The sequence below is a fragment of the Dysidea avara genome, chromosome 10, assembly GCF_963678975.1.
Source record: "Dysidea avara chromosome 10, odDysAvar1.4, whole genome shotgun sequence".
Taxonomy (NCBI): Eukaryota; Metazoa; Porifera; class Demospongiae; order Dictyoceratida; family Dysideidae; genus Dysidea; species Dysidea avara.
The window spans coordinates 15204554-15476902 of NC_089281.1; the positions used below are offsets into that span (position 1 = coordinate 15204554).

Here is a 272349-nt window from a genome sequence, read left to right on the forward strand (position 1 = left end):
AGGCCAATTAAGGCCACAAAATCCATAGCAACCTGAAACACTGAGGAGTCACCAAGGGTATGGTGCTAACAGAGACAATTGTGTCAGTCATAGTGATTCCTATTGTCCAAGTCCGGTATCACATTATTTACCAACTCATGAAAACAATGTTTTGAACACCGGCATCAGCTGACCAAGAATGTGAGACCTCAGGAAGAGCTTCTGTAACATCAACAACCCATGTACTCTTGATATTGGAGAGTCTGAGATCCTCAAATATAGTCACAAACAAGGTATGTTTTCTGGCAAACTGCTGTGTGGACACACCTCAAGCACTCAACAGTGACCTCATGAACAATTCTTCATTATTTACACTTTAATGTAGACACATCAGTGAGACTACTGGCAAACTGTCCATTAGTTAATAACTGACCTAGAAATTATTGTCAAGGTGTCCACATTAAGTAGGTTCCACTGTACTACCTTTAAACAGACACCACACAGTCCTAGGAACTTCTTGTATGCTAGTGACCACAAGTACCCTGTTAGAAGCAGCCCATGCAATCACTTATAGTAGGACCACTATTGAGTAATGCTAAGCAGTTCAAGTGTTTAAAGGACATGTACAAAATGTGAACAATACGTGATATGCATGTATGTGACCACATTGTATAACATGTGTAGCTACATGATAAAGTTTGAATAGACAGGAAATCATATCTGAGATGAGCATGCCGATAGCAATAATACTTAAAATCAGATATCTACTGCAAATCCGTACTTCATTCCATGAGAAATACAGAATCCATATAGTATACAGTGAGATATGAGAGTGAAATCCTCAAAATACAAATCAGATGAAACTACTACACAATTATACCCACTTACTCTATAATGACAGTGGTAATGTCATTCTAACACACCTTCGAGGTTACATTTGCCTGAGGAATTTTCCCTGTCGGCACTTACTGACTACCACACTGTAGTGGTTTGTCCTTATTTATTTCACAGTGGTATGAAAATGTATAAGATGACTTTTTGCCATATCACTTAAGCACATGCAGGTACGTAAAACTGCTTCTACACCAACAACATTATGACCTTCAACATACCGTCAGTGTTGGGCAAGTTACTTTTTAAAAGTAACTAGTTACATATTACTTGCAGCTGAACTATTTAGTTACAGTTACATATTACCCATAAAATAAAGTAACTGTAATAATATTACATATTATATTACTTTGTGTCCATAGCCTTAAGCTGTCACGTGTGAAACTACCACCTTATCACGTGACACGATAGCGTTGTTGGACAATGTGCAAGTCTTGATATAAGTAAGTAGCTGGTGAATAAGCCTCATTTAGTAGGCTTCATTACTTCGTTGTGGCTAGGCGTTACTCAGTGGGTTACTAACGAGATTAGTAACTTCGTTACTTTTAGTAATAATATTACGTAATATTAGATTCGTTACAGTAACTATATTACTTCGGTAACGCGTTACATTTGCAAGTAAAGTAACTTGAGTTATATTACCTGTTTTTATAGCGTATTTCGTTATATTACTTTGTTACCACAAAAGTAATCATATTATGTAACGCGTTACATAAGTAGCTCGTTACTCCCAACACTGCATACTGTAGCGAATGAACGAAAGAAGGTAGAATAAACGTCAAGGTAGTCATGCAGATGATGAGCACTTCATTTTGAGTATGAATCGTGTTAATACATGCAAAGATTGGAGTACCTAACACATGAAAAATTATCATTATAAAGGACAGTGAGAAGAAAAATAGTTGTCACGAGCAGAAATCGAACCCAGGAACTTTGGGTTAAGATACCACTGAGAGCCTTATGTGTTTTTAATAGAAATACTGCTCAAGTTTTCATCTACACTGGTGCCTTCATTGTGTTGTAAAAGTATGTGTGATTTATAACAAACTTTGAGTTGCCAAGTGGTGAGCATTCACTGAAATGCCATGTAAATATGCAATTTGGCTGCCAAGTAAGCAGTGTAAATGCAGCTTTACTAAAGAACGTTTACACAACTAACACAATTACTTTTTGTTATAGCATAGCTATGATATTCACGTGTGACTGTATCTCAATCTTGCTGGTGAGCTATGCAATAGATTAGGGGCATAGTTCAATGCCGAGTATAATTTTCCTCAGCAAACTGCATTGATTGCAGCTATAGATCACTAAGGGGCATAGCTGCCCAGCTCTGATCATTAAGGAAATGGAGCACTTAAGCTGCTTGCTGTAAGAGGGAAGATTGTGTAGCTACACTTATATATAAAATGAAAGGCAAAGGACAGAAGGCAGACACTCCAGAAAAAGCAAATACCATACTAATTGATACAGATGGGAAAAAAAACAAACAAGACAGAATAGTTATTACTTTTTGGGCTTCCAAGTAATGTAAGTGTGTTATTATTCATAGTGTGGTAATTACGTTATCCTTGAAGAAGCCATAACCTTACTAGGTAATTACCAGTCTAGCCATTCACCATAGAGCTGTATGAAGGTGGAAACGTAGGGGGATTCTTAGCCAGTTGGAACATTTTCATTGTAACTGCATATAACTTATTATGAAGTAAAGAGCAATAATTATATTACATAACTTGTCTAACACTGAATACAAAGGTTTACTGTTTATCAGAGTTACTAGACAGGCAATAACATATCGAGGAATAAACAAAGGCTCTACTATTAGGAAGTATTGTAAACACATCACTTCCAGCTACAAAGTTTATGACAACAATAACCTCCTTCTATTGTTTTTATGCTAGTTACAATCACAACACATCCTTACGAAACTTTTCATCACAAACACTGCTGTCGCATACATTGAAAACAATTCATCAATAACTTGAACAACTCGGCCAGGTCTCTTTGCCATTGGGTAGGGAGAAAACAGAGTTACCATTCCTTGCTTGTCTTGACACATCATGAAGTGACGTCACGAATATATAGCCCCATATTCTAAAGACTGTTGTAACAATACTAGTACACAACAAAAACAGTATACCTGTCTATCACAGTCTAGACCATAGATCTTGTCCAAAATTGTTGTAACACAATACTTGTTTCTCCTCTCTGTGTGAAGGGGTAAGTGCTACCAGATTGGTAGCAGTGACCCAGTGACAATGAGCTGATATGCAGGGGGCAGAGTTAGATGTTATACAATACAATTATGGTGTTACAACAAAGAATTTCAGCAACCCCCCACCCCAGAAGCTGTATGATTAACAACAAGTAGAAGGAAAAATTAGGAATTTTAAGCTGGATTAGGAATCAAAGAAACAAGTTGATGTTGCTACTTCTAAAAACCAGGCGCCATGCAGCTATCTAATTCATCTGGAATTAACCATAGATAGTATATGCTACTATAAATTAACGAACTATGTATTACTATTTTGCAATAGGGTAGTTTTGGTTGTACAATAATATTATTAGCTAAATCGTGTTTTTCCCACAAATTCTCTCGACAAAGCCTCATAGCTGCTCTTCATTTTCGTTCGCGTACGTAAGGGATACGCCCCCTTTCAACTCGAAGCGATAGGCTATTCCTGGTAGTGTACAAGGCCTGCATTATTGTTTTCCAGTTGTTAAACGCCCGAGTGTAAACGCCTGAAAACCTCAAAGGGAAGGTAGTTTACAAAGCCTGAGAAAAATCGCCACACCCGTATTTCAATCCGCCGAAAAGAAACCACCTCAGAGCAAAGTTCACCTGTGTAGAAGTTTAATACAGACTTCATTTCGCTTTTACTTCTTACGTAAAAGCTACTTTTACCATTATTTAACGATTTTGCTCACGTGGGTGCGTACGGACAAACATAGATAGGTACACAGTGACACACACACTTTTACGAAAACAATTTCAGTAAACCAGGCGCGCGCCCACACCTGGCCTCTTTCGGCCGGCTGTAGGCGCGCGCCTGGTTAAAAAACAGGGAAACAAGGGAACAACTGAAAGTTGTGAAACAAGGGAGGTTGCCTATACCTGCAGATATACTAGTGGACATCTAATCCATACTCTTCAGTCTATAACCATGTCCACTGCAGTGTTGGGACAGTTACTTTTTAAATGTAACTCGTTACATACTACATATTATTTACAACTGAACTATTTAGTTAGAGTTACATATTACCCATATAATAAAGTAACTATAATATTACATATTATATTACTTTGTGTCCACAGCCTTAAGCTGTCACGTGTGAAACTACCACTTTATCACATGACATGATTGCGTTGTTGGACAATGTGCAAATCTTGGTTATAAAGCAAGAAGCTGGTGAATAAGCTTCATTCAGTAGGCTTCGTTACTTCATAGTGGCTAGGCATTACTCAGTGGATTACTAACAAGATTAGTTACTTCGTTACTTAAAGTAATAATATTATGTAATATTAGACTCGTTATAGTAACTTCATTACTTAGGTAACGTGTTACATTCGCAAGTAAGTAACTTGAGTTATATTACCTATTTTTACAGCATATTTCATTATATTACTTCGTTACCACAAAAGTAATAATTATTATGTAACGCGTTACCCCCAACACTGTCCACTAGTATATCTGCAGGTATGGGCAACCTCCCTTGCTTCACAACTTTCAGCTGTTCCCTTGTTTCCCTGCTTTTTTCTTCTTTGGTCCCTAATCCAGCTTAAAATTCCTTAATTTTTCCTTCTACTTCTTTGTCTTTTTTAATAACACAATTATGACTACTGAATCCATGTGTACAACATTAAAAGAAGGCAATGGATGCTGAACCAAAGGTCGGTTCAATAAGCCGGACTCGCTATTGAACCGACAGTAAAACGTAGACAAAAAAGGGTCACTAAACAAAACAAAAACCCACAAAACTCAGCCGGGGCTTGAACCCTGGACTACTGGAACTGTAGGCAGTGTGCTAACCACTGTGCTACCGCCGCTAGCTACCCACTACTGTTGCTAACTACCCACTACCTCTACTTTTCTACCTTATAAATGTTACTCATGTAGTAGTCTTACTATATATATGCTCCGCTCATTACACAGTGTTACAAACGAAGAATAGTACAAGAAACTTCTTTGCAATGAATCCAGTCACTACAGAAAATGCGGGCGAAAAGCATGACAGCATGACACAGCCAAAGGGAAGCCATATCGCACTATCGCAAATCAACACTTTGCATTGTCAGCGAAAAGAACTAGAACACAAAGGAGGACAAAGGAGTCCATGATAAGTGCATTGTATGTACTGCGGTTGGTGAAAAGGCATGCCTTGGGACGAAGCGATGTCAAACAGTGAAAAAATCAAGCCTGTATCCTTACCCATTGTCGGGTTATGCTTGGCTGAAGGCATCAGTTAGTGAGTTAGTCAGAATAAAATGCTGTTAAATAGAATTTTTTTTAAATTACATAGAAACTTGTTGGAAGGGTTTGGGGTCACTCTGAAGGCATTTTTGGGCTTGGCCATGCCTAACCAATACTGCCAAACTGTTATGAAGGAAATTTGAGGCTGGTTTTAGGGTGATATTTTTGGGCAATAAAGCCCAAAACTACATGATCCCTAATATACAGTACTACTGTACTGTATGATAAAAATATTTGATTTGCACTACAATGTTTTTTCTCTCCAAATCTACTAATGATTATGATTATAGTACTTGGTAAAGGCAGAGCCTGTATACCAGAAAGACTTATAAAGGCCTAAGATGTTTATATTAACTGCACTAAGTATGTTTGAAAAGGAGAAAGAAGAAAAAATCCATGACTGGACCTGGGCAGCCTCGAACCTGCAGATGTTATTAATATTAGAGCTTTACAGTGACCAACACTGAAGGTCTGACAGCAACACGTGCTGCTGCCGATGGATTACCTAACCTATTAACTAACAGGAACCAGAGACTCCCCTGAGCAGCTGAGCCCTATAGCACTGTCAAGTACGGCAGCCATCGTGTCAATGGCGTATCTAGTGGTGTTCTACCATAGGATTTTGGTGCCAAATTTTGGTGAGATCGAGATACTCTAATAGAGCAGTCAATCACTCCATAGACTATACATACCTAGAATATACTATCCATGATCACTCTAATAAAGCAGTCAGCCGGTTACACTGTTTAGAGTATAAGTGTAGCAAACCATAGTTAGTATATTCTACGGTACGTAGAATATACTATCTATGAGCAAACCATGCAGTCACAAATAAGAATTTTAGTAATAATATATTATAGCATAGATAGATTGCATATTCTTAGTCTCGCCCCCCGGTCTGGGGCGGGACTAGTATATTCTGTGACCGCTTTTTTTTTCTCTCTCTCTCCAGCCTACCTCCGCTAGAGACGCCACTGTACCGTGAATTACATCTATGGTGCAGCTATATCACGTATATTGAAGTACATAGCTATTACTTTTATATCTGTGTGATCTATGCTAACAAGCAGTTTTTTTTGCGATCAGCTGCTGGAGCTAGATGTTTTTACAACCGACGCATACACAATGACTGGTAGTACCTTAATAAAACATATTCGTCGTGAAGAGACGAAGTTTTGTATTGTATTCTTAATAATGCCCACCCGTATTCTAAATAGTGCATCCTAGTGTTTGTAACTTGTTCATTTTTTAAACATACAAAATTATAATGTCTATATGAAACAAGATGTTGTATATATGTGATATATACAAGTTGAAATGAACACTGTGCATCATTTAGAATAATGCACAACAACGACAGGCTGGGGGAGATGTGGGTGGGACCTGTTGTGTGGGAGTGGATGGCGCAAAGTATGCCTGTACCTTAAGTTCTGGTCTAGATACCTGTAAAATGAGACCATGATGATTACAACATCTTTACATGTAACAAGGGGTGGTCATTGATGATACTGCAGGGGTCAAGTGGTTGATCAAGAATACAAAAGACCAATCAAATGATAAATAAGTAAATCAAGGGATCACAATTGATCTAACAGCTATTTGCACATGCGCAGAAATGATACACTAGAAGATCTCTTTGGGGACCATCTAAGAAGCTTAGAGGTAGAAAATGCAGATTCGTTAAAACCAACCATCCTTTTTATTCTATGGAGTTAATATTTCACAGTATGTCTAGAAGATTCGAATGACCATCCCTTGATCACTTTGCATCTCACTCTTAATCTGCTAATACCATATCTTGATATTTGTTGACAATCAAACACATCAATACGATGCAGACTAGAACACTCCCTGCAAATAACAATGTAGGTGTAGCTCTTAGTGGGTGTGGCTGCTCACCTGAGCACCTCAAGGGAGTGGTCAGAAATAAGTGGACAGTTATCAAGCTCCACAACTTGTAAACTACTACACACTCCAGATACTAAGCTAGTAATTCCTTGATCAGTGATCCGCTCACAATGTGATAAGAGCTGGTATGACATAATAAAAATACGAAGAAGCTAACCAAAATTCCCTTACCAATGTCTGGAGATGTAAGCAGTGATTAGCTAGATGTTGGAGGGTAATGTCTGTGATCTATAGCAAACAGCAAGCTAACACACAATACACTCTACACACACACACACACACACACACACACACACACACACACACACACACACACACACACACACACACACGCATGTGGCTACAGTGCAACCTGTATTTACATAATACACTGTACTTGGACTAAATTTTTGGCCTTACTAGTTTGCTCTCGCAAGGCCAGAACTGCCTTTATTTACAGTATGTACTAAAGGGTAATTACTTTGGACCTCAACTTATGTTAACACCATAATATTATGATGTCCACCACAACAGGCAAAAGTTTCTCTTTCCTCGGAGCTCTGGGAAGCCAGCCTACAAGTAATGAAGAGCGACCCGACATACCATATAGACAGCACAGCTCGCCCTGACAGGAGGTCTTGCATCTACTTTTAGAGTATAAGTTCTAAGGCTGGTAGCCTCTCAACACAGGTAGCTGCTAAGGTTAGTTTGTACAATACAATATACAGACCATGTGCGTGCCAAGGCATGGCACTTTATTATGTCATCAAAATAACGCATCCGCCATTGTTTGAGGGCAAAAAACATGCACATTCTATGCCTACAATTTAAAAAAAAATACTAATATGAAGGAATCATGCTAAAAGATAGAGTATCGCTGGTACAAAGTAAGTTACTGGGTAAAAGTATATAACATATTTGCTGCATGGCGAGTTATTCCACCTAGGGAAGGTTTTTGCAATAGAACGCTTGGTACTTTTGCCCTCATTTTTCTTGTAAACTATCATGAAACTTGAAGCTGTACTTTTTTCCGGTTTTTGCCAGACCACGCCTTGGCACGTACAAGGTCTATATACAGGGCAAGAAGCCATGAAACAATGGACTAACTTTACAGTTCCCCCACAACAAGGACTTGTAATAATTTATTGTAGAAGGAATACTCTAGATCAAAACCTATTTAAAATGGGAGGAAGTTTGTCAAACTATTCCAATGGATTTGTACTTGGCCAATTATCAACACAAAATCCACACCTTACAGTACAAAGACTTGGACTTATTCAACACTTACTAACACTCCTTACAATATTAACTGTACAAGCTAAACCAGCTTTGATTGAACACTGAGCTATTTTCCTGCCCTTGTAGTACAAACTACAAACCTATTACAAGCATACCACGACATTGTGGCAGTAAGTGTAGTGTAGGCTAGAGAAGGTACAAGTTTTGATTTCTGCTTTGATAAAAAATAAATAAAAACAAAATCATGTTTGACAGTTTTTGATAACAAAAAACAAACATGTTATGATGATTTTTAAAATGATCCCACTGTGACTCCACCTGTATTCCCATTTCCTCAGTTTTTTAATTCTCACGAAGATTCTCATGTTAGATATTGCTGCTTCCTAAACTATTAATGTTAGACTTAGATCGCCATGGAAAAGTAGTGATAGTGGAGATAATATTGACAAACCAAATTGATGAGTAGTTGCCCATGTATCACAGCAGTGTGAAGACTACATGTGTAGAAAGTGTTCGAAGATGGTGGATAAAGAGGATTGTAATGGTAACAAGTTGCTGCAAGTTGTTGCTTATGGTGCTACATGTATGGGCAGTATCAGGTACACTTTTGAATATGGATACTTGTCCATTCATCGTAACAAACATAGCTACACCATTAGGCTCTCCCATAGTCAAATTATTTTGGCATGCTTATAAAATGAATGAAGTGGTTGAACTCATAGCTTGGGTGACTGGCCAGTCAGCTGCTGCAGGCTATTAGCCTGCAGTATGCTTGGGGAAGTACATAATCCAACATCTTTGTACTATTGCAAGCAATGTTGCCCTTAACCTTGCAATAAACATAACAAGTTATTGCTCACCAATAGGTTTATTTTCATGCAAGAAAAGTTTGTAAATTGTCTCTCATAGTACACAAGTATAAGGGATACAAAGCTTTTAGCAAAATGGGTGCCACACCCTTTTATTAGAAAGTTTTTTAATCGCTCACACTTGTGCTGCATCTGAGTAGTACTATATATGGTCACTTTTATTGTTACAAAGATTGTTTTATCTGTGGAAATAGGTCCTAATCATCAATCCCATGAACTGACATAATTGTATGATACAGGATTATGATAAAAATATTGCATGGCCCATATAACAATATTCCACAGAAAGCTTACACCCTAACAGCTTACCCATCACCACCAACAAAGATTATGACATGAATGCAATAACATACAGTGAGAACACAAAACAATATTACTACAATGAGTAAAACACATGTTCAAACATTACACACTCACCATCACGCATTCCTCAAGGTCCATCTTCTCCAAACCACCACAACCCTACAGTAGCAATAGAAATGCAGTACATCTACTGATGAAATGAATAGCTTTGAGACAAACACTTACTCTAATAATACAGTCACCACCAAATCATTACCATAAAACTTTCTATAGGACTGCAAATTCCACTTACTCAAAACTCCAATCAGCTAGTAATATATCTGTGTCAATATTTCATGCTGTACATGTTAAGTCACAAGATAGTGTAGGGGGTGCTTGGATTTCAATGCTAACTCAGACAAGAATTTAGATAAGAGCATGAGCATTAGTAGAGTTTAACAGGATGCATGTTTTCAAATATATACTGCCAATATTAGCATAGACTTTCTGAGGCTAGGAACACACTAGAATTGGCATACTGTGGGTGTAATTCCAAAAATTTTTTTCATGGTGCAGCATTTTAGACTATTGAGCAAGATCTATGTTAAAGATTGCCTGGTAGGATCAGTATGTTATGCCAGTAGTTGTGATCTCATGTACATCTTTTCTCTCACAACCAGTCCTTTTTAAGTGGTCGACTTGATTGCATTTAGTGGTTGATAGCAACTACATGATAATGTCTCCCAAGCAATCACCACCTTCTATAAATGGACTTGTTGTACAACATTTACTGTGGGTGTTGATGGGGTGTCTGCCTACATTGTCTAGATCAAAACTGTATGCATTTGTGAGACCACCTCTCCTGTGTCACAGACATGTATAACATGACCCAACTCTTGATTACCTTAAAGGCTTACCTACTTGATAACAGAATATCTATTTATTGTATGGGTATGACTGAAACCTCTTAAACTCTCCAAATCACACAGTACGATAGTACTGCATATTAGGGATCATGAAGAGAGCTTTTCCAGCCAAAATTATTACCCTAAAAACCAGCCACAATTTTCCTTCATGACAGCTAAACAGAACTGGTTAGGTATATCCAAACCATTCCAAAAAGCTTCTATGGAATTTCAGAAATTTTCTATTTAACAGAATTTTATGCTGACTAACTAACTGATGCCTCCAGCCAAGCATAGCTCGACAATGGACAAGGCTACAGGCTTGATTACTTCACTGTTTGACATTCGAGATGTGCCTTTCCGCTAACCACAGTTTGTATAATACAAGCATCATGGACTTATCTTGTGTTTCAATTCTTTTCACTGGCAACGCAAGGTGTCGATTCGCAATAATCCAACCTAATTCTCCTTGTGTTATGATAAACATAAAACTAACAAATCTAATAGCTCTATTCCACTATGACTTACACTGGTTAGAGAAAGGAAACCATTATCAGTGAACTGTGAACACTCTGCTGCCTCAAATACCCTGGAAGAGAGGAGTGGGTGGGGCTGAGTATAACACCATGTTGTCTCACCTGAGGTGTGGACAGCCAGAGCCAAGATGTCGCAGGGTAGCATCAGTCAGCTGATCGCATGCAGCAATGTTAAGTCTTTGTAATTGATGACAATATTGAGTGACAGTGTATAATCCAGCGTCGGTGACCGCCTGTAACGGAAGAATACTTGATGATGCTACAGGTATGATTCTGTGTTAGGACCCCCTCTCCTTAACAGTTGAACATGATGTAAGTGGCTTATTAGAAAGATGTTCTGATTATTGTGTGCACATGTACACGTACAGTGTAACCAGACATATTCCAAATCCATTAATCAATCATTATTACAAACTATTCCAGACACGTTGGTCTGGGACCATGATGAAGTTGTCATGACTTCATGGGGTCTAAATGTGTTGTATACAAGCTAATACAAATAGGAGTATGTACAAGTAATTTAAAGGTTGTGCTCTTGGACAACTGATACAGCATAAAGAACAATTCTTTTATATACAAATTACAAGATATTGCTAATTGAATGATACTATTAGCTACCAGCTGTGAATAATAATATCATAAACACAGTTCAATACAGGACTGCAGTATCAATAACTAAACATGATGTCATATGACATGATCACCATTAATGTACAGTCTCTTATTAATCTTCACTGTACAAGGGTATGAAATTTAATGAGTTGACTGGCAAACAACATGTTGACATTATGAAGTCAATAGGTCTAATCCAAGATGAATATTGATGCCATCACACCTATGATCAAACTGGCTGCTGATAAGCATTTACTCCACCCAAGCCTCCCTTAGTTTTCTAAAGTACATAGCTAAGGGTCGGGATTATTACATCTGTAGGTCAGTTTACATGCAAGCATCCCTGTAATTTCTGAGTATCCCTGTAATTTCTGTTACTTTACCTGCACTTTGAAATTGTACATTTGTTATAAGAAATTTAAATGCCGGTAGTGCAAAAACAAACCCTAGGAATATTCTGTTACTACACGCAGTACACTAAGACCTGCTCGCTACCCAAGTTGACCTTGTGTAACCTGTCCAATAAGGTCACCTATTGACTTGAATATCACTAAATGCATTATTTGGGAACAAAGGGACCTGTCGTAGCCACCGGCTTAACAAGGTCACCTGGCTAAACCGGCAATATATCATTTGTGATACTAAAGCTACTTGCTCAATACACTCAATCATTCAGTAACCAAACAAGAGCATATTTCACCTCACAAAAGAAAGAATATACAGTAAAAGCTGTGGAGCTTCAAGGTTCCCATCACCAAAGACATTCCTAATAGTGCAGGAGACACAATGCTCCATGATAACCAGGGGACAAGTAGCTGTACTTAGTAAGGAGAAAGAATGCTATACTGATAACCCTAATATGGGTGACACAGAGTACAGTGACTAGTGAACCATTAAGTGTGATAGTTCACTAATGCTGTGACTGACATCATCTTGAGTAGTAAAGGGTGTATGTAACCATAGTGGTCTCTGTACTACTTGTACATGTATGCGCAAAAAAAGCTACACACATGCACTACACTAAGTATGTACACACACGCATGCACATACATGCATGAGCGTACGCACACAAACACACGTGTGACACACACACACATGCACACTTACTGAACAATGTCGAATATTCAGTTGTAACAGGCCAGCACAATGTAGTGCTATCATCTCTAAGGCGACATCATTAACCTCCTGACAATACTCCAGTATTAATGTTCTTAAGGATTTACAGCCACTGGCTAGTATTTTGATACCATCAGCCGTAATACGAGGACAATTGGACAAGTCTAAATGTTCTAGATGCTTACATCCTACACTGAAATCAAAAGGAACACTCGTCAACATAATAACAAATCCATAGCTATTGCAGAACCTCTCCAAATTAAGGGGCTCAAGCTTTATAAAAATCCAAAGGAAAACCTCAGTATCGCTCATTATCATTACACAATAAAATGACCCCCCCTAAGTGTATAAACTCACCTGAGATATTTACATGATCGGTTGGTTACTGCATGACACATGTGCAGGTCAAGATGTTTAAGGTTGGAACAATGGTCACTAAGGCTGTGTACAGTCCTATAATGACATAGGAGGTGCTAACAATTACTGGAAACATTTGATAAACACAAACACACAGCAGCCAGACAGGCCACATGATAACATAGTGAATAGACCCAGCAGGGGGAAACAACAGGTGTAGTCAAGTACCTTTAACCAGCCATCAATGACAGTGTTAATGTGACTATAGCAGGTGTTACACAGGAGGAAAAATTATGATGTAATCTTTTAGAACACTTGTAACAAGAGTTCTCAAGCTTGTAATAAAATTTCAGAACATTGAAAACATTTCACAGAACTAATCATGACATGATTAAGTTACATGTTCAAGTACCTATGTCTGTATGCTTGCATTATGAATAGACTGGTATATATTGGTATTATAAATTAATACTATTACAAACCTGTCAGTGATTCTAATACATTTACGGAGTACCAGTTGCTCGATGTTGGGACAATTACGGGCAAAGGTGATTAATGCATCATCTTCAACGCTACGACAGTGTCGTAGGCTAAGCACCCGTAAGAATCCACCACATCTCTGGCTCATGTGTACGACAACCACTCCCTACAGATGGCCAACAATTTGAGCATATTAAAACCAACACAACAGCTATAATAACACATTGAAACTTGAGCTATGGTGAGTGCCATGGATGAATGCAGAAAGTTAATCTCTTTCAACCACCCAGCAAATTTGTCAACAAACCTCAATAGCTGTCTGAAAGTCAAACAGGTCCATGGTCTGCCAGTTGCTGCCATCTAATGCTAGAATGTTCCAGTCCTGTGGATGAAAGGGGAGGCGTTAAACATCATCAGCAATTCTGGGGGGACACACCCCTACCTTACACACTTGGGCACAACGACACAACGAGACCACATCAAGAAAAGAGAACACCCTGTGAACATATCACAATGACAATCACTAGCACCATACTACCCTTACCGTAATATTAAGTCATCCGATAACTTTCTTATAGCACATTCACTTGAGAAACAATGTTTCGTGTCGTCGGGTACACATGTCCCATTCGTGTGTTCCACTGACCCGTTAGCGCTTGGTCTGTGCTCTGACTGACCCACCGCGTTCCTTCCCCTCCTCACACCAAATATACGACTATAAAATCCTCCCATGTACAGGGAGCGTGCCGGCTATGACCACGACATACATAAACACGTTGCGAATAATTAGAGACTTTCCATTTAGCGTGCAACGTTTAATTATTGCATCTAGTTTGTAGTCGCAGGCGCTAAGCAGCGTGCCATTGTTTATTTTGCTGGTTTACAAAGCAATGTTTGTTTGTTTATCCAGCAATTCAAGTCCCCTTTAAGTGAAAATTGCGGCAAAAGGATTTAGTCATGGCTGATAACTTGTGTCTATTCTTAGAAGCTAGCTTTCTTGTTTAAAGTTAGCTAACGACTTCTAGACTGATTGTCTTCAGCAGAGTTCAAGCCGTTTTGCTGCAGGTGAGGTTTTGTCGAGTAAGCGATCGTTTGCTTTAGACGAAATATGAGTAGCGATGTTGTAAATTGGTCGAAAAAAAATATCGCTCTGTGTTACTTACTATGTGTGCAAAAGAAATACGTTAAAAATCTGATGTTTTCTACTTTTCTAGACATGAGCGTGAAACAAGAAGATGGCGGCTCACTTCCAACCTGCGCAATCAAACAAGAAGCGCGGGACAATGACAGCAGCAAAGTGGCAGAGCAGCCAGCAGTTGTTACAAGCAGGAACTCAGCTAGACCAAACTTTACATCTCCTACCGTATCTGACGTGTCCGCGATACCATGGCTTAACAGAAATGGCAGCAGCAGAACTTCACTGGTTAAAGGCGGGGAAAGTCCATGGCCATTGACCGAAATGACAGGCAGGAGTATTAGCGGTACATTAGCGGGCAGAGCAAGATTCGTAAATGGAAGACGGAACACTGCACCTATGTTGTCACCAGAGTTAGTGAGCAACTTCGCCCTAGTGCATCAGTCTGATTCAACTTTTTCCCTGGAACGCGAACTGACATCTCCCACATCGCTGTTCAACAGCCCACAACACTCTGCACTTTTTGGAGGTCGCAAGAGACCATTCTCAATCTCACCTTGTTCCACTGGATCACTAGACCTCAATGCTCTCATTAGGACATCACCTAGTTCACTTGTTGCTTATGTTAATAATTCTCGCGGATCTTCCGCCGGCTCAATCGGCCATCTTAGCCCCTCTCTACTAGTCAGTAACCCGATCACTTTACAACGTATACTCTCCGGTCAACAGAGACTGTCATCTCGGCCGGTCTCAAAACAACGACAATCCATAACAAGCGATGTTCTGGAGCAGACACCCTCTACCACTGTGGTGAAGACAGAACCAATGGAAGCCAATATTCCACCAGAAGTTAACATGTACTACAGCATCGACAGAACTATTAAAAGCCAGTTGGAGGCTGTTGCAGAAGAGAACTGTTCTAGTGACAATGATGAAATGATATCTGATAATGGAACGTCAGAATCTGCAGTCACTGAGAGTGAAACTGATAGACGTGACAAATCGTCAAGACAGCCTCGCATGAAGGCCAAACGAGAGTACTTCAGTTATCCAGTACATGAAGAGCCACATAATAATCACTGCCTATGGGAGAACTGCCGTGAACAGTTCAGTTGTCTTGATGAATTAGTCGCCCACATTAATTCCATTCACATATATCAAGAGAGCAAGAAAAACTTCATTTGTCGTTGGCAAGGATGTATTCGTGGGCTAAAGGAGTTTAAGGCACAATACATGTTACTGGTACACATGAGACGACATACGGGAGAAAAACCCCACAAGTGCAGCGTGAGTGACTATTTGTTGAGTGTTTGTGCTGTGACAGTTTTGAGTTAAACGTCTTGATATGTGCATGAGTGAGGGATGTTTGTTATTTGATACGTACTGACTTCACGAAGGGCTGCCCAGCTGATATAGCATATTAGACCCTGGTTATTATATTGACCTATATACTTTGCTGGAGACCCTGGCTTCACAGAATGGTTGACCCTGATTTTTCTACTTTGCTGGGGACCCTCACTGATATCAGGTACAGTTAATGGAGTGTATAGTACTAGTGTACTGCTCTAATAACAAATCAATAACTATATAATGATGAGGTAATTATATGTATCCACTATTGGGTATCAGCTCTTTTAGTTGCTATGTTACTTTTATCCTCTTTAATGCACCTGTTTTGTCATGTTTTAATATTTTTACTGTCAAGTTGTTTTTGTATGCAATTATAATAACCATTATTATGTAGAAGAATTTTACATTTGGTAATCATACTAAAATTGGTTTGGATAAAGGAGGGACTTATTACCACTAATCCAAAATTATAGTCTTAAAGTACAGAGGTTAGATGATGATAATAATATTATTGGAAGGGATACAGGAAGAGCCAGTGGTACATGTGATCAGCCACTCCCCCACATGTTTCCTGCATCATTTAACCAGACATTTGATCGTATAAATAAACAAGCCATATAAGTGTCTTCTTTGAGACATCTGCTGATAGAGCTGGTTGTTGCTATGTGGGGAATGTATTAAGGTCTTAATTAGCAAGTTGTTATTATTCCCACCAGGATAAATAAACAATCACCTTCTTGTGAAAATGAGTTTTTGTGCAAACTGGTAAATTAGGACATGTGTAATATTCAATATTGTGCATGTGTATAAAAGATCTCTCTTTAAAGATATGGTAACTTGAGGCTATATAATAATAGTAGTAGTAAGCAGGTGTCCCTGTAGGATACAGTGTATTAGTTCTGCGTACATTTCACAGTTTGAAGGATGTGAGAAGGCTTACTCAAGACTGGAGAACCTCAAGACACATCTTCGATCTCATACTGGCGAAAGACCATATGTGTGCAAGTTTGCTTGTGGGAAGGCGTTCTCCAATGCCTCTGACTGTGCCAAGCATGAGAACAGGACCCACTCCAATGCGGTAAGTAATTGGTGGGGGAGACCTATTGTACTAATGTGATGGCGTACCATTTCATGTTGGCCTCTTATGGGATGACATGTTAGTTGGGTGACAATGTTGTGGTTAATGTAGTTATGATGTAATGAATATGTCACTTTGCTTACAGCGTCCTTATGTCTGCAAGAACAATGGCTGCTCCAAGTGTTACACTGACCCCAGTTCCCTGCGCAAGCACATGAAGACATGTACAGTTAGCAAGAAGGTGGGTGTGGCTAGCTATTGGGGTGTGGCAGTATGTTATGTTTTATATTCTGTAGCCTAAACAAGAGGATACAACAGGGACCGAAGAAGAAAGTTCTAATGAGCTAGCTAAGCCATCGGTCCCCAAGAAGACTACCAAGTGTCGTCAAAAGAAACGAGTAGCACCCCAAGTGTTCAGAACAAACAGTAATGACATAGGCTATGCGTCCAGTGATGGTGGAGGAATTGTGCAGAATTTTCCGGAGTGGTCACACCCTCAATCATCAGGCTATGATACAGAGTACAATAGTTGGAAGAGTGATCATCTCCCACCAAGTATAGTGGCTATGCAGCAGAATAACATTTTGTCGCCAATGTCTCCACAACAGCCTAGTTTTGCGTCACCTGCAGCCCCTTCCACTCAGCCGTACTGCTGTGTTGGCCAATCAAATCCTGCAATGTACAATATGGAGCCACATCCACCTCCAGGAGATGTAAAGGCTCGTCCTCCTCATTTCGTTATCCACAACCAGCAAGATTTGACCAATTACATGGGTTACAAGAGCCACACCTTCCCTACTCTTCCCAACCTGCCCAATAATCGCACAATTCCTCACAATCATTCTTTGCACTTTCCTCAACGCAAGCTTAGTAGTTCAACATCCAGTGGGGTATCTAGTATGACTGCCAGCAGTCGTAATCAAAGCTTGATGGCTGGAGCAGTGGGGTACAGGCAGAGGAAAGGAAGTGCGGACAGCAATTTCAGTACGGATCGTTCCAGTAATGCATCGAGTTTCCAAAGTAGCCATACTGGTGGTCGTAGCATTGGCATGGTATCTCACAGCCCATACCCATCACCCCCAGAATCTCGCCAATCCAGTCAATATGGCAGTGAGAAGAGTGGCTACCCAGCTAGCTGGCATGGTGACTCTAATGCACCTGCCCAGTCCCTTCATAGTAGTTTCAGCTGTGACATGAGTCTTGTTAACAGACGGGAGGTAAACAAATCACTACGTCGCACAGGGGGAGGGGGGATGCTGAGGACGAAGGAGTACGTGCAGAGCCTTCCACAACACAGCATGAACAATAGCTTCTCCAACATGGAGCCACTCCCACTGCCTGCTTCAATGCAAGGTAGCAGAAATGGTGCTCAGTCTCCAATTCTAGGAATGGAAATAGCTGGAATGGAGCCTGGAAGTTATGTGGAGCAGTCCAGTCCGATGCAGGTTTCAGGCGATATGTCAGCCACTGAACCGTTTGTAAAGGGAACACAGCCATTGTGCCATTTAGAGTTGACCCAACAACCCCCACCATCTTACGAGTCGTCGGTGCAGTGCAAAACTTGGCATCAACAGGTTGCTATGGATACTGGTAGTAACATGATTTTCGGAAATATGGCAAATATGATGTACTCTAGTAAAGGTTGCTATAACAATGGAGCAAGATTTTGACCTTGTTAATGTATTCTTTGTACAGTTTTTAACTTGCACCAATGTATTTATTTTGTTACCGTTTACCTCCGTATTCTTGCTGTACACCTGTAAATTTGCAATTTTGTGATTTGACTATAATTACAGTATCCGGGAAATCGAATACATAATATCAAGAGTAAATAATATATTACTAAAGAGGGTGTACCTGAAATGCCGATGATGATGATGCTCGTAACGACGCTGCTGGTGAGCTTGTCCCTCAGGAGTAGAGTAGCTGCTGTGACTGTACAGGGTAAGGATCAATACAACATAAATGGACTTTAAATTTTTGTCTTCGTAGACAATGAATTCATTTCGCTGCAGCAAATTAACACTAAGGTACTATACGTAGCTAAAACATATTAAAAACCGTGTGATGTACTTATGGTAGCTGGTGCGATGTGTCACTAGAATGTGCCATAATAATGCACTTATCAAAGTTTTGCCCCACCTACCACCATGCGGGCAAGGAGGAGACATAGGAGGGGATTTGACCAAATTCTAAGTCTAATCCCCCCACCCTGGGGCAAATTTGGAGGTCTAATCCCCCTCCTATGAGGCCACCATCCATCAGATTTCTCAATCTTTTATTACAAGCATAGATCAAAGCCCCCACCCCTGGGGCTGAATTTTTTGTCTAATCCCCTCGTTATGCCTCTCATTTGCCCGCATGGGGGTAGGTGGGGCAAAACTTTGATAGGTGCATAGCACCTACTAGTCTAGTTATAATAATATTCGGATCATGTTTTCACTGCCCTTAGCAATCAGTGAGAGGAACTCATCAATGCTATATGGATGGGCTAGTCATCTATGTTTGGAGACTACCAGGCATTTGTTTTAGGTGCTAAGGGCCATTCAGTGGAGTGATCCACAAAGAAAAGCTCGTAGCAGCCATGGTACTAAACAGTAAACTGCACATTTTTACGTTGTACCTCACCTTGCAGTATAATATTCTAATTAGGTTAGCATGTGAGAAACATACAGTTCCTGTAGCCGTATTGATGGTGTCCTGTGCATATGTAGCTAGTCTGGCATAGAGACCCTTGCAGTGTCTGACTATGTCAGGCTAATATGTAGCTATCTCAAGAACAGCCGAAAAATTTTAATCTGTTTTTGTACATACTTGCCAACTTAAAAATTAAATCAGAATCAATATGTAATGATCCAGACCATGACAGAGCTGCTTGTATTATAACTCCCAGTGAGTGGAAGTGGCAAAGTGCCACGCTGGGTGATAACTACCAAGGAGTAGCTCTGCTACTGCGCAATAAGTTAGTTATCACCCAGCTTATTGTCCTCCATAGCTACTGTATTTTCCAAGATCTTGCGGTGTACAAAGTGCCATGCGCTAATACGCACGCATGCGAGTTACAAAATTTGGAGTTAAATTGCATGGTTATACCATACAGATACAAATACTGTACTGTCAATCATACTGAACAGCATATAATGATGTGTATGTGTAAAACCGAATCAGCACTCACTCACCTTGCCAGATGCGTGCACATTGTTAACACATGGCACTTCGTATACTGCAAGATCTTGGAAAACTACAGTAGTGATATTAGCTAACCATTGCCAGACATTTCTGTATGTTCTATTAGAAATATTTGACATGTACATTTTTACTGGACATAATTTGATAATATTTGGTGGATTAAGTGGCTTAGAGTGTGGCATTAAAGGTGCTGACAAAGAGCTTTATTTCAACAAACAATAACCCAGATAGTTTTAACTGCTTCCACCGCTGATGCTGACCATTAAATTTTATTACTAAAGTTTTATTTTATGCTCCTTGTAGAAGGATCATTATCTCATATCCAGTGAAGGCAGTGCCTCTCAGTCTGGGATACCAGATCACAAGATATTTTATTACAGCAACATCAGATTTAGTGTGCCAAAGTTGTGGACTGTTGTCACATTGAAGATACTGTCAGAAGATAAAGAGTTTAAGATGACTGTAGTTTATGATGCCGAGCCATACCACACATGCTGGGGACTCATCTCATTCTAGTGACTCACCATTTGATCACTTAATAGATGCATATTACCACCTTGAGCATTCCTTCCTGCATATTATTGATGCTCTAAGGAAATTCATCCACTACAACGATCAAAAGAGTGTTAAGTTGAAACCATTTTACCATCAGTATGTGAGAGTGTGTTATCATGGTCCTAAGCCAACTACCACCTTCTCTGTCACTCTGGAGGAAAACAGTAAGTGCTTAAGGTCTGGCATGATATTTTATCCCCTGTTGTAAATAACCCAGAGTTCTAAGGACTGTATGGTCCTTGCATGTGCAGTAAATTTTGTATCCGCCTTCCTCACTGTTATTGGAGTTAATTACTTTAGTAATCAAGTTGATCCAGGAAAGAATAGTCCAACTGGACAGTTTCTGGCAGTCATAGCCAGTTTAGTTATATAATTTTGTGCATTTGTTATACACTGCAAAGCATACTATGTTTGTGATTGTCAATAATTTGTTATGTTTTTAGTTGATTATATCACATTTCCAAGTTTCCTCATGGCTGGCTCACTAATAGTTTGGTTTGCTCCCCAAGTATCAAGGTGAGTTCATTATTTAGGCATTGCAAGTTCCACACTATCTTCATACAGAAATGTTGATTTTCTATATGGTGTGATTGTCAAAGCAGTTGGGATCACTATATTACCCTTCATTCATGCCTTTATTGTCAGCACCAAAATACGTCAGGTAAGTTATAACAGAATACGTCACTGAATTATAATGGTCATTCACTAGGTGTTCTTGTCATATGGCATCCTTGCTATATTAGTCCTTGGAGTAGGATACTGGTATCGTTTTATTGTCATGGAAGTTGATCTGTTCCACTTTGTCACTTTGGGATCCTTTACAGCGTTGACAGAGATTACCTATTTTAAGGGGATAAATATTTTTGTTCGTGGTTGCAGAAGTGTGTTGAAAGAAGTTCATTTCTTTTGGCTTATTCGGACCATAGGAGGTATTATACTAGTATTTTCAACCCAGTTATGGGCGACTTCATTTTTAATTGTAGCAGTTATGTGCATTGCAGCATATCTCTACAATGGCAGGCAACTCTAGTTTGTTATTGGTCTGTACATGTGTTAATGGTTCTTTTTAAGGATGTAATAATAATATATAAGATTGCAAACATGATGTATACCATCATAATATTATATATAACATATCTTGCATCTCATTTTTATACAGTAAACTGTGTAGTTATGGCAGATCAACCTCTGCAAAAGACATCACTCTGATGTTGCTTGCATCAACTATTAGGAAAATACATTACCCAGTATGTGCATGGTAACTGACCCTGTAACTTAGCATACTGAATTTTTTGTACTGTTTCCTCAGTTTTATATAACTGAATTCACAAATAAAGGTGTCAATGTGCTGACTGAACTGATTTTTGTGAGAACTGTAGCAAACCACTAAGGAACTTACCTCATAGATACCTCTAATTTGTCCCTTTAAAACTACTAACGGAACAGAAGCAATTAAATTTAAATAACTGATCACTGTATAACTTTTAATTATGATCAGCTATGAAGTGTTGTTACTTGTATCTGGGATCCATCATTAGCTACCAGGATACACAATTCAGCAATGGCATGACAACTTAACTGACAGGAGCAGATCATGAAAGTACAGTGAAGTTTGCAGCAGCCAGTAGTAACGTGACAGTGATGAGATCAATCAAGTGATGTCAGAAAACTAACAGGTCACAGTGCATGGATTACACCTTTATATTTTAATATATTGAAGTTGAAGAATAACGGTATTGCTTAGCACAATTCAACAGCTGCACGTGCTTCAGAAAAATGTGATCACAGCTAATATGCATGACCGCTCTATTAGAGTATTTATGTCACACACACGAAGTCTAGTATCCGAAGCTCCGTATTTTATTTGTATATCCGACGAAATGTGGACAGTGACTTTTGTACTGCTGTGTTTAATGTTAATAGCATACTCTGAGAGTAAGAGGACTTTCCATGGAATGGGTGAGTTGTAGTAACTGACTTTCAGGAGTGAGCCACCTTACCTTTTGTAGAATACACACGACCTGTTTCATTACACCAACTAAACAAGGTACAAAACTTGTTTGTGCCATATTATATTGGCGTTAATATGATAATATCTACTATACTTATTACTAGATTATATAGTGTATCTACTGTACTGAAGTTACTGAATAATAATCCAACTAATTAGTACGTTATTAGCCACGCCCACATCCTAATCACGTGACGTTTAAGAGGCAAGTATTTTAGTACTTAAATAGTAGGTGCTGATCTCATAAGTACATTCTGTGAAGTGTGTACCTTGTACGTACTCTGTAGCTAAATGGTTATGATTTCATGAAGTAATGAGGTATTTCAAAATGAAATTCTGCAATCCATTTTATGGTACAACTGTAAGTGAGTGATGGTATAAAAACCTGTGCCTGATAAACAGTTGACTGTACAATTAGGATTGTCGTGTGTGCACGTTATGTGACCATTTGTGATATTTCTCTGCTTCAGTGTATAATTATATCGTACATACTAGTATTATATCAATTAGAACAATTACTATGATATCAGGAGGTCTCATGGGTCTCAAGTAACAGATTATGTTGTGTTTCATTATGATGGAGTTAAGGGTGGACTAGTATGGACTAAACTATGGACTAGTGTAAAGATGAAGATATTGTCAGGTGATAAACAGTTCACAACACTTGTAACTGATGATCCCAACCAGCCACAACAATCTACTTATATTTTCATCACTCCACATAGCCTACTAGATGTGATCTGGAATATTGTTAATACCCTCATGTTTGCAGATGATGAGAAGAGTGTAGAGTTAACACCATTTGGTCAGCAATATGTGAAGGTGTGGTATAATGGTCCCCACCCAACTGCTACCTTCTCTGTCATACTGGAGGAAACTAGTAAGATAGAACACTGTAACTACTGTGTTGTTTAGCATGGCAAACTGGTCTAGATTGTGTGGTCGACGCCATTATTCCTGTCCATACTTTTGCAAACAAAATATATTATATACTTTTGCAAAAAAAAACAGTCAGTGCGTGAGAAATCATATGCCTGTTCATACTTTTTTTGTGAAAAGCAATCACTATGTGAAAAATGTAGAACCTGTATATAGTGTTAAACTGCAGCAACAGTATTAAGACTTCACTGGTAATGTATCTAATATCTGTTGTGATAACTTGAAAGTCTAGTTCAGTCATAAGATACTCTAATAGAACAATCTTTTGAATTGCATAAAACGCTGCACAGTGGCTACTTAGCCAAAATAGTTAATTAATGAAGAATTATTTGGTGGTAATGTGGTCATGCCTGCCAAATGAAAGGTTTAGTTACTGCACCCCTGAGTTAGATAAGTCATTGGTAGATAATAGAAAACCTTTTGAATAAAAAAAATCCAGAAGTTAAATATTAAGTTTTAAACTATAGCTAACAACTTTCTTGTATGTAAAAAGCAAACATTTTCAAGTCGAAAGGAATCAAAAGGTGGCCATGGGAAAGTGACCAATTTAGTCATGCAGGGAACATTTATATTATCACTGCACAAATCTAATTACTATGCGTAGTACATGTATTTTGATTATGTGAACCACATGTTCTTATAACTAGCTGTTGATTACAAGTTTCCTATCTTCCTCATGGTTGGTGCAATTCTGCTGTTGACTGCCTACCCAATGTCCAAGTATGTTAGTGATTAATATTATTATTATTTTATATATTACCTCATCATTGTGCTTAGGAATGTTAACTTCCTATATGGAGTGTTGATAGTGATAGTTGGAATCTTTGTATCACCATTCATCCTGGTGTATGCCATCAGTACAAGAATACGTCATGTAAGTCATGTCTTGTGTGTACCAGTGTGTAACTGGTTATGTTACAGGTGATGTTGTCTTATGCTATTCTCATTGGAGGGTTTGTAACAGTTGTGGCTTGTTATTGGCTGAGCGATGATTTACCTCCTTCAGTTGGGAGATATCGATGGCACATCGCTATTCTTTTCGTAGTAATAACAGAAGTTATTTTTGGAGGAATGAGAATGTTATTTCATACATGCAGAGGAATGGTAGGACGTTGGCAATTCTATAATCTTCTCCAAATTATCGGAGTGCTATTTGTTACATCATCAACGCAACAATGGATCCCTTCACTTCTTATTCTGGTGGCTGTAGTTGTTGGTCTACTGTTCAGGAGAAAGCTATTCAAATTGCTTTGCAGATTCCTCTGTAAAAAGTGAATGACATTTGTATAATTATACAGTTTTATGGGGTGTTGAATGTTTTACGGATCTTTGTAAGCAGACCATATGTTTCTCACACTGTTCATGAATATCTGACTACATAATCATTACTAGTAATTGTTCTTTAAAGCATTACAGTACTTAACTTAGAAACTTTGCATAGCTCTGAACTTCATCTGCTAACACGAGGCTATTATACTTGTAAAGTTGAGCATTGTGCTCTTCAGCAGTGCTCGAAAAAAAATTTTCTAGTGCTTTTTAAGAAATGCCCAATTGTTCCCAAATTATGCCACCGTTATTTTTTAGCCAATAATAAAATTAATAGACTTTTCTCTTTTGGTTCTTCATCTCATATTAATTGTAATTTATCATTTTATCTAGCTGCTTTATAATTGCATAACTGTTCTATTAGAATTTTTCTGACTGCTCTATTGGAGTATCTTGATTTTTTTTCCAGAACCTCCAGTATAATTCTATTCATGCTAGCTAGCATAATTGCCAGCCACATCCCTACAAAGAGATGAAGTAACTATTACACATAGCACAGTTTCTTCATATTAATTGGGAACCTGGTATCAATGCATACTTGATGACATTACAGCTGTACAACCTGTTTGTCATGCACCACCTTGCACAGTATATTATGGCAGGTTGTAAATAGAGTGGGACTGTTCTTCTGAAGGACATTCACAAGTGTAAGCTACAAAGAACAGCAGCAATGACTATGCATGTGTATGTCAATGACTATGGCAGTTCTCTTGTAGATGATGAATCTTGAATAGTTGGCCTTATGTACTCTTATTTTAAGTAACATGCTTACATACAAACACCCAAGCCCCTCCATTTCACTCAACATAATTTCAATAATACTAATAACGTACACTAGAACATACAATAATTCAGGATACACTATACAGTAATAATGGAGCAAGTGACATGACATGTTACCTGTACAATGGCATACGCTAATGGAATATACTATATAGGATGGTACGGTACGAGGTACAAAAATAACATTAATAAAATGTACACCTTGTCTATACCATGTATACAATGTAAGGGTTAGCACGTGCTTTAAAAACAATAATGATTAAAATAGATCTGTTTGTTGGTCGTGCCACATTTTGATGATCAGCAATCTGTTGATTTATGAAGACTGTGATCAAGATCAATACTGTCATTGATTGGGTCATAGTACACTTGTGGTTTCGGTGTTAATGTTGGTTTGGCGGACTCTGGATCAAGGGAATAGTTTGATCCGTAGCGAGCCATGTCTCTATTAGTGACCGGCTCTGAAGTCACTGGTACCATACTAGCTGACCTCATCTTTTGTGGTGATTCAGCCATTTTTAACATCTCAACAGGATGAGCTGTGCGGCGTTGATACAGTGATTGAGATCGGTTACACTTAGCTTCTTTACTGTCATAGCCTGGAGGAGGATCATCAGTTACATCATAATTGTTTTTACTCTTCACAGAGGGAGGGCAGTGACCATTAGGTAACTGACCATTAGGTAAATGTCCATTACGATGGACATGTCCATTCTCATGATAAGGACTAGATTTGAAGTGATCGCTAGCACCAGGTTTGGATGGTTCATTATCATAATGATTAGCTGCTGACTTCTTATGGTCTTCATCACGTGTATACCAGCTCAACTCATCCACCCTTCCATTTGATCCGCTATCACGGCAATGACTGAACACTCCGACCTTGCGATGCCAGGCAAACATAATGACAAAGCCAACTGCCAGTCCAATCAAAAAACCAGTCCCTCCCCCAATTCCAAGCCACGCCCACATGTCATTGCTGCTGCTACCACTACTTGGTTCTGGCCTAACAGTACCTGATGTAGCTACAGAGGGACCACATTACATCAGGGTAACAGTAGGATACTAAACACTTACGAGTCACGATCACTCCACTGCTGGTAGTACCAATGATTGATGATGAAGGGGTGGGTATAGCTACATGACAAGACCACAATAATAAAATTTAGCAGCAGTACAACAAACAATAAACACAAATTACTAATAATGTAGTATTTACACCACTAAATTAATTGTACCAAATGCCTCATTACAAGTAACCTATTTGTGGTTATTACTAATGTATTGTTAGGCCACTGGAGGTATATATTCAATAGTCAATAAGTGTATTAATTTGTGTCAATTATGTTGATTGAAATAATCCATGTTCCCAGGCTATAAGAATGTGTTTGGTGATTAACAACACATCACACTAGTCGAGTGTGGCAACATGTTAGTGGATGATGTCATATGGAGAAATGTGTCCTGTTAATGACCACACATTCCCTCTTTTAACAAGCAACCAAAAATGGTATGAAAAACTGTTAGGACAAACTTACAATCAAGCATTGCTTCAGGTAGTACCTGTATAAGTAGTTAAACAATTGAAATCATTACGTAACCACATTAGTGGATTATGAATTTGGCAAGTAGAGTTATCGAGCATTGGAGTCATGACAATATTTGGCGGGATCTTAGTTTAAGCAGATGTGTCCTAATGTAATGTTGGCAATAATTCCTTGATAATTAAACCACCTACATCTTTGAAGATTAGGACAAACGTTCATTGTTTAAATTCCTTATGCCTAAGCCACTATTTGTAAAAATCCTTTCTCTTGTAAAAAAAAATATCTGAGTTTAACCCACTGCAAAGTTTGAAATCGTTGTACTTTTTTTTGCCAATTGGACTGTTTGGTTGAAAATCAATTTTTGTCCCAGTGCTACCATAGATTTAAGTGATCAACTGCTGGATCACTACATTTCACAGAAAACAATCACTGAATCATACATTTGGCTCACTATTAGGCAATGGAGGTGATAATATAATGGGTCAAGCCTGTCTGAGGTGATCAAGAAATGGCATTGCCTAAGGGCAGATAGCCTAATGGGACAAAGAAATATTTGTTGATGGGAACATAATTATAACAGGGAGTGATGACATCATCATGTACACACCTCCATATCACATGACTGGTATTGAAACTACAACAAAATATTTGTGGCTTCCTGTGTGTACAAAAGGTCATCAAAAACTAAATAATAATTTATTCAAGACCAGCAGCACCACTTAGCAGGTGTCACTTAACAAAACATTATTAAATTTATGGATGGGATGGAACACACTATGTATTTGAAGTTAGGGAGTAGCTAGTTAGGGAGGGAGTAGATAGCTATTAGCCTAGGTCAGTTCTAACCTTTTCCCTACAACAACAGCACTACCAGTTTTTTAGTTCTTTGCATAAGTAATCTGAGATGTACAGTAAAAGCATGTACTGTTTACATAAAACATAAAGGCCTAACAGAAATGTCAACCATTACTGTGCCTATGCTAGCCACACACCACTATGCTAGATAGCTACGCTCCTCACCTGTGATGGGACAGTTTGCTACACCACCAGTGATATTCTGCATTGAGCTATTCTGATTGGCTGTATTCACCCCGACACACTTAGCTTGTTCAATATTGTATGCACAATATGGGTCCATGGATCCTACACACTCTGTACAGCTCATATAAGCAGAGCAGTCTAACGGGTTTATCCGGATTAGCCTGGCTGGTGTGGATACATATAGCATGTCCTGTAGGATCATGTGAGCAGTAAACATCACAATGGTATGCTTTCTTCCACTTACCTGTCCATTTGATTGGTAGTATTGCATATGGTTGACTCTGTAATCTGATTGGTCCTATAGAAAGCAGGAAAGGCTGTATAATGTGTATGCATGCATATAATAGATTACAAACATTTGTGTAATATTTGCAAAAGGACCTTCAAGCAAAAATGATATACATTAATGCTTCAAAAGATGCTGAATTATGTCAGATTTAAGTCCAGTGAGCATAGATTGTCACAATGGAGATTGCTAGCTTTCCTCAATTGTATAGTTGCCAGGTGGAACATAACAAGAACAAGACAATCAATCATGTAGTAGTTGTGAGAACCAATTGCTAAGCAACTACAAGCAAATTATTTTTGTCTCTTAAAACTTTATGTTTTCTACTGCTACTTGTCTTGTTCTTGTTAAACTCCACCTGAGAGCAATAAACAGTGGCTCAATTTCATTAGACAGAACATCAGACACTTCAGGACTATTATGTCATCAGTTAGGAGAAGTTTAAAAGAGATCTTTCACTGTGTAGGCAAGTCAGACAAGTCTCCTCGTTGACATTAGATACACGAAGGGAGCTACTGGGAATAATACAACACCCACACACAATGTAGTGGGATAGCTTCACAGTTTCATGGACCACATATAAACAAGTTTATAAGGATGGGTCACCCTCAACAGTTCTCCTACTGAACACTTAACCACCCTGGTCATTGTTGCCACAATCATTGATTATCATAATACCAGCTATCATATGGTCCAGTGAATGTCCACAATAATACAGTTGAACAGTATTGTCCTTAGTCTACCACAAGGATATTAAACAATAGTCACTGAAGGTGTCTCTTAAAAGGTTGGCCTTTATTAGGAGAATAGTTGAGTCCACAGAGGAACTAGACGAAGTAGGTAGCCATATTAGGTCACTTTATAGAGGTAGTCAAGAGGTGACCTCACTGGTGACATGTTGGTCAATAGAGGCTTCACTCTACAAGAGCCTTCATCCTTATATGGAAGTATACAAGGACCCATAACAAGAGGTAGCATCACTCAGGCCATGACATGTCACTATACAAGTGATGTCTTATATCATAACACAGGGTCACAGATTGAACTATAGCGATTTTAATGTTTTGATGGTTCTTGGGGCAACGATATTATAATTTTTCTTATGAAGTTTGAGTATTAATCCCAACATTGTACCTTACAAACACTCTACCCTGCACTCACCAATTCTATGATATCATGTTCTACTGACTTCTGTCTACTTCGTCGTGACACGTAACTGACTTTGGCAATCTGCATGTTACCTACAGGGGGTGGTGTGTTATGGAGGGAGCACAAGTACTGAATATAAATTGTTACCTTCATCATCTTGTACAGCAATGAACATCACTTCATATCTGATACCATCTAGTGCTGTTACCTGACCCACTGCTATCTTCTGAAACCTGTAGCAGTTACATACAATGACACATGGTATGTATGACACACTGTGTACACACAATATACAAAACCTACCGATAGCCATTCTTCAAATACAGTGGGGAGGAGGCAGGGTTCAACTGTTCCACGTCATTATACATCACAATGTCCCTCTCTGCCTCTTGTAGGCTACGACCTTGTGAGCACTATAATAAGGAGGTGTGTGACATTACTCAGGGATCACAGTGACTCAATCCTCACATTAATAGGTCTACTATTGGTAGATCTGCTCCATACATTGTTGGGTGTTCTAGTGAGGTAATCTCCTTGAAATACTGTAGTAATGTCATTCTCAGTGTGGTCAAATGAGAACACACACACAGCAGACCCTACTGGCCCATTCCTGTAGGTAACATGATCAAACATAGTCTAATAATCTTGTTATGATCAACCTCTAACTAAACACATTCACAGTTTAATAGTTGTGTTATCAATGTGGTTGTCTGTTACGACTAACCCAGAGTTTTGGAAGACGCCATATAACAACTTTGGTCTCACTGATGACTCTATTGCATTGTATGTACCACTGTCCACCACAGTCGTATCATCTGTATTGTACAAGGGATCATGTGATTGTTGTGACATGCCCCGAGGAGGGACTTACACAAGTCATTAAAGAAGAAAGACACATCTCTGTAACGTTGTTCAGCTGTAGATAACCCCTCTACTTCACAACGAACACTAGACTTGAGGTATGTTTGGAAGATCTGCTGCCTCCCAGTGAACACTCCAGCATCACTCTGTAATGACACTTGATGAGACTACAAATACACTGAATAGTACAATAGAACCTCTCCATAACGGACACTTTGGGCCAAAATATTTAGTCAATTTTGTTACAGTACAAATTCTTCTTTCAAAGGTAAATTTTGTGTATGTTACGTATTAGATCAACTTTTTTTGTCTTTACTATGGAGGCCATTTCTATTGTGTCCTTAATTTGACAGGTTTGAGAGAGGCATCACTGTATAACAATGCTGGTTACTAACCTTACATACTCTAGCAACACGGGACCGCACCTCCTATACAACACAACATAACACACCATTAACAAGACGGCCATCACCACTCACAGCAGGGTTAATCTCAACTGGTATCTCCCTCAAGAAGGTGTACACGTACTCTCCCAACTCATACATGTCCACAAATGATGATGCTGTGAATGAGACTGCATGCAGGTATGTATAGTTAGTTAACATGGTTACCTTTTAGCCAGAAGACACTGTTCACAATGGTGGCATGGAAAACACGTCCATTAAATGGCGTACGAGATTGTGAAACTGCACCATCCTCTGCTCCATCTGTTATAGTACCCACCCATAGTGTGGTGTCTATAGTGACAGCAAATGTGTCATTACTCTACCCCCACCCAATGACAGGAGCACACAAATTACACAACCCTACAATACGCTATCCCATGCCAGCACTGCACACGCACATAGAGTTTGCAGTGCTGGTTCACTGCAAACTCCAGTGTGTGCAGTGCTGGTTGACACTCCCACAACTTTGCTGACAATATCAACAGATAATATTGCAACTTACTGGACTCCACAAAAGCTGTGCCAGTCTCAGCTAGTTGAGGACAAAATCCTGCACCAGTTTGGTTCTTTACCAGTGACAGATTGGATACCTACAAGAGGAATCAAACTATCAGCCCCATCCCCACAAATGCACACCCACCAGTCGATATTGACAAATCGGGGACAAGAAATTAGTACTGCAAGCAATAAAAGTATCATTAGCACTGGCGTTACTGCCCTCTCCCACGATGGTGAGGTCTCCACGAGGGAACACTATGGTACGATGGTAATTGTGGCAGTTGGCATCCTGTAAGAATAATATGTATAATATTATGTCAGGGCGTGTCTACCATGTGTGTGTGCTAAGTACTCTATAGACAACTATTGTGACTGACAGTTTGATGGTGACAAACACAGACACACCACATTACAAACACACACATATAATGTCACAAGTAAACAAACACACACATAAACACACCTTGTCGATTGTATTTGTTGACCTGTGACAAGATTGGTTCATTACAGGGTCAAACGACTCAACATGCTGAAGTTCTTCAAGGTCTAATGTCAGCTGTACAATCCCATTTCTGAAGGGAAGAAGACATACCATTCAATAGTATAAAATAAGTCATCACCATTTATCCCTTGAGAGTCATCAACACCTTATTCAACAGGACATGCCCCAGCAATCAACACCAGCTTTACTAACCTAACTTGTCAAAAAGCTACTATTTGACAAGCCAGTAAAAAGGTGATGTCTTTAATGAGGTGTCACAGCATTAGACCAGCCCCTAACTTAATGTGGCCTTGTTTACTAGCAAACAACAGACATCCCATATTGTGTACAACACAGCCTCAGGGGTATGTCAACATGACAAAACAAACACTTACCTAATTCCAGTGTAGATGGTTTGGTTGTATATGGCAAAATGATCTGCAATTAAATAAAATCTGATCACCTTGTACAGGGTAAGCAATGAATAACAGGCGCTACTTATCAGTAAACATTCTCTGTGGTGTGTGATCATTTTCACAGCTCCAAACAGATGGTGTTTAATGACTTGTGCATGCAATAATAGGCTTAACATTACAGTAATATTTGTCATGGAACTCAAGTTTATTCATAGAGTCTAAAATGATAATAATTAATTACCTGGATAGTTCATAGTGGCGTAGCATACTGCTCCGCTGCATGTTGGACTGGACGACACCACGCCTGCTACTACTGCGCACAACACTAGCGACACTCCGAATAACCTCAATAACATTTCTGTGTGATAGAACAACAACGTATAGTGATTGATCGATCCTTCAGTAAACCCGTCCCTTCTTTTTACAGCTATGCTTTGATGAGTATCAGTAAATTGTTAACCCACTGGTGAGAACCTGTGACTAAAGCCTGTAAAAAAGGCAAGTCACGATCTTGATTTTAAACTTCAGTTATTGAATACAGTAAAAAAATTTAGTGATTTGATCCTCCAGCAACATACACATAATGTCCCATACAACATTAGCTGTTCAGCAGCTACTCAGTAATGTTAAATGTGTAGAATGGTCCTCTGCACAACTCTTTGTTGACTTTGAATTGTGCATGACTCGCGCGAGCAATTCAGCCACGCCACATCTCGTGGCGGTGTGTATCTCATTTAACAGCGCTCATACCCACCACTCACCTCTAGCACAAAAACTGATCCTTCACAATCAACACAACACGCACCAGCCAACACTAATCGCTATAACGTCTATACTACTACACACTACCCGCACAACATATCCATTATTACATTAGGTTGTGACGTCATCACTCAAGTAAGCGCATGATACCGGTAATTCATTCATCGCTATCCCATTAGAGTTAACTGGGAGTCCGATACCGTATAGCCTAAATAATTCCGGGGGGGAAATTTTTGCGGTTTTGGGGGGTATCAGCAAAGATTTTAGCCTTGAAATATTTACACCTCCATATAGTATAATACATTTTGGGAGTCCAGGAAAATTTTATGTTTTGAAATATTTGCTCCTCAAAACATTTAGGCTATACAGTAGTAAACTCAGTTGATGGAAGTTCCCCATAAAACTAATCAATTATATAATTTCATTCTCAAAAATAAGGTTATACAATTCAATAAGTACACAGTTAATATAATCATGTATTAGCAGTGAGGTTTATCTGGTTGACAGTTAGTATCCAATTGATGGTATCACCTAGTAACATCATATGGTGTTCCCTGTACAATACACACAACACAGCTGGATTATATGATTAACTGACAGCAGGATAAACCACTATACACTAAACTAATATTAGCTGTCATGTGATGCAGCTATAGGAATCCAGCAGGACTGACAATGCATATAATGTAGTTACTAGAAGACTGTTTCATTGTTGGCTGTTTACAGCGGAGCCACATTAAAAGAATACTCTGAAATGTTTTGATAATCAGAGATGATTACATTATTAAGTGACCTGATTTCAGGGGTCTAAAAGTGTCCGATATAAATCTGTATAAGCTAGTGACATAATCGTCAAACTTTTCTCGCCAAAATCCTATAAATATAGAAAATTCAAAAGTTTCCTCCCACCAATTTTTCCCAGCTTATACAGTGTATGGATAAGTGCTCTAATTGTCAAGATGTCTTTATTAGTGTAGAGGTGTTCTGATTTCAGGGTGTGCACAATGGAGAGGTTACTCCTACTATTGCCCTATAAAATTCCATCACAAAAATTTGGTCATGTTTTGTACCAACCACCTGAATCACGTCAATATCATTTAGGGACAATTTTTCACTTGAAAAGTGCACCATTCAATAGAGGATATCCTTATTAACAAGTATTCATTCAATGTTTTCAACAAGGGTCACATCTAGTTCCCTCTCTAGCCATGCAGCCATAGCAAGGACCTAGCTTTAACAACAACTGAACCATGCACCTGTACACAACACCTGTGTGTTAGTTACCCTGTCACTATACAGGCCACTGTACCCTAACAAAGTCCCATTGGTTATAGGGAAACATGCCATATGATAATAGTGCTAGCTGCTAGCTTCTATTGGGTTCCATTGTTCAGCTATAGTCACTATAAGGTGGTATATCTCCCCACAGAACACTTATAATGTATCAGGATGTCCTTCATGACTTCTGAACACATATTGATGACCAGTGAGTTTATTGGCATAACAGAAGAGCTATATCAAGTGTATAGTGTTCTCAATGTGTTAACGTAACTTGTGGAGTAGAAACAGTTAATGTATTGTACATGTGTAGTGTAAAATGGGGATACAATACACCTAGCAGTTCTTATGGGAATAGGGGGCATTAACTGGTCTAGTGCCTTGTCCTGTCCCCAGGATATATGCAAGCACCTCAGTAGTATACAGGTAGTGATTGTGAAAATTACAGTCACAGGCTTGTGTGTGCGTGTGCGTGCATGCATGCGTACATGTGCATCACAGTTGTGGTGTGTACAAACATAATCAAATGGTCACAACCTTGTGACTTACTTTGCAATGCTATCAAACATTATTAGTTGTTCAATCAGCTTCTCAGAAGAGCTAGTCTTACAGAAGTCTCCAGCACAAGTGCAGTACTCCCTCATGTTATTGTCCTTCACCTACGCCAGTACAATATAGTAACATGAGCCAGATTACACCAACAACTGATCAATTAGTTGTAATGTGATACAGTATAGTTGTCGTCTGGTGTGTTATGTGCTGTGTGTCACTGTTACCCCTGTAGTATGTCACACAGTGTGTGCCATGTACCCTATAGTACATGCCATTTACACAGTAGTTTGGTAGGGAATACACAGAACTTGAGTAATATGGAACCAGTGTCTAGGCGACCTGTTTTCCTGTCAGTTGGATGTCCTCAAGTGTCCAACAGGTTTATGTAGGTTTATTAAACAGGTTTATGTAGACGCTATGTTCCAGCATAGTGTCTATTCTTATCCTCAGCCATTAAGTGCATCTCATCCACCTGTCATGGTTTCTCTCTTGACAGTGGGTATGGTGCAAGTAACTACATGCATCATACTACTGTGGTATAGAGTGTTTCAAAGCATATTGCAGTTTACCCCTACAATCATGTATGGGGCTAAGTATATGTGTACCTTAACCCAAGCACTAACGTGTATCTATGTCAGTACATTTTGATTATGTACTTGTAACTATGTCCCACTTACCCCCTGACATCTGGCACACTGCAGATCTTGTAAGACGTAGGAGAGTGACAGACGTTGGACAGCCTCTACTAGTCGTTGCTCAATCACCATGGCATTGTACTCATTGCCGCAGTGAGAACAACACCATGAGGACCTGCAAAAAACACTACTGAAATTGTCTGTCATCTGTTGTGTCATACACAGGAGGCTTCACTGCATCAATACTAATAAGACTGAACCAGTATGGGCTCCATTATAACAACTGGTGGGGCTACATATTCAATTTCAACGCTACCCAGTAACAACATGTCAATACAACAATGAGTGCCAGTGGGTTTCTAGGACTTGCAACCAGAGGGGCCAAAATAGGGCTTTCCCAAAATCAAGAGGGATTAAGTACACTTAATGGTGTCTGGAAGTAAACCCTTAAGAAACATAACCAAATAGCCATCATGATGTTGAATTTAACAGTGATTTTACCCAATTTTGACAGTACTAAACACCAGTACTTAGCCCATCCCTAGGGTAGATTACCTTCCTGTGACTTCATCTAGTTGAGAACAGGGATCTCGACACAAGTCAACATCCCTACAGTGGTTACAGTTGTCACAAATAACCTGGGGGCATATACAATGTGTCATTTGATGTCACACACAGTGGGTCACACCTCAGGCAAGATATAGGAGTACCCAGGGTTAGTGAATATTGCGTCTCTGGAAAACTCTCGTATACCAATTAGCTGTAGCAGATCTCGTCGTAACTTAGCAACCTGATGTTGTGTACCAGAATCCAGTGATAATACCTTGAATGGGAATAGAAACCGGTCATAATAACATTATGAGAAATTGCAAAGCCAGTTAACAAAATGGCTACCTGTTACCATGGTACCCACCTTGCAAATGTACTTCACTAGCTGCAAGACGGGATTATCAGGACCCTGCTGTCCTCCAATTGTTTGGTGCACCTTCTGTATTATTCTATATAAATAATTTCATGATATCACACTGACACAGACACGTACAAGTTTACCATAAAATTTGATATTGCTCTACACTAATATGAAATTATCTGCTTTGAGCCCACACATTTGACTGATTACATCAGTACCTTAATATTCCCAAACTAAGGCTGGCATCAAGGCTGGGACTATACAGATTTAGGCTGGACAATTAGTGCTAGACTTCAAAGCCATGAGTAGTACAGATGCGTTTGAATGTTGATTTCATTCCCACAGGGACTGTCACATTTACTTGGTTAAACTACTATTAGCCTAGTGTCAAAAAGCAACACATTCACATACAGTTGTCTGAGCTTGACTGAGACATTCTGAGACTACTACAAATAACATGACTGACGTGAACAATTGTTCTGTCATTTCATTGGTGATTCTCTGTTGACAATATGTCACCAGCGTTGCCATGGTAGTGGCATCCCTAGTGACCTACAAGTAGACCATGTAACCATGACAACCATAAATGCTCTACTGTTCTCTCACTTGTGATTGGCTAGATTGTGTTCTCCTACTTGGTGTGCTGATTTGCTGCACATCACAAAGATGTTGATATAATGAATTGATGTGTCCTGCTATGACCACCTGTACATAGAAATAATAATAATATTTGATAAGACCATGTGGTGTTCCATTGGTCCAACATGAACACAAATGGCTCCATAGTTTTTGCTTCATTTTTACCAGCACTAGTTTAGTTGTGTAGCTAATGCACTTCAAATGATCTAGTGGTATACTACGCAGATGAGCCAGTTGTTCAGGGTATAAATACCTATTAACCTTGATGTATATTATTTCACAGGTGATAGTACACAGACCTTGTAGTCAGTACTTACACTACAACCTACAACATGTATACATATGGCTTCAAGCTACTCCATAGTACATCAGCCGACCTGGAACTCGATAATAACCAATAATCAGAACCACAAATGGTACTGTTAGAGTATAGTGTTTAAAGCAATTTCAGATAGTTGAGAAATGTATTACGCTACAACAACACTACAATGTACACACATACTACATAAGAACCCAACACAACAGTGTAACAGGTTAATACTGAAATAACAAACTAGCTACATAGATGAGAAAGTCAATTACGTTCAATTACAAGTCATGTATAGCACCAAAAACATCATAAGTGTGAATACTAGGAGACATGTCAGATGAAGCTCTTTTAAGGTAATCAGTTTAGCAAGACTTTAGACCTAACTTGTAAACAACTACAGCCACACAAAGACACTTGGGACTCTCACTACACAGCTGCTCACAAGGTATACTATCAGGGGAGGATAGTCAAGCGTCGTCGATCTCAAAGTTGAAGCAATTCTTCAGAATGATACCAAATATTTTTAAAGGACAAATTGTATATTCACATCATATGTGTACCTCAACAAACCTTCTCAGCACAACTAGACACCTGATGCCAGCTTGGTTGTGCAATGACACATCATGAGGTTATGACATCACATGACTCACCACCACTGGAACAACATTGAGGTTCTAATACTACTTGTGCAACAACAAATTTAAAACGGAATCATGAGACCTCTCTATATGATTGGTCAAAAATTCAAAATCTTACGCATGTGTAGTTTTTGTTGTGGAAGAATCTACAAGAACCTCTGTACCAGACTAGAGGCAGTTGGTCATGTGTCATTACCTCATGATGTGTGTTTACACAACCAAGCAGAGTACCAGGTGTTAGTTGCTAGGAAAACAATGTGTTGTGCTGAGTGCTGGGATGCACATGGCATAGATACACAATTTGTCCGAATACTTGATCTGAAGTGAAGTGTCTTAGTTCAACATTTCCTTGAGATTATGAGATGAATGCAACCCATCTCTTCTGATACCAGTCCACACCAAATTGCTGGCACACACACACACACGACCATCCCTTTACAAGTAGCAGTCAGTGGTCTTGCTCAAAGACATGATTGATCATATTTTTGTTGGGTGGAATGAAAACAAACAATGTCACTGTTTGCTAACAGTGACGGCATGAATGACAGTTATACATGAACACTCTATAGCAATGCACAATATAAGCTACACTACACACGCTACACACCTAGGTGAGGGACGCTGAATAATCTAGTTATGTACAAGACCTCAAGTGAGTGGACTTTCAGGAGAATGGATATGGGCCATGGACAATAGCAGGGACCTGCGTAGTAACCTGGTTCAGAAGCAGAAGCATTCTCTTTCACATCATTAGGCATGATGTAAGCTTTGTTAGCTTGCAAAACCAACATGAAGGGACCCTACCTGGTCTGCTGCCTGCCATTACCAAAAGGTGGAGTGTTATCAGAAGGAGGTTGGCAGCACAGACACAGGCGCATGTACGCACGCACGCACACACACAAACATACACACAGACCGACCTGGAACAATTGCTGACACATTTTAGGGAGGAACTTAGCCATCATCCAGTTCATTTCAACCTGTTGCATCATGTTATGTCACAGTTAATAGTTACAACAAGCTCACCTGATCTCCTTCCTCCTCCTCTTCCATACTAATATCTGCAGCATCAGCCCCACCCACTCCCTGAGGGAGTTTCCCTCGGACACCTCCATTATTAGCCTGTAATGACATCAGGTGATGCCATGATAAGGATCATGCAAGGGACAAAGTTTTGGAGCCTTTTGGAGCCTTTATAAAACTATTTTCAAGCTCAGAGGATTCCTACACATCTACTTTATAAAAAAAATCTGTCCACCCACATTGCTATAGCAAGCGTTAGTGGGTGAGAAAGTTTAAGTTTGGGCACCAAAAGTTGACATTGTTACAGTGACACAAAATCAATGCAAAATTTATCTGTTTAGCCCACTGTTCACCTGGTCCATCCACATAAGGTAACTCCAACATGATGTCGGTTCTATACTGAGGGCCTTGAATAACTCCTTAGAATGAATACTCTCCAATATGAACTGGGCATAAGCACACGCGTCTTCAATCCTGTTTACAAGAGAAACCAACCACATTACATGTACAACTTGTATAGGAAGCAGAGGAGGTTGGACACAATATAAACGCTTCTGAAATTTATTACTGTTAATTGCATATTTCTAATATGTGACGAGGAGTAAGTGATAGAAGAAGTGTTTAGCAATATCCACACCACGTTACCTTGTGCTTCTTAAGATGAACAACAAATTGTTATTGCAAGGCGGGTGTGCGAGTTTCTAATTCTCTTTTCGATTCTCTGTGAGGTCAAACTAGCGGCGTCTGCTCTTCTTTTCAATACCCTGAGAGGCTTTGTTAGCATGCACATTGCTTTCTTCGACAATTATTGTGCTTAAATACATGTACATAAGACGTCCCTATAGCATTACACATGGATTCCACCCAGTAAATGCTTACACACGCAATCCCCATAGATTTCAAGAGTGATTTACGTGCCTGGAGTAGTGGGGTTGAATGGGGTTGACTGGTTGAATAGACTAAACTTGAAGTGCACTCTCGAATGGTATTTGTGAAAACTTTCGTGAACGCTTGGTTAAACTTTCAATACAAAATGTATGCGCTCATGTGTGCGTGTCCAACCTCCTCTGTATAGGAAGCAAAATAAATTGCTGAGAGTGAGCAATAAAATCTGCAGGGGTCGCTATCCCATGACATGTGCAAACCATATGCTGTGGCTGTGAGAATAGTGGCTTCTATACAATTGGGCAGTATGAACACTAACAAAGGTAAAATATAATTTGGAAACCTTATAAAACTTCAATTCCTCATCCAAATGTGTTTTCATGTATCAGTTTAGTCCCTACTAAACTCAATAGTTTTGGAATGTGACAATTTTTTCCCTAAACTAAATCCCTCTAATTCCCAACCAGCTTGACTGGCAGCTACACAAACACCTTCCTTGTTAACATTCACATCTTCCTGCTATCATACAAATGTGACGAGTAATAAAATTGGACCACTTTAAAGTTGTAGGCATTCATCACGTTTTAACTTGTGTAAATTTGGACTAGTATGTTACATCAGATATTTAAAGAGGAAGCTGTGTGACTGTGTAACCAAACACAGTCTGCATAGTGACATTTGTAAATCCTTTTGTCACATTCTCGATAAGCATGGATCATGTAGCACTTGGTTCTTAGCTAGGGAAGTTGTATTGGGTTGGGGTGTTTGTGAGGGATCTGGGACACATATGTCTTGGGATGTACCGATTCACACATTAGAGTACTACTGGGGATGGTTAAACTTTTAGATTATGAGAAGTTAATATGTTTAGTGCGCAAGGTCATAATATTATGAACCTTCATGCTAGAAGACTAGTTGTTGAATATCTGCAAAACCTTTCAGATTCTAGCACCAGCTGCAGAAAAGATACATGGGAAACTACATACCTGTATCTGCCAACTTTTACAATAGAAAAGGTATTATGACTATTTCATAAAGTTTGCACCTTGCGCACAAAATCACAACACACTAACCTTCTCTTTTTAGTGCAAACTATGATCTTATTGAAGTTAGCATAAACGATGGTGGACCCGAGGTGTTTGAACTCTGCAATCAGCTGGAGGAATAGCTTCTTCATCAAACCATGGACCAGTCGGCACAGCGATGGTTCATACAGGAGAACTGAAGGCGTGTGCAGCCATCTGGGGGTGGAGCATCACAAATCACATCCACTTAATGCAGTAGTAGCTACACCTACCGGTAGAAATGCTGCAGCTGCACATCGGCAAAATAATTATGGTTGACAGTGACCTCATGAAGCCAGGCACTAACCATACTCTTCAATATCCTAATATGAAACATTACATCACCATGAATTAGACAATATCACCTGTTGACATTATAGCTTAAAATCATGTGAAATTTCATTTTCAAAGAGACCTGTTTTGCAAGAAACCACAGAACAGAAGCCTGTAGGTACTAAGGCAACAATTATAAAAACTTCCCAATGACGTACATCTGATTCTATTCTACTGTATTGTTATTTTTGAAACAAACTTTAATGATGTATCAGCATATTTTTCCAGCTAGGCAAACTATTATGATGTGAATCATACAGTACAATAGTAGTGTATAGTAAGGAACACAAAGGAGTAGACGTGGCCCACGAAATAATATCACCCACAAACCAGTCTCAATTTTTCCAGATGATGAGGCAGTATTGGTTAGGTAAAACTAAGCCCAAACAAGCCTTCATATCATCCCAAAATGTTTTCAACAAGTTGCTACAGATTTTTTTAAAAAAGAAGCTTTTGAATAGTTCTTGATTTGTAATACTGTGTAATGGGCTGAACATAGCTGACAACGAAGTGTAATGGATGTTTCACTTTTCAGATGATAATTGATATAGCTGGGGCGCGCGGCGCCATTTCAGATGACGTATACATGGGTTTACCCATCATAATAATTATTTACAAAAAAAGTACACAAAAAATGGAATTTTCAACTAGAGTAGGGACCATAGCACATTGATAAAAAGTACTGAAACAAGCTTAAGCTGGAGTAGTGCACGATATTAAATCACAGTAAAACAATAAGAAGTGTTATATCTCTACTGTGCATTTTTATTATGGTATCTTGAGCACGGTAGGGATATAACACTTCTATTGTTTTACTGTGATTTAATATCATGCATTACTCCAACTTAAGCTTGTTTCAGTACTTTTTATTGATGTGCTATGGTCCCTGAAAATTCCAATTTTTTTGTGTACTTAAAAATGACTGAGGGTAAAATTATCCTAAAGCTTTTATTTTGCAGGAATACTAGCAGTTCTCTCAAGACTGTTATCAACTATAATATAAACATTTTCTTCTCTATAATTAGAAACTCACTTAAATGCTGTGGAGCATAGTGCAGCTTCATCATACACTGTTAATGAGGCGTGGGCATTGGATTTCCCACTCATCATTTCCTCCAATGAAAACTGTTAAAAGTTATGATGACATGTAATGATATCACAACTAGATCACATGATACCTGAGGGGCAGAATCAAATGAAGCAGCTGATGCCCCCACACCTTCGTACTCATTTATCAGGTGAGACCTGATCAGAGTAGTAACTGCTAATCCATCCAATGAGAACTCAATACACACTGTCGGGTATGCCCCTGGCTCATTAATTTCAATACCACGTCCACTCTCTGTTGCTAGGCGATAGTCATCACATTCATGACCTGGGGGCATGAACCAATAACAATACATAACAAATTTTTATTAGCTATACCGCCGAGGTCTGGCATGTTAGTTGGAGAACACCAGATCACATGATTGTGTTGGATGAGGTGACGAGTGAAGAACACATCAGAGATGAACAATGATTGATCAGATATCATGTTGCTGAGGGGAACCAACGAGTAGCGGCACATCTCCAACTGGTTCTGTGATAATGTGATACATATATAGTATGGCTAATAAAGATAATACTATGGCCCTTCAGTAACCTTGGTAACAATGACAATCACCACTCAGTGTGACATCACCAGACTCGTCCAATAATAAACTACCTGTCTGAATATTCCAATAGTTCTTTGACACAAAATCACTTCCTGATAGTTCACTATAATATTCTCATTATTAAAGTGGGTATTCATGTATAGCCACTACTAGTTCACCTGTGAAGCCATATAACACTACCTAAGCATTGTATGGCTTCAGACTGTTGTCACAACAAACTGTTACTATGGCTTCACAACAGTGCTAATTGATTGGTTAGTTTTGATATGTACATAACATGTTTGTGTACACTGACCACACATATGTGCTAGTGTGATACTGAAGCCATACACATCAAAGGGCAGCTACAGCGCTATAATATTAGCGGTCACTGAAGTATAACCAGTCATTACATTTGAGGACTACAGACAGAGACTGTTGATATTGAAATGCCATACTTGCTATTGCCAGACAGAAACTTTGGTGGCAAATTCACCGCAATTGGTCATCATTTTACCTAACCAATTCTTTCCTCCAAAAACAATCTGTTTACCTAATGTATAAGTTTGCCAAACTTTTATCTTGCCAAAATCCTATTGCAGTAGATTTGCCAGTTTTATTCTCAAATTCCCTACCACACAGTACAGGCATTAATAGCAATACTCAGGTACCATCATGCTGTCATTGTTTCAGAGTCTTACCTGTAGCCAGGAGTGAAGATTTAATAATTGTCTGACCATTTTCCGAGCAGCTGACCTCTGCCAGTCAAGAGCTGGGTATTGGCTGTCACTATGGGATATACATGTGCTGTCACTATGGTTACCAGGTGATGATGTCATAGACATACCTATCCAGTGATGGAACAGTAACTTGGGGGAAGTCCTCTAGGGAGGGAATCAATTGTGTGAGCTTTTTTGTATCTACAGAATTAGTGGGAGTGGCTGATTATGGAGCATACATGAGCCACACCCACCCCACGGTGATTGCATTACGACCAATGATGGACTTCGACGCTGGTCTCTGTATCCTGCGATCAGTCGATGTATGGCTCGACACACCTAGTGACAAGGCAGTGATAATGGTACTCATAATGATCATGTACACAAGACAGACACTACACTACTGGAGCCTGTTAATTTAAGTTCCCAAAGTATCACTTAGTGCAATAAACTGATGTTGAAACCCAGATAACCAGGACACTATTTGTTGGTTCCAAGGTATCCACACTACACAGGTTCCAGTGTACACACTAGTACACATATGGTACATATAGTCCAGCACAAACAAACAACTAAAGGAATTTGATGTTGCTGGGTACACAAAGTACACAATCAACTGCCCCACAACATCAACACACAGAGGTGTCTATTGGGTACACAAAGGACACAATACAATGTCTCCCAACATTTGGTACTAATAAGGACACTTGTGACAACTGAATAGTTGAATATTTTCCCATGACTACGAACAATTACTATAGCAGCCATTGTGTGGGCTATTGTAATTAGCAATAATTACATATTAATTACAATCAATCAGAAATTAACTGGCTTCATCATAACAATTTGAAATATCACATTAACTAAAATTAAAATGTCCCACAATTACAGTATGAGAGGTCCCACACATACAACGTAAACAGCTGTTACAACTTGTTATAGTTATGCTAAGTTGAACTAGCCAATGGAATTAGAAGGAACGCTATAAACAACACATTACTATGGCTACACAATGATACATTATCAGGATATGTGGTCACCGAAATATTTCAAGTCACTAAAAAACAATTTTCAATTTGTAGATAATCATATTCAATTTGTAATAATATATTTAGAGACATACTTGCTATATATGGGCTATACTGTTAGAGTTATTTTGTTACCATTACACAGCAACTCAATACACAGTAGAATCCAAGACACCTTGGGCTCACGAGGCCACAGAATGTCCTGATTTCAGATGGGATCATCCAAATGGGACCGGACGCAGAGTTTATGTTATAGTCCCGTCACTTTTGGACGTAATCATATTAGAGCAAGTGGCCACATTAGGCAAATCACTTTATACATTTAGGGAATTTACTGGCTTAGAATTACAGGATGTGTGTTGTATTTTGAGCTACAGTATCTCTGACATGTGATCTTATTAAGGAGGTGATCATATTATGCAGGCCACTTTGTTCACAACTAAAAGATAAGGGGTTTTAAAGTTGGCTGTATAAACAGTAATCACAGACACACACATCTACTAAAGAAAGGCCTCAGTGTATACAATTATTAGAGAGGCCTCAATGTACACATTCCCTGTTGTTTACATTGTCCCAGTGTTATGCTTGTAGCTCAAGCAAACAGGTGTCTACAAACTTTTTTGAAAGATGTAAATATCCTAGACACCAGTTCTCCCTTTCTGAGAATTACTATATGATTTAGTGGATGACAAAACTGGCTGAATGGACAGCATGAAACCCTGACAAAACATGCTCGGAAAAAACCCCTTTAGGACAGTATCAGGAAAAATCGCAATCTTTTCACATATTCATTACACATAAACAGTGTAAGTGGCTTTGACAAGGCAATACTTGATACAGTGAACATCTCTTAAAGGACTCTCCAAATTAAGAACACAATAGAAATAATGAGGGCAAGATTTTGGACCCGACAGGTTGGCTCCATAACATTGTGTACATCAAACATTTGCCACGATCAGCAGCTGCTATGGTTGTGATAGTAACAACTATTATCATTTACTAAGTTCCTGTGTTACAAAAACTACCTACACATTTAATGAATTCACTGTAACCACATTTGCACAATGTACATGGTAACAGTACTTGTCTCAGTAAACACTTTACCGACAGTGTGTGAGCAGGGAGACCAGAGGAATGCATATTGGACATTGTGAATAAATGACACCAAGCTTCCATTTAAAATCTGTGTCAGCACTATTGATGTACCCACAAACAAAAGAACCCTGGAAATGGTCCATCCCCACCCCCTTCAGGATACATTGATGCTGGGACAGTGGACAAATGCATCATACAGATGGATGCACTGAAATAGACAATACATAACACACCAGTCTTGGGTCCACTTCTACACGAACATCAAACTTCAAATCCAGTGGTGGTACAGGATAATCATCACCATAGCTACTGAGCCTGGTGCATACAGGGTATAGCAACAGGTTGTTATGGTAACAATGTCACCTTGAGCTATGTTCAGACTGGTACAATGTAGTCATATTTGGCATCATGTTATTACGGACACGATCAACGACAAAGATGCTGATCTGTGTGACCATGATATAATACAGTACCATCCAAATAATTGGCCACACCCACCTCATGAAGTGCTGACAAGTAAACAGCAAATAATGCTCGGGACTCCCTATACATGTAAACATAAATACAGCCAATCAGATTACACTCCCTCACATGTTGCTATGATACAAGTAGACGTGGTGTAGACTATCATTTTCAAGGTAACTGGAGTGTGCCAGTGTCTTGTATTCCAATTGCTCCAATTGGAACACATTGAGATCCTAGGGATCACATTGATGATGCCACATTGCATCACTGACTATATCACCTGATCCAGTACTGTTTGAACATGTTCCTTAGCAACAGTACAGACACACCCTATTGTTGCTATGGCCCGGAACAGTAACGGAACCTGTAGTAGTTATTGTAAACAATTATCAACACAGTGAAGTCATACAAACCTGTGTCTCGTAAACACCCTCAATATCGGCTGTTGATAATTGCATCACCAACTCCCTAGGGTGGACAATTGAGGGAGTAATTTGTTCAATAGCCAGATTACCTCGGCAGTAATACAATGGTTGATACATTCAAACAAATTTCAAAGTTGGAAAAAACAACAATTCAATTCTAATGTTTGATTACATAACACTACTTAACTCTTGCACTTTGCGAATTTATTTTTCAGAAAAATTTCTTATCCACCAATTAGCTATTGTAACATTGGCTGTATAATTTTGTCAAACTGCCATCATCAAAATTGTATAAATTGTTGATTTTCCAAACTTAGTTGTTAATTTTTGATAGAAAATTTAATCTCACACATTACAGCCCACATGTAATTTGCTATATCAGACACACTGGACAATTATCATGCTCTCATGAGCTATGAACCACACTCCTTACCCCATGTGACGCTGGAACACCTCCTCAGAGACGTTGTATTGGTATAAATGGTGGATGGGGCTAGAATGAGGTAATGTTCGGGAGACACGTCTCCACGCTAGTTGTAGCATAGCAAAATGTAATTCAGATCACATGACTTACTACAGCACATACCCTGCCCCTCCCCAGCTAGTTGCTTGGGGGTGTGGCTGTTGACGTAGAAGATACGAGGAACCTCCAGTGAGAGACGATGCAGTTGTGTCCCAATTAGTGCCCACAATGTAAACATCCCTAAACTAGCTGTCTGTTTGATCTGCAGTGTAATGACGTGATGGGATGTGCAATACATACAGGGAGAAAAACACATGTATATGACATATGTACACTGACAGACTGGTACACTACACACACATCGAGATGTATAGAATACACAAAGGTAGGCAAATAGAACACACACACATACATACAATACCTGCACAATCTGCCATGGTTGCTCTACTAACACATTAGCTCTTTTCTTTAGGAATCCAGACAAGCCACTATTGTGTGGCTGGCTAGTGTGATGTGATTTTGCTGACAACAGGGACTGTCCCTTCTTACGTAATCTTCTCTGTTGGCATTGCCATTCCCATTTTTTCTTATGATAAATTAGCCAATCAGTGAACTCCTCCTGAAGTGAGGATCACATGATCTCACCATGATGTCACATGATAGTAATTACCATGGTATCGCCCTGAGGAGGAGGTGGGCCCAGAGCCTCTCTCCATGATGATGCTGTGCTGACATTTGATTGGCTGGATTGTAGGCGTTTGGTCACTACAGGGGTGTGTCGAAGGCGTGGCACAGAAACAACGTCCTCTACATCAACGACATCTTCGATTGGTCGCTTTGTAGATGTGGTCTCTACAACAAAGTCATCATTATCATCGTCAGGCTATATTACATCATCTGTTATCATGACAATACAAATGAAGTACATTACCTGTTTAGCAGGCTTTTGTAGTCGTGGAAACATGTCAGTGATTTGTTTCTGCTGGAACACATCATTCTTCTCTAGCAGTCTCTTTTGTAGCCAATCAGGGTGCTTCACTCGGGGCACTGGATTGGCTACCTGCAGCAGCCACACCTACTGAGCCACATCCCTCAGCTATTGCATACTCACCCCTTGCATTGCAGCTGGTATAGTGATGATCTTCTGTACAGCACTACCCAACCTCTCTATGTAGTAGCTCCAGTCTAGGATCTGCAGGGGCAGATGGGTGGGGCTAGCTAGCATCACATGACCAACAATGAATACAATGTGGGTCTGATAACATGTTAGAGTGGTGTCACAACACACCTCATGATTGGCTAAACTTCACAACTTCCACTGTCATGCAGCCTAACTTGAGTACTTACTGCACAGCAGCATACTTTTTAAGTTGTTGAACATGGAAGTTCTTTTTTGTGATAGAGTCAAAGTTGCTCCTTATTTCTAGTTTTATTCAGTGTGCATGGGAAGTTCATTTTCTTCAAGCCAGTATTCTGGCATTGTGCCATTAGCTATCCACAATGTTTACAACCAGAAGCGTACATACAAGCATACATGTTCCCCAACCACACTGGGTAGACTACAATACGTTACACCACTTACACTTCTGATATCAAAGTTATCCATGTGATGTGACTTGAGCCACTTACGTAGGTAGTATTGTCGAACACTGGACTCTGCTTGGAATATAGCCAATGGGATTGCCCTGGGTGGAAGGAATACTTATAAGACTACTGTGTAATAAGGTCACTGTCTAAACTGGTCAACTTGATTATCCCCAAATCTATAATTTATGTACAAAGTGACCTGCCTAGCCACTTGATTGGAAGTACAGGAGAGTTTATCCTATTGTATATCACTTGTTATAAGAACCTTTATTTGGTGATTTTAAAATAATTTTTTTTTAATATGAAGTGTCTTTATTTGGTATGTTTAGTATTGTCTACTCACCTTTCTGTGACAGGTGCACCCTCAGGCTTACGGGAAATGATGTAACGACATGACAGTCCAGCATCTTTAACCATCTGATCACCTAAGAACTGGAATCCACAGTCAATTAGTGTACAGTACAGGGAGTGGGGCTGACACACCTCTGCAAGCCTCTTAGCTGTGCTGATAGAGGTTGACTTCTGTTCTCCATAATCTTCTAGTTTACGAGACATGTTACGGTTTTCTGATATCAAATCAAACAGCTCCAAATCTGGCATGTGTTCTGCCTATGGGTGTACAGTGTGGCACAGTGACACACAAGGGGGGGGGGGGGTCACGGTGACACACCTGACTGTACAACACATCTAGCCAATAGTCTGCCACCTGAGCTACTGATTGGTAACACTCTTGCAACGTGTTGCCATGCAGAAATGCTTCAAACACAGATGACTGGAAGTTCTTCACCAACTGAAGTTCCCCTCGACGTTTCACCTCAAACCCCTAAAGTTTGGTGATTTCTTAGCATGTCAAGTGATTCGGTATATATATATACAAATTATAATGCAGCTAATTTTCCAGGCCAGTTACTAAGGGATACTTTGGGACATAACTAAGGGTCTGGATTATGTAGGTGCCTTCAAGTGTCCACATTAACAGATAACACGACAGGCACACACCTTCAATTCAGCAAGGGTTCCATCATCATTAAACACCGCATACCTACAACATGTGATGATCACATGTTGGATTATATAATCTGCTCACCTCTTTTTCAATTTCTTCCCCTCTTCCTTAGAAGCTGGTAGGATCATGGATCGGTATGGGCCATCCACCTGTGTAAGGTGAACAAGCATAATTGATTGATAACATAAGTACCACAATAAACAGTGTGGTTTATATAATTACCCAATAAATGACTTACTGCTACAAAAGTAAACAGTTGCCACTCTGGTAGCCACATAGGTATAATGGCTATTGTAAAAGCATAAAATTTTGACGGAATTTTGTATTTGATGGTCCACAATTTTCCATTACAATTTAATGTTTTGTCACATTGATCTTCATAACAGCTTCATAGTTAACTAGTACACAAAAAAAATAGGAATTTTCAACTAGAGTAGGGACCATAGCACATCAATAAAAAGTGCTGAAACAAGCTGAAGTAGTGCACGATATTAAATCACAGTAAAACGATAAGAAGTGTTATATCCCTACCGTGCATTTCCATTATGGCGTCTTGAGCACAGTAGGGATATAATACTTCTTATTGTTTTACTGTGATTTAATATTGTGCACTACTCCAGCTTGTTTCAGTACTTTTATCGATGTGCTATGGTCCCTACTCTGGGCAGAAGTGACGTTGAACAGTGAAAAAATAAAGTCTGTAGCCATAGCAGTTATCAAGTTACACTTGTCTGAAGGCATCAGTCAGTCAGTAGAAAATTCCGTTAAATAAATACTTAAAAAAACAAAAATTCCGTAGCAACTTGCTGAAAGCGTTTCGGTTGATCTAAAACCTTGTTTAGGCTTAGTTTTACCGCCTCATCATCGTCAGGGGAATTTGAGGCTGGTTTTTGGGTGATGTTATTTCGTGGGCCACGCCTACTCCTACTATAGAGTACTATTGTACTGTATGATAAAATTATTCTTTTTAACATACCTGCATGTACGCTTTCAGTTTAGTCATTGTAAATATAATTCAATCCATGACTAAAAACAACCCGAACGCCTCAGACAGTCCGGGTAGTCACATTTTATTAGCATTACACTTGGGATGCACATGCGTATAACCTCAAAATAATATTTGAGACTTTCACTTTAGCTATCACTACAACTCCAATAACTTTTCTGATCTCATACCTGGTGCTTGGACCACGAGCAAGAGGAATTATTCATCAAATACAAATATCATTAAATTACCAAACATTCTTCCAGCTATACCTTTCTGTTAATACAGTATGGTATTGAATTGGTAAAATATAGTATTTGAAATTTGTGTGTATGAAAGTGATATAGCAGCTGAAGTACAAGTGCTTGCAAATTGTTGCACCAAGCTATCAGTACTCATGTGGTTGGTCCTATTCTTGGGGTGTGGCTGCAATGTGCTCACCTCAAAGAAGATGGAGTTTTCCTTACGTTGTGAGTATTCCAGTTTATCTGGATCAACCAGTTCTTGGTACTGGTCGTTAGTGAAGTAATCCTGTTTAGTGGGCTGTCAGTTATATCATATTACATAACAAGCCACACCCACCTGTACCATCACATTCAACATAGCCCCAGGGTAGCACACGATCACTGCCTTCTTGTTTGGATTAGTAGTGTTTACCTGAGAGATGGCTTATTATTAAGTCACAGCTTATACAAGACTGTGACTACTATTAAGCACAGTTATACACCCATTTAAAAGCACACTCCAGATTACTAAGCACTGTTTTACTTGAAAGGAGTAGCCGTGTCTGGTATTAAGCACCACTACACACTCAAATAAAGAGCACACCTTAAAGTTCTCAGGGAAGCTAGAAGGCAGAGCACACCATATTCCATCAGTGTCCAGTTCCAGTGGCCGACTGCGATGTCATCACTAGATCACATGACCATCACATGACTACTCACCCGATATTCTCAACAATCTCCCTCGCCTTAGTGATAATATTAGCCCCCGTGTGACATACTATACCAGCCATCTCCATTGAGTACCAACGAGCACTATGGTGACAAATAAGTGATAGTGCCCCTCTATTGAGTGCTCACCCTTTTCTCATCACGTAACCATAGAAACTGTTTAGTATACACTTGTGAGCTAGCTGGAGTGAGTCATACAATATCTCCTTGTTCTGGCAACTATGGTAACCAATATACACGCACTGCTAGATTATGATTATATTTGCTACTGAGCTCATAAAAAAGTTAAAATCTGTTGCATCAACATACACATATATCATAAGGTTAAACTCCCTTGCTTAGAGTAGGACACCTCATGAATACTGAAACACTTTCCCATACAGTCCAAACAGGAAGCATTAAGTGATCCAAAAAACTGTTTATTTGAACTCAGTTATGAATATTGTAACAAACTTGATTTTCTCAATTTTATGGAAGTTTTGTGTTTTGTGAGAAAGCTAGGCTTGTGTGACTTCTTGCCAACAAAGGGTTTCATCTTAAGTACTATCCCACATTTTTTTAATAAGATTTTTTCTATCTGGGGGCAGTCATGGCATTGTGTATCCAATAGAAATTATTTGGTCCATAAACTATCTTTATTCAAACAGGTGGCAAGGAACAAATATTATTTACACTTCAAATGATCCCAGTATTCAGTCAAAAGCACTTTAGTCAGGTGTCACTAACAATGTTCCAATACATGTTATGGTGCAGTTGCGTAACATGAGATAATGGACCAAATATTGCTCCAAATCATTAAAGGTGATTGTTTTAACATTCCTTTTATAAGGTAACACCCAACCACATCATCACCCTAATAGGACACATGATATGATCACATCACATGTGGATAAATGACAACCCCTCAAAATGATTGCACCATAATAGGGACTAACACAATCTTATTAATATGGTAGTACAGTGGTGCCTCTCTACAATGGACATTTTGGAGCAATCTGTTGGCCTATTTTTGCTTCTGAGCTGTTGAGCCAAAATCTTGTTCATATTATGGAGGTTTTTTCTTTATGTCCTAAACTTGGAGAGCTTGGTAAGAGAGGTTTAACTGCAGAAATTTACCCAAAAATGGCTGTACACAATAAGCAATTTATTTTATGGTGTCCTTAATCACAAACAATACCAATACACAAAATTGGCCACAGCTCTCATACATATCATGTCTCAGTTCTGCTTCATACTCTATTGTAGCTGTATACAAATAAAACATTTTTATTACTAAAATGATACAATGGGTTACTATATCATACAGGTGTAGCATGGAAGTGTTGGGCTTTGAAATTACTTAGCAACAGTTGATCCGAACCATTAGTGAAACCTCTATCAAGAACTCTCCGAATTATGGACACAATGGAAAAAAAAAACAAAAAAACAACTCCATAACAACAATAAAGATTTTGGCCCAACTGGTCTAGCTCCATACATTTGTAGCCAAAAGTACCTTTTAATCTCTGCTGGGTCACCAGTCTTTTTTGCAGCATCCAGCTTCTTCTTCCATTGTTTCAACAAGCCTTTGAAGCGATAACGTCTGTCACGAAATGCTCGTACAGTGTCAACGTAAAATGAGTTCTCTCTCTGACACACTGTAGTGAGTCTCTGCTCCTCTCGAGTCACCTTCACTCGCCGGTATGCTTTACGACAATAATCTAATGAGAGAACAATAGTTTATGTGTATAAGTTGATAATTTGTGTGTTTGTGTGCATACACGTACGTGTGCACACGCGTGTGTGCAAATTGTTACTGCTGAAAACAATATTGCATTGTTAGGTTACATTTATTATAAAATTTTCCATTGTAGGTAGAGTCATTCTCATGTACAATGCAAGACCACTGCTCAATACAATGTAATGTATAGCTACAAACATGTGAAGCCGTATAACTAGTGGAGGGGTGATGACACTTACTGATGTCATATCCTGTTTGTGTATAACTTGACTAACTATACCTATAGTAATTATACACTTCACACACATCCCATTGTCCATTAATGTGGACGCTTGAGGGCACCTACATAATCCAGAAACTTAGTGAAGGTCCTAAAGTATCCGTTAGTACATAAACTAGTCTGGAAAATCAAGACAACCCGATAATTACTAATTAGGACACTATTGGCTGGTCTCAAAGTGTCCATAATACAAGGTCTCACTTGGTCACTAAAGTGCTCACCTGCAAGTCGTTTTTTCTCCAGACGAGCCTGTTCAGCAGGTGGTAATGAGTGATATGAGCGAGGTGGGTCCCCTGGGGATTCCCCTGGAATGTTCTCAGCCTCCAGCTGGTGTTTGATGTGATGGTACTCACTACGACTGGCAGGCACTAAAAAACAGAACCATTACAGCCAGTCAAGTGGACTGGTAGATAAAATAACTACAAATGATTATTGTAGCTATGTCCTATGACAAAAAAAAAGTTTCAAATGTACATGCTAACAGTGTGTATTTTATTAGTGTTTTGCATTATCACACAGCACACAAAACACAATCTAGTGAACAAGTCAAAATATATAGCTACACATATTTCCTTCAAGGATCTACCATCACAAATGGCGGGAAACACACCCTAGTCATGGGTGGGAGGACATCACCACTACACAGGGTAATAATGGCCACTATTCACAACCTATTTACATAACCACACTTGCTCTGTTGCTAGGATACTATGATAACACAAATAGGAACTTCACATAAACACCAAAGAAGGACATTCCCTGTTTGTCAGTGGCCACCTGTTGAACCACTTCCAGTCACAGGAGGAACACATGGTCACTAGAGGGACATGGGAACACACATACCCCCACAGACACTAATCAGATTGTGTGCTAGTTCAAAGACACTAAACCCTCCCCAGCACTATATAAATGGTTAAGTACTAGTGGACCTAAACTATTCCAGCTGTACAAAAATGGAATTATGGGAGGCCTTTACAAAAAATGTTTTAGTTTGCTTGACAAAAAATAAAATTTGCTACAATTAAAAATATATAATTCATTATTATGTCAATGTGGAATTAGGTTACTATATCTGAAAATGTGTGATTTTACCCTGTGTAACAACTTTCATTGTTTTTTGATGTGTTATACAGCTCAAATAAGGTCACAGTGTAATAAGGTAACCTGTCTAACCTGTCTAAACCAGCCAACTATAAAATCCCCCAAAATGCATCACTCATACCAGCTAAACTGCTGCTAAAGGATGTTCACAGGTGATAACAATTACAATCACATCTTGCTACACATAAATGCAAGAGCAGGACATAGTGTTCAGCCCCCTTGTGTTATGCCCTCCATGAGCCATAACATAATATACTATATCATGTGGTAGTTAGCTATAGTGGTTGTGGCTGTTTAACTTACAGAAATCTCCTCTCCAAGACCAGGTCATCTTACGTTGACAGTTTGACCCAGGCTTATTGAAATCACATGCTGCACAAGTAGCCTCATCTACAATGGCTGATGGCTGCAGTCGATTAGTTAGAATTATGTTGGGATACATGGCTCCGACGTCCAAGTGGTATATTAATGGCTTCTCTGATCTGATTGGATGTTCCCGTAGTGACTCCAGTTTAGCAATGATGTCATTACACACCTAGTTATGTGACATAATATCACCACCCCAGTGACAATGTCACATGATGTGTCATCACCACCCTCCATGACATCACATTACCTCATCATAGTTAGTCACCTGATCCAGAGGGATCTTCTCCTCCACCTCTACAGCATGTTGTATGGTACGACGAACCTTCTCTTGTAGGTCTGTTATTGTGTCCGCGTTCTGTAGTAAGGGGAATACATAAGACTGGTAATTGTGGGATACCGTATAGTGGGAAATTTTCGGAGGGTGTAATTTTCGGATAATGTTCATTGTGAACTATTTCGGAAATCAATTTTCGGATAAACACCACAACAATCAGCACTTGACGGAAGTGCTCTGGCAAGGCAGGTGAAGACTTCTGTGCGTCATCAGGTCATGGATTACGTGATGGACTTCACGTAATGCCTAATAGTGACACTAATCCCGTAAACAGCTGCTCTCTTCGCTATTTCCGCCTTCTCTTTTCCTGTGTAGCTACACCCGATATTCACCACGTGGTTTCCCATTTTCCTGCTTCCACTGGCGTATCTCCATCATTCTGGTGACGCCTGAATTGGCAACAACGACTGCAGAACTAGGGGTTGTCAACAGGTAAATAAGAAATACTGGTATCGCCACTCTGTTTACACACCTTGAAGTACTTGAGGAGCACTATGTCAACTCACAATTTTACCTAAACGTAGACTACGTATGAATAAACATTTTCGGAAATTATTTAGTTTTCCGAAATATCCAAAAATTACACCCTCCGGAAATTTCCCGTTATACGGTATATCATTACAGTGAACAAAACCATCATTAAAGAGACATTAACATAGTTACACTACTCTCGAACCCCATGGGGGTGCGGCCTCAGACTACTGGTACTATAGTAAAGGACATTTGGAAGGAAGGTAAGACATACACATGGGCAGTCCTGGTGACTGTAGCTAAGGGGACTGCTGTTCTGCCCACATGGCTACACTTCCCCTTAGCTTCGGGCATACTTTCCAGCTACACAGTAGCTATACTCTCCAGTAATAGCTGAATCTGAATAGATGAAAGCCAATGTAAAAACCTTTCTCAAGCCCACGAGAATCAGTGAGGCAAATTGCTGGTCAGGAAACATATCCAGCTGCTGCCTTCAAAATAATACCTTGACAGGCAATACAACTGCACAGAAGTGTGCCAGAAGTCTGAGAGAGTCATCAGGTAGTAAATTGCAGCATTGGTACAGCTCTCTGAGTCTGCTGGTGATGGGCAAAACAGGTTGGTGCAGTTCTAAAATAGAGATAGCAACGATAAGAAATCATCAACGTCCAACACAAGATTATTAAGGCTATATAGCTACGGCCTCTCAGAGGAGGAGAGTAAGCTAACATAACTATGCTTAGTGCCTTTGTGTCTGTAAGGCTGAAACAAATGTACCCGCTGATACCTAAGAGGTGTAGTGTAGCTAGTTTGAACAACCAGTATGGCCATCACAGATCTTCACTCTGAGTGTCAAATCTGCCAAACCACACACCACAGATCTTCACTCTGGGTGTGCATTCTACCACAAGCTACCACAGATCTTCACTCTAGGTGTGCATTCTACTTGCCTTGGGCAACGAGCTGAAACGACAATACTGCATCAAGGCGTACAAGGAATGCATGGTTACAAAACTTAATAGAGGACCTAGCAAGCAGTAATGAGCATGCGCATGCACGTGCTGTATACAAGCAGCCTTGAATGCCCTGGAGCTCCACAGTTAACACCTGTGGGAGTATCTGCAATAAGGGAATTTTCAGCCCTTTGGCAAATTGAATTTTCTACACAATTCATGATGGGCCTGATCAACTTGAAGGGCATCACTTGGCTGCCCGCTGTGAAGGGTGTTTCCTGGGGGCCACTGAGCATGATTGTGATGTACGATCAATGTCATAGCAGTACCGGCACCACACCTCGGAAGAGTTAGATGTCATTTCATAAAGCATTGAGCATAAATGGTTGCATCAACCCTAGCCAGCATAAGACAGGTTTGCTGGCCAGATCTTGATGGAAAATTTGGTCATAGATGATCCAGCTGGGCCACTTGAACCTCTTGGCATGAGTGGCTGTGTCTGATCTGAGAGGTGAGTCATGAGGTTGGGTAGCACAGAAGGGTTGTGCATCCCTAACACTGCTGCAAAAATAAGCAAAGCATTTTGGGAAGTTCGGGACCAGCTTCTTTTCCACTGCTACATCATCCAGCTGTACCAGGAGCAGTTGCCCATCCGTGCAAAGGAATGTCTGGTTCCTTCTTTTAGTGAGGAAAAACTCAGCAAAGTTAACATACTGACCTGTTAGGATTTTCTCGATTAGTTTCTTTGGGATAGAAGGCAGGGTCCCTCCAATATGCACCGAAGGGCTTGATAGCTGCTGCAGTTGCCATGCTTCAAGTACTGCTGGTACATGATACCCGTCTGTTCTTGAATCAATCGCTAATGTGCTGGGAAAATTAGAGCCCGACTTGGTTAGCTGCGAGCTCCTGTGCTGATGGGACGTTCGTTACCCAAGTGGTTACCTATGAAGTAGACAGGAAACAATAATTGACTGCTAGATAGTGTGCTTGCACAACATATACACACTCGACACAAAGCATGCATGTGCAAAAACAACATGTGTGACTTGTGTGCAATCTAGCCTGTGTGGCACATATATAGGCTCTGCAACTCTCAGGAGATGACCTCGGTTAGCTTATACCATGGTGCCATCATGTGCCAAGGCCACGAGCCTCACAAACATGTGCACATAGCTGGATGATTGGGTAGTGTGCACAGGTAAACCTGATGTGTCTGACACAAAGAGATTTGACACTGGCCACATGCAGCCAGTTTGCAAAGATTGAGAGCAACTTAAGGGGGAGCTCAGCCTCTTGGCAAATGCAAAGTAAGCTCACAAGCCGGCAGCGAAAATCTGTCTGACCGTCTGCAAGCTGTGCACACACATAGAGATGCATACCCAATTGGCATGTTTGAGTTGCCAGCAAATGATACAATTCCATGGGTATAGACAGAATCTGACAGGACAGATAAGAGCTAAGTTTTGTTGGCTGAATTGGTTGACGACACACGCAGTGCACCTTGAATGTACATGACTAGTTCATTAGCTTGCAGAACAGGTGTAGAGAAAGAGGAGAGGGTAGCACATAAACAGCCAAGACTATGCAGACTAGCTAGTAAAAGAGACCTGGAGGATGCTTACAACTGCCCCTGTGTATATATATATATATAATTTTAAAAGGGGGAGGGGCAGCAAAGACCAAGCTTAGAGAAGAGTTGAGGTCGCTCCCATAATGCCCAGGAGGAGGCTATGAGCAAGTATGCTAGCCACCTTGAGGCTAGTTCGTCCAATGTAGTTACAAGAAAAACATACCTTGAGGAGATGGCTGAGGCTGGTTCTGAGAAGAACCAGACACAGCGTCCTGGGCTGGAGGAGGTGGCCAAGTCTGGCACTGAGAAGAACTGGAGGCAGCACCCAGGATTGGAGGAGGGTTGGGCTATGTAGACAGAGCCACCCATTGTGCCACACCTTAAATAAATTCCCTGTGAGTAGAATTATTGTCAGCACATCTTTGTCTTGCAGTGAAATCTCCATTGAGATGAATTTAGTCCAGCATAAGGCAGAGCTCTCACCAACAGCTAGAAGTTCAGCTAAATCGTTAGTGATTGAACCTGTTAAACCGGCTTAAGAGGTGCGGAGTGTGCATCTTTTCCATACCTGGAAAAAGTGGTAGCTTCTATGTCAACTCTATTTATCTTATTAAGCCTCCAACAAAAATGAATGTTCTATTAGAGTAGTTAAAAGGCTTAGCTCAACTACAAAATTTATATTGCCCATCTAGCCTTGTCAATAGCATTACTTCAATTGTCCAAACCCATAGAGACTATTTAGTGTTTGCTAAAACAATTTGCTTACTGAAGCTGCATCAGTTCACACACATTTTTGTTATAAGTTGTGATGGTCGTTTTGTGGACAGTTCTATTATTTTGCAAAATATGTAAAAAGATATATATGTAGTAAAAAAAAGAGTCAGCTTGAACATATAACACAACATGAGTGTTATTGTAAAAGTGTTATTGTCAAAAGCGTTTTTGAGAGTTCAAAATAAAATATCACATTTTGTCATTGACAAATTACAGTAAACTTTGGTAAATAAGAAATCAATCTCCATGAATTTGCAAACACTTTAATGCAAAATACTGTATGCCTACAACCAATACTTACCATTTTGAACCGACATGGCAGGTCACTACGAAATACACCTGCCTCAATGGCCTCAACATGTCCACCGACATAAGTCTCCTGATCTAATAAGTGCCCATCATTAGTCAGCTTCCCTAATGCCTGCATGAATGAAATAAATAGGATACACACCTGTGGTGGGTTATAATTTTGAATACATACAGCTTCCTGTCTGTTGGGAAAGATGATGTTGCCATGGAAAGCTTGTACCATTAGCAATGCCTCACACAGTGTGCCCGAACCTTTACGTAGCACCTAGAGAAGTGACATTGTGAATGAGTGGCACTGTATACCACAATATGGACAAGTTTGGACCAACAAACTATCAAGGTGTCCTAACTTCCAAGTCAGTTTATGTACAAAGGGATATATTGTGACTTTCACTATTATGTACATGTAGGTGTCCTTAAGTGTTCCACATTAACAGGTTCCACAGGTTGACTCACCTCATCAGGTTCCATGGGTATGATGGTACAGAGAGCAAATATGAAGGGATGAACATACTTCATGTACAGGTAGTAGGTTGCTACGGCATCTGACACTGAGTAGTTAGCCAAAACCTGTGAGGGACACAAATTATACCACATCCTCAATAATCTGAACAAATCTATCTTCAAAACTTTCAAGAATCTGATCAGAATGTATTTAGCGTATATAGTGAACTGATTCATGTTAGTACAGTAAATACTTCTACAGGCCTTGCCTTTTGCATTTGGCCTCCAGTGTCTAGCTAATATAAGGTTGATAAAACCGACCAGTTAGAGGTCTGTTCAATTGCTCTAATAGTATATAACACATTGTTTGAACAGTCACTTTTCTGCCTGAATTAACAAGGATATCTTAAATTGGAATTGCATACATGAGATAACACCAGGACCAACTCTGGCCATGTGTAATAATCACCCTTCTATATATTAGCTATAATCTGTCCATATATCACTATATACTCTAATAGAGCAGTCACCACAAAAATAGCGTACCAATCTCAGGAGTTCAAAATTGCATAGATAGTAAGAGCCTCAGGGTCCTGTATGCAAGGATGTACACTGATAACAAAGGATTGGAAGTTCTGTTCATGGGCTCAACATTATGTGTACTTTCCAGTTACGCACTCTTTGCAGTTTTGTGCACACTAACTTAGCTAGGCCTTTGAATTTCAAAGGTCTGGTTATAAGGACACAAACCTTGTTGTGAAGAACAAAGGTGCATAATATGAGTGCAGTTGCCATGCTATGTATTTAAAGATCTATAGTACAAACATTAACTATGTGTTTCAGATTGGATGGCATTACCAAGTGGTTCGTGCCATACGCTGTGCGGCTAAACATATCAGTACACGTGATATTGATGCAACTGAGACACAAAGTAGGTCGGTTTTGTGTACCGGTTTCAGGTAGTTCTCAGCGTCTTCCTTGCAATTGCTGTATGAAATTTAATGATACTGAGTGCTTTTTAAAATTAACTTTGAGCATTACACTTTGTATTGTATACACCACTTTCAGAAATGCCAAGAAAATTTACACCAAAAATGAAGACAGTCTCAAGAAAAAGAAAGCCGAAGCTCTTAGCTCATACTGCCTCACAATGCTTTTACGACTACTAATAACATCAAGGACTTTAAACATAGAATTGGGGAGTGTTACTATTAGCTCACATGGGCACATCTCAGTGCTGCGTATATAACTGCTGTTTTCAAATGAGGAGAAACAGTTCTTCAATTCCATCATAAAAGGCATTTTTATGAACAAAGAAAGTGAGCCATGTACATAAAAAAGACATGCACAGCTCATTGTTGTATCTGTCATGTAACCAAGTGAGTATACAACTGCTCCCGACAGTCATGTAAACTACTGACAGCTGTGGAGAAAGTATTAATGTACAATGATTTGATAGTTGTTGGAAGAGAACCAAATTAAAACGCTAATTTACATAATGGGTGATAAAGTCGATGATATTCTTAGTTCCTTCGGACCATCAGATGCTGAAAAGAAGAAGTATGGCACAGTGAAAGCCAAATTTGACAACCATTTCGAGCCACAGCAAAATATCTATGAACGTGTAGGAACTATGTAGACATTCATATTTAAACTATTTATAGTTACATTTGTAAGTAGGATAACATGTGTGTGTAGGATTAGATATGATTGTGTTCCTACATGATGCTGCAAGCAGTTATCCGATCCGTGTAGCCATCCACCTTGTTGTCATCTTTCGAGATATTTTAACCGATCAACTGGTTCCCTGGTGCCGGTTAGAGGCACCACAGAAGGTGACAGTCATTTTTCTTCTGCATAGCTCTGATCCGTTGAGTTCAACCAAGCCTTCACTACCAATGATGCCTTTTGTGTTTAGACAAGGTGACTTACCCAGGTTAGACTTACAAGTAGATCATAGTTCTGACTATACGGCATGGCGATCCCAGTGGGAATCATACATGAGTCTCTCAGGACTCAGTGCTACAAAGAAAATCCAAGCATTGAACTTGTGTTTTTCTCGTGAAACTCTCTTCATTGTCCAGAACCTTGGCCTTTCTGACGCCGAGAAAGAAGACATTGCAGTCATCATAAGCACTATTAAAAAAATATATTGACAGTCATATAAGCAAGCGTAGAAACTTTCACAGATGTATTCAATAACCCAGAGAAAGCTTCGATGACTTCTTGCTAGCACTCCGCGAACTAGTCAAAACGTGCAACTTTTGCTCAGACAAGTGACTAAATCATCGAAGGGATTCTTGATGGTGACACGGTTGAAGACTTGCTGCAGGAGAAAGACTTTTCCCTCACCAGGGCCATCCAGATTTGCCAAGCTTCATGTCTACTGGGCATCTCACTGGCAGCTGTACGCAACCCACCACCTCTCTGCAGAAAGCCACTAGCCACTAGCCACTCAGCCAAACATCATCCAGCTATTCTCAATCCTGCCCAGGATGTGGTAAGCCACACCCAGGAGGTAGATCTTAGTGCCCTCCTGCAATACTTGTGGCAAAATAGGCCACTTCGTTAAGATGTGTCACAGCAAGCCTGCACAACGAGATGCCACACCAACATCAGCAGGTGCTAATGCATTGTCACTACTTTCCACCATCCGCCATGTAGCTGCTACTGATTCTGCCCCCAAGATCACTATGACAATCACACCACTCAATGGCTCTACATCTGCTGCCATCTTGCCAGACTCAGGTGCTGATATCTTGACAGCCAGTGCAACAATCTTAGGTGACCTGAATGAGCACCTTCACAATCTTCTACCGACCATCAAACAATGTTTCAAAAGCAGCCAATGGCACTGAAATGCATCCTATGGGAAAGCTTCCTATACGCCTCAAACTTGGGGACAGAGAATCCTCAGATGACCTGTAGATCTATCCCAGATCTGCTCCTGTAGCAATTTCAGTTCTACTGCTAACTTGTCACGATATGCAAAAGGGATGGAGTGGGGGGGATGTTACATAGAATGGTTTAGCATTATTCGTCAGGTAAATGTGAAATTTCTCACCATCCATAGCACTAGTAACACCATCAAATACACTGGGGAATTTAGTTACAATGGAGTCTTTATTAAGTGGTAATGTGTTGGTATTAATGTTGATGGGTGGTGAATCAAGGACTGGTGGCAGTAGTGTACACAGTGTTGGTGGTTACTGGTGGGTGCGGATAGCAGCAGTCTGGTAATATTTGCAAGCTTTCCATGAGATCAGCAAAACATTATCACCCCGGTTACTGAACCCACTGATTGGTGTGCTCCCATTGTAGTTAACATTCCCATCCCCTGTCAGACATCACTATCAGATCACATGTTGCCATCTAAAATCCACAAACTAAAGCTTAGAACATCTATGGCACTGTTACTGACATCAACCCACAATGCTACTACTACATCAAAACCAGGGGGGGGGGGGGGGGGGGGGGGGAGAGTATTAGTTTGCAATCGTCGCTTCCTTCGTTGCTGTCTACTGACATCAATCCCAGACAATACACTACCATCAAGTGACACATCACCCCTTATGCCACAGCCACCATCCCTACAGCGATCATCCTGCACCATACATCCCACACGAAGATTCATTGAAGATCCAGATTGGATAAGTAGGATCACACATGTGTGTAATTAGATGAGATATGATTGCGTTCCTACAAATCTACCAACGCCGGCAGCAGGAAGGAGAAACTGTAGACAACTTTATCACAGACTTATACAGTTTGGCAACTATGGTGCACTAAGAAATGAAATGATCAGAGACCGAATAGTTGTGGGACTGTTAGATGCTAAACTGTTGGAAAAACTGCAGCTTATTTCAAACCTTACCCTAGAGTCGGCTGTCTCTCAAACCAGACATAGCAAGAAGTGCACAAACAACAGAGTGTTGAGAAGCAAATCCACATCAGAGCTAAACAGAAAGTCAACTATGATTCCCATCATCACACAAGAGACTCTTATTAAGCTACTTCCGGGGGACAATGTATATATATAGAAGATGGCTACATGTCAACAGAGGTACGGATAATGCAAGAAGTAGCACCTAGATCATACCAAATGAGCACCCCCATGGCCTACTATGGTGAAATAGCAGAAGTAACAGTTACTAGGAGTGGAAGAAGTTCCCCAAAGTTATTATGTTATAGAAACGGAGATGTAGTAGTGGTTGCCTAGTAGGCATGTGACAGAATATAAATAGCATTGTATTGTGTGATTGTACAGTTATTGTATTGAGTTGTACTGTACTCTGCTATTAATAGTCAATAAAACAGATAGGACAAGTGGGTTGTTCATAGGTAGATCAGGTCCTAGTGCATCAAGAGTATTTGGTCCCCATGAGCACATACAGGTAATGGAAGGAGACACTTTTTTGTATCACCTTGCTTAATGAATGCTGTACCATTATTCCATGTCTATCTTGTGGTATATACAGGACAAACTAAGGCAGACTGGACTTGCTCCAAGAACAGGGAATCATTACTCTAGTCACTGAGGTAACTGAATGGTGTGCTCCAATTGTAGGTACCCCAAAGAAGGGCTAAGATCAGATTAGAATGTGTTGATTTATTCCTTGACTCTTACGTACAAAGAGAATGTTACACTCCACAGAGGCAGTGGCAGACATCGCAGTTAATGAAGTTAAATACTGCACAGTTATCGATGATGCCCATGTTGTTAATGTTACCTCTGAGTTTTCTAGTGCAACTAATCTAAGCAGTAAAACCTACTACTTGTCCAGAGTATGATAATTGTATGGTGGCAGTGCTCATGGATGAGATGTACATTAGAGAGGGTTTAGGCATAAAACTTACCAGTAAGTCAGTCATGCACCAGCTAGATGGATATACTATTAAGTAAATATCAGGGGCTTCCCTGCACTGCTCTACTTTAATCAAAATTCTTTTGATGTGGTAAAAAAGAATGTTATAATTAACAAACTGACTTTGATGTTCGTAGCAAATTCACAGTTTTACCGCTCTACTTTGTTTTGCTGGGGAAAGATATTTCTTTAGAGTAAATCCTTTCTTGAGTTAGTACCTTATCTGCTTTCATTGACTGGTGCCCCTGAGTTTTTAAGCAGATGGATAACACAACATTGACTGAAAAAACTTTTTTGATTATGTCAGCAAAGAAGAGTGAATGACAGCCCAAGTGCTAAAGCGTTTTGCAAAAACTCAAAAGTAATACAAGTAATCCAAATCACTATGGCAACTGTTAACAGAAATTGTAGGGGATGTGAAATGGAAGATGTTCCAATCAGAAGAGAAATCATAAGCACTACCTATGAAAGATGGTATACAGTTTTGTTATCATCTTCATTAGCTTCTTCTGTCTCAATGTCTGATGTTAACACTACCCAATAAAATTGCACCTCTTCATTTTCTGCGATAGAGCTAATCACATCATCCTTGTACCCCCCTATCTAACATCTCCATCAGCTGACAAGGACACTTTACAATGGTTTTCTTTTCTGTCTTTGATCTATACAGTTTATCACTTGCTGGTTCAGGGACATCTTCAAATCTACTTTTATTTTCCTGCAAACATACCCAGCAGCACATCGTGCACCTTGTATGTCATTGGTCGGTCTACAGGCCCATTATCCACTTGATGACTCTTAGATTCCTGATAAAATGTAGCTCCAGGATTTTCAATACCAAGAACTTCTCCCATAAAGCATAAAATACAACCTGAATGGTACTCCCTGCACAACTTTGGATTTCTTGGTCTGAAATAATACTTCCTTTTTGGTGGTAGCAAAACAGACTTGAAGTATTTCTCTTTCTAAATTATATGTACCTTTCTAGCAACTTTTAAGTGGCTTGCAGAGAACAGGCAGCAGGTTCTATTGGAAGGTGGATTCTAGAAGCTACTGTACCATCCTTAGTAACATTTTCGCATCCTTCAGCTGGTTAAACTAAATGCTTGCGCACCTCCACAAACTATACCCCCAAAACAACATTCACTAGTTAGCTTAGTTAACATATAAACTCACAGCACATATACATAAATTTAAAGCCGTACAATTGACCCATCAACCATGTACCTATAAGACTTAGCAAAGTATGATGTAACAAACCAAATTAATTACTTCCAGTATAACGAGGAGTGCCAACATACAAAACGGAGCTTCCAATCTAATCCCCAGTATCTATAGGATGCGAGGCCAAAAATATTTACAAGTATGTAATTTAAAACTCAGTTATGTACAAGTAACTGTAGCTATAGTATGTTCACGTTGACAACGTGAACATACTATACATGGTTCCAAACCTTAGAATGGTGCCATGTACACTTGACTAAAGTACATTAAAATGTCTACTGAAGCATACAAGTATGTGATCATGTACTTGGTCCCGTGTTTGTTATATGCTACAATATTATACCTGTGGGTTTTCACTGGCCATACGACACATTTCTTCAGGATCCAGCTCCACTGGTGCATAACATAGTTTAGCCTACAGGAGGAGGTGGGGTTCTCAGTGGGCACAACTCCTCACTTACAGGATTACCTTAGCAGCAGCCTTGAGGTTCTGACTACCAACAGGCAGGTAGCTATCTCTCTTCACCCATCTGAAGGCATCCATGTGTATGATGGGGCGACACTTGTACTCATCTTGACTGTCAGGGGAAAACCCTATCTCGTCCATCATACTGATACCATGAAAATTGCAACGTGCGTCCACAAACGGCCTAAGGGAGTTAGTAGCCATAGCACTGTTGACATGGTAATAAACTAACCAATCAAATAAATCTCCATTATAAGTGACCATGATGTTCGGCTGTACCTCCAAAATGTGACCAATAAAACGTCTTAAGAGTGCCACCTGCCACAGGAAACTAATTACATTACAACTCTGACAACAGCAAACCTCATCTGGTTCATTAAACACTTTGAAGTACCCCTCAAATTCAGGCCGCGGGGTGTATTCGAAATCCTCTACATCTGCTCCAACCACTTCACGATTGATTAGTAAGTAGCCCTGTGTCTTATAATAGACAAATAGATGCTAGATATAACCACACCTGAGCATCAATCATATAAGATATCATCATGATACAGTCAATACTTGGGTCAGGGAACTTCAGTGGTAACTTGGTAGTCTCTATGTCATATGCCATCACCACCGGTTCCTATTAATACAGGCTAAACAAGGGTGGTCATTAAATGAGGGTCACCAAACCGGTCGATCAGGTTCATCCTCCACTAGTGACAATTCTGGAGGGTCCAGACCATGTAGCCTAACCTTGTACCAGTGGCCCTATATGGGGATAACAATGTTATATATAATGGAAGGGTGTTTATACAATTGAAACGTAAGGTCAAACACTGTTTCTGCCCAGTATCAAAGTGTTCAGTGAAGCTATACCTCACTTTTAACAAACAGTGCTCTGTTCCATCACTCTATTGCACAGCATACACTTACTACTCTAATAGAACACACACAATCTATCAAAATGCTCTAATCGAATGGTCTTTTTTAGCATTCAAATAATGAATGGTTTAAGTAATCCAAATTCCCATGTCAGTCTCACAAATTTGCGGCATAAATTAAACATGAGGTAACTAGTGATATATATTAACTACCAAAGGTAGCTTTCTATATTTACCTTGTACAAGGAAAGTAGAATTTTAGGGATCATAGAAATAGAATTCAATGAAACAAGGAAGGTCATCTACACCTGCAGCTAGTGGACATTTAATTACTACTTCACTCTGTAAACAATATACCATACACTTTGCAGTATGTAATTTTCAAGGTTTTTGTGGTCAGTAAAGCTATCGTAAAATTTTCTCATAGAAATCGATACTGGCACACATTTAAGGGTGTAAGTGAGCCACGAGTGTCAACACGTTCAGCGAAGAAATAACCATGATGATCATCCCTAAGGATGTTTGGTTTTCTTCGCATTAGTAACTTTGATATAATCACTACTGCATCGTTCATCATCTCTCAATCACACAGCTATGAAGGATCTGGATTGATTTTTACTTCAAGTGTTGTACCAATAGCCAAAAGCCTCTGAACTGAGTAAGTAGCACCATAGCACAATGTGAGCAAAGCAAATGTCTTTGAATCGAGCTTCAGTGATCCATGATTTTTATGTGAAATTAAAATGCAAAAATCCAGGGCTAAGAGAAATGCTAAAACCCTGGCAAGGTGTGCAACCATGAAATATATGCACTGCAAATAATTTCCAGGTATACGGTACCATGACTGAAGTAGGGATTAAATGTCCACTAGTATAGCAGCAGGTATAGATGACCTCCCTTGTTTCAGATCCCTAGCTACTCAAATGTAGGGTTTTCCCTTTATTTATTTGTTAAAACTATTCAATAACACAATTCATCAATAGTGAACCAGCTCATACCACACACAAAGGAAAGAATGGCACCAGACAACATAAAATTGATACTGAATGTGTCCCTGACTATGAATTACTGAATAAGCAACATGGCCCTTTAGCTTCATTTAAAGGAGGACAAAGGTAAGCCCATGATGCATGCATTGTAGTTGCTACAGTTGGTGAAAAGACATGAAGTGATGTTGAACAGTGAAGAAATCAAGCCAGTAGCCTTAAACATAGTCAAGTTATGCTTGGCTGGAGGCATCATCTGTTAGTCAGTCAATAGAAAATTCAGTTAAATTAAAATTTTATAGGAGCCACTCTGAAGGCATTTTTTTTGGGTTTGGTTGACTTACCTACTGCCTGAAAGAAAAGTGAAGCTGGTTTTAGGACATTTTTTGGGCAGAAAAGCCCAAACCTTTATGATACAGTACTAGCATGTACCGCATGATGTAACTAAATGTACAGTAAAAATTCCCCAACTAAAGTATGACTGGGTTTTGGAAAATTGACGCATAGTTCCTAAATGACAAAGTTTACTTACATACTGTATGAAATTCTAAATACCTTTCTTTAATTAAGGTGTTTTTACTTTGGAACAGTAACATAATTGTTTCAGGCATGATTTAAATTATTACAAGTCTGTTCAACAAGAGTTCACAATATTATGAGCTCGCGACATAACATACCACGTTGATCTTCAAATCAATGGCCACACGAACATGATAGGGTACGTCATACTCTCTATACAGGGGTAACAATGACAAAAGTGATTACAGACAATAAGGGTGGCGGTAACACACACCTAATATCAATGATATATTCCATTTGACTGGCCACTCTTATTGAGGTCATGGATGATTCTGACGAGGAAGCCATATCAGCACTCTCTGTACGACTATGGGTATAGGATGATCACATGATCCAGACACATGATGATATTGTCACCTTGTAAATAGGGCAGGGTCATACACAGGTAGAGCATTCTCCTTTTCCTTGTTCTTCCGCACAGCTGGCATGATATCCCTAATATGGCAATGATATCATGTCATATAGAATATGTACACATGAAAGACTTTTTTGCAAATTACAAAAACTTTTTTTTTGCTGTGGATGAGTTAGCCTAGCACATACACAGTGGTGCAAAACCCTCGGAGAAATTGAATAATGTACTATCTCCAGATCTGTAGTGTCAGGTACAACACTTTGCTGCTTTGTCCTGTTTCTATAGCAGGGTCACGATTATCACCTAGCACACAAACCAGGTATAAAATGCAATGTGTACCTAATGGTGAACAAACACATTTTTGGCTACAATCACATTAAGCAGACATATTCTGTGTACTGCTCTTCATCAGTAACTGGCAATTGAAACTGACCACAGAATTTTTTTTTTTTGGTACACACATGTATTGCATGTTGTCTTCCTTCCTTGTTGATGCATATCTGAGCAAACTAATCATGTGACTGAATTCGACAAAACCATGCAGGCTTCCGTACACATCCAGTTTTACAACTTTGAGAGATGATAATTCAGTGTAGGAGTATGTCATCAGCTTCAAATTTTGACCTGTACTTTTCTAATGTTATGGAAGCATTGTGTGAAACATCAGGTCAATAGCATGCTGGAAGGTCATGTTACAGTTGGTTAAAGTCAAAGAATTGGATGTGTGTGGAAGCCTGGTTTTTCAAATCCGGTCACAAATTGTGTTAAAATAAGCTTACATTTATATTATGAAAGTAACTAGTAACTACAAAATTAGTTACCTTTACCTTGTAAAAAGTAACTGGAGCTGAGGGATGAAAGTAACTAGTTACTTTTTTGAAGTGACTACCTCAACTCTGCCTGTTGGATAGTGTGTGCATTGTTCTCTGGTGATGAACTTTTGTTGTTAAATAGATCACTAAAACCAGACTTCAGTTAGCTATACCTGTACTTTTGGTAGTTAGAAAAGTATTTAAGTAAAGTTTATGCGGGTCCAGTAGTCAAGTGAATGAATACACCCAATAGGCCTGTAATTAACCCTCGTCCGAGGGTTACTGTTGTTGTCTTGTGTGGCTCGGTGCAAAATTAGTTACCACTTTAACTACTGCGTACTTCGTTCATAGGTTAAAAACAAGATGCCATTAGGCTTCTCTTGATGAGTTTATGTTTATAGTTATAATGTAACTATTGTAACTTATTTACTTTTCAGACAATTATTCCTGGTTACAAGTTACTAGGCATGTAACTAGTTATATTACTAGTTACTTCCACCAACTCTGCCAACAGGCTGGTAAGGGTGCAGAATAACTGCACACTGCAATTTACAAGCAGTATTATAAACCAAATAACTGGAAAATGAACATGTAGACTGCTAAAAGGCTACGCAACGCTATATCATTTCTAATATATTTGCATGGTGTAGACCCAATACAATGTCAGGCAATGCATGCCAAGAATGCTGGAGAAGATGGGGCAGCTTTAACATAGAAAGGTGCTTGTGTAAATGCTAAGCAGTAGGCAAATCATCTTTCGATGATGAACCACATAAAAGAAGCTTGGAGTCCAGTCTAATGAATGGATACACTTGATCTATTGTACCACTTGTTAACACTAATGTATTAAAGGCTAGTTAGTTAATGAGGCTAAACTTTCATTGTAGTAGCTCATAAACTGACCTGGAAAATCAAATATTACACAGGCTTCCACGTGTACTGTACTTAACAATTCCTATAGCTATAGCATATCCCTCACCTCTTAGCTTTCATCAAATCCTCTACAGAATGAAATTTCAACTTCAGGTAGGTCCCTCGGATACCAACCAGGTGATTAGCCTGCGAGATGACAAGTGTTATATATATATAGCGAACTAAGTTGTTACTATGGTTACCAGGTCAAGATCCTCTTTCTCTACCATATCAATGGCAGCTAGTCGTCCTGACAATTTCTTACTGAGGTATGATGCCACTTCTCTCTCTGTGTCCTATAGTGACAGCTAGTCAGTGCGCACGTACACGCACGCACACCTTTGTTGTTCCAATATAGAAGTATGGTTGATAAGGCATCGTGACCTGAGGAAAGGTTTATAATCATCACCATGACAACTACATGTCATACCTTAAATCTGTCTCCATCCTCTTGTACAAAATAGAAGTCTACGGCGCTTACTAGCCTCTTTTCTTCATCCACCATATCACTCTGCGCGTGACAACATCACGTAGTGGCGCTACAGCTGGTCCTTACCGGATGCATGTTGATCAGCCAGCCCAAGTGTGTGGACGAGTCCCGTAGGGGCTCGTACCCAAACTTGCGATCCATTTCGTTACATTGTTGTAGCCTCTGGGGCCGCGTCAACCCCCCATCCTCCCTACCAACCGTACGTGATAAAGTATACAATAACCTCACTATACCTGTTGTCTATGATGTTGAAGCGAGTACGACCAGATGGCCGCTTCTCCGCTGCTGCCATTACAATTTGCGCGCGAAAAACGTCATCCCACGTGAGTAGATAATAGAATTGATTATGGGTTTTAGTTTCTCTACGAACTGCTAACAGCTTGAGCTGCAATGACTGGTCTAGGTGGAGCGTTTAACGAGCAGCTGTTATGGGGTCGGCTACCTTCTATATTCGAATTATTTGCGCAGGAGGCTATGGCCACTTCTCTGCAGCCAGCTATTGAATACGTCATCAAGGTGACCGATCACGTGACTACTATCATGTAACTATGGTAACCACACAGGTGCTAACTCACAACTTTCCCGCCACACTGGGGTGGGTGTGGCACATGAAGGACGAAGTGTTCTTATTACTGAACACCTTAATGGAGGGATACTCCATCAGTTACCATGGTAACTATGTGGTTTAATCCACCTCCCCATTCATTACCTCACCATACATAGATGCTTCCTTCTCCGAACACTTTTATAATATGAAGAGAGTGATGAGTAGGTGTGTGTCCATGTGTGTGTGTGTGTCCGTCCATGTGTGTGTGTGTCCGTCCATGTGTGTGTGTGTCCGTCCATGTGTGTGTGTGTGTGTGTATATAGTGTACCATACATGTGGTTTATTTGGTGGAAATTGTATTTGGCAATTTTGCTAAGTATCTTATTGGTGAAATCACAATGGATTCAAAGCCATTTCATTAAGTATAAAGCCATACCTATTTGAAAGTTGTTTCTCGGACCCGACCTACCCGATTTTACACAGATTTTTAAGAAAAGAAAAATTGACACCTGGAACAGTCAGCTGGTACAATTTTGATTTCAGATATAATGTTAAGCATATAGATCACTTAAAACCAGCAGAAATCATAATCATCTAGTTAGCTAGCTGGTTTTTTTTTTTGCCTACCAACCGACCCATTTTGTTGTAAATAAATCTGAGCAACAACTTTACAATAGGTATGGCCTAAGCAAGTTAGGCCATTCACCAATTCAGTAAGACAATAGTCCGAGTGCTTTGTTAGAGTATCTTGACGTTTTACAGTAGTAAATTCTCTTCAAATGTCTTTATTTATACCGAGGCGGTTGCCTCAATGATACTAATGACAATTTTACTAACAAATAGCCTCTAGTTTATAATTAGTTGCAGATACATGGTGTGCAATTTTTATGATTAACAACAGCTATATAACTCTAGTTGGCTTTTCTATACTAGCAGGTGTAGGAGAGGAGACCACACCCTCTGATATCATGGTGTGGCCAAAAGGCAAGAGGTGGAATGTGTTAACTTTATGTATGGTAGAACTCGGGGGGGTGGGGGGGGAGTGTCTGCATGTTGCTTACATACTATGTGATCCAGAAGTACTTCATCAGTGAGATGTGTGTCTTGTTACAAATGAACTCCATATTGTAACTATATGTTTCAAATGTACAGATCCTATAAAGTGGTGTTTGGTTATCTAGTGATGACGGAACTCTTACAAGGAGGGTGCGACTATTAACTTGGATTTTATTAGTGAGTATTGTACAGATCATAACATGGATCACTACACTAAGTGTAACACTGTAGGCACTTATCCCATATTTGAGGACTAAACTTGATCAGTATTATCAGGTGATCAAAGAACAAGGGGAATACCCTGATGGTGACTCTTATGAGCTGAAGTTTTCTGCTCGATGTTTCCTGTACATATACCCAATCATCTACTTCAGCTGGGAGGTGAGCAGGTGATCATGTGTGAATTGTGCTGGAATGGTTTTGCAGAGATGCTTTAAAGCACTATAAATTTTGTAGTTTACACATGACCCGATCTTGTCTCTTGATACCTCATTACTCTGACATTAACACTTAAAATATTATTATTGTCACATGCAGCAGATACACTGTGACACACACCCTCTGATCACATGATCCCCTAGGGGTTACTACTGCTATACAGGATGCTCTACTTGTTCCAGCATCATGTGAGCTACTCTCCTGTACTGTGGATCACTGGTGAGTAGTGATGTGAAATATATCGATAATATCGTGCATCGTGATAAATTTCTATTTCATGGTAATATCGTGACACATAATGTTTTGCTATTTTTACACAAAGTTTAGTAGAAAATGATGTTTAAAACAGTACAGCAAAACTTATTTTCTTAACAGAGACTTCCAGTAGGCTAGGTGGTGCTGCAATTGGTACTTTTGTGTGTATAAGTGTTACATTTGTAATTTATTACCATGACTTCATGCTGATCAAGACACACAGTAGTGTGTTGTGCAGCCCAAGAAGCCAGCGCGCCACACCGTGAGTATATTGACAGGAAGAAAGAAAACGTGATTTTCACACCTTTGTAGCTCCATGATCCTTCATCCAATTGAAACTAGTTTTGCTACAGAGGTGCCCGCCAGGTAGGCCACCCCACATACCAAATTTGAAGAAAATCGCCTTAGCCATTTCCGAGATATGAGTGGCCAAAATTTCGTTTTTATTTCTTCATATTTTTTTTTGTCTTTTTGCACACTTTGAAAATTCGCTATAAAACACAAACTCGTTATCAGATCACCTTGAAATTTGGCACACATAAAGGCAGTCCAAAGGCAAATTCTAGTATCAAATTTGGTGCAAATTCGATTGATGGTTCAGGAATTATGACTGATTATTCATGTAAAACAAAATCGATTTGTTGTCACGTCTACAGGGTAAACTGCTTCGTGGAATGAGTTGAAAATCGGTTTGTGGATAGATCAACCATTGTAGGAGTGCCTTTTGGTGATTTGAAAACAATGGAAACTAAGATAATGGAGATATGACACGAAACCGAAGGTGTGTAACAATAGCGCGAGAATAAAATTACCAATAATTTTCACGCCTACCAGGCAAACCGCTTAGAGCAATGAACTGAAAATCGGTATGTGGCTGGAATAATAATCGTAGAAAGTCCTTGCAGTAGTACAGAAGAATCAGATTGCCAACCATTGAGTTGTGATTCGAAAGCCAACTACGTGTAGCAAATGCGAGATCAAGATACTCTAATAGAACAGTCACCCTAATAGAGCACTCAGTTACGTTTATGACTTACTCCATTATAGAGTTTTCTATTACATTGCAAGTTATTCTGTAGGGAGTTTAGCTGCAAACAGTTAATTTATAGACAGTTCAGCTACAAGCCAAGTCACCCTGTAGCAGTACTCCCAATAAGAATTCTTAAGTGCCAGGACAAAATGTCCTGACAAATCCAAACTTATCCGGACAAATGTATACTTTGCAAGGACACAAGTGACCTATAACACTGCCTGTAGTAAGCATTCATTCTCTGATGTAAGGCACTCTGGCTGTAGGCATTCCCTTTGTTGTGCTGAGGATATACATTCTTTTATGTCTGAGATACTATTACAAGTGATTTTGTGAGGTTTCTGTATGGCAGAGGGTTTGGCATTGGACATTAATGGTCAGTCTCTTGGGTGGCTTGAATGTTTAATCTCCTAGCAACCAAGAGACAGCTATTAGTAGTAAAGTAAACAGTAAACCAAATATGCACACCCTGGGCTTTTTGGGCTCCTCTGATAGGACATTATGTCCTGCCAAATACAATTATGGTCAGACACTGGCCAATTTGTCCAGAAATTGTCCATTGTCTGACTGTTATCAGAGCACTGCCCTGTAGAGAGTTCAGCTACAAATGTATCGCTGTAGAGCAGGGGCGGATCTAAGATTTATAAAGGGGGGGGGGGGGGGGGGGGGCTAACTCAAGGTACTAATCTCTTGGGTAGAGGTGTGCAAAGCACAAGCATGCTGGAACCAGGGTGGTCTGGGGGCATGCCCCCCCCAGGAAATTTTTGAAAAATAGATGCTAAAATACTGCAATTTGAAGACATTTCCACATAAAATTCATAATATTTTCTGCCTGTAGATATTTCATATACTGCCTTTAGATTATAAGTATGGCTATCTAAAGCATTTTGCTAATGGAAAAGTTTGGGTAGGTACAGACAACCAAGTACATGATGCATCCCTCTCACAATTGCACAACACTGAATAGGTGCATGTTAGAATAATAATGTTGAACGTGGAAAATTTTGAAATTCGAACAATGCAAGATTGAATCTGAGAGCATTTTCAATGGAAATTGTGTACCTGAATTAAGTATTGCCATATATATTAACTACACAAGTGGATGAATAAAGCCCTTTAAACAAACCAATGCACTTCATTGTATGTATAGGTGCAGGCAGATTTGGAAAAATTCCATAACAGAACCAACTACATGTTTCCAGTGAATGTTCTATTAGAGTAGTTAGCTGACTGCTCTATTAGAGTATCTCGATCTTGTACACCTCCAATGCTGATCCGGGTCCTTGTTGCATAAACTTTAGCATAAATCCACTGATAATACCTTGGAAAGATGTTTATAAGGTGGTTTTATGAGTATTTGTATTATTAGTGATCATATAATTATGCTAAGACAAAATTTCATTATAATACTCAGCATATTGATCAAGTAAAGCCTAAATATGAAGGGGGGGGCTTCAGCCCCCAAAGCCCCCCCTGGATCCGCCCCTGTAGAGATTACAATTAAGTCACACTGAAAAGAGTTCAGCTACAAACAAGTCACTCTCTACAGAATTCAGAAGTCACCGTGTAGAGAATTCATGCAGCAACCAAAAACCACCCTGTAAAGAATTCAGCTATACAAACAAGTTACTCTATAGAAAGATCAACTAGAAACAAAAGAGAATTCACAGCTAGTAGACGTCACCTTGTAGAGAGTTCAGCTATAAACAAATCACTCTGCAGAGAGTTCAGCTACAAACAAATCACACTGTAGAGAGTTCAGCTAGAAACAAATCACCCTATAGAGAGATCAGCTAGAAGAGGTTACCTTGTAGGGAGTTTAGCTATATAAGAAACCACCCTGTAGAGAGTTCAGCTGCAAACAAATCACCGTGTAGAGATTTCGACTACAAACAAATCACCCTGTAGAGAGAAAAAAGTTACAGAGATCAGCTAAAAGAAGTCACCTTGTAGAGAGTTCAGCTACAAAATAATAAACCACCCTGTAGAGAGTTCAGCTACAATGAAACCAGAGTTCAGCTAGAAACAATTATGCAATAGAAAGATCAGCTAGAAACAAGTCACCCTAGGCCTGTAGAGAGCTCAGCTACAAACAGACCACCATGTAGAGAGTTCAAGTAGGAAAAAGTCATGCTGTTGAGAGATCAGCTAGAAGAAGTCACTTTGTAGAGAGTTCAGCTACAAAAAAACTACCCTGTAGAGAGTTCAGCTACAAACAATTCACTGAGCAGGGATTTTGACTACAAACACAAATCACCTTGTAGAGAGAGTTCAGCTGCAAACCCTAAGAGAGTTCAGCTACAACCAAATTCCCCGTAGAGAGATCAGCTAGAAACAAGTTACAGAGATCAGCTAGAAGAAGCTACCTTGTAGAGAGATCAGCTACAAAGAAACCATCCTGTAGAGAGTTCAGCTACATTTCAAGTCATCCAGTGAAGAGATCAGCTGCAAAAAGATTATCCTGTGGGGAATAATTGGCATGTAATAAATATATGTATATATTTGTATAATTACTAATAAAATCAAAATAGATGAAGTATTAAAAATTTTTCTTTATTAAGTTCTTTTCTTCTTCCTGTGGTAAAGAAAAAAAACAGATGGGTTAAAAAGCCCCAAAAAGAAGTGATATCTAATCAAAAACAGCCAAGCTGTAAAAAAAGGTGCAGCCCCAAAAAAGGCCATGGTGAAAAAAGATGTGAAATCCAAGGTGGTGGCCAAGAAATGGCTGTGATGGTAGGTTAATGGTAAAAATTTTAATAATGACAATTCAGGTGAATTTGGTGCCAAGACCAAGCGACACCAAATTCACCTGAATTGTCGTTATTAAAATTTTTACCATTAACCTACCATCACAGCCATTTCTTAGCCACCACCTTGGATTTCAGATTTTTTTTCACCATGGCTTTTTTAGGGGCCACACCTTTTTTTACAGCTTGGCTGTTTTTGATTAGATTTATATATTGTGATAATTTATTGTATCGTGATAAAAATATATGTATGCAATAATCGTGATAGGTGGTACACAAATATTTTATATCGCACAACACTGCTGGTGAGTGAAGTAGTGTACCACACTGTTAAGCATACATAATACACTGTGATATGTCATGGCAAAATTCAGCAACAAAGTGTTCTGTCCATGGGCCTTCGTGTATTGCTACTGTAAATATTGTTGCCTGATATTGGTGAACTGACAAATCTGCGAACTTTGTTCGCCAATAAGTTCTTCAATTATCTACTACATGGTAGACAAACCCTCCTAATTGTTTGGTTCACCAAACATTACAGTACGGAACATAATAGATTATTCTTATTTCTACTGTAGGTACCAAGCTCAGTCGAGTGAGTAGTGATGAGATGACATCGAATTCTTCAAGGTGATTGGTTGGATTTATTGTGTGTGCGTGCATGCTGCTATTGTGTCTCCCCCTGCAGCTTGTTCTCACTGTTGCTAGGCAACATGTTACCAGCAGTAGCTTTCAGTCTTAAGTTCCTAGAGTGGTGGTACTCAGGTGATCACAAGTGGGTGGGGTTTGGGGTGCTGCCAACTCCACCCCCTCCTGCAAAACCTCCTGTAAGTGATCATGTGCAGTATGTCAACTACAGAACCTTTTGCATGAGATTTATGTATTATGAAAACTTTGTATCATATTTGTTTCACACACAAGTTGCTGGTTGTATAGTATCTGTCTTCTCGTGGGTAACTATGTTTGTGGTACTCTAATAGAGCAGTCATATTTCAGCTATCCGCAATCTTTCTACAGTACAATACATCATTATTTTTTTGTTAAAGGCAGACCTGTTGGAACCAAAATATATGTTACAATTTTGTTTACGATTCAGAAGTTTGCTTACAGAGTGTTATATACGCCATCCCATATGATGTTAAATGTATTCTTATTGATTGATGCTTACTGTAGCCACACCCCCAAGGAGTCAGAGAAGCAATGTGCCCCTCCCACTGTGCACTCTGTGAGGCATCACATGACACACCCACCACCTTACAGACCAGTGGCTATGTGTTCTGTTATTCTTGTATCCATGACTATGTCAGGAAACATGGCTGCTGTCCAGTAACCAGGCAACCAACAAATGAAACACAACTAATAAGACTCTTCTTACAATAATCATTTGTTGTAATTATTTTTATACATATACTGTAAATATTTGATGAGATAAATTTAGACAAATTGGATGATCATTGATCAATCATTTCAACAAAATGTTCAATGTATGATTCAGGTTATAGGGATAATGGTTAGTTATCCTAATTGAAATTTGTCTATTGCCACTCAAACTGTCTGGCACATGTACAGTGACATTGCCTGCCCCTTGGGTAGTTAAAAAAAACAACCATATACTTGACTAGAATTGCAAACTGTCTCAGAATCAATTTACCACCTGCAGCAGGGTTTAATTTGTTACAGTTTCAAATGATTCAGACTCCTGATATACTGCAGGCTATATATACAGCCAGGCTAGTGCATGTATCACATGTCATGATCAGAAGTGCCTATAGAGTGAGTTACCTACGGGGGTAGGAAAAAGAACCTGATAGTCAAGGCAATTACTCTTGACCCTTCCTTAACAACAGTAAATCCCTCAAGTTTTTTCTTACTATACAGAACCTCCGAGTCGGACCTGCATCTCCTTTTGCAACATGCTTAGCCATCAAGTCTTATGGACAATGCTAACATGCTCCTGGCTAAGCTAATACCTTATTGTTGATGTACTGTGTTGCAGAGTTTTTTAAAACAAAGCTGATAAATCTGGCAATTAAAACAAAAAATGAAGTGTTCTCTGTGTGTATGTGTCCTGTTGTAGCGTTCATTGTTCATTCTTGGCTGGTCCATTAGTGTCAGAGTTACTGGTTGCTGTCTGTATCAACTTCTCTAACTGCTGCTGTTGTTGGTGAGCAGTCGCTTCATCAATGGGTTGAGCTAGCGATGTTGTGATGAAGGTGACATCTCCTTGAGAGGAAGCTAGCTTTGTGGCTGCCTCCACCGTAGCTGAATTTGTTGGGGTGACCACTAGATAATGATAATAAGAACTGACTAAGGCTGTACCATCAGGAGAGCATCAAATTCCAACATGCTGAAGCTACATGTATGTGTGTACAACGTAGTAATTTTTGCAGATGAATAAAGTAAAAAAAAATGTGCAGCTGAATATGTACACTATGACTCACCTGTTCCCAGTTGCTGGATGACTCTTGCTATTTGTTGCTGTTGTGATATTATTAGTGGACAATCCTTATGAGCCAGTAGGATTGTCTTTAGCTGGTGCACCTCATTCCTCAAGTAGGTCACCTCATTCTGTAGTTGGTTGTTGGTTTGTTCTAGATCTTTAGATTTCTTCTCCAAATTCTCCACCCAAACCTTCTTCTTCTGTCTGCACCTCATTGCTGCAGCCCTGCAAGATAATATACTGGTAAAAGACACCATCTGAGGCACCATGACCACTATAAGGACTCATTACAGAGACTTTAAAAATAATGCAAGTAGACTAAGAAGTGGCTTAGAGGATAAAATGCTAGTATTGTGAGAGTATAAATCTGTTTTCTGAACATTGAACAGGAAGGTGCAGTGGTACTCAAAATAGGACAATCCTTGCCTGTTTCTCTCTAGGAACTTTTGTCTCTTCTCCTCTGGCTCCTCTGGAGGGGTTTCACTGTACTTGCGTCTCCTCCTTGGAGTTAGTTCAGCTGAGCTGTCACTGTTCATACCACCATCAGTCTCCATGGTGATAGTTTGGCCAACAGTGGGTGTGGCAGAGAAAGTGGTGTTAGTTAGCCCTGATGCAGGTAGGACAGTGCTGAGAGCTTGTTGTAATATCTCAGGAGTGGCTGGGATAGTGATGAAGGGAGCCTTGAATTGAGGAACAGAGGAAGATACTTTCTTCTGGAGTGCCTCACGAAGCTTCTGAGGAAAACGTAAATATAGTAATTATCACAAACAGGATAGTGTTTGTGTGCATGTATCGAGCATGGGGCAATGTCTGAGAGTGTATATAGCAGTTTTGTAAATGCACATATTGCACTTTGCGTGGGAGGATCAAAGCGATGCTGCTTATCATATTGTCCATACAGTACTAATCAACTGCATAACTGTACTGTATGAGTCATACAGTACAGTTATGCGCTTAATAGGGCAAATACAGCACACTTGGGCAAATACAGTACAGTTATGCGGAGAATTTATTTGTGGAATGTTACATAAACAACACACTGTAAATTGCTAAAACCAGCCAAACTAATCCTACAAGTTCGTTCTACGAGTTCGTTCTATGGCTAGGAATAGATTGCATAAACACTTACTGATCATCTGATCACGAAGCTTTTTAAACACGACTCCACCGAGACAGCACGATTGATCACGTGTGTGACATTGCAAATTGCTAAAACTAGCCAAACTAATCCTATTAGTTCATTCTATGACTAGAAATAGATTAGTTAAACACTTACTGATATCCTTATCACCGAAAATCGCAGCGGTTTGAGTACTAGAGAAAATCGCTCCGGGCCAGATGCTACCAGGAAGTACAATATAACACTTAAAGCACCGCCTTGCTTGTGTGTACGAAAAATATAGTACTTGGAGGTGTCTCGAGGCAAATACAGCACGAGGCTTTGCCTCATGCTGTATTAGCCTCTCGACACACACCCTCGTACTGTATTTTCCGTACACACGTGCAGCGGTGCTTTAACTCTAACATATTCCGTGCATTACTTTTATATTGCCAATGTAGTGATTTATGTGCCTTAAGGGTTAATAAGTACTGTGTACTTTTACTACACCTACAAAATGTATTGTTTCTCATCAGGATCACATTGTAGTCACTGTAATGTAGCCAGAATATTAATAATCCCACTGATAATACTATCCAAGAGTGTTTGCTTTAAGAAAACAAGTGTCTGCTGTCTAAACACATTATACATTTTTTTGTTGAATGTGTTCTGCTTAAACAAGAATTCTACTGTACACTGACAGATATAAGATTGAACAAGTAGCAAATGTTTATGCACCACAAAACAATAGAATTTTACACTTGCACATATTTACAAAGGTGTTGCTTATGTGTAATGCAATAGTAAAAAGAAAAACAGTTGTATTACTGTCAGAATATACTTGGTACTGTATTCCCTTGAGTTAGAGTTAAAGCACGGCTGTGCGTGTGTACGGAAAATATAGCACGAGGGGGTGTGTTGAGAGGCTTGAGACACCCCCGAGTACTGTATTTTTCGTACACACAAGCAAGGCGGTGCTTTAAGTGTTATATGTACTTCCTGGTAGCATCTGGCTTGGAATGATTTTCTCTAGTACTCAAACTGCTGTAATTTTTGGTGATAAGGATATCAGTAAGTGTTCAACTAATCTATTTCTAGTTGTAGAATGAACTAATAGGGATTAGTTTGGCTAGTTTTAGCAATTTACAATGTCATGCATGTGATCAATCGTGCTGTCTTAGTGGAGTCATGTTTAAAAAGCTTCATGATCAGACGATCAGTAAGTGTTTATACAATTTATTCCTAGCTGTAGAACGAACTCGTAGGATTAGTTTGGCTGGTTTTAGCGATTTACAGTGTGTTGTTTACATAACATTCCTTAAACAAATTCTCCGCATAACTGTACTGTATTTGCCCATTTAAGCGCATAACTGTACTGTATTTGCCCATTTAAGCGCATAACTGTACTGTATGACTCATACAGTACAGTTGATTAGCACAGTATGGACAATATGATACGCGGCATCACTTTGATCCTCCCACGCAAAGCACAATATATTCAGATAGAGTACCTGTACTTGGTATAACTCATGTCTGGCATGAATGTGTAGTGTAGTATAGTGTAGCATGTGTATGTGTGTGCCATGTCCATGTATCATGCTGCTTTGGTATCGAATTACCTGTTTGATCGAGGTTGAAGCAGTAGAATTGTGTGGGGCTGTGGCCTTGGGTACCTACCAACATAAACATTCAACATCACCATAGCAACATGATGCACAATACCTCTTTATCAGGGTTAGCAATATTTGCGGGAGGAGCTACTGGGATGGTGATGGGTATTTGACTGGAGCCTTCTGTAATAGAATGATACTACATGTATGCCATAGCCTATACCTAAAAGTGTATTGGACACCTTTATAATTACGACACCATCATATTATTCCCTCTCCCCCAAAACACCTCTCTACAAGTACAATACCAATCCCAAATAAAGAATAATTCAGGTAGTGAATTATAGCAATTGCCAAAACATATGCAGCCACTGACAGAGTTGGGTATATTACTCCTTGCTTCTACGCCATGTAATGCTCTATAGTTACATATTATCCACAGAAAAAAGAAATGAGTTACATATTACTCATTATTTTGAGGGCAGTAACTAGTAATATATTTATTCTTTACTAGCTATAAGGTAAGTCCAACTTTCTAAATACAAGCTACCAGCCTACAATAATAAGTGACATGAGCAAGACACGGGTTTCTCTGGTGTAATTCAGCAACAAAAAAACATAATTTCTTGGCCTCAAAGGCACTCTCCCCTACAATAATAAGTGACATGAGCAAGACACGGGTTTCTCTGGTGTAATTCAGCAACAAAAAAACATAATTTCTTGGCCTCAAAGGCACTCTCCATACACTATCACTCTTGGTTCATGCCTGCAACTCTGACTCTGTTTGGGTCCAAATGCAACCGCTGACTACTATGCACCTCTAACGCGTTACTTCATCATGTAATGTGTTACGTTACTCTACAAGTAATATTATTAAGTAACTGGTTACTGGCCACTAAAGTGCTGCAGCTGCTGTAACAACTCAAAGTAATAGTACTATAAGTGATAATGAAGATAGAATAAGTGTGCACTCCAAGAAGATGGCTATAAGCAATGAAATCAAAAATTCTAGTTTTTTTTTAATTAGCATACCTGGTCAGGTCATGTACCAACATTCTTCATCAATATTTTGCTGCAGTAGTAATAAAATATAAGACTCCTAAAATGCTCTGAAGGACTGATGCAACAATCACTATGGGAAATGATGCAATCATCACACAGGAGATTATTACATCATACCTGTGGGGGTCATACCTGTGGGTGATTACCCACTGAAGAATAAAAGCGTCACAAAAGGTTGTATTGACTATATATGCACCATACACTATTCTATTTGTATGACAGCCAGATCAGGGATAGTGACACTACCAGTATAATCAACATGAAAAAAGTTAGCTACAGCTGTACCTCAACATGCAGGCAACTTTGTGAATATCTTGCCCATTGCACTACAGTTTGATACAACAGTGTCCTGATTGTCTACGTAGGTCAGTTTATGTACTTAAGATCCTAAATAAAGTGTCTAGGTGTCCTCAAATGTCCACATTTGCTATATACATAACACATATGGGATATAAAATTTTGAGGGAAGCAAATTTCAGACCTCCTGCACACAAAATTTTCATCCTGTGGCTTTCAGGATTCAATGGTCCATTGAAAGTGGATGGCTATAGATAGAGCATTCACTAACGTTTGCCCAAGTAAATGGATTAATGGTATACTGTAAACCTCAATACAATTGACTTAGGTTATTAGTTCCATGTAGCCACAACTGTCTGTGTTATTGCCTACGATTATTACTGGGGTCTTGATGGGGCATATAAAAATATGGAAACATAACTAGCCGGTATTGCAACAAGTGTGCTGGAATTACCACAACAGTTGGGAGAGGTTGGACCTGTCCAGTTCCTTCAGCATCACAGGCAGGACAACTGGTGAATGGAAACAAACAATGCAGGAAACATTCAACATGGAGTAACCAAGAAGGATGCCTACACATATACCATGCTTGTATTTTTCCAAGTTTAGCAAACCTTGGAAACACACCTAGCAGCAAAGGTATTCTTTCCATGGCCATCTACAGTACACTACTATCGCGGACACTAGTTTGTGCAGTTTTGCCTAAAGCAATAATTTAGGCAGTTGGCGGTCATATTCCCATAAGAAGACTGATCTATAGCAAGGAGTCAGTATCTTGACAATGAAACTTGTTGAATGCAGAAAAAAAAAATTCCTAGACCAGATGGTGAAGGACCCACACAGCCTGGGATCTGGAATTCCCTTCACATTCAACACACTCTTAAACAACATTACTAACAAGGTTATCCCACCAGTCACTTCTGCTCTTTGCAAACTGATACCTGTGGAGCTATCTTCTTGACTGCTTGACTCAGAGATAGTGCTGTCTTGTGATATCTGACTACTGACAAGACTGTGTGAGTTAACCAGTTGGGATGCCACAATGCTTGAGGGCACAGTTAACGTTACACCAGGTAACTGTATCCTGATTGGTGTTGATGGGAAATTCTGTGACATAAAATGACATCACCACATTACCATGACAACTGATTGATTACACACCTTATAAGTAACTTACCACTGTGGCAACATAAAATAAAATTTTATCACCTCACAAAAATTAGTGCACCAATAATTAAATAACTACCTCATGATGGTAATTAGTTACATCAGAAAGTTGATTAAGTAATTTAGGAAAATTAAATCATAAATAAATACAACTACCATACAAAACTTACTTTCCCCTTGCCAGCTTGAGCAGCCTGCTTGAAGTCCTGCATAGAAAATATACAATCATTAGCAGCAGAAGCAGCTGCCATCTTAGAAACTACTACTAATATAACTGCAAAAGTGTGTAATGTGCAGTGTGGGACAAACACATGCTAAACTAGCTATTCTAAGCAGGTAGGTGTGGTGTAACTATAAATAGTAACAACATATTGCAATCACACAGTTGCACCACAAAATGGCTGACCTGGTCAAATGGGTTAGTCTGCAGTTCATCAAATAGTCCGGATTCTTCAATGTTCTTCAGAAACCTGGTAGGTGTGGGCGTTTGGTCTAAAATCAAATTATTACGTAACAGTAGGTAATATTCTAGGCGCGCTTGACACAAGCGGAAGGAGAACGCGCACAAACACACATACACTCACCCATCACCACTTCTTGGCGACTGCCAAACTTGAGCGACAGCTCATGTTTCTGCTGGTGTACGGCCAAATGGTCGCTGTTGGCGAAGCACTTTCCATGATGTAATGGGGAAGAAGAGAACAATGATGTAATTTATTGTCGTGTAATGCTAAAAGCAACATTACGATATTGTAGCGACGCCCTAATTTGGGGACTACCGTGACTAAGCTGTTTCTGTGTTAGGGATGATATTCTACTGAAGGCGCGAAACGTACAATGGTAATTCGTGATAGTAAAAGAAGGCGACTAAAGGCCGGTAGAAAGTTTGCGTCGCTAAAGTTACAACAGTTAGTTTATATACTCACCTGTCCACAACCTGGTACAGAACACGCGAAAGGTTTATCTTCTTGCGACGCCATAACTTATCACTGCTGTTATAGTACTTGTTGTTTGGTTACAGTCTTCTTTTTGGTCAAACCTGTGACGTCATCAATTTGAAAAATGTCAGCCGGTAATGAAAAGGAAAAGTACAATTCATTATCTTTGAGAGCAAGAAAATTTTCTTTGAGAGCTGGGGTTATCTTTAATAATGTGTTTAGAAGTGCACTGTAGTCTATCTGGCCAGAAGCTCACTGAGGGATGCTGCCTTACTGTAACTAACTGCTTCCCAAATGCTACCTGCCATCATTTGAATAGTGTACCCTATTTCTTTTTTTTTTGTATGTTAGGCAATGCAAGGGTGACATGGCTCTAGCTACGATAAACTAACATACAGTGGTATAGCCATAGATACTAACCCCAGGTAGGTACCTTGCATAGCTAACCCAACCAATACAACGCAGGGTTTTCTCCAGTGCATGGTTTGGGTGACAGATTGTGCTACCAGGTCATTTGCCATGCAACCATAGATGCTAACCCTATTATGCAACTACTACCGGTAGAAGTTCAAAGGACACACACGTACAGACATATTGTTCTAAACAGCGGATAGCGCCTATGAAAATATATGGTATCCTAGTAACAGCAAGATTTAGTTTTGTAAAATGTCATCACCGAATCCAGGGGATATCGTACATCTTTGGAAGATAACCCTACCAGATGGAGTACACACGATAACGTTCGAGCACGGCACCACCTCAGGCAAGAGAGCAGTGAACGTGGACGGAGTAGAACTGATGCGCAAGAACTGGATGTTTTCACTAGTCGGAGTAGAGAAGTTCAAAATCAGTGGTCGGAGTGCTCAAATCTCCATAGTATCCAATGGCTGGACTTTCGAGTACACGTTGGAGATTGAGGGCAAGTCACTGAAGAGGTTCGCAGAGGCGGAAAAGAAGAATACAAGGACCTGGTTACCGAATATCAACAGGCAACCACACCGAGTCGTACTAGGTAAGATGAGCTGGTCTCAGAGGTATAGGATGGGTTATGAATTAGTGGAGTGCCTGGGGGTGATTTTTTTACTTGGCAGATGTGGCACCATTTTGAAGTATGACTTGATGAATTTACACCATCCACAGGTCTTCTTCCATGGTGTTTTACACCAACCAGTTGGCTGTGCTTTAGCAATACCACAAAGATGCTGAAAAGTATCCGTAGAGCCAGGTAATGTAGCAATGAGAGCTAGTCTTGTGTGGCTAGGCCCTTGCCCCAGATCACTTTTTCTCTGTCATGGCTCTAATTGTTAAGTGCTTGATGTAGAAAAATAGGCGATGCAAGACTAGTATTGAACATTGTGATTTCCAAGCAAAAGCACTTAGTATACTGCCTGTCTACCACTGGGCAGTATCCCTGACTGGTACATGTATTATGTTTATTATACCACACCTGTGTTTAGTTGTCAGTGTACAAGAGTGTTGTGCTGAGATTTTGATCTACATAGTTGCCTAGCTATTTGACGTGCATATGGCCTTCCCCACTTGCCAATTGTGTGTCAATTTTGCACTTAGGAACTTCCCCACTTGCCAATTGTGTGTCAATTTTGCACTTAGGAACGACACTGTGTGTAAAATAATATCACATTTTTATGCCAATTTTTGTCTGTGTGTAATGTAATGTGTGCGGCTGTACGTGCATATGTTCCATTCTTTTACAAAGAGATACAGGTGTATGTAGACTAATCCAGTGTCCCTGGAATTATGATAAAATAGTGTTAGACATACTGCTACCCTTTTATGCTGCTCATGTTGGGTGGCACTCGCTGTAAAAGGTTCTGGTCACAACTGCATATTGGAGCTAAGCTTCTGTATACAGTATAACGGTGCACTTCATTCTCTTCCAGTAAGACCATGCATAGTTACCGTAGATACATTTCCTCGTACTTTACCCTTGGGACAATGGTGTCTATGGTTTCATTCGTCACTGTTCAGTTATTTAAATATGCTGTGATTTGATTGGTGCTACCACTATAGTGGCAATGTGCACAAGTCCAGTATGCAGACAGCAAGTGCTGAGTGACATAAAAGGGTCGGCCGTGCCAGACTAGTTAAAACATTGGTGGACCTGTAGGCATATGTACATGTATGATACCATCCAAGCAAGTGTATTGTAGCTAAAGCTTTTCATCTTAAGAGATTTTTTTTACCATGAATAATTAACTTGTAGGCATAAATGATAACAACAGCTCTGTACCCATAATTACAGAGTTGTGCTATTTGCAGACTTTCTCAAGCAAAAGTAGGTAGCTACTTAGGCTAGGATATTTAAAATCTAAAATCAATGTGTTCAGGGACTTTGTGAGGTACAAGATGCACACGTTTTATAGAATGATTAGCATATTGTGGCCTGACTGCTCTATTAGAGTAATTGAATGCCCTAATTAAAGTTTATTGATCTTTATTCCCATACTCATAGATAAATAATCTCAACAATATTTTATTCTTAGTGCCTGTATTTCCAGAATCATCTTCACAGATCAGTGACCCATAATTCTCAAAATTATGTAGCACCATTATACCAGGGACTAGTCTACTGTGAATTTCTTATACCGTGTAGTTGGATTTTTTCAAGGGGGGAAATTTTGGCTTCTTTTATGCACCTGTAATACTCGGTCAATGCCATTTTCTGCAAATTTGAGGGGGGAAATGCCAATCCGCGAATATCATAAAAGCGTTCTGAAAAATACAGTAATAGTGTAGCTATTGTAATTATGCAAGTTTTCTTGCAAAATTTTTATATCTAGTATTTTGTGTCTGGCATTGTAGTTAAAGCATTGCCGCATGTGTATATGAAAAATACAGCATGAGGGGGGCTTATGTAGCACAAGGCAAAGTTGAATATTATAGTTTCATGACACCCCACGAGTGTTGTATTATTTATATACACAAGCATAGGCAGTGCTTTAAGTATTATATTAAAGTACTTTGTGTTGGCGAGATCAAAGCGGAAAAAGTGCTCTATTTTCTGTAACGCATTCAAGTGTGCTATATTGTCCATTTGCATCACAATAAAGTACAGTTACGGAAAATAAAGAACAGTTATGCATTGATTGGAAAATAAATATGAAAAACAAGATTACGTGCGTAACATTACTAATTGCCAAAAGTAGCCAAAATGATACTATTTGCTTGTATTACTACCACAACTGTACTACATAGACACTTACCGATTGTCTGATCGTCTGATCGTCGAAAACCGACACGATTCAAATTCATGAAATGAACACTCCAAGCGAAACAACAAGAAAGCACTCTAAGCACTGCTATGCTTGTACAATATGAAAATGAAAGCACTCAGGCATGGTCTCGAGCCTAATATAGCACTTGGCTTCACCTCAGGCTATATTAGTCTCTCGCCCATGCCCTTGTGCTTTTATTTCCATATTGTATGTGCGGCAGTGCTTTAACTAGTACTTGTTGTCTTGTTTGGAGTATCATCTCTGTAAACTGTTTTGTTAAAGTGTTTGTATAATCAGGAGCTCATCGAATCTTATGGACAAGGGAGCGTGTAACTCTGTACACTACCAATAATAATAATACTACAGGTGAAATTCAAACATGGCATCCAGTGTTATCTTGTATATAATTGGTTACATCATTCTTGCATGCAACAGGGATACACTAATGCGCTGCTACTCCATTGTCTTGTATAAAGCTGCTTTGGTAGGAAGATTGTGGAATTGAAGGTAGAGCTAGAGCTTGGAATAGTCAAGTGCAGTAATTTTGTATGATTTTGCATGATTAGTGACTATAAAAAGACTGTCCAGCTAAGTCTGTGCTACTATTCCTTCGTCGTTCCATTGAACTTCGTTTCCATAGCTTTGCTTCGTCGCAGCAGAAACGTGACGTACTCGAGCATGTACCTCCGCATAATATCCTAATTAGGAAATTTTAAAAGTTACTTATTATAGTACACGGCAGCCATTTTGAACTTTGCTGTTTATGGAGTTACATGTTCCCTTGTCCATAGGATTTGATGTGCTCCTGGTATAATCTATTTCTAGTCATAGAACAAATTGGTTTGGCTAGTTACAATGTCACATGATCAATTGTGTTGTCTGAGTGAGGTTGTTTATTTAACATTTCTTTTCACACCCTAGATTCCAGTTATTGCTTGACCTACCTGTAATAATAATAGCTCCTCAGGATTACTGTTTCCTTGACAAAAACTGGTATCCAAATTGCTGAGGCAAGCACAAATAATGCTCTTCTAGCAGAAACATTCTAAGCTAGTGTTCAGCTTTATTGAAATTTGAATACATGGTATTAGCAACAGGAAAATATCACGATATATCGATATATAGTTAGCTTGTTATTATAACTATTGCATCATTTCTTGGTCCTAGTATAAAGTGGTATGCATCCCAAAAACTAAAAATATGTAGTTCAGTACAAGTGTTGTAATGTAGCAACCCAAGTTTTTGTTTAGGGTGTGTCTGCTAAACCATCAACAGATTGAGTAATTAAACACCAAAGGCTGGGTTAAAAGCATCCTATACTGGTACACATAGTAACAAATTCCTTTGAAAATTGTAAGCACATGTGCCTAATTACCAGAGTCTATTTCCACTGTATCTCCCCAATTATCCAACTTACTGTACTCTATGTTAGAACTAAAGCACCGCTGCTCATGTGTACAGAAAATACAGTACGAGGGGGTGTGTTGAGAAGCTTATACAGCATTCGGCTTCGCCTCGTGCTGTATTTGCCTTGAGACACCCCCCAAGTACTGTATTTTTTGTACACACAAGCAAGGCGGTGCTTTAAGTGTTATATTGTACTTCATGGTCATCTGGCTCGAAACGATTTTCTCTAGTACTCAAACTGCTGCGATTTTAAGTGATAAGGATATCAGTAAGTGTTTAACTAATCTATTTCTAGTTGTAGAATGAACTAATAGGATTAGTTTAGCTAGTTTTAGTGATTTACAATGTCACGCACGTGATCAATCATGCTGTCTTAGTGGAGTTGTGTTTAAAAAGCTTCGTGATCAGACGATCAGTAAGTGTTTATACAATCTATTCCTAGCCGTAGAACGAACTCGTAGGATTAGTTTGGCTGGTTTTAGCGATTTACAGTGTGTTGTTTACATAACATTCCACAAATAAATTCTCCGCATAACTGTACTGTATTTGCCCAATTAGCTGCATAACTGTACTGTATGACTCATAGTTATGCAGCTAATTAGTATTGTATGGAGAATACGATACGTGGCATCGCTTTGATCCTCCCACGCAAAGTACAATATGCACAGATACGGTACACTTCGGAACTTTGACTCTACCTACAGTATCTTCTATTAAATTTAGTCATGTTGCAACTGAGTGACTGTTCTATCAATGTAGTTGCTATTGGTTGACTGCTTTATTAGAGTATTTCTATCAGACAAACCAGTAATTCATGTAGCTATCATAAACTATGAAAGCAGTGTTTGACTGAGCCCCGTGCCATTGTGGATTCTTCCTCAAGTTTCACTCATGCTTCAAGTAATGTGTGAGGTTTCCAGAAGCCCTTCCTTTTATCTTCACTTGTTTAGAGATCTATCGTTGTAGTATTTTTAGTTAATCCCATCCTATGCCATGCCATATCTTTTTTTCCCTTGCAGAGATCACCAACATGGATGTGTACCTTGATGGGGAGAAAGTTGAGACCAGAGTAAGTCACTAAGTAATGTATTTATAGGGATATCTTAGCTAGACTGTACAATATTTTGATCTGATTTGAACATTATTAAGTCTTGATACCACTATTTATTATTTGTATCACAATTTTGACAGGAAATTGAATTCAGTTATGTTAGTATTGTCATGTTCATATGCAGTGATATTGTGAGATTAAAATCTCCAAGTAGGACTGGACTTGTGTTTTATATCCAACTTGAATTTTGTGCTTACAGGAAATTTGTGTATTAAAAGGTCATCTGAATAGTAAATGTATAATCCATCGGTTGTTCTATTAACATATTGGTAATAGTTATTGAACACGTAACTGATTCTATGACTTTGTTGTAGGCCATGCATTTGCTCCAAATTTCTTGGGAAACATATTTTCTTGTCAGCATATCACTAAAGGTTCTTTACAACAAATTCTCAACCTTCAGTCTGTAGTTCTGTATAATAGGGACCATGGAGGTTTGGGTTTTCTTGCCCAAAAAAATATCACCATAAAACTATTCCCACTTTTTCTTCATGACAGCTTGGCAGTATTGGTAGGCATAGCCAACCCCATAAATATCTTCAGAGCAACCCCAAACCCTTCCAGCAAGTTTCTATGAGAATTTTAAAACTAATTGTCCTTCTAAATTGAGGAATTACAGTGCCTATTTTGTTACTATGGAGATGGAATATCTCTATATAGTATCCAAGAATAGTTTTTGTACCATGATGGCTGTTTACCTTCACGTTGGTAACTGCTGCTGCCGCCGCCACCACCACTGCTGCTGCAATTCCACCTCCTGTTCTTCATCAATAATAATGACGTTACTCTCTGTTATAGTCAATTAGCATTCTACAACGCAAGGTACAATGACATACAACCAAGAATACAATTACGAAACCGTTAATTGCAATTTACGTCATATTGTGATATTTTTTTTTTTGAACAAACAAATTACAATTAGCTAAGGCCATACCTATTTGAAAAGTCATTGTTCGGACCTCACTGACCCATTTTTGCACAGATTTTAATTAAGAAAAGAAAAAAATTTAATCACATGGCACCTTAAAAATTGCTGCAAAAGATCGAGATACTCTAATAGAACAGTCAGCTGGTACAATTTTGACTTCAAATATAATGCTAGCTATCTGTAAACGTTAAACCAGCATGTTCCTCATCCCTGGCAAAGAAAATCTATGATAGCATCAGTGCAGTACTCATTGAACTACTAGCTATGTTTATCCGGTTTTAATAGTTATGTATTAGAAAGGATTTGATAGGTCTGCATACAGCTTTAATGTGACTTACTGATCTACCGTACGCAAGGAAATTTTGACGTCAAAAAAATTTGACGAATTTAGACTTCAGCAGATTTGACGAATAAAATGTTGACGAAAATGAAGAAATTGTAGGCAAAACCTGTACTTTTAAGGGCGCTTATAAATATTTGATGAATTTAAATTTGACGAATTAAGGTTACGGGAGCGACACTGAGCGACTGTCAAACAAAAATTTTATTACGTAATTAAGGCGGGCTTGGTGTTGTTGTGTTGTGTATCAGCTGGTAACAGGCTTAAATTGTTGGAAGAATCATAGCGTGCTGACTGGACAGGTACAAGGTACAAGAAAACACACGTAACAGTACAAGATAACATAGATACAACACACTTAGCAACTGGCTCACCTGTAAGCGCATGCGTAGTTTTGCTGACTAATGGCGATATTTTCCTGAACCAAAAATCAGGACTGTCAAACTAGTTGTTAACATTTTGTATAAACAGACTACTAGTTTGGCTTCTTGTCTAGGTCCTGATGGAGCCATTTGTTAGAAATAATGTTTATAGTGCTTGTGATATCAATTTAAAAATTAATTTTGTGATCACAGTGTCTTGCTTTAGGCCATATTGTAGTCATATTTCAGTAGCTATACACATTATTCACAAATCCTCTTGTCAGTCCCTCACAAGTGATGTTCTTCAAACCTTAGAATTGTTAGTAAGTTCTCATGGTTCTTCATTGGTCTGATTTTTGGTTCATGGTTTTCACTAATTGGCATGGGGACAACTCATGTTTCCATAACAACATTTGAATTCCATGTCGATTAATGAGAAGTTAAGAATGTATAAATATTTGATAACAATGTATTAAGAAAAATCAAACCCCTAATCATGAAAAATGATTAATAGTGTACATGTGGGTTTACAGTATCCCGTAACCTTAAACCGATTTGTCAAATTCGTCAAATTTTTTTGACGTCAAAATTTCCTTGCGTACGGTATTATATGGCTTGTAACCAGCATGTACATATCTAAAAATAATTTAGCTAGTTGTTTTTTGTTTTGTTTTTTTGCCTACCAACTGACCCATTTTGTTGTAAAATAAATCCGAGCAACAACTTTTCAAATAGGTATGGCCCAACAGCGCACATAAGAGAATGTATATACTACTACTTAACTAGTCAAATGAACTGATCCTACCTTCTGTTCTCACAAGGTCAATAGCTGCAGACTTGACTCTTTGTGACCAAAGTGGTCGTAGGAAGATCTAGAACTTTTCCAACAAGGGATGGCTGCATGGAGTAGGAAAAACTCAGTTTACATCTTAGCCAGTACAGGGTCTTACTGTAAGACCGTCCATTTTTTTCTGATAGCAGCGTGGCTATTCTCTTGTACACCAATGTGGCCAAAGGACCCATGCCTCCAGTGCATGAAAATACTAAAGGAGAAAATGTTCTATCTTCTACTTCACGAATCCTCTCTTCATATTTTTTCTTCTCTAGCTCTGCACGTGGGTAAAGATACTGAACAGTGTGTGGGAGCTAAAGGATTAAACACCCTGAGCTTTCTGTCCACGTTCCCAAAAACCATTGGCAAGGGCCTGTATCCTCAACATTAGCCGATCTATGCCTGATAATGGTTGTAGAGATGGTTCAACTTCAGAAAATGGGCTTCATTGTTTTGTCACAGTCGGGAATCGAACCCATTTGCTTTCCTAGAAAATGGGTTGCGTTGCCATGCAACATGACAAGCCAGCACCATTATACAGTAATTCTGCTAGCTGTCTTTCTCCACTTTCACTTTGTTTACATGAGACATGGTGACACCAATAAAAGTGCTGTCTCAGTGACTAAGCCTTGAAAGTAAGTTAGCCTTCCCATGCAGCCTTGTGCGTGACACCGTCACTAGCAATGGCGCAAGGCATAGCTACGATGCCCTTTTCACTGCTGGCAGACCATTTTCTAAAACAGTAAGACACTCCACTAACACCTTCAATTTGTAAACGTCCTCGGAGTCGGTGTTCGAGTGATGCAATAAAAACCTCAGCGGATGTCTACTATAACAAAGAATTAACTCTAATAGAACACACGGGACAAACATACAGACAAACATTCACCCAATTGGCCTGCCCACTATACCTATCAAATGTACTACGGTATACTTTTCCGACAGTTCATATACTGTGAAGCAATACCAAGATGTTATGAATTTACTATGAGAAAAGAAAGTTGAAGTAGAAAAGTATGCTCCAAAAAGGTATACAAAATGAAAAAAGAATTTTTGTCACAGTCGGGAATCGAACCCACACCCTATACACAGCAGTAACTGCAACAACTTCAAGGAGGTGCTTTACCAGCTGAGCTGTTTATTGTGCGGTAACAACAAACTTGGAGTTGCCAGATGATGAGTGCTTAATTTCGTTAAAATCCCATGTGGATACATGCTTTGGTTGTCGAGTTAGCGGCGTTACGAGGAAAGAATGTAGACAGACAGACAACTTTTCAGCTTTATATATATATATATATATTTATGTGTAAGGTATGAATGTGTGATTTGGAGGTTTGCAAAATTCACATAAAACAGTACACGTATGATAGCGCATGTATTTCACAGGAGTAAAGCACATGTGTTTTATTCACAGGGGGAGTTTGTCAGTGAAGGAGTAGAGACACACTTTGATATTGACAATGTAGACTGCTACATCAGATCAGTCAGCTCTGGCAACAAACACAAGGGACTGAACTATACACTAGTTGTGGATGACAGTGATGAACTGCCACCAACTGACAATGACTTTGTTGAGAGCTTCCCTATATGATTGATAAATTTCAGATGGCTACCTGACCACTTGTTTCTCTACTGTGTATATAGTTTTATCCTCATCTAGACACTGTGTAGTTGTACACCAATGTGTGTAGCTATTTTTAATTAGTTTGCTATTGAACAGAGCCGGTTACTACGCTTACGATGTGTAGCTGCTTTTTACACTGTAGCATCCTCAACAGCACCAACCACTGGATATTGGGAATTATGACTTGGCCAGAATTGTTTTTGAATAACATATTTTTGCATAATACGTAAGGTTTGTAATGCAGTTTATTATACAGGTATTATAGTGATGAAGGAGATTTAGTTGTGTATATGGCAATTTGGCATTTTGGTAGTTTCTGTTAATACACACACTAACATGTGGCAGGTTAAAAATGGTGGCCAAAAGGCTGGACTTTTTGGGGCTAGCTATATTAGGTTATTAGAGTAAAGGAGCAAAATTTGCACCACAGAATAGGGATTAGGGATGCCATGATAGTCATGACATGACATAGTATGTTGTGGCCCATTTATGTCGTGACAGAGAAATAGCACACAAATTTGAATAGTTTAAAATGCGTGGGCGGAACAAATTACCAAACCTGCTTTAAACCAAGCAGGGTTAAATAATTTCAACAACTGTGCTATGTTAGCAATACAACTAATTGTGCTTGTTTGTTTTTACTACAGAACAACGACTGTTCTTGGGTGTGTGGTCTACAATAGAGCGATGTTTTATAAAAACGCGCCGCCAAAAACCAGACTAACAGATTACTGAATCCTTATAATTTCAACACAAGTGGCTAAACAACTAAAATATCTAGGTCCTGTGGAAGCGATTTTTTAAGTTACTGGTAGTATAGACGTTTTATTGAACTTTTAATAGTTTTTTCAGGTGAAACAAGCTCTTTGAAGGCTTGTATCCGAGTCACTGGGGAGAAACACGCCAAAAACGCTTCCACAGGACCTAACAAATTTAATATACAGTATCACTATGCCCTAGAAATGCCAATACAACCTACAGCTTTTGCTGTATTTGGCGGCGGAAAAACATGGTAGTGACAGCTGGAACTGAGCGATGTACGGGCTGGCTTACTTGTGTTACTACAACAATTGTAGTGTTCCACCTGCCTCAAACTACACTGTAGCTACATAAAAACATTAAATATGAAGGGCTTCACCTTCATTTGAAACTTTTCACGCTGCTAGACTGGTTTTATGGTCTTCTCAAAAAGAATCGATAGGCATTCAAAGTTTTGAATGATTGCCCGTGACTATACCGTAACCTTAATGTACAAATATGAATATTGGGACCAAAAATTATGTGTCTTGAAGTATAGACGTTTTGCAGAAATTCACCAAAGAGAAACATGTTTTGCTAAATGTTTTCTAGATGATATATCGTGACTTATTACATAAACATTTCTATGTCGCAGCATCCCTACCACAGAATGGTATAAGTCAAGGGTATATATGTGTACTTCTACTGTCCACCAACTATAAGCTTCTCAAAACAGTTTCCACCACTGATTTGATCAAAATTCCATTGCTGCTACCTAGTTTAATAGCAAGAGGTTATATTCTTACTGTATTCTCATACTCCTGTTGTGAAATTCCACTAAAAGCTGGTTTATTGCATCATAATCAGTGGCGGATCTAGGAATTTATAAAGGGGGTTTCCAGTTTAGAAGGTGGAGATATATATTGACATGAGATACGCAAACGTTTGCACTACATCGTCTGGTTTGGTAAGGTGAGACCAAAAAAAAAAAAAAAAAAAAAAAAAAAAAGGTCACAGCCTAGTAATAGTACATAAAATATATTAAAAACTTCCTACACACTACTTTAGTAGCTACTGTGACTGCTCTAATTACAGTATCTCGATCGAGACGCACGCCGCGATAATTAAAACATTTAATTGTTACGCAATCATTTTTCAAAGGGGGTTTCCGTGGAAACCAATGAAACCCCCCTGGATCCGCCACTGATAATTATGGCTATCGATCTTGCCAGAGTTTGCCTGGTAATATACTAGCGTAGATGGCTAGATGTAAATAGCAACCAACTGCAGGTTGTTTGTAAAGGAGTAACTTGCACCACAGAATAGTATAAGTGGGTATGTATGTAATATGTGTGCTTTAACAGTCTATCCTATTTTCAAAAAAAAAAATCTTTTTTGTGGTCCTAGCTAGTGTATAGGTTGAAGTCAAAAGGAAGTAGGAATCAATCAACTGAAGGCCAGGTAGTCTTTGCAAAGGCGTGGTCTTTGTAGCAAGGTGGCTTGTAGCTGTTTTCTAGAGTGGGCAATTGCACACAATGGATATACCAGAAACTGGAATGAAAGATGATCAAAACTCAGGTATAAGTGGGGCTATATTCATCCATACAAAAAATGCACTGAAAATGAAATTGTTTATAAACAATGACTTCTAACTATACATTTAAGAGTTTTCATTCAAGGATGCATCCTGTGTGCCTATAGGTGAGGTTCATCTATATACCACAGGCTATTGTAGTTTAGTATAAGCTCACATGCACTTGATCATAAGGGCTACATTTACAATATTAAAGTCTAGTCTAGTCTGTATGTATACATTCTTTCCCAGTGGAAATACCTGAAATTCACTGAACACACTTATAAAATCACTTTGCAACAACAGAATTCCTTCTCATATTAATTAATGCATGTGGGTATTTTAAATGCTCTATTAGAGTATCTCAATCCCATGCAAATTTTTGTCTACTAAAGTGTTTACAGTTTACTAATTTTAAAGAAAACACAATCCTCTCTGATGTACTGGCATGTGGAAGTGAGCTTGTGTAGATCCCTATTGGAGATGAAATTATCAAATCCGTTGCCAGTGGCAGCTCTGTCACCATCAATCACTCTTTCAGCAGAACCAGCTTGGGTATCATCATTAAAAGACAATTTAATTTGGTAGTGATCCCAATCCCTGATCTGGTTCAAAAGTGTCACTGAAAATCTTCCCCTCAGTGGCCATGTTAGCTCATCATCATAAGGACCCTTCATGAGATAGAGGTGTATTGACATGTGAGTACCTTTAGCGTCGCCATCACCAGCTGCATTAACACGTAAACACATCTTATATGCTTTGTCACTGCTATAGAAAGAGTCACTGAACCAGTCACTACTTGTTTTCTTTTTGTACTTGCAACTGTATTGAGGCATCTTCACAATCACCGGACAAGTAATTGGTGTGGTAACTGCAATGTGAATTGGAGTTTGTGCTGACACGATCATTTTACTTCCTGTGCACTTATGTACCAATTCCTTCACCACAGCTTCTAAATTGCTGAGTCTAGTCTCAGTGCTGGCCAGTGTAGCTCTAGTGTAAGCTAATGTGTCTTCAGTAATGCTTAACTTTAGTTTAGTCATTCTCAAATGTTCCTCTGTGTTTTCATCATTGTGATCCTTTTTCTCTTACGCATCATCCTCTCCACACAGCCGACATTGTGATATTCACACTGGACCATCTCAAGAGGACACTCCTTCCTGTGTGCTTCCATGTCTTCACGAAGGATACTCCCTGCCTCACAGTTATTTGGACAGGGAAGGGGGAGCTTGGAACACTGTTCCTTGTGTTCTCCTTCAATGACATCGTATTCTCCTGTAATGCAACAATGCTGACAGTCAACAATACGACGTGGACATTTGTTCTCAACATGATTGGTCAGATATCGTCGTTGTATCATCACACCACATTCTAGGGTGCAGTCTACCTCCTCAAACTGACAACCATCACTATTTCCAAGGTGATCGGTGATGTCACTTAGTTCACCCTGCCACTCACAGCCAATCTCTTTGTTTGTGCAAATCGCCTGAAAGCTTTTAATTTCTCGATCAGCTTGTTTGTTGGGTACCACAGCAACTGTATCTCCACACATTGGACAGGGTAACAAAACAATTGCGGGCTCTAGGAATTCAGCTACACAAGATTTACAGCAGTTGTGCCCACAGCACACACTCAAATAAGGTTCTTTACATAAACGATGACACATCTTGCACACATACCGATCGTGTGGAGGGTTAACAACCAGCCTGCATTCGTCGTATCCGCCCGGATCTTGAGTGGGTGTGGCCATCGCTACTAGCTTTGCAGCACTTCCCCAACACGATGTTACCAGTGTGTAATAGTTGTTGAACGTGGAGTAGCCAAATCTCACTGAATAGCTGTGCAGCCGCACCCTACTTGTTCGTTTAAAAATTGTACCATGCACGCATGCGCATGATTATAAAAAACTATAGTTAGGATTTATTTTGTATTTAGAAAATTAAATATTATTTGGGTCCTATCAAGAAAAACGTTTTGGTTGATTTCCTGTACTGAACACTTATGTACATGGCATCATGTAGATAGGCCCTGGCCATATTATCTGGCTATATATTTAGGAACAATATTTCAAATCAAGTTGGGTACAATAAATTTTTAATTGTAATTTCCTTGCCACGCCCATTTTTGGCATTTGCCATATGTGGTCGCGTGAATCCGAGGACACACCACACTTTATTTGTTCATGCCTTTTTCATCAATAATGATGGTTTCTCTCTCTTTATGTTCTGTGTATACTGTACCATGATTAATTTTCTAACTGAGTCTCAACTCAGTGCATGATGATTCTTTAGCTACTTCCAGCAAAATCATTAATAGAACAGATACTTAACTGTGTTTTTCACATGCACATGTTCAACTTCAAGAGTTCACTTTGGTTCAGTGTCAAAATTAAATTATAGCTTGGTTGAGCGCCCAGAATCTGCATGGATTCTTCAATAACCATGCAGGCCACTTATAGTTATAGTCCAACAATTGTGGCCATGGTGTGTGTAATTGTCATACTATTAATAACTAGCTAGTTTGCAATCATTTGTTACTATCTTTCAGTATCAGATTTTGGGTTTCCAAGACTGCAGCACAGGCGATTCTAAGGGGCCCCCCTGCTGAAAAATTTCTCAAGGAAAAGTTGTAGTATAGATTGGCATTGTTATATTTTTAGCATTTTTCATGAATTTAGACTGTTACGGTATAGTCACGGGCAATCATTCAAAATTTTGAATGCCTATCGATTCTTTTTGAGAAGTCCATAAAACCAGTCTAGCAGGGTGAAAAGTTTGAAATGAAGGTGAAGCCCTTCATATTTAATGTTTTTATGTAGCTACAGTGTAGTTTGAGGCAGGTGGAACACTACAATTGTTGTAGTAACACAAGTAAGCCAGCCCGTACATCGCTCAGTTCCAGCTGTCACTACCATGTTTTTCCGCCGCCAAATACAGCAAAAGCTGTAGGTTGTATTGGCATTTCTAGGGCATATTGATACTGCATATTAAATTTGTTAGGTCCTGTGGAAGCGTTTTTGGCGTGTTTCTATTTTTTTTTTTTATTTACCTATACTGTACAACTTCAGAAATGAAGAAAAATGTACAGACAAATCACAAAAAAAAAAATAATAATAATTCAATACAATAAGTAAATTATAATTTAATTATAGATTTAAATACTTCAAGTGAATTAGAGTCTTTAGCTAGGTTAGGTAAATCATTCCAAAGTGAAATTGTTGCTGGAAAAAATGAGGACTGATATGAGGTCTTTGATGCTTGCAATGATAGGAGGTTAAAAGGATGATAATTTCTTGTACTGGAATATGTTGCAAAGTTAGTATACAAATCAAATGGGATATCAATTTCATTGTGGATAATTTTGTACATCATGGATAATCTTAATTTTAATCGTCTGCTTTCAAGTGATTCCCAGTCCAGCTGGTCCATAAGGTTAGTTACGCTAACAGTAGGGTCACGTGTGTATGTATTGGTCACAAACCGGGCTGCTCTTCGTTGTATCTGCTCTAACCGGGATATTAAGGTAGACTGCCAGGGTGCCCACACTGTTGCAGCATATTCGAGTTGGGAACGAATAAATACGGTGTATGCTAATTTCTTAGCATGGATTAAGGCACATGAGATATTACATTTGAGAAATCCCAATGTTTTGTTGGCTTTAGCTGTTATGTAGTTGACATGCATGTTCCATTTTAGGTCTGATTGGATGATGACACCTAAGTACTTGCAACTGTCAACTTGGGACAAGGGAGAGTTATCCATGTAATAGGTTCTTGAGATAGTATAAAGCTTACTTAGGGTTACACTCATGCTGTGACATTTATCTACGTTGAGTTTCATTTGCCATATCGAGGCCCATTCCATAAAGGAGTTAATGTCGCTTTGGAGTAAAATAGCATCTTCTGTACATTTAATTTGTCTGTATAAGTTTCTCCCCAGTGACTCAGATACAAGCCTTCAAAGAGCTTGTTTCACCCGAAAAAACTACTAAAAGTTCAATAAAACGTCTATACTACCAGTAACTTAAAAAATCGCTTCCATAGGACCTAGATATTTTAGTTGTTTAGCCACTTGTGTTGAAATTATAAGGATTCAGTAATCTGTTAGTCTGGTTTTTGGCGGCGCGTTTTTATAAAACATCGCTCTATTGTAGACCACACACCCTAGAACAGTCGTTGTTCTGTAGTAAAAACAAACAAGCACAATTAATTGTATTGCTAACACAACACAGTTGTTGAAATTATTTATCCCTGCTTGGTTTAAAGCAGGTTTGGTAATTTGTTCCGCCCACGCATTTTAAACTATTCCGTAATCTTAAGCCTTCAAATTGAAAAAATCCTGAAGTTTCTGGGGGTGTACCCCCAGACACCACTGAATTCAGTTTTCCTTTATATTATAGCCAATAAAATAATAGTCATGCTTAACACATGTATGGAAATTGAAATACTATAGTATAGCTATAGAATTTTGTGGTAAACATATGGACCAGACCTGTTGGGACAAAATCTATTAGCTATATGGCGGTTTTTCTATTGTTCCCTTAATTCGGAGAGTTTGTTCAGAGTTACCTCTGAAAGAGGAAAACCTCTTTTTTATTATAGCAAAAGTGGCAAAAAGTTCTTGGTCTCAAAGTCAGTGTCCATATAGACAGCTAGAGGTTCCACTGTATACTCCTTCCATATGGAGTTGGAGGTAAGGTGATGTTTAGGTGAGTGTAGTAGGATCTAACATAGCTACATATCTGTATATAGGCATTGACCCAATCTGATGAACCATGCATGCATGCCTACAATACAATTAACATCTTTATACCATGTATATAAGACCAAAGATTTGAAGCCTTAACAAAACAGTTACATGAACCACAGGCAAAATAGAACATCTCATGCAGCCAGCTTAGAGATATGGGTGGATGAGCCATCACATTTTGATAAAATTTGATGTAATAAATATGAGAAAAATTGGCAAATAAGTATGAGCAATGTTGGTTATTTGTTTTTAAGTTGATATTCTTGCATGTTTGAATCAAAATAGCTATACAGTTTCGTAAGTATAACAGCTTCAGTTGTGAAACTTTAAAAATTGCTTATGTCACCTCTATATGACATGTGATATAAAAATTTCTATGTCATGGCATCCCTATAGTTTGAATTTGGATTTTTGATAGCTATTTATAGCTATTGAAATGCATGGTTTACAAAGCATATAAATTGACGGTAAGGTGTACTAAGCAAAATATGGTATAATATTGTTATAATTTACAAAACTTGTCAGTTGATGACATTTGATTGCGATTGTTCTTTTAGAGTAGTGACTGCTCTATTAGAGTATCTCAATCTTTAGCACAAAAATTCGACCTTATTTGCACCATAGATTTATAAACCCCATTTATAAATCTATGTTTAAATGTCAGAGCGTCGAGCTTACCATACTGCAGTGCAAGTCTTTAAAATACTTCATAAAGTCTCCCCATCTTATTTACAAGGACTGTTCTCTTATAGTGTTGATGTTACAGGCCATGTTGGGAGAAATCCCCACAGACTCTTTGTTCCAGCAGTAAGGACAAATTATGGTAAACGATCAATAAAGTATCGTGGAACTTCCATTTGGAATCGTCTGCAAAATGATTTGTACTGAACCATATAGGTGGTACTATAATATTTATGACTGAACTGTTAAGCAATTTAAATCGGCTTTATTTTGTGCTAGTATGTAAAGTGTTTTGTTTTGTTGTAGCTATGTGTGTGCTCATATTGTAACTTATTGTACGCATTTTGTTACAGGGCACAGCTGAAGAACAGCCTCTATATTGGCTGATGCTGTCTTCCCTGTATAAGTACAAATGTTCAGCACATACAGGGGCGGTTTCTGATCTGAAATAGCGCGCGCCCCTACGATTCGTCTGGTTGATAAAATTTATAGTCTCGTGTCCAGACCTCACCCACTGCGTTGAGTAGGGTCTGGTCAGTCTGGGGTCTGGGGTCTGGTGACATTCGCAGGAGTTTTGGGCCCTACGCCATTTTTCTTTTCTGACCAATCGGACGTATTGATTCAGGTACAACGCGATTTGATAGGCTGGAACTAGGAAAATGGCCGACTACAGCTATGGATACAATAGTCTCGTGCCCAGACCCCACCCACTGCGTTGAATAAGGTCTGGTGACATTTGCAGGAGTTTTGGGCCCTACGCCATTTTTCTTTTTCTGACCAATCGGACGCCTTGATTCAGGTACAATGCGATTTGATAGGCTGGAACTAGGAAAATGGCCGACTATAGCTATGGATACAAATGCGTAAACAATATGGCGGCGGGCCCAAAAACATAGTGTAAGTCACCAGACCCTACTCAACGCAGTAGGTGGGGTCTGGGCACGAGACTATGGATACAAATGCGTAAACAATATGGCGGCAGGCCCAAAAACAAAGCGTAAGTCACCAGACCCTACTCAACCAGTGGGTGGGGTCTGGGCACGAGACTATAAAATTTACAGAGAGTCATACATACTGTATTATATTATGACTCTTTCTATTGGCAAAACTTCATACTTTTACCTCTGAAATCACCTTCATATAGCGTTTGCAACCTTTTCTTTTCTTTTTGTCTTCAACTTGCAGCTAGGCTGAAGTTGCAATTCCAGAGAACTAGAAATCCCCCTCTGAAAATTTCTAGATCCACCCCTGACATATAGTGTACAGTTTTATAACTTTCTCGCCGGTCAGGTGCATTGATTATGATTAAGATTAAAGTACCAGTACAGGGGCGGATCTAGGATTTATAAAAGGGGGGGGGGGGGAGGGGGGCTAACTCAAGGTCTAATCTCTTGGGTAGATGTGTGCGAAGCACACTTCCCAGCATGCGAAGTATGCTGGAACTAGGGGGGGGGGGGGGGGGGGTCTGGGGGCATATCCCCCCAGGAAAATTTTGAAAAATAGATGCTAAAATACTGCAATTTGGAGACATTTCCACATAATAATGTTTTCTGCCTGTAGATATTTTGTATACTGCCTTTAGATTATAGGTATGGCTCTCTGAAGCATTTTGCTAATGAAAAAGTTTGGATAGGTACAGACAACCAAGTACATGATGCACCCCTCTCACAATTGCACAACACTGAATAGGTGCATGTTAGAATAATAATGTTGAAAGTGGAAAATTTTGAAATTTGAACAATACAAGATTGAATCTGAGAGCATTTTCAATGGAAATTGTGTAGCTACCTGAATTAAGTATTGCCATATATATTAACTAGCTACACAAGTGGATGAATAAAGCCCTTTAAACAAACCAATGCACTTCATTGTATGTATAGGTGCAGGCAGATTTGGAAAAATTCCATAACAGAACCTAGTCTCGCGCAGCCAGACTACTATTTCTCCCCACGGCGCTTATCGATTAGAGATTATAAGCGCCTGATCGAAATGCAGGCGCTTATAATCTCTAATCGATAAGCGCCGTGGGGAGAAATAGTGGTCTGGCTGCGCGAGACTAAACAGAACCTACTACATGTTTCCAGTGAATGTTCTATTAGAGTAGTTAGCTGACTGCTCTATTAGAGTATCTCGATCTTGTACACTTCCAATGCTGATTCGAGTTCTTGTTGCATAAACTTTAGCATAAATCCACTGATAATACCTTGGAAAGATGTTTATAAGGTGGTTTTATGAGTATTTGTATTATCAATGATCATATAATTATGCTAAGACAAAATTTCATTATAATACTCAGCATATTGATCAAGTAAAGCCTAAATATGAGGGGGGGGGGGGGGGGGGGGGGTTCAGCCCCCTAAGCCCCCCCCCCTGCAGTAAAGGCACAGCCTGTATACCGGATCTGCACACAATAGTACAATTAGCTAACCATTATAGCTACAAAAGTAAATCTTAAATCAAATAAGTAATTATCTAATAAGGATTTAAAATTATTTACAGAATTTAGGTTGACTCTCGCGTTGACTACAACTGCAGGCAAAGCGTTCCAATCATTAATTAACCTATTAAAAAAATATTTTGATCGACAGTTCAATCTTGAGTGACATTTGAAAAGCTTAAACTGATGCCCCCATTGTAATGCATTGGTAGCCTGTTGGCTTTCTGGTACTTCTGAATACAGTGTGAATGCATGATTCCTATTTCTGGTACCAATATGGTCCTGCAGGTCCCGACCCCCTCCCATCTCATGACTATCAGGGCCAGCGGCGGAGGAAGTAGTTGATATGAGGGGGGGCTCCGCTGGGCTGACCCAGACTTATTTCTATAGTTTGGTAAGGTGAGACCAAAAAAAAAAAAAAAAAAAAAAAAAAAAGGTCACAACCAACTGACAAGAGTTTTCCACCTCACCAGCTACCATTTCTAGCTGATAAACTACATAAAAATCCTTACATAGCTCGCTACACACTGAATACTTTATTAGAGTGACTGCTCTATTAGAGTATCTCGATCTTTATCACGGTCTTCAAGAAAGATAATTTCGGTGTGATATCATTCTGAGGGGGGGCTAAGCCCCCCCTCAGCAGACCGAAGGGGGGCTTTAGCCCCCTAGCCCCCCCCTTTCCGCCGCCTATGATCAGGGCTAAACACCCCTACTACGATCCGTCTACGCTATCTCGCTAGATGAGCCAGAGTTATCAGGGCTAACCACCTCTACTACGAAAGAAGATGCTGTAGACTTTCAGTGCTGGTTACTGTAAAGCACTAATTACAATAACAAGAAACTGAAACATTTTGCATACACGTCAGTGCTAGCTCGCGTGTAAAAGCGCGCCAATGCTAGGGAGTGGCGTCCGGCGGGCATTACCCATATGCATACATTCACAGCATATCCATACGTGGATCTTGCGTACACAAGACATTTGTTCATTGACGAGGCGCCGGAGAAAGCGGATGGCAATAGCCACACCCGTTACAGGCGGGTATGGGTACAGGCTGGTTGACAGACCACACGATCGATATATGTGCAAGTTGTGTCATCGTATATGTAGAGACCCTTATTTGAGTGTGTGCTGTGGGCACAACTGTTGTAAATGCTGCGTGGCTGAATTCCTACATGCTCCTACTTCGCACCCATGTCCGATTTGTAATCACGCTTGTGATGACGAAACGGACAGTCTGCGCAGTCGGTCTCGTATGGTACCCAACAAACAGGCAGATAGAGAAATTAAGAGCCTTCGCGTGATTTGTACTAACCAGGAGAATGGCTGTGAATGGCAGGGTAAGCTAAATGACATCATTGATCACCTTGGAAACAGTGATGGTTGTCAGTTTGAGGGGGTAGAATGCACCCTAGAATGTGGTGTGATGACACAACGACGATATCTGACCAATCACATTAAGAACAAGTGTCCACGTCGTAATGTTGACTGCCAGCATTGCCACATTACGGGAGAATACCATTTTATTGACGGTGAACACAAGGAACAGTGCCTTAAGTTTCCCCTTTCATGTCCAAACAACTGTGAAGCAGAGACTGTTGTTCGTGAAGACATGGAAGCACACAGGAAGGAATGTCCCCTTGAGATAATCCATTGCGAATATTATAGTATGGGGTGTGAAAAGAGGATGGAGCGTAAGAGAAGGAAGAAGCACAACGAGGAAAATATGGAGGAACATTTGAGGATGACCAAACTGAAATTAAGCATTACCGAAAACACACTGGCACATACTAAAGCCACCACTGAAAACAGACTCAATGATTTAGAAGCTGTGGTGAAGGAATTGGTACACAAGGGCACAGGAGACAAAATGATTGTGTCGGCAAAAACTCCGATTCACTTAGCAGTAACCACACCAATGACTTGTCCAGTGATTGTAAAGATGTCTCAGTACAGCAAATACAGGAAGACACCCAATGATTGGTATAGCGATTCCTTTTATAGCAGTGATAAAGCATACAAGATGCGTTTACGTGTTAATGTAGCTGGTGATGGCGACGCTAAAGGTACTCACATGTCAGTACACCTCTATCTCATGAAGGGTCCTTATGATGATGAGCTAACATGGCCACTTAGGGGAAGATTTGCAGTGACACTTTTGAACCAGATAAGTGATCGGGATCACCACCAAATTAGAGTGTCATATGACAATTACACTCGAGCTAGTTCTGCTGGAAGAGTGATTGATGGTAAAAAAGCTGCCAGAGGTTGGGGGTACGACCAGTTCATCTCCAACAGAGATCTTTACAAGGTCACACCCACATGCCAGTACATTAGAGATGATAGTGTTTTCTTTAAAATTACTAAACTGTAGACATGTTAACACTATGACAGTTGCTGTATACATTTTTAAGGGTTGTAAGGAACAGTGTCCTATATAGCCAGCCCAAGCATTGATGCAGTTTATGGACTGGCTCCTGATATTACAGTAGCCACAATTATGTGATCAATTAATGTCATAATTAAAAGAGTAATAAACTAAGGTTAAGAGAATAGTATAAATGAAGACTTAAAACACTAACACCCTAGCTACACACAGTCATGTAAGTAATGTAAACTATTGAGTACCATGAAAATTGAAATGGTTCACAGTTCTGGAACCGGAAAATGTTGGCACTAGAATCACTTTTCTGTATTACTGAAAACTAGTACAAGTCATGCATAATGCTAACTAATACAAGCACACCATAATTTTATACAATTAACACATCCCATGAATCATGTAGTTCGCACCTGTGAATGGTGTAACTAATTGCTTTACCTTGAACTTCAACTGTTTCACAAACACTCTTATTAAAGTTATTTTATAGTATAGGACATGTAATGGTAGTGATGTTGGTTTTCAGAGTTGTGGAAATCAACTTATTTTTTTATTATTGCAAGTTAAACTTAAGAGTTGAGTGTGAAACACACCATAGGGCAACTCCAGTGCTGTAAAGAGCTGTGACAATTAACCAATGAATCGACCAGTTATTTTTATAAATTCAGTTATCTTTCTTTCTCATAACCAATCTCTAATATTTTCACTCAAAATGTTTGGTTTGGGTGCTCTTTTCATTCTTCAACATTGATATCACACTTGTACGTAGGATTCAGCTTTACGCATAATGACTTGCTGCCTATTACTTTGGCCACTACAAATATAATCAACTATAAATTTTAAGGTGCATGTAGCTTAAAAATTAGCATAAAAATTAGAGAAAATTTCGTTAAGTTCAGTTAACTGGATAACCGGCAGTTATGATTTGCCCAGTAACTGGTTATGGTATTCTGTCCAGTTTCACAGCTCTAGCTGTAAGGCAAGATAGAGAGAGAACCATCACTAATAATTGATGAGAAAACATGCATGATTACAAACAAATTATATATTATGTGTTATGTGTCCTCGGACAACATGCGACCACATGTCTGACCAACAGTGGACAGCAGTGGGCATGGCAAGGAAAAAAAAAATTATATTTAAGTACAAAACTAAAGTTACAGCTTAAATTATATACAGATTAAAAACAGTCCGGGTTGATTGTCCATTCTTTAGAGTTCCTACCATAAAATATTCTCTGTGAAGCAGAAATTGAGGCACTGGCCATCTTGAACAAAAGATTTCTAGCACTTCCCTTGGAAAATAGGGATACTTGCTGGGTAAAATTTATCACATCCTTAATTGCAGCAATAGAACTAGGTTGAAAATGGCCCAAAACACTGACTTCCACAGTTCTGTAGCAGTGAGGAATCTTCAAACGATCCAATTCAGCCAAAAGCTGTACATACTCAGGTTTATAAAGTTTGCGGTTGTGTGCAGACTCCAAATGATGTATTGAGTCCAATGGACATGTAAGCTCTATAATGCCCATCGATGCAGAGTGTCTGTTATAGATGACAACATCGGGTCTGTAAGGAGTGACTAAGACATTGGAGGGGATGGTTTCAGGAGGAGAGTCATTAAAACGATGTCCCTGCAGGTCCGCATAGACACTGACCATCTGGCAATCAGAAAAGAGAGTAATTAACTGAGAAATTAAAGTGAACAGTACTTGATTATGTCTATAGGTGTACCTTTGTTGGGATAGTGCTATTGGGCAACCACCTAAAATATGAGCGGTAGTTGGCCGGTTAGAGTCACAAAGGGTACACTTGGCACCACACTGTATGTGCCAGCGACGCAGGTTAACAGCAGTAGGCAGAGTGTCCGAGGATGCTCTCAACAAGAAAGAAAGTTGCCCAGGGTGAAATCCAGTCATTAACTTATTCCATGTTCTGCAGCTAGTTTCTAACCTAGCAGAATCCAAAAATTTGCATTGCACAGTGAGTTGATTGAGATGGGCTTCACTGTCAGAAGTAATTTTACTAGTCAAATCATCCTTAGCTCTCTTGTAAAGAGACCGTGCCGATGGCATATCGGACAATTGGCTTTGGGCAGCCGACAATATGGAATAATCTTGATTCTGGAACTGCAGAAAATCATTACCAAGATGGAGATGCAAGCCCAATTCCTGCAGCTGAGGATCAGATGATGCACAGATACATGAAAGCAAACTAAGTTTTGCCTCTCTTGACACACAAGAGACACTGGGGCAACAAATTCCCGGATAGTATAGGATTACCCGAGTAGCATTCCTTGGAAGCTGTAACCATTTCTTAAGATAACGACTGACCATAGATTCGAGTTGTTTAATAGTATGGTTAGTGATTGCATCAACACATAGATGGAATCTTAACAGTGACAAGATGTAATTCCTATAAATCCAGAGCTTATACTCTCCCCTAACAGGAAGAGAATCAGTAGCTGTTAGTAAACCAGATAGACGAGAAGTCATATTCTTGTTTGCAATAGATTTGGTAGCTGACAAAGACACATCAATTAGTTTTCCCAGAAATTTTGTGCCACCCTCAGTAATCAATTTTGTGGTCCCACCTGATAACAGAATTCTCTGTGACAAATGTTTAGAGCCATCAAATAGAAATGAAACGCACTTTGAAGGCTTAAGTGTTAGATCCAAGTCTGCAGCTTTCTTGTCAATCTCTTGGAGCACAGAAGAATGGGTTTCCAAATTGGTGGAAATCAAGGTAGCATCATCGGCATAACCCTTCACTGAATGGGCAATTGAATCGACAAATTTTGGAGAAGATTTCCAACTGGATTTAACAGTGGCAGGTTTATCAGTAAGAGGCACAAACCTCTTTGCCCTCTTACCACAAGGTTTCCAGTCCACCTGGTGGAGGTCAACTTCTTCAAATACCATTGTATCTATGTCTTCCTTGTACACAAGTTTACATAAACCATTAAACAGATACTTGTCAATACGAGCTTTATACCAACCAGGTTCTTCATCACCACTCTCGGACCATTTAATGTATACAAAAGAACCAACAGGTGGTAGGCTATCACAATTAGGCACAGGAAGTTGAAATGTGTAGCCACATGGATTATTCAAAGAGTCTGCCAACTGTAGAAGTGGATTAAATACCAACAAAAATATCATAGGGGAAAGAGTATCTCCTTGAAATACTCCTCGTTGAAATGGTATCATAGCTGTCTCCCAGTGATCACTTGTAATTGTAACTGACAACTGTGAATAAAATGAAAAAACATAATTGAAAAAGGAGGAAGGTACTTTGACTGCCCTTAACATGTCAAAAATAAGATGGTGTGAAACAGAGCCGAAAGCATTCTTGAGGTCAATAAAAGTTACCATCAAAGGCTTTTTGTTTGACAGAGCATCTTGCATAATTGCTGATAAAGAGTAAATGTGTTCAAATACACCCGGCATGCCTGACACAAATCCTTTCTGTATGGTAGTATCCAAAACTCCATTTACTTTCAAATACGACTCTAACCGCCTACTAAGAATTTTGTGAAACAGTTTCCCAACCACCGATGTAAGGGCAATTGGACGAAAGTTTAAAGGGTCATGTCGATCTCCAGTTTTATATATCAGTTTAATACGAGCCTGGCCCCAACTTCCAGGAGCAGTTCCAGCATTCAGTATCTTATTAAATAATGTAGCCAAAAAGTGATGGGTGCATGGTAAATGAAATAAATGGTAATAAGTAAGCCCATCAGGACCAGGAGCTGATTTCATGGAACAATGACGAAGGCAGGACTTGATCAATGAAGGAGTAATCTAGAGATAGTAGTCAATCGTTAACAACCTAATAGAACAGTCACTAACTTCAGTACAATATATAACATGATTTTTGGTACTCCTACAAAAGTTTATCCCTTGCAGAGCAAACACTGGCCAATGGTAGTCTGAAGAGTTTAGCCATGTGTCATTTATCTCAAAGAAACATTTAACATTGACACCTCAGATCACTACCAGGTAGTCTTAACGTACGAATTGTATGTCCCCTCCTCAAAACAAACTGTTGCTCAACATTGTTTATCTCACTAAGACATAACCACACAAGCCTCTATAATGAAGGTTAAAAGCTTAACCGTGGTTAGCACACAAAGAATCACGCACGTGATGCAGAATGCGCCATTTGTTGACTCGTGTGATCGAACTTCAACTTGTTCGTGCGTAAAAGTGCCCCGCCCACTCCCAACCCTGTTCTACAAATTCCACCACATACTCCCTTACTCCTAATAGACAAGGAATAAGGGGAAAGGTCAGACCCGTCTCTACAGCACGGGCTATGGAACTCTCGCCCAGATAGGCTCGAGTTAGCTGCAGGGGCCAAAAACCCAACATCGAGTCATACAGATTACAACAAAGGCTCGAAAAACAGCTACGCGCCTGTCACCGACCTGCGCTAAGAGGGGATCACGTGACACCGGATCACGTGATGAAACAACCTGCCCACCTGCCAAAAATATAAATGTTGATGCCACCAACATCGACAACCACAAAACGTGATTCGACAAATGTGCTAACTGAGAGTCAACACTACAGGGATTATGATACATAACCAGCCTTCTCTGAGTAGTGCAATTATTTTTAAAAACACATTCACAACATAGTCACTATGGTGTGATGGATCACTTTCCTGTTCTTCTGTGTAGGTCATGTAGAGCTGGAGAAATGGCACCGAGTGTGTGTACACCTGTGGGGGACGGTGTGTAACAGTGTGCATACATCAGTGGGGGAGGGTGTATAACATGTTGTGTAACCATGTGCAGTTTGATGGGGTGACAAACTCACCTAAAAACTCTTGTATTTCAATAATGACTTGTTGGAAGGCTGGGAAGAACCTTTGACACAATTTTAACCTCTCCACCACCCTAGATACATTGATGATCAACATGATCAACAGATTACACATATAAAATGCATAATCAATGGAGAAAGCAAAATTTAAAGATCACGCAGTCAACAGATTAAGTAAGTGAGTACATTACAGTAGATCATGCACAATCAACAGGAGGTCAACAAGTCACTAAACTGGTTAGGGTTGGTGATTCCAATTTGTTCCACTATTTGTGCCATCAAGCCAGTGTTGTCATGGTTACTAGCCAACCGCTCTACCACGGCAACTAGTTGCCTCCCACTTGCTGAGTCATCTATCATGTGATGCAGGTCATGTTATCCAGTGGATCATGTGAGCTTACCAAGATGGAGGATGGTCTTGATTGTCTTTAACACGTTTAGTGTCTCCTCCATTGTCATGGCAACACGGCTCATTGATGCATACACGCCACCCACCCACTTGACACCAAACATCTGTTGGTAGTGGGTAACCATGGTAACTAGAGCCTGTTGCTGGGCAACCTGCAAAAGTAGCATCAAAAAGACAATATGTATATGGTGAACCGCTGTTATCACATAACTATAAGTATACTTAACTTATAGATGGGGAAAAACGAAGTTTGGTCAAAGATGCAAAAGAACTCAAACCATAACCACCAAACCTGCTATTATTGAGGGCAAATGGATAGATTGTGGCGCAGCATGAAATAGTGAAAAAGATGACTAAGATTATGCTGCAAGATGCTCCCTATCAGTAATAAAATTTTACCAGAAACAGTTGATGAAGACTAATCTAACATGTTATTCAGTTTATTACTCCTTCCCCCATATAAACAACAAATTCTTGTACTGTAAAGTCTAGCTTTGTTACTATACATTATGCATACCCAATTCATCACTCCCTTCTCCCATATAAATAAATGGACAAGTTTTCTTCTTTCTCAACAGGTTCTTCTACATTATAATACTGTAACTCTTATGGTCACTTGTGCCTAGCTGTTTATTGCCTGTTTCCGTTAATGTAACTCTGGTCGATCGTCGATCAAAATATAGTCTTGGGGCAGCATTTAGATGTGGCCTAAAAAAAGTCATCCTCACAAACTGACTCAGTACAGAAGACACAGTTTCTCTGCTATTATCTCTGTCTTTAGTACAACTGAAGATAATTTTTGTACAACGTACGAAGCCAGAACATCAGAAGAAATAAAAATGATTGATCTGCTGCACATTTTGGCTGACAAACTTTAAGTATTATATAATTAATTAGTTAATGAAGGTAAGGGATGGCAGCTTTTGTGCTTTAAAATACAAGTACTTTTTCATAAAGTGCTTAAGTACCAGCACAAGCACAAATGCTACAATACGACAAATACTTGAAAGCACTTTTAAATAAGTCGTGCTTAAGTTAACACAATTACCTTCCTATTGGGATCCTTTAGTAACCACTTCCTCAACAAGCCGGCCATTTGTTTAGCAGATAGTGTGGAGTACTCACAAGTGTCACTGATGTGGTGTTTGGGTCTGTGTAGCTTCAAACTGTCACAAACATCAGCAAATACTGCATACAACTCCTATAATGAGCACAATAGTTATGATTGCATAATTGCGTGTACAAGTGTGTGTGTGTGTGTGTGTGTGTGTGTGTGTGTGTGTGTGTGTGTGTGTGTGTGTGTGTGTGTGTGTGTGTGTGTGTGTGTGTGTGTTAAGACCATGTCAGTCAGCACTTCCACAAGGTGACCCATGGGCAATGACTTTTAGCCAGCTAAGCTGATGACGATCACGAGATCGGGTTACTGTGTGCCAAGCCCAGGATGCTGCCTGATAGTATCACTTGGTACACACCAACCTGGTACCCCTGTGGAGGTTTTGCAAGCCTCCCAGGGGATACTGAAGTCTGCACTTAGGACAGGCACAGCTTGGTGGACATTGTCATAATGCCAGGGCACATGCTACTGGAGTTTTATGAGTCTTCTGGTTTCCATGTGGCTGTGTCATGACCATTGCCAGTAAACCAGGTGTGTACTGGTGGCATGACTGTCCACCTTTGTTGCTGTCTGTCCCTTCCAATTAAGAAGGCCATGTGACCCAGAGGGGCAGTGGAGAAGGAAGGAAGGTGTGTGTGTGATTGCATTTACAGGGAAACTCTAGTGGGCATTTAGCTACATAATTGAAACGTTCACATGTGTGAGAATGCCACTGTCAATTTCTAATAGAACAATCAGTTTACCATTTCAGATTACGTTCGTTGTACAGTCAGTCCTGCACAATATAAACACCCTGGTATCCTGATTATTAAGGTGTCTTGATTTTACAGGTCCCTTAGGACTCAACTAGTTGGTGTTCTGCATTAATTGGTATGCCATCAATATAGATAGCACTGACCTCTATCAAGAAAAACTATCTACTTTACTGTATTAAGCACAAATTTTAGTGAGACAAAACATTTGCAATTGCAAAGCAATAATGTAAGTGACATCACAATTTGATTTAAGTATTCGTGTACCTGTGGCAAAAGGCAATGGACTTTACCTACGATGATGTCACGAGCACAAGATGGCCACGTCATTTGGGGAATGTACAGGCACCTATGGAGAAATTGTTTGATCGAGCCAGGGAAGGAGATATTGAGCTCTAAGCAACAGGTATGGGTACAAGACAATATGATACGCAATTTGCATTACATGCTGGAAATTTTTGAGATAGTGCTCGTTTGCACTTTGCAATGGTTTTCGTTACTTTATTTTATACCCATACCTGTTGGTTACTGATTGGTTACTGATTGGTATCTTGCTTCACGATTGAAATATGATCAATCAAAACAATATGATCAATCAAAATGATGTCACGAACACAAGATAGTCGCGTTATTTGGGGGACTAATGTACAAGCGCCTATGGAGAAATTGTTTTGATTGATCATATTGTTTTGTGGATAAAGCCCATAAAAACAGACAGTTTTAGTACAAATCACATTATGTGGAAGTGTGACTTCTCTTGCTTATGAATACTAACATGTGTAAACACCCACATCAAAATACATTATGACCTTTAGTCCATTGAGTTCCTTCAGCCATTGTTTAAGAGTGGGTATCACATGATCCCATGAGTAATGACACCAGGTCATGTGACCATGGTGGGGGGTGGGGCTGTGCTGCAGGACTGGTGAGTTAGGATGTGCCATCAAATCCACCACACCAGCTAGACACTGTAAGAACATACCAATTAATTTTGAGCCCAACCCATGCAGTCCATCAAGCCCCACCTACCTTCTCCATGTCTTTCATAGCCTTAAACATCAGCTGGTACTGCTGCAGGCAGGGTGTCACCTGATCAACACGTCCCACCCCAAGTACAGCACATATGGACTATTGAGGAGAACATGAAAAAAGTATATATAGTAGCTACCATTATCTTACCTCAAGATGTTTCTGAGCTTGATGAACCTCCCGCTGTTCTGAGTTCAGTAGAGTCCTGGAGCGTGGGTGAATAACATGTGCATACAAAACTACAAAAACAAATCCACTGCCTGTTACACGGACATTCTAACTGGCACACCACAAGTTATAAGAGCATGGATGTGGGGAGAGAAGAGGTAATCTTTTAAGACAATACTTGATTGATAATCAAAATACTCTAATAGAACAGTCACTTTTGATACCATCTAAAGCTTTCATCATTTAGTCGTAGTGAAGCGTCTATAATATCACCTCAGACTTTTCTCCAATACCACTCAAAATGGTATGCATACTGTTGTTGTGTGCTTCTAACTCCACTGTGTAAGTTATATTGTGGTCTTCCAACTTGTTAGCCCCATGAATAGAAGTCAGTACAAGTACATATTCTTGGGGACAGCACTAGTACCATACTTCATGGGTAACAGTGTGGGAATCCAAATTATCAACATACACATGCACAACATAGCAACAACTAAAATTACACACAAATACATTGGAATTACATACTTGCACTGCATCAATTCTTGCTCTAATTGTTTCACTCTCTTTTGCATTTGTCTAAGTTCTTGCCTCTCAGGTCTGCAACCATGATAGCATCTTGAAATATAATAAGAGACATAATCAACTGACCTGTTCTGTAAATCTAGTTGTAATTTAGTATTCTTATATTTCAGGTTGTTGAGCTGTGTCTGCAGCACATGAAAGTCAGTCTCAAGTTGCTGGTCAGGATATGGTGGCAATACAATAGTCTTCTTCACTGGAGAGGATTGTTGACTGGAAGCTGTATCCGACATGTGTAGGTCTGTACTCAACCTGTTGGGGTGGTAACAAGGATGTGTGGATACATTACATACAGTACAACATGTTGACTTGGGACTTCTGTTTTTTAGCTCACAATTGTGGCTAGCACAAAACTAATAACTAAATTTGTAGCTGTCAAGTGGTAATTTTAGTGTAGGGGCTTATTGATTAACACAGGAATATGGTTTACTCTAATACAACATTCACCTCAGTGTGGCTAGCTGATTTTTCAGTTGGCTGATTTCTGTCTCTTGTTCCAAGCATTTAGTCTGCAGCTCCTGGCATGTTGCCACAACACCAGTGTGATCCCTTTTAATACTCTCCATCTGCTGGGCATGATCTTTCAGGGACACTAAGTGTACCTCCTCTAGTTCCTATGGCAACAATCAAATCAAACACCATGCAGATTCACTACACATAAAACACCTTGTACTTAGTAGCTTGTAAGCTGAGTTGTTTCTGTAAATTGTCAACCTGTATAAGATATACACATGGAATTTTCAACTAGAGTAGGGACCATAGCACATCGATAAAAAATACTGAAACAAGCTGGAGTAGTACACGATATTAAATCACAGTAAAACAACAATAAGTGTTATATCCCTACTGTGCTGCCCATAGCCTTAGCCATTATCAAGTTACACTTGTCTGAAGGCATCAGGACCACACCTAGTCCTTTGTGGTCCCTACTATACAGTATTATTGTACTGTATGATGTACTGTAACTTTCTGTACACGATAAATTAATACAAGTGTAAGAAAAAATTAGAGTAAGGACAATGTGGTACTCCAATAATAAGTAGTAACGTACTGTATCTATTTTCTGCACTTATTGGTAGCACAATTACTGTAAAACAATAAGAAATAAATATCCCTACTGTGCTGTGGAGATTCCATATTGAAAATGCACAACAAGGATATTGTGTTATAGTACTGCAATTGGGCATTATGTATTACTCTGATCCAGTATGTTTCAGTAATTATATAGGGGTACTACGTTCCTACTCTAGTTTAAAATCCCTAATGTTTCTTACACTTGTTTATGACCCCCTCCTGTAAATTCATGACCCACACATACCATATATCACAATACTTCAACAAATAAGGCCAGGCAAAGTAGATTAATAGTTTCTCATCAACTGCCTGCTCCGCTTGTAATAAAACAATGCTACCTCAACTTTCATTGCTGTGCTTATAACGTGCCACATCCTCTAATGTACATGACGCACTCCGTGTCGCCTTATATCTGCTACAGTGGATGAAGAGCTTGCTATCTCATGGACTATTTGTAATGTGTCACCAGGAGAAACTTTTATAGTCTATATGAAAAGCCTCGGGTAGGATCACTGAAACTCCTTCAACAGTTTGCCGTGAAACTTCAACACAGTCATTTAGCTTGCACACAGGTGGGAACAGGGAGGGATAATCTACATGTTGTGGGCAGCAAAATTATTTCTCAATGATGTCAGCAATTTGGTTTGTTCTGTAGACTCAATGGAGAGAAGAGATTGCTACTACCAGTACTTCTGACCATAGCTCAAGACACCCGCTGCTCTATGCAACAATTATAGCAAGTCAATTAGCACAGCAAAGGATGAGTGAGTTACGTAACACATTCACACCTACTGTAGGAATAAAAAATGTTTAATGACATTTTGACTCTGTTTATTAAAAAGAAGTGGAGTGATGGTGGTGATACACATGATAAGAAGTCCATTGCTGGTGTGACATATTATGGTACATAGATGAACATCATTCAACACTTGAACAACAGTCTTGTTCCATACCAAAGCTGTTTGACAAATGTGTGAGTTGCAGTACTCTGAGAAAAGCAAGCACAGAAAGCTTGACATTGGCAACTGCAATCTGGATACCCTTACAAGACATGTCCAACATTGATAGAAGTCAGATCACCAGTTGGATGCAACAGCAACAATGGAGAGAGTGTGTGTGCCAATCGATGACAGTGATGGATGACTACTGTACATACTTGAGAGAAAAATGTAAAAGTATGAAGTTAGTACATGATGTTAATGTTGTTCCTGACTCAGACCCTGGAACAATTTCTTCCCACGACTGCTCCAGTTAGCTACCGAACTGCTCCACTCAATAACATCATGAGAGAGCATCCATGTTACAAGAGAGTTGGTTTTAATGATTTCTGTACTATAAACCCAAAGAAAAAATAGTTAATTTAAAAATGAAGTAGGGATCTATGCAATAAAAAGTAGTGAAACAAGAGATGAATGATGCATATTATTACAACATAGCTTGATGGGAAAGTCACTACTTTGGCACAGAGCAAAATAATTATTATAGCTAATGTGCCAAAGTAGGGACTTTCCCATCGAGCTATGCTGTAATAGCATGCATCATTCATCTCTTGTTTCACTACTTTTTATTGCAACTTCATTCTTAAATTAACAATTAAAAAAAAATTATTTGTTTAGTTTTTCTGGTGTAGCACAGCTAGCTAGACTGTAACTTGTGACTGTTCTATTAGAAGATCAGAATGACTGTTGTATTAGAGTATATCTCGAGTCAGCCGAGGGGTGAGCAGCTAGCTAAGGGCTGGGGTGAGGTCATCTTGTTTTAGGGCTCAAACGAATAGTGGTTTTTACTATTCGAATATTCTTTATTCACAACTACCGAATATTCGAATATTCTTTTTCAGCATTGGTATGGATAAGATATCAATAATCTTGCGGTTGTACAAGATGTCTCTTTAATACAATTCAGAATAAACATGATTTGACCACTTGTGTCATAGATATGCTTATGTGGGATCAAGAATTTCCATGTACTCTACCACTGATGTTATATATTTCCTTTGAAACAAATATTTGAATACCAGAAATGGTATTCGAATATTCGTTTGAGCCCTATCTTGTTTACTGTACAGTGGAACCTCAGTTATCTGAACCTCTTGGGACCAGGGGTGGTCCATAAGTTTGAAAAGTTCATATCTCTGAAACTGTGTATAAATAACCTTAGAAGAGCTTTAAAAAACATAAATATTGTCAACTACCCTAATAGAACAGTCACTACTCTAATAGAGCAGTCATTTCCGTAGTTCAGTTAACCGATAATCCGGATAAGTGGGTCCGGATAATTGAGGTTCCACTGTAAATAGTTAAGAGGTGCATGTGGTCTCCGTATCTATCGCTATTAGTCCACCTATATAGATATTTATTTGATGGGAGTGGTCACGAACCTATCATGAATGGGATCCCAATTGCAGAGTTGCAAGCAGACATCTAGCTAATATATCTCTTCTATAGTAGCGCCGGGACTGAAGCGCTTCTGAAATGCAACTCAGCCAGCTCTGAAATAATTCTGTGGTGTCTAAATATGCTGCTGAAAGAAAGTGTTGATATATTCATTGGATGAAGAAGACAAGCAGCCTGATTGAAGATAAAAGAAAAGGCGCAGAGGGCCTATGCTCGTTGGAACCACATCCCACTTGTGAGTTTGTTATTGTGGCATAAAATGGTGGCTGTACGCTGCTTCGTTTGGCCTCTAGCCTTGCAACTGTGGTCAGGCAGTCAGGCAGACTAAAAATTGAGTTTTGGCGATTTAAAAAAATTCTATATCTGGCTACCTGTAAGTGTTTTGTTATATTTAATGTACAGTATTGTATGGACTAGTACTATTCTGTAAAGGTCATTTTTGTGGCGTAAAATGTCTCTAGGATAATTTTTAAAGGCAGAATTTTTGGTGGCACACAAAATTTTCGAGGGGATCCCTACTTAAACAGTACTACCATACCGTTTGATACCAGACTTAGAAAGAAACGTCTCACTGTTCCCTGGTATTCTTTACACTGCAAACATAGGAATGATAGGGTCCTGTTTCTCTGGAAGATTCCAGAATCTGCAACAACTTAAAATGTTCGTATCATCGACAGTATCAAGAGAACTTTACTGTTGTGCTAACATTTACGTGAGTATGCTGTGTTGTTTAGGGACCAATCAATGTTTTTTTTTTTATGTATGGATGACAAGCACTGTGTGAAAGTAGGCAAACCTGGTGCACCAGTTGCAGCTGCTGAAGAGAGGGAAGCAAGTACTTTAGTGTTGTGTGATACAAAATATTTGTATATTGCTTATCTCAATTATTGCACACTTAGTTTATCACAATACGATAAATTATCACGATATGTAAATCAGTATGAGACCCTGGACAGATGTAGCATTTATACATACAGTATACAAAAAGTACAACACAATGTAGCACCACCTAACCAACTAGAAGTCTCTATTAAAGAAAATTAAGTTTTGCAGTACTGTCCTAAACATCATTAGACTATGGCACGCATAGTATGCTTTGAAGTCTAGTTGTTAATGAGATATTTAAAATCCAATAGATACCCGCAGGTAGGTATCTAAACTGGTTAGATACCCGTGACAAAATTTTGTCACTTGCGTCACGTGTTTTGCTGGATTCCAGTCACAACAGCCATCATAAATCATCGCTAGAGTGTAAACAAAGCATCGCTCCGGATAATAAAGATGATTGTATTCATCCAGGAAGCCTACCAGTGAGTTATTTTAGCACTAATTCGATCAGGAAGCCACCAATATTGGCAGTGTCCAGAGCCGTAGAGCCATAGTCTAAATCGGTTATTGTCCAAATCCATGGTATCTTCGCTATTTCAGAGACCTTCGGAATGGCACATAATCACTTCGGGCTTCACCCTCTGTGATTATTGTACCATTCCTCAGGTCTCTAAAATAGCAAAGATACCTGGATTTGTGCAATAACCTATACTTTTCAGCAAACTTTGTATACCATTGTGTCACGATAATATCACAATATAAAATTTTCTACTTTTAAATCGCGATATAGAAATTTATCATGATACACAATATTATCACATCACTAAAGTTCAGATCCAAGAGTTTTCAAATATACGATCCTGATTTCACATGGTTTCCCCTAATACCCACAATTCTTTTGGGAATTATTAATATTACAGATTCAGTTGATGGTTCATGGTATGACGGTCAGGTGTATGTTGGGTTTAAGGAAGCTATATTTGAACCCTCAAGTGCCTTGAGGAATGTCTCTGAACTGCACAATACTGTTATGGCTGAAACTGTAAGCTTCTACTGTAAAAACCTGTATTGTTTCTTTACACAGATGGTGGATCAGACCACAGAACCACCTTCATTTCAATTCAGCTATCTCTTATATAGCCCCTTTCCTGAATCTAGATTACCTCTGCACTGCCAGGACTGCCCCTCACAATTCTTAATCCAGTGGAGAGGATAATGTCCATCCTCAACCTAGGCTTTCAGAGTATTGGCCTTATGAGGTCAGAAATCTGAAGCAGCATTGAAGAATTGTAACAACCTTGAACTTTTGAGAAAAGCAGGCATGAATGTTAAAGATGAAATTGCAGAGTCAACATCCCTTCTCTATGATGTGATTTCTCGCCTTCAAATGAGGTCTTCAGTGAAGAACACTTTAACTTTGTTTGGGACCTACATGGTCACTAGAGCGAGGTGCTTTTATTAAGGAGGTCATGAAGTACACCTTAGCTATGTTTGGGACCTACTTGACATGTTCACTATAGTTGTATTACAGACACCAAATCAGATTTTACTTACTATACAAATCACATACTATATAATACCAAGAGTTCATAATATATATACTAAGGAGAGTATCCTACTCTCATATACCCCTGTAGAAAGGCGTATTGTGAAGTTATGACGTAACACTTCTGAGTTCGCCCATTTTTCTTTGTATAATTAATGATGTCATTAGTTGAACATGGTATCGATTGAACGCGTGCTTACCAACATCGCTAGCAACCAAATTAACTCCAGCTCTAAGCATTTCTCACCCAACTACAATCGTTCCTTCATGGGTTAAGACCGCTTCATAGACGTTTCTTACTAGGCCATTCGCAAATATGGCTATCCTGAGCGTCGCAAGTGTGAAACGGTGCTAATGATTCTTGCACTTTTACGGCTTCATGTATGTCACAAACCACAACATCTTGTCGTTACGTCATAACTTCACGATACGCCTTTCTACAGGGGTATATGAGAGTAGGATATTGACTTTATCCACAATGACGTCACGGAGCACAAGATTGCCGCATTATTTGGGGGACTAATGACAGGCACCTATGGAGAAATTGTTTTGATTGATCATATTTTACTCATGAAGCAAGATACCCAACAGGTATGATCATAACGTAGCAAAAGCCATTGCTAATAAGTGTTATCTCAAAAATGTTCCAACATGCGATACAAATCATTCATTGTGTTGTCTTGGAAGGGGACTAATATACAGGTGCCTATGGAGAAACTGATCGATCATATTTCAGCCAGGGAAGGAGATATCGAGCTCTAAGCAACAGGTATGCCCCCCAAATAATGCAGCCATCTTGTACTCGTGGCGTCATTGTACCATTGTCACTTGTGACTGTCACCTAAATATGTTCATTTCGCAAACACAATTTGGACTGAAATGAATGAATGGCATATATTCAGGCAATTTTTCTAAGACATGAATACTGACCTGAAATATCTAATTATATTCAAGGGGCTGTCACTGTATATGTTATAGTTATATCCCGGTACGAGGGTGATATCATTGTTATTACACGAGTCCGAGGCGGAGGACGAGTGTAATAACAATGATATCATCCGAGTATACGGGATATAACTATTTTATATCCCAGTGCGCAGGAGTGCGCAGAAGTTTACAGATAGTAAATTAAGTTCCGGTTTGAGTTCCTGTCACTGTGCTCAAGATTTCGTCCGAACTGTGTGGAGATTCTACTTCGTAGCTACAAGAGAGACCTTACATACTGCCTACAAACTGTAGCGAAGGGCGGTGTTATGAAGCAGCGGTTCCAGGTACGATTCGCCTTTGTCAGAAGAATTGGTATGGTGGTGTCGCGTGGTGTGCAAGAGAAAAATAAAGACCAACAAGTGGCTACCATAGTCCGAGATAGAATGATGAAGCTAGAGGAAGTTAGTTCTTCACCATAGTGACCGTTGGGAGTGATTGCTGGAGCGAAAATCATCACGGACTATTCTTGACATTTGTTAAACTATCGTATTGGTAACTTGTAGTGTTATTGTGTAAAGGATTAACAGTTTTCTTGTAAGATTTAGCTAGTTCTAAGTGCTGTATTGGTGTGTTTTGTATCAATATTTCCTTATTTGGCTCTTTGTTCCATTGGTAAACAATGCCATTCACGGTTATTATGATGTAACGAAAGAGACTGAGTGGCTCCCCAACAGGGTGATAACTAATATATCGTACAGTAGCAGCGCCGCTCTGTCTAGCTGTATGGTAGTTATAACCCAGCGCGGCACTTTGATACTCCCACACACTGGGATGTAACAGCTAGTTATCATACAGGTCACAGTTACCTGGTTGTTTTTGATCATGCACTGTATCAAGAGTCCCCTTTACAAATATTATGAACTCTTGATTGTATTTGCAACTCATTCTAGGTCTAAAGTTTGCTAATTTACTCCTTCAGGCGCAATGTAAAAAATGAACAAACATAATTGTTGGGAGGGTTAACCAACAAACATACATTTCCTTAAAAGTCTTGTGAGCATAAACGGTCATCATGGTGCCCAGTATTTTTGCTAGAAACATAGAACAAAAAAAAAATTTAAGGCAGGAATTTTTTTTTCCAGATTTCCACCATCCCAAGTTTCACAGAGGGAAATTTTAGCTTCTTCACAATCTCTATAACACTCAAACAATGCCATTTTGATCGAGCTGCAAACTTTGAGGTGGAAAATTTTCGTGGATGACTGCCAATTCGCAAAAATTCCCTCTCAAAATAAATCCACTATACGGTACTGCAAAAGAGCCACAAAATAAGCCAAATTAAAGTGTAGTGTCAATAAAGTATAAAGAGTAGTATGTGAAGTCTATGGAATCTTTAAACCCTCAGGTGCTTAGTAACACATGAACACAGTGAGACTAAGGGCCTGAGGGCTTATTCAACAGATTCCGTATAATATACACTTATATGCACGAAATGTTTTGACCTATGGGAGATACACTAAAAAACCTGCTAGCAGGTTTGTAAAATGGTTAAAACCTGCTAGCAGAAAGAATTCAGGTATTGTGATCATCCACAAAATAATGCATTAAAGGATAGAAATTTTTGAATGAAACACAAAAACACACTAAGCCACATGCACAATTGAGAAATTTCCCCCACACTAGCACACCCCTCCACATACCTGATGTCTTGACTGATCAGTCTCCTTCCTCATCAGCTTCAGGTGGTCACTATTACGTGGTGTATATAACGGCAGTATTATACCTGTGCCAACACTTTCTCAACAGAATATGTATTTGTCTTCAGAAATAAAGAACATGAAATTGCAAGGACAAATAATTTATTAATAATTTGACTGAAACTTCCTACAAAGCAAATGTGTTTAAGCTGCGACACATCCTCCCACATAAGAACTGTTACAGCTATCCTCACTTATACCTGTCTCACTTAAAACTAATTTCATGAGCAAGCATATGTACAAACCATAATCAGTGTAACATGAATGGTATTATCTGACTTGTTGAATAGCATGGCAATTTGGTATAGCTATACCTTAGGGTACTTCCCTCAACACACACACATGTACACAGCCACTTATATGGCAATGCCTAAACCATTGCCTAGTCAAGGGAATTCAAGTTACGCACACCTGATTGCTCTATTAGAGTAAACTGTTGAGTGTGATTGCTCTATTAGAGTCTCTCATTCTCAACCATTTGCAATATTAAATAACACAAATTTTCTTCATTTAAACTCAGTGTGCGTCAATGATACCACTGGGCACAGAGACAAGGAATAAACATACGCAACGCAACTTGGCCCTTTAGGGATAACACAAATATTACAAAACCACAACACAAGATAAGTAATACTAGGGCTCTGCAATATATACCTACACACTGTATATTTAGTCATAGCGACATATTAACAAAGTCTCAATACTATATACTTGGACTCAATACCAAATTGTGATATCAAAATATCGAAAATACCGTAGTGGATAATAGAATACAACAAATTAGATGTTGTGGCATCAAAACAAACTGTGTTTACAGAATGGGTAATTGAGTGCAAATGTTTTTTTTTTTTTTGCCTTTCCACTTGCTAAATACCATTCCTATTCAACATTTGTCCATTCAAGGGCAATACCTTACTTAGGCATTATTTATATCAAATAAAGGATTTTGGCAATACCGCAGAGCCCTAAGTCATAACATAACCCACCTACCTCTCCTTGTTGGCATTGCCTAGTATCTGTTGTACGAGGTTCTGTTTACGCTCCACATCTTCTAGTAACGCAGTAATGGTGGTCTTCAATGATTGTAATGATGAGGAATCCAATGATACACCACCTAGTGTAGACATGTTCCCAGTTGTGACTGTGTATGGGGTTTGTACATGTACTATACACAGAAATCACGACCAATATTTGACAATTTCAATTCATAAGTCTATTAGAATTCCTGCTAAACTTTTCACTTCTCTACAGTCTACTGCATGTATCAAGCTTGTTATTCGTGGAAAATATTTCTACGCAAATCGTCAGCACTTAAGGTTACGGAATAGTTTTAAATGCGTGGGCGGAACAAATTACAAAACCTGCTTTAAACCAAGCAGGGATAAATAATTTCAACAACTGTGCTATGTTAGCAATACAACTAATTGTGCTTGTTTGTTTTTACTACAGAACAATGACTGTTCTTGGGTGTGTGGTCCACAATAGAGCGATGTTTTATAAAAACGCGCCGCCAAAAACCAGACTAACAGATTACTGAATCCTTCTAATTTCAACACAAGTGACTAAACAACTAAAATATCTAGGTCCTGTGGAAGCACTTTTTTTAAGTTACTGGTTGTATAGATGTTTTATTGAACTTTTAGTAGTTTTTTCGAGTGAAACAAGCTCTTTGAAGGCTTGTATCTGAGTCACTGGGAAGAAACATGCCAAAAACGCTTCCACAGGACCTAATAAATTTAATATACAGTATCATTATGCCCCAGAAAAGCCAATAGAGCCTACAGCTTTTGCTGTATTTGGCGGCGGAAAAACATGGTAGTGACAGCTGGAGCTGAGCGATGTACGGGCTGGCTTACCTGTGTTACTACAACAAATTTGTAAGTGTTCCACCTGCCTCAAACTACACTGTAGCTACATAAAAACATTAAATATGAAGAGCTTCACCTTCATTTAAAACTTTTCACCCTGCTAGACTGGTTTTATGGACTTCTCAAAAAGTATCGATAGTCATTCAAAATTTTGAATGATTGCCTGTGACTATACCGTAACCTTAAGTAACTATCTAACCGATCAGTACAAATGGTTGGCAGCATTTTGAGAGATTAATATCCTCGACCTCTTTATACGGAGCCAGAATTTTAGGCTTACAATTGCTGAGCTTTTCCCCTTTTAGAGGTAATGTATGGACTGTTACATTTTCAAGCAAGTGCTAATATTTTTGTTATTACTGTGATGGAGAAGAGACAAAGCAGCCCAACTCTAATCCTTAAGCAGCCCAACTGCAGCTTAAGGATTAGAGTGCCACCTCTTGAAACTACAATCTGCCAGCAGGTAAGTAAGTGCGGGTAATTCCGGACAGTGGTTAATTCCGGACACTTATATCGTTCTCAACAATGGAAGAATCCCTTGGCCTATAATTTGGTATGCTAATGCAGTGTCCTATGGCCTATCTACAAACCAAATTTGAAGCGAATCCGTTATTCCATCACGACGTTTGACACGAATTTGTATCGTAATCACGGGTATTTTTGTTCAAAAACTTTGCAAATGTTAATCTAACCAGGCAGCCCAAGCTCATGTTTTCGATTTTCAAAAGATTTATAAGAAGATGATACCCTCGGGTAGTTGCATAGCAAAAATCATAAGAATAGCTTCCTCCCAAAGGGTATGAACTTTCTACTTGATTTATAAGCTCCAGATGAGTGGTACTTTAGTCTCTACACTTTTAAAGAGGATTGGCAACCTGTAGAAGGCGCTACTTGTTTGTTATTCGAAGTGTCCGGAATTAGCCGCATGTTGTATTTTTACATGCTGTTAAATTTCCGATCATAACTCCTCAGCAGTTGATTGTATTGAAACGAAATTTGTACCGCAGATGCACCATAGGATAGGCTTTAAAACGATTCCTAGAGTTTGTGCTAACTCGTTGTGAGTGCAGTGTTAGAGTGATTTTATCAGAGTGTCCGGAATTACCATTTACCTTATAAAATTAGAGAGTACAGGTGCGTGTGTGTGTGCAGGGTATCACAAGATGACATACCATTTTCTTGCTCGCTGGTTGTGGTAAAAGATAACTCAGCAAACCCGTGATTCCTCAGTTGTTTATTAATATCATCCCATGAGCACTTGTCGCTCTTGGTAGGAGTGAAGAGAGGGGTAGACCTGGGGCTTGACGCGTTGCTGCTGTCTGTGATGACGCTGGACAGATTATAGCGCGCCTAGTGCATTTATCAAGAATATCAATAGCTAACACTGACCACACCTTGTATTTGTTGAGTAACTGTTCTATACGGTCTGTAGGAGAAGTCGCATCCATCGTTATCCTCCCGCCATAACACAAACTGTAGAAAATCCGGCGCGTTTCAGTTCCGTAAATTGTGACCGCATCTGTGAAAAAGGCTTAAGCCTTTTTTTTGTACTTGGCAATCCATAACTTCACTTGTGAATATGGTACCAGCCTGAAATTTGGTCACTTTACACTCCTAACATAGCACTAATCCTGGATGTAATTTTAATGCATGGGTTATGACTTGATCATCAAACTTGGAAAGGCCTTTTCGCAGATCCAGTCACAATTAGTGTTGTAACACTATCGATTGTGGTACAGACAGTACTAGTACATGTATCTAATTACTGCACTGGTTAAAGTTAAAACAATCATGTAAAAATTCTTGAAATCATTTTCTGTTACAACATTTTTGCACACACACACACACATACACACAAAAAACACATGTAGCTAATATTAATCTTTGATTTCAACATAAACAATTTGATTGTCATTAAGTCTAAACACATCGTAGTCATTTCTAATGGGATGTAGCTGGCCTTCTTCATCCATGACGTTCACAGCAGTGATGAACTCACCGGAGATGCCCCACTTGCGAGCGTTCCATGCGATGAATGAATTGAAAGGATCATAACAACTTGTGATGTGAACTACTTCAGACTACAGGAAAGAGTACACATTGAGACCTGCTCTGATAACATCAAATAACACCACAAAGCTACCAGTACACCTGTACACCACCTATAAAAGAGTCCAACATGTAAGGCCAACTACTTTGGCAAGAACCGGACTACAGAGATACAAGGGTTGAAAACTGGCCAAATCTTTTTTGTTGATAATTTCGTCTCTATAGCCTGAATTATCAGGCTCCATTTTGAAGTCTTCAGAAATTACTATCTAAATTCCAGGGAAGACACAGCCAGTTAGGTAATACATGATTAAGTGATGCATCATTAGTCAAGAAATTGTACACATGCATAGTTACTATCTTTGGCAGGATATCGCCTAACTATCTGGTCATAAATATGTGTATTATTTCTTTGAATCGTTTACCAACAAGTTAAAGGAAACATTTCATTTGTGTCAGACTCTTAAATTAGCATGGCAGGAAATTGGCAGATTTCAATATAATAAAAAACAGGATACCAACAAGGACATGGTCCAAATGTACTGTATGTATATAGTTTCCAAATCTGGTCTCAACTAACTTGGCCGCTTAATAAAGGACAACCTTTATAGTAGCAACATGGAAAACAGTTTTACTAAATACTTGCTACTTTCATAACATTATCCATATTGAAAATTGTCAGTACAGATATATGCACACTATCATGATTTCATTCCTCCTAGCCTATACAGTACAAAATTCCCTGAAGCAGTAAGGAAACACCAAAACTTGTAGTGATCGCTTGTTTACTGCTTCTATAATAGCCCAGCCATAAACCATATGAGGTTTACCAAACAAATACACCCACTGACACCATACACAATACATAGAGTAATATTACATTGTCCATACCTCTAAATCTTTCTCATCTCCAGTGAGTTTTATTCTTACAGTTTTTGGTGAAGGTGATCCAGTAACAAATTTGATCTCCATGTTAGCTATGTTGGGACTGTGTGCACACTCTGTTGTCGTCACGCCATTACCAAGCACCTTGACTAAATATTTAGAGTTTGGGTTCAGCGTGTTTGCTGGTATAAATTCTGCTTGTCTCTGTCGAGGGTCGTAGCTGACTTTCCCTTTAACAGGATTGTGTTTGGAATCTACTGATAAGCAGCGGACCTGACAAATAAGATAAATAGTAGCTAACTTACTAAAAAGACCACAAGACCACCTCATTACAGTGGCCATGTACACAGCTCAGGTGCACTTTGCAGCCTCATTAACAAGACCACCTCATTATTGTGGCCATGCCAAGACAGTTCCAAAGCTAAGGTGACCTCATCAATACGACAACCTTATCATAGTGACCTATAGGTCCCAAACATGCTAAGGAAAGTGGCCATATTTTTCATGTCATGACGATGGATTAGTAATGAGGTTTGGCTGTGCATCATATATAGTAAGACATAGCCCCTAAACGTTGGCTTTGAGTTCTTTTGTTACAAAACCTGGAAGACAGTCAAGACACACATTTAAGATGCTTGAATAAATGCTTTTCAAAGTTGTGGGCAGATTTATGTGATCACCAAAGTTTAGTGACATCATATCACACCAAAATACAAGTACTGAAGCTCACAACAATTCCATATGTGATAAATGACAACACCCAATCACAAGGTACTGTAGATTGTAACATTATTCATACTACACTGGAACTATGAACACACCTTGAAAGTACTAACACATTCCAACAACTAATGAACTGTTTCTAATCATCTCGGTGTACTTATAGGCTGGGTACACATACAGGTTAACTGATACATGTACTACACTATATGATAGGAGTGTTTTGTAACACTCCCACACAAGTGCACAAGAATTACGACTGCTCACTTCAAATAACTTATTCACATTAACTGTTTTTACGTCCTTGTCAAATTGTACTCGTACTGTGCAATCACACGGCACGTTATCTGCTCCGTCTGCTGGCTGTATACTTGCTATTCTGCGAGTTAAACTATCGGTCGCTCCTTTATCAATACTGCTGGTGCTTAGCGATTCCATGAATGTTCTTCTTCTAGCCTCATATGTCTCTGTACTGCTACCGTGAACTGTTTGCGAGCGAGGTTTAGTCCTTATCACAGGGGGTGGTAATCGTGGAGACGAATCCTCTTTAGTTGAATTAGTTGAATATGTTAATTTGTCCATAGAGCCGTGGTGTTTGTGTTTACCATTCTTAATCGGGACATAGTCATTCTCTTGATGGGGCGAGTAGGACAACAGAGACGGATCACCTCCTCCATTGCTCGATTTGCTGTTACCCATCGTCACTAGCGTCTAAATTACACGTGACACTAAGCGCATTATATTTATAGCGCCTCAGTTTTTATAATTTGCTCGTTAATGTGGTTCATTCCTCCTCTTCCTCCATTGATCAGTTAAGATACATGAAACTGAGCCAGAGCAGTGCTGAGCGGCTACTCAACTTGGTGAGTTAATACAACATGACTTCTGCATTGATAAACTGACTTTGTGGTTGTTGTTATAAGCGCCTTACATATTAATTATTTCATGTGGTGTAATGCACCTATCAATGTAATCCCCGACTACCACTAATACGGGCTAAGGTCGGGATTTACATCACTGAAAACTACAATTCCCCCACCTACTGGGGAAGTACTTGCGATACAAATTACGACCAAGTCTCGACCTGCAAACCCCGGGAATACTGGGGCTAGGAGGGGATTTGTACGGTCATGTGGCGTTGGTCTAATGATGAGTTAGTTCAAGTGGATTCTGGTATGAACGTAATAGCTAGCACCCGAGAGACTCCTTCCTAAACTGAAAGCACACACCTTTGCAGTCTGAGTGAATTTCTTTAGTGAAGACAAATCCCCGCTATGTCGGGGGAATTTAGCGATCAATTCCCCCACCATCCCCGACCTTTCCCCACCCTCAGTCCGTATCAGTGGTAGTTGGGCATTACATTGATAGGCGCATAAAGAGACAATAGACACCTCAGGGTGTGTATTATCTCTATGATCTATGATAATCTGTATTCCTCAACACAACTAGTGCTGGGAATATTTCAACCTTCAATTAATATTTGTATGGTCATATCTATGTGAAAAGTTGTAAGAAATAGGCCGGTAGTTTAAAAACAAAACAAAATAAACAAACAAACAAAAATACACAGCTATAGTACCAATGAAAAATTTGAAAATCCAATTATCAAGGATATTGCATGCAATGACTTTATTTTTGTGCAAACATTCTGTATAAATGGATCAGTATCTGATCTGAGCAACAGCTATTTATTATCAAATTAGTCTGATGTGGCCAGACCGCTTTTCCCATTTTTGAAGAGCGATCAGGTTCTCAAATTTCCTGCTGACCACTGATTTAAAGGAAAAACTGCTGTAAAGGGGAAAAAAAAGTCTAGATATACAATTACATGAGAGGTACACATACAAATTGACGAGTACCTAAATCTGAGAGATTATAGGGATATTATCATAACTGTCTAATTTTTGTTTATAATATGTATTTTTCATTTATTAGCAACAGTTGTACGTGTGACTCACGCATAAATTTATGTTAATATGAATTACGTGTGTAATAAGGATTTTAATGGCCAATGCATTGTTGGACTATACGCAATTTAACAACATAAAAAATTCTCCTTAGGTGATAGCAGCGTTTGTTCTGATTGGCTGGGTATTTGTGTTTTACGCTGGTCACCACATCTCCCAGCAGCTGCTAGATAAGGAATTTCCCTAGTTGTCGTGATTGCAATGAGTGGTGTTGACAGTGGTCCAAAGGTGTGCACCTTCAAGAAGTCTCGAGGAAGAGCAGCCGTTTTCAGAAAGAGAAAGTACACGTCTTCAGGAGAAGGTATGTATGACAATAAGGTTATCCTTGCCTGCATTGCTAATTGTATCAAAACGACTAAGCAACTTATGGTGGTATTAAGATTTCATAATATTAGATAGTAAAGGAGAGTATCTAACTGTGAAATCTTAGTGGTATTTTATTTGAGTGTGTGTGGCCTACCCTGTAATGTGCAATCAGAAATGGTATTAGAAGGTTACTGGATCATAAAATGTTTAAGCAAGAGTTAATTATTAACTCTTGGTTTAAGTCATAACCAGTTTTTGTTTTGTCAAGATTTGAAAATAGCAATCAACACTTTGGAGTGATTTGAAGTCATCATAGTTGTTTACCATAAAATTTCTGTAATTGATGATGAAGTAAAGGTCAAAGGGTGTGATCAGAAACTTAAAAAAAAAAGTTCGTTTGACTTCAATCTTCAACTTTGGTCCATATTACATACATAATACAGGTACAAGAGAATTTAAAGTTTAGTTAGGGATCATAGAGATGTTTTTTGGCATACTGCAGTACTGTACATACCATGCATGAATCATGGAGTTACTTTTGTCCTCCTCTACCACCCATTTCTTTTCACTGACAGTACAATGTGTTGATTCGTTAAACAACAGGGTAAACATAACTGAAAATGGCCACATTACTTTTCAGCAATTGATATAGTTGAGGCTCAGGTTCAGGTGCAAAATTAATTTATATGGTATATTTTGATGTGGTATTCACCAGTCGTCATCAAGTACAAAGAACGTAAAGTTTAATTAGGCACAAAAGTTATGAAACAAGGGAGGTTGCCTACACTTACAGCTACACTAACTCTTTTACTATACACCAAATTAGGAATTAAATGTCCACTAGTGTATCTGGAGGTGTAGACGACCTCCCCTCTTTTATTACTTTCACATGTTGGTGTTAAGCTGATGTGTTAAAATCAAGTCTGTAGCCTTTAGCCATTATTGAGTTTCACTTGTCGGTTAGCATCAGACAGTCAGCAGAAAATTCCATTTAATAATATATTTGAAAAGTTTTGTAGCAATCTATTCGAAGAATTTTGTGCTGCATTGAAGGCACTTGTGCCTTAGTTGTACTAACCAATACTGCCAAGGTGCCATGAAGGTATTGGTCAATAGTGCAAACCTCCATGATCCCTAATAACCCTGTACAGTACTGTGATGCTGAATAGCAGTATGGTGAGCAAGGTTCGCTGTGTTTACTTTAACAGTGAAAAATTTTATCTGAGAAATATTCAGGTCAAAATTCAGTTTATTAACAAATCAATTTAGAAGGTTATCCCCAAAAGAGTAAAATTAGTACCTTAGATTAAATGATAGCTGCTCTATTGAAAGAGAAGCATTATTTTTGCAGTTTGTGTATATCAAACAATTCACACTTGTGTTGATGGAGATGTCGTATATGTGAAGTTATAAGATGTTTGATGGTGCATGACTGACCTTTCTCAGACTAAAGTATGCGCATTAGTGTACTGTGGATTTTGTGTCCATTTGAACATTGGGTACCACATGTTACATACTATGTTTGTGTATACTAATCACACGGGTTAACACAATACACAACACAATATGTGCCAGGTCCGGTTCATGATTTTTTCTGCTTTCTCCACCTTTTCAAACACACTTTATGTAACAACTTTAAACAGGCTGTAGGATCAGGTGTCCTACAGACCTTCAGCACTTGTGCTGTAACTTAATAAATAAAAATTTGTATAGTATACAATATGAGTAGCAATATCCAGACAGAAAGTGTAGTAGTATTTTATTACAAGGTTGTTAGCAGTGTTACATCATATCGTTTAGTATTTCCATTAACAGGAATGGTTCTAAAGAAATCGTTAACTGGTTTCCAACTCCATAATAGAATAACAGCTGCTTTGCCCATGTAAGGTCATAGCTGATCAGCCATTTTCTGATACAGTGGAGGATCCAGACATTTTACTCTGACCATCAAGTATGTATGAGTTAAAGTTACATCACAACATTGCTTCACAGTTGAATCTTACCATTCCAGTCCTTCATAGAAAGATAGATTTAAACCCAAAAACAGTTCCCCAGAATTTTCCCAGTTCCCCAGTCAGCAGAATTTTAAATCCTGAAAATGGTAATGATTTTTTTAGAGGAAGCTTAATATGCTTGAAGGCGATTTTGTGACAAACCAAAGTAATCTATGAGGTTTGACTTCTAAAGGTTACTTTACAACTGTACCACAAATTACTCTTGAGTGACGTACTCTGACTGTTCTATTAGAGTATTTCAATCTTCATTTTTCAATTTTAAAAGGCTGGCTGGTTTCTGGAGCCGGTGAGACCCCTAGAACCATTCCTGGTTTGTTTAGTGTTTACATGTTTGTTATTTGCATTGTGTCATTCAGATGATAGTGATGAAGAGTCTGCTGTAGTGAAGGTGACCAAACGGTCCAGGAAGGGAGGACTAGTGGAGAAGGTGAGTAGTAGCTACAACAGTGAATGTGTTGGGACATTGTAGTGCTTATTTCAAAATGATCAACCACAAAGGTGAACAGATCATCAGCCAAAAAGTATTGTAGTTACACCTTCGGGGGTGGGTTGATTATCTGCACATGTGTACCAATTCATTCTAATTTACCAGGAGGGGTAAACACAGAAAGGGCTCAGACGGCCATTTAAAAGAATAGTCTTGGACGTCTTGTCTGCCATCCTTGCCAATTGGCCAAGCCACTCTAGTCTCTTTATTCTGATCTTGTCTACAATCATCTCTGTATCTCGCCACCTTCTCCTCAATTCTGCCATTGTGACATGTTCAGTGCATTGCTGCCTGTTTGTCCTAATACACTTATGGTGGAAAGTCTTCTGTAGTGTCTCTTCAGAGGGTTTCAGCATGCATAAACACACATGAATTATATATCCTCTTGTTACTTTTCTCAGGGCACCAAAAGCTTAAGCTTTTAAAGCCTGAGCTAACCGCTTGTCAATATCCTCATCCGACCTTGCTATCAGTGATCCCTGGCTTTTCTCAACAGCAGATTTGTCTGTCACATATAATATTCTTTGGTAGAGCAACTCATGCAAACTAACTTGCTCCTTAAAGAAAACTGACTGCTATCAGGAAATATAGCTTTTCTCAAAGAGTGGTCAATGATTGGAATAGCCTCCCAAGAGATGTAGTACAGTCACCCAATGTTTTTCTATTTAAGAAAAACTTGATGAACATTGGCAACAGTTTCATTTTTGATTTTCTGTAAATTAGGAATTGGTATATAAGGCACAATGTATTAAGTGCTTTCCTACTAGGGACCTGTGAGAAGGCTACTGTAAATACAGGAAGTCAGAATCACATATCTAAAACTGTGAAGAATGTAGAAAAATTCCCAGACCCAGTGGTGACTTGATCCCCCGCAACATGCAATTCAGGCATACACCAAGGAAGCCACAACAGCTGAGATCTTCTCTGCATTCAACCACTATGTAAACATTGACGTCTTGCCATTAAAGGGTTTTTATATTAAGTGCACATTTGTACAATGTTTTACCAAAAATAATTAATTAATTAAATGGTACTAGCAAGAAATCTTAGTGTGTAAATGAACTGAAAATGGACTAATTAATAATAGTTGTTAGGGCATGCTTCCTATAGCAGTTCATTCTCTTGATGTTGTGTAGACAAACAATGTGAGGGGGAGTAATAAGGGTGAAATACAAGATGTTATGAGCAGCGATGATGAGGATGATAAGAAACTAACTACTTTCTCTTTCCGTAGTTCCAAATCAAAGGTAGGATCCCTGCTATGCAGGATTTCAGTCATTAAGATAATTATGTCTTAGCTGTACTTCTTTTCATAGCAACCGGAAGGTCCCCAAGATCAGGGTGCTACTTCTGTGCTCCAAATAGAAACAGAACATGACCAAGATGCACAGGCATTGTTTGAGAAGTCTCAGAAGATTAACAAGGTAACAACTGTGTTTGTAGCTTACTATCATGTTGACTGAGATAGTGTTATTGAAAATCTCTTACTGTACTTCCATGGACCTTTGTAAAACTAAGTATTTACTTTCAGACAATAGCTGTTTATAGCATTTAGTAATCCCACCTATTGTAATAAGTCCTGTAGTCAACTGGCTGTTAATTATAATGACATCATTTTGTACAGAATTTGGAGGGAAAAGTGGATGACAAGGTATATCGTGGGCAGGGGAATTACCTGCAGTATTACGAGAAAAAGGACACAGTACAGGGTAATGCTTCTAGTGGGATGAACAGGAAAGGACCCATCAGGGCTCCCCTGCACCTGCGAGCTACTGTACGTTGGGACTATCAGCCAGATATCTGTAAAGATTGGAAGGAAACTGGTTACTGTGGATTTGGAGGTATTGTACCAGAAATAGTGGAATGAATTGTACAGTGTAATGATCTCCAGCACACATTCATTTTAATCTGTTCTTATGTGCTGTACACTTTACAGTGGGATGTATTAGTAGGATATCCTTATAATCCAGACATTTAGTTAAAGCTCCAAAGTGTCCTTTACATGAGGGTGCCTTGATAATTTGGACATCTTTGTATCATCAGTATGATAGTACTGTATAGTAGAGACCACAAAGGTTGGGTGTGGCCCATGAAAAGACATCACCCTAAAATCTGCCTCACTTTTCCCTGACGACGAAGAAGCAGTATTGGTTAGGTTAAACTCCAGGTAAGCCCAAACAAGCCTTCAGATCAACTCGAAATGCTTTCAACAAGTTGCTATGAATTTTTTCAACAAATTGCTGTGAAATTTTAAATGTAATTTTCTAGTGACTGTATTGACTGATGCCTTCAGACAAGCACAACTTGATAACGGCTAAGGCTGCAGGCTTGATTTTTTCATTGTTTGACATCGCTTCAGCTGGATGTGTGCCTTTTGGCATACCGCAGTACGTACAATGCATTCTTCATTGACTTACAGTGTCCTCCTTTGTGTCCCATTCATCTTTGCTGACAGTGAAAGATGTCGATTTGGTGGTGGCACGTGATGGCTTCCCTTTGTAACGGAAACCGTCCGTTTTTTCACAAGTACACAAAAAAAATTTCAGCTAGAATAGGGATCAGTGGCGTAGCCAGACCCAGGCAAGCCAGGGCATTGCCCGAGCATCAAGTCACTTTGCCCTACCATCAGCTACCCAGAGTAATTAGCTAAGGAGGTGGGCTGAATCACTGATGAACAATCACTTAATTATAATATACAAGAATAGCTAACACAACTTACTGCGTGTTCACTTCGCCAATGCTTTCTTTCTGGCTGGTCAGCAGTAACCGGGTTTCCCCCTGGGGTTTTACTGTAAGTTATTTGATTGTGGTATTAATGGCTATGAATAGCAATAAATAGAAACGAGATCACATGACTGAAACGCGGTCAGCATCGTGATGAAGGACTAGACAGAAATTTTTCTACACAGATAGGGACAGTGTGCCTTCATGTTTGTGGTGAAGTATGCACTGTGTGATGAAAACCTTGATGAAAATTCGAATTGATGCGAAGTTATGAAATGTGGGAACCCATTCAAGCTGTGTGTATGGATACTGGGGCTTAGACTGATAGTTCAGACGGTATGGAGTACTTTTTTTATAGTCAGCATTTATTTCCTTTTCCTGTTTGTAGACTGATTATCTCCAGTTTAAAGTCATCACGTGATGCGGGTAGTCTACTATAAGCGCTCCATGCTTTCATTCAAATTCACTGCTAGTCTGGTATTAAGACACCATTGTATGTATGTGATAAGAAGACAATAGCTAGCGGTTGCAATTAGTAAGGTTATTATCTTGCATACAGTTAGTGTAGGTAGAGTATATACGTAGGTAGTGATGTACAATATTTTAAAATGTCTATTGATGTCCATATGAAGATGGGTATGTGTATGTGTGTTGCACAGAGTTGAATGGCTTGCCTGCCCAGTGCCCGGGCATGGCAAAAAGTCTGGCTACGCCACTGGTAGGGACCATAATAAACAGTACAAGCTGGAGTAGTGCACGATATTAAACCACAGTAAAACAATAAGAAGTGTTATATCCCTACTGTGCATTTCCATTATGGTATCTTGAGCACAACACTTCTTTGTGATTTAATACACTACTCCAGCTTGTTTCAGTACTTTTTATCGATGTGCTATGGTCCCTACTCTAGTTGAAAATTTTCAAAATTTTTTGTGTACTTGTAGAGAATATATACACAACGGGCTGGTCTCTAATCTCCTATCAGAGAGGGAGTTTGACATTGTGAGTGTAAAACTGCTTAACCTTTTACATGAGAGATGGCAGCCTACTTATCAAGCAGTACAGTAGTAGTGTTAAGTGTTTAGTAAGGTTCCCACTAGAATTACCACATCTATAAACCATCATAGAAATATTATATGCTAAATGAACATCACTTTTACAGAATAGTTTTGCAGTGGTAAAAACAAGAAAATACAAGCAGCCAGATATAGAAAATCGTCAAAAATAATATTTTGGTCTGCCTGCCTGCCTCATTGCTTGACCACAGTCACAGGGCTAGAGACCAAGCAAGGTAGTGTACACAGCCACCTTTTCCTGCCACAACAACAAACTCATAAGTGGGATGTACCTTTTGTGGTTTTGACGAATGCCTGCCTTCTGCATTTTGTCATGCCTTTATCTTCTTCAATTAAATGGTTGTCTTCGTTTTCATGCCAGGAAATCATTTTTTTTTTCTGTATCAACACTTTCCTTGAAGGAGCATATTTAGGCCTCATGAAACTATTTGATGCGTCTAGCAGACTGTACTTGGCATTGTAGCAATGTGGGAAAATTCCTAAATTAACATGTTTTTTAATGGATTTCCCACATTACTACAATGCCAAGTAGGGATTTTCCCTCATAGCTAACATCATCTCTTGTTTCACTCCATTTTATCACTGGACCCCTACTACATTTTTAAATTGGTAGTTTTTATATTTCTACATTTCTACTGAATTGTGCTGGTTGTATTGTGTGTAGACTCTTGCAAGTTTCTACATGACCGCAGTGACTACAAGAGTGGCTGGCAGCTGGACAGAGAGTTTGAAGAGAATGAGAAACCAGAAGGTACACACACACTTGCACACAACAACATCAGGTGTGATTGTGAGTTTGGGTTATCACAGATGACGACGCTTATGTCATCTCATCCAGTGATGAAGATGACCAGTTGCCATTTGCTTGTTTCCTGTGTCGGGAGAGATTCAAGAATCCAGTGATAACAAAGTGGGTGTTGTTTTGAGAGTACTGAGTACAGTGTAGTTTACATGTCTCTCTCTCAGGTGCGGGCATTACTTCTGTGAAGTATGCGCTCTGAAGCAGTTTAAGAAGTCAATGAAGTGTGCTGTGTGTAGCAAGCAAACTAATGGAGTGTTTAATCCTGCAAAAGGTATGTGGGCAAGAGACAGGTATATATACTTGTTGTTAGTTATACAAAATTAATGATGTCTTTATCGCTGATGGTGAGCATAACTTGTGAATAGAACTGTACTTACTGTAGCACATTCTATAATGGTGAATGGTGTCTAGAAATAAGAGCATTTGTCCGAAGTGTTCTATTTAAAGTGATTGAATTGGGACTGTGTAAATCAGTAAATGAGCTTCAATTGTAATACATCATGTGGGAAAACTAGTCTTATAGCCAAAATTTTAAAGTGTCAAGAAATGTAAGTTTTAAGTATTTAGCTCACCAATGGTTGAAGCTACATGCAGCCATCCCCAGTGTGGCCAGAGCTCCATTAGGGCCCCAGACCACTCGTACGAATCACCACTAAAGTAGTCTAGCTGATTTTGATTGTGAAATTTATATAATTCATTCGTGTAGCTTTTGAAAAATCAAATCTGCTGTCGTGGGCAATAAAACTGGTTTTTCCACATAATTATATGAATGTCTGATTGATATAGCGCTAATGGAAATCTCTGCTAAGAACAATTACTATACTTTGACTAATCCAGTTAGTTAAGTGATAAATCATGTACATAAGTCATATATAGATGTTTTCTACATTCACCACAGTATTTAGTGTTATGTGTCTGACTCTCCCTGCTTCACAGACTTCTTGATGGTCCTATATGGGGTAGTGACTAATAAATAAATAGTCTTGTGAGGCTGGTTGCCTATAGGAAATTTTGACAAAAAAAAATTGACATATCAGTTAAATTTGTCAACATTTAATTCATCGAAGCTGATGAAGTATGGATTCATCAACTTGACTTCCGTCAAAATTCCTGTTGTATGATACTGTTTTTATTTTTGACTTCATTCACTGGTTGGTGCATGGTCCAGTTAGTGCTGTACTGTAGATAAAGTTATGTTTTCCACCGAAATTTTATTTTATTGGCTAACTGTGTGTGGAAGACTGGAAGTGTTGGCAAGTTAGACCAGGACACTAGCCTATTACATAGGATAGCCATAATTTGTAATAGTTGTAGAGTCAACATATGTGAAGCGGCAGATGGATCCTTTCTTGCTTTGAGTAAAGCTGAGCAAGGGAACTCCTTTGACAATAACTTGCTTGGCCAGACCACTATCTTACCTTCTTGTTTTATTTGTGAAGTCAATAGTCAGCAAGATAGGGTCTGATGAGTTTTATAGACAAATATCAAAACAAAAAGTACGTAATTATACTTACATAGCTAGCTATGCTGCTGCTCAGAACACTGTGACTGCTTTATTAGTGACTGCTCTATTAGAGTATCTCGATCTGAACGTGACTGGTTTCCGGAAACCTCAGAAACTCCCCTAGAGCCATCCCTGAATATGGATCAGTTATTTACCAGCTCCTTGCAGTTCTTGTTGGGAAAATGCTGTATAGCAGCAGATTATAGTGCTAGTAGTGCTTCACTTTTGGTAACACGATTGATTTTGCAGTCATACCTTTGGATAAGAGTACCTACCTTCATTGCTATTTAGGCAATTGCACACCTATTTTGCTGATTGGTGTGGCCAGATTGTATTTCTGGAATGTAGCGTTGCATCAGACAGTAAGATTTAGCTAACGTAAGAGTTATTATAAGTAACCACTTGTGAAATTATAATAGCTGCAGGAATATGATGCATCATCAATTATTTTGTAGTGTGTGTTGTTAGTGTCTCTGTTCCTTCATCAGATCTAATAGCAAAGATCGAGAAGAAGGAAGCTGAGCTCAGGAGGAAAGCTGAAGATGAGGAACACCGTCCTCCTCCAGAATAACCCCCCAAAAAATGCCCTCCCCTATCACTATTTATTGCACACCACATGATATCACTGTAATTGAAATAATGTTCTTGTAAATAATACCATTGTGTTGTGTATGCACTGTTGAGTTTGGTTTGGAGGGAAAACATACAAGTGTGATGTATGTACATATAGAGGTAGTGACTGCTATTATGGTTATGGGATATGTGTGAATCGAAGATTGAGTTGTTTTCGCTCTGACTGTTCATATTAGAATAGATTTTGTACACTGCTGTTTTACTTACTCTTTTCCATGGCACTAAAGTGAAAATCTGTTTAAAACAAAAATTTGTGTAGCTATTATTTATTCTGATACAAGCCTTTAAATGATTTACTATGTGAAACTTAACGAGTTTTAATGGACCATAAAAATAGCATGCATATGGAACATAGCTTTCTGAAGTAATGAAACTTTTTGTGTATGCATACACACCATATACAGTAGGCCCCTCTATTTTGGAACCAGATTGGAGAGGTGTCCTGATTTTAAAGGTCAGGATGGTGTGAGTAAAAAAAAAGACTGATGAGAAATGAGTGATATCCAATTTCTTGTATACACTGCAAATTGACTGCACTAATTAAAAGTTCACAAGTCTATTACCAGAAGAACTGAGTGTTCTATATAAGGTAATTACTTTGCATATCACAACCTATCAGTTGGGAACTTCAATGAGTAGCTATATAGCTTTAATCTAGTATGTATTACTGGAATCTCTAGTATGAGACATTAGAAATGAATCATGAAAAATTTCTGCATTGTAATGCTATAACCTCAACATAATCATGAGGGTGGTTCCATATAAAGAGATACATGTACAATTGATTTAGTTTTCATGGGAGGCAGCAAAAGTACACGTCATCAAAAACTGATTTTCAGAAACCTGTCTTACCAAATTTTCACATATATATCTTGTGACACGTTTCTGCACCAAAATGTGAGGTATAACTCAGCATGGTTATTGGGAAAAAGTGCACTTAGTATTTTTCTCTATATACAAAACGAAATCAAAATTCAAAAATCTGTCTAACAAAAAAATGTAGCTCTTAACAAAAGGAACCTTTACTGTAAAATCAGAGCCAGTGGGTAAAACCAAATTTCTAAATAAGTACTAGTGTCAAAACAAAATACTCTAATTAAGTCTGCTCCCCCAAATTTAGGGGGTTAGAGTTTTGATTTTAAAAGTTGTTAATCTTCAATATGTTTACAAGTAGTATAACTGGTGAAATTTGGTGGTTTTTATAAATCACAACTGGAGTTATTCTCAATTGTTTGTGGGGGTTCGTGTTTTGGTCATTTCTAACATCTCGCACTTAATAGGGACGTGTTGGTCTATATATATTTTTTTTCTTCAAATAATTTTCTTTACAGCAATTCTTTTTACAGTTCCACTAACCATAGAAATACACTTCCTGCACCTGATGGAATGTGATCACATGAGACCACAAATATGAAGTCATTTCCTGTGTGTATAGTGTGCTGCTGTATCCACTTGACAGTGGACATACAGGACGCTGTGTTGTGCACTTGCCAGCAAAATCAACACGTCCCTATATACTCACACTATACTGTGCATGCTCCCTGGTCAGCTGCAAGAATGAATTTTATGTCTAACTGTATACCCATCAACAAACTTTCACCAAGACATTTTTCATCAATCTTGCCTGTACATATTGAACTAATATATTTTGCAAAAGCTGCCATTCCAACCTTTAACACTCCATCTGTAAGTCATGACTCATGATCATGAGGCAGTCTCCAGCCAGCCAACTCTAGAGGAGACTATAACTACCCTACTATGAAGTCTGATCACATCATGTACCAGAGATGGTCTTGACTGCACGCACAGTAACTGCAGGATCTACAATTTGTTCAGTGGATGTAATCATGGATACACACCAGTCCATTTCACATAATATAGTCCATTTCACATAATAATATAGGTGAGTTCATTGTTGAAGACAACATCTAGCTATATAGTCCTACACTATACCATGACAACTATATGCAGTAATCCTTAGCTGATTGTTGTAGAGTTTAAAGATTAATTAATTAATTTTAGTCATCTGCAGCTGTATTGGTTACTTGACATGCCTACTTGAACATGTGGTCATGGCTTTGTATTGCCTGTAACACTACATGACAATATTACATTAATTGGACAAGGGTTGTATGGTAATCAAAGCTTCTTAAACATTAATGTACAATAATACATTACTTTTAAAACACCTTGATTCCCATCACCATGTGCATACGTACAACTATTGTCACTGTAATTATGATAGTGTAATAAACTTTCTGCAAGGCCAGACCAAAACTTTCACAGGGAGTTTGAGATATGTATACTAGCCATTATTGAATGGGCTGGGTCCCAGGATTTCCAGGTATAAGATTTATAGCCAAAACATAATACATTTTTATTTGTATGGTTACACATTACAGACAACATTGAAACACATATAGATTTTTTAATTGTTTGCGAATCTTAACTCCTGTTCAATGTCACTAGTAGCTACAGCTAAACACTCGATACTTTTCATCCTCATAAGCAGTGTAGTCCAGGTCTTTGGCTCCACCCCATGGTTAGTACTGAGCCAGTCCCTGAATAGTTTGTCAGAACACTTCTCACAATTACCTCTGCACTGGTCTTCTATAATGTCAATAGTGTTGAGATCATAGTCAAGAAAGTCAGCAACATCCTTCCACTTTGCAGCAATCTTGGGGATGACAAATTTCTTCAGTAACCTCATTATAGGCTCTACACAAACACCATACAACTACACTACCATATATGGTATATAGGGAGCTTACTTTGATTTGGTGTGGGTAGTGATGTTGTAGTTGAATGAGTAAGTCCATCAGCTGGAATGACAAGACGGTTAATTGATCACAGGTAGTATGGAACAAACAGTTTGAACAATTATGTACGATACTACTATGCCCGAACAACTATTTGAACTTTTTTTTTCTGATGATATGCCCTTTTATATACTATACTTGTTAATTTAATCACCATGTGGTTTCATAAATCCTCTCTTTTGCATTGGTTTGTTATTTGGACAGTTATAATGTTTCTGTGACCAGAACATCAACTATAAGGAACTATTAAGTCATTAGCTTTTCACTGTAAAGTTCGAAGCTCTGTTTGTTTGTCGTACAGAATATTTGGTTACCAAAAATTAATATTTGCTCCAGCCCCTAGTAGAATAACAGTTACTTAGAATACCTTTTGTTGATAATATCTTGTGATATTTGGGTAAGGAACAGTAATCTCTTCTAGTTGGACAATAAGCACTTCCTGTGGTACAAAAGATTTCCAACTTGATGTGAAGTTTATCACAACAAGGACAAGCAATAAAACATTCGACTGGAGACTCCTCAACAATTGCTGTCATGTGTTCCTTCATGAGATCATCAATGAACTCTTTGACTGCTGTAATCAACTCTCTACTCTCCTTATAAGACTCCACCTCATACCCTGGAGGCATTGCAGGGTCAGGAATGATGGTCAATTCTATGTAATAATGCTGATCAACTGGCTTTACTTCATACACTTGATATTGTCCAAGGTTAAGACACACCCACTGGTATGATAACCTACACCGAATCATTAATCAAATAAACTACAACTACACAACTTCTCACCTTAACAGATCATAGTGACGATCATTGTTCCATCGAGCACATTTGACAATCAACTGATCAACAAGATTGTCTGGGATAAAGTGACCAGGGAAGTAGAAGAGAAATTTGAAGGAGGCCACTTTAGATGGTGGTAGCTCCTCAAATGGCAATAGGTGAGGGACCAAGAACAATCTCTTTCTTTTACTCCTAGGCTTTTTACCAGCTAAAGAAGATTGGGTTATGTCAACAATCAAAAGGAATTTAATAAAAAGCTCCACTACTGGTAGGCTGTGGCATTCAGCAATGATACGGTTACTGGATAATTCACTCTTATTGAATTGTTCAACGCTCCAGTCTATTAGTTCCTCTTCCAGCAAACCTTCCTTTTGTCTCCGTTCAGCATATTTAACTAGTTGTAGGTTTGCGGGCCAACAGGTCAAGTCAGTAAGAACATACGTTAATAATTTGGCCATCCAGTGAGGAGACAAAATGATTGTGTTGGCAAGAGAGGGAACTTCATGAAAGTGAAGAAGAGCTCCTTTATGATGGAGATAGCTAGTAACTTTTAACAGAGCCTCTTGCTTTGTAGGTAAGCCACAACTTTTGGCAACTTCAGCTAACTCGGTAAGACCTATAATATATACTTTTTCCTGAATAGAAAGTAACATCAACTTTCTCTCTACCTCCACATACCTTGTAGGACGGGTTTGCCTTGTAATGGAGGCTGATTGCATGACTACTCGTTTGAGTGCATTAATGATTTCGGGAATACGTTTCTGTTGTTGGTTACAGACAAAAAAGAGAGATGGTGATCCCCTTTCAAACAAGTTATCCTTTTTTGACCCAGCTAGGTGTAGAGAAAATGGCTTATTAGCAAGTTCCTTCTTGAATCGTGGAACGAACTTGGTAAAAGCAATTATTTCTGCTATAGCTATGTCAGGATGTAGTTTATCAAGATGGGTACCAACAAGAATGAAGGTTGGAAGACGGACAGAATGATCCTTGTCAGAAGTGCTAGGCTGGCTCACACGAGAACTAATTAGTTCCATCCAATAACAGATTGTTTGCAGGACAGTTCTACGTGGTGTGTGATCATCTGGGTAACGTCGTTCAGGTACCTCATCTAGTGATAAGCTAGCATCAAACACTATTAAACAGACAACATGTTCTGAAACAAAAATTCCATGTGTGTGCTGGAACACTGCTTGGCCAGCGAAGTCCCAGATATTGATATACTTTTTGTTGGGGTTGTATTTTTCCCTAATCGCTTTTAAACTTTGAAACTTTTTAATAGACAGTAGCTCATTTTTATGATGCGATAACTTTGAAGTAGACATTTTTTGCTTTTTTGATATTGGGGGTGACATTCTCTTTGACAAAGAAGTACCTTGAGAAGGGCCTGAAGCTGAATATTTAGAAGGATACAATGAATCCTCAGCAAAAGAAGGAATTGATGAATTGAGTGAGACAGGTTGGACTGCAGGAAAGGAGTGACCAGAGTACGATGGTGACATGGAAGAGAGTAAAGTAGGAGAAAGATATAATGTCTGCTTTGAAGCTGGTGTACAGTATGGCAGTGTAGAGGGAGTAGCTCCAGGAATGGCTGCTGGCATCACTGGTAGAGTTGATGACATGTAAGAGGAGGTAGCAATACTAGCAGGTTGTCGTCGTCTTGTAGCTGACATGTACATGGCTTCTAAACATTTCTGTTTTTCAAGGTGATCTAGTTTCTGTTCATCAGTTAATGGTTGCCAGTCAGTGGTACTCTCCACCACTATCTCCATGTGGTCTGCTCCCTCAGTAGGAGGTGTGTCCTGGTAATCTTTTCCAACTAGAGTATGGGACAAACAGGTCTTGCCAGAGCCCTCTGCCCCCAACAGGGCAACACGTACATCTGGTCCCAGTAACTCTCCATCCATGTAACCCTCAGTGACATCTTCAACACTCAGATGATCTGGTCAATATGGCAATGACACCTCATTACCACGATCATTACATCATACCTACCTGTGTTAGCTGATGATGTTGTGTCATGTGAAGTAGAAGTGTCCTGGCCAGAAGCCTTGTCCAACAATGAACTGATTTTCTTCTTCATTTCCTACACATTGACACAAAACACAGTAATGAGCCATTTAATAAACCATGCACTCTACATAATATAGAGCTACACTAAGTAAAGACTTTTTATACTGCATGGCAGTTTTTTTTTTACTGCAAAGATTTATTTTATGAGTAATGTCTATATTAAATTCATAGCAAGGCCAGGTAGATGAATAGTTTCTCATCAGCCACTTCCTCAATTTTGATGTGGGCAGGTGGTTCTATTTTCTTCATTATTTATTATGAATGAAGCCACCCAAAATTACAGCAAAAGCAAGATATCTGTCACTACAGCATTCTTAAAGTTTATGTTTACACTTTATCATCTTTCTGAACCAGGAAAAATGTTTTCTTAGCTGAAAATGAAGGTCTAAATATCAAAGTGGTAGCACAAACAATCAATCATATGTAGCAGTAATAAATTTAGAGGTGGCATGATGCAGGCTGGTGATGAGAAACTAACTTTCCTGGCCTAATACATACTGTATCTCAAGTACTTCTTGCTCCTATAACTTGATTATTACAAAGCAAGAACAAACTGACAACCCTGAGAGGATGTATGGCAGATGTCCCACACTATTTCAACACCACACAGCCACAGTGCACCTGTCCATCACATTTCCCATGTGGTAAAAAAACCCAGCTATATGGTAACTTGTTCTATTATACAAACAAACCAGATTAGTACACTTATGATGAATATGAAAGCAGTGCATAGCTACATATTTACAGACAGATGAGCAGAAACAATGCTATTATTGTTAGCCGTACTTAATAGCAATGTTTGTGTGCATGTGTGTGTGTGTGGGGGGGGGGACCTGGTGTCAACTGGGGAAGCATATGCCAACTGTCTATATCTCACATAGTGGGTGAAGAGGTCCAGGTGGGACTTTGGGTGCCCACACCTTCTGCGGATTACTAGTTCTATCCCAGGAGGATTTGCCTGCACTGTCCCATAGCACCACACAGGTGTCCCAGTGGTGGTCCACTGGGTAGGCATGACCATGCTAGCAAGGCATCTGAAGGTTTTGCTTTTATTTTGTTTTGTGTGTGCATGCGTGTGTGCACATTCATGCATGTGTGTGGTTATAGCATAGGCATTACACTGAAATTGAAAGGAGTCATACACATGTATACAAGTATATGATGGATCACAGACTCTGAAATAAAAGCAATAAAACCAGAGAGGTTATCTACACCTGCAGCTATACTAGTGGTTCTACTTTAGACCTCTCAATAATATACCATATCAGACTGAAGTAGGAATTAAATTTCCACTAGTATAGCTGCAGTTGTAGCTAGACTACTTTCCTTGTTCCATTGCTTTATATTTCTATGATTCCTACACAAATGTAAACTTTCTAATTTTTCTTTACCCATTTTGCTCACTTGAGTGTAATAACAATTTGATACTGGAGGACCAGCACATACTGCAACAAAGGAAAAGAATGACACCAGACACATCAAAAAATATTTACTGGGTGACTGAATGCATGACCTGACTATCAAATACTGAGATGTGAAGTGGCCAATCCATTTGTTTTGCTACGTCCACAGCATTACAAAGGTAGGAAAAAGGTGAGTCCATGATGCATGCATTTTAGTTGCTGTGATTGGAGAAAAGGCACATCTCAGGCTGAAGCAACATGAAATAGAAAATTTAGCTAACAAAAAATCATAGAAACTAGTTGAAGGGTTTGGGTTGCTCTGAAAGCATATTTGGGTTGCTATGCTTGTCAAGCTAATATGAAAGAAATGCGAGACCAGTGCTTGAATTGTAAACTAAAATGAAGGAATACTAATTTCTCAGAATGAAGACGGGAAGGGTAAGTCAGCTAACAGTTCAAGGGTTATAATTTTAACCATCAGAATTTTAAGCCATCAGTTTGCAGTATTAAGTATGTGTGTATGGCATTTGTGTCAGCATCTTACAAGCTCAAAGCAAAGTTCTTATATTGCTTATGCCCAAATTTGGTATTTGACCACAATTAGCAGTCTTATTTCTAGCTCTTGGAAGCTGGATGTTAGCAGATAATATGACAACAAACTATCTTGAAAATTATTACTGTTCTATAACAGTATAGTATACAAGAGCTGTACTGTTAATCGTATCGGCCAAAATATTGGCCACCGATATGGCATTTTTTACCAATATCGGTATCGGTACAGAACAGTAAGAGAACCGATATCGCTACCGATATTTATACAGCAATAGTTTGTACATAAACGAATTATATATTGGTTTTCTACATTATCCATGTGGCTGTTTAGTGGCAGTGGCTTATTATTGTTCACTGTACAGCAAGCGCTACACTACAAGAAACCATACAAATACACACGATTCTAGTGTTTGCTGCTGGAAAGCTTATCAGTCTTAAATTATATAGTACCTTTGTAATATAAAAGAACAGTCATAGGTAAACCAAGGAAACCTACTGTACCAGCCTTTGTACAAGCCAATAAAATGCAGAGTAATGCAGAAATATCCGTTTAAGGCTTTATGGGTATGTATAAAAATGTTTGTGAATGCCTAATTGTCTGGATTGCACAATAGAAATCCAAGCCACTATCACCACAGGCATACAGTGAGTAATGAATATATCCACATGTTGTTGTAGAGTAGGTAAATGTACACTTTTGCATAGACTATCTATGACTTTTGTTTATGTAATGCAAATATTGGATCAACTATCAGTTATTGGCTTCTTTTAGTGGTATTCATATCGGATATCAATACATGCTAGGGCTGAGCGATACTACCGTTTTAGCGATATATCGCGATACTTTGAAAGTATTGATATCACAATATTTTGTTATTAACTATCGTGATACCATGCCTGTACATTATTGTCATTAAAAATCCATTTGTTATGCTGTACTAGGTTCAAGAATCCTTGTAAGTCATAACCTGGTTACCCCTGCAGAGAGGTATGAACACCATAACATAACCTCAAAGCATGTGTTACAATAATTGTTATTGTAAACAAGGATGATAGTGGCTAGTTTGATGCTACCTTTAAAGACTTCCTGCAGGAATACTGAGGAATACACTATGTAGCACCAGCTATGATTGACTTATTTGTAAGTATCGTGAACTATTCAGTATCGTGAACTATTCAGTATCGTAAATAGTGGCTTTAGTATCGATCATGATATTAAAATGGCAGTATCGCTCAGCCCTAGTACACCCATATCGGTACAGCTCTAGTACTTTACTTGACTGTTCTATTAGAATACATGCATGACTGTTCTATTCGAGAAAATTGTACTGGGACCAAATCCATGTATTTTTACTTACACTGTTGTTATAGTTTGAGATTTTTAATAAAATCTGTTCCATGAGTTTTGCATTATATTTTTAAACTGCTGCAATTTGCCAAGCAGCGAACAAGGTATACTATTCTGAAAAAAAAAGTAACAAGGTATACTTTGTGTACACTCTAAATTCAACTCTATGAAAAATCCACACTTTCTCTGCTATACAGTACTACCGTACTATATGATTATTGTGTATCACTGGTTAGTTGCAGAAGACATTAGCACATGTTATTATTTTCATACCTCATCAAACTGTGAAGTTTCTACATGAAGCTCCTTGAAAAAGTAACTGACAATTCCACTCTGATCTTCTTCTACAGCTAGTTCAAAGGGTGTCTTGTTCTCCTGGAAAATAAAGTAGAACACTTCATAGTGTGTGCGCATGTGTGCATGTGATAATGTGTGTATGTACATGGGCTTGTATACGTGGTGTGTGCCTGTATGCAAGTAAATATGTGGACAAGGTTTCTGATTAATGAAAAAAGTATGGACAAATACTATATTGTCTCAAATTATGGCCAGGGCATTTGTTCCTTTCAAGCTGCTTTTGATCCTGGTCATTAAAGTAAAGCCAGTGACTTATACGAGACCGGCATTTATTAACATCCTTTTATGTTGGCTGTGCTTACCCAAGCCTGGGTGCATGCTTGGCTTAATTTGGGAAACATTCAGCAGCCCAGAACGCGGCTAAGTGAAGTGCCTGACCCAGTTAGTACATGGCTTCTGCATTACATTTGTCATTTAATGTCTGTGGCTATTATGAAACGAGTATCATGGTCAATCTACCTGGCCAAGCAGCTTTAGTGTGTCCAATTTCCCAAAAATTTTGTAGCAGGTACACACACACACACACACACACCCATACAAGGGGAGCAACATAGATACAATAAGCATCTCAACAGTACACCTACAATGAGCATATCAAGCAGTACACATACAATGAGCATATTGAGCAGTACACATACAATGAGCATATTGAGCAGTACATATACAGTGAGCATGTCGAGCAGTACACATACAGTGAGCATGTCGAGCAGTACACATACAGTGAGCATGTCAAGCAGTACACAGGCAATGAGCATATCGAGCAGTACACATGCAATCAGCCTATTGAGCAGTACACATACAATCAGCATATCTAGCAGTACACATACATTGAGCATGTCGAGCATACACATACAGTGAGCATGTCGAGTAGTACACATACAATCAGCATATTGAGCAGTACACATACAATCAGCATATCAAGCTGCACATGAGCACCATCAGTCAACATACCATATTAGTGGATATTATTGTGCAGTGGCTGCCTTGTCTATATTAGAGATGTTGGCGTGAGCTAGGAGTGCAGATACAGACTGCATCATTGCTGGAAAGGAGTGTATATATACTTGGTATGCGTTACTACCCCATCTTCCTAATATCTTGATTAACCAATCTGGTATCCCTGCTGCAGCGGCAGTGGTTGCTGCACCACTTCTGAAACTGTGGCTGGAATATTGATGATGACTGTACTTAGTTTTCAGTAAAAGGTGGCGAATGGTATTTGTCAGGTGCTGCCTATCTAATGGGAGAAATCTGCCACCCTTGAACACTGGTGAATCATCTTGGAGTGGTAGAATTGCCGAAACATAAAGTTGAAGTGCGGGTATGTGGATGTACCACTAGCATGAATAGCAATGGTATGGCCATGTCTAAAACGATCAGTTTTAGACTGCTCTATCAGTACAGTGTATCAAGCTGTATGTGCCGTCAAGTCAGATTTGGAGTTGCAAATTCGCTATCTCTCAGGAATCCGTAAAATGCTAGCATGAAGGCTGCCCAGAGTAGACACTTTTCCAGGGGGGAGAATGAAGGATTCAGACTAAGTTGTGACTTCAGTGTCTGAAGCACAGTGATGGTTATTGGTAGGCAAGTGTGCGATGATACACCTTGTGATCGTTTGATGCCAGTGCACAATAGGTGGAGCAGTTCATCCTCCGTGGGGTCCTCAAAGCCTCTCTTTATGTGACCCAGGTGTATGCCAGCAAGGTATACCTTGATAGTTTTGTATGACACCTGGCATGCCATATAACAGCAAAAATAATGCAAGGTAAGTGGTGAGGCTGGAAAGGCTGCAACTATGTATCAGTTGCAGAATTGCTGAAGAGTTCTCACTCCTCCTTGATACGTTTTGCTTGTGGATGGAGCAACCCCTAAGGATTGACAATGGCTGAGCAATCCCTCAAGAGCTGGATCGGCCATGCACGGATGGTATTGGGATTGGTGGCTGCTCTTGGAGCAAGTTGGTGAAAATGGTGGACCTGAAAGCGAGAGAGAGCATCAGCAATGCAGTTACCTGTGCCTGCTATATAAGTAACAATCACGTGTATGTTATATTGTGCTGCACAAAAATTAGAACATGTGGAAAAGGGAAATGACTTCTGGGCAGTTAGTGGTACTTTTCTTCCAAATTTCTACTACATCCTGATTATCGCAATGGACCAAGACCTTCTTTTTAGGCCAATGGTGGCCCCAGGTGTTCACTGCAGAAGCTATAGCAAATAGTTCCTTCCAGACTGTGCCACTGTTTACTTGGTCACCTGACCAGTGTGATTGAATCCAATGTCCAGACTAATAGGCCCCCCAGCCAAGGCTGCCCGATGCATCTGTAAACAGAGACATAGACAGAGAGGTGGACCAAGTGCTTTCCAGGATATATGATGTGCCATTCCAGATGGGGACGAAGGCTAGCTACCAATCTAGGTCTAGGCATAGATACAATAATGCTTACCGGGATTAGAAACGGAAGTGGGTGCATGTGGGATCCGTGTTTCGCTTACTTTGGTACATCTTACTACAAAGCAGAGCAGTTTCACTGGATAAAGTAGGCTCTACTTATTAGTTATGGCCATGAGACATGCACTCGGTGTACAAATTAGTTTAAATACTTACTAGTGAAAAAGATACAAGCAAAAATTTCATCGAGTCCGACCCGCGCTTTCGACCGACACGGTTTAAAAATGAAAGTTACAACCAGCAGAAACATTTTACCTCAGTATATATTGCAGTCTAACGGTTTCATTAGTGTGTAATACAACCTCATAGCAAAGTAGTTGAAGTGAACTTCGTACAGAAAGTGAGTTATCTGTACCAACATAGTAAGGCGAAACACGGATAACATCAAAGGCTGTGATGTAACATTGGGGATTTTGTACACAAATGATGATGTAGAATACTTCCGTTTCCAATCCTGGTAAGCGTTATTCTATCTATGGTCTAGGTATACATCTGTGCATAGGTGTAGGCAGTGGTGCATGCATGACACTTTGCAGCTAAGGTCTATGAGCCAGTGGAGAAATATTCTACCTGCTGGGACTACCTACTGTATTGTGTGTTACTGTATTGTGTACTGCTAGTACCGTTTAACTCTATTAACCATTTTTGTAGTTGTATACTACTTTTGCCAATGAAAAGAACATGAGAGCTGACAATAATCGTGATAATCGCAATGTTTTAGGATCACAATAATCGTGAGTGAAAATTTTGATTTCTCCCTGATGATGAAGGATACAATACTTGTCTCTAATAATTTCACCAGTGCAACATGTGGTATGCGCATGCGTACTGTACTAATAAACGATGCATTGTGCATGTGACCCATTGTCCTGATTAGATTTGATTTATATATTAAAACTCCGAGCAATCGGCTACAGCCGTTCTTCCTTGCCTGGAGAATGGATGTAGCCAATTGCTGCTGAAAGAACGTGTTGATACGGAAAATTAACACCTTGATATGGTTTCGTTGGATGAAGAAGACAAGCAGCCTGATTGAAGATAAAAGAAAAGACAAGGCGCAGGGGACCTACACTCATCAGAACCCTAAAAGGCACGTCCTCCACTACCCCTATGTCTTACACTGTATAATATTCTGTTAACTTTTATTTACTGAGTAAATAACATTTATACAACAGGCATGAGTGCATTTATACAGGCAAAGCACAAGTGCACGTTGTATAACTGCTTTGTACCACTCGGCTAATAGGTGGGGAGAGTCTCACAAGACAGCTGCACCTCTTATGAAGGCCAGGTTTCTAACATTGATTGTGGGTGACAAAGCCGAATGCTGTGGTGATGTTCCCTCTAACGTCGATTGCACGTGTGTTTGAAGATTGCGTATGGCAAAAAAATCGTTCCATTTCATGCACAGGTGTGACAGAAATGTTACGGGACATTTGCTATTCTTTTTTTATGAATTTGAACTTCTTTATGACTGTTTGCATGACTGCGCAGATCTTGTAGGTAGGCCAGACAATTCACGCACTGCACAATGTTCAAATATACATGCAATTGACTGTACAGTACCTCAGCCACCTAAGATGTAGAAAGCTAGTACGTTATGGGCTATAGCACTAACCTGCATTCGCTGTTTGACTCTCATCATGTAGTGCTCAGCACGCGTGACCACTCAATCGCCCATGATTCTCTCAAGTGAAAAAAAGCAGCTAATGGACAGTTTCAGTAAACAAAACCTAACTACTAAACAGTACTAGTCTAATTCTTACTGTCCACAGTGGCTAAACTCGAATCATAGAATCATAGATAGTAGAATCTATGCTCGAATCTCGTGGCATGACAAAATCTGGTTGCCACAATTGAACATAATGGTGAGTACTATTTAGAATATAAAAGTTTCAACAAGTCATTGTCAAAGATGGACTACTGTGCTCCAATTATACCAGACTAGTAAGGTGTATAAGTATGCTTATCAAACAGTACGGTATAGTACTGTTTATGCAGGAATCCCTCCAAAGTGATGCGCGCAGCCAATATTGCCACCTTTAACAATCATCCTAGAGAAATATTACATGACAAAAATCACCTTTGCAATCAAACAGTATGGTAGTACTGTTTAAGTAGGGATTGTCCCAAAGTGACGCATGCTGCCAACTGCCTTTAAAAATCATCGTAGAGAAACATTATGTGACAAAAATCACTTTTGCGGAATAATATTAGTCCATCTAACATGAAATACAGCATTGAAAACAAGAAAACACTTACCAATGACCGGATAAAGATATTTTTTAAAAATTGCCAAAACTCAAAATTTAGTTGGCCTTACTGCCTGCCTGACCACATTTGCAAGCCTAGAGGTCAAACAAAGCAGCGCATGGCCACCATTTTACGCCACAATAACAAAATGACCAGTGGGATGTGCCTTTTGGGGTTCTGATGAGTGTAGGCCCTCTGCTCCTTGTCTTTTCTTTTATCTTCAATCAGGTTGCTTGTCTTCTTCATCCATGCAACAAAACCATATCAAGGTGTTAATTTTCCATATCAACATGTTCTTTCAGCAGCATATTTAGATGCCACAGAATTATTTCAGAGCTGAATGATACTAGAAATTATGACTGCCTGGGTGTTCATTTAAAACCTGGCGTTTATCCAAAACCCAGCAGTAAACGATGACCAAATGGGACCAAATGTCTATATGCAACTGAGGCAACACGCTACCTTATTGGAATGCACAGTGTAAACCACACTAGTGCTGCCGATATATGATAGTATTAATATACCATGGTAGTTGTATAGCCAATCAGATATCATGATGTGGCATAATGATGTGGGGGAGGCCAGATATAATTAAGGTATTTGGCATTAGATATGTAGTAGTTGTAACATGGGCACGAGTGATTTGCCTGAAATATACACACGAGCACAAGGGCGCAGCCCGAGTGCGAGTGTGTATATTTCAGGCAAATCACAAGTGCCCATGTTACAACTAATATATTCCACTTGGGTTAATCACCTGCAAGTGTACATGGAAACTGCAGGAATGCTTTGCGAGTGTATTTATATGGGACCATGTAACTTTCGATTGTGGGTAACGTCGTAAGAGCAACGACAAGGCACTGCTGAGAGGCCGAACGTCAGTGTATCGTCACGAGCATGCAGATCGCTTCGATTGTGGGTACGCAATTAAACACAGGAAGCCCAAATACAAGCTGAACAGCTCATAATGAAGCTTAAGGTTACGGTATACCGGAAGTCATTTAAAATCCAATTAAACGCATCCTCTACAAACTACAGTTCTAGCACACAGACCTTACATGTTACACACTGATGTTTGATTGCAATTGAAAGGGCAAGGTATCTTCTACTATCAGCGATAAATTCAGATAAGCGAATTCTTTATTTGCTGAGTTACATCGCAAGTTACCAGCACCTTCGAAGTAACTATTTGGCGTCAACTTGCAGTAATCAGAACAAGTATTAGGCCACTATTGCAACACAGGACGTTAGCACAGACTACTAGTTAGTGACCAATAGCACAGAAGACTAGGTAGCTATTAACGCAACAGAGCTATTAACAATTATAAATTTCTTGCCACCCGCAGAGTTGTGATACATCGCCCGTACTATTCGCTACAGCCACAGAAGCTATTTCTTTACACGATAGGTCACTACTCCTACGTATATTACATAAGCCAACACAAATACAGAGGTCTAACTCGTTAGTATACTAAAGAAAACTGACGCAGAAGTGCTCTACTCACCGTTTAGGATACCATACTAAACCACAAATTATCTGTGCCGCCAAAACTTTGTGCGAAAGATGCGAATCGTCTTAAAGAAGCATTCTTTGCCACTCTACTTACTTCTGTGAATGTCTTCTTCACTATTGCTCTCTAAACAATAACGAATTTATTCTTACTACAAAGCCACGCACTGTAACATGCATCGTGGCCATATTGTTATTGCGTAAATCTAATCGCATGATGCAATAAATGAATTCTTGTGGTAACATTATGGCTTTTTTTCCAATATGGCTTCCATTAGCTGAATTTCCTGTATACCGTGCACTATAAAGTACTTACTATACTAGCCATGAATAAACTAAAGCAGTGAATATGTTTACAGTGCTATAATGGCCTAGCCAATTAAGCGCCACGCCCATCACTACGCGGGTGTGACATAGCGCCAGGTGTCAAAACGGCAATGTAAAGACGATTTAACTACACTAAAGTACTTACTTTACTAGCCATGAATAAACTAAAGTAGTGAATACTATTAACACTAATGGCCAAATCAATTAAGCGCTACGCCCAGTGTCTGTGGGACATCCCCAAGTGACTATTGAATGTAACATGTTTAATATAAACTAACCTGTGACCTTCTTCATTCAGTAAAACAATGAACTATCTTTTTCCCCAAGTCCATGATCTATGCCTTGGCTCACTTTACAAAAACTAAAACCCACTATCGATCTTGTGAAGTGTTGCTATATTAAAGGAGAGGAGATCACACAGTTTCATCAAAGAAATCAAATGATTTCTGAGAATGTTTGGAATGCATTCATGAGAATAGGAGGTAGTATATACAAGTTATATCACTCCTAGGAGGGATATAACTTGTATATACTACTTCCTATTCTCGTTACTGCATTCCTGAGCACTGCTAGCAGTGCTATTATACCACTTATACACCTTCTCTTCCCTTTGAAATGAGGTGTGAAAGTGGTATATGTATTGATGGTTTAGTGGTGGACACATGCCAACTCCAAAGTAAACTGTGACGTTTTAAGGTTTGTTATAAAATGCCAGCCACTTGTCTCAACTGCATAGCAGTACATTTAAAACCTTGTAAACATGAGTAGCTTTTACTTGTGGTATACATCCATCCACCTTAAATTTTCACTTACAATGAGGAGTATGTACATGTTTGCCTTGCAAATGTTACAGTTAGTTTTATATCATGATATACATACAAAACTACAAAATGTTCAGAATGATCTTCAGTCAGATCTCTTTCGAGTTCAAGGCTGGTTACAAGCTAATAAGACTACAACTGAATGTTACAAAATCTGTTATAATGTTGCTGGGATCCTGGCAGAAGCTGCGAAATTGTTATGTGTCTCTCTTGCTTAATGGTAAGACTCTCACTTGTGTTACTACCACTCGTTATCTTGGAGTGATTATAGATCAGCATTTGACATGGAAGGCTCAAGTTAGTTATGTTTTGAAGAAAGCTAGATACAAATTGTTTGCCTTGAATCGTTTGAAGCCACTGCCAGATTACTTATTGTGTCAATTGTATCAGGCATTTGTGTTACCAGTATTTGGTTATTGTGATGCTGTTTGGACACCTACATCCGTGCTACTTACAAAGCATCTGGAACGCATACATTCTCGTTTTTTGAAAGGTATTTCAGCTTGTTCCTCTTATGTCAAGTTAACATTAGCACGGATGTGATGTTTTCATACTGCTGTGCAGGTGTTTAAAGTTTTACATCATCTGTCTCTCAGGTATTTAAAAGACTGGTTTGTTTCAACTGAAGCATATACAGGGCGTACTGGAAGAAATAAACATCAAAATTTTGTATGTACCGCAAATCCGTTCATCAATTGGGAAGAGTAGTTTTTACTATTGTGGAGTACTTATTTGGAATAGCTTGCCTCCCAATTTGTGTGGTACTGACCGCTTGTCAAATTTTAAGGCTACCTACAAACAATTGTTTTGTTAATTAAAGAATTATTGTGTTGTACATATTTATGTTTTGTAAATTTTGTTTTGTCTTGTGTAAGTATTTTTTGTTGTTGTATAATATTGTGTACTTTGTGTAGGGCACTGTTGAAAAGCAGTTCTTAGAACTGATGTAGCCTCCCTTCAAATCATTAAATGGCGGATCCAGGATGGGGCATTTGGGACAAATGCCCCCCTCACCTTGTAGAGTAGCCATAGCCAGCTACTTCCTTTGATTAAGATACTAAACTTTATGTCAAGCCAAGATCAATTTATAACTCATGAAAATATGCACATTTTATCAGCATTTATTATAGCTAATCAGTCAAAACAGCTATGAAATTGTCACCCAGCACCTTTTGTACGTACTAAGCGTCTTTAAAAAAATATATCATTTATATTAAAGACATTACATAATAACCTTAATAGTCTTTTAAGACTTCACAACCATCTGCAAAGACCAAAATGGCAAAATACGCAGTGAGACACTACTAAGAGGTGATTATTTGCTGCTTAAAAAATGCAGCAACTAACAAGAGAATCTGCTCTCCCCAACCACCTACAACTTAGCCTTTTTGTGCCTTCCGCTTGCCAGCTCTTGGATCCACCCCTGATACGTTCATATTATGACATAAATCTTGGTGATATATGATATAGTTTTTCTATATCATGGATGCACTACTTACAACCACTAACAATTATTCCAAATACTATCCACATTCTAATAACTGCTATTCTTAGACCATCTCATGTAAACACTTCCTAACAAAAGTTCAGGACTACTAACAGGTTAAACAGCTGGTGACGTAGCCACATGTTAAAGGGTGGACTTTGTTGTTGTGAGGTTATGGTTGTGAGGATACACTATAATCATCACGCAAGAGATACTACCACAAGTAATAAGGGAAATGTAAACATGTACTGAAACTAAAACAAGTAATGATTCATCAGTTTGCATAAACTACTCAGATAAAGTGTACCCTATAGCGGGTAGCCTGGAGAAACTGGTAACCATATGTAATAGTTATAACACAGGCATTAGGGCTTTGCCTGATATGTATGACCAAGGGCCGCTATGTATGCCTGACTGCCCGAGGGCATACGTATCAGGCAAAGCTCTCATGCCCCGTGTTACAGCTATTGTGTATTACTTATCAGGCTGATAGCCTGTACAGGGTGATCAGTGACTCAAGCCAATATGAGTACAGCCACTGGATATCAAACAGTACGGTAGTACTGTTTAAGTAGGAATCCCCCGAAACGATGCATGCCGCCAAAAATATTACCTTTTAAAAACCAGCTTAGAAACTTCTTATGCAACGAAAATCCCTTGTACGGAATAATATTAGTCCATCTAGCATCAAATGTAGCATTAAAAACAAGAAAATGCTTACTGGCTGCTGGATAAAAATTTTTTAAAAATTTTTAAAACTCGAAACCTCACTCACTGACCACAATGGCAAGCCTAGAGCCCAAACGAAGCAGCGCATGGTCACCAATTTACGCCACAACAACAAACTCACTGGTGGGATGTGCCTTTTGGGGTTCCGACGAGTGTACACCCTGTGCGTCTTGTCTTTTCTTTTCTCTTCAATCAGCCTGTTTGTCTTCTTCTTCATCCAACGAAACCATATCGAGGCATTAATTTTTCATATCAACACTTCAGCATAATAGATGCCACAAAATTATTTAAGGCGCTTAGACTACGCTACTGTATGGAGGTACGGGTACTCCACGATACATAGGTCACAACATCATGCCCATTCTTTATTCTGCGTATTATTGATCTATCGATCGAGACCATGCCCCTTTTACGTTAGCTGTATTTGTGACCACACACCTTCAAGTTGGTAGGCTGATTCGAGCTCAGATTCGAGATTCTCTAGTCTAATACTATGAATCAATCGAAACCATGATGACCACACACTTTTTGGGGCATGCACACATATTTTTCAGGCTGACCCGAGATACTCTAATACAGCAGTTACCCTAATAGAACAGTCACATGTTTATAGCTAGCTGTATGCTTTATCAAAAAACTAAACAAACTAGTATATCAAAAATTATAAATTTAAAAATGAAGTAGGAATCCAAGCGATAAAAAGTAGTGAAACAAGAGATGAACAATGGTAGCTATTACAGTATAGCTCAATGGTAAAACCCTACTTTGGCATGGTATAACAATTATTTTGCGTTCAATGTCAAAGTAGGGATTTCCCACTGAGCTATACTGTAATAGCTACCATTGTTCATTTCTTGTTTCACTACTTTTTATCGCTTGGATTCCTACTTCATTTTTAAATTTATAATTTTTAATATATTTTATATCAGGAGCTTATGAGCCACCGAAGGCAGCGAAGGAGCATGAAACTTGGTTCCATCACAATCCAAATTACGTCGTGTTTTTTGAATAAATTGCTATGAGTGTTGTTAGTACACAGTGTCTACTAATGAGATTTTGCTTTCCTTATATGGAAACTAATCGCTAATGAATTTGGATTTCAATGGCACCCGGCAGGCAGCGTAAGTTTCATGCTACTTTGCCGCCTTTGGCGGCTCATAAGCTCCTGATTATATACAAGTGCACAAAAAAATTTGGAATTTTCAACTAGAGTAGGGACCATAGCACATCGATAAAAGCACTGAAACAAGCTGGAGTAGTGCACGATATTAAATCACAGTACAACAATAAGTGTTACATCCCTACTGTGCATTTTTATTATGGTAACTTGAGCACAGTAGGGATATAACACTTCTTATTGTTTTACTATGATTTAATATTGTGCACTACTCCAGCTTGTTTCAGTACTTTTTATCGATATGCTATTATGGTCCCTACTCTAGTTGAAAATTACAAATTTTTTTTGTGCACTTGTTTTTCAGCTTTTTTTGTAAATAATTTATTATGATTGGTGAACCCATGCATACTGCATCTGAAATGGCACCGCGTGCCTCAGCTATATCAATTATTGTCTGAAAAGTGAAGTATCCATTACACTTCATTGTTAGCTATGTTCAACCCGTTACAAAGCAGTACAAATCAAGAACTGCTCGAAAAAGCACCTCTGCAATCAGAGTAGCCACTATGAAAAATATGGACAATTTTTGTTTCGAAGGGAAGCCATCCTGTGCTACTGCTAAATTGACACTTTTCGCTGTCAGCAAAGATAAATGGGACACAAAGGAGTACACTGGTAACTCCATGAAGAATACATTGTACGTACTGCAGTATGCCAAAAGGCACCTGTCAGGCTGAAGCGACGTTGAACAGTGAAAAAAATCAAGCCCATACCCTTAGCTGTTATCGAGTTACGCTTGTCTAAAGGCATCAGTCAGTTACTTACTGTACTTAGTCAGTCAGTAGAAAATTCCATTAAATTAAATTCTTTTAAAATTCCGTAGCAACTTATTGAAAGTGTTTCGGGTTGATCTGAAAGCTTGCTTGGGCTTTTACCTAACCAATACTGCCTCATCATCATCTGGGAAAATTGAGGCTGATTTTTGGGTAATATTATTTAGTGGGACACGTCTACTCCTTTGTGTTCCCTACTATACAGTACTATCGTACCGTATGATGCATACCTAAAATTTTTGATTATGGGTCAGTAGCTAGTACATTCTGGTTACGTTCGATTACGATGGACATATCCTAGAGATATCATGGAGAATTTAGGTTATGTGAGTTTAATGTTTAATCAGTGCTATTGAATGGTTTATGGAAAAAGTACAGAGTTCACTAAAGGCCTAGATAGGTAAGCTTGCTTGTAGAGTGGTTATTCCATGCAGAGTGGTAGCTTAGTGATGGGGGTGTGTCTGTCTGTATTCGAAAATGTGTGGAAACCATTGGTGAATAAGCTATAGTACTATTCTCAACTTAGCCCAACATTTTTCAACTCATAGGATGGCGAGGATAACAAAACATTCTCCATCTGGGTGGTTTTCATGGCTAAATCCATCCTAATCACCTCAGTATTAATCAATCTCCACAGTTGATTTCAGCCTCAACATCTACATACATAATCACTGCCTAGTTGTAGGCCAGTCTACATTTCGTATGTTGCCCGGTGGCTCCTTTGATCTGAGGTGTGAAGGTGTTACCTGTACATTTGATAGGTGCACTATTGTTTGCCATGTTACAACTACCAAGCTGGGATTAGGAACATTCTTTGCCATGCTACAACTTCACTGGAATGTAGCCAGAACCTTTAGAAGTCTACCAAACATGTTGCATCACTTGCCCTTTACTATGTACATTTTCAAATTGTATATGAAACTTAATAGCCATATGTAGTTGCAATTGTGGGATATAATTTTTTTAAAACACTTCAAATCAACAAAACACACAATTTAGCCATACAGTACATACTACATAGTTCCATAATCACTGTACACCCTTTAGACAGACTTCAAAAATCAATAAACAGCACACACTGCAATAATTATACTGCGTCTACTAGCGAAGTACGCATTAGAATGGAAATACGCATTAGAATGGAAATACGCATTAGAATGGAAATATGCATTAGAATGGAAATACGCATTAGAATGGAAATACGCATTAGAATGGAAATACAAACCAACTCAACCACACGCACAATTCTTCTTCGATATTCAACACAACCTCAAGACTATAATCATCAATTCCACTGTTTTCTAGTGGTGTGCCACGTGTTTAATCGTCTTGTACTTTCTCTACATCACAAAACCTGTTTCATCACAATCACAAAATTCACCTCAGATTTCACACTCCATTACGAGCGACACACTTTGGCAGGTTCTTCATAATTTACTCCATTCTCCTGTGGTCCAGTACAAGGGTCATGCCATTTTCGCATCCCACACTTGAAACAACAATCAGTTGTATAGGTTATAAATACAAATTGCAAACCGTATGTAGTAAGGAAGTCGCTAACTAGGAAGTGTTACATAATGGTCGGTAACACGGACATCAGTAAACTAGGAAGTGTTACATAACAGTAGGTAATGTGTACACCCAATGTCCGAGGGTGTGCAGCGCTTTTGGGCATCAGGTATACATATCAGGCTAACCCCCCACCACTGCATTACAACCATAACATGTATTATAGAACTTTGCGTGGGCGAGATCAAAGAAAAAAGTGTACTTTAAGGGTGCTCTGTACAGTTGCGCGTATGGTTTCCCATAAATTATGTTTTCTGCTATAACTTACGAACACATTGAACTATTCTGCTAAACTCTTTTTATTTGCAATAAGCTATCACTACTGCACAGTTTAGTCCAAATCCCATGTCTTAACTCACTGTAGAAGGCAACTTTTAAATTTTCGCTTCAAACTAGAACTAGTCCCACAGTTTATGCCCTAGAGACTTGATTCTTTAAAAATACATTATTGAAAACTGTACAAACAAACGTGTGTTTCTATTTTTGTTCTCTGGCTTCTCAGTCATCAGATACTCTTCTTCTGCTTTTGTGCTGGCACTAATCAGTCTTCTTTACCTCCACGCCATTCCTCGCCAGAAGGAGCTATCAAAAAACGACAAGCGCTCTTTTAATGCATAAATACCATGCTTGCCCATCTGAAATTTTCATGCCTATCAGGTCTAAAATGACGAACTAGTTCTAATTTTAGTATCAAGGTGTAGAAACTGAGGCGCACGCAGCTGTTCTATGGCCACAGTTATTGTTTCTTAATTGCGTAACCGGAAGATAATTGGTAAATTACGGATCGCCATATTCATTAGACCACGATGAAGAAGATACATCACTTACTTCGCTTCCTTCATGTATATCAATCTTCTTTCTTCGTTTGTGGCAGGTTATTTCGTCATAAAAGACATTTTCTTGTTGGGCACGCCACTCGTTAAACAAGCCACAGACTAATTAGATAATTACTGGTGACCATGGGAATCCATTAGTAAACCCCAGCTGTGCTAACCTCAGAAGCCATATGCGGAACTGTACAGAGCACCCTTAAATTTCATATAAAGTACACTCTCAGCCGGCCAACTGCTTCATCGACCACAAAGAGTGCTTTATTGCACCACAAAGAGTGCTTTATTGAACAGAGTGCTTTATTGGTTCAATAAAGAGTGAACCAATAAAGCACTCTTTGCGGGCAATAAAGCACAGTTGCCCACGTGCCTTAGTGTAGGCTATAAATACTTCATCGACCACAAAGAGTGCTTTATTGCACCGCAAAGAGTGCTTTATTGAACAGAGTGCTTTATTGAACAGAGTGCTTTATTGGTTCAATAAAGAGTGAATCAATAAAGCACTCTTTGTGGGCAATAAAGCACAGTTGCCCACGTGCCTTACTGTAGGCTAATAGCCTACAGGGTTCGCGCCAGTACGACTAATCACCCAAGCCGGTGAAGGCTGATAGCCTGGCCGCGCTGAGTGATCAATCACCCCAGCCAATACAATTTCTACCACTGGATTGCTTTTATAGACATACCTAAATGCTTCGATGATGGGTGGCAGAAGGTAATGTTGCTGTTGCGTTTGTTAATGTAAATGGACAAGTCCTGGAGATATCACAGAAATACTTCACCGTGTGACTCACAATAGAATCGATTGTGGGTTGCGAGCAAAACCTGCCAAAAGACGCAATGAACGTCTACCATGCCAAACTATGGTGAACTAGCGTGAGTTACTTTGTTAAACTAGTCTGTGTGCATTCAGGCTGCTAATAATTCATGCAACGCGTGTTAATTACGAGTCCTAGTGTATGGTGAAGCTACACGACTAGAAAGTTCCATAAATCATTTAAAGCATAGCCGCGAGTGCTATATGAAAAATAAAGTACAAGGCGCACGGCCTCGATCCTAATAAAGCATGAGGCGAAGCCGAGTGCTTTATTAGCATCTCGACTACTCCAACATGTTTCAGTATTTTTTATCAATGTGCTATGGTCCCTACTCTAGTTGAAAATTCCAAATTTTTTCATGTACTTGTTTGTTAACTTCTTTTTTGTAAATAATTTTATTATGACTGATGAACCCACGCATAACGCATCTGAAATGGCACCGCGCGCCCTAGCTATATCAATTATCATCTGAAAAGTGAAGTATCCATTACGCTTGGTTGTCAGAAATGTTCAACCTGCTACACAGCATTTCGAATCAAGAACTGTTCGAAAAGTACCTCTACAATCCACGCATACCAAAAGAAAGAAATAGTGCCGCGCACCCAATTATATTAATCATCGTCTGAAAAGTGAAGTATCCATTACACTTCGCTGTTGGCTATGTTCAACCTGTTACACAACAGTACGAATCAAGAACTGTTTGAAAAGCACCTCTGCTATCAAAATATCCACTATGAAAAATATGGACGGTTTCCGTTACGAAGGGAAGCCGTCATGTGCTACCGCCAAATTGACACTTTCGCTGTCAGCAAAGATGAATGGGACACAAAGGAGGACACTGGTAAGTACATGAAGAACGCATTGTACGTACTGCGGTATGCCAAAAGGCACCTGTCAGGCCGAAGCAACGTCGAACAGTGAAAAAATCAAGCCCGTAGCCTTAGCTGTTATCGAGTTACGCTTGTCTGAAGGCATCAGTCAGTCAGTTACTCACTCAGTCAGTAGAAATTTCTGTCAAAAAAATTTTTTTATTTAAAATTCCGTAGCAACTTGTTGAAAGTGTTTCGGGTTGATCTGAAAGCTTGTTTGGGCTTAATTTTATCTAACCAAAACTGCCTCATCGTCGTCAGGGAAAATTGAGGCTGGTTTTTGGGTGATATTATTTTGTGGGCCACGCCTACTCCTTTGTGGTCCATACTATACAGTTACTATTGTACTGTATGATACATACATGTAAGTACTGTATTTGTAATTTAAACATTTGTAGTTTGTGTTCCCCATTATCACTGTACAAATCAATCACTCTGTATGCAGTGCTGCAGCTGCAAAAAGTTTCAGCTTTATGGCTAAAACTTCAAGTGATTTGTATAGGTAATCACACACATTTGAGTGCAATTTTGGCTGTTACGAGTACAATTCTTCCATAATTGCACGAAAACGCGTGTGATTGCGTACTAATCACATAGTAACCACCCTTTGTGGTTTGTAGTACACATCTATCCAGTTCTTAACTTCTACCAGGTGATTGAATCATCCTTCTTTGTATTACATCATTTGTTGTTGCACTTAAAAGGCTTCACATGTCATCAATTTTGATTGGCTACTCATCTACATATGTTGCACTTAAAAGGCTTCTATTATCAGCTTCTTTGATTGGCTATTCATTATATCACTTTCTTGATGCACTTAAAAGGCTTCTGTTATTCTGTTATTTTATTGGCTACTTTACAGTGCAATTACAGAAACAAGGCCATGTGATTTGGGATTAATTGCACTCCTACTATTGAGGCTAATGTATGGCAAATTAAATCAAATTAAATCACTATGTGATTAATTTCATTAATTTAAAAATACACAAACAGATCACATACAAGTTCAACCCAATCAGTGTACATTTCAGTGTTGTTCACTGGTGTGTGTTCTGTTAGATGATCAGAACTAACACAACGACATGTTAACAACACAACAATCTGTTACTATTATTAGGTTAGTTGCTAAAGCCATACAATTCATACACTACATCTTATCACATAATACATTAGCTCACATGATCCACAACATTGACATTAGCTCCCTTCTCAACTAGGAACTTCACCACATCCTCACTACCTCTCTCTACAGCCCAGTGTAGAGGTGTTTGACCCAACTGTGGGAACACAACAGTTATATGACTACATCACATCACACAATTCTAATATTTCACAACATATTGGATCATGTGATGTTTTTACACTACACTAGTAAACTATTGGATACTAGCTAGTTACCAGTCACTAATACATCATCAACATTATCAAGATATTATTGTGTTATTGTGATGTCACAGTTATGTGTAGTTACTGTCCTACTATTGTGAAGGATAACATTTCATCATTACTGTACAGTGTCGACAAATACTCTAATAGAACACACACACTAGATTGACATGTGCTAAGTCTGTAAAATGACCATATTTACATGCAGCGTATGTAAAGTATAGTTATGTTATTCCGATGAACAAATGCATGAATTACCAAAATGACATATCTACAAGAATTCCTGTTTGTTTTTAATAAGCCTTAAGCAACGAACATACTAATGATAAAAAGCTTGGTATTATCTTGTGTTACCAAAGTAAGAAGAGTTCATCTTCGTTTCGTGTCAGTGCTCCCAAGAAGACACAAGTGTTTAGTTCACACTGAACGTGTGGTTCACTATTGTTGTTTTCTCAGTGATTGCCTTAGCCCTGGTTGTAGGAAGGACCTCAACTTACCTAGTGATGGATTTGTCCCTTTATAGTGTGATGGTGTAACATATAAGTACTGTATTTGTAATTTAAACTTTTGTAGTTTGTGTTCCCCATTATCACTGTACAAATCAATCATTCTGTATGTTATACATTTGCAGTGCTGTGGCTGCAAAAAGTTTTAGCTTTTATGGCTAAAACTTCAAATGATTTATTCCATTAATTCAAAAATACGTAAACAGATCACATACAAGTTCATCCCAACTGGTGCACATTTCAGTGTTGTTCACTGGTGTGTGTTCTGTTAGATGATCAGAACTAACACAACAACATGTTAACAACACAACAATCTGTTACTATTATTAGATTAGTTGCTAAAGCCATACAATTCATACACTACATCTTATCACATAATACATTAGCTCACCTGGTCCACAAAATTGACATTAGCTCCCTTCTCAACTAGGAACTTCACCAGATCCTCACTACTTATCACTACAGCATAGTATAGAGGTGTTCGACCAACCTGTGGGAATACAACAGTTATATGACTACATCACATTACACAATTCTAATATTTCACAACATATTGGATCATGTGATGTTTTTACACTACACTAGTAAACTATTGGATACTAGCTAGTTACCAGTCACTAAGTATAGGTTATAAATCTAGGTATCTTTTCTATTTTAGAGACCTGAGGAATGGCACAATAATCACTGAGGCAGGGGCGTAGCCAAGGGTGGGCATGGGCGGGCATTTGCCCAACCATCACAAACTTTTGCCCAACCATCACAAATAGCTTAAGATTCACGCGAGGATTCACAGCAGCACACAAAACAACGCTATTTTAATACTGTAAAGCGTAAACGTGTACCTCATTTGTTGAACCATAACTTCGAAGAAGGGATGATCCATTACGCGGAAAATCTCTTGTGAAGTCCCTATAATTACACTTCATGTAGACGCACGTGCCACATTTCTTGGTGCGTTTAAATTCGGAATTTAAAATGGAGTCAAAGCGTGGTACACTATAGTCGTGGTACTGTATCTCCAAGTCACAGTGAGTAATAATTGTCAGTAGGATTCAGTGTGGATGGTGCTGGCAGCAAAATATTTCGTTTCAGTGGACTTGTCAAGCATATTTTTTTGATACGGAAAGTACCATATAGCCTAACTTACTGCTGATGAAAGAAAACGGTAAAACGTACTACTTCTAGATAACAATAATGGCATATGTAAATCATTGGAGCTGGAAATGGAGAAAAGGTCAAGTGTCATGTGCACAATTTGTACTGATTAACCAAGTTGTGGTTTACACCAGATTCATGCAAATGTACATTGGCTGCTATAAGTCTGGGACGAAGCTTTCTTGGTATGCTGATATTTGTGATAAGACTCATTATAGTTCATAAATTAGTGCCCCGGCCTTCATTTGGGGCCATGTGGCGTTTACTTGAAAAAGCATTACATATCGCTGTAATGGTTGGTCTGTAAGCTATACTACCAGTTGATTGTAGTAAATATTAGAAGTGCACCGATATGACTTTTAGCCAATATTCCGAAAACCTAATATTATCAAGCCGATAAACAAAGCCGATCCGATATAGTAGCATGGACATTTTCTCTAACAATTTGCTCTCTAAATGTAGTAAATAAGTGACAGAGTGGGACTGTAATCAATAGCCAACACTACATAATCCTGCACTGCTAGGATATTACGTGATGAACTGTTTACATTGTTGGTTCTTGTAAGTTCAGCAGTTTGATGTCACGTGATGTTCGGCTACGACAATCGTCGGTAAATGCCTGCCCTACAAGTTTAATAGAATAGCATAATATATATAGCTAGTAAATGTTTGCATGCATGCAAGCAGCATTAATTTTGCTTACACTATACTATAGGTAGCTGTAGGCCTTGTATGCATATACTTTTCATAATTTTCTTTGATAATGTCTCGCATGAAAGTGAGCGTGTTTCTTGTGTATGTAGCTAAGTTGATGTCGTGCCCAACCATCAAATATTGGCTGGCTACGCCTCTGCACCGAGGGTGAAGCCTGAGGTGATTAAGTGCCATTCCGAAGGTCTCCAAAATAGCAAAGATACTGTGGATTTGTGCAATAACTGAATTTAGACTATGCCTCGTACAGCTCTGGTCACTGTCAGTAAGGCAGCTCCCTGATCAAATTAGTGCTAAAATAACACTGGTAGGCTTCCTATATGAATATATACAATCATCTTTATGATCCAGCGATGTTTTATTTACACTCTAGCAATAATTTCTGGTGGCTGTTGTGACTGGAATCCAGCAAAGCATGTGACACACGTGACAAAAAGTTTTGCCACAGGTATCTAACCAGTTTAGATACCTACCCATGGGTATCTAACCAGTTTAGATACCTACCCATGGGTATCTATTGGATTTTAAATACCTCATCAATGACTAAACTTCAAAGCATACTGTGTGTGCCATAGTCTAATAGATGATCAAGATTATCAAGACATTATTGTGTTATTGTGATGTCACAGTTATGTGTAGTTACTGTCCTACTATTGTGAAGGATAACATTTCATCATTACTGTACAGTGTGGACAAATACTCTAATAGAACATACGTGCACCTCATTGACATGTGCTAAGTCTGTAAAATGTCCGTGTTTACATGCAGCGTGTGTGAAATGTAGTTATGTTATTCCAATGAACAAATACCTGAATTACCAAAATGACATATCTGACCAGGTCTGCAAGAATTCCTGTGTTTGTTTTTAACAAGTCTTATGCAAGGAACGTGCTATTGATAAAAAGCTTAGTATTATCTCATGTTCACCAAAGTAAGAAGATAGTTTTGTGTCAGTGTTCCCAAGAAGACACAAGTGTTTAGTTCACACTGAACGTGTGGTTCACTGTTGTTGTTTTCTCAGTGTTTGCCTAGCAGCACACATACATTGAGCATGTCAAGCATACACATACAGTGAGCATGTCGAGTAGTACACATACAATGAGCATATCGAGCAGTACACATACAATCAGCATATATAAGCACCATCAGTCAACATACCATATTAGTGGATATTATTGTGCAGTGGCTGCCTTGTCTGTATTAGAGATGTTGGCGTGAGCTAGGAGTGCAGGTACAGACTGTATCATTGCTGGAAAGGAGTGTATATATACTTGGTATGCGTTACTACTCCATCTTCCTAATATCTTGATTAACCAATCTGGTATCCCTGCTGCAGCGGCAGTGGTTGCTGCACCTCTTCTGAAACTGTGGCTGGAATATTGATGATGACTGTACTTAGTTTTCAGTAAAAGGTGGCGAATGGTATTTGTCAGGTGCTGCCTAACTAATGGGAGAAATCTGCCACCCTTGAACACTGGTGAATCATCTTGGAGTGGTAGAATTGCTGAAACATAAAGTTGAAGTGCGGGTATGTGGATGTACCACTAGCATGAATAACAATGGTATGGCCATGTCTAAAAGGATCAGTTTTAGACTGCTCTATCAGCACAGTGTATCAAGCTGTATGTGCCGTCAAGTCAGATTTGGAGTTGCAAATTCGCTATCTCTCAGGAATCCATAAAATTCTAGCATGAAGGCTGCCCAGAGTAGACACTTCTCCAGGGGGGAGAATGAAGGATTCAGACTAAGTTGTGACTTCAGTGTCTGAAGCACAGTGATGGTTATTGGTAGGCAAGTGTGCGATGATACACCTTGTGATCGTTTGATGCCAGTGCACAATAGGTGGAGCAGTTCATCCTCCGTGGGATCCTCAAAGCCTCTCTTTATGTGACCCAGGTGTATGCCTGCAAGGTATACCTTGATAGTTTTGTATGACACCTGGCATGCCATATAACAGCAAAAATAATGCAAGGTAAGTGGTGAAACTGGAAAGGCTGCAACTGTGTATCAGTTGCAGAATTGCTGAAGAGCTCTCACTCCTCCTTGATACATTTTGCTTGTGGATGGAGCAACCCCTAAGGATTGATAGTGGCTGAGCAATCCCTCAAGAACTGGATCGGCCATGCACGGATGGTATTGGGATTGGTGGCTGCTCTTGGAGCAAGTTGGTGAAAATGGTGGACCTGAAAGCAAGAGAGAGCATCAGCAATGCAGTTATCTGTGCCTGCTATATGAGTAACAATCACGTGTATGTTATATTGTGCTGCACAAAAATAGAGCATGTGGAAAAGGGAAATGATTTCTGGGCAGTTAGTGGTGCTTTTCTTCCAAATTTCTACTACAGCCTGATTATCGCAATGGACCAAGACCTCTTTTTAGGCCAATGGTGGTCCCAGGTGTTCACTGCAGAAGCTATAGCAAATAGTTCCTTCCAGACTGTGCCACTGTCTACTTGGTCACCTGACCAGTGTGACTGAATCCAATGTCCAGACCAATAGGCCCCCCCAGCTAAGGTTGCCCGATGCATCTGTAAACAGAGACATAGACAGAGAGGTGGACCAAGCGCTTTCCAGGATATATGATGTGCCTTCCAGATGGGGACGAAGGCTAGCTACCAATCTAGGTCTAGGCATAGATACAATAATGCTTACCAGGATTAGAAACGGAAGTGGGTGCACGTGGGATCCGTGTTTCGCTTACTTTGGTACATCTTACTACAAAGCAGAGCAGTTTCACTGGATAAAGTAGGCTCTACTTATTAGTTATGGCCATGAGACATGCACTCGGTGTACAAATTAGTTTAAATACTTACTAGTGAAAAAGATACAAGCAAAAATTTCATCGAGTCCGACCCGTGCTTTTGACCGACACGGTTTAAAAATGAAAGTTACAACCAGCAGAAACATTTTACCTCAGTATATTGCAGTCTAACGGTTTCATTAGTGTGTAATACAACCTCGTAGTGAAGTAGCTGAAGTGAACTTCATACAGAAAGTGAGTTATCTGTACCAACGCAGTAAGGCGAAACACGGATAACATCAAAGGCTGTGATGTAACATTGGGGATTTGTACACAAACGATGATGTAGAATACTTCCGTTTCCAATCCTGGTAAGCGTTATTCTATCTATGGTCTAGGTATGCGTCTGTGCATAGGTGTAGGCAGTGGTGCATGCATGACACTTTGCAGCTAAGGTCTATGAGCCTGCGGAGAAATATTCTACCTGCTGGAACTACCTACTGTATTGTGTGCTACTGTATTGTGCACTGCTAGTACTGTTTAACTCTATTAACCATTTTTGTAGTTGTATACTACTTTTGCCAATGAAAAGAACATGAGAGCTGACAATAATCGTGATAATCGCAATGTTTTAGGATCACAATAATCGTGAGTGAAAATTTTGAGATGATGAAGGATACAATACTTGTCTCTAATAATTTCACCAGTGCAACGTGTGGTATGCGCATGCGTACTGTACTAATAAACGATGCATGGTGCATGTGACCCATTGTCCTGATTAGATTTGATTTGATTTATATATTTAAACTCCGAGCAATCGGCTACAGCCGTTCTTCCTTGCCTGGAGAATGGATGTAGCCAATTGCTGCTGAAAGAACGTGTTGATACGGAAAATTAACACCTTGATATGGTTTCGTTGGATGAAGAAGACAAGCAGCCTGATTGAAGATAAAAGAAAAGACAAGGCACAGGGGGCCTACACTCATCAGAACCCTAAAAGGCACGTCCTCCACTACCCCTATGTCTTACACTGTATAATATTCTGTTAACTTTTATTTACTGAGTAAATAACATTTATACAACAGGCATGAGTGCATTTATACAGGCAAAGCACAAGTGCACGTTGTATAACTGCTTTGTACCACTCGGCTAATAGGTGGGGAGAGTCTCACAAGACAGCTGCACCTCTTATGAAGGCCAGGTTTCTAACATTGATTGTGGGTGACAAAGCCGAATGCTGTGGTGATGTTCCCTCTAAGGTCGATTGCACATGTGTTTGAAGATTGCGTATGGTAAAAAAATCGTTTCATTTCATGCACAGGTGTGACAGAAATGTTACGGGACACTTGCTATTCTTTTTTTTTATGAATTTGAACTTCTTTAGGACTGTTTGCATGACTGCGCAGATCTTGTAGGTAGGCCAGACAATTCACGCACTGCACAATGTTCAAATATACGTGCAATTGACTGTACAGTACCTCAGCCACCTAAGATGTTGAAAGCTAGTACGTTATGGGCTATAGCACTAACCTGCATTCGCTGTTTGACTCTCATCATGTAGTGCTCAGCACGCGTGACCACTCAATCGCCCATGATTCTCTCAAGTGAAAAAAAAGCAGCTAATGGACAGTTTGAGTAAACAAAACCTAACTACTAAACAGTACTAGTCTAATTCTTACTGTCCACAGTGGCTAAACTCGAATCATAGAATCATAGATAGTAGAATCTATGCTCGAATCTGGTGGCATGACAAAATCTGGTTGCCACAATTGAACATAATGGTGAGCACTATTTAGAATATAATAGTTTGAACAAGTCATTGTCAAAGATGGACTACTGTGCTCCAATTATACCAAACTAGTAAGGTGTATAAGTATGCTTATCAAACAGTACGGTATAGTACTGTTTATGTAGGAATCTCTCCAAAGTGATGCGCGCAGCCAATATTGCCACCTTTAACAATCACCCTAGAGAAATATTACATGACAAAAATCACCTTTGCAGAATAATCAAACAGTATGGTAGTACTGTTTAAGTAGGGATTGTCCCAAAGTGACGCATGCTGCCAACTGCCTTTAAAAATCATCGTAGAGAAACATTATGTGACAAAAATCACTTTTGCGGAATAATATTAGTCCATCTAACATGAAATACAGCATTGAAAACAAGAAAACACTTACCAATGACCGGATAAAGATATTTTTAAAAATTGCCAAAACTCAAAATTTAGTTGGCCTTACTACCTGCCTGACCACATTTGCAAGCCTAGAGGTCAAACAAACCAGTGCATTGCCACCATTTTACGCCACAATAACAAAATGACCAGTGGGATGTGCCTTTTGGGGTTCTGATGAGTGTAGGCTCTCTGCTCCTTGTCTTTTCTTTTATCTTCAATCAGGTTGCTTGTCTTCTTCATCCATGCAACAAAACCATATCAAGGTGTTAATTTTCCATATCAACATGTTCTTTCAGCAGCATATTTAGATGCCACAGAATTATTTCAGAGCTGAACGATACTAGAAATTATGACTACCTGGATGTTCATTTAAAACCTGGCGTTTATCCAAAACCCAGCAGTAAACGATGACCAAATGGGACCAAATGTCTATATGCAACTGAGGCAACACGCTACCTTAATGGAAACCACACTAGTGCTGCCGATATATGATAGTATTAATATACCATGGTAGTTATATAACCAATCAGATATCATGATGTGGCATAATGATGTGGGGGAGGCCAGATATAATTAAGGTATTTGGCATTAGTTATGTATTGATGGTTTAGTGGTGGACACATGCCAACTCCAAAGTAAACTGTGACGTTTTAAGGTTTGTATAAAATGCCAGCCACTTGTCTCAACTGCATAGCAGTACATTTAAAACCTTGTAAACATGAGTAGCTTTTACTTGTGGTATACATCCATCCATCTTAAATTTTCACTTACAATGAGGAGTATGTACATGTTTGCCTTGCAAATGTTACAGTTAGTTTTATATCATGATATACATACAAAACTACAAAATGTTCAGAATGATCTTCAGTCAGATCTCTTTCGAGTTCAAAGCTGGTTACAAGCTAATAGACTACAACTGAATGTTACAAAATCTGTTATAATGTTGCTGGGATCCTGGCAGAAGCCGCGAAATTGTTGCGTGTCTCTCTTGCTTAATGGTAAGACTATTACTTGTGTTACTACCACTCGTTATCTTGGAGTGATTATAGATCAGCATTTGACATGGAAGGCTCAAGTTAGTTATGTTTTGAAGAAAGCTAGATACAAATTGTTTGCCTTGAATCGTTGAAGCCACTGCCAGATTACTTATTGTGTCAATTGTATCAGGCATTTGTGTTACCAGTATTTGATTATTGTGATGCTGTTTGGACACCTACATCCGTGCTACTTACAAAGCATCTGGAACGCATACATTCTCATTTTTTGAAAGGTATTTCAGCTTGCTCTTCTTATGTCAAGTTAACATTAGCACAGAGGCGGCGTTTTAATACTGCTGTGCAGGCGTTTAAAGTTTTACATCATCTGTCTCCCAGGTATTTAATTAAAAGACTGGTTAATACGAATACATCATCAACATTATCAACACATTATTGTGTTATTGTGATGTCACAGTTATGTGTAGTTACTGTCCTACTATTGTAAAGGATAACATTTCATCATTACTGTACAGTGTGGACAAATACTCTAATAGAACATACACTAATGATAGAAGCTACATACCTAATTGACATGTGTTACATTTGTAAAGTGGCCTTGTTTACATGCAGTGTGTGTAAAGTGTAATTATGTTATTCCAATGAACAATTATTCAATATGACATTACTAAAATGACATGCATATATGACCAGATCTACAATTAAGAACATCCCGCGTTTGTGTAAACCTTACAGACGCAGGCATGGAATGTGCTAATGATAGAAAAGTTTGGTATCATCTCATTAACACCAAACACCTAGCAACAAATTTATGAGAATTAGTTTACATCTCATTGAACGTGTGGATCACTATGGCCATTTTCACACATAGCCTTAGTCCTGGTTGTTAGAAGGACCTTTAAAACACAATTTACCCAGTAATGGATTTGTCTCTTTATAGTGTGAAGGTGTACTGTATCTGTAGTTTAAGCATTTGTACTCCATTGCACTGTACAAACTGATCTTTCTGTATGTTATCATTTAGCTGCTTTATATCAGTTTCTACAGATGAAAGTTCACTTGATTATTCCTTTGACTATCTGAAAATGTAAGAAGGAATTCAAAAATATGGGAACAGGTCACACACATACAAGTTCAAGCTAATCGGTGTATATTTCAGTATTGCTCACTGGTATGTGTTAGTGCTGAGCAATAGTACAAAATTCACTATCACGATAGACATTGACGATACGATAATTAGAGGTGTACCGATAATGATTTTTCTGTTGTACCAATATCCGATTAATCTGTACCTAAAAGAGCCGATACCGATTATAACGATCCGATTATCGTATATTCTGTAAAATGTAAATCAAATAGAACTACAGGTGTAGCTACTGCATGATGCATATTATTCTAATGATTTTTTAGAGAAAACAGAAGTGATGTAACTATAAGGCACAGCAATACCTGGTTACCTATGGTGGTGTTGCCTCTAATACACAACCCAGACATTGCAAATATTTTAATACATGCTCCCTTGTCAGGATTACTCCGTGTTTTGATTAGTTTTCAAGATGGCTACTATACACAGATTATCAGTTCAGCTTTCCTGTGGTGCAGTTCTTTATTCTTAAAGTGTAACACCTACCGTTTTCAGAAGATTTGAGTAAGAATATTCTACTTACATGCACAGTCATATGGCTTCTCATAATGGCTTAGCGTTTTTATGAAATAGTATAGAGAGACTTTCTATTTGTTTCTATTGAGTAAAAAGGCTTTTCATTGCTTTGCTGGTACTCACATTTGCCATGCAAACTATCGGTAGCGATATCGGTTCACAGAGCATTTGTGCCAATTACTGATACGGTAGAAATTGCTATATCGGTAGCCGATCCGATCACCGATCCAATTATCGGTACATCTCTAACGATAATATCACAATAATTACTTTGGTGGAGTGATGATTTTAAATCAAGTATTCAATGCACAAATAAACACCACATTAAGCATGATTAACACTTTCATATAGATTATTATTTTTGTAAGCTCATCAATTTGGTAATTAATAACACGGGTGGTCAATAATTCTATAATTGTTGCTAATAACTGTTTCATGAAAAGCAGTTAAACTAAAACAGCTAAGCCAGCTTCTCAAGCAGCAATTTTAGTGGGATTCTAGACCTTTCACAAACCAATTGACTAATTGCATGGGCAGCCGATAAAAACACACACTTTGTTATAGCCTTGCAACCAAACACATTCGCAGAATAGCAAACCTAAGTTACAAAATAGTTAAATAAACTTGGTAACAATGTTCTTAGAACCCTACAGCAATATCATGACCGTTAGCTCTAATTATTATATCGCAATAATAATATTTTTGATCACGAGTATTGAACTATCGATATTATCACTCAGCACTAGTGTGTGTTCTGTTAGATGATTAGAACTAACAAGACATTATTGTGTTATTGTGATGTCACAGTTATGTGTAGTTACTGTCCTACTATTGTAAAGGATAACATTTCATCATTACTGTACAGTGTGGACAAATACTCTAATAGAACATAGAAACTACACATGGCTTATTGTGCTACATCTGTAAAATGACCATATTTGCATGCAGTGTGTGTAAGTAATTCTACTGAACAATTACTCTATATGACAAATAATTATCAAAATAAAATATGTGGCCAAAACAGCAAGAATTCCCCGTGTTTGTGCAAACCTTACAGTAGTAAGCATGCAATATCGTATAAGCAGAAACTTTGGCGAGCAGAATATTTGGTGTTTAAAAATTTGCATTAGGCAAAAAGATATATAGATGCTTAACTTGTTGCCCCCCACATACCAGAGAGACTGGTTCTTCCATTTAAAACGGAGGGTGGAGATTTATTTAATTCATAGCCAGTGCAGTAGTCATCCGCAAAGGAAATGAAGCGAATGGAAACATTCTCTGTGCAAGATCAGCTCTGCGTATATCTTTTCTCACTGAACCACAGCCAGCAGTCTCGCCAGTGGTTAATCAAGCGATTCTACGATTATCTGTAGCACCTAAACTTTTTCCGGAAGTACATCAACGGCAAAAAAAAATAGTGTGCAGACTGCACCTACTATACAGGTAAGTAGTCATAGCTAGCTAACTGTCTTGTTAGCTATGTTATCAGAACAAGTGAATCACCTTTTTAATTGCCCTATGGTCATGATCCCAGGTTGCCCGCTGAAGCTGCACTAATCCCGGCTAAGGCAAGGTCACAAGTTGATTTGTGCGAGTATGGTATCTATATAACTGAGAAACTAGCAGAAGCATGGGACCTTGCCAGGACACGTATCAAGAGAGCACAGAAGAAGCAGAAACTGGAATATGATCAATATGCCAGAGCAACTAACTTTTCAGTCGGAGAACAAATGTTTTTATTGAAGCCTGCTGAAAATACTGAACTCAAGCTTACCATGGACCTTACAGAGTTGTTAAACTGGGAGACAACAAGGCTAATATCCAAAGAGTGGATAGGCCAGAATCAGATTTACCGTTGGTAGCCATAGATTATCTAAGGAGGTGCCCCAATGAAATTTTGAACAATCAGTTTTGGCCACCAGATAATTCAAAATGACTACCTGCTCAGACTAAACTAAGGGAACAAGTCAAGCCAAGTAAAGTTGACTCATCCCCACTGCCAGTACAGGAGGGACCTTGGACTGGAAGGTTAAGGAAATGTCAGCTAGGTGTAGCAGATTTAACCAGTGTAATGAATAATGAAATGACTCAGTAACCTAGTATATATAATAAGGCTCAATAATATTATACCTATGTAACACTGACATATACTAACTCAGGATATTTATAACTAACATGAACTGTAGCCAATCATATCACTTTATTGTACGCATGCGTGTATATTCGTTAGTTACTACTTAGACACGAAATAAAGTCGGTTGTGCTGTTATTGCTATGTTGACAAGTGCCGTTAAAAGCAGCCCACGCTGCGACATTGGAGGTCCTACTGAGCCCTGAACTAATTTTAAAGTTGTAACTCGAAGAAACTCTAATTTGAGAGCTAATTTGGCTATGGCCGAGGGAGGCAACTACTCCAAACCGCACTCAGGAGCTGTGGAAATAGTGGAGGACGCTGGAACCATGTTTCTGACAGGGAAAACTTATCCCTTGAACTCTAAGAGGATAGTTGCTGACCAAATATTTGAATTAGTTACACTACTGGACTTACCGAGTGGAGCTTAGGTGACAGAAACCCAACAACTAATTGAAGGAAGACTGTTAGAGTTGAGACACGAGCCTAGGAACGTGCAAGTCATTGTTCAGCTGGACGACGAAGGCAAGAATGGCAGCAGAATATTTTAGTTGATGAGTCCAGAGTTATCCGAGAATCTGGAAAGTCAAGTTCCCGCCCACTTTCACCAGTAAGCTTTATTTCTTCTTGCCATGAATCATTCATTGATAATAGTATTTTCATGTTCCACACACCACACTCAGTCTCCAGTTAATAATGGAGACGATGTGCTCAAGTTACGCAGTGCACTGCGCGAAGTGAGTCAAACTAATGAACAACTCGAAGAGAAACTATGCCAACAGTCCACGCTTATAGACAAGATAGTTGAACAAATGAACCAAGTTAAAGAAACTAATGAAAGAATACAATTAAAACTTTCTGAACTACATGCGCCTAATTCTCAAGTGAGGAATTTAGAAAACGCGCTTAAGGCGGAGTCAAGTAAGTCTAAGCATCTGTGGATACAGAAGTGCGAACAGTTGCTCGTCCATGAATCAGAAGTGGAAGAGAAGGAGTTGGAAATCGCTCGACTACGTTCCGTGGTGGAAGAACTTACCTGTGGAGATAAGAGGCACGAGGAAAGGGGACCTACTGATGAGAGAGTGAGTGGCCATGACCACTGTCCTTCCACTGTGGAATCGAATACCCAACCACACGATGTCAATAGAGGGCGACGTGGCAAGGCACCACCCATCGAGTACTTCATTGGGGAAAACCCCGAGGTAACTTTAGATGAATGGCTACCCTCCTTACAGCGAGTGTCGAATTGGAATGGATGGATTTCAGAAGAAACTTTAATTCAGTTGGCAGGGCATCTCAAGGGTCAAGCTCTTCAAGAGTGGAATTTGCTAAAGGACAGTGACAAAGTAGGCTGGCAAGAGGCAGCAAAAGTCCTACAGGGCAGACTAGAACATGGCAGCCCAAGAGTTTCGGCACTTGCGTCAAGGCACAACAGAAAATGTCATTGAGTTTATAAGATGGCTGAAATGTACCTTTCGTATTGCACATGGCAAGGGAATGATGGCAACAGAAAGTAGAGAAGCACTGCTACATGGTCAAATGCAGGAAGGCTTGCTACTTAAGTTAATGGAAAGCCCAGCAGTATCCGGAGCCCTAGACTACAAGAGTCTATGTCTTGCAGCCAAGAATGAAGAGAAATGGCTAGTTGAACTAAGCAGAAGGTATCAATATCAGAGAGGGGACAATACTTACCTTAGTTCACAACAGAAAAAGGGCTTTCAGAATGAGAGAGCTTCACATAGGCAAGTCTATGACAAGAAGCAGACTCAGCAAGCAGATACACAGAAGAGTAAAGGAGTACAGCAAACTCATGAATACTCTCCTGAGTGTTATAATTGTGGTAAAGTCGGTCACCTTGCCAAGAACTGCAGGACACCAAAGTCAGAGAGTAGTGGACAGTCCGACAGGAAGAATTCTGATTCTAACAAGAAGAATTCACATTTGTGGCAGGTTGGTGCACAGGAACCAACTACTACAGAAGAGAGTACTTCCCAGGTAGAAGTTACTGACCTACTTGAAGCAGACTCTTCTAGTGACTCAGATGGTGTAAATGCAGTACATACAGGTCCATGGTGTGTCAAGGTAGCAACCTATGTATGGTGTAGTTGACACTGGAGCAGACATTACTATAATTGGTGGCAGATTATTCAAGTTAGTGGCTACAAAGGCCAGATTTAAGAAGAGGAACTTTCACAAGCCTGACACAGTTCCACATAACTATGATGGCAAAGTGTTTACTCTTGATGGTAAGATGGATCTGAAAATTTCATTTCAGGGCAAGGACACGACTACTCCAGTATACATTACGATGGACGCTAAAGACCAGTTGTTACTCTCCGAAGTTGTATGCCGGCAACTCGGCATTGTTCAATATCATCCCAATGTAGAGGTGTGGAGAGGAGGTCATAAGTCGCAGAGCATGAACCATCAATCGTCAGCAGTTGTTCCAATGGTAAGAGTCAAACTTGTACAAGTTACTCGATGTCTTCCTCAACAGACAGCTTTGGCTAGGGTACAGGTAGAGAATGTACTGAGTGATAAACCTGTGTTACTAGAGACTAGTAAGAGTTTCAGAGCTGAGACTGGACTGGAATTAGACTCTGCTGTGATTGTACCAGATGAAGATGGTTATGCTTATGTTACTATAACAAACAATGGTGGTTACACAGTCAAGTTGGATGCTGACACTGAGGTAGGACATGTTGAAGAATTTGAGCCACACAAGGATGGCAAGTGGAAGAAGTCAGCAGTTCAAGTGATGGCTGTTAGTGTGCCAGAGAGGGTTGAGAAGCTTATGGAATTACTATCACACGGTATTGTGGGATCGGGCACAGATGATCAGCAGAAGGTACGTAATTTGTTGTTAGAACACCATGAAGCATTTGCTCTTAGTGAGACAGAACAGGGTAGAACTGATCTTGTACAATTTAAGATTGACACTGGTGATGCCATTCCCAAGAAACAGCCAGTACACAGAGTACCATTTGCTGTACACAATGAAGTTCAACACCAGCTTAAATTGATGGAAGAGATGGGTGTCGTTCAACCATCTATTAGTCCGTGGGCCAGTGCCATTGTGTTAGTCAGGAAGAAAGATGGAACCCTTAGATTCTGTGTGGACTATCGTTCCCTGAACTCTGTGACAAAGAAGGATACATTTCCTCTTCCTAGAATTGCCGATTTACTGGATCAATTAGAACAGTCTTGTTATTTCTCAACCTTAGATCTAGCCTCGGGTTACTGGCAGATTAAAGTACACCCTGATTCTCAAGAGAAGACAGCCTTTATTACACACAGTGGACTGTACGAGTTCTGAGTTATGCCATTCGGGCTGTGTAATGCACCTTCAGCATTTCAGCATTTAATGGAACGAGTACTTGCGGGATTGAATCCAGAGGATGGCCCCTCATTTGTTGCTGTTTACCTGGATAATGTATTAATATTTTCACGTACTTTGGATGAACACCTCACTCATTTACAACTAGTACTGGATAGAATCATCGAGGAAGGATTGAAGCTGAAGCCATCCAAGTGTAAGTTTGTTCAACAAAAAGTCGTGTACCTTGGTCATGTCATTACTCCAGCTGGATTGAAGCCTAACACAGACAGAGTTGCTGCTGTGAAGGACTACCCAACACCACAGAACATTAAGGAACTTAGACAATTTCTGGGCTTGGCTTCTTATTATCGTAGATTTATAAGATAGTTTGCCAAGATAGCTCATGCTCTGACACGTAAGAATGTAGACTTTGTATGGACAACAGAATGTAAAGTTGTATTTGATGAGTTAAGAGAGAAGCTGATCAGTGCACCAGTATTAGTGTACCCAGATTTTGATCATAGTTTCATACTGGAAACAGATGCTAGTATCAGGGGCCTAGGAGCAGTGTTGACTCAGATCAAGGAGGATGGACAGACACATCCCATAGATTTCGCAAGCAGAGCATTGGCAGCACCAGAGAAGAACTACAGCATCACAGACCTGGAAACCCTAGCTGTTGTCTGGGCAGTAAGTCACTTTCATGCTTATTTTTATGGTCATGATGTTGAAGTTAGAACTGACCACAGTGCAGTCAAGGCTGTCTTGGGCACCCCCAGTCCCAGTGGAAAACATGCTCGCTGGTGGACAAAGGTTTACAGTAGTGGGATAGGAACAGTTACTATTACTCACAGAGCTGGTAAAGAGAACTCTAATGCTGATGCATTATCCAGGAATCCTCTCAATCCTCTCAATCCTTCCCTTCCTGAAGGAATAGGAGAAGGAGAAATGTAGATTGCAGTAGTGAGAAATAGGTCTACAGATAAGTCAACTACAGATATAGCTGATCTGTTGTCACAAGGACCTCAGAGTGATCAACTAACTGATATTGCAAGTGAACAACATAAAGATCCTGATGTTGTGAAGATTCTAAGCTTTTTGGAGGATGGTATTCTACCATCAGATGATTGACAAGCCAAGAAGCTTGCGCTTCAAGGTAGTCAATTTGTACTTGTTGACAATATCTTGTACTATGCAGATCCTAAGAACAATGGGAAGAAGCGAGCATTGGTCCCCAAACAACTTCAGAACGGTATTCTGGAGGAGAACCACAGTGGTGGAATGGCAGGTCATTTTGCCATGAGCCATTTGTATGCTGCACTCAGTCGTTCATGATGGTGGGAAGGAATGTACACTGATGTGTACAAGCACTGTCATGGTTGCCCACAGTGTGCAACAGCTACAGGGGGAGGGAGGAAGGAAGTCCAAGCCACTACTAAATCCTATCCCTGTTCAGAGACCCTTCCAGATTATTGGGGTAGATGTTCTAGAATTACCCAAGACTGAGAGTGGGAACAAGTTTGCAATAGTCTTCCAAGACTTCCTGACTAAGTGGCCCATGGTCTACCCAGCCCCAAATCAGAAGGCAATTCGAATTGCCCATCTCCTAGCTGATGAAATTGTACCCTTGTTTGGTGTCCCAGAGGCGCTCCTGTCAGATCGTGGCACCAACTTGTAGTCTTACCTGATGAAAGATGTTTGCAGTTTCTTAGGCATCAAGAAGCTCAATACAACAACATACCACCCACAATGTGACGGAATGATTGAGAGATTTAACCATACATTAATAGCCATCCTTAAGAAACATGTTGAGAAGTTTGGTATGCAATGGGACAAACATATTTCTGGAATTTTGTGGGCTTAGTCTACAGGAGGGAAACCATCGTATCTGTTATTTGGGTTTGATTGCAGATCACCCACAGAGGCATCACTGTTACCAACCTCACCCAATGGTGAAGTTGACATTACTGACTACTGAAGAGAATTAACTTTGTCATTGAAACATGCTCAAGAACTAGCAGCAGTATTAATACTAAAGGTGCACCGATATGACTTTTAGCCAATATTCCGATAACCGATATAAAATAATATTATCAAGCCGATAAACAAAGCCGATCCGATATAGTAGCATGGACATTTTCTCTAATAATTTGCTCTCTAAATGTAGTAAATAAGTGACAAAGTGGGACTGTAATCAATAGCCAACACTACATAATCCTGTGCTGCTAGGATATTACTAGAGCATGAGTGCCCATATATAGATGTTTATGTATATCTGTATCTGCTTCCTTTTTATGCTTGTTACTGATCCGATACCGATATGAAAAAACAAGGCCGATATAGCTGATAACCGATCCGATTATCAGTACACCTCTAATCAATACAGAAAGCTCAGACAAAATAAAAGGAACAGTATGACAAGTCTGCAGCATCTACACCATTTACAGTTGGGGATATGGTGCTGGTACACTTTCCTCAAGAAGAATCTGGACCTAAAAGAAAATTGTGTCGGCCTTGGCATGGACCATACAGGGTTATCCGGATGTTGAGGTAGTCAAAGTTTACTTCTCACAGGAAAATAAAATAAGAGTTCACCAGTCTAGAGTTAAGAAATGTTCTCCACATTTCCCAAGTGGATACTATTGGTATGGGAATAAGAGGCAAGGTCCAGATCGCCATCCCAAGGAGCTAGAAGATAAAAATAAATGTACACACCAGAAGAAATCAAAATGGTCGAGACGACCTTAAGTTGAGGAGGGAGTGATGTAATAAGGCTCAATAATATTATACCTATGTAACACTGACATATATTAACTCAGGATATTTATAACTAACATGAACTGTAGCCAATCATATCACTTTATTGTATGCATGCGTGTATATTCATTAGTTACCACTTAGACACGAAATAAAGTTGGTTGTGCCGTTATTGCTCTGTTGACAAGTGCCGTTAATAGCAGCCCACGCTGCGACATATATATATATTATGTATGTATTGTATAGTCTGCTTGCACATGCGTGGGGTGCAGGTGGCAGACAGTTAGCTATGATAATTAAAGAGAGGCGTAGAGCTAAGGAGAAGTGTCCTTGTAGCCATTTGGAATTACACATCGTCACTACATTTACATTGTGAACAAGTACTCTAATAGAACATACACTGAGAGGACAGCCAACATATCACAACAGGAGTAGTGCAACTGGTTAAAGATTGAGGGGGTAACTTTGACAATGAATTTTACACAATGGATTGCATTCGTGAGAATCTGAGGGCTTGGAAAATTTTCATACTTCAGAAGCTCTGAGTGAGTATTTTATGATCACACAAATGAATGTTATTGAAGTAGTTATGTACTTACAGAGTTTGAAATATATATATACTAGCATTGTTACCTGCCCTACGTGCAGGTATTATAATAAAAAAATTAATGTAATAGTATAAAATAATTACAAAGACAGCATATTATGATTGCCTTTCTGGGTCATTGAAATTTACGGAGCAAATCACCATCTATTATAATGTAGAACTAAACACAATGCAGCTATATATTCAGTCATAATGCATTGCAACATTTTGGAGCATCAATCATAAAATTGTGCATCGGTAGTGCAAAATAAAGTTGCTGGGAATGATATTTGTACTATGCATAAACTATTTTTGGAGAACCCAGACAAATAAACACTTGCACAATGGAGAGTACTTAAATATCCATAGCACGTGTACCCCTTTTGTTGAAGCAGATAAATTAAATAGTGTGAGCTGTGTATCTCCAAAACATGTTTACAAAGAGGCCTATTCCAGTAAATTCCAATAGGTCTCCAGCATAGCTAGTTGGATAGTATATATTTGTACTATGCATAAACTATTTTTGGAGAACCCAGACAAATAAACACTTGCACAATGGAGAACAGTGAAAATATTCATAGCATGTGTACCCCTTTTGTCCAAGCAGATTAATTAAATAGTGTGAGCTGCGTATCTCCAAAACATGTTTACAAAGAGGATTATTCCAGTAAATTCCAATAGGTCTCCAGCATAGCTAGTTGGATAGTATAAATAAGCTGCAAATAAATACTTTTCACTCACTTGAGTTTTGTAACTTGAAATGAATCTGAACACGGAAGAAATGGATGTTAGTGGTATCAAAGGTGCATCAATAGATGCACGCATAGGTGGCGTGTTGGGAGATATTTCATCTATGAAGAGAGGCAAGAGTGCATCATATTTTGATGGCGAGATAAGCGATGAGCAAAAGAAAATAAGATTGTATGGGTTTGACAGCTCAGTCCGAAAACGGTTATTTGAAGAAACTGGAAAAGCGGTTGTCTTGGGAAATTGTGAAGTCAAGAAAGCTCGCCATGGCAATGAATATGAGGTAAATGTTTAGTAGGATTTAATACAGTTTAGTTAAATTTTTTGCATGTTATAGGTGTTAGTGAGCAAGAAAACTACAATAGAGAAATCTCCTCGAAAGTATGATGTACAGAAAATTGATGATGATTGTAACACTGCATTAAGCGATCTATCTGATATTCCAGAATACACAAAGGTTACTTGTGAAGGCAAGGTGATTGAAGTAGATAATGTTGTTGAAACAGCAAATGGAATAAAGCTACAGAGTGTTACGATTGCAGATAGATCTGGTACAGCTAGAATTGTCTTGTGGGGAGATGATGTAAATATGCTGTCTTCATCCAAATGCTACAAATTTGAAAAGGTCATTGTCAAGGAATTCCGTGGTGAGACGCAGTTGTCTGTGTCTAAGAGCAAAATAGATGAAATAGATGACATTGATGCAGTAAATATAAGAGAGCAAGAGAAGGTGCATACCATTGATGAAGCAAAAGTACTTGGTGTACAATTATTTGAAGTGTACAAAGCTTGTCTGAACTGCCGCAGCAAACTGCCACATGGAATTGAAGGAGAATTTGATACTTGTAGCAGATGTGGTATGCTGCAATGCACGGATGAATGCAAAACAGAAGCGACTGCACAAATGATGATTAGATCTGAAAGTTCCAGCAGTGTTGTTACCCTAAAAGCATTTGGAAGAAGCTTACAGGAAATAGCTGGAGAAGAAGTTTCCAGTCCACTTGCACTTTTAAAAGCTACACCTTTCAGTGCAACTCACCAGCATGGAGTGATCCAATCAGTCACCAGAGTGTAGCTTTTGTAGCATGCAACTGCATATGTGATTAAATACTTTATTGACTTGTTAACGCTGTACTAATGATGTGCTTGAAAATCACTATTAATAATTCAATAAGTTTGAGGTTAAATGTACTATTTCATGACATCGAATAGCATGCTGTCACTGAGGCCTGCAGCTGATTTGGATAACCACATTTGTTTGTAGCATTGGTACCTGCCCTATGTGCAGGACCATCTCCACATTAAACATTTTAATGCCACAAAGAGGGACTAAGCATTAAACACCAGCACTGCTAATGTAGCTATGTAGGGTACATGGTGATGTCACATTTTTTAAAGAGCATGAGGTTTTCTTATGTCATTAATGATGCAAAACACTAAAGTTTATTGTTTGTGGTTTTGACAGGAATGTAGTTTAATTATTCAGTGCATCTTCCCTACCAGTGACTTCAACGTGCTGTATAGAACAAACGGAACCTTTGCTGCTTTACATGAGAACTAATGCAACAATAATTAATATATTGGGAACCAAGCATAAATATTAGTGTCCTATATTTGCTGTGTAGCATGTATGTCGATAGTGCTTTAAAGTACATGATCCTTATGCAGTACATAATAATTTATAGTGAAGCATGCATGCAAGGCTAGCTAATTAGTTAAACTGCATGCGAGCTAAGACAATTGTATACAGTATACCCTACATTACATACAGGTTGTATACACACGGTACAGTTTCAGTTTCTACATTTTGATGTTTACCTTACCGACTGTCACAAAGAGAAATGAACTTGAGCATAATTTAAAGTCAACACAATTCGCAGTTATAGTTACTGCATGGCAAGCAAAAGTTCAGAACTTGTCTTATGCACTTTCAGTTCTGATGTTGCAGTGACACATATACCTCTTTCCATACAAAAACCCAGTTTTGAAACACCTGCAGTGTAATTGACCAATAAGGTAATGTATGAATCTTTAGAGTGAAAGCATGTAAGCAGGATAGTGAAACAGTTGTGCCAGGTCAGATGCAGTTCCTCGGTGTAAACTATGGATCTGCATGGTTCCAGTATTATCATTTTTCAGATGCACAGTAGTATTTGTTCAATCATGCAAGCTGCCTATTACTACAGCAGTATTGAGGTGAGTCTGAACAAACAGTTTTTCATGTCAGTGCACACCTGTGCTTAAAACAAAGATGTAGATATTCTGGATACTGGTGAAAGAAGCTTTTACCTACTCTAATACAACACACTGGACCAACACACAGATGGACAAATATGTTGGCAATTTGTCTGCCCTGTCCCAAAAGTGCTATAAGAGTCCCTATTATGTGAGGTAATTCAGTGCCAGTGCTGAAAAACTGATCATAAGAGTTTGTAGATGAAGACTTGCATGGAACAGATACAGCAAAAAGGTGCATCAAAAAGGTCCCAAAAGTGAAAAAAAAAGTTATGACCTAGGCGGGGATTGAACCCTGGCTGGTTATAATAACTTGGGGTTAAGGGGAGGTGCACAAATCGCCACAGTTGTTTATCAGTGGTTTTGACAGGAATGTAGCTCAACTTTTCAGTGATCCTTCCCTACACCAGTGCCTTCATCGCCCTATAAAGAGCGAACAAAAGCACGTATTGATTTGCTACAACAACACTCGAGTTGCCAGATGATGGGCGTTTAATTTCGCTAAAGTCCCGCCTCGATACGTGCTTTGCATGCCAAGATATGATGAGCTAAAAGTCGTGTTTTAAAAAGGTATTCACAAAAAGGTACTGAGTAGAAAGAAAAAAATCTGTCAACACGTGGATTTGAACCCACGACCTCTTACACGCTAGTCAGGCATTCTACCACTTGAACAGTATGTGCTGTGGTTTTCAAAGGAATGTTGCTCAAGTTTTCTCTACACCTTGGCCTTCTACGCGCTGTAGAGACCGAACGGAAGCACGCGTGAACTCGTGATAACAATCTTAGAGTAGGCGGATGATGAGCGCTTCATTATCAGCACAGACTATGTCGATTCGCGCCAAGTCTGGTGAGTAAGCAGCGTGACCGTCAGACAGACAGACAGACAGACATTTTCAGTATTATATATATAGATAGCCAATCAGTCAAAACAGCTATGAAATTGTCACCCAGCACCTTTTGTACGCACTAAGCGTCTTTAAAAAAATTATCATTTATATTAAAGACATTACATAATAGCCTTAATAGTCTTTTAAGACTTCACAACCATCTGCAAAGGCCAAGATGGCAAAATACGCAGTGAGACACTACTAAGAGGCGATTATTTGCTGCTTAAAAAATGCAGCAACTAACAAGAGAACCTGCTCTCCCCAACCACTTACAACTTAGCCTGTTTGTGCCTTCCACTTGCCAGCTCTTGGATCCGCCCCTGATACGTTCATATTATGACATAAATCTTGGTGATATATGATATAGTTTTTCTATATCATGGATGCACTACTTACAACCACTAACAATTATTCCAAATACTATCCACATTCTAGTAACTGCTATTCTTAGACCATCACATGTAAACACTTCCTAACAAAAGTTCAGGACTACTAACAGGTTAGACAGCTGGTAACGTAGCCACATGTTAAAGGGTGGACTTTGTTGTTGTGAGGTTATGGTTGTGAGGATACACTATTATCATCACGCAAGAGATACTACCACAAGTAATAAGGGAACTGTAAACATGTACTGAAACTAAAACAAGTAATGATTCATCAGTTTGCATAAACTACTCAGATAAAGTGTACCCATAGCGGGTAGCCTGGAGAAACTGGTAACCATATATAATAGTTATAACACGGGCATGAGGGCTTTGCCTGATATGTATGCCCAAGGGCCGCTATGAATGCCTGACTGCCCAAAGGCATACATATCAGGCAAAGCCCTCATGACCCGTATTACAGCTAATGTGTATTACTTATCAGGCTGATAGCCTGTACAGGGTGATCAGTGACTCAAGCCAATACGAGTGTAGCCACTGGATATCAAACAGTACGGAAGTAGGAATCCCCCGAAACGATGCACGCCTCCAAAAATATTACCTTTTAAAAACCAGCTTAGAAACTTCTTATGCGATGAAAATCACTTGTACGGAATAATATTAGTCCATCTAGCATCAAATGTAACGTTAAAAACAAGGAAATGCTTACTGGCTGCTGGATAAGAATTTTTTTAAAATTGTTAAAACTCGAAACCTCACTCACTGACCACAGTCGCAAGCCTAGAGCCCAAACGAAGCAGCGCACGGTCACCAATTTACGCCACAACAACAAACTCACTGGTGGGATGTGCCTTTTGGGGTTCCGACGAGTGTACGCCCTGTGCGTCTTGTCTTTTCTTTTCTCTTCAATCAGCCTGTTTGTCTTCTTCTTCATCCAACGAAACCATATCGAGGCATTAATTTTTCATATCAACACTTCAGCATAATAGACGCCACAAAATTATTTAAGGCACTTAGACTATACTACTGTACGGAGGTACGGGTACTCCACGATACATAGGTCACAACATCATGCCCATTCTTTATTCTGCATATTATTGATCTATCGATCGAGACCATGCCCCTTTTACGTTAGCTGTATTTGTGACCACACACCTTCAAGTTGGTAGGCTGATTCGAGCTCAGATTCGAGATTCTCTAGTCTAATACTATGAATCGATCAAAACCACGATGACCACACCCCTTTTTGGCGCATGCGCACATCTTTTGCAGGCTGACCCGAGATACTCTAATACAGCAGTCACCCTAATAGAACAGTCACATGTTTATAGCTAGCTGTATGCTTTATCAAAAAACTAAACAAACTAGTATATCAAAAATTATAAATTTAAAAATGAAGTAGGAATCCAAGCGACAAAAAGTAGTGAAACAAGAGATGAACAATGGTAGCTATTACAGTATAGCTCAATGGTAAAACCTTACTTTGGAATGGTATAACAATTATTTTACGATCAATGCCAAAGTAGGGATTTCCCACTGAGCTATACTGTAATAGCTACCATTGTTCATCTCTTGTTTCACTACTTTTTATCGCTTGGATTCCTACTTCATTTTTAAATTTATAAATTTTAATATATATTATATCAGGAGCTTATGAGCCACCGAAGGCAGCGAAGGAGCATGAAACTTGGTTCCATCACAATCCAAATTACATCATGTTTTTTGAATAAATTGCTACGAGTGTTGTTAGTACACAGTGTCTACTAATGAGATTTTGCTTTCCTTATATGGAAACTAATCGCTAATGAATTTGGATTTCAATGACACCTGGCAGGCAGCGTAAGTTTCATGCTACTTCGCCGCCTTCGGCGGCTCATAATCTCCTGATTATATACAAGTGCACAAAAAAATTTGGAATTTTCAACTAGAGTAGGGACCATAGCACATCGATAATAGCACTGAAACAAGCTGGAGTAGTGCACGATATTAAATCACAGTACAACAATAAGTGTTATATCCCTACTGTGCATTTTTATTATGGTAACTTGAGCACAGTAGGGATATAACACTTCTTATTGTTTTACTATGATTTAATATTGTGCACTACTCCAACTTGTTTCAGTACTTTTTATCGATATGCTATTATGGTCCCTACTCTAGTTGAAAATTCCATAATTATTTTTGTGCACTTGTTTTTCAACTTTTTTTGTAAATAATTTATTATGATTGGTGAACCCATGCACACTGCATCTGAAATGGCACCGCGCGCCCCAGCTATATCAATTATTGTCTAAAAGTGAAGTATCCATTACGCTTCATTGTCAGCTATGTTCAACCCGTTACAAAGCAGTACAAATCAAGAACTGTTCGAAAAAGCACCTCTGCAATCAGAGTAGCCACTATGAAAAACATGGATAAATTTTGTTTCGAAGGGAAGCCATCATGTGCTACCGCTAAATTGACACTTTTCGCTGTCAGCAAAGATAAATGGGACACAAAAGAGTACACTGGTAACTCCATGAAGAATACATTGTACGTACTGCAGTATGCCAAAAGGCACCTGTCAGGCTGAAGCGACGTCGAACAGTGAAATAAATCTAGCCCATACCCTTAGCTGTTATCGAGTTACGCTTGTCTAAAGGCATCAGTCAGTTACTTACTGTACTTAGTCGGTCAGTAGAAAATTCCATTAAATCAATTTTTTTAAAATTCCGTAGCAACTTATTGAAAGTGTTTCGGGTTGATCTGAAAGCTTGCTTGGGCTTTTACCTACCTCATCATCATCTGGGAAAATTGAGGCTGATTTTTGGGTAATATTATTTAGTGGAACACGTCTACTCCTTTGTGTTCCCTACTATACAATACTATCGTACCGTATGATGCATGCATAAAATTTTTGATTATGGGTCAGTAGCTAGTACATTCTGGTTACGTTCGATTACGATGGACATATCCTAGAGATATCATGGAGAATTTTGGTTATGAGAGTTTAATATTTTAATCAGTGCTATTGAATGGTTTATGGAAAAAGTACAGAGTTCACTAAAGGCCTAGATAGGTAAGCTTGCTTGTAGAGTGGTTATTCCATGCAGAGTGGTAGCTTAGTGATGGGGGCGTGTCTGTCTGTATTCGAAAATGTGTGGAAACCATTGGTGAATAAGCTATAGTACTATTCTCACCTTGGCCCAACATTTTTCAACTCATAGGATGGCGAGGATAACAAAACACTCTCCATCTGAGTGGTTTTCATGGCTAAATCCATCCTAATCACCTCAGTATTAATCAATCTCCACAGTTGATTTTGGCCTCAACATCTACATACATAATCACTGCCTAGTTGTAGGCCAGTCTACATTTCGTATGATGATCAGTGGCTCCTTTGATCTGAGGTGTGAGGGTGTTACCTGTACATTTGATAGGTGCACTATTGTTTGCCATGTTACAACTACCAAGCTGGGATTAGGAACATTCTTTGCCATGCTACAACTTCACTGGAATGTAGCCAGAACCTTTAGAAGTCTACCCAACATGTTGCATCACTTGCCCTTTACTATGTACATTTTCAAATTGTATATGAAATATAATAGCCATATGTAGTTGCAATTGTGGGATATGATTTTTTTAAAACACTTCAAACCAACAAAACACACAATTTAGCCATAAAGTACATACTACATAGTTCCACAATCACTGTACACCCTTTAGACAGGCTTCAAAAATCAATAAACAGCACACACTGCAGTAATTATACTGCGCCTACTAGCGAAGTACGCATTAGATATTGTGATGTCACAGTTATGTGTAGTTACTACTATTGTGAAGGATAACATTTCATCATTACTGTACAGTGTCGACAAATACTCTAATAGAACACACACACATGATTGACATGTGCTAAGTCTGTAAAATGACCATATTTACATGCAGCGTATGTAAAGTATAGTTATGTTATTCCGATGAACAAATGCATGCATTACCAAAATGACATATCTGCAAGAATTCCTGTTTGTTTTTAACAAGCCTTAAGCAACGAACATACTAATGATAAAAAGCTTGGTATTATCTTGTGTTACCAAAGTAAGAAGAGTTCATCTTCATTTCATGTCAGTGCTCCCAAGAAGACACAAGTGTTTAGTTCACACTGAACGTGTGGTTCACTGTTGTTGTTTTCTCAGTGTTTGCCTTAGCTCTGGTTGTAGGAAGGACCTCAACTTACCTAGTGATGGATTTGTCCCTTTATAGTGTGATGGTGTAACATATAAGTACTGTATTTGTAATTTAAGCATTTAAAGTTTGTGTTTCCCATTATCACTGTACAAATCAATCATTCTGTATGTTATACATTTGCAGTGCTGTGGCTGCAAAAAGTTTTAGCTTTTACGGCTAAAACTTCAAATGATTTATTCCATTAATTCAAAAATACGTAAACAGATCACATACAAGTTCAACCCAACTGGTGCACATTTCAGTGTTGTTCACTGGTGTGTGTTCTGTTAGATGATCAGAACTAACACAACAACATGTTAACAACACAACAATCTGTTACTATTATTAGGTTAGTTGCTAAAGCCATACAATTCATACACTACATCTTATCACATAATACATTAGCTCACATGATCCACAACATTGACATTAGCTCCCTTCTCAACTAGGAACTTCACCATATTCTCATTACGTCTCCTTACAGCCCAGTGTAGAGGTGTCTTACCATCCTGTGGGAACACAACAGTTATATGACTACATCACATCACACAATTCTAATATTTCACAATATATTGGATCATGTGATGTTTTTACACTACACTAGTAAACTATTGGATACTAGCTAGTTACCAGTCACTAAGTACAGGTTATAAATTTAGGTATCTTTTCTATTTTAGAGACCTAAGGAATGACACAATAATCACTGAGGCAGGGGTGTAGCCAAGGGTGGGCATGGGCGGGTATTTTCCCAACCATCACAAACTTTTGCCCAACCATCACAAATAGCTTAAGATTCACGCGAGGATTCACAGCAGCACACAAAACAATGCTATTTTAATACTGTAAAGCGTAAACGTGTACCTCATTTGTTGAACCATAACTTCGAAGAAGGGATTGAGATAGATGGTGTATCACGTGATCCATTACGCGGAAAATCTCTTGTGAAGTCTCTATAATTGCACTTCATGTAGATGCACGTGCCACATTTCTTGGCGCGTTTAAATTCGAAATTTAAAATGGAGTCGAAGCGTGGTACACTATAGTCGTGGTACTGTATCTCCAAGTCACAGTGAGTAATAATCGTCAGTAGGATTCAGTGTGGATGGTGCTGGCAGCAAAATATTTCGTTTCAGTGGACTTGTCAAGCATATTTTTTTGATACGGAAAGTACCATATAGCCTAACTTACTGCAGATGAAAGAAAACGGTAAAACGTACTTCTTCTAGATAACAATAATGGCATATGCAAATCAGTGGAGCTGGAAATGGAGAAAAGATCAAGTGTCATGTGCACAATTTGTACTGATTAACCGAGTTGTGGTTTACACCAGATTCATGCAAATGTACATTGGCTGCTATAAGTCTGGGACGAAGCCTTCTTGGTATGCTGATATTTGTGATAAGACTCATTATAGTTCATAAATTAGCACCCCGGCCTTCAATTGGGGCCATGTGGCATTTACTTGAAAAAGCATTACATATCGCTGTAATGGTTGGTCTGTAAGCTATACTACCAGTTGATTGTAGTAAATATTAGAAGTGCACCGATATGACTTTTAGCCAACATTCCGAAAACCGAATATTATCAAGCCGATAAACAAAGCCGATCCGATATAGTAGCATGGACATTTTCTCTAACAATTTGTTCTCTAAATGTAGCAAATAAGTGACAGAGTGGGACTGTAATCAATAGCCAACACTACATAATCCTGCGCTGCTAGGATATTACGTGATGAACTGTTTACATTGTTGGTTCTTGTAAGTTCAGCAGTTTGATGTCACGTGATGTTCGGCTACGACGATCGTTGGTAAATGCCTGCCCTACAAGTTTAATAGAATAGCATAATATATATAGCTAGTAATGTTTGCATGCATGCAAGCAGCATTAATTTTGCTTACACTATACTATAGGTAGCTGTAGGCCTTGTGTGCATACACTTTTCATAATTTTCTTTGATAATGTCTCGCATGAAAGTAAGCGTGTTTCTTGTGTGTGTAGCTAAGTTGATGTTGTGTCCAACCATCAAATATTGGCTGGCTACGCCTCTGCACTGAGGGTGAAGCCCGAGGTGATTAAGTGCCATTCCGAAGGTCTCCAAAATAGCAAAGATACTGTGGATTTGTGCAATAACTGAATTTAGACTATGCCTCGTACGGCTCTGGTCACTGTCAGTAAGGCAGCTCCCTGATCAAATTAGTGCTAAAATAACACTGGTAGGCTTCCTATATGAATATATACAATCATCTTTATGATCCAGCGATGTTTTATTTACACTCTAGCGATAATTTCTGGTGGCTGTTGTGACTGGAATCCAGCAAAGCACGTGACACACGTGACAAAAAGTTTTGCCACAGGTATCTAACCAGTTTAGATACCTACCCATGGGTATCTATTGGATTTTAAATACCTCATCAATGACTAAACTTCAAAGCATACTGTGTGTGCCATAGTCTAATACACGATCAACATTATCAAGGCATTATTGTGTTATTGTGACGTCACAGTTATGTGTAGTTACTGTCCTACTATTGTGAAGGATAACATTTCATTATTACTGTACAGTGTGGACAAATACTCTAATAGAATATACACTAATGATACAAGCTACATACTTAATTGACATGTGCTACATTTGTAAACTGACCTTGTTTACATGCAGTGTGTGTAAAGTGTAATTATGTTATTCCAATGAACAGTTATTCAATATGACATTACTAAAATGACATGCATATGTGACCAGATCTGTAATTAAGAACATCTCGTGTTTGTGTAAACCTTACAGACACAGGCATGGAATGTGCTAATGATAGAAAAGTTTGGTATCATCTCATTAACACCAAACACCTAGCAACAAATTTATGAGAATTAGTTTACATCTCATTGAACGTGTGGTTGACTATGGCCATTTTCACACAGTTTCACCTTAGCCCTGGTTGTAAGAAGGACCTTTAAAACACAATTTACCCAGTGATGGATTTGTCTCTTTATAGTGTGAAGGTGTACTGTATCTGTAGTTTAAGCAATTGTACCCCATTGCACTGTACAAATTGATCTTTCTGTATGTTATCATTTAGCTGCTTTATATCAGTTTCTACAGATGAAAGTTCACTTGATTATTCCTTTGACTATCTGAAAATGTAAAAAGGAATTCAAAAATATGGGAACAGGTCACACACATACAAGTTCAAGCTAATCGGTGTATATTTCAGTATTGCTCACTGGTGTGTGTTAGTGCTGAGCAATAGTACAAAATTCACTATCACGATAGACATTGATGATACGATAATTAGAGGTGTACCGATAATGATTTTTCTGTTGTACCAATATCCGATTAATCTGTACCTAAAAGAGCCGATACCGATTATAACGATCCGATTATCGTATATTCTGTAAAATGTAAATCAAATAGAACTACAGGTGTAGCTATTGCATGATGCATATTATTCTAATGATTTTTTAGAGAAAACAGAAGTGATGTAACTATAAGGCACAGCAATACCTGGTTACCTATGGTGGTGTTGCCTCTAATACACAACCCAGACACCGCAAATATTTTAATACATGCTCCCTTGTCAGGATTACTCCGTGTTTTGAATAGTTTTCAAGATGGCTACTATACACAGATTATCAGCTCAGCTTTCCTGTGGTGCAGTTCTTTATTCTTAAAGTGTAACACCTACTGTTTTCAGAAGATTTGAGTAAGAATATTCTACTTACATGCACAGTCATATGGCTTCTCATAATGGCTTAGCGTTTTTATGAAATAGTATAGAGAGACTTTCTATTTGTTTCTATTGAGTAAAAAGGCTTTTCATTGCTTTGCTGGTACTCACATTTGCCATGCAAACTATCGGTAGCGATATCGGTTCACAGAGCATTTGTGCCAATTACTGATACGGTAGAAATTGCTATATCGGTAGCCGATCCGATCACCGATCCAATTATCGGTACATCTCTAACGATAATATCACAATAATTACTTTGGTGGAGTGATGATTTTAAATCAAGTATTCAATGCACAAATAAACACCACATTAAGCATGATTAACACCTTCATATAGATTATTATTTTTGTAAGCTCATCAATTTGGTAATTAATAACACGGGCGGTCAATAATTCTATAATTGTTGCTAATAACTGTTTCATGAAAAGCAGTTAAACTAAAACAGCTAAGCCAGCTTCTCAAGCAGCAATTTTAGTGGGATTCTAGACCTTTCACAAACCAATTGACTAATTGCATGGGCAGCCGATAAAAACACACACTTTGTTATAGCCTTGCAACCAAACACATTCGCAGAATAGCAAACCTAAGTTACAAAATAGTTAAATAAACTTGGTAACAATGTTCTTAGAACCCTACAGCAATATCATGACCGTTAGCTCTAATTATTATATCGCAATAATAATATTTTTGATCACGAGTATTGAACTATCGATATTATCACTCAGCACTAGTGTGTGTTCTGTTAGATGATTAGAACTAACAAGACATTATTGTGTTATTGTGATGTCACAGTTATGTGTAGTTACTGTCCTACTATTGTAAAGGATAACATTTCATCATTACTGTACAGTGTGGACAAATACTCTAATAGAACATAGAAACTACACATGGCTTATTGTGCTACATCTGTAAAATGACCATATTTGCATGCAGTGTGTGTAAGTAATTCTACTGAACAATTACTCTATATGACAAATAATTATCAAAATAAAATATGTGGCCAAAACAGCAAGAATTCCCCGTGTTTGTGCAAACCTTACAGTAGTAAGCATGCAATATCGTATAAGCAGAAACTTTGGTGAGCAGAATATTTGGTGTTTAAAAATTTGCATTAGGCAAAAAGATATATAGATGCTTAACTTGTTGCCCCCCACATACCAGAGAGACTGGTTCTTCCATTTAAAACGGAGGGTGGAGATTTATTTAATTCATAGCCAGTGCAGTAGTCATCCGCAAAGGAAATGAAGCGAATGGAAACATTCTCTGTGCAAGATCAGCTCTGCGTATATCTTTTCTCACTGAACCACAGCCAGCAGTCTCGCCAGTGGTTAATCAAGCGATTCTACGATTATCTGTAGCACCTAAACTTTTTCCGGAAGTACATCAACGGCAAAAAAAAATAGTGTGCAGACTGCACCTACTATACAGGTAAGTAGTCATAGCTAGCTAACTGTCTTGTTAGCTATGTTATCAGAACAAGTGAATCACCTTTTTAATTGCCCTATGGTCATGATCCCAGGTTGCCCGCTGAAGCTGCACTAATCCCGGCTAAGGCAAGGTCACAAGTTGATTTGTGCGAGTATGGTATCTATATAACTGAGAAACTAGCAGAAGCATGGGACCTTGCCAGGACACGTATCAAGAGAGCACAGAAGCAGCAGAAACTGGAATATGATCAATATGCCAGAGCAACTAACTTTTCAGTCGGAGAACAAATGTTTTTATTGAAGCCTGCTGAAAAGACTGAACTCAAGCTTACCATGGACCTTACAGAGTTGTTAAACTGGGAGACAACAAGGCTAATATCCAAAGAGTGGATAGGCCAGAATCAGATTTACCGTTGGTAGCCATAGATTATCTAAGGAGGTGCCCCAATGAAATTTTGAACAATCAGTTTTGGCCACCAGATAATTCAAAATGACTACCTGCTCAGACTAAACTAAGGGAACAAGTCAAGCCAAGTAAAGTTGACTCATCCCCACTGCCAGTACAGGAGGGACCTTGGACTGGAAGGTTAAGGAAATGTCAGCTAGGTGTAGCAGATTTAACCAGTGTAATGAATAATGAAATGACTCAGTAACCTAGTATATATAATAAGGCTCAATAATATTATACCTATGTAACACTGACATATACTAACTCAGGATATTTATAACTAACATGAACTGTAGCCAATCATATCACTTTATTGTACGCATGCGTGTATATTCGTTAGTTACTACTTAGACACGAAATAAAGTCGGTTGTGCTGTTATTGCTATGTTGACAAGTGCCGTTAAAAGCAGCCCACGCTGCGACATTGGAGGTCCTACTGAGCCCTGAACTAATTTTAAAGTGGTAACTCGAAGAAACTCTAATTTGAGAGCTAATTTGGCTATGGCCGAGGGAGGCAACTACTCCAAACCGCACTCAGGAGCTGTGGAAATAGTGGAGGACGCTGGAACCATGTTTCTGACAGGGAAAACTTATCCCTTGAACTCTAAGAGGATAGTTGCTGACCAAATATTTGAATTAGTTACACTACTGGACTTACCGAGTGGAGCTTAGGTGACAGAAACCCAACAACTAATTGAAGGAAGACTGTTAGAGTTGAGACACGAGCCTAGGAACGTGCAAGTCATTGTTCAGCTGGACGACGAAGGCAAGAATGGCAGCAGAATATTTTAGTTGATGAGTCCAGAGTTATCCGAGAATCTGGAAAGTCAAGTTCCCGTCCACTTTCACCAGTAAGCTTTATTTCTTCTTGCCATGAATCATTCATTGATAATAGTATTTTCATGTTCCACACACCACACTCAGTCTCCAGTTAATAATGGAGACGATGTGCTCAAGTTACGCAGTGCACTGCGCGAAGTGAGTCAAACTAATGAACAACTCGAAGAGAAACTATGCCAACAGTCCACGCTTATAGACAAGATAGTTGAACAAATGAACCAAGTTAAAGAAACTAATGAAAGAATACAATTAAAACTTTCTGAACTACATGCGCCTAATTCTCAAGTGAGGAATTTAGAAAACGCGCTTAAGGCGGAGTCAAGTAAGTCTAAGCATCTGTGGATACAGAAGTGCGAACAGTTGCTCGTCCATGAATCAGAAGTGGAAGAGAAGGAGTTGGAAATCGCTCGACTACGTTCCGTGGTGGAAGAACTTACCTGTGGAGATAAGAGGCACGAGGAAAGGGGACCTACTGATGAGAGAGTGAGTGGCCATGACCACTGTCCTTCCACTGTGGAATCGAATACCCAACCACACGATGTCAATAGAGGGCGACGTGGCAAGGCACCACCCATCGAGTACTTCATTGGGGAAAACCCCGAGGTAACTTTAGATGAATGGCTACCCTCCTTACAGCGAGTGTCGAATTGGAATGGATGGATTTCAGAAGAAACTTTAATTCAGTTGGCAGGGCATCTCAAGGGTCAAGCTCTTCAAGAGTGGAATTTGCTAAAAGACAGTGACAAAGTAGGCTGGCAAGAGGCAGCAAAAGTCCTACAGGGCAGACTAGAACATGGCAGCCCAAGAGTTTCGGCACTTGCGTCAAGGCACAACAGAAAATGTCATTGAGTTTATAAGATGGCTGAAATGTACCTTTCGTATTGCACATGGCAAGGGAATGATGGCAACAGAAAGTAGAGAAGCACTGCTACATGGTCAAATGCAGGAAGGCTTGCTACTTAAGTTAATGGAAAGCCCTGCAGTATCCGGAGCCCTAGACTACAAGAGTCTATGTCTTGCAGCCAAGAATGAAGAGAAATGGCTAGTTGAACTAAGCAGAAGGTATCAATATCAGAGAGGGGACAATACTTACCTTAGTTCACAACAGAAAAAGGGCTTTCAGAATGAGAGAGCTTCACATAGGCAAGTCTATGACAAGAAGCAGACTCAGCAAGCAGATACACAGAAGAGTAAAGGAGTACAGCAAACTCATGAATACTCTCCTGAGTGTTATAATTGTGGTAAAGTCGGTCACCTTGCCAAGAACTGCAGGACACCAAAGTCAGAGAGTAGTGGACAGTCCGACAGGAAGAATTCTGATTCTAACAAGAAGAATTCACATTTGTGGCAGGTTGGTGCACAGGAACCAACTACTACAGAAGAGAGTACTTCCCAGGTAGAAGTTACTGACCTACTTGAAGCAGACTCTTCTAGTGACTCAGATGGTGTAAATGCAGTACATACAGGTCCATGGTGTGTCAAGGTAGCAACCTATGTATGGTGTAGTTGACACTGGAGCAGACATTACTATAATTGGTGGCAGATTATTCAAGTTAGTGGCTACAAAGGCCAGATTTAAGAAGAGGAACTTTCACAAGCCTGACACAGTTCCACATAACTATGATGGCAAAGTGTTTACTCTTGATGGTAAGATGGATCTGAAAATTTCATTTCAGGGCAAGGACACGACTACTCCAGTATACATTACGATGGACGCTAAAGACCAGTTGTTACTCTCCGAAGTTGTATGCCGGCAACTCGGCATTGTTCAATATCATCCCAATGTAGAGGTGTGGAGAGGAGGTCATAAGTCACAGAGCATGAACCATCAATCGTCAGCAGTTGTTCCAATGGTAAGAGTCAAACTTGTACTAGTTACTCGATGTCTTCCTCAACAGACAGCTTTGGCTAGGGTACAGGTAGAGAATGTACTGAGTGATAAACCTGTGTTACTAGAGACTAGTAAGAGTTTCAGAGCTGAGACTGGACTGGAATTAGACTCTGCTGTGATTGTACCAGATGAAGATGGTTATGCTTATGTTACTATAACAAACAATGGTGGTTACACAGTCAAGTTGGATGCTGACACTGAGGTAGGACATGTTGAAGAATTTGAGCCACACAAGGATGGCAAGTGGAAGAAGTCAGCAGTTCAAGTGATGGCTGTTAGTGTGCCAGAGAGGGTTGAGAAGCTTATGGAATTACTATCACACGGTATTGTGGGATCGGGCACAGATGATCAGCAGAAGGTACGTAATTTGTTGTTAGAACACCATGAAGCATTTGCTCTTAGTGAGACAGAACAGGGTAGAACTGATCTTGTACAATTTAAGATTGACACTGGTGATGCCATTCCCAAGAAACAGCCAGTACACAGAGTACCATTTGCTGTACACAATGAAGTTCAACACCAGCTTAAATTGATGGAAGAGATGGGTGTCGTTCAACCATCTATTAGTCCGTGGGCCAGTGCCATTGTGTTAGTCAGGAAGAAAGATGGAACCCTTAGATTCTGTGTGGACTATCGTTCCCTGAACTCTGTGACAAAGAAGGATACATTTCCTCTTCCTAGAATTGCCGATTTACTGGATCAATTAGAACAGTCTTGTTATTTCTCAACCTTAGATCTAGCCTCGGGTTACTGGCAGATTAAAGTACACCCTGATTCTCAAGAGAAGACAGCCTTTATTACACACAGTGGATTGTACGAGTTCTGAGTTATGCCATTCGGGCTGTGTAATGCACCTTCAGCATTTCAGCATTTAATGGAACGAGTACTTGCGGGATTGAATCCAGAGGATGGCCCCTCATTTGTTGCTGTTTACCTGGATAATGTATTAATATTTTCACGTACTTTGGATGAACACCTCACTCATTTACAACTAGTACTGGATAGAATCATCGAGGAAGGATTGAAGCTGAAGCCATCCAAGTGTAAGTTTGTTCAACAAAAAGTCATGTACCTTGGTCATGTCATTACTCCAGCTGGATTGAAGCCTAACACAGACAGAGTTGCTGCTGTGAAGGACTACCCAACACCACAGAACATTAAGGAACTTAGACAATTTCTGGGCTTGGCTTCTTATTATCGTAGATTTATAAGATAGTTTGCCAAGATAGCTCATGCTCTGACACGTAAGAATGTAGACTTTGTATGGACAACAGAATGTAAAGTTGTATTTGATGAGTTAAGAGAGAAGCTGATCAGTGCACCAGTATTAGTGTACCCAGATTTTGATCATAGTTTCATACTGGAAACAGATGCTAGTGTCAGGGGCCTAGGAGCAGTGTTGACTCAGATCAAGGAGGATGGACAGACACATCCCATAGATTTCGCAAGCAGAGCATTGGCAGCACCAGAGAAGAACTGCAGCATCACAGACCTGGAAACCCTAGCTGTTGTCTGGGCAGTAAGTCACTTTCATGCTTATTTTTATGGTCATGATGTTGAAGTTAGAACTGACCACAGTGCAGTCAAGGCTGTCTTGGGCACCCCCAGTCCCAGTGGAAAACATGCTCGCTGGTGGACAAAGGTTTACAGTAGTGGGATAGGAACAGTTACTATTACTCACAGAGCTGGTAAAGAGAACTCTAATGCTGATGCATTATCCAGGAATCCTCTCAATCCTTCCCTTCCTGAAGGAATAGGAGAAGGAGAAATGTAGATTGCAGTAGTGAGAAATAGGTCTACAGATAAGTCAACTACAGATATAGCTGATCTGTTGTCACAAGGACCTCAGAGTGATCAACTAACTGATATTGCAAGTGAACAACATAAAGATCCTGATGTTGTGAAGATTCTAAGCTTTTTGGAGGATGGTATTCTACCATCAGATGATCGACAAGCCAAGAAGCTTGCGCTTCAAGGTAGTCAATTTGTACTTGTTGACAATATCTTGTACTATGCAGATCCTAAGAACAATGGGAAGAAGCGAGCATTGGTCCCCAAACAACTTCAGAACGGTATTCTGGAGGAGAACCACAGTGGTGGAATGGCAGGTCATTTTGCCATGAGCCATTTGTATGCTGCACTCAGTCGTTCATGATGGTGGGAAGGAATGTACACTGATGTGTACAAGCACTGTCATGGTTGCCCACAGTGTGCAACAGCTACAGGGGGAGGGAGGAAGGAAGTCCAAGCCACTACTAAATCCTATCCCTGTTCAGAGACCCTTCCAGATTATTGGGGTAGATGTTCTAGAATTACCCAAGACTGAGAGTGGGAACAAGTTTGCAATAGTCTTCCAAGACTTCCTGACTAAGTGGCCCATGGTCTACCCAGCCCCAAATCAGAAGGCAATTCGAATTGCCCATCTCCTAGCTGATGAAATTGTACCCTTGTTTGGTGTCCCAGAGGCGCTCCTGTCAGATCGTGGCACCAACTTGTAGTCTTACCTGATGAAAGATGTTTGCAGTTTCTTAGGCATCAAGAAGCTCAATACAACAACATACCACCCACAATGTGACGGAATGATTGAGAGATTTAACCATACATTAATAGCCATCCTTAAGAAACATGTTGAGAAGTTTGGTATGCAATGGGACAAACATATTTCTGGAATTTTGTGGGCTTAGTCTACAGGAGGGAAACCATCGTATCTGTTATTTGGGTTTGATTGCAGATCACCCACAGAGGCATCACTGTTACCAACCTCACCCAATGGTGAAGTTGACATTACTGACTACTGAAGAGAATTAACTTTGTCATTGAAACATGCTCAAGAACTAGCAGCAGTATTAATACTAAAGGTGCACCGATATGACTTTTAGCCAATATTCCGATAACCGATATAAAATAATATTATCAAGCCGATAAACAAAGCCGATCCGATATAGTAGCATGGACATTTTCTCTAATAATTTGCTCTCTAAATGTAGTAAATAAGTGACAAAGTGGGACTGTAATCAATAGCCAACACTACATAATCCTGTGCTGCTAGGATATTACTAGAGCATGAGTGCCCATATATAGATGTTTATGTATATCTGTATCTGCTTCCTTTTTATGCTTGTTACTGATCCGATACCGATATGAAAAAACAAGGCCGATATAGCCGATAACCGATCCGATTATCAGTACACCTCTAATCAATACAGAAAGCTCAGACAAAATAAAAGGAACAGTATGACAAGTCTGCAGCATCTACACCATTTACAGTTGGGGATATGGTGCTGGTACACTTTCCTCAAGAAGAATCTGGACCTAAAAGAAAATTGTGTCGGCCTTGGCATGGACCATACAGGGTTATCCGGATGTTGAGGTAGTCAAAGTTTACTTCTCACAGGAAAATAAAATAAGAGTTCACCAGTCTAGAGTTAAGAAATGTTCTCCACATTTCCCAAGTGGATACTATTGGTATGGGAATAAGAGGCAAGGTCCAGATCGCCCTCCCAAGGAGCTAGAAGATAAAAATAAATGTACACACCAGAAGAAATCAAAATGGTCGAGACGACCTTAAGTTGAGGAGGGAGTGATGTAATAAGGCTCAATAATATTATACCTATGTAACACTGACATATACTAACTCAGGATATTTATAACTAACATGAACTGTAGCCAATCATATCACTTTATTGTATGCATGCGTGTATATTCATTAGTTACCACTTAGACACGAAATAAAGTTGGTTGTGCCGTTATTGCTCTGTTGACAAGTGCCGTTAATAGCAGCCCACGCTGCGACATATATAAATATTATGTATGTATTGTATAGTCTGCTTGCACATGCGTGGGGTGCAGGTGGCAGACAGTTAGCTATGATAATTAAAGAGAGGCGTAGAGCTAAGGAGAAGTGTCCTTGTAGCCATTTGGAATTACACATCGTCACTACATTTACATTGTGAACAAGTACTCTAATAGAACATATACTGAGAGGACAGCCAACATATCACAACAGGAGTAGTGCAACTGGTTAAAGAGTGAGGGGGTAACTTTGACAATGAATTTTACACAATGGATTGCATTCATGAGAGTCTGAGGACTTGGAAAATTTTCATACTTCAGAAGCTCTGAGTAAGTATTTTATGATCACACAAATGAATGTTATTGAAGTAGTTATGTACTTACAGAGTTTGAAATATATATATAAGATATAAGTGACTGTTCTATTAGAGTATCTCAATCTTTTCTTGCAAGCATTGTCCAAGAGGTCATGATGACCCTAGCTATTTCCACCACTTATGTATCACAACAATACTTAGGTTCAGTGTACATTTCAGTATTGTTCACTGGTGTGTGTTCTGTTAGATGATCAGAAACATGTTGACAATATGTGACCGGATCTGCCAAAAAAGGGACATAATCGCACAAGCCTAAATTTACAGTATAAAGCATTGAATACATTGGGTGAAATACTTGCATATAATTGAAAAAATTTCGTAAATTTTTTAAACCCCTTTTTCTTAGTGAAGGAAGGGACTAATAATAAAAATCTGGATATCATCTTATTCGCCTGTTCAAGAGAAGTTGGAAAATCTTTGTTTCGTTGCAGTAGACCCAAGGATACATAAGTTATGAACGTTTGTTTACGTTATGTCGAAGCGATCATACGCGATCAATTTTTCTTCACGAATTTCGCCTTTGTATGCAGTGAAGAAGAGCGAGTAAAGGAAAAACTTACTCGGTAATTGATTTCCCTGTTCATGGCGAACACAATGGCGAAATGTTTAGCTCCGTACCTCAATCCGTTGGTAAGTTGCAACTATTTTTGTAAGCGCCTGTAATATAGTTGCTATACAAATCAATTTTTCTGTTGTTGCTACTTTGAAGGGCTGTAACTCCCAAAGTTATTGACATATGAAGCTGAAACTTTGCCAGTGGGTACACTTGGCTAATTAGATTATAAATATTTAATAAACAGGAATTTGAAAAAAATGAGATTATGTCCTGTTTTCGCAGATCCGGTCACATATGTTAGCTTTACATTTTACACTTACACACTACAACAGAACAATAAAATAGAGAACTACTGAGTAACAACACTAACAATGACCACCTCAAGCCACATCTTCTTCAGCCTAATGTTCTCAGGTTGAGGTTACTACTATCTCTCTAATAATATTTTAGTCGTGGTTGTCACTAGTAAAGGATCATTCTTTTTATTGTCCTCATGAACTAGTATCAACTACTAGACATGATCACTTGATTCCACTTGCCCCACCCACAAAACCTATGTCTTCACCAATCCACCAGTACACAAACACTACACCACATCATATATACTACTCACCAGACCAACATCAGCACCCTCCTCCAGTAATAGGTGGACTACGTCATTATTATCATGTTGTAGTGCCAGGAGTAGTGGAGTAGTGGAGAGCTGTAGAAACATGATAGTTATATGGTTTCAGAACACCTATTATAAGATAAGGGGGTTCAAACCCTCTTTTCTATACTCCTGATTGATTGCTGTTGATGACTGGATATTATGTTTTTACTATGGTAGCAATGTGTCCATTGTGCAACTGATTTGATGAGCCAATGACAATAGCTGATATGTAACACATCATTTAGTTAGGCAGCACAAAAAACAGCATGTAGATGCTACAACACAATTTATATTGCATTCATCTCTCAGGGAAGGGGACACGAGCCACTTTTTCTATAAACCAAATACTTTAATAGAGTATTCATTTTAATAGGTTTAGTGATTCAAGTACACAGCATGCCCCAACTATCGATTACTGAAAAGTGAAGCAACCTTTATACTTCATTTTCAGCAATGTTCAGCCCATTACACAGCATTACAAATGAAAAACAGTACAAGAACTCGTTTGGAATCAATCCAGCCACTACGAAGAGGGAAGCCATTACGTGCCACCACAAATCAACACTTTGCATTGTCAGCAAAATAGAAACAGGGCACAGAGAATGACAAATGTAAGTCCATGATGTGGACAGAAGCAATGTCCAAAACTGAAGAAATCAAGCCCATAGCCTTAGCCGTTATTGTGTAATGCTTGTCTAAACAATATATTAGAGGTTTGCACATCCTTGCAATACAGTTTATACCACGCCAGTGGTTGAGATCAAAAGCGCTATGCTGGCAAACTGTGGTATGTAAGTGATAGACCATGCTTTGTGGCTACGCTTACCACATATGGTGTAACTTCACACATTCCGTGAAACCCTTATCTAAACGGTAAAGAAGTATCTAATAACAAGTACCTAAATCAACCAACAAATTATTCATCTCAGCTACTGGAACGATTTTCGATGAACTCTTGTCTCCTTCGTGAATAAACTAATCACAACTAGGTGGGTGTGGCACCACTAAAAGTCTAATACATCTAATCCATCAAGAAGTTCTACTGATTTCGATCTCCAGGAGGTACTGTTTCACTATAAATTACTATTTATAACCGTTTCATCTACTGGGGATATGACTAAATATACGCACTTTCACTGAAGTACTGCGTGCTCTTGTGAATCGTGTGTATATTTTACTCTTATCCCTCATAAACGTGTTATAACTATAATATGTGCCAAAAGCCAGCCTCACCGGGGGGGCGGAGAAATAGGGGGAGCTGGGGGGGGCAGTGCCACCTCAATGCCCAGTTGCCAAAGTAAGGCAACTACTTTAGTCATTAGCCAACTTATTTTGCCTTTATTTACTGGGATTTGTGCTAAAGGTTATGCAAGCATGGAACACTGCATGAATCACAGTGCTGGGAGTGCACGAGATTAATTTACTCTAATAGAGCAGTCACCTAACTACTCTAATAGAACATTCAGCGGAATCATTATAAGTTTGCCCTGCCATATGCAATTAAGTCAATATGTCTTTGCTAACACTTATATCTATATGTATATGATCAACAGCATCAGTCTATCTGAAATTCCTTCATTTACTGATGTATCTAATTGTACAGCGTCTCAATGATAGCAAGAGTTCATAATATATATACTAAGGAGAGTATCCTACTCTCATATACCCCTGTAGAAAGGCGTATCGTGAAGTTATGACATAACACTTCTGAGTTCGCCCGTTTTTCTTTGTATAATTAATGATGTCATTAGTTGAACACGGTATCGATTGAATGCGTGTCTACCAACGTCGATAGCAACCAAATTAACTCCAGCTCTAAGCATTTCTCACCCAACTACAATCATTCCTTCATGGGTTAATACCGCTTCGTAGGCGTTTCTTACTAGGCCATTCGCGAATACGGCTAACCTGAGCGTCGCAAGTGTGAAACGGTGCTAACGATTCTTGCACTTTTACGGCTTCCTGCACGTCACAAACCACAACACCTTGTCATTATGTCATAACTTTACGATACACCTTTCTACAGGGGTATATGAGAGTAGGATACTCTCCTTAGTATATATATTATGAACTCTTGATGATAGTCATTACATAGGAGTATCCTATTCAAGTACACATGTTCCACTGAAAATGCTCTCAGATTCAATCTCAAAACATCCAAATCTCAAAATTTACCTGTGGAGGCATGCCCCCAGACCCCCTTAGTATTGGCATGTTTTGCATGCTAGAGTGCAAAGCACATTAAGGTACAGTTAATGATTTTAAAACACTTTGTAACTTACAGCCAACCCACATGACTTGCCCCCCACTTTTGAGTACTGTCCTCTGCCCCTGAGGCTCACAATACCTCATGGTACCTTGACAGTGTAAAATCAAGCCAAAAGTATCTTCAGAGTGACCAAAGATGTTTCCAATAAGTTGCTACAGAAATTTAATTTTCACATAACAGAATTTTCTACTGAATAACTAACTGCCTAATGCTTTCAGACGAGTGTAACTCAATAACGGCTAAGGCTACGGGCTTAATTTTTACACTGTTAGACGTTGCCTCAGCTGAACAGGTGCCGGTTGGCATACCACAGTATTTACAATGTAAGTATCATGGACTTACCTACATCCACCTTTTGTGTCCCATTTCTTTTTGTAGCATGTGATGGCTTCCCTACGTTTGTAACAGAAATGCTTTGCATTTTCTATAGGGACTGGACTGATTGCAGAGGCACTTCTTGTAATGTTTTGGTGTGTAATGGGCTGAATATAGCTGAAAACAAAGCATAATGGCTACTGTACTTTTTCAATAATTGATAGTTGGGCGTAAGTTCAGACGAAAACAATAAGGGTGCTCGCTGATATCTGAAGCCGTTTAAGTGCCAGCCGAGAAACCACATGCGGCTGTTGCATCATAATTGGCATTACTACGCATACTTGTAGTATCCTGCATACTTGTAGTATCCTGCATACTTGTAGTATCCTGCATACTTGTAGTATCCTGCATACTTGTAGTATCCTTGTTAAGCGCCCGTGTTTTGCACCAGGAAGAGAAGCATGATTTTTACTTTACAATTGCCACTGAAGTGTTAGCAAATGATTGTCTGATGGATCAAGAGTTACACTAGCATGAATTAGTCTAAAAGTAAGTGTTATTTAAGGAAAAAACAAGTGTGAACGCATGTTTTGCTAGTAGCAAACATGCGTTCGTGCCTTGTTTTCTCAAGTGATAGGGTATGCAGGTAGTTTGTATTGTAATTGTAAGCTGCTTATGTAGGGGACTATGTTACCAGCTGGAATCACAAGGTGTTACAAGCTGCTGACAATGATGGCGTGCTTAACTTACTTAACTTATCCAAGAGCGACTTGCTGGAGACTCCAGCTGTAGCAAGAAGCTGTTCCCGTGTGTGAAGAAGAGAAAACAGAGCTTCTTTGTGTTTAGAACAGCATTTATGACATGTTATTTTGAAAAGTTGGTGATTGCGGTCAATAGGAATTTGTGTGGTTATTATATCAATAATTTTGGGTGCACGCAATCTTTGCACATGTTTACTAAAAATAAAACTAGTTTTTGAGTGATAGTCGTAAAAGCTTCACATTTTGCATGGAGATAGGCAGATAAATTCTCTACAGGACTATGAAAAGTTTTTGTCTATAGCACTACGGCTTCGCGAGTAATGGCGATGGAAACGTAGGGTTTGGTCAGTGAAACACACTTTCAGCGCTTACTTATTATCAATGTAAGCTATGGATCAATATTTTTCTTAGATATGTGAGTTGTAACCTTAAGTATATTTAGCGCGATTTCCAGCACTGTAGTGGGACTAGTTTCGATTTAAGCGCTGTGAAAAGAATCTCATGTAGCTATAGAACGGTAAAGGCTAGCAAAATTCTGTTTGGTTTGTGTTGAAGAGAAAGGGAACCACTACCAATATAAGTACCATATGGATTCATTTTACATGTTGTCTGGTTATAAGAGACAATACAAAATCATGCATTGTATGGCTTCAAATATCCGCGAGCACCCTTAAGCCTGGCGCCATTCTTTCTTTTGAAGCACTATGAACTGGTTCACCAGTCATAATATTGTTACAAAAAAGTAAACAAGTAAATTTAGTTTTAGTTACATGTTTCTGACTCCCTGTATTCACAGGCTTTAAGCCTTCTCACTGGTCCATAGTGGGATAGCATCACAATAGAATTAGAGATCTTATATAAATATAAAAAGTAAGGAAACAAGAGAGGTCGTCTACACCTGCAGATGTACCAGTAGACATTTAATCCCTGGGTATAGACTAAAGTAGGTCCACTAGAAGGTGTAGGTGACCTCCCTTGTTTCACTACTTTTATGTCTATGAAACTTAAACACAAGTTGATGTAGTGCTACTTCTAAAAACTGGGCACCCATGTAGTTAATACTATGTATTCCTTTCTAGCTAATTAGGAAATTAATCAACCATGTATATAATTATACGCTATTTGTTATTTAATTATATCATAATTCGGTAATTACAGTGGAACTTCAGTTATCCGGATTCTTGGTTCACCGAACTACAGAAATGACTGCTCCATTAGAGTAGTGACTGTTCTATTAGGGTAGTTGAAAATACTGTTATTTTTACAAATGTTGTTTAAGGTTGTTTATACACAGTTTCAGAGATACAGACTTTTCAGACTTATGGACCACCCCTGGTCCCAAGGGGTTTGGATAACTGAGGTTCCACTGTATGTTACTATGCACTACCAAGGAAGTGTATTTCAAACAAACCATTTTTAAACCACACATTACACACAGAAATACTATATAATTATCTACAAAATTCAGCAGTAAACTAAATTTAGCGAATTGGTGATCCGTCACCAAACCGCCAAATTTAATCACAATATTATTTTCATACCTTGTGTCCAAGCCCTTGATAGCAGTCGTTGAGGTAAGTTTTAACAACCTTCATGCATACTACTTAAACCTTACTGGATTACCACGCATGCAAATGGGTACAAAAGCTGCCTGCTGTAAGACTAGACTAGAACTCGTACTCAATTAATGGGCGTGGCTCCATGTAAGCTTGCAGGAAGAAACATACATGGATTCGTGCACAGCCATTATTAAATGGGTGAGGCTCTACGTATGCCAGAAACACATGATTCTGATAAGTGGGCATGCCCCATGAAAGAAATTGGGGCTGCAGCAGGACCTGAATATTCTTTTATAAAGCAGGTCAGACCCGGGTGACCCGACCCGGTTTCAGTCATGAGTGACCTGGCCAAATGCATTGAATACATTTCAGCAAAAAAAGGATCAATGTATAGCATGCATGCTTCGTCCTCCCATCAGCTTACACTGCATACAATCTCACATGCACCGCCAATTTTTTAGTGAGAGCACTTTGCCAAATTAAATCTTATAGCAAATCACCAAATATTAGTTTTACCAATATTTCTGTTACTTGGCATCTTCTCAACTGTTTTATAGTCTGTCTATCGTGTTTTATGACACAAACTGTAAAGAGAAAACCTTGAGGCTGCCCTTCATTTCTGTTTGCATAAGTACAGGACACTCCCCTTTTCAACTCTAATAATTTCATTATTCCTGGTAGCCTATGAGGCTAGATATGCCATTTCGGTTGTTTTGTGCTTGTATAGCTCATTGTGAAAGGTATTAATAATGTATTCGCTTCACCCGTATTTCATACCGGCACAAATTAACCACCTTAAACTAAAGTTTACCTGCCTGGAAGCATTATTAATACAGGCACAATATGGCTTTCATTTCTCATGAACAGGTTGCTTTTAGTTTACAAAGTGGGTGTGTGGAAAGATGAACATACAAACATACACACACACACACGTTTTTCAGAAAATAATCTTAGTAAACCACCAACAGCTGGACAAAATGTATCTGGTTTAATTTTTTCTCCTTTTTCTTTGTACTTGTCATCTATAGAACATACAATCTTCTATTTTAATGTTTGTAAACTTTTCACAGCTGGCGACTGTGTCCCCAGCAACCTTGCTTCTTCCGCAAGTCATTAATATTATGGTCCAATTCCATGCAAGCTCATGGTATGGCAATGAATACTAAATTTATTATGAATTATACAACATCCGATGTCCTTTGGGAGGCCTTAAAAGTATTGAAGTATATGGGACAAAGATCTTTACACTTCACGGGAGCCCAAACCATACCGTTTATTCTTATTATAAGAACATATTTTTATAGCAGCCACTATACTACAACAATGCCGTAAGATATGCTGCATTGTGATCAAGGAGTCAGCAATCTTGTGTCAACTGGTAGTGATATCTTTAAGCTTTAAAGCCCGCATCTTCCTAAAGCAAGGTATTTTTACTGTTGTTAGTACAGAGGATCATTGAGCAACAAAACATGGCCACTAACTGTAACCGGTGAAATAATTGCCTAGTATTGATAAAATCACAGTGATGAAAGACCGTGCTGAAACATTGCATATAGCGTTGTTCCTACATAGTCTTTCTAGATGTTGAAAACAATGTTACTAGAGTCTTTCCGCCATGTTCTGCTTCATACCACAGTGAATCTCCACACACCATATGCTAACAATCTAAAGTTTACAATTTCATAATAAGAATAAATGGTTCCTGTGAAGATTTCTTACCTCACTCCCATACGCTTTAGTATATTTTAAAGGACACCGGATGCTGAGCAATCACAGTTATTAACCACCACATCCTTTAGCCCTTATGTGAAAATTCTTTATGAAAAATTATGAAAAATGTTATGTGGAAATCATAAGGATGACTACAAATGGAGACAGAAATGTCCACAACATATAAATGTAAGAATGTCAGAAAGATGTCATTTGCAAATACTAGACCAACCGATACGTCAAGGGTGATCACAATAAAGAAGTTGCTACTAGCAATCAGTGTAGAGAACCCACATTTCCATAATTACATGGATAAGTTGCACATTATCACACTACACAATGTCACTCACTTCATACTCATCTTCAACATTAGCACTATTCACATCAACTCTAAGAGTTATCATTTCTTTCAGTGTAGTAATATCATTATTCTTCACTGCTTGTTGGATCTTGTGACACTCCTCCTGTAGTGACATCACAGATCATGTGAGCTAGTAACTTGCCTCAAAGGCCACACCCATAATGACATCACCAATACAATACTACAAAAGTTAATAATATTGCAGCCTTTTTTTGGATGCCACCAATACATAACAACACACACACACCAACACACACACACACACATACTAGGGCTGAGGTGGAAACTCAGTTTTATTGCTAAACCACATATCAATGAAATGACGCTTGTATCATTTTTTGTCAATGATATTATCACAATATCAGTATCGCTAATAATGAACAAGTATATTAGTGACATTGTTCTAGTATAGTATTGCTCACACAGGTAATGAGGTTGCAGATTACGCACTTAAAATTCAAAAATTGTGATACTCTAATAGAGCAGTCAAACACTCTAATATAACAGCCAGTTACTCTAGTCAAGAAATCACACACTTTCAGATTATTAAGTTGATAAATATCACAATATTTTTTTGATATACTAAAAAAATTTCAGCTTTAACACACGCACACACACACACGCACGGCTGCTAATATGTTGTATCAACAGTTCATAATACTAAAAATTATGAATTTTAGGTTCAATAAGAGATATAGAAAAAGAAGTAGGGAAGTCGCCTACACGTTCAGTTGAAACATTACCTATGGAACCATCCTTTCTTTTGATGTGGTATGTGCGGGTTCACCAGTCATATTAATGTTACAAAAATAGTAAACAAACAAGCATGTTTAAGAAAAAATTATACCTGCAGATATACTAGTGGACATTTAATCTGATATACACTGAATCTCCACTAATATATCTGCAGGTGTAGACGACCTCCCTTGTTTCTCTACTTTTTTTCCCCTATGATCCCTAATCGAACTTAATTCTTTGTTTACTTTTTTTGTAACATTATTATGACTGGTGAACCCACACATACCACATCAAAAGAAAGGATGATGCCAGAGGTAATGTTTTCGACTGAACACACACCCAAACTATCAATTACTGACTCAAAAGTGAAGTGGCAATTATGCTCCACTTTCAGCTATGTTCAGCCCATTTCACAGCATTACAAACAAAAAAAACAGTAGGAGAAGTGCCTCTGCAATCAATCCAGTCACCACGGAAAATAGACAATTCTCATTTCAATAACAGAGACTTGTTGAAAGGGAGAGCCTCTCCATATTAATAACTATTATTAGCAGCCATATATGTGTGCATGTGTGTGGCTGCACAATGTTACAATATACTTCCCCAGAATGAATGATAAGAAGTTTGTTTAATTTCAAACACACAGAATTTGATTAGACTCTATACTACTATGAAAAGAGGAGGTGAGGTGTGAGACTAACTTCAGGTATAGAGTGTGTGTAGGCCATGCTAACACATATTCTTTATAGTGATGCACACCTTTACTCAGTACATTGTTCACATAGCAACCCAGTCATACTAAATTAGGCCACATAAAACATAATTTTAGTTTTCATCCCCACCCATATCACTGTTTTTCTTGCCACATCAATGATTTATAGGACCACTGGTGGGTGAATGGAGTAGTAACTAGCTGGATGAAATTGCATTCTGAGTCGTGTGAGCTATAGCTATCTACCCACTCATATTGATATGGATTTTATCCACAATGACGTCACGAGCGCAAGATGGCCGCATTATTTGGGGTACTAATGTACAGGCGCCTATGGAGAAATTCTTTTGATCGATCATATTTCAGCCAGACAAGAAGATATCGAGCTCTAAGCAACAGGTACGGTTACAAGACAATACAATAAACGATTTGTATCGCATTCCGGAAAATTTTCGAGATAACGCCTGTGTGCAATAGTTTTTGTTATTTTATGCCCATACCTGTTGGCTACTGGTCGGTATCTTGCTTCATGAGTGAAATATGATCGATTAGAACAATTTATCCATAGGCGCCTGTACATTAGTACCCCAAATAATGCGGCCATCTTGTTGTGCGTGACGTCATTGTGGATAAAGTCCATTGAGGATAAGAAACTAATAATCAAGGTTCAATAGGCACTGTACTACGATCTACAACTGTAGTCAAAGCAGGTCAAGATTGATTTTTGATTTTAACTGTTGACTTCTGCTATTGACCTGGTTAGCTCTGACTATACTGGGAAAACAGATTTACTGTTGCCTATCAAGTAATGACCTTTCATGTTGACCGTGGTTGCAGATCGTAGTACAGTGCCTTAATAATGACACCATATTAAACAGGTATCCAGGGGAAGCTAAATAAAAGTTTAAAATATTACCACAGTGTGCTTCAAGCACTTTTTAAACTGACCAGGATGATCCAATTGCCCACTAGGGGAAATTCCCAATCCAAATTATTTAGTGCTTGCTATGCGTGGGTTCACCAATCATAATAATATTATTTACACCAATCATAATAATATTATTTACAAAAAAGTTAACAAACAAGTACTTCAAAAAATTTTAGAATTTTCAGTAGGGACCATAGCACATCGAAAAAAAGTACCGAAACAAGCTGGAGTAGTGCACGATATTAAATCACAGTAAAACAATAAGTGTTATATCCCTACTGTGCATTTCCATTATGGTATCTTGGAGCACAGTAGGGATATAACACTTCTTATTGTTTACTGTGATTTAATATCATACACTACTCCAACTTGTTTCAGTACTTTTTATCGATGTGCTATGGTCCCTACTCTAGTTGAAAATTCCAAATTTTTTGAAATACTTGTTTAAAAATGAAGTAGGGTTCCAGCAATAAAAAGTAGTGAAACAAGAGATGATGGTAGCTGTGAGGGAAAGTCCCTGGCTACTACTTGGCATTGTAGCAATGTGAGAAAATCCCTACTTGGCATTACAAGTAATTTTTACTGCAGTAACTTGTTAACTTTTTTGTTAGAGCATAGCTATGAAATATATGTGTGACTATGACTGCTGTATTAGAGTATCTCAATCTCACCACTATGCTACGAAGTAGATCAAGCTAGTGGGCATGGTAAAAAGCCTTGTTTTCCTACAGAGCTAGATCATTATTGTGGCATGTTCTGATTGCTTAAGGGGGCATGACAATCGCTTTAAAAGTGCAGCTTAGTTGCTTACCCAATACTACAGTCTGTTAAGTGCCTCAAATAGTTTCGTGGCATCTAAATAAGTTCCTTCAAGAAAATGTCGGAGGTGGAAAATTAATGCCTTGGTATGGTTTCCTGACATGAAGAGTACCATTAATTGAAAAGGGAATGGCAAAGTGCAGAAGCAGACATTCATTGCAACTACAAAAGGCACATCACACCAATGAGTTTATTGCTGAAGTGTAAAATGGTGGCCATGCACTGCTTCGTTTGCCCCTAGCCTTGTGATTGTGGTCAGGCAATAGAGCAGTTTCAAAACCATGGTAACCAAAAATTACGCAATGGACCACACCCAAGTCGCCATGTTTTTGTACCAGACTGCTTGATGTTGCAAGTTGAATTCCTCGCTAAATTCATGTCAAGACTTATTAATACGTAAGTAAAATAGATGCCAGTGATAGAATAAAGTATGTAGGTGAGTTATTAGGCATTAAAAGATACGTACTGCCTCCCAACAGGGCAGTTTCGTAGGAAAGAGAAATGCGTAAAAATGGATTTGGCCAAATTGCGACCTATTCACCGCCCCAAGGTGGTTAAAACTAGGGGAAACTTGAAGTATAGGTCTTTATCCAGCACCACAGCAGCGTACAGCCACATCCAGCTATCCCAGGATTAGCCAGAGCTCCTGAAAGGCACGAGACCGGTGATGGCGTACTGCCTAACTGTGATAAAACGCCAGCAAAAGAAGACTCTTAGTGGTGAATTTTGCTAGAGTTAAGTTTTATTGTCGGAGTCAACCATCAGTTAAAGTTTAGCGGTCTTGTTTTGGTGTCTGCTTTTTCACACGAAGTGGGAATCCCAGCACATGAACGATTCTGGCTAACTCGGGGATGGCTGGATGTGGCTGTACGATGTTGTGGTGCTGGATAAAGACCTATACTTCAAGTTTCCCCTAGTTTTAACCACCTTGGGGCGGTGAATAGGTCACAATTTGGCCAAATCCATTTTTAAGCATTTCTCTTTCCTACGAAACTGCCCTGTTGGGAGGCAGTACGTATCTTTTAATGCCTAATAACTCACCTACATACTTTATTCTATCACTGGCATCTATTTTACTTACGTATTAATAAGTCTTGACATGAATTTAGCGAGGAATTCAACTTGCAACATCAAGCAGTCTGGCACAAAAACATGGCGATTTGGGTGTGGTCCATTGCATAATTTTTGGTTACCATGGTTTTGAAACTGCTCTATTATAAGCTAGCAGATGAAATTTCGAGTTACGGTGATTTTTTTAAAATGTCAATAAATACCTGGATGCCTGTAAGTGTTTTCAGCTGTAATTGATGTTGAATGGAGTAAAACTATTCCGTAAAGGTGATTTTCGCTTCATATGATTTTTTCCATGATGGCGTTTATCATCATCTAATAGACTCTTTCCAAAAGTACGTCATTGCTATGGCAACACCTTTCCGCCATTTTGAATGGGGCCACGGTAAATAATCTCGATTGCGCTCCATTGAAATCTGGTGTTAGCAGCAGCTTGAACAGAGCCGTATTGTTGAGGAACAACCCATCAATACCTTTGGGGTGACAGAATTAGTGTTTCTGGTTAAAGGCAGCTGGTTATCATGGCTGAACAAGGCATGAGACATCGACAGCAGTCAACAACAGTAATTGCTTTGTCAGAGGTGTTGTCAGCCCATACAATCAAGTTTACATGATCAGCTGCCACTACAGTCACTATTATCAGTACAAGAGTCAGTGAGGAGTATAAATGGTTAATATAATTCACTTGGGTTTTCAGCTTATATTGTTTCAGCTAGTTACTGATATACAAGTAGCTACCATAGCATAGATAGTCTATGGTATACTATCTATGACCATAGTAATGTGGTTATTGAACATATAGTCAAAATGCAAAATTTTAATTCACACTCATTTCAGAAGTATAAGGGGTATGCAACAACAGTTTCAGAATCAACAAACTTTGGTTTCTTATTATACAGTACTTTTAACAATTGTTTGTTTTTATCTGCTTTACCAGTTAGGCACTGGAGGCAAAGCCTGTACGAGGTGTTTACCATGAGACAGGGAACCTAGACGAAAATTGTTGAGTAATGTGAAACGGGACAAATACATAGAAGGGGTTTTAAAAAATCTATCCCTAGCCTGACTTTGATCTGCAGGCCACTCAGATACTGGCTAAGTGCCACACTCCACTGGACAATTGTTGAAGTGGAAGTACAACCTATTACAATGGTACCAATCACCTAAAAAATGTTTGCCAGTACTCCCATTTGTATATACACACATTTAAACTCTCAACAAATTAGGATACCCCTCTACTAAGGATACCTTTCCATGGTCCCATTTGTATTCTATTCAGTTCATCCCAAGGTGTTCATGCGATCACACCTAGTGCTTCATATGAAAAGAATTGCGGCCAATGAGATCCAAGTATTTTCACTGTATAGTACAACATTCACATGTGACTGCTAGATACATGTCCGATTAAAATGTGTGCTATACAACTATCAAATACTACACTTTACAAATCTGCGGTAAGTACATAATGCTGGTCATACTGACTCATGCAAGCTCCCTGATTATCAACAGTAAGTCATATTATCAAAGAATATAATACCAGTGGAGTGTTTTCTCATCAAACTGTTTTTAAGGTCTATATGGTACTGTATCAAGGATGACATCACTGGATATCTCTTTGGATTAAACTTAACACTGAGTAACATAATTATATGGTTAGAATTTGTGCAATGCAGGTATCCATTCTGAGAGAGAAAAGATATCTAAACTGTTCAGTCTAATCGGACTTTATGTCTGTAGCACTAGTAACTGAGTCTAGTTAGTCAGCCACCACTGTACTGGAAGATACATACTAATGTATGAAACTTTCACAAACATACATTACTGTATGTATAACGATGTCACATAAGGTGATCATGCCACATTATATAAGCTACGTACATGGAAAAGTGATTACCAGTTCTGTATGTGTTCTTACAAATGCACAGTTAACCACTGCACACTAGTTACAATGCCTTAGTTACTTAACAAGCCATATTATCTGAAATGATGTACCCACTATACTGTTTGCTGAGGCAGCAGTTTCACCTCAAATGATGTTGTCATTGTCTCAGAAATTCAGTTTACAGCACAACTCAGCATCTGTCTTATCAGGAGCTCCGGACTTTGTGAGCTCCCGGTCTCCGTCCCTATCCTTTAATAGTAAGATCAGATGGGTTGCACTGAATTGATCTGCCAGATTGAAACTTCACAAAATGTAGTATCTACGGTCTGTACATTCCACTCCTTGTCCTTACTCACAATGATTGTCACGAGTAACAATTTATGCTCACAACAAAGCCATGGAGAGTGGAAATTTGACTGAAATTATACTTCCGAGAATCATGGCCATCGTCTTAAATTTCGTCAGAAGCATCTGTGGTTTCCTTTTCCTACTTCTTTTCTTTAAAATACACGAAACAACTTCACTGCAAAGGCTGAATACGCCGGAGAATACGCCATGCGCATGGCATAGTAGCCCCATTCAAAATGGCGGCCGAAAAGTGGGCGTGGTTTTGGAAAGAGTCTATCCTAGGGGCGCTGTTCCAAATCCAAGGGAAAAGACCGTCTAATAAATGCCGGTAAAATAATACCAATGTCCACTTCATTAAATTTATTGATTGTGTAGTAGCCAGTGGCATTTTTTCTAGGAGGAAGACGTTCCTTCACGCACGTAAGGGATTTTCACCACCTAAGTTATACAGTAACATACCATAGTTGGAAGTCTCTTCCTCCCTTCTGCCATGGTGAGGGGGTCTTGAGGTGAAGGGATCCACCCTCGGATCTGGTCTGGAGGCGAGACTACCTCGGATCCACCCTTAGGAAAAGTGATCACATGGGCTACAAAGATGTAACCACGTAATTGAACCCAGCGATGACGTCGAAAAATTGAAAAGTTTTCAGGGTCAGAAGTTTGCTGTAGATCAAGCAAACCATAGATCCTTTACGGTATAAAGGATCTATGAGCAAACTGTAAAAAAAATGATGGGCTTTATTTGGAAACAACTGAAGATGATTCTCTCGAATTTTATCAGGGGCACCAAGAGATCCTAGGTATAACGGTCATGAAAGTTTCAGGTCTAGAACAAGCCCACTTGTAAAGAAATGGACTCAGAGAGCCAGTTAGGATCGAGTATTAATGATGTACCTATCAGCCTATCAATGTCATGCCCCACCCCCGGGTAGTAGGGTGGGGGAATACAGGGGATTTGACAAAGTCTAGTGTCAAATTCCCCAGTACTGGGGCTAAGAAGTTTGTTAAAACCCCACTATGTCCCCAGGATTTAATTTGCTTATTTTTGTTCAGATCAAGCTGCCACCATCAGATGTAGATGTCAAATCCCCAGTAGGTGTATGGAGATCCCCAGGGGTGGGGAGTGGGGCTTGACATTGATAGATGCATAAATGTGTCTTTGTGAGAGGTCTTATATACCAGGATAATCTTGGTTAAGGTTTACAAAAGATGTCATTGTGTGGACAGTTCACTAGCTGATGAAGCCTGCACTTCAAAGAATATGGACTGGTGCTTGTGAGTTGCAAGAGCTGGAACGATTCATTTCAGGACTAAGTGGCTGGGCTAACCAACAAAAGTCAATTGGTGCTGTTAATTGATCACAGGCATAGTTCGCTTTCATACATCAAATTATTTGTGAAGTCTATAACAAAATGAGAAGCTATTTCCTCTAGTTTATTTGATGATATTAGTAATTTTCGTGATGGTTGCTCCATCATCTTAATGACTTGTCCTGATAATACGTATAGCTAGTTGTAATAGTTCTTAGTATATGTGTAATAGTTCTTAGTATATGAGTGTTGTGTGTAGTTGTATTATATGGTGTTGCTATGTGTGTCTTCTGTGTACTCCAGTATGTGGAAGAACAGCTTTGCTGAGTACTGCGAGTTTAAATGAAAATCAATCTGGAATATTTGTTTGCACACAAAGTAGTTAAGCAACTTATTAGAGTAGTGTGCTCATAGTGCAACACAAGTCGCCTAATGCGATCAACTACAGACCCTTTTTCAGAGACGTTTATAATTTCTAATAATTGATATGTAAACATCATGTGAGGCGTTGCAACAGAACAGATTAATTGGCTATATGAGACTAGCACCTGTGGATTTTCTGTCCATTTGAATGTTGTGTACTGCATGCTCAAAATGTGTATTGCATAAATTGCATGTATCATAATGCAACACGCAATACTCAGTATGAGATACACAGTATGCAATGTTCAGAAAATCCACAGTACTATGACTTGCATAATAGTACCAGTATAAAGTGTATGGAATTTAAAGCATATATATTCTATATATGTGACCTAATTTTGAAAAACCGTCAATATACGCACAATACTACTTTTGTAATAAAACGCATTTAAAAACTATGGGTAAAAAACGTAAGCTCCAGAGAAAAAAATTATGCAAGTTTTTATCGCTTCACTGGTGGGCGAATTAAGCCTCCAATGGATAAATCCTGGGTATTATCGTGTTCGCCTGTTCATGGAGAGTACAAAAATCTTTGTTTCATCTCTATACACGAAAGGATTTCAAAGTTACAGACGGTTGTTTACGTTGCGGTGACAAAAGAATTTACAGATGATCGTTTTTCAGTGAATTTTCCTTCCTTCTCGAACTCAGAAGCATACCTGGGGCAAAAACTATACCTTGGTGGATGCACAAATTCATGGCGAACACAGTAAGCCAAGACTCAATTCCGTACGTCATTGTATCAGTAAATTATGATGGTTTATGTAAGCACCTGTAGATTCTTTTCTCGATAGCTTCTGTACATATCAATTTATTTGCTCATCCGGCTGTCTAGTGCTGTATTTCCAATGCTGCTTATGAAGCTGAAACTTACCCAGTCCATTCCTCTGTCCCTGTAGAAAACAAAGAACAAATAAAATGCATTTTGAAAATTGTGCGGATATCGATGGTTTTCTAAAATTAGATCACATATATACTAGCTATTTAAAAAATTTAAAAATTCAAGGAGTTGATGTAATATACACACTACAAAAAGTAAGGAAACAAGCTCAAAAATGTTATAGCTGAAATGAGAAATGGTCCAGCAGTAAAAAGTAAGGAAACAAGATTAGACAGCTACTTGCTAAAATGAGACACACTTTAATGCCTACTTTTGGCTAGCATCATAGCTGAAATGAGAAATGGTCCAGCAGTAAAAAGTAAGGAAACAAGATTAGACAACTACTTGCTAAAATGAGACACACTTTAATGCCTACTTTTGGCTAGCATCTTGAAATGAGACCATCAAATTAGCCAAAAGTAGGGATTAAAGTATGTCTCATTTTAACAAGTAGTCGTCTAATCTTGTTTCCTTACTTTTTACTGCTGGACCATTTCTCATTTCAGCTATAACATTTTTGAGCTTGTTTCCTTACTTTTTGTAGTGTGCATATTACATCAACCCCTACTTCCTTTTGAAATTTTTATTTTTTTAAATAGCTAGTTTGTTTACTTTTTTGTCTAACTAGCTAGCTATATTATACTCTTTTTGTTTCCACATAGTATAAATATCACTGGAAACAGCTATCTTTTACCGTCGTACGCAATAAGCACCTCTAAAAATAATTATCCTTTTGTCTTAAAGCTATTACAGCAACTGTTTGTTTCAGCTGCATTTCTAATGGCCTAAATGTTGATGATTTTACAGTAAAACATCGCTGGAGAGTCCACAATTATAAGAGTGGAACTCTCACTTTTAGTAGTCTGGATTCTGAGGTGGATCCGCCCCTCAAAGACATTATTAGCTAGCTACCTCACTAAACTGGTAATTAAAAATAAAATGACTACCCAGTATAATACGTGCTCAAGATAAATGCTAGAGACAACTCCTTGGGTACTACACCCGTTCGCCCTCATCTTACGCACACATACCGTATAGCCTAAATATTTCGAGGGGCAAATATTTCAAGGTTGAGCAATGTTGCTAAAAATAAAATTTTCGTGGATTTGCAAACGCTCTCTATTAGACTATATGGAGGCCTAAATATTTCGAGGGTAAAATTTTTGCTGATAACACCCGAAATCAGCAAAAACTTTCCCCCTCGAAATATTTAGGCTATACGGTATTCACATTTTGTTAAATCACGTGTTTGGGTTGTGGCGCACGCCGCAACTATTAAGTGCCGCAACTATTAATTATCCTTCGAGAAGAACAAAGAAGCGGATGAATGATGAAAGCAAACAGCATAGTGCAGTGGACAGAATGTAATCGGAACAACAGATTCGTGAATCCACCATCATTACCTTGACTGTCTGAAATTTCTGGAGCCATACAACTAGTGCTACCGGGTCTTACAGCAGGCAGGCTGGCAGACGAAATGTAGGTGAAATTCGTAATTTTTAAAACTCACTGTACATCGAAACATTCAACTTTTCGCTTCGTTTACCCAAGGTACAGCATCATTATAACAGTACTAATGTATTCCAGGTGGTTTTCGGGTAAAACTTATTGCAAGGCCATTTTTTAAGGTGCGGAAATCCACAAAACCATATGATTTCTTACCAACCCCTACTATACAGTACTATCGTACTGTATGATATATATATCTATATTATAAGACTGAAAAGCCGTCCGTCTGTCTACATTCCATTTGATGTCAGGCATGTACTCTTGAACCGCTGCACGTTTCGAAGTGTCTTTGTGTCTAAATAAGCGCTCATTATCCAGCTCTACAATGACGGTTTCAAAAAGTTCGTGCAAGCTATCGTTTGTCCGTTACCGCTCTTTAAACGCGAAGGTGTAGAAGAAAAATGGCTTAAATTCTTTCTATAAACCGCAAGTAGACACCTATCTCAGTCCATTTGTACAGGTCTTTATAACACAAAAATAAACGTGTACCCTCAGGTGTAGGACTGGTCGGTGAATGGGTTAAACAGCCGCTGTACGTGTAGAAGTTGTGGGTTCAATTCCAGTTCTTGATGACTTTTTTTTCAATTTGGAACCTTTTCAGTACACTTTTTTTTTCATTCAGGTACCTTTTCAGTGCACCTTTTAGTCACTCTGGGTACCTTTTGAACTATTGGCCATTGGAGTTTATTACGTAATTCTTAAATATAATTTGCGCAATGCTATTCACCTGACGTCATCATTCAAATACATTGGAAGCAGTAAGCTTCCACATTCGAAAACATGTATAACCCCGATTGTCAGTACATATATCTTCACGGAGCTTCAACTTGATGCAAGAAAAACCAGAAACACGCGAATGTCTAAATGCAATCTTCAAACCATGGATCAGGGGAGCCCCATGCTAAGCTGGCAGCCATAAGGCAAGTAGTAGTATAACCTTAGGTGTCACTAAAGATTCATTCTTATTTACATGTCTATTTTTTTATTAAATTAAGTATATCATTGACAATTATGCACTATCAGTATTTGCAAATTAAATTACAACAAAGTATGTGATTGTTTTGTTTATGGTGAAGTTTATGGTCTGCTAATGCTCTGGATGATTTCATCACTGCTGTAGTAAGTGGCAGTAAAAGGCCTTGCAGTAAGAAGTACAAAGGGCCTGTTTACAGCAGCTTCTGCTATTTCTTCCAAAACAGTAGTGAACGTTTTCAGTGTAACTCTTTTGTCACCACTTTTCACCATTAGCTGAGCAACCACTTCAGACTCACATTCCTCCATGCATTGTGCTGTGCTACATTTCCTACAAGTATCATAATCATCGCTGCTGTCAATTTTCGCATTGCACTTGATGCATTTCAAATAAGCTTCAAGTGACACCACTCCAATTACTTTAGCATTCTCAATGATACATGGGAAAAGGTCTTGAGCTTCTTCACCAACATCCGAGTCAACATCTACATCCTCAATTTCAGTGATAACAGTATTGCCCTGGACTGACAAGTACTTTTGTCCACGATATTCTTTGACAGACACCTTTTCAAATCGATAGGACTTGATAGCAGCAACTTTTTTCATGTCATCTTCCCAAAAGTTCATTTTGACAACACCACTTTGGTCAGCCACAATGACATTCTGTAGCATTTTACCACTGGATGTACATACAAGCTCATCCACTTGCAGGACTTTGACTTCACAGTTAATTTTATTGTACTCTGGTACATCGTTCAGCTCACTTAAGTCTCTTTCTAATGGCTCCATCAAAACCATAAAGCCGCACTCTTCGATTGTCATCCAGTATCTCTCCATGAAAATATGATGCCCCCCTTCCCTTTTTCATAGGAGAGATATCTCCCAAAACTCCAGTTATTTGAGCATCTAATGATTCATTCACTATACTACTCACATCAATTTCTTTCGATGCCATCTCTGTGTCTTTACCAATAAAAATGCACACTACAACAGCTACGCTGCCTTTTATAGTGCAAAACTAGCTATGCTGGAGAGCTGGTGGAATTTCTACAACATCCTATTGTTGTTGACAAGTGTACTACATGAGAAAGTACCACCCATAGGGATAACTGGAACATCCTATTGTTAAAGTGTGTGTGTATGTGTGTGTGTAAACAACCCATGACCAGTGGCCAGAAGTGTCAGAAAGTAAAGCCTATCATCCATGTAGAGTACTAAGGTATTGCTCCAACTTCCAATCTTACAAATTGTACTGTATGATAGTAAATGTAACATCTCCAACTGCATACGTACTATAAAGGGTTGCATTCATACTCTAGCCTATGTTTTCAAACTCCTTTGTCTATGGTAATGGTATGATCATAACTATCACATAATTACAAAGTCTTTAAGTAACACTATTCATTTGCCAGTTTGTTGACACTAATGCCTGCTAAGCAATGCCAAAGATCAGAAGTTCTATATAATGCTATATGATAAGTTGTACATACTAGCTATAAAAGTTCTAATGCAAATGACTTCAGGAATTCAAATCCACTTTCCAATTGTACACTGCATATTACCAAGAGTTCATAATATATATATATATATTTAGGTATTATGAACTCTTGATATTACTTATTGCTTTAACCACACAATTTAAAGTTCTTTCATGCCAACAACACAAACCATCTACCACAACACACCATCTGTTAGTGCTTCAGTAATAGCTTAGTCAGCGTTGATATAGTATAATACTTAACATTGCAGTGCTGGTGTTAATACTTGATGGCATTGTGCTGGTGTAGCATTGTGGTGCTGGTGTAGCATTGTGGTGCTGGTGTTAATTCTTAATGGCATTGTGCTGGTGTTAATTCTTGATGGCATTGTGCTGGTGTTAATTCTTGATGGCATTGTGCTGGTGTAGCATTATACTGCTGGTGTAGCATTATACTGCTGGTGTTAATACTTGATAGCATTGTAGTGCTGGTATAGCATTGTAGTGCTGGTATAGCATTGTGGTGTTGGTGTTAATACTTGATAACAATGCAGTGCTGGTGTAGCATTGTAGTACTGGTGTTAACACTTGATAGCATTGTAGTACTGGTATTAATACTTCATAGCTTAGTTAGCATTAATCCACCTATTGTTTCTTTATGCCTGAAGTATACATTCCCCTATAGCCATGTTGTTCTGTGTCTTTGTCCCTGTGTATTCAATTAGAGCATAAAGCTCACATGTATTGAATAGTAATGCTTGATTCCCTTTCATCTGTGAATTGTAGTTACTATAGAAATGATCCTGCACGTAGGGCAGGTACCAATGCTAGTATATATATATGCGTAGGTCCTTGTTCTTCGGGTCCACTGTTTATAACAACCCATACCAAAGTGACTATCGGCATCCCATCTTACAATAACAGTATTACAATCACATAATATTATTTTACACATGGTGCTAACAGTTGTCAACAGGATCTATGGTTTATTAGTTGGGTGGGCAAAACTAGTTTAAGCCAATGATTGTTTGGGCACATTATAGTGAAATTTTGTCATTGTTCATTACATGGCAAGTTCACGACTAAATACAAAGTTAACTGGTGCTATCAAACATCACATGATAAATTATGCTATAGAAACCTGACGCTACTGGACTACTGGTACTATCTAACAAAACAATTATGATACAACTCAGTAAACTTTGCTACAAGTTCTTTGCCAATTACATGCCCATACGTGGTAGATTACACTGGTACTCTTCAGACATTCCATAAACTTCCGATAACCAGCGAACTGCCACCACACAATGACAGTACACTGACACTACAAATATGGGTACTATCAAACATCAATGATGGCACTTCTCATGTAATCAAACATCAACTATAATAGTGTGTCATTGTGACAGTGTGTTATGTCACACGTTGTGTTACAGTTTGTGCTGGATTGTCTAATGCCTCACTTGTAGACTGCAAGAGTAGGAGAGCGAGGGAAGAAAGTGAGTCATTTGTCATGATCCAGGTGGGTTGGTCACATGTAATGATTAAACTTGTTATCTTGTAAAAGTTAATGGGGACTGTACGTCAAGTGCTTCCTGTCTGATTTAATGGGGACCATGCAGATTCTTGTTCTAATGCATCTACCTGTAAGTACAAGCACTTGCTTAATGATAAAAATACTATTTGGTATCTATAGCTGAAGTTATCATAAATTTGTTTGCATAAGGTTATTAGTTTCTCATTCACTAATAGCAATGTATGTGAGCAAGACCTTTATGTTATTTTTTACAGACTAGACAATAAGCTAAGGATAGTATTTTTTAGTCTGTTCTAGCTAGATACTAAGTTAAAATGTTCCTTATGACTACATTCAGCCACCAATTGGTACAAAAATAATTGATGCAGTAAGGAAAACAGGGATGTGGGTGGGAATGACAGCTATTAATTTAGTTTCTGCCTAATGCAACACACACTATTCTAATAGAACACACAGTTGTAAATTAGTAATTGAGTCATTTGATTCAATTGGATTACATCAGTGAGGATGCAGTTTCTTTACATGGACATATACTGATTTTAATGTTCACCTGGTTGTTGCTTATAGGGAAGATTACATGTTCACTATCATTTTATTTATAATATAAAATTGTAGCTATATCACGTGGTCCCTTTTATCTCTTATGGGTTAGAATAGCCATTGGACACTAGTCAACATTACCTGAAAATGAAAAAAACACCTAATGAATAAGGAGGGGTAGGAGCTAGCTGATGCAAAGATCCACAGGTCAAGACAGATAGTACTAGTTAGGGACAGATAGTAGTAGATCCACATTGTCATCCAAAACTGGAGGAAAAATTCAACAGCACTACTAACAGCTAGTGAGTCTGACACATTAGCAACAGTCGAAAATGAGCCAGGCAAACTGATTGGGTCTCATGTTAAAGCTATTAGCACAATAAAGAGTTAAAAGCAGTAAAGATGCTGACCCAGACATGGGATACTACATGAGCACCTATGCTATAGGTATAGGGAGATAGAATAGTGTGTAATGAAGTTGGAATCCCCCAGCAGTAAAACATGTAACATAGTAACACTGATTTTATTCCCAAGGCCTTGATATATCAACTCATGTAATGAGCAGGGTCCACTTTCAGTAATTGTTCTGGTTCTTACATCTTAATTAGCAACATGGACACCAGGACTTTTGAAAGTGTGGCTAAACGCAGTCCACACCTGTGGTCCAGTTTCAGGCCAACTATATATAGTACGACATCAAACTGTCACTATTGATGAGACTTCAAATAATATATAAGCCGACTAAGTGGTGGACTAAAGTTTTTATCTACTTGAAGATGCACAAAATGGCTATGTTAATATATACTGAGACCTAGAAGAATCCATTTTTGTAGAATATATTTTAAGGACCTTACGTAAATCCTTTACTGTTTTATATGGGCTTGTCCTACCCTGACTATATGCTTTGAGCTGTATACATTTACTGTCTTTCCTATATATACCATGCATGGGCAACTATCCCATGTGGGGTATTAGTGGAAGTCACTCAACAAGTGTCAAAGCACATTCAGTATGCTCTAACTAGGAGGGTCTGGGGGAATGTCCCACAAGAAAATTATTAAAAATTAGCCTTTTGAGATTGAATTTTGAATAGAATTACTACATGGTGGAAGAGACATTTTATCCGTCTCTAGCAGTGGCAATTCTAAAAACTGACGCAAAGCAAACCAACTGAATGTGCCCCACAGGAAAAATTTGGCATTTTAGCCTTATTTGGTAACAATTTTGGCTGAGTTTTTGTTGAATAAACATTGTAAGTGATCACATGTTGAAAGGAAGCTCATTATTCAGTACCAGTCTTGAAGTTGCAATTATGAATCTGCATAAGGCACAACATAAAATTAATGTAGTAGTATGATTTCAGGAGGTCTGAGGTGCAATCTCCAGAAGCTGTAAGATATATACAAAGAATAGCTATAATATCACAACCAGCAATGCAGAGGCTGGGGTAGATGGGGTGGCTAGCCACCTACCATGCGTGACCTTGCAGCTACTCATACATGCAATGTTTTACTGAAATGATTCTATAGTGCTAATCACTAACACTCTTTTGTTATTATGTTTAGCTTTAGTTGTATATTTTATCAATGCGAGTTAAACTGATCCCTGCAATTGCCAATCAGATTCCAACACTACCCAATCTATATCATCTTACAGTAGTAGTAGAACTATGCATTAATGAATTTATTTTAAGATAATGCATGGTCAATATTAGCTACCATGCACTATGCAGAGGAGTTGTTGAAGGAATATATAAGGGTCTGAGTCAATATTGCATTATGTTATTTTGGTATAATTGCCAGTAAACCATCCTAGGACAGAACTGTGGCATAGTGTGACTGCACAAAAGTTATTGTACAAAAATTAAAGTAGGTAGTTTAATAGCAAGTATAGTGAAAAAAGTATAATATACACTATAACCTTATAAGGTGATGTTTATTCCTGTGGGGTATGTGATCAGTAGGAGATGATAGTTCTCACTATTTTAGTTATTTAATGGAGCAAACCTAAACTATCATCCCCTACATATAAGACAATCAAGATTCTCAACTTGAAATCTGAGCCAGCCACCCCCTTGGTTTATTTCTAGATCAGTGCCTGCAATGCCTATCCAGGGGGTTCAAAGGGTTCCAAGGCACCCCCTTTTTGGAAGAGCCGTAATAATATCACTTGATTGAACAGTTTTTCTTAAACCTAGTAAACCAAATTCTGTTTGTCAGGCAAACAAATATTTATTGCGAATACTTATAGTGTCAAAACACTCATTTTATCTCTCTTAACTGCAAAATCACTTGAGACTATCAATGATGGGGTCCACTGTCATACGACATTCTTATACACAGCAGTCAGCTACTCTGATGTTACTCTAATATTGCAGTCATTACTACTCCAATAAAACAGTCTGAGAGTAGCGCCAGTGCTTTATCAATGTGTGTAGCCAAAATGTATCATACACCCCTTCAAACTCCTGATTTCCTTTCACTCTGGTGGATTCAGACTTTTAAAAGGGGTTTTTTCTTACTGGAGCATGGTAATTGTAGCTTTGGTTACTGTTAAATCTTACCATTATAAGCCTTTAGAAAATGCAAGTAAAGCCTTTAGTACATGTATTAGTATTAAAAAAGAGTGGTCCAGTTATGCACATATAGATGTGTAAAATAATACAGTATCAGTATATGTATACACTAGTGTATTATAACATAGGTATAACACATAAGCATGATAGAGGTTATGCATTCATGTGATGGTGCTGAAGCAGTTTGTTGAAAGCTGTGAGTGGTAAAAAGGTGGTATACAGTTACCTCTACTATAGTCCTTAATTGAGTTAAAATTAGTCTGGTTATATTTTGTACTGATATATCCAATTACCCCCTTCCATTCTTTTAGCTATAAATAATGGCCAGAAATTGCCATCTATTCAGTTTGTCCAGGAAACAAGCAGGTGACAGACCATTAGCAAAATAGCTGTAAAAACCAATTACATAATTATAGTTATGCATGTTTACTAATATAGTAATAAAAACAAAGACAGTAGAATGTCCTAGTATTCCTTATTGTATTATTTATCCCTCTCCTACACGATAGTATAGGTAGCTACTAAAGTGACTAAGTGTGTCTGGTGTGGTTGCATGGTACAGTAGGTTGTTTCTGCAGTGATCAGGGTACATTATCCGCTGTCCTCTCCTACATGGTATTAGGAAAACATGAAGGTAATTAAGTGTGCATGGTTGGTCCTCTATATTTGGTATGGTAGGGTGTTTCAGGGTATATTGTCCTTTGTCCTCCTCTCCTACAGGGTAGTAGGAAGAAATAAAGGTACAGCAACTAAGTGAATGCATGTGGGAGCCCCTACTTGGTAGCTATAGTAGGGTGTTTCTGTGGTGACCAGCTGCAGGGTATATTGTCTTCTATCCTTTCCTGCATGATGGTATAGGAAGGCTCTACAGAGACAAAAAAATAGGTTCAGAGCTCTGTAATGGTGACAGGAGTTGTACTGCAGTTAGTATAATAATATTTTCCATTCCTATAGAAGGAATGTGACAGTAAAATTAAACACTGTAAGAACTGAAGTGTCCTCTGGGCACAAGTACGGACTGCACCATTGCAGTGATGTCTGTATTGGTCCATTTTGGTGTCCTGTGGACATTTCAGTTTTTACAGTCTGTGTGTGTATGCTGTGTGTGTTTTGTGTCACTGTGATGTGCGCGTGTGTGTGTTTGTACAGTGTGTGTGTGTGTGTGTGTGTGTGTGTGTGTGTGTGTGTGTGTGTGTGTGTGTGTGTGTGTGTGTGTGTGTGTGTGTGTGTAGAGGTTTAGGCAAATGTAATTACATAGGTAGCATGTAACCAGCCAGCCTGTAACAATACTCATGACCATAGAGCCTACTATTATATATGAAGTCCTATAGCTACATGCCCTCTAAGCTGGTCTATTTTTGGTATGAATGAAACACAGGTCCTCAAATTAGCCTATTTGCACCTAAGTAATTATAGGCAGTTTACCCCTACTCACCTGATTCAATATAGACCTCCTGTACATATCCCTGGCCACCCAATCATTTGACTGGCATTTTCCACAATCTACCCTGTGCCCATGCAGGAACATGCAGTGGTATACAAAGCACATCTATTTGGAGGCTGTAAGCAATCAGTCATCCACACGAAATATAATAATATTAACAAGAACAGGGGCATGCATAGGGTTTTTCAAAGGAGGTTTCCACTGGAAAGTAGATCCAAGTAAGATGCAGTGGTTTGAGGATGCAGTCCCCAGACACTGATAATGATTATAATTAATTTTGCAACTTATCAAAATAATACTGATAGTCTGAGTGCTCCACAGCACAATTAGTACTATGATATGGTAAACTTTTAGCTATCGAACTGACCTATATAACTGTATGCTTGATGATCTCAAAATCACACACACTGTTAAAATTCAGGAGTATTCATAACACTTTGTCCATGTTAATGTTTAAATTTCAGTACCCTAGGAGTAGCTGTAAAGGTGCTGTGGTGACACTTGCAAGGTGTTGCAGAGGAGCACTAAAGTGTTCAAGAGGTGATTGTTATATAGTTATAGTGAGTTGTTATATGGTAACACACTAGGCATTCATTTTAATTTTCCGATGCTTTGATGGGGGTCGAGTCACTTTGATTCCTTCACTAACATTGATAGTTATTTAGGAAACACAATTGACCTGTGAAATACAGTAATTCAACAGGATTACAATACACTTACTTCCTTGTCATTCTACATTTTTATGTGAGTTGCAAAATGTACTTATAATCTAACTACCAAAAGAGTTTTGATTGTGGGATTTCATCATAAGGGTGTTACAGATACACCAGTATGACTTAAGGTGTCAGAGTGCTGTAATAAAACCCCTTAAAATTTTCAAAAAAAATGTAAATGCTGTGGTACCACCTCAATTTTAACAGTGCACACATGCCTTGTATCATTCATTAAAGAATAAAAAATATAGCTTTAATTGCAACTAACAGATCAGCGATGGCGGTAATATATACCTTAATATTACTATATACAATACCCAGTATATGCAAGAGCTGTAGTAATCAGTGACAGTCATGAACACTCATGTAGTTCAGTTAGCTATAAGTGTGCGTATAATATACATGTGTTTGTTGCTTGTTTGCAGGATTTCAGTGTTTCACTTGAGTAGATTAATTCCCTGTTGAAACATTACAATTAAGATTACAATTGCATACTTCTGTCCATGTCCTTTAAATCCATTACAATGCCATCAGAACTACCATCATACCTAAAACAGAAATTAATCGTGATCTAGGAGTTACAATATTATCAAACTTATCATGCATATATGGGAACCACATTATTATCATATTGTAGGAAAAGCGTACAAAATACTAGGTTTAGTACGTCATACCATTTCTAATAGCATTAACGTCAACTACAAAAAGCAACTACTGCATATAATTTCTCTCATCTGGTAACAATTAATGTTTTCTTTGGCTTTATTGAAACCTTACCTATTCAATTATTAGAACATATCAAATGGTGAGCAAAAAAGTACATCTATACTGTACAGCTATACTACAGAACCTTACATGCATCCTTGCTATTAATGATATTCATTACCAGCTTGAAATTAAATTTCCTACAGCTCTATCAATATAAGATCATGCATGTACACTTCATGCTATAAACTGAAACATTTAAATAAATAAATCAAATATGATAGCATGAAAACTTGCATCTGCAGCACTATCCCATGCATGGGTGTACTTAGAATTTTTTTTTTTACAAATGAATGTTCCTTTAAAGCAACTGCATAGAATTTTATAATTATTTATGGTGTTACATGCGGTGATTCTTTTATTAGAGTATTTCACTGACCGCTCTATCATAGAGTATCTCGTTCTTACATGTATGGTAGTGTTTGGGGTTCTTGATACTATCACGAATTCCCAACAGCAATATAAAAGAAATAGCAATAGCATCAATCGTGTGCATTATATGAGTGCTGGACAATGCATGCATGTAGCTGCTGAGCTTTTTGCCATAAAACTTGCTCCCCCTTGCAGCTTAGTAAGTAAATAAATTATTAAACAACCCTCCCCTCTTACTCATGAGATCCGCCCTGTTGTTCTTGTTCCTTTTTCGACATGGAACCGTGAAAATAAAACCGTGAATACATTTTAGCATACAAACGCGAAAATTTCATACCGCGAAAATTTACTTGCGTATACTACTAAGAGTAGTATTTAACGAACAGAAGCCTAGCTGGGACTAGTACTCGAGCCTCGACTCGAGCTGGGATTATGGATGGTGACCTGGAAGGCTACTCTTCTAAATTTATAGTATTACTCTTGAGGGCCGTTGTCCGTTCATTTGCAGGAATCATGCAGGTCAGTATGATCATAGGGTACGTAGAATCCGGGGTAGAATCATAGATATTATATACTACGTACCCGACTATCTATGGTATGATGTGTCATTCGTTGCCCGCCGGGGCAACAGTTTCGTTGCACTCGGCCATCACAGTGTACATCAGGAGTATTTTGGACTCAAAGAGTTTCTGGGAGGGTGGGGAAGTTGCCTGTATATATAATGCTACATGTATATTTATTTATTACTGGGCAGGCAGTGTTTACTGATTATGCCCAGCGCTGAGGGAAAAGAAAATCACAAGGGGGAGGTATTGACAGGCCGCTTGCCTTCATGGACATGATGGATGATAAGTCGTGACCAGTTTTTGTATTTTGAAACAAAATAGACTTTTAATTCACAGTCTTTGAGCCTTCAAGTCTTGCATATCCCAAGTGGGATAGCATTCACAGAATAATACAGGTATATGCTCAAGCTATATAGCTATAGTCAAAAGACTGTAGTATTGTTTGTTGACTGTTTATAGTTTGTTGGGTTGGAATAGTTAACAGCGCTTTAAAAAAGGTACTTTTTCCAGGACTATACTAATACATTCACAGCTGAATTAGAGTGCCATCTAGTAACTTGAAATCCCAGTTATTCATAGCTGCCGGTAAGTTTGCATAGGTTTGTTGAATCTCAGCAATCTTTGTATCCTAACGTTTTACCGAATTCACATTTGTCAATACAAAGGTGTATGGTGCATGGCTATCTGAAGTAACAAGGATCAGCAATTTACACCTCCACTTATACTTTTATTATAGTTGTTAAATTTGCTAGTTGTAAACTAGCAAATTGTAAAAGTAAACAAATAAAGTGGAGGTGTCACAATGGATTGTGTTATGCCAACTTTGAAGTGTTTTATTATAATTTGAGTTAGTGTGAGCTAAATGTGTGTTGTTGAGAATATTTTTAAACAAAAAAAAATATTGGATACTGGAATTCCTATATATACTTTTGACTATAATCTGATAGAAGCTGAGCTGGGTCACAGTTGTCTGGGTCAAGCATGCTATGTAATTAGTTGACGACGTGAAAGTGTAAACATCCAGCATATACCAGTTTCTTTCATGGACCCACCACTTATTGGAGATGTGTTTCTGTCTGTAAGTTTACGTGGATCCACACCAGTGTTTTATTGTCTGTATAGGCATAATGAAGTCATTCTCACTTACAGGAAATGTGCTTTGCTGCCCGTGGGTTTACATGGAACTGTGACCACTAACTATAATTAGTGGTTGTAAAATTTAATCCATTATATGTATGCCTAGAAATGCAGTATGAAACATAGTATGGCAACTGGCTTGACTTTTTCTTCGTCTAGCTATAGTGTTTCTAACTGTGATAACTTCCCATATACTATCACTACTACTGCATGCTTGAATAGTTATTTGCACAGTGTATTCATACATGACCAGCCAACCATATAAGAGTGGTCTGATTTTAATGAAAGTGACAGTTTCCAAGAACTCACCATTTCCATAGGATGATGATATAATTACACACACACCGCACGCATACACGCACTCGCACACACACACACACACACAAAACATTACTGTGCATGAACTGGCTGGTAGATCTGCTTATTGTCACTGTACAATTTAAAATGTTAGTTGAGAGTCAGTTGTCATCTTATGATTGCATCATTTCTTACTACTACGTAGTCCAGCTCTATTGTTAGCCCACATCTGTCTGTCTGCAGTTTATATAACCAGAAACCTTAGTATAGTGTGAAGTGGAATCTGGGAGCGGCCCTCATGTACGATTTATTAAAACTATAACAATTAGCTGTCAAATTATCTTATGAATAGGAAAAATTTAATGCTACAAACCAATGATGGTATTAATTTTCTCCTAAACTGTATTTGTTTACCAAGGAGCCAGTGTCTCCACTCTCCTATAAGATGGGTATTTGCATAGGTCGGATGGTCTGTAAAGACATGAATGTATGGGACTATGGGTATGGCAAAAATTATGGTACATATTGTATACTTGTTAATAGAGTTATTGAGTAATGTTTAGTTGTACTACAAGTATACACTGAAACCTCTCTATTCAGATACCTCTGTAGTCCAGAATACCTCTATAATCTGACATTGTCTTTTATACCAAAAAGACTTTATAAACTGCCTCAATAATCCAATCTCCTTGCTAATCCGACATAATTCTCTTACCCCAATGAGTGTCGGAATATAGAGGTTTCACTGTATGATGGTATGAACAGTACAGATAGCATTACTCTTGTTCTTGACTTCTACAGGTCAAAATACTTCTCTTCTGTGTGCTTTTCACTGCACTCAGTGTTGGAGATGGAGCTATCTGTTTTTCTTCTGAGGATTGTCCTGCCAATCAGACATTATGTGTTCAAAACTGTACCACAAAAGCCATTGAGAATAATATGCCAGCATCATATGGAAATTGTGCAGTAGACCTGAATGAAACTGACAGATATATTTGCCATCTTTCTCCTTGTGCTACAAATAATCCTAGTATCTGTACCGCTGCATCTTTTCAAGATACATCTTGTTGCTGTACACAAGACTACTGTAACAGTGGCTATAATTTATCAGGTATTATTGCTGCACAGTGTACATATTATGATAGGCTAATCCATTTTATCTGTAGTAAACAAATGATAAAATTGCATACTATACAGAAACAACTGTTTTGTTCGGTGTAGCATATATAATTCTTTTCCTTTTTGCACATTTTAGAAAAATTTTTATAGCTTGCACATGCTTTATTTGATCCACTTCAAATTTGGAGGGTATACAAAGAGCATAATACAGCACATTTATTTTTTTGAATTGTGTCAACATACTGCTAAGTTATTAAATTACAAACGCAATTCTTGGTCATGCCTACAGGGTCAACCACTTCTAGAAGTATGTGGAAAGCAGTCTGTAGCATTGTAGCTCATAATTTTTGCAGTAACAAGTAGAAAAATAATAACTGCGGTCCAAAAAATGTGTAGCGAACAATGTTCCAATAGAACAGTCAATCAAAATGAAAAAACTTACACAAAATACATACCTTGAAAAGATTTGGCCTGGATTCAATTGGGGATCTTGTCCTATATAACTCCTAAATTCCTTACCATTGTGTCACTGCTGCTATTTATCCACCTCCCTAAATTTCTCCTAGTGAAACAAGAAAATTAATATGGATAATGGTAGCTATTACAAATTAGCTATTACAAATTAGCTATATATGGGAAATCCCTACTTTGTCATTGAACAGATGATTGTGGTAACATGCCAATGTAGGGATTTTCCTCATATAGCTATATTGTAGCTACCATAATTCATATTTCTTGTTTCACTATGCTGGAACCTTACTTCACTTATAATTGCACAAGTTTGTTAACATTTTTTTTATAGCATAGCAGGTGTGGTTGTGACTGCTTTATTAGAGTATCCGCTTATCTCAAGTGAGCTATACAATAGATTAAGGGGCATGGTTTCTATGTCTTGTTTTCTACAGCAAAACTGTAGCTATTGATAACATATTTAAGACAAATCTATTACTTTTCATTGTTGGAATCGTACATAATTAAATTGCACTAGTTTACTAATAACCCTATACTAATTGCAAAGAACCACAAGAAGGATAATTATTTCAAGTTCTGAGGTGTGTTCTATTAGGATTCTTGCAAAAAAAAACATGGGCAATCCCTATTATGAACCCACTGTCATGGCTCATGATAGGAATAATAATGCTAACCAAGAGTATCAAATGTTGTATTAGCCTGTGATAAAATGATTACATGAAGTAATGGATACTTTAGTAGTTGTTCACTTATGCTGCCATTGTCAATTCAGCCACTAAATCAAGTGAAAACATGACAGTGTTAAAGGGTATTGGCTGATGTTAGAGTTCTGGCACTGCCAAGCAAATCCTGAAGACTTGGCAACACCCTTGCCTGTGCCACTGCCAAGGGTCCTTCACTTGTGGAAATATCATCAATGGTATCTGTAAATTTAAAAATATATAGAAGTTTGGAACATATTGCTTGAAATTTCTAACATCAAACGATGATTCATCAGTAATAGCTAAGCCAGTGAATCACTAATAACTAGCTAGGTTACTCTGTTGAAACTTTTCTACAGATAATTCAGCTCAGTTTGTGGGCAGCAAGTTTGCCACAGCCTGGCAAACTATACCAGTGACACACCAGGTGTTGTTAGTGGAGAGGCCAACTGTTAAACTGAAAGAGACATTACTGCTGGCAAACCATTCTATTGTTGTTTCCTAGCTAGTAAAGCTGCTTTACCCACAGACTTTAAAAGGATAATTATTAAAAGGTATTATTTTAAAATATGGAAATTTACTTTGAAATGTGAAAATTTGCATGCTTGTATTTCAAAATTTGAAATTTAGTCAATGGTTTTTAGAGCACAGTACCCCTCGGTCACTGCTTTCAAAATTTTTCTGGAGTCATCTTGGATCCTTACTGCACTTACTTTGTACAGCAACTGTTGAATACTTGATTAAGTAGCATGGAAAACTGGCAAACAAAGACCTGTTTCCATGTACACATTTTCCATTTCACATAAACGAACAATTACTGAAATGTCCATGTAATTCTATGCAATCTTTATCATGGGGTAATATGCAATTCGGCACTCTTGGTTACCATTATATACTGTTGATAATATCAGCAAAATGGTAAATTTCAATTTTTGTTGAATACGCTTACTGTTTTCATTTCACTTGATGCTTACTAGTGGACCTATACTCTTTGCAATAGATATAAAAATATTCAAGGTGGTTTTTAGGTGTGTGTGTTATTAGGATTTTTGCAAAAAACATGGGTGATTCTTATTATGAACCTATTATCTTGGTTCTTGATAATCTATTTGCTATTGCTGTTATTAACCCTGTAACTACTCTGTGTGTGGCAGCAACTATGGCAACCACTCCTTTGTCCTCCTAGGCTAGTATAATCATAATGGTGACTAGTAATATACGCTATGCTGATAGTATATTATTTCATTATCATGAATTACTGTTTTACAACTAAACTGCTGAACTTAAATTTACTGTATGTAGAAGTATGATTGATGGTACTAAGTTCATGCATAACTTTTTTGACAGATGGCCCTGTTAGAGATTTTCCAATTGACCAAGATGATGGTATGATATTTCTGTCAATAAGTTAAGTAGAGTTTCATCATGCAAAACACTGTATATAATCTATTTGCCTGTCACTGCTGTTGAGCACTGTAATTACACTGTAATTAAACTATATAAGGTGCTGCAACTATGGCAACCATTCCTTTATCCTCCTGGTTATAATAATGACCAGTAAAGTAATGTACATCTTATTCAAGCTGTGACGGTGGTATATTATACCTAAATACTGTTTTACAACTGAGCTGCTGAGCTTAAATTTACTCTATGTATGTATGTATGTATGTATGTATGTATGTATGTATGTATGTATGTATGTATGTATGTATGTATGTATGTATGTATGTATGTATGTATGTATGTATGTATGTATGTATGTATGTATGTATGTATGTATGTATGTATGTATGTATGTATGTATGTATGTATGTATGTATGTATGTATGTATGTATGTACGATAGTACTGTATAGTAGAGACCACAAGTGGCACATGAAAAAACGTTACCCAAAAGCCAGCCTCACTCTTCCCTGATGACGATGAGACAGTATTGGCTAGGTAAAACGAGCCTTCAGGTTGACCAGAAATGCTTTCAACAAGTTGCTAATTTTAAAAAAAATTATTAATGGAATTTTCTAGTGACTGACTGATGCCTTCAGACAAATGTAACTCAATAATGACTAAGGCTACGGGCTTGATTTTTTCACTGTTCAACATCGCTTCAGCTGGACATGTGCCTTTTGGCATACTGCAGTACATACAACGCATTCTTTGTGGACTTACCAGTGTCCTCCTTTGTGTCCCCATTCATCTTTGCTGACAGCACAAGGTGTTGATTTGGCAGTAGCACATGATGGCTTCCCTTGTCACCAGTGCAATATTGAGACATTGCACACCTAATAGGAGTGCACACTATATCCAGAAATCATCAGATTTCTTTGATGTTATACTGTTATCCTCTTCTCTTATATAGGGAATCAAGCAAGCTGTGATTGTGGGATTGAATTTTGCCAAACAACCTGTGATTGTGGGATTCAATTTTAATACATCAACAGTAGTTTATTTTTTACTTTTGTAAATGTAGCAATTAAAGTAGCATAATTAACTTAAAATTGCTATATTAGCAATAATAAAATCAAACTACTGTTTGATGTATTAAAATTGAATCCCACAATCACAGTTTGTATGGCAAAATTCAATTCCACAATCACAGCTTACTTGGTTCCCTATATAAGAGAATGGTATAGCAACTAAAGATTTTGCCAATTAGGTGAGTCTACATGCTAAAGTAGAACATATTAGTTATACCATGGGCACTCGTGCTTTGCCTGTATATATGCACTCACACTCGGGCCTACGGCCCTCGTGCTTGTGCATATATATCAGGTGCAAAGCACTCGTGCCCGTGGTATAACTATTACATATATAGTTGGTTTGCATTCACCTGAGCAGGTAGTTGGAAAAGGCGGATAAGGGCAGATGCAGACACGGACAGGGACATTTTCAAAATACACTTTTACAGTTAATTTTCATATCTAACACCGTTCTGTACAGTAGTCATCGCTTCCAGGCCCAGACATGGTCTTTGTGTAGCGCTTATCCATTTATAGGTGCATGTGTAGAGGATTGACTAGCATGCTACAAGTAATATACACGATGTACTGTTGTGCAAGTGCTCTTGCAGTTATCAAGTAGGAATCACAGTGAAAATTTCATGCGCCGCCCAAAATTCCGCCTTAAAAATTACCCTAGAGACATTTTACATGACAAAAGTCACTATAGTACTAGTCCATATAATATACAAAATATGACAAAACACTTACAGGTGGCCAGATATAGAATTTTAAAAAATTGCCAAAACTCAAATTTTTGTCTCACTTCCCAGGGGCGGTTTTAGGGGGTTCTGGAGTTTCCAGAAACCCCCTCTGAAATAGCGCACTCCCCTACGATTCTGTCTGGGTGATACATACTGTATTATATTATGGCTTTTTCTATTGGCTAAACTTCATACTTTTGCCTTTGAAATCACCTTCATAGCGTTCAAAACTATGCAGTGACTTTTTTTTTTTTGGTCTTCAACTTGCAGCTTGGCTGACATTGCAATTCCAGAGAACCAGAAACACCCTCTGAAAATTTCTAGATCTGCCCCTGCTGCCTCACTGCCTCACTGACCATAGTCACAAGGCTAGAGGCCAAATGAAGCAGCGCACATTCACCATTTTATGCCACAACAACAAAATCACCAGTGGGATGTGCCTTTTGGGATTCCGACGAGTGTAGGCCCTCTGCCTTGTTTTTCTTTATCTTCAATCAGGCTGCTTGTCTTCTTCTTCATCAACATATCGAGGTGTTAATTTTCCATATCAACACTTTCTTTCAAAAACATATATAGACGCCACAGAATGTTTTCAGAGCTGGACTTCAGAAGCGCTTCAGTCCCGGCAATATACTAGTTAGATATCTGTTAGTTCGCAAATGAGATCCTGTTCACGATAGGTTTGCGACTACGCCCATCAATTAAAGATCTAGGTGGACTAATAGTGATAGAGTATGGAGACCATACCTCTTAACAATCTAGCTGTTACTTAACAGTAAGCGAGATGACTTCACCCCTTATAGCTGCACACCTCTTAGCTGACTCGAGGCATCACTCTGTAGACAACCCTGTAGAGAGTTCAGTTACACTACAAGTGAAGTCGACCTGTAGAGTTCAGCTATACATATGTTTCAAGTCACTCCGTAGACAGTACAAGTTGCCATGTAGAGAATTCAGCTACATGCGTTGCACAACCAGTTGTCATGTAGAGAGTTCAATTTATGTATAGCTAAACTCTACAGGATGACTTTTAATGTAACTGAACTTTATACAGGGTGCCTTGTACTGTCTACAGAGTAACTTTAAACATATATACAAGCAGAAGGGAAAATAAGGAGTTTTAAGTTGCATCATAGTGAGCTCCACAATAATCAATTATGTAACAGAAAGGGAGATGACCATTATGCTTTGTTTTCAGTTATGGTTTGCCTGTTATACAGCATTGCAAATGAAGAACAGTACAAGAAGCGTCTGCAATCATTCCAGTCACTACAGAAAATACAGATTATTTGCCAACATAGCCACTGCATCGCATTATCACAATTCAACACCTTGTGTATTGTCAGTGAAAAGAACTGGAACACAAAGGAAGACAAAGGCAAGTCCATGATGCATGTATTGTACATCAGCGTTGAAACCGGGTCACTACTGCTGACCCGGATGACCCACTGACCCGGATAGCAATCCGGGTCAGACCCGAATTTGACCCGGATGTGACCCGGATTGACCCGGATTAAATTAAACCGAGGCGCGCGATAAGAGCTATGTTTCGGGTATTCTCGAGCGACTCAGGCGGCGAGACTACGTTTTGAGCGTTCGATTCGTGTTGAGTAAACGAGTAGTTATTATTATTATTATTATTATTGATTGTTGTGCAGACCTCAAAAGAGTATGGTGCACAAAAAAGGGTACAATTGCTACTGTCAATTACAAAAGAAAAACAAACTTATATAATTATACAATATTTACTATACACAAGACCATATATACACATTGATAAATTATTAAACAGTTACTAGTCCAGCTAGGCTGTGCTTGAATTGGTCAATCTCTGTTAAATCAATCACGTGTTGGGGTAAGGAATTCCAAATATTGATTGCAGAGGGGAAAAAAGAAAATTTATAACAGTCAATTCTAGTCATTGGGGTTAAAAATCTTATGTGATAACTAAGCCGGTAAGTTTATAATTTAAAATCAGTCAGTGGGTTTGGTTCCACGTAGCTACTGTGAGTTTACAGACAGCAATTGAGTGTGGCTTCGTACATACTTAGTATTGCAATTTCCCAATATATTAAAATGGGTGTGGCTCACAAAAGTACTTATCCTGCTGCAAGACTAGACCTAGACTATATACAACTCATACATTAATCGATTAGTGGGCGTGGCCCCACGTAAGCTTGCAGACAGAAACGGACACAGTTTCATGCTACAGACTGTACTTACTAATGAATGGGCGTGGCTGAGCGTATGTTTGTAACGCGATAAGTGGGCGTGGCTCACGAAAGAGCTACGCGACTAGCGTTTATAGGTTCCACGTCGTCAAACGATCAATTTCGTTTCTCACGTGATCCAATCCGGGTCAGACCCGGATAATTTGTAAACCGGGTCAGACCCGGATGACCCGGAGAAAATGTGACCCGGTTGACCCGGATGACCCGGATGACCCGACCCGGTTTCAACGCTGTTGTACATACTGCAGTTGACAAAAAGTACTTCCGGGGATGAAGCAATGTCAAACAGTGAAGAAATCAAGCCTGTAGTCTTATCTTGGTCTTATCCATTGTTGAGTTATGCTCGGCTGGAGGCATCAGTTAGTTAGTCAGTCAGCATAAAATTCTGTTAAATAGAAAATTTTAAAAATTCCATGGAAATTTGTTTGGGATTGGTCTTAAGACATTTTTGGGCTTACCAATGCTGCCAAGTTGTCATGAAGGGAAATTGAGGTTGGTTTTAGGGTGATAAAAAGCCTACTTACCTAATATACAGTACTACTGTACTGTATGAGTACAATAGTACTGTATATTAGGGATCATGGAGGTTTGGTTATTTCTGGCTAAAAATATCACTCAAAAGCCAGCTTCACAATACTATCCAGACGCCTTGGCAATATTGGTTAGGTAATACCAAGCCCAAAAGTGTCTTCAGTGCGATCCTAAATGCTTCCAGTAGATTGCTACATAATGTTAAAAAAAATTTATTCAATGGAATTTTCTACTGCCTGCCTGCCTGCCTGCCTGCCTGCCTGCCTGCCTGCCTGCCTGCCTGCCTGCCTGCCTGCCTGCCTGCCTGCCTGCCTGCCTGCCTGCCTGCCTGCCTGCCTGCCTGCCTGCCTGCCTGCCTGCCTGCCTGCCTGCCTGCCTGCCTGCCTGCCTGCCTGCCTGCCTGCCTGCCTGCCTGCCTGCCTGCCTGCCTGCCTGCCTGCCTGCCTGCCTGCCTGCCTGCCTGCCTGCCTGCCTGCCTGCCTGCCTGCCTGCCTGCCTGCCTGCCTGCCTGCCTGCCTGCCTGCCTGCCTGCCTGCCTGCCTGCCTGCCTGCCTGCCTGCCTGCCTGCCTGCCTGCCTGCCTGCCTGCCTGCCTGCCTGCCTGCCTGCCTGCCTGCCTGCCTGCCTGCCTGCCTGCCTGCCTGCCTGCCTGATACCTTCAGACAAGCGTAACTCAATAGCGGCTAAGGCTACGGGCTTGATTTTTTCGCTGTTCGATGTCACTTCATCCTGAGATGAGCCTTTTGGCATACTGCTGAACTCTCTACACGGTGACTTGTTTGTAGCTGAACTCTATACAGTTTTTTTTAATTAACAAGCTCAAATGACACTTCCACACATCCATATAGAACTTTAGAAGGGAACATTTTAGTAAAACCTAAAAAAGAAACAACCCTACAGAATAGAAAGCTACGAAGACTTATAGACCTACTGGGAAGGGGGATCGCAAACAGTGGACACTCTGGATTCAAACAGGAAAACAGGGTGTCCAGAGCTTGATCTGGAACTACCAGTACACATGATGGATAATCTCAGATGTGCAAAGCTCAAACGACAGTGCAACCAGCCCATGACTGAAAGATAGGAAGTGTTTTGCCGAGTGGACAGAGATTGGTAAGGCATTTGAACACTACGGTATCAGCTTTCAGAAGTTGAAAACACCAGTGACCACCTGGACTATTTTCTTCATATGCACGACACTTCTCCTGCTCATGTTTATGATATGCAGCACTCAATGTGGATGACTTGTTGGAGGGAGCTAGGGAGCTTAAGACATGAATATCAAAAAAACACACTTATGGTGATCACCCCAAAACTTAGCAACTCTAATATCAAGACAGACATTGTCATAACAAACTGCAGTCTTATATTTAAAGTATACTCTCCAGTAAGTGGTTGGAGATGAGGTTCAACCTAAACATCATGACAAACTTCAAACAGAAGAAATGCAGTAAAGTGGTAGATATCATTGTGTCAGATGGTAGGAAAGGTGCCATGAGAGCAGCTTAATGCATGAAAAGTTAAAGAATCACTATCACAAAGGCAGTGAGATATGAATCTCAGTGGTGTCCAACCATACCACAAACAAAGAGCATCTGTGAAAGAACCTTTGTGCAGAACAAACCCATGCTGCTCAATGGAAGAGCACTGTGCCAGGAAGAAGAGCCTCTCTCCTGCAAGTAGTCAATAGCTTATTGAAGTTCAGATGAACACAAATAGACTTGGCAGCATCAGTAAGTGCCTTTGCTTGTTCTTAAACAGTTCACTAATATGACTTGCTGCTGATCTAAACTGTGATGTGAGAGAATGGAAGACTGCTGTAAATGCACTGGATGATGGGACCAGCCGTTTGTCTAGAAAACTGGTAGGTGGCGGATGTGATCTCACCGGGATTAAAGATACCAAGGCTTCCCAATGGGCTGGAAAAGCAAACAGGGATTGCTCAACACCATTAGATGGATGGGGATCTAAATGTGGTAAGAATTGTGCATTCTAAAGGGAGGAAAGATTCAGCAATTTCAGGGATGGTGCAAAGGAGTAATGTCCATTTTGATTAAACTAAGTGTACTCCTATACAAACTGCACTGACTTAAGTGCAGCGGGCAACCAGTCAAAGTAACCTGTATACCTGTTACAGCACCTGTTCCAGCAAAAACATGTTCTCTGCAACTAACCAAGTTTTCTTAGCATTCGTAAAATAGCTTAATAGTGAGAAATAATTCCACTTCTGTCACGTGTGTACAATACTACCACCCATTGTGGTATCATCTGCATACCATACCTGCCAAAGTGTGTTACCCAATAAACAGAGCAGCAGCATTCTGATAGGTGTTGGTGATAGTAGTTGCAATTGGTGATCACAGGTGAAACATGTTTAAGAGAGCAGCATGTCTATTGAGAGAGTTAAGCCTCCTTCAGTATGATTATCCACCAAAATCTCCCATCAGTTTCCACTTCACAACCTCTTCACTGACCAGCACATTTATAGAGACAGAGAAAAAACATCAAATTCAGTACCTGGAGAATGGACTTGGCCATGAAACCTCCCTAATTCCGATATGGAAAATCTCAGAATTCTTATCAAAAGCTATAAATGTATATTTAAAAGGGGTTGCAATGCTTCTAGATGTTTAAGCAATTTCCTGGAAACCAATGCGCTCAGATCAGTGGATGCATCGTGGAAGGGTAAGAATATACACAAATGTTGCCAGCTGTGAGCATCAAGCCCAGAAGGACCTTCTGCTTCATCAAAACGAAGTACAGTACTACAAATCATAAGATAGTAAAAAATAATAAATACACTCTTCTAAGGAAAGTGTAAATACAGAAATATACCACCTTGGTATAGTTTCTTTGCATGAACAAGAAGATGACCACGTGCAATTGAAGATAAGAGGAAAGGCAGAACCAGGAAAAGGCACAGCCACTCATGAGTTTATTACTGTGACGTAATATGTTGGCCATGTGCTGCTTTGTTTGGCTTCTAGTAATGTGCATCTTATTCAAATGGTACATTACGATATATTATACTGTTTTACAACTGAGCTGCTGAGCTTAAATTTACTGTATATAGATTACTAGTATTTTTTAAAAATCGTTAATTTAAAAATGAAGTAGAGATCTATGCAATAAAAAGTAATGAAACAAGAGATGAATGATGGTATTACAGCATAGCTCGGTGGGAAAATCCCTACTTTGGCATTGAGCAAAATTATAGCTAACATGCCAAAGTAGGGACTTTCCCATTGAGCTATGCTGTAACACCATCATTCATCTCTTGTTTCACTACTTTTTATTGCATAGATCCCTACTTCATCTTTAACAATTTAAAAAAATACTAGTTTGTTTAGTTTTTTGTTGTAGCACAGCTAGTTACAGTATAACTTGTGAGCTAGCTATTAAGTTCCTGTACAGCTTATTAAAGTATGTACTGTGTCAAAATTGGAAGCACATAGGCCCGTAGTAGCGTGCATAGCTTACCTTTGATCGTAGCTAGTAGCAGTGGTGCTCAGATCTATGACCTGTCTCAGTACGATGATCTGCGTTCTATTCACCCGGGCTGGAAGTTGTTCAAACAAACAAGCCGTTTCAGTTGTCTGGAGGTTAGTCTCGACTAACAGGATGAAGTAATACAATTTCTACTCAAGTACTATCCTATCCAATCACTCACTGATCTCGCTGTCTGGCACTGAATGGCTGAGTCAGTGTGTTCAGAGGAACAAGCCGTCAAGTATCAGTCCGTCTATTAAGTAACAAATCTCTTCATCAATTGCAGTCCAGGTGTTGACAAAAGTCAAAGTGATAACTCAGCAGCCTTAATGTTTCACGTGCAACACTTGAAATTATAAGCGCCCCACTCTGTCAGCAGCATAAGCACTTTCTGAAATAATTTTGTGGTGTCTACAGAAAAGTGTTGATATGGAAAATTAACGCCTCAGTATGGTTTCAATGAAGACAACCAACCTAATTGAAGATAAAAGGAAAGACAAGGCGCACAGGGCATACACTCTTCGGAACCCCAAAAGGCACATCCCACCGATGAGTTGTTGTGGCGTAAAATGGTGACCGTACACTGCTTCATTTGGACTCTAGGCTTGCGACTGTGGTGAGTGAGTGAGTGAGTGAGTGAGTGAGTGAGTGAGTGAGTGAGTGAGTGAGTGAGTGAGTGAGTGAGTGAGTGAGTGAGTGAGTGAGTGAGTGAGTGAGTGAGTGAGTGAGTGAGTGAGTGAGTGAGTGAGTGAGTGAGTGAGTGAGTGAGTGAGTGAGTGAGTGAGTGAGTGAGACGAAATTTCAAGTTTTGGAGATTTTAAAAAAAATTCTATATCCAGTCACCAGTAAGTGTTTTCTTATTTTTAATGCTGTATTTCATGTTAGATGGACTATTATTATTTCGTAAAGGTGATTTTTGTGGCGTAAGATGTCTTAGGATGATTTTAAAGGCATAATTTTATGTGGCGTGCATCATTTTAGGGGATCCCTACTTAAACAGTACAGTAGTACTGTTTGATAGGTAAAGTGCAACTGAATAATTACATACAATTGGTGGTATGGAGTTCATGCACAGCTTTTTGACAGTGGGCACTGTTGAACCTGTGTACTACATATGTATAGGCCCTCCAGCTGGTGAGGATATATGGTACATATGAAGTTAATATAAACATCTTAGGCCTTTATAAGGCCTTCTGGTATACAGGCTCTGCCTTTACCAAGTACTTTAATCATAATCATAATATGACATTTCTATCAATTAAAATTCATAAGTTATTTAAGCATATATAAACAAAACTAAATTTTTTTTAAATAGGAATTTTAAATTCAATTAGGGATCAAAAAAATTCAAAATAGTGAAACAAGGGAGGTCACCTAGACCTGCATGAAGATATACTAGTGGACATTTAACCCCTACTTCAGTCTACACCCGGGGATTAAATGTTCCTAGTATATCTTCATGCAGGTGTAGGTGACCTCTCTGACTTTTATTTCTTTGATCTCTAATCAAGCTTAAATTTCCTAATTTTTCCTTGTACTTGTTTGTTCTAACATTATTTTGACTGGTGAATCGCACATGCCACATTTGAATAAAGAATGATGCCAGGCTTATTTTTTCATCTGAATGCATATCCCAACTATTCAAATACTGAAATAGCAAAGTGGCCATGACGCTTTGATTTCAGCTGTGTGCAGCCCGTTGCACAGCATTATAAATGAAGAATTCTACAAGAAGGACCTCTGTGATCAATCTAGTCATAACGGAAAAATCGGACAATTCTCCACAAGTGTAGCCATCACGTGTCACTACCATGAATTGACACCTTGCACTGCACTGTCAGCAAAGAGAAATGGGATACAGAACATAGTTCACATTTATCATGAACTACGATAGTGGGTTCATAATAGGGATCGCAGTGGAATTTTTGAAAATCCTAATAGAGCAGTCACCTAAAACCAGCCTTAGAAAGCAAACTCGAGCATAAAATAACCCTCAGAAGGCTTATTATCAAGCACTGAACTCAGAAAAATTGTGATATAGCAGTAAAAATGGTCTAGACAAAATTTAGAAACATTCAAAAGTTGCAAATTTTACGCGAATTGTTCATATTATTCATATTATTATTATTTTGTTTCACTCGTGCAGCCCAAGGTTTCCATTTTTTCGCGATAAAAACTACACAGCCTTACTCACTGAGTCCTTCCGCGTGTCCATGACCCATTAATTAACCCGTACTTCACAGATCGCTAACCGGCCTCCACCTTGATAAATTTCTAAGTTCTTCCTGCTGTTCCGTATACGGAAGAAGCCGTAGAAGAACAAAATTATGGGATCTTGTGTGCTCAGGGATGCGTATTGTTCGACTAACGTTAATAGATGGCAGATTGAAGTTGTGCAGCACTCTTTTACCTTACAAGATCACCATAATAGGGTCTCTAGTGAGCTATCTGTCTTCGCTACGAAAAGTCGTTCAAGCGCATGCAAGGCATCCAGTTTATTCTTCTTCCTAGCCATCACAGTGAGTGCTTTGTTTGTCCATTATAGATGGAAGATAAACAGCTGATATCATGGCTGCTTTTCACACGCAAAAAAGGTTGGGTGGGGTGTTTATTACATCCCTACCATTTAAAAATATTTTGTGGTCTAACCACATATCATCAACAACCCTCCCATATGGTATCCATGTCATAAACAACTTACAGAGTGTGAAGCCTGACAGTCTTATATGGGAGGATTGTGTGCTACTGTGCTTATGTCACTGTAACTAGCTACTGTGTACATATTCTAGCACACTCTCCGATCAGCTAGTGACATTGACAGTTGCAAACATTTAGCCATGACCACATGCATGCTAACCAGACTTTGCTGGCTATATACCTATGGTGTTCCACTTTGTGACACACTGTTGCTAGCAGGCTACACCTAGGCTTTCCAGGGCTAGAGCCCAGTCTAAGTCCTGGCAATTAGAACTCAATATGCCAGTTTAAAGTACTCTTGCATGTATGAGTAATGACTGCCAAATCCCTGGTAATCATGTAAGACTGGCTACATCACTGGCCACTGGTAGTGTGACATTGTGATTTGTACATGCAGACACTGGCATAGGAAGACTTTTCAGCCAAGCCTAGCCATCTCCTATTTAGCTTGATTAATACCAACTCACAATGTTGCTGCTGTATTCAGCCCTGTTCATACATGCATTTATACAAAGGTGTTGTAAAGCGTCATCACTACGATAATAGCACTACAGCTACAATGTATAGCTATCGCTTCACTACCTATTATGCTAGACAACTCTACACCTATAATGTACATGCTTGATGTATGCATCGTTATATCATGTGAAAATTTATGAAAAAAAATTGGACTCTACAGGAATTATAACACTAACAGTTACCATTCTTATAACTTGTATCATAGAGTTTCATTCTTGTCCTTCTGTTAGAATAAACACCTAAGACATCTTGTTCTTCTTCAAGTCTCCTGTGCTGCCATCAACACTGTCTCCTGTATGATAGGTGCACAATCAGTAATTCTTCTGACAGGTAGGTACATGTAGCGCATATAGCAGTGTGTTTTCAGCGATGGCACAAAGTGTGACGATAATGGCTCAAACACTGAGTATAGACTAGGAATTAATGTATCCTGCCTTATATTTTGTGTGTGTACAAATGAATCAGGATGAAAATACAGTCTTTATCATAGATTACAAAATTAATATTGCATTAACATATCTAATGAGTTAGCCTTTTAAACCAAGGAGTCTCTGTTAGCTTACTACACTAATGTGCCAATTAACCTATAATCCATAAATGGATTTGGAAAAAAGTACACAAACTAGACATATTAAAAATTTAAAATTTAAAATAAGAAATAGGGATCGCTGAAAAAAGCCACAAAACAAGAAGGGATCGCTGGGGTGGTAATGTAAACCACAAATCCCTATTTTGACTCTCTATAAAAGGTCAAAATAGGGATTTGTGGTTTACATTACCACCCCAGCGATCCCTTCTTGTTTTGTGGCTTTTTTCAGCGATCCCTATTTCTTATTTTAAATTTTTAATTTTTAATATGTCTATACTTATGTATTATCTGATTAATATTAACAACTTGCATACTTCACACATGGCCACACTCTGGTATCATTAAAGAGGACACATGAAGCATGCATTGTACGTACTGCAGTTATGTTGAAAGGCACCTGTCAAGCTGAAGCAATGTCGAACAGTGAAAAAATCAAGCTTGTAGCCTTAGTTGTCGAGATACGCTTGTCTGAAGACATCTGTCTGGCAGTCAATCAGTCAGGCAGTCAGTCAATATTAAATAAAAAGATTAAAACTTTGTAGCAATGTTTTGGAAGTGTTTTGGGTTACAATGAAGAAACTTTTGGGCTTGGTTATATCTAACCAATACTGCCAAGGCGCCATGAAGGTGTTGTAAGGCTGGTTTTGGGGTGATATTTTTGGAAAGAAAAGCCCAAACCTTCATGATTCCTGCAGTACTATCGTACTGTATGATTAGCGATCTTAGGACATAACCTTTTAATACAGTAGTGCTGCTGTACTGTTGATTAAGAACTCAAAAGAGCAGGCCTTGGAAGTGAAACTGGTTACCTGCCTATCACCATATAATGCTAATGTGGTTATTTGGTTGATGACTGCACGTGGACTTGCAACTATACTGATCATGGAATATCTATAAATCTGTTTTATCACAAGCAGTCTTGCATCCACATGTAGCACATATATAGTACCTAATTGAGATTATAATTCCAATCTTTTAGCCATCTGTTGAATCGGGTAGGCTATTGATAATATACTGAGTATATATACTTTATAATCAGCTATGTTCTTTACTGGTACAACACAGAATCTTAAATTCCAGTATCATCTTCCTTTTATATTATTTCTCATAAAGGCTCTCTTTATTTAGTCTCAGGCTTTGATGACAATAATTTACTTACATGACATATGTGTGTAATTATTGACTGCACTCTAAGGTACATACATACATATTTGTGTTTGTATGTATGTATTAATGTATGTATTAATGTATGTACAGTTTGTATAGTAAATGTATGCATTACTTTTTAGATTTTCTGACATGTGGACAACACTTGTGTTTTAATGAGACTTATTGTTCAACTGGGAATATAACATGCATTACACAGTACTCACACAGAGCCAATCTTAGCTTTGTGTGTACAACTACATTTACCAGCATCAATGACAATGAACCAGAAATCACATACAGTGGATGTGTACCAGTTAGGAATAATGATAATCTTCCAACAAGCTGTCAGGCTGCTAGAAGTCTTCAAGTACCTTCTGTATTTAGCTGTTTTTGCAACACCAGTTATTGCAATTCAGACATTGAATTTGTACCTGAAGATGTGGAGGATGCTATACCTAATTTAGGTAGTTGAGTGTGCATAGTTGGATCACATTTTGTACATGGCAGAAGAAAACCTTAAATGACATATTGCTATTAAATTTGACAAAAACACTATAATCAAGAGTTCATAATATATGTCCATACAAAAAGCTGTAAAAAAGGGTGCACCCTTCAAAAGCTTGGTTGAAAAAGTTGTGAAATCAAGGTGGCGGCCAAGAATAGCTCAATGATGTAAATTTTATGAACATCATTGCAGCCATTTCTTGGCTATCACTTTTGATTGCACAACTTTTTTAACCAAGTTTTTGAAAGCTGTACCCTTCTTACAGCTTGGCTTTTTTGCATGAACTTCACTTCTTTTGTGTTTTAAATATCATATACTGAGTTAAGGGCTTGTTTTTACCCATTTTCTTCTTATCTACAGATACAATAATGATTATGGAAGGTAGAAGTTATAATAGTATCATATTTCAGACTTTATTTGACTATTTGTTAAAATACTCTGATAGATTTCAAATTTTTTTCGAAGACTTAAAATAGAGCACACATAAAATGTTCTAAAACAATCTAGATTTCCGTTGGCAGATCTATTATACTATTGAGTAGAAGTCATTTAGAAATTATGTGAGCTGATTAGCTGACAGCAGCAGTTCAATGGTGATGGGTTTGAAAAATGGGTATGGAGCCCTGGGACAATTTTTGTGTTGTTTTTTTTAAATTCTTGGTGACTGTTCTATTAGAGTATTTCAACCCCACAATTTTACTTTAGATTGGTTTTCTTGGAGCTCTGTAACTGTCATGTGATTTGTTTTAAACCATAAAAAGTGATGGTGATTGTGATTACCCTTAACCCAAAAACAATCATTACAATATATATTTACATTGTGCATAATTCAATTTACATACCCCTAAATTCAAATCATGTAGCTTTAGCTACAATTTGCCAACAAATCACAACATCCTATAAACAGACTGATTCTCATAAGTGGTTTCATGCAGCCATAAAAGTGTAAGGATTGTTGGCACTGTGTCACACTTGCGATGCTCAGAATAGCTGCATTCATCAATGGCCTTGTGGTAAAGTGTAGTGTGAGCATCTAGTTATATACTGTACGGCTAAGATGACAAAATAAAACTCTTCTAAACTCTTAAGTGTTATGAAATTTCAAGCAATTATTGTAATTATGGTTTTATCGCTTTTCAGAGCAGTCTAATAGGCTTTATTACCTAGCTGTACACTCGAATAAGTTTAAAATTCTTTCAAAAATTGTGCATAACTCTCTTGTTCTTCATCTGATCGGTAGAAAATTGAACTGTAAAGTAATTTCTTCAAATTTGAAGTAAATCAGTCAAAGCACACATGAGTTATTATGATTTAATGACAACAAGAAAAAAATTAAGAAAAATATGAAGAAATGAGACAAACATTGTAGGCACGTATTTCAGTGATCACTCAGCAGATTTGGCTCAAATTTAGAGTAGGGGGTCCCCTACGAATACCCTGAAGGAGTTTGCACAGAAAAAATGATTAGTTTCTGTTCAGGTGCTATCAAGGTATGGATGCATAAAAACGGCATCTTCTTGGTTCTTATATATATATATACAAACTTGCACCTGCACTGGCTGCAATGTGTTTTGATATATAGTAAACAATATTGATTTAGTGTTTCTAATGCTTCATCAGTTATTAGATGTATAGCAATAATATTCCTTGACACTCTGTTACCAATGGTAGTTAGTGATTGTGTCTGTATGAAACTCTTTAATATATATATATAATTTATTACATTTCATTAGTAGTGTTACCAACTGCTACACATCCTTCCTCAACTGATAGTACTGATGGAAGTAAGTTGTCTATACCTACGTCTCTACTTCTCTATATCAATAATGTGTTTATTGGTTAACAGTGCTGCCACCCACTGCTACTATAAGTGCATCATCTGATGAGAGTAAATACATGCATGGTTGTCTCTGTACAGTTATACTTGTAGCTGTTTACAGATTTATTTGTTATGTCGCCTACTACCACCTCAGTTGGTAGTACATCATCTGACAGAAGTAGTGAGTATAATATTTTATGTTGGTCAGTACAATAATATACTCTCCTTCATTATAGGTACCTCTCAGGTTATAATCACTACCATAGCAGCTGTCATTGCTGTAGTCATGCTTGTTGTGTTCTTTGGATTTTGTGCTTTCAAGCTGAAGAGGTGATTTGATGTGTATTATATAACACATGTTTGCACGTTGCAGTTTTGGTATATGGATGCCTGTCTATCTTGCTAATAGTTATAGAATATGCTTCTGTTTAGAAAGTTGATTGCACATCAAAAAGATAAGGAAGTCAGTAAATCACATCAAATGTCAATAGTGAGTTAGCATGTTATTTCTGTAGTTAAGTTAAACTATTTGCTGAATACTGCATACACATTATACCCACACAGAGTAGTACCTGGTCATGTCTGCCTAGTGACATAGTGGGCTATCAGTACATCAATGAGGTGTTAAACACTAGAGTTCTACACACACACACACACACACACACACACACACACACACACACACACGCACACGCACACTACACACAGACACTACACACAGACACTACACACAGACACTACACAGACACTACACACACACACACTACACACACACACACACACTACACACACACACACACACACACACACTACACACACACACACACACACACACACACACTACACACACACACAAAAGCACAAACACACACTTGCGCATGCACTAGGGGTGGGTAAATACGCTGCCTTTTTAAAATATTGCAACGTATTGCTGTATTGCAATATTTTGTGTAAGTGTATGTTAAACTTGGGAAAAATAACTCATAAGCTAAGGTACAGCAGACTGCATTAGCAACTTCATGAGGTGTCAAAGCTGCTAATGACCAACAAGTTATCAAATACTTAATACGAGTAGGCGAGAAAGCAGAATGTTCAGAAAACAGTCAATACAAAATGCCTGATAAAAGGCCATCATGTAAATATACAAGTTGGATTTTTCAACGTGATGCTTCTTTGCAACATTGTTGGTTTCTTTGCTAGAAATACTCTAATAGAGCAGTCAATAAGTTTAAAACCAATACTGCATTGAAATGGTGAACTAGCTGATATAAGTCATCAATGTTGAAAGCTACTCCTTTGAAACCATGAATATTTTAAAGATCCCAAATCTAGAGGTTTACAAATAAACTGATGGTGCCTGCATATATGGGTGTGTGAAGTTGTACTTGCAGCCTAGCTCAGGATGAAACTCACATAATATGCAGCATGTTTGTCATGACTCCAATGAGGAGGCTAAGGACTACACACCAGCCTACTATGCTTACACAATTTTGAGCATAATAAGTGCACTGAAGCATCAATCATAATACCCAGTATAAAGCTATTGCAGGGGCGGTACCAGGGGGATTTCTGAGGTTTCCAGAAACCAGTCACATTCAGATCGAGATACTCTAATAAAGCAGTCACAGTATTTAGAGCAGCAATGTAGCAAGCTATGTAGGGATTTTTATGTACTTTATCAGTGATATTAATATGTGACCAGATTTGCGAAAAAGGGTCTTCCGCACACATCCAATTCTATGAACTTGGTAGACCATAACTTAGTGTTCAAGTAAGATATAAGACTGAAATTTTCTCCATCCATTATCCTATGTTGGTACTCACTGCTGACCAAATTTCAAGTCATTAGCATTTTCCGATCTGAACTTATGGATTCTCAAAGTTGGTAAATTGGATGTGTGTGGAAGACCTCTATTTGCAAATCCGGTTATATATATAGTTAGTGGAGGGCAGATAGAAATAATAAAAAATAATAGAAATATAATAAATATTTATTATTTCTATAAAAATGTTTCTATAATTCGTATTTATTATAATAAATATTCTCACCAGGTAGTTACCTATTTTTTAATTTTTGTCTTTACCAAAAATCTAGCTATGCTTTTGACAGAAACCAGTTACCAAAAATCTATATGTATTGCTTGTGTGAAAATGTTTATGGATTAAATATTAACTTGATATAATTAATAGAACAATTGATGACTCTAATAGAATTATAATTATGACTACTTTATTAGATCACATCAATGTAGAACTGCCAAGTGTATAATCTTCAATGGGAACCAATGTCATTATTTCTCTCGATATTCTGAAATAAAAGGCATTGATTTTGAGCATAATAGGTAGAATTTTGAGCATAGCAGAATACTAAAAGCATATTAAGCTGGTGCTTATAATACTATGAACAATCATGAAGCAGCTGTAGCCTGACTGTGTACTACTGCATATACACTATCATATGACTTATTATCTTGAAGCTACAGATGCAGCTTCCCTGACCTATAATCAGTTAACAAGAATCAGTATTTCACTAATAGTTATACTGATCCAATACCACACCCATTAGTGAATTTCACAGATACCGATACTGATAATTTCCCTATAATTGTTATGTTTATTTGTTCATGTTTTAAAGCAAAGTAAATACCTTCCAAGTTAGCTATGCATGATATTTCTATTAGGATATTGTGTGGTTCATGCAAACATTGCAGTTATTCAAAGCAAATCCTCCTTTTATGCTAGAATAATACTCAACACTATTTTCAGCCTGTTAAGCCTTGAGTTTTGCTTTTATGATGATGATGATTGCCTGGAGGTTATTAGTTCTGAAGTGGTAGCAGATTAGTACCTTATCCTGCAACACATCAACTTAAGAAATATCTTTCTCATCATTTACACTGCAGTAACCAGCTGTAAATAATTTTCTTTTGGAAAACATTTGCTTAAATGTGACATTAAAATTATTCACACTTCCAAGTCTAATTCTCAAATACATTTAAAATGAATATAGGAATCTATGCAATAAAAAGTAGTGAAACAAGAGATGAATGATGGTATTACAGCATAGCTCGGTGGGAAAATACCTACTTTGATGCAGTACTCTAGCATTGAACAAAATAATATTTTTATTGCTAATGTGCCAAAGTAGGGACTTTCCCACTGAGCCATGCTGTAATACCATCATTCATCACTTGTTTCACTACTGTTTATTGCATGGATCCCTATTTCATCCAATTTTTAAAAAATAATAGTTTGTTTAGTTTATTGTTGTAGCACAGCTAGCTACAGTGTAACTTGTGACTGTTCTATTAGAATATCACACGTGACTGTTGTATTAGAGTAACTGTTGTATTAGAGTATCTCAAGTCAGCCAAGAGGTGTGCAGCTAGTTAGACCAATAAGGGGTGAGGTCATCTTGTTTACTGCTAAGTAAATAGCTAAACTGTTATACTCTATCGCTATTAGTCCACCTAGATCTTTATATGATGGGTGTGGTTGTGAACTCATTGCAAATGGGATCCCAATTGCGAAGTTGTAGAAAGTACTAGCTAGTATGCCTCTTATAGTAGTGCCAGGACTAAAGTGCTTCTGAAATCCAGCTCTGAAAGAATTCTGTGGTGTCTAAATATGCTGCTAAAAGAAAGTGTTGATATGGAAAAGTAATGCCTTGATATGGTTTCATTGGATGAAGACAAGCAGCCTGATTGAAAATAAAATAAAAGACAAAGCGCAGAGGGCCTACACTCCTCGGAACTCCACAAGGCACATCCCACTGGTGAGTTTGTTATTTTTGTTATTGTGGCATAAAATGGTGGCCGTGCACTGCTTCATTTGGCCTTTAGCCTTGCAACTGTGGTCAGTGAGACAGTGAGACTAAAATTCAAGTTTTGGTGATTTTTTAAAATTATACATCCGGCCATCTGTGTTTTGTTATATTTAATGTATTAGTACTATTCCATAAAAGTGATTTTTATCATGTAAGATGTCTCTAGGATGATTTTCAGAGGCAGAATTTTAGGAGGTGTGCAAAATTTTGGGACAATCCTTACTTAAATACCATACCGTTTGATACATCAAATCAAATCAAATCATGATTTAAATGATGACACTTGACACAAATGGTTATTGAATGCTATCAGAATAGCATAATAGCCAATACAGTGGAGCCTTGGTTATCTGAACCTCAATGTGTCTCAGGCAATGGTAAAAGTGTTCAGATAAGTGAATTGATCAGATAACTGAAGTCCATACATTAATACTAGGGGGCAAAATTTGTAAATTTAAACAAGTGGAATAGCTAGGGATCGAAGTTGTAAGAAGTAATAGGGATGGTGATTCACAATACATCAATACTAGCCAAGCAGCTTGATTTGTGTACATTGAATTTAAGATTCCTATTTCAACTGAAAAAGCTGAAATAGGAATCTAAATTCAATGTACACAAATCAAGCTGTTTGGCTTGTATTGATGTATTAAGCAGTATTGTGAATCACCATCCCTATTACTTCTTGTTTATGTAGTTTTTTCAGAATCACAACTTCGATCCCTATTCTACTTGTTTAAATTTACAATTTTTTGCCCCCCTAGTTTCTGAAAATTTTTCGTGTCCATGCACATAGACAACACAATTTTATGGCTGGTGTGCACTGCATGTAGTAATATAGTACTGAAGTAATATATAGTACTGCAGTAATGAAGGCTTGCTCCATGATGCTCAAGTATCTGTCTACTAACTACAGGCAGAGTGTGTACTCATGATCAGTCTTATGGAATAGCTGTAGGCATGATCATGCACAGGCTGTATTCACCCAATGTGTTAAATGCTTTGATCCACAATAATAAAGACATTGATATTATATAGCTGGAAAACCATAAAAAGTAGCTATCTGTAACTACTATTTAGTCTTCTCTTGTGCAGATCCTTAAGGCAACTGCTCTCAATCTTTTGATCATGTATGAAGGAGACACGCCCTCTTTTTAATTTTTTTTTATGATGAAAGTTTTTTTTGTTTAATATAAAAGATGATAATAATAATAAAAGAAAAGGTCTTCATGCTCAAACAGTGGGTATAGAGGCAAACTCTGCCCAATCCTGTGAAGATGGAATTGTTGCCATTACAGAAGCAGTATTGCCACGTTGAACATCAATAGCAACCTTCTGAATTAAATTTGCGATAGCTTATAAGGCCTGATACATATACTGGAAGATGATACTGTTGTAGCAGCCCTTAGGAAAGTGCCCTGAATGAGGTTTCAGTGATGGGCTATGGGCCACACCCACTTCACTGACACGAGTTGAAGAACTCTAAAACGTTCGGAAACAAATTTCAGTGAGTAGCATTTATGTTTAATGCTTAGTTTAATACATCTTGATGAGTTTTAGTTCTGTGCGTTGCTTCAAATGGCATTTTTTAAACTGCTGTACTTTTGCTTTTATGGTTTTGCGAGTGAATGACATCTTAAAGCCATGACTCTAGCTCTATATCTCGCAATCGCCTTAGAAAGCAAAGATTTTAATACCATGCAGACCTGGGTAGGAATGATTTTAAAATACGCCATATGTTTTTAGTGCTGATATCTATTTCCTGTGGGCTGTAGACGCACAAAGAATAATAATAATAATAATAATAATAATAAGAAGAAGAAGAAGAAGAAGATGGAGATTTGGAGCGATTTTGGAAAGTTTTAAAAACTCCCAAAACCACTTCCCTTGTGTTTTATACTTCCACATCAGTCTTTACAACACCAGAGGAAGGTCTGGAAGGTTTTTGAAATACATCCAAAGCCTGGAAGGCTGCTTTTGGCATGCGTTCTATTAGAGAGTTTAGAAAATTTTTGCCCCAATCCCTATTATGAACCACACTATTGTGGTTCATGATACAGGGCTCTGTTGAAACACTCTAATATAACATACACTTGTACTCAAAATACTCTAATAAAGCAGTCATTTCCAATTTTGGATAAACAAGGATACAGATAAACAAAGAGTCTACTGTACTAATCAATCATAAAAAATTTTGTGATGGAATTTTAAATATGATATATTCACTAATATGAACTGACATTGACACTTTTCATACGATACTGCAACTTTGCATATACTCATTTATGTGGTAGCTACAGTCTTTCAGTTATTTCACCACCCAAGCACAATACATATTTGGTTTGGAGAATGCAACTAACTACAAAAGTTAATGGCATTCACAAACACTAATAAGAGGAAACCAAATACTGGAAGACAACAGAAATCGTCTTTTAGTAGAAATCCAGATCACGTGATATATCAATTCAAAAGATCAAAATTCAGAAAAATATCAGTATTTTTGATATTGATAGGTTGATATATTGCAACTTTCACTATACAGAGGTGTAATATATGTTAGAGTTAAAACACCGCTGCACATGTGTACAGAAAATACAGTATGAGTGAGTGTGTTGAGAGGTTAATACAGCACGAGGTGAAGCCGAGTGCTGTATTTGCCTCGACACATCCCTAGAGTAGTGTATTTTTCGTACACACAAGCAAGGCGGTGGTTTAAATGTTATATTGTACTCCCTGGTCGTGTCTAGCTCAGAGCGATTTTCTCTAGTACTCAAACTGCTGCGATTTTCAGGATATCAGTAAGTGTTCATATAGTCGTAGAACGAACTAATAGGACTAATTTGGCTAGTTTTAATGATTTACAATGTCACGCACGTGATCAGTTGTGCTGTCTTAGTTTTCATGATCAGATGATCAGTAAGTGTTTATACAATCTATTCCTAGCCGTAGAACGAACTCGTAGGATTAGTTTGGCTGTTTTAGTGATTTACAGTGTGTTGTTTATGTAACATTCCTTAAATAAATTCTCTGCATAACTGTACTGTATGACTCGTACAGTACAGTACAGTACCGTTATGCAGTTGATTAGTACTGTATGGAGAATACGATACGCGACATCGTTTTGATCCTCCCACGCAAAGTACAATATAGTTGTGTATCATTTATAATGCATATAGTTTCAAGAGAGTAGCTAACTTTCACTGTTGACACAACCTAACTAGCCTATATGCTTGACCAGCTATAGTGCATCAAATTGACAGGTTTCCTAGTGGAATAGTTCTTAAATTTTTTAGTTATTAATTTTAAAAAGAATTCTTGACTGCTCTATTAGAGTATTTTAATACAAGTAACTGCTCTATTAAAATGTGTTTCAATTGTTTTAGTGGAAGGATCTAACAATGCTGCAAAGAAGCATCATGCCGTAAAATCCAACCTTTGTATTGACATGACCTTTACCAGGCATTTTTCATTAGTTATTATCATTCCTGCTTTCCTTTCTGTTCCTGTCCCATTTACAAGTAAGGCAGTACTACAACCAGTACTGTTTGTTTAGGGTATGGCTTCTGGTCACCACTAAATTATCAACAATTACATTCTGGTGGTTTTGATACCTTCCCTCCAGGATGGTAGCAGCTGCATAGGTTAAATTCCCGCAAATCACAACTCATTACAATCCTGCAATATGTTCTAGTTAAAGCACTGCATATGAAAAATACAGCATGGGAGGGTGTGTTGAGAGACATATGCACTGACTGCTAGTGTGTATGTGTTTACAGCACGTGGGATGGAGGGGAAAAAAACTAATATAGCACTTGGCTTTGTATCATCCTGTATTTATTGTAGTTCCTGTCATGTTGCTCAGAGCATTTATCTCAAGTGCCCAAACTGCTCAGTGATCCGACTAGTCTCCATATAATCTATTTCTATAGTCATAGAACAGACTAGTATGATTGGTTTAGCTAGTTTTAGCAATTTACGATGTCACGCATGTGATCAATCATGCTGTATTAGTGGAGGTGTTTTCGAGTATAAGGGAAAATAAGAATTTTAAGTTCAATTAGAAATCACAGGAAAAAAGTAGGGAAACAAGGGAGGTCACCTACATCTACAGGTATACTAGTGGACATTTAATTCCTATATCAGTCAATGATTGAATTAAAGATTAAATGACTGAATTAGGGATCAGTATATCTGCAGGTGTAGGTGACCTCCCTTGTTTCCCTACTTTTTTTTTTATCCCTTAAAATTCTTGATTTTCCTATACTTGTTTATTTACTTTTTTGTAACATTATTATGACTGATGAACCTACGCATATTACATCAAAAGAAAGGATGGTGTCTGAGGTAATTTTTCAACTGAACATGTGCCCCAACTATCAATTACTGACTCAAAAGTAAAGTGGCTATTATGCTTCGGTTTTAGCTATGTTCGTCCCATTTCATAGCATTATTCAAACTATAAGTCCAGTCACCACAGAAAATATGGATGATTCCTGTTTACAAATGTAGGGAGGCCATTGTGCTACCGTGAATCAACACCTTGGGCTGTCAGCAAAAAGACATGGAACATGAAGGAGGATAAAGGTAAGTCCATGAAATGTGCATTGTATGTACTATGGTACGCCAAAAGGCACCTGTTGGGCTGAATTGACATCAAACAGTGAAAAAATCAAGCCTGTATAGCCTAAGCTGTTATTGAGTTACACTTGTATCAGGCAGGCAGTTAGTCAGTCAGTAGAAAAGTCCATTGATTTTTTTTTTAATTTGTAGCAATCTGTTGGAAGCATTTAGGCAGAGGCATAGCCAGAACCGGGCCCAGGCCTGGGCATCAATGATTCTGAGATCGAAATACTCTAATAGAGCAGTCAAGATCGAGATATTGTATAACAGAACAGTCAATTACTCTAATCAAGTAAGAAAGTAGTTTTACAGTATTTAAGGAGATATAAGGTAGCTATTGCAGGCCTTAAATTAACAGTCGATCAATGGACAAAATCTGCACAAATAGCACAATGTCCGCCCATAATGAGTTTTGGGCAGACACAGATGTCCTTGCAAAACGGGTAGTTGGAAAAGGCGGATACAGTCAGACATGGACACAGACACGGACATTTTCAAAATACACTTTTACATCTGCGTAACATTTTTCATACTTAACGTTGTTTTTACAGTAGCATTCGCTTCCAGACCCAGGCATTGATCTTGCCATAATGCTTATCCATTTATAAGTGCATGTGCGAAGGATAGACTAGCATGCTCTAGAAATCTAATTCAGACAGAGTCATAGAGATTAAGCTGGCATGTAATCTCGTAGGCCAGGTCCTTGAAACCCTCAATGCTTTGGTATAAGCGCCTGCGCCTTATACTAAAAGGCGTAAGATTGTGGATTTGGCCTGCTAAGCTAAGTTGTATGAGGCATACAAGCTAATCTCTACAATTATATAACTCTGTGTTAAATTTTAGAACATGTGTACAACACCATAATGGTCTATGGCATTCTATGGAGTGCTGGTATAGTCCTTCGCACATGCACTTATAAATGGATAAGTGCTATGACAAGATCAACACCCAGGTCTGGAAGTGAAGACTGCTGTAAAAACAGTGTTAGGTATGAAAAATAACTGTTATATAAATGTAAACATGCTTTTTGAAAATGTCCGTGTCCGACCGTATCTGCCTTTTCCAACTACCCTTGCAAAACCAATAGTGGTACCATAAAGGCTGATGCGTGCATGTTTGTTTGTAGTGCTAACAATAACTGTCACTTGGTTGTTAGGAGATATTACGCTGCCCAGGGTTCATTACTTGGAGACACTGACTTTTAAATCACTGAACATGCCCTCACACACACGTACACACAGATGTGCAAACGTCATCTTTCGAATGATAATACATAGTAGGTGTGGTTTATTATTTATATTTAATTGTGTAGATAACACCAGTTCATGACACCACATACTTGAAAATAGGCAGGGATAGACCAAGTACATGTGAAAGTGTTGGTGGAATTAACGTTTGTGAAAACACAGCAAGTACAAGACTATCTACACTAGATGAAGAACGTGCCAATTCATTAACAAATGAAGAAATGTTAGATTATATATGTGGTCATAAAGCTGAGAGTAGTGATACAGATGTTTTTATGGCTGATTCTGTGCTTGATGATGAAAGCAGTAATAATTGTAACAACATTACTTTCTCTGATCATTACATATCTGAACAGAACATGGTACATGCTATAAGAGACAGTGACATAATCACTGATGATGATGATTGCCATACAACATCACAATCTCATCACATCAACACCTCATACAATGGATCTATACAATTTGTAGTGACATCATCAACTGACACTGAGATGACTACAGGAGGGGAACACCCTGATCATTATGTGACTGAAGATGGTGTACATATTAGTGATGAGAACTGATGATCCTTATCAACATCACCATGCATTTGTACAGCTTTTACTAATATATGCAGGTGATAATTATGTACATCTAAACATATACTTACCCGTATGCTATGTATCACAACTGTATACATCAGTGGGTAGCTAGCTTATTATCAATCTAAACAATTTAATGTACACAAGTATATAAATTTTGTTTGCAAAATGCTTTCAGGAGCTACATTTTGTAGTCAATCTTTTGAAGCATTTTTGCTTGTGCATGCTAGTATACTTAGTATACTGAAAGAGAGCTGCAAACATTTGAACTACGTGCTTGACACATGTCCGGGTTAATGTATATGTATTGTCAGCACAGGTCCCAGTGCTGTCTGGTTTTACTCATTTCAGCATCTATACACAGGAGCTCATCGAGTCCAAAGAGAAACTGCTAAAATGGAGTCTGCATTATAGCATCATTGTGGAAGCAAGCTCATGTTTCTGCTCACAGATCAAGCTAGATTTCATTGGTTGTCTAGTGAAATCTCAAATTCAGCATTGGTGCATTGCTCTTGCCCAATTACTCTCCTCAAAATTTGCTTCTTGAGCCTTCCATTGAAGAATTAAGAATCATTGTGCTAGCTGTAAGGTTAGATTATTGTAGGCTGTCAAGAAATTCTATATGCAGCTGCTCAATTATATTATGAGCGCTTGCTACAGACTGTGTACAGAGGTACTTGCATTAAATGTCCCTGGCTTGGTTGTTACTGCCACTGTTACCTTGTTTACTTGCATGCTGCCCAGCATGGGGACTGAAGTACTGTATACTTTGACGAATTAGACTATCCAGTAATTTAACAAGCAAATTTTGAAATACCAAAAATGTAAATCTTGACAAGGGACAAATTGCAAGTAAAGTGTCAAAAATTTTCTCCTGTTAAACATGATGGTCTACTCAGTTGTATTAATGGTGACATGAGGAAGCAGTCTACACCCTTGATTGTTAACTGGGCTACACCATGCATGGGGAAACAATCAAATCTCAACATCCCAGGTGCCCATACTAATGACATCAGTGCAGCTCTCTTAGTCCAGGAGGGTTTGCTCTTAGTACCTGCTTGGTGTCCCATTTTCACTGGATTGGGATATGATGTCTATGTATGTGATCACGCTTGTGTGTGTGTGTGTGTGTGTGTGTGTGTGTGTGTGTGTGTGTGTGTGTGTGTGTGTGTGTGTGTGTGTGTGTGTGTGAGCTGTGATCAGTATCACATCACTTGATCATAATGATCACACCATAGTTCCCATCCACGTATAGCCAGAGTCATTAACAGTGTGATCCTTACAAAAGCCACAAATGGTCAACTCTGCAGATACCATATGCATGTGATGTGGTATGATTTTCACCAGTGCTTTTATTTGAAAAATGTTGTAAGAAAAAAATCATTACTTGGTTTGTTAAAAGTTTATAAAGCTAATTGATGAATGCGGAAACAGAAGGACATGAAGTATATGTATACAAAACTACTGTACACATGCATGGTCCAACATAACTTCACATTACATGCTGCTTGAGACTGACGTATATGTGTATCACATCTATACATATGTTACTCGTGTTTCTGTTTCGCAAACAAAAAAATGATCATAAAACCAGGCAGTCCTTGAATTGTAATATTCACAGAAACATGGCACAGATATTCACAAGCATCTGCAAATTATATTTCATAGGCCCCCACAGGTTATAATTGTTAAAATATTTTGATTGTACTCTGACGTGCATGTTGGCATGGTTTGTTCTTTAGACCATCAAGTTTACATGCATAATATGTACATGCCAGACAGGTGCTCTACAAAAGACACACCCACCTATAAAGCAATATAATATTCTCAACAGTAAATCAGGTATGAGACAGAATACTTTGATCATATGCATGGAATGAAAACTCAATACATATATATGATATGATTATTTGGTAATACATTTGAATGCTCTGTTCCCATCACTATAATGTGAGTGAATTTTGGAAAAACGTTCCAAATCGCACATTAGAAGTCAGCATAACTTGCCAAGGATGGCAAGCACATGTATGAAATTCACACAGATGTGCATCAATCTATTACTTTTCAGACCACTTCTAGTACTTGAAGCTGCTTTCCCGCAAAATAAAATAGAAAATCTAAGCAGTTGGACAAGCAAAGTAGCATCACGAGTGTTCACAAAGGGGAGGAGGGTGGCAGGGTGGGGTGGGAAAAAGATAGACTTCAAAATGGAGGCAGACCACAATTGAAGTCCAGACATGAGATTACAGGCTGTGCTGGCATCTTAGTGGCTGATATGCAGCAAACTGAATCAACACAAAAATCACTTGGCCAACATTATCAGGCCATCC

General features: G+C 38.8%; 19 protein-coding genes across 24 annotated transcripts; 9 read left to right on the forward strand and 10 right to left on the reverse strand.

Moving 5' to 3' along the window:
- Nucleotides 1–6563: 6563 nt before the first annotated feature.
- Nucleotides 6564–14441, reverse strand: LOC136267941 (F-box/LRR-repeat protein 2-like). The gene is made up of 13 exons (XM_066063151.1): nucleotides 14167–14441; nucleotides 14065–14119; nucleotides 13930–14004; nucleotides 13625–13788; nucleotides 13143–13238; nucleotides 12777–12978; nucleotides 11160–11290; nucleotides 11050–11110; nucleotides 9752–9796; nucleotides 7419–7475; nucleotides 7239–7369; nucleotides 7115–7190; nucleotides 6564–6782 (listed from the first exon to the last, which is right to left on the reverse strand). Exons 1-13 carry the CDS (start codon nucleotides 14352–14354, stop codon nucleotides 6675–6677), a joined length of 1389 nt encoding a protein of 462 aa, XP_065919223.1. The 5' UTR covers nucleotides 14355–14441; the 3' UTR covers nucleotides 6564–6674.
- Nucleotides 14442–14496: 55 nt separating this feature from the next.
- Nucleotides 14497–18983, forward strand: LOC136267940 (zinc finger protein GLI2-like). Its single transcript, XM_066063150.1, has 5 exons — nucleotides 14497–14687; nucleotides 14837–16044; nucleotides 17024–17185; nucleotides 17331–17426; nucleotides 17482–18983. The coding sequence occupies exons 2-5, from the start codon at nucleotides 14839–14841 to the stop codon at nucleotides 18853–18855; spliced, it is 2838 nt and encodes a 945-aa protein (XP_065919222.1). The 5' UTR covers nucleotides 14497–14687; nucleotides 14837–14838; the 3' UTR covers nucleotides 18856–18983.
- Nucleotides 18984–18991: 8 nt separating this feature from the next.
- Nucleotides 18992–22616, forward strand: LOC136267942 (uncharacterized). Its single transcript, XM_066063152.1, has 7 exons — nucleotides 18992–19129; nucleotides 19178–19215; nucleotides 19638–19772; nucleotides 20678–21093; nucleotides 21373–21445; nucleotides 21494–21590; nucleotides 21639–22616. The coding sequence occupies exons 4-7, from the start codon at nucleotides 20844–20846 to the stop codon at nucleotides 21957–21959; spliced, it is 741 nt and encodes a 246-aa protein (XP_065919224.1). The 5' UTR covers nucleotides 18992–19129; nucleotides 19178–19215; nucleotides 19638–19772; nucleotides 20678–20843; the 3' UTR covers nucleotides 21960–22616.
- A 149-nt stretch (nucleotides 22617–22765) lies between these two features.
- LOC136236214 (uncharacterized) lies at nucleotides 22766–25261 on the forward strand. The gene is made up of 6 exons (XM_066026337.1): nucleotides 22766–22888; nucleotides 22939–22976; nucleotides 23451–23820; nucleotides 24527–24599; nucleotides 24657–24753; nucleotides 24801–25261. The coding sequence occupies exons 1-6, from the start codon at nucleotides 22810–22812 to the stop codon at nucleotides 25152–25154; spliced, it is 1011 nt and encodes a 336-aa protein (XP_065882409.1). The 5' UTR covers nucleotides 22766–22809; the 3' UTR covers nucleotides 25155–25261.
- Nucleotides 25262–26012: 751 nt separating this feature from the next.
- On the reverse strand, nucleotides 26013–33630 carry LOC136268316 (semaphorin-1A-like). The gene is made up of 19 exons (XM_066063617.1): nucleotides 33475–33630; nucleotides 32955–33071; nucleotides 32693–32735; nucleotides 32280–32388; nucleotides 31959–32105; nucleotides 31821–31908; nucleotides 31484–31609; nucleotides 31352–31434; nucleotides 31268–31300; nucleotides 30883–31018; nucleotides 30736–30826; nucleotides 30480–30621; nucleotides 30315–30424; nucleotides 30159–30244; nucleotides 30024–30103; nucleotides 28821–28874; nucleotides 28556–28766; nucleotides 27066–27125; nucleotides 26013–27013 (listed from the first exon to the last, which is right to left on the reverse strand). The coding sequence occupies exons 2-19, from the start codon at nucleotides 33067–33069 to the stop codon at nucleotides 26289–26291; spliced, it is 2439 nt and encodes an 812-aa protein (XP_065919689.1). The 5' UTR covers nucleotides 33070–33071; nucleotides 33475–33630; the 3' UTR covers nucleotides 26013–26288.
- Nucleotides 33631–33877: 247 nt separating this feature from the next.
- Nucleotides 33878–72307, reverse strand: LOC136268037 (DNA polymerase epsilon catalytic subunit A-like). Its single transcript, XM_066063268.1, has 64 exons — nucleotides 72216–72307; nucleotides 72049–72172; nucleotides 71923–72003; nucleotides 71832–71876; nucleotides 71696–71788; nucleotides 71560–71639; nucleotides 69771–69848; nucleotides 69628–69720; nucleotides 69512–69566; nucleotides 67658–67735; nucleotides 67500–67607; nucleotides 67346–67456; nucleotides 67215–67300; nucleotides 66986–67166; nucleotides 66860–66931; nucleotides 60440–60553; nucleotides 60156–60248; nucleotides 59976–60095; nucleotides 55820–55927; nucleotides 55507–55738; nucleotides 54324–54470; nucleotides 53598–53802; nucleotides 52232–52321; nucleotides 52094–52186; nucleotides 51978–52047; nucleotides 51732–51806; nucleotides 51591–51680; nucleotides 50246–50313; nucleotides 50158–50200; nucleotides 49829–49981; nucleotides 49642–49767; nucleotides 49502–49590; nucleotides 49154–49256; nucleotides 48683–48763; nucleotides 48503–48631; nucleotides 48242–48454; nucleotides 47993–48190; nucleotides 47695–47833; nucleotides 47542–47638; nucleotides 47097–47151; nucleotides 46964–47047; nucleotides 46810–46916; nucleotides 46717–46762; nucleotides 46582–46664; nucleotides 46452–46533; nucleotides 44350–44434; nucleotides 44224–44296; nucleotides 44078–44165; nucleotides 43168–43321; nucleotides 42921–43117; nucleotides 42776–42867; nucleotides 41643–41732; nucleotides 41419–41586; nucleotides 39814–39934; nucleotides 39464–39559; nucleotides 39358–39417; nucleotides 37457–37555; nucleotides 37317–37402; nucleotides 36854–36938; nucleotides 36629–36763; nucleotides 36496–36578; nucleotides 35983–36115; nucleotides 35303–35412; nucleotides 33878–34029 (listed from the first exon to the last, which is right to left on the reverse strand). Exons 1-64 carry the CDS (start codon nucleotides 72272–72274, stop codon nucleotides 33948–33950), a joined length of 6714 nt encoding a protein of 2237 aa, XP_065919340.1. The 5' UTR covers nucleotides 72275–72307; the 3' UTR covers nucleotides 33878–33947.
- LOC136268038 (peroxisome assembly protein 12-like) lies at nucleotides 72301–79520 on the forward strand. The gene is made up of 9 exons (XM_066063270.1): nucleotides 72301–72498; nucleotides 72546–72654; nucleotides 72706–72754; nucleotides 73711–73762; nucleotides 73817–73966; nucleotides 74167–74242; nucleotides 78634–78685; nucleotides 78744–78882; nucleotides 79229–79520. The coding sequence occupies exons 1-9, from the start codon at nucleotides 72373–72375 to the stop codon at nucleotides 79433–79435; spliced, it is 960 nt and encodes a 319-aa protein (XP_065919342.1). The 5' UTR covers nucleotides 72301–72372; the 3' UTR covers nucleotides 79436–79520.
- A 518-nt stretch (nucleotides 79521–80038) lies between these two features.
- LOC136237099 (cyclic AMP-dependent transcription factor ATF-2-like) lies at nucleotides 80039–86813 on the reverse strand. Of its 3 annotated transcripts, none has more exons than XM_066027382.1 (10): nucleotides 86657–86813; nucleotides 86315–86402; nucleotides 86137–86222; nucleotides 85901–85936; nucleotides 85505–85670; nucleotides 83317–83387; nucleotides 83214–83267; nucleotides 80922–81226; nucleotides 80497–80720; nucleotides 80039–80338 (listed from the first exon to the last, which is right to left on the reverse strand). In XM_066027382.1, exons 1-10 carry the CDS (start codon nucleotides 86708–86710, stop codon nucleotides 80136–80138), a joined length of 1287 nt encoding a protein of 428 aa, XP_065883454.1. In that variant the 5' UTR covers nucleotides 86711–86813; the 3' UTR covers nucleotides 80039–80135. The 3 variants fall into 3 exon arrangements, with proteins under 3 accessions (XP_065883454.1, XP_065883453.1, XP_065883455.1); XM_066027381.1 differs by having other exon boundaries at nucleotides 80922–81229; XM_066027383.1 differs by having other exon boundaries at nucleotides 80268–80408; nucleotides 80922–81229.
- Nucleotides 86492–96605, forward strand: LOC136237100 (fas apoptotic inhibitory molecule 1-like). Its single transcript, XM_066027384.1, has 3 exons — nucleotides 86492–87680; nucleotides 92331–92380; nucleotides 96299–96605. Exons 1-3 carry the CDS (start codon nucleotides 87335–87337, stop codon nucleotides 96473–96475), a joined length of 573 nt encoding a protein of 190 aa, XP_065883456.1. The 5' UTR covers nucleotides 86492–87334; the 3' UTR covers nucleotides 96476–96605.
- Nucleotides 96606–99217: 2612 nt separating this feature from the next.
- Nucleotides 99218–99862, reverse strand: LOC136236786 (TNF receptor-associated factor 5-like). The gene has a single exon (XM_066027021.1). It carries the CDS (start codon nucleotides 99860–99862, stop codon nucleotides 99218–99220), a length of 645 nt encoding a protein of 214 aa, XP_065883093.1.
- Nucleotides 99863–99864: 2 nt separating this feature from the next.
- Nucleotides 99865–100569, reverse strand: LOC136236787 (TNF receptor-associated factor 4-like). The gene has a single exon (XM_066027022.1). It carries the CDS (start codon nucleotides 100567–100569, stop codon nucleotides 99865–99867), a length of 705 nt encoding a protein of 234 aa, XP_065883094.1.
- A 7025-nt stretch (nucleotides 100570–107594) lies between these two features.
- LOC136268582 (TNF receptor-associated factor 4-like) lies at nucleotides 107595–109228 on the forward strand. Its single transcript, XM_066063960.1, has one exon. It carries the CDS (start codon nucleotides 107699–107701, stop codon nucleotides 109058–109060), a length of 1362 nt encoding a protein of 453 aa, XP_065920032.1. The 5' UTR covers nucleotides 107595–107698; the 3' UTR covers nucleotides 109061–109228.
- On the reverse strand, nucleotides 109150–112826 carry LOC136236788 (uncharacterized). The gene is made up of 2 exons (XM_066027023.1): nucleotides 110451–112826; nucleotides 109150–109224 (listed from the first exon to the last, which is right to left on the reverse strand). The coding sequence occupies exons 1-2, from the start codon at nucleotides 112824–112826 to the stop codon at nucleotides 109150–109152; spliced, it is 2451 nt and encodes an 816-aa protein (XP_065883095.1).
- An 835-nt stretch (nucleotides 112827–113661) lies between these two features.
- On the reverse strand, nucleotides 113662–129847 carry LOC136269397 (centrosomal protein of 70 kDa-like). The gene is made up of 16 exons (XM_066064947.1): nucleotides 129739–129847; nucleotides 129517–129694; nucleotides 127467–127590; nucleotides 126420–126468; nucleotides 118615–118662; nucleotides 118396–118562; nucleotides 118018–118200; nucleotides 117895–117966; nucleotides 117349–117403; nucleotides 117199–117297; nucleotides 116979–117137; nucleotides 115352–115504; nucleotides 114296–114455; nucleotides 114130–114247; nucleotides 113889–113968; nucleotides 113662–113790 (listed from the first exon to the last, which is right to left on the reverse strand). The coding sequence occupies exons 1-16, from the start codon at nucleotides 129790–129792 to the stop codon at nucleotides 113726–113728; spliced, it is 1764 nt and encodes a 587-aa protein (XP_065921019.1). The 5' UTR covers nucleotides 129793–129847; the 3' UTR covers nucleotides 113662–113725.
- Nucleotides 129848–130118: 271 nt separating this feature from the next.
- On the reverse strand, nucleotides 130119–132749 carry LOC136268473 (uncharacterized). 2 transcript variants are annotated; one of them, XM_066063826.1, is made up of 4 exons: nucleotides 132604–132736; nucleotides 132266–132543; nucleotides 131285–131551; nucleotides 130119–130425 (listed from the first exon to the last, which is right to left on the reverse strand). In XM_066063826.1, the coding sequence occupies exons 1-4, from the start codon at nucleotides 132695–132697 to the stop codon at nucleotides 130222–130224; spliced, it is 843 nt and encodes a 280-aa protein (XP_065919898.1). In that variant the 5' UTR covers nucleotides 132698–132736; the 3' UTR covers nucleotides 130119–130221. The 2 variants fall into 2 exon arrangements, with proteins under 2 accessions (XP_065919898.1, XP_065919897.1); XM_066063825.1 differs by having other exon boundaries at nucleotides 132266–132749.
- On the forward strand, nucleotides 132711–143551 carry LOC136268472 (E3 ubiquitin-protein ligase RNF113A-like). Its single transcript, XM_066063824.1, has 10 exons — nucleotides 132711–132861; nucleotides 134060–134266; nucleotides 136643–136713; nucleotides 137910–138020; nucleotides 138090–138197; nucleotides 138398–138614; nucleotides 141238–141324; nucleotides 141384–141483; nucleotides 141540–141646; nucleotides 143368–143551. Exons 2-10 carry the CDS (start codon nucleotides 134167–134169, stop codon nucleotides 143448–143450), a joined length of 984 nt encoding a protein of 327 aa, XP_065919896.1. The 5' UTR covers nucleotides 132711–132861; nucleotides 134060–134166; the 3' UTR covers nucleotides 143451–143551.
- Nucleotides 143552–145850: 2299 nt separating this feature from the next.
- On the reverse strand, nucleotides 145851–197552 carry LOC136268485 (uncharacterized). The gene is made up of 9 exons (XM_066063841.1): nucleotides 197441–197552; nucleotides 170735–170833; nucleotides 169630–169728; nucleotides 152758–152859; nucleotides 149104–149194; nucleotides 147118–149050; nucleotides 146699–147069; nucleotides 146284–146334; nucleotides 145851–146230 (listed from the first exon to the last, which is right to left on the reverse strand). The coding sequence occupies exons 1-9, from the start codon at nucleotides 197489–197491 to the stop codon at nucleotides 145941–145943; spliced, it is 3087 nt and encodes a 1028-aa protein (XP_065919913.1). The 5' UTR covers nucleotides 197492–197552; the 3' UTR covers nucleotides 145851–145940.
- LOC136236210 (uncharacterized) lies at nucleotides 188621–190500 on the forward strand. Its single transcript, XM_066026334.1, has 2 exons — nucleotides 188621–189602; nucleotides 189657–190500. The coding sequence occupies exons 1-2, from the start codon at nucleotides 189333–189335 to the stop codon at nucleotides 190392–190394; spliced, it is 1008 nt and encodes a 335-aa protein (XP_065882406.1). The 5' UTR covers nucleotides 188621–189332; the 3' UTR covers nucleotides 190395–190500.
- Nucleotides 197553–239093: 41541 nt separating the features above from the next.
- Nucleotides 239094–270143, forward strand: LOC136268475 (uncharacterized). 3 transcript variants are annotated; one of them, XM_066063828.1, is made up of 10 exons: nucleotides 239094–239247; nucleotides 241530–241839; nucleotides 244367–244405; nucleotides 257562–257885; nucleotides 259660–259710; nucleotides 259773–259814; nucleotides 259867–259926; nucleotides 259982–260075; nucleotides 260178–260235; nucleotides 269501–270143. In XM_066063828.1, the coding sequence occupies exons 1-10, from the start codon at nucleotides 239161–239163 to the stop codon at nucleotides 269999–270001; spliced, it is 1566 nt and encodes a 521-aa protein (XP_065919900.1). In that variant the 5' UTR covers nucleotides 239094–239160; the 3' UTR covers nucleotides 270002–270143. The 3 variants fall into 3 exon arrangements, with proteins under 3 accessions (XP_065919900.1, XP_065919901.1, XP_065919902.1); XM_066063829.1 differs by having other exon boundaries at nucleotides 259663–259710; XM_066063830.1 differs by lacking the exon at nucleotides 244367–244405.
- The last annotated feature ends 2206 nt before the right edge of the window (nucleotides 270144–272349 follow it).

Bases quoted from the DNA above. Each gene is read 5' to 3' on its own strand.
- LOC136267941 (XM_066063151.1), bottom strand. From the start codon at position 14,354: ATGGGAGGATTTTATAGTCGTATATTTGGTGTGAGGAGGGGAAGGAAC. The intron at 14,120-14,166 runs GTAAGGGTAGTA...ATATGTTCACAG, and splicing joins TCGGATGACTTAATATTACG to GGTGTTCTCTTTTCTTGATG. The intron at 14,005-14,064 runs GTAGGGGTGTGT...TTTCATCCACAG, and splicing joins GTTGTGCCCAAGTGTGTAAG to GACTGGAACATTCTAGCATT.
- LOC136267940 (XM_066063150.1), top strand. From the start codon at position 14,839: ATGAGCGTGAAACAAGAAGATGGCGGCTCACTTCCAACCTGCGCAATC. The intron at 16,045-17,023 runs GTGAGTGACTAT...TACATTTCACAG, and splicing joins AAAAACCCCACAAGTGCAGC to TTTGAAGGATGTGAGAAGGC. The intron at 17,427-17,481 runs GTGGGTGTGGCT...TATATTCTGTAG, and splicing joins CATGTACAGTTAGCAAGAAG to CCTAAACAAGAGGATACAAC.
- LOC136267942 (XM_066063152.1), top strand. From the start codon at position 20,844: ATGATGCCGAGCCATACCACACATGCTGGGGACTCATCTCATTCTAGT. The intron at 21,094-21,372 runs GTAAGTGCTTAA...TTATGTTTTTAG, and splicing joins TGTCACTCTGGAGGAAAACA to TTGATTATATCACATTTCCA. The intron at 21,591-21,638 runs GTAAGTTATAAC...GTCATTCACTAG, and splicing joins TCAGCACCAAAATACGTCAG to GTGTTCTTGTCATATGGCAT.
- LOC136236214 (XM_066026337.1), top strand. From the start codon at position 22,810: ATGTGGACAGTGACTTTTGTACTGCTGTGTTTAATGTTAATAGCATAC. The intron at 22,977-23,450 runs GTACAAAACTTG...TATATCAATTAG, and splicing joins CATTACACCAACTAAACAAG to AACAATTACTATGATATCAG. The intron at 23,821-24,526 runs GTAAGATAGAAC...TCTTATAACTAG, and splicing joins TGTCATACTGGAGGAAACTA to CTGTTGATTACAAGTTTCCT.
- LOC136268316 (XM_066063617.1), bottom strand. From the start codon at position 33,069: ATGTTATTGAGGTTATTCGGAGTGTCGCTAGTGTTGTGCGCAGTAGTA. The intron at 31,019-31,267 runs GTTAGTAACCAG...GTGTCATTACAG, and splicing joins GTGTTGCTAGAGTATGTAAG to AGTGATGCTGGAGTGTTCAC. The intron at 30,622-30,735 runs GTTAGTCGTAAC...TGTTACCTACAG, and splicing joins GGCGTCTTCCAAAACTCTGG to GAATGGGCCAGTAGGGTCTG.
- LOC136268037 (XM_066063268.1), bottom strand. From the start codon at position 72,274: ATGGCAGCAGCGGAGAAGCGGCCATCTGGTCGTACTCGCTTCAACATC. The intron at 41,733-42,775 runs GTGAGTTTCTAA...GTTTCATATTAG, and splicing joins CTATGCTCCACAGCATTTAA to GATATTGAAGAGTATGGTTA. The intron at 36,579-36,628 runs GTGTGACCCACT...ATATGCCCCCAG, and splicing joins ACTCCTATATCTTGCCTGAG to GTTATTTGTGACAACTGTAA.
- LOC136268038 (XM_066063270.1), top strand. From the start codon at position 72,373: ATGACTGGTCTAGGTGGAGCGTTTAACGAGCAGCTGTTATGGGGTCGG. The intron at 72,499-72,545 runs GTGACCGATCAC...GTAACCACACAG, and splicing joins CTATTGAATACGTCATCAAG to GTGCTAACTCACAACTTTCC. The intron at 72,655-72,705 runs GTAACTATGTGG...CACCATACATAG, and splicing joins ATACTCCATCAGTTACCATG to ATGCTTCCTTCTCCGAACAC.
- LOC136237099 (XM_066027381.1), bottom strand. From the start codon at position 86,710: ATGGCGTCGCAAGAAGATAAACCTTTCGCGTGTTCTGTACCAGGTTGT. The intron at 85,937-86,136 runs GTCAGCCATTTT...TTTTCTATGCAG, and splicing joins AGACTAACCCATTTGACCAG to GACTTCAAGCAGGCTGCTCA. The intron at 83,388-85,504 runs GTATCAGTTTGC...ATTCTATTACAG, and splicing joins TCAAGAAGATAGCTCCACAG to AAGGCTCCAGTCAAATACCC.
- LOC136237100 (XM_066027384.1), top strand. From the start codon at position 87,335: ATGTCATCACCGAATCCAGGGGATATCGTACATCTTTGGAAGATAACC. The intron at 87,681-92,330 runs GTAAGATGAGCT...TTTCCCTTGCAG, and splicing joins ACCACACCGAGTCGTACTAG to AGATCACCAACATGGATGTG. The intron at 92,381-96,298 runs GTAAGTCACTAA...TTTTATTCACAG, and splicing joins GGGAGAAAGTTGAGACCAGA to GGGGAGTTTGTCAGTGAAGG.
- LOC136236786 (XM_066027021.1), bottom strand. From the start codon at position 99,862: ATGACTAAACTAAAGTTAAGCATTACTGAAGACACATTAGCTTACACT.
- LOC136236787 (XM_066027022.1), bottom strand. From the start codon at position 100,569: ATGGCCACACCCACTCAAGATCCGGGCGGATACGACGAATGCAGGCTG.
- LOC136268582 (XM_066063960.1), top strand. From the start codon at position 107,699: ATGGCAATAGCCACACCCGTTACAGGCGGGTATGGGTACAGGCTGGTT.
- LOC136236788 (XM_066027023.1), bottom strand. From the start codon at position 112,826: ATGAAATCAGCTCCTGGTCCTGATGGGCTTACTTATTACCATTTATTT. The intron at 109,225-110,450 runs GTCAGTGTTTTG...TCTTAACCTTAG, and splicing joins ACTGCTACAGAACTGTGGAA to TTTATTACTCTTTTAATTAT.
- LOC136269397 (XM_066064947.1), bottom strand. From the start codon at position 129,792: ATGGATGCGACTTCTCCTACAGACCGTATAGAACAGTTACTCAACAAA. The intron at 118,663-126,419 runs GTATGTGGAGGG...TATCTTATACAG, and splicing joins CTGATCAGTCAAGACATCAG to GTTGACAATTTACAGAAACA. The intron at 117,967-118,017 runs GTCAGTTGATTA...TCATGGTTGCAG, and splicing joins CAACTAGATTTACAGAACAG to ACCTGAGAGGCAAGAACTTA.
- LOC136268473 (XM_066063825.1), bottom strand. From the start codon at position 132,697: ATGGGTAACAGCAAATCGAGCAATGGAGGAGGTGATCCGTCTCTGTTG. The intron at 131,552-132,265 runs GTGAGCAGTCGT...CTTATTTGTCAG, and splicing joins ATGTGAATAAGTTATTTGAA to GTCCGCTGCTTATCAGTAGA. The intron at 130,426-131,284 runs GTATGGACAATG...TCTTTCCTGTAG, and splicing joins GAGATGAGAAAGATTTAGAG to TCTGAAGTAGTTCACATCAC.
- LOC136268472 (XM_066063824.1), top strand. From the start codon at position 134,167: ATGAGTGGTGTTGACAGTGGTCCAAAGGTGTGCACCTTCAAGAAGTCT. The intron at 134,267-136,642 runs GTATGTATGACA...TGTGTCATTCAG, and splicing joins GTACACGTCTTCAGGAGAAG to ATGATAGTGATGAAGAGTCT. The intron at 141,484-141,539 runs GTGGGTGTTGTT...TCTCTCTCTCAG, and splicing joins AAGAATCCAGTGATAACAAA to GTGCGGGCATTACTTCTGTG.
- LOC136236210 (XM_066026334.1), top strand. From the start codon at position 189,333: ATGAATCTGAACACGGAAGAAATGGATGTTAGTGGTATCAAAGGTGCA. The intron at 189,603-189,656 runs GTAAATGTTTAG...TGCATGTTATAG, and splicing joins GCCATGGCAATGAATATGAG to GTGTTAGTGAGCAAGAAAAC.
- LOC136268485 (XM_066063841.1), bottom strand. From the start codon at position 197,491: ATGGTGAAGTTCCTAGTTGAGAAGGGAGCTAATGTCAATGTTGTGGAT. The intron at 169,729-170,734 runs GTGAGCTAATGT...GTGTTCCCACAG, and splicing joins ATGTCAATTTTGTGGACCAG to TTGGGTCAAACACCTCTACA. The intron at 146,335-146,698 runs GTATTCTAAGTA...TTGTCATTCCAG, and splicing joins CAAGATATTATCAACAAAAG to CTGATGGACTTACTCATTCA.
- LOC136268475 (XM_066063828.1), top strand. From the start codon at position 239,161: ATGGATGGTGACCTGGAAGGCTACTCTTCTAAATTTATAGTATTACTC. The intron at 257,886-259,659 runs GTAGTTGAGTGT...ACATTTCATTAG, and splicing joins GGATGCTATACCTAATTTAG to TAGTGTTACCAACTGCTACA. The intron at 260,076-260,177 runs GTGATTTGATGT...GCTTCTGTTTAG, and splicing joins TGTGCTTTCAAGCTGAAGAG to AAAGTTGATTGCACATCAAA.